At 49.7% G+C, this 288,358-nt stretch overlaps 1 protein-coding gene across 4 annotated transcripts; it reads right to left on the minus strand.

Annotated features, from left to right (window-relative positions):
* Positions 1-8,180: 8,180 nt before the first annotated feature.
* CHD6 (chromodomain helicase DNA binding protein 6) lies at positions 8,181-191,070 on the minus strand. 4 transcript variants are annotated; one of them, XM_077831680.1, is made up of 38 exons: positions 191,006-191,070; positions 130,971-131,026; positions 107,771-108,252; positions 95,058-95,205; positions 93,813-93,962; positions 91,255-91,320; positions 90,243-90,301; positions 89,495-89,612; positions 86,728-86,814; positions 85,905-86,039; positions 85,149-85,270; positions 81,909-82,152; positions 79,218-79,394; positions 77,151-77,294; positions 74,652-74,907; positions 74,048-74,258; positions 69,798-69,993; positions 68,936-69,100; positions 67,030-67,209; positions 65,012-65,122; positions 53,604-53,806; positions 52,922-53,121; positions 50,228-50,387; positions 48,256-48,345; positions 46,664-46,767; positions 45,626-45,755; positions 44,769-44,829; positions 41,637-41,691; positions 40,253-40,472; positions 38,283-38,491; positions 32,868-34,406; positions 32,027-32,175; positions 31,267-31,473; positions 29,841-30,287; positions 27,394-27,585; positions 23,672-23,791; positions 13,814-13,918; positions 8,181-11,684 (listed from the first exon to the last, which is right to left on the minus strand). In XM_077831680.1, exons 2-38 carry the CDS (start codon positions 131,001-131,003, stop codon positions 10,791-10,793), a joined length of 8,169 nt encoding a protein of 2,722 aa, XP_077687806.1. In that variant the 5' UTR covers positions 131,004-131,026; positions 191,006-191,070; the 3' UTR covers positions 8,181-10,790. The 4 variants fall into 4 exon arrangements, with proteins under 4 accessions (XP_077687806.1, XP_077687807.1, XP_077687809.1 ...); XM_077831682.1 differs by having other exon boundaries at positions 11,641-11,684; positions 13,814-14,483; XM_077831681.1 differs by lacking the exon at positions 13,814-13,918.
* Positions 191,071-288,358: the final 97,288 nt, after the last annotated feature.

The raw sequence follows: 288,358 nt of genomic DNA on the forward strand, positions 1-288,358 counted from the left end.
TCCGACTTAATTTGTCCCCCCCCCCCGTGCAGGGCTAGCCATTTGTAACCGGTAGCGGTGAATAAGAAGTAAGGTTTCAGGGTAGCAGCCGTCTTAGTCTGTATTCGCAAAAAGAAGAGGAGGACTTGTGGCACCTGAGAGACTCACACACTTATTTGAGCATAAGCTTTCGTGAGCTAGAGCTCGCTTCATCGGCTTATGCTCAATTAAATACGTGTGTGAGTCTCTCAGGTGCCACAAGTCCTCCTCTTCTTTTTGAGAGGTAAGAGTGTTCTTAGGGGCTGCCTTGTCCTAATTTGCTAAAACTTGAGAGTGGTGTGGGATGGAAACAAAGTCTTCAGCCTCCAAAGGCCCCTGCCTGGTGTGTACGGATGCCTCACTTACCTCTTCGTGGAGTGAGGTCATTTAAACATTTATTTCGCAGCTTCATTTATGTGCTAACAGCGTAGTATCCTGACATTGATACTTCTGCCCAAGTGATCAGTTCCTCTTCAGGATAAGTCCATTAGCCATAATCAGGGCTGTATCCCCAGGTTCTTGGTGTCCCTAGTCTCTGACTGCCAGGTGCTGGGAGTGGACCATGGGATGGTTCACTCGGTGATTGCCTGTTCAGTTCATTGCCTCTGAAGCACCTGGTACTGGCCTAGGGTGACCAGACAGCAAGTATGAAAAATCAGGATGAGGGGGGGTTAATAGGAGCCTATATAAAGAAAAAGACCCAAAAATCTGGACTGTCCCTATAAAAAAAAGGAGGGGGGGGGCAATCTAGTCACCCTACACTGGCCGCTGGCAGAAGATGGGATACTGGGCTAAAGGAACTATTGGTCTGACCCATTCTGGCAGTTCTTATGTTCAAGAAGAAATTACAATAGGTTTTACTGAATATTTGAGAATGGCTTGCACAAAAACACTATGGGCTGGATTGAGAGGCAAAACAGTTGCAAAAGGCAATCACCATTGGTGGATTGAATGAAAACAAAGTTTTAAGACGGCTAAAAAAAAAGAAAAAATCAGACTGGAAGTCGAATGATACAACAATAAACTTGTGCTCTAAAAATAAGAAGTTAGAATTAAAAATTCTAAATTAGAAGTCACAATACTAGAAACAGGTTTCAGAGTAACAGCCGTGTTAGTCTGTATTCGCAAAAAGAAAAGGAGTACTTGTGGCACCTTAGAGACTAACCAATTTAAAAACAGAGATGCCTTTGCCAAAATGGCTAGCAAGTACTGCGCTGCTTGGGCTTTGCCGGCCAGGTAGGGAGCCAGTTGCAGGGCCCAGGTTGTCTTCTCTCATCCTGTTCCCATGGCTACCTGCTCAAAAGTGCCTAGGAAGGCATCGGGATCATCTGCAGGGCCCATTTTACAGAGTCCCAATCCTGGTGCCCAATTGCCATCCCCCACCATGGGACTCACCATCTTCTGGAGGAGCTGCTGCTGGCCTGCTCTCATATGAAGTCCTGCAAACTCTTCTGCTGCTCTGCTTGCCAGTTAAGCAAGACCTGCCTCTCCAGCTGGTGGGACTTCTGAAAGGTTTGCATTGCTTGTTGCACCTCTTCCTGCTGCTTTACCAGCCACTGCAAGGTCTCCTCCATCTCTGGGCTGCCAAAGTCTTCCTCTGGCACAAAATCATAGAGAAGCCCCCACGTGTAGCAGTTTACAGCAGGTCCTCTTCACTCCTGGCCCTGCTGTGCTGACAGTCACTTGGAGATCCTGGGTTTAGTAACCACTAGTGCTTTTTATTTACAGGTTGTGCTCCCACCACCTTTTCACCATACACAGCTTGCTTCTAGTGTCTGCTCCCAAGAGGGAAGAGCTATCACTCTGCTTCCTCTCCTCCCTCTAGCTTCCTTCCCTGCAGCCTTTTTATAGCCCCAAGCTAATTGGGCAGGCAGCTGTCTCCCATTCACCCATTAGGCACAGGTTTTCTCTAGCCAGCTCCAATTTGCTTTCCATAATGGGGACTGGCTTGACAGAAGGCCAAGTCAGCAGTTCTTGCCCAGCAACCTGTCACACATATATAAATAAAATGGGTTCAGATATGAAAGACCCAAGTTCAAGTCCCTGTTCTAAATCAGTTAGAGAAGGATTTGAAAACAGGTCTCCTACATCCTACACAAGCTCCTGAACTGCTGGGCTATTGGCTACAATAAGATGGGGGGCAGGGAGGGGGTGTGTGTGTGTGCGCGTGCCTAATTCCAGGACAGGATCCATGACTGTGAATCCCAATCATAGATTCTAAGGCCAAAAAGGATTGCTCCAAACTTCCACACCAGAATTCCTAGAGCAGATATTTCAGAAAACAATCACATCTTAATTTAAAAAATTGTCAGTGATGGTGAATCTACCACGACCCTTGGTAAATTGTTCAAATGGTTAATTACTCTCAACTTTTGAAAAGTTATGCCTTTTTTCCAGTCTGAATTTGACTAGCTTCAGCTTCTAGCCATTGGATTGTATTAGACCTTTCTCTGCTAGATTGAAGAGCCTGTTGTTAATAGTTGAGGTTGGTCCTGCTTTGAGCAGGGGGTTGGAGTAGATGACCTCCTGAAGTCTTTTCCAACCCTAATCTTCTATGATTCGTTCCCCATGTAGGTACTTCTACACTGTAATCGAGTGACACCCCCCCAACCGTCTCCTCTTTATTAAGATAAATAGACTTAACTCCTTGAGTCACATTCTGGGGTGCAATACAGACCAGTGAGAGGTTGTGTCGTCTCATCACCTGCCCTGTAACCCTGGGTGCCTTACAATGCTCTGCTGCTGTAGCTCCCTTGCCTGGACACTCCCAGCCAGCATACAAACATACACTGAGTGTCTGTATGATATTCAGCCATGGACCAGCAGCTCTGCTTGTTACACCACAGCCACACTCTGCCTCCACCAGCCATGGTTACACCAGCCAAAATGACTTTAATACCACTCAGGCCTGAATCTTCTCAAAACCAGATGCTCTGAAATGTCCAGATCTTTTCTGGACCCTTCAGAGGAATAAGGTTTGTTTGCTCCTCTAAAGAGACAACCTGCACAGTTTATCACCATAAATGGCATTAGCTATCACTTCAATTCAAGCACAGCACTGGGTTGTTTTAGATTAAAAGTAAAACAAGATTAATAAAAGGAGATAGGATTTTAAGTTTCAGAGTAACAGCCGTGTTAGTCTGTATTCGCAAAAAGAAAAGGAGTCCTTGTGGCACCTTAGAGACTAACCAATTTATTTGAGCATGAGCTTTCGTGAGCTACAGCTCACTTCATCAGATGCATACCGTGGAAACTGCAGCAGACTTTATATATACACAGAGAATATGAAACAATACCTCCTCCCACCCCACTGTCCTGCTGGTAATAGCTTATCTAAAGTGAGCAACAGGTTAGGCCATTTCCAGCACAAATCCAGGTTTTCTCACCCTCCGCCCCCCCACACAAATTCACTCTCCTGCTGGTGATAGCCCATCCAAAGTGACAACTCTTTACACAATGTGCATGATAATGAAGTTAGGCCATTTCCTGCACAAATCCAGGTTCTCTCACTCCCTCACCCCCCTCCAAGAAGAAGAAGGAGGAGGGGGGTGAGGGAGTGAGAGAACCTGGATTTGTGCAGGAAATGGCCTAACTTCATTATCATGCACATTGTGTAAAGAGTTGTCACTTTGGATGGGCTATCACCAGCAGGAGAGTGAATTTGTGTGGGGGGGCGGAGGGTGAGAAAACCTGGATTTGTGCTGGAAATGGCCTAACCTGATGCTCACTTTAGATAAGCTATTACCAGCAGGACAGTGGGGTGGGAGGAGGTATTGTTTCATATTCTCTGTGTATATATAAAGTCTGCTGCAGTTTCCACGGTATGCATCTGATGAAGTGAGCTGTAGCTCACGAAAGCTCATGCTCAAATAAATTGGTTAGTCTCTAAGGTGCCACAAGGACTCCTTTTCTTTTTGAGGATTTTAAGTGAGTTCAGGTACAGAGGGTAGAGTTAGAAATGGTTCCAAGAAAATAAAAGTGAAAAATGCTTTCTAGAGTCTCAGACTTTAACAAAACTCAGTCTTGGTTCAAGGTAAAATTCTTATCACACTACCTTCCAGCAAGATGGCTTACCACCCCTCTTCTCAGGATCTCCCACAAAGTCTAAAGTGCTCTGTTCCTTTGTCTTCATAGGTGAAAGATAACTTTGGATTCTTTGCCTCTCTCTTTTATAGCCCTTTGAAAAGGATTCTTCTGAAGGTCACCCCCAAAATAAAGTTCATTCATGCTGTGAGCAAGGAGACATGGCATTTCTTGGTGAAGGCAATTCCAAGCTGGTTTCTTCCACTGCTAAAATACTATGGCCACGTGATGGGATTGCTACTCAACTGTGATGACACTTGTCTGGAGGTGTCAGCCTGTCCCTTTTCTGCGGGAAATCTGTTTACCCATGCCCCAAACTTGTCTGGTAAGCACATTTTAGTTCCACATTTCCTTCATACCTGCATGATCCCTTGGATGTTTACCCTACATACATACCGCAAGAATATTAATGATCAGTGTGTTATTAGTTTTACAATGATACTTTACATGATACATCAGATACAGTTTATGACATTAATGAATTGGAGCACAGTGAACTGATTACACCAGCTGAAACTCATTACCAGATACCATTGAGCCCCTTGCCCTCTGGCACTGGGATGCTGTTAGGGTCAAACACTCTAAGGCGTGTTTTCTAATCCTTTAGTCATTCTCGTGGCACTTCTCTGAACTGTCTCCAATTTATCAACATCCTTCTTGAATTGTAGGCACCAGAACTGGACACAATATTCAGGCAGCAGTCGCACCAGTGCCAAATACAGAGGTAAAATAACCTCTCTGCTCCTACTTGTGATTCCCGTTTATGGATCCCAGGATCCTTTTGGCCGTAGCATCATGCCAGCTCAGATTCAGCTGATTATTCACCATGCCTCCCTCCCCAATTTTTTTTGCAGAGAGAGTTGCCGCTCTCAATCCTGGAGTTAATAACTTAAGCTTTGAGGGGCAGGGCTTAAGACCAACTCCTCTCCTCAGCATTTCCTACTGGCTAGCTTAGGCAACTCAGCAGACTGGTGCCTGTGGACCCCATTCTTAGGCACCTAACTCTCCCCATGTCTTGTATAGGTAACTGGGTACCTAACTCAGGGCTTGGAGGATTCCACTGGGCAGCAGGGCACATAAAAGATGTTGTGCTGCCTACATCCCTTTGTGGAGCTTGCCCCAAGACAATTTTTGTAAGTTGCACTTGGCATTTTGAAAAATGTACACTGCCTAGAGACAGCTCTAGGTGGCTAACATTAGGCCTCTATATTTAACATTTTGGGGCTTTTTCCTTTTCTGTATTTTGGTTTTCCCACCCGCAAATTGTAACTAGCACCTCCTTGCTAGGGTAAAGTGATTTGAGCTTGTCTAGAGAAGGGAAAAGTGGAGGTGGGGGGAAATGAAGCCCAGGGAGGAGTAAGAAATGTGTTTACTGGTTCATAAATAGGCCACACTCAGTCAAGTAAAAACAAAAATCTCACAAAGGGTTTTAGTTATTCCTTGAGTTCCAAAGATTTGTGCTTTGTAACCTTTTGCTTTTCTCACAGTGGGAGTTTTTTCAGTCATACCATCCTGCACTGTGACCCCAATAGATCAAGCTAAGTAGGTAAGGCTGAGTCAGTATTTGGGTGCAAGATGCCTAGAAAATACCTAGTTTGCTGCAGGAAGTGGGGGTGGTATTTTGTAACTAGTGCTCTTCTCTCTGACTTGATATAGATCCAATGCCCCATGATAATATTGGGGAACGAGGAGGTGACTTCTTTCAGATGAGACGTAACACACATATGAAGATCTCACAGAACTTTTGTCAGTGAGGGTGTTAGCCCAGATGACCTGATCAGATTTCATTTCAGGAAATTACACTCTGCCCCCTGCAGTTTGAACTGGTGTGATGGGGTGCAACTCACCAGTGCAGTGCCTCCTGCTGGCTGTCCCAGGGATTAGCTCTACTAGCCAGTGCGCCCTCTTCTAATAGTGTCTTGCTGCTGTCACTTCTGCTCCAGGACCCCATCACTCCCAGGACCATGGCATCCTCCCCATAACAGGGCCCTCTGGCTGTGCCATACTCTGTTCTCCCGCATTTCTGGGGGAACTACAGTCCACTGTCCAGCCACTTCCTTCAGTGGCAACTGCAGCCAATTGTATAGCCACTTCCTTAGTGGCCAAGGGGGGAAGGGGGAGAGAGAGGGAGGGGAACTGCCCACTATTCCAGTCCCAGCCCAGGGACCCTGTAGATGGCCACCACTTGCTTCATCCCCTCCAACTCCTCAGTTGATTTCCCTAGGCCACTTCCCCTTGGCCCCCAGCACCTTCTTTGCCCTTACCACAGGGCTTCAGCCTGCCAGTCTTAGTAGCTAAACAGGAGCTCTCTCTAGCTTCTCCTATCTCTGCTGGCAGTACTGTTCTGTTCAGGGTGCTAGTACTTCCTCCTCCAGCTAGGAGCCTGATGTTACCTCCTCAAGCTCCAGGTAGCTACTGAAGCACCTCTGCCCTGCAGCCCTTCTTATATAGGCCTGCCCAGCCCTCATTGGCTGCTCCTCACAGCCCCTCTCCTATTGGCTGCTTTCTGTGCCACCTCCCTAGGGCTCCATTAACCCCTTACAGGCTAGTGTGGGGTGGATGCCCCATCCCAGCTGGACACAAATCTTATTCACTGCTTTTCCTACTTGTGTGCTGCTGTTATTCAGCTGTCATGTCCTTCTTCAATGCAATGGGGGAATTTATATGTATAAATCCTGTTAGCATCTGTGAGAGTCATTTGTGTAAATTTCCAGCTGCTGTGAGGAGAGAATTCACTCTTTACACACTGTAAAATAAAATTTTAAAAAGCAACACTAATGCCAATGCCCAAACTTTGTTCAATAGCTGTATGCGTTAGCTCAGGCAAACCTGGGTGTTAGCTTACTCCTAATCTGCATAAAACAGGGCAGATTGCACCTGTCCTCAGCTTTTATATGAAGGTTCAGCCCATGGTGAGTATAGGTTCCAGCACACAGAGCTTCATCTTATGTCTAGTAAGAGTCTGGCATTAGATTCCTGTAGCTGCTGTGGTAAAAATTCTTTATGAAAGATTAATACTGCTGCAGGCTGTACTGTTGAATTCCATTTGCTGTATTTAGCCACTCCAAACGTAAAGGGACTCTCAAGAACAGATGTAAAATGTGATGTACCTTGATTTTTTTCTTAAGGCCACGTTCAAACTTCATACCATTCTTTGGAGGTAGGCTCTTTTTCATCTTCCACTTTGATACTTTTTGGCCCTGTGCTTCCCAAAATAAACCTACCTCAAAACAATGGCTGCAACTGAGTCCTGAAGAGCAGCTCTTTTACACCACCCCAAAGTATGTTCATATTCCAGGGAACCATGATCAGAAAATAGCTTTAAAATTTCAAGATTCCAAAGAATGGAGTGTGTCCAATGGTTAGGGCAGGGCCTGGGAACTAGGACTCCTCTACTTGTTGCCAATACTGTTGCTGGACTTGTTTGTGACTGTTGATAAATCACCATAGTTTTTCGGTGCATCTATTTACCTAGCTGCAAAATGGAAATTCCACTATCTTTCTAAAGCATAATGAGATCCTTCGATTCATTATTACAAGCATTTATTTGGCACCTACTAACATGGTACAAAGTTTAAATGGAGACACTTAAGAGCTCAATAGGAGAAACTAAACACTCGGCTCCTCTTCTGCAGAAAGGTGGTGTAGTGCAAGTGCAAAGGATTTATTACTGGCTCTTTGGATTTTATGAACAGTTCTCTTGGCTCCCACTGATTATCTTCATGTAAAGTAGAGACTCTGTGTATCACCAACTGCCTGTCTGTCATTCAGTTGGGTGCATTTAAGCCTGCTATGTAACTTGGGCTGCTCCATTGCACTAGTTGTTCAAGCAGCATGGCAGGTGAATGTGTGCAAAATTGAAGGGCAGGCAGCAAACACTCACTGACACAGCTGAGGACGTAGTTGGTAAACTAGCTCATTTTCTTGAAAAGTCTGTGAATCAACAGCAATTAGTCATCCCCCCCACAGTAAGCTCCTCAGTTCACATGAGGGACCATCTGACAAAGAGAATGTGCTGTATGTAACAGCCGTGGATATTGTTCATGCTGAGAAAAAAGCAAGTAACGTTTAGCACTGAGTCAAGTGAATCAAACATTCACATATATTTGCTGAAAAAATTATATACATCTGTGGCAAGGCTCTGCCAAGTTTGAAAGATAAGCATCATCTAGTCACTAAATTAAAAAAATAAAAATTTGACTTTTAAATCTTTTTCTTTTTATCCATGTTCAAGAGCACAGACAGTTTATTTTGTTAGCACATTTGGTGGAAAATGTATATTTGTGTGAGGATCCATGAAAGTGGTGAAAACTGGGTATTTGTTCTAGGATATGATGATGGAAAGTAATAAGAAGCCGCTTATGCCTTACAATGTAAATAATCCACAGAGTTTCTCTATCGGATTTCAAAAAGGGTCACACAATAGCAGCCAAAGAGAAGCCTAAACACCCAGAAACTTAACATACATGTTTGATAAGTAAGAACATGCTGGCTAGTTAAATACATTTCACTTTGAACCCTGTTCCTTATGAGTGCAACCCTAGAAAAACAACCATCCCATATAAGAAATGGACTCTGCAGAGATTTCTGTACCCATTCACAGTAAGGCTTTGAAGATAATATGAAGTTTTATAGCATTTGTATTTTAAGGATTTAGGGCAAGTACATGTTCTACTGAGTAAAAAGAAAGTTAGTACTTAAAAGGTTCAAAAATATATCAATCAAGTAATTTTTTTACATAAATAAATTATATTGATTTTGGATTTAACAGCTGAAAAAACCCTTTCTGCTTCCACTGGAGGCAAAACTGAACAAACTGTTAGTTAAATAGAGATAGCAGCATTTCTAAGAAATCTGTCGATAATGATACAGTATCTATGCTACAAGGGTGTTATTAAATAGAACACATTTAATGATCTGATTTTTTTGCATTATGATCAGTTACATAATTTTCTTTAAAAAATCACATCCAATTCAATAAAGTGGGAATAAATTCCTTGAAAATATAAATTTGTAGGTCATGGGTAACAGACTTCTTTGAGATGCTAATTGTAACATGTACATAATTTATAATCCCAAATGTATAAAAGACAATGACAAAAAGCATCATAAATAAATAATGCAAACTGAAATAGTTATGTCAAAACATTTGGACCATCTGATAAATTAGGAAAACTGTAACAGAAAATAAGTAAAAAATACAGTAAATGGTGACAATCAAATGCAAAACTGATTACTAGCACACTTCAGCTCCCTCAAACAGTCTGTCATTTCACTGCTGCACCACTAAGTGTTTATTTCAAGTCTCAAACCATGAGCTGCAAATTAGAACAAGCCCAAGTGAAAGAAAAACTAAACAGGAGCAGTGAGGAGCGAGGACTACACGGAGTTTACCTGTGGAGGTGTCTCAAGACACAGAGTTTGGGGGACTGATCACATTAAAAACTTGTGAATTTAAAATGCATACTGTAGAATAATTTGCCAATGGGACTGCTGGGAACACTGTTCAACAGCAAATAGAACAAAGAGGAATGGAAAGAAGAAGCAAAAATAATCTCTTCACAGTCTAACCCTAGAAAAGGAAGATAAACACAAGCTTTGAAAACCTCAACAGTCCTTCTCAAAGGACTCACAATTGTAAAGCCAGCCCAACAGCTTTCTGTTTATTTTGTTTTTGTTTTCAGAAAAGATGTCATTTATGGGGCGGGGTGGAGAACTGTAAAAAAAATTTAAAACTCAAAAGCCTCAGTATTCATATAAGAGCATTATATGAGTGGCCTGTTCATTGTTGGAAAAACAACTCTTTACAGAACTTCTGATGCCATAGATGAGAACTGAATACTACCAGACCGGTGAAGTAACTGGTAGCTTTAGGTACAAGAAACTCAATGAAATACATGCAGGATGTGCAAAACCTTTTCAGCACAAGCTGGAAAAGTTCTTGTAACTAACAAGGAAAGGGCAACTGAAAGTCCACTAAATGTAAAAAACTTTGGTTTTAAAAAAATATAAAATAAAGTCTACATAATCTTTTCACTTACTGCAGTTTGTCTCCAAAACTCCAAGGAGTGAAAGGGGAGGAAATTATATCACTACCAGTTATGCTTTTTTTAAAAGAAATGAATATATGCATTTTCAATCATTAGTTATATACTTCTGTCTATACTACTATTCTAGTAACCATGATAAAATAGGGAAATACTTTAAATCAAAAATACACATTAGCACTTACTATAGCTGTGCTTTTTACCCCAAAATACAGTTTTATTCATTCAGTGTCACTGTAAAAAGAAATACCCTTGTCTGCATTGAGATCAAGAGATGAAAGTACTTTCTTTTGCTCCGGTTTTGCTTTTTAATTTTTCCCCAGATAAATGAGCAATTTTGGGGGTGACCAAGTGCTGGATTTACTATTGTTGGTTGGGATGAACAACTGGATAACAGAAGAAGAATTCTGTGCCTCCCATACTAACTAGACAACACTGTTTATCTAATAAAGTGGCAAGACCCTGCAACTATTAACATATAATATGTCACCATAGTTTTCTTACAGGGAATTAGGTAGATAATATTACTCATGGAAACACAGGTTTTATGAAGGTGAAGAGGGGGCAGGAGGGTAAGTAACAAATATTTATGGGATAAGAAACTTACAAGCCACAATCTTTTTTCTTAATGAAACAAAAATTCTAATTGGTATTGTTAATTTCTTTTAACTCCTTCTCTTCTGCTTGTATGTCATGTTCTTTCTCTGATGACAGAGATTGGGTTTGCTCTGTACAGTTTTGACTGTTTGCAGCTTCTTTTTCAGACAGCGAGACAGTTTCTGGTTCTGGATTTGTTGGTTCCCCTTTAGCTTTCTTTCTCTTCCGCTTCTGGCTTTCTAGATTTGTTGCCTCAGAGTGTCTGGTTTGTTGTATGCCTGGCAATGTCATGCCAATACCAGGGGAAAGAAACATAGATGGATAGAGCAGTCCAGGGGACATTCCTGGGATAAGAAATGGATTAAAAGCAACAGGACTACTGGTAGTTATTGCAGATTCTGTCTGATCAGAAAATGAACTAGGACCAGGTTTGTCTTCAGACAGAGGTTCATTTTTCACATCCTGGCTACTTTGTTTGTCCTCAGTAGCTTTTTCCGTATTTGATGTACCACTTTTAGTTGTGCTTGTTAATGAAGCTGGAGCAGTTGAAGTACAAGTAGTTGTCATTGGTGGGTTTAGAAGTCCTCCTACACCAAACATCTGTGGTACAGTAGCCATGCCTGGCAGCATCATAGGCAACATACTTAGGGTGCTTTTGACATCCTCACCAGCAGGCACTGCTGCAAATCCAGCAGGAAACCCAACCAGCCCAGTTAAAGGGATGCCTTGCATGTTTCTCATGTTCTGAAGTCCCACTAGATCCATTCCAGCAATAAGTCCATTCATGAATAACGGTCCCATTCCAGAAGAAGAATCCGATACGACGCCAGGGGCTTTAATAAGTTCACTTCTTGGCCTCCTCCCTCTTCGACGGGGCCCAGTGTCCCGGAGCACAGGCTCAGTTAGGATACGATTGAACTTGCTTTCTGGGAGGAATCCCTGAAAGTGACAAATGAAACAGAAAAAGCCCAAAGGTTATTGTAGCCCCAAAGAAAACTCAGCTTGTCATGTGCTTACACCTGGGTTCCCAAAGTTAGTAACACACAATCCCCTGTTGGTATGGTTCTGAAGATGGGATTTGAGAGGGATACAGAACTTTCACCAAAGGGATGCTGTCAGTGCAAAACACCTCCCACCCTGCCCCTGGCATGATGCTGCAGAGAAGTCCAAAAGCTCACGGGGAGGAGAGGAGAAAGCACTTTTTGCTCTGTGTAGACAGTACAATTTCTGCTTTTCCTGAGCTTCCTGCGTGGGTGAGGTCTGTTGTTGAGAACTGACATCTTTGATGACATCAAAAGCACAGGGGCAGCCCAGTGTCAGTGACGCTAAATCAGTTCCCATCCCAGCTTGAATTCTGGCTGTATCACCAGGTAAAAAACATTACTTTTTAGACTTTAAGGGCCAAATTTTCAAAGCCCCGCACAACAGCAAAGCTGCAAAAAATGCACATTATTTTCTGGAGCTCACCCATTACTTAGAGCTTTAATGTATGGCTCAAACCGTTTTGTATAGATATGAAACAATAAGGGTCTTCTGGATCCCCAGACATAGGGCTAACCTACACACACAACCTGGTGTGACTGTGTCTGTTTAAATTACAAAATAACCTAGGAGCATCTACAGAATAGCATTAAAACCTGTTATCCAACATTCTTAGCACAAACATTTTAATATCTTTCCTCTTATGCCTAATTCTTGGGGTTTCAGGATAGCAGATAGGTTGCAAATGATGCATATTTAAATGGAAACATTTTGCATTTAGACTTGAAAAGGGTAGGAGCTCCATGCACTGCATGTGTCCTGCAGGCTGGATCAAAATATACTGGAGGTTCACATGGCACAACTACTGCACATAAAAGGGTAAATTTTCTACTCAGCCTCCACCTGTGCTTGTGGCAAACTGTGTGTGCACACGTGTGTGCCTGGACTTGGGAGGTGCAAACATCGCCCCATACTAACGCTTGCTTGTGGGAGTGCAGATGTAACAGACATGCAAGTGTTAATCTAATAGAAAGGATGCACCCAACAGTTAGCAGGCATGAAGGCCTTTGCATCAGCAAAGTGAGGGCACAAGTGGAGGTTGCTTCTTGAAAATGTACACAATAAATGCCAAACCCAGCCCCTGAAGGAAGCCTAATGACTCAGTGTGATATAGAAGTTGCACTGGAGGCTTGCTCTCTGGGCGCCATCCTGGCCTGGCAGCTCTTTGTTTCTTGAGGGAATGGGTCAGTCTGTCACACTCTAGTGCCAGTTGTAGAGCAGCATAAACCTTCAAACTGCCCATGCTTTCCTCCCACCTCCCAACCCAGCATGAGTGCCACACACAACTCCACAACCAAGAAAAAGGGGGGGGAGGGGGAGAGAACAGGGCCACATGAAAATGGAGTAACCCCACCCAAACACCAGCTGAATCTCCTTGCAATCCCCGTCCAAGGGAACTAAGAGCTCCCACCCATGGCAGCTTGTTGCTCATTGGGGCAGTGATTCAGATTAGGAACAGAAAAAATAGTGGGGCAAATTTTGAAAAGTGCCTCCCTGCACATAAGGCATATTAGGCCTGTTAGAACATTTGCATGTTTCTTAGCAAATGTGGGATTTGCAGGAGTTGATATAGAAGCTGAGCTGAGGCCCCCTTGAAATTCTGACCTATATGGTCACATTTTGTCTGTTTCCTGTCCCAGTCCGGCCCCATGCACGAGTGTTCCCTCTACAACATTTCTAGTGCCTTGTCTAGTCATTTCTAAACATCCCAAGTCTTAAATCTCTCTGTCCAGTAGATTTTCTTGATATTTAGCCTAAACTTGCCTCCTCCCTTTCCCATCACTGCAAAATATTTCCTCTTCCACTTTTCCTAGCCACCTGCCACCAATCTGCAGGGTGCTCAGCTCCCCCCTGAGTTGTCACTTGGCCACACCAGGCAGAGTTGCTCCTGTAGATATTCCCTCCCATGTGTATAACTGAGGCCCTGCATTCCAATTCAGGGACCCTCCTTGGAAAAAAGGGGGTGGGGATGGGGAGGAGAAAGAAAAGATGACATGATACAGATTTCTCCAAAAGCTCTAACTTACTGAAAGCTTAACAATGTCAGCCCAGTCTGCTGCAACAGCATACTCCAAGTTTGCATCAAGCCACCTTGGCAATTCCTTCAATGCTGGTGCCATGGCTCCCCCTAACTATAAAACACAGTAAAAGGATGACCTCTGTTCCAGAAAGAGTTATGCAAAGTTACATAAGAAATATGATTAACCTTCTAGGTGTACACATAGGTGAGGTGCAGCTGGCCTCCCTGTTCGGGGGCATTACCGCTGCTCCCCAACACTCGGCAGCTATGTTCATTTCTTAAAACCAAACAGCCTGGAGTTTTGATTCCTTATGTGGCATCAGCAACCCAAGTTTCACCCGCAGACAGTGCGTGGTGTCCAGTGAGGTGCACAGCCTGGGCCTACTCCCGTCTACGTCACAGAATTTTGTCACTGGGAGGAAGGATCTCGTGCCGAAGGCTCTGTACTAGCACTCGGCCAGTGCTCCTCTGCCAGCAACTCGCTGAGACCTGGCACAAGTCACTTTTTCTCTGTGTCTTTGTCCCCCATCTGGCAAACAGGAATAAGAGCATTTGCTTCTTCTATTTATTTGGACTGTCTGACTCTGTGTTTGCAGTGCCCAGTGCAGTGAATGTCTGTATTGGTGCTGACTGCAAGCTTCCTCTGTGCTGCTTCCAGACACTGGCTCAGCCCTGACCTGTGGAGAGAGGGAAGTTCAGTCTCGAGGGTCTGTTCTCTGGCCTCCTTGCTAAGCCTGCCAATGAGGGGATCAAGCTGTGGTGATGGTGGCTTTTGTAAGGGGGATGCTCAGAAGCCGGCCTGAAACTCACCAGCTCTGTCCGATGGTGGTCTCACTGTTGCAGCACAGGGAAGCACAAGGGGAGCCAATGTCTTTCTAACTCACCAGTTTGTTTGATTTTTAATTAAATGATTATTTTTAAAGTCACCTGCCACTATCACATGGGTTTGTTTTAAATGGAATTTTGTGGGCAAGTTAAGGTCCTTCATCACTGTAAGGAGAAGATACAAGAACTCAGCTGCCTGAGACTCGCCTTCTCCTGTCACACCGGGGTTTGCACTGCAGAGACAAAACCATGATCTTGACTCAGACTTTGTGCTACTTTCTCAACATTTTTGAAACAAGTGAGAGAATGTGCTTGAGAACCTGCCCACTACCTGCACACAGCATGGCTCTGCCCAGGACTTGGAAGAGGATTTACATGCTGTTCCTGCACTTCTCAATCAGGGACAAAACAAAGACATTTGCACCACATAAAAAAAATAGTTTGTGAAATAACCCCAGGAAATTGACAGGTAAGGATCAAATTAGCCCCTGCAGCCAACAGCAGGCATTACTTTGATCCTTTAAGCTGAATTGCTTTCCTGTTGTGGGACCCATGTGCCTTGGTGAGTGTGTGTATCTAGAAAAGACGGTTACTAACCTTTCTGTAACCATTGTTCTTCAAGAGGTGTTGCTCATGTCCATTCCAATATAGACTTTTTTTCCCCTAGTGGTATCTGTCAGGTCAACTCTGGTGCCCCCTGGAGTGGCGCCTTCATGGCATGGTATATAGCCATCTACCAACCTGCCTCCTCCTCAGTTCCTTCTTGCCAGTAACTGAGAGAAGGGCAGGAGGGTGGGCTGTGGAATAGACATGAGCAACACATCTCGAAGAACAGTTATGGAAAGGTTAGTAACTGTCTTTTCTTCGAGTGCTTGCTCATGTCCGTTACAATATAAGTAATTCCCAAGCAATCAGTCAGGTGGTGGGATTGGAGTTTCTGCAAGACATGGACTGGAGGACTGCTGTACTGAAGGCTGCATCACCTCTTGCCTATTGAGTAATGGTGTAGTGGATGGAAGACCAGGTTGCCACCTTGTAGATATCTACCACTGGGACATGAGCCAAGAATGCTGCTGATGAGGCCTGCGATCTCATACAGTGCACTAAGTGTGGGGGAGTGTGACAGAGTGCTAGGTATCAAAGCCTGAGTCAGCACTCTGTTCACAGCAGCTCCTATCAGGCAAAGCAGATTGGAGCTGACTAAGCAGAGCTCTGCCTAATTTGTGGGCAGGGTGGGGCAGGGCAGAAAAGCTAATTAAGCCATTAGCCAGAGCCCACAAATAGGCACAGGAAGGAAGTAAAAAGGTGGGAAGCAGGCAGTAAAAGGGATAGAGAGATTGCTCTCCCCTGCTTGTTAAAGGCGCTATGTATGTTGTGATGGTGGTGGACCTCCTTTATAAATAAACTGCACAAGGTGTCGGACCAGCACGAGGGTCTCTGCATAGTTTGTCGACCAAGACAGAAACAGGACCAAGGAGGCTGTGTTACATGTGGGGCCTTGTCTGGGATCTGAGCCAGCGCAAGGATTTGGTGGCCCGCACAATGGAGGAGACCCTGCAATGGCTAGTAAAACTACAAGAGGAGATGTAGAAGACCCTACAAGGTTTTCAACAATCCCATCACATGGAGAGACAGGCTTTGCTTGCCTGTCAGGCAGAGCAGCAGAAAAGCCTGCAGGACTTCATAAGGGAACAAGCCAGTGTCCAGCAGCAGCTCCTACAGAAGGTGGTAATTTCCCTGATGGGAGATGGTGCCCAAACACAGAACCTTGAACTATGTAAAATGGGCCCTGCATTCCTGGACACTTTTGAGAGGGTAGCTATCGGTGCAGGTTGGGCTAGAGCAACTTGGGCCATGCAGTTCACCCCTTATCTGTTGGGAGAAGCCCAAGCGGCCTATATGGTGGAGTGAGGAGCAGGCCAAAAAATATGAGACGGTGAGGGCAGCCATCCTGGATTGGGAAGGGATGTCAACTGGGAAGTACTGCCAAAAGTTCAGATCCGCAAGGTTAACAGGAGGTTTATGGTCCCTAGCATTTGCCCAAAGGTTGATGGACTGGGCCACCCGCTGATTGAGACCAGATACCCAAATGGCGGTGGAAATAATGGAAGCTCTGGTATTAGAACAGTTCCTTCAGGGCCTCCCCGAGAACATACGAGTGTGGGTCAGGTGACATCCACTGAGCACAGTGGATGCTGCTGAGAAACTGACAGAGGAGTATGCAGAGGCAGACTTTCCCAGGAAAGATGGGCAACCATATAAGGATCCAGAGCTGGGGAGGAAGACCAGAGAACCCACAGCAGGAAGGGGCATGGACAGGAAGAACCCGAAGAGTTCCAGCTGGGACTCGACCCATTATTCGCAATGTGGACTATCTGGACAGATGAAAGGGGACTGCCTGTACATGGATTTTGCCAACTTTTGTGGCTGGGCCAGGGCAGGAGGGAAGAAAAAAGGGCAAAAAACTGTTCACCATTTCTGTGATGGTGGGGAGGAAACTCCAGAAGGGCCTTGTGGATACGGCCTCAGCTTCCTTTCTTGTCCAGAGGGAGTTGGTGAATTCTCACTGGATAATTCCAGGAGCAACTATGGACACATAGTGTGTCCATGGGGATAAGAGGAATTGCCCCATAGCCCAGGTGCCCCTGGAGGTCCGGGGAAGATTTTGGTGGAAACAAGTTGGGGTAATGGAGGGGCTGCCTTATCCGGTTGTCTTGAGCACGGATTAGAGTCCATTCCCCATTGGGAAGCGAGGTGGTGGGAGGAATTCCACATAAGGAAAAGGAGAACTGGGAGGAGAGAAAGGAGGAACCCTCAGAAAGAAGCAGGAGACACCCCTAGACAACAAAGCCTGAATCAGGAGACAAGAGATGTCCCCAGGGAAGTAAGGAAGGAGGTATGGAGGGACAGACAGCCCAAACTCCTCCGTAGAGGTCAGGGGGCCAGTGGAGCTCCCTGCGATACAACCCCCAGGAGAAGAAACCCTGGCACAGTTTGGAGACTTGAGGGAACATGGTGCCCTGGGTGATCCAGGGGATGAGGGGAGTAACCTCTATCCCCTGCCAAATTCAAAGAGAGAGAATGAGAGGAGTAACCCCCCAGGATAGCCCTAGTGTGAAGACAAATGGGCTGCTACAGAGCTATGGGGGGTATTCACCCCCCACATGGTGAGAGGTCTGTGGGTGGGGGATGAACAAATCCCACAAGGGAAACCCATATGATTGCCCTGGAGATAGAGAGGGTGGCCCCTCTGTAAGGGAGGCAGAGCACAGGGAAAGAAGAACCTTGCGGTTATATAAGGGGGGGGAAGGTGTGACAGAGTGCTAGGTATGAAAGCCTGAGTCAGCACTCTGTTCACAGCAGCTCTAATTAGGCATAGCAGATTGGAGCTGACTAAACAGAGCAGTGCCTAATTTGTGGGTGGGGCAGGGCAGAAAGGCTAATTAAGCCATTAGCCAGAGCCCACAAATAGGCACAGGAAGGAAGTAAAAAGGGGCGGGGGAAGCAGGCAGTAAGAGGGACAGAGAGAGTACCTCTCTTGCTTGTTAAAGGTACTATGTATGTTGTGAAGGTGGTGAGCCTCCTTTATAAATAAACTGCACAAGGTGTTGGACCAGCACGAGGGTCTCTGCGTAGTTTGTTGACCGAGACAGAAACAGGACCAAGGAGGCTCTGTTACAGGGAGCCACCTTCGCCAGTCATAGCACTTGAGGATGCAGGATGTTATCCAGGAAGGGATTCTCTGCGCCAAGACTGGGTTCCCCTTCATCCTTTCTGCGATAGCAATGAAAAGTTGGGTGTCCTTCCGAAAGGGTTTGATCCTTTCTATGTAAAAATCCGGGGCACGTCTAACATCCAGAGTGCAGCTTCTGCTTCTGTCTCTTTTTATGGGGCTTGGGACAGAAGACTGGGAGAAAGATGTCCTGACTACTGTGGGAATGGGAGATCACCTTTGGAAGGAAGGACGGGTGTGGGCGAAGCCTAACTTTGTCCCTGAAGAAGACAGTGTACGGTGGTTAGGAGGTGAGTGCTCAGATCTCCGAAACCCTCCTGGCTGAGGTGATGGACACCAGGAAGGCAGTCTTCCAGGATAAGTAAATCAAGGGACACGTTGCCAATGGTTCGAACAGGGGCCCTGTCAACTGAGATAGCACCAGGTTGAGATCCCAGGGGACCAGAAGCTGGTGCACCTGCGGATACAGGCGATCTAAACCCTTCAGGAACTGAGCACAAATCGGGTTGGAGAAAACCGATCTGCCATTCACCGATGGGTAGAATGCTGAGATTGCAGCTAAGTGGACTTTTGTGAAAGATACTGCAAGATCTTCCTTCTTCAGGTAAAGCAAGTAATCTAGGATAAAGGGCAGCATTGTATCCAAAGGTGAGACCCCTTTCTGAAGTGACCACAGTGAGAACCTTTTCCACTTTGCTAGGTAGGCCATTCTGGTTGACTGCTTTCTACTACCTAGAAGGATGACTTGTACCGACATCCAGCAGTACTGTTCCATCTCACTCAGCCACAAAGGTTCCAAGCCGTCAGGTGCAGGGACTCTAGATTCGGGTGGAGCATGCAGCTGTGCTCCTGGGAGATCCGATCTGGCCACACTGGAAGGCTGACTGGCATGTTTATTGAGGGGTCCAGCAATGTTGAGAACCAGTGTTGCCGCGGCCATGTCGGCACTATGAGAATCATGTGAGCCTTGTCCTTTCTGACCTTGAGCAGAACTTTGTGGATGAGGGGTGTGGGAGGAGGCCCCATGTCCGAGGCATTTGTGACTAGCTCCACTGAAGGTGTGGGCCTTGTGAAGGGAACGCCGGCACACACTGTGTCTCGCTCCAGCCACTACTGAAGGGCTTTGAGTGTTGCCGGCGGAAGTGAGACCACTCTGTCTAGTGGGTGACAACCTGATATGTACACTGGTACCAGCCACAGTTGGAGAGGGCGCAGTCTGAGATGTGTATGCTGCACAGTGCAAGAGGCCATGTGCCCCAGGAGCTTCCAACAGCTCCTTGCCATGGTGGTGGGGCATGCTTTCAGGCTTGGTATAAGAGCTACGATGGCCCTGAAATGGTTCTCCAGCAGGAAGGCCCTCACCTGATTTGCATCGAGAATTGCTCCTATAAATTCTGTCCTCTGGACGGGCATGAAGTTAGACTTGTGTTCGTTGACCAGGAATCCCAGGTTCCTGAAAGTGAACAGTACGAGGCCCACGTGTTCTTCCACAAGTACCCTGGACTGGCCCCTGACCAGTCAGTCGTCTAGGTATGGGTAGACCTGCACCCCTCGTCTCCCGAGGGAGGTCACCACCACCTCCAGGCATTTTGTAAATATTCTCGGTGTTGCCGACAGGCCAAAAGGCAGCAATGTGAACTGATAGTGGTTCTGATTTACCACAAATCAAAGATATTTTCTGTGGTCTCGGAAGATAGCGATATGAAAGTATGCGTCCCTCAAGTTGAGGGTGGCATACCAGTCCCCTGGATCTAGGGAAGGAATAAACAAGGCCAGAGAGAGCATGCAGAACTTCAGCTTCTTCAAGAACTTGTTGAGATTCCTGAGGTCTAGGACAGGCCTGAGAACTCCGTTGGACTTTGGGATCAGGAAGTAGTGGGAGTAAAACCCCTTGCCTCTTAGCTCCATAGGAACTTCCTCCACTGCCCCCACCCTTAAGAGTGACTGCACATCCTTGGCTAGAAGATTTTCGTGAGAAGGGTCCCTAAAGAGGGACGGGGAGGAGAGGTGGGAAGGAGGGAAAGAAATAAATTGCATGGTATATCCCACTTCTACCGTGCAGAGCACCCATCAGTTGGATGTGATGTTGGCCTGTGCCCAGTAAAAATGGGACAAATGGTCCACGAACATAAGGATAAGATTCAGGTTCTGAACTGGTGCACTGTCCTCGGGTGCACCCTCAAAAGTTTTGTTTATTCCCCAACAGTTGTTTTGCGGGCGCAGATGTCGAGGCTGATGAGGAGTGAAGGGCCTCTCTTTTCCTGAGCTCCTTATTCCTCTTTCACCCAAAGTCTTGCCTCTGCTGGTGATGTGGCAGGTAAAAATGGCCCATGGGCTGAGGCTTACAATGCTTCTGGAATGGGGCTGGAGTGTGGAGGCCCAATGACTTCAGGGTCGCCCTCGAGTCTTTTGGCTATGAAGCTGGGCGTCCATTTGTTCTGAGAAGAGGGAATGTCCCTCAAACGGGAGGTCGTAAGAACATAAAAACAGCCATACTGAGTCAGATCAAAGGTCCATCTAGCCCAGTATCCTGTCTTCCGACAGTGGCCAATGCCAGGTGCCCTAGACAGAATGAACAGAACAGGTAATCACCAAGTGATCCATCCCCTGTTGCTTATTCCCAGCTTCCGTCAAACAGCGGCTAGGGACACCATCCCTACCCTCATACGGTAGGCAAGACGACTGAAGCCAGGAGCTTCACCTCAGCACTACCCCCGTGACCATCGCTCGGGTTGCTGCGTCTGCGGCATCTAGGGATGCCTGGAGGGATGCCTTGGCTATGGCCTTGCCTTCTTCCACCAGGGCCGCAAACTCTGACCTAGAATCCGATGGCAGGAGCTCTTGAAATTTTTGCATGGCTGACCAAGAATTAAAGTCATACTGATTAAATAGGGCCTGGTGATATGCAATCGTTAACTGGAGACCTCCCATGGAGTACACTTTTATCCGTAAGAGGTCCAGTTTCCTGGCCTCTTTTGCTTTGGGCAATAGTCCCTGCTGTGCCTTTCCCTCTCGTTGGCCGCAACAACAACCAGGGAGCCGGGTGAGGAGTGGGTGTGCAAATATTCATAGCCCTTATGGGGGACGAAATACTTCCTCTCCACCCGTTTAGCCATGGGCTGGAGAGAGGCCAGGGTCTGCCACAATGCCCTTATAGGCTGTAGGATGGCTTCCTTCAGGGGCAAGGCTACTCTTGCCAGACCCAAGGGAGTCAGAACGTCTGCCAAGGCCGGGGCTGATTCCGCAATCTCCTCCACTTGGAGGTTGAGGTTCTGAGCCATCCGACGCAGGAGCTCCTGTGGTCTTTGTAGTCATCCTGCATTGGGGCTATGGCCATGTCAGCCACTGCCTTGTCAGGGGAGGATGACAAAGAGGCCTGGACTGCCACCGGGCCTTGTACGTCATCCGGTGCTGATGGGTCCCCCACAGGTGTGATCTGAGAGTCCTGGACTTCTGACCCGGGAATGGAACCCCTTTCCGACAGGGATGGAGGGAGCTCATCTCAGAGGGTGCTGAAAGTGAGTGTCTCCTGTGGGAGCCCTGGAGCATGTGCAGCCAAGGGGTCAACATTGGCCACTGAGGTGGCATCTGCCATTGACCAGGGGCCCATGCTTGAGGAGCAAGGCCTTGGACCATGTCAGCTGGGCATCTATGTTCCGCCCAGAGTCTGCTCCCTCGTCAGATGTACGACTCCTCCTGTGATTCGGAGTCTGAGGACCCGTTCCCTAGGCAAACAGGGCGGTGCCTTGCTCCTTGGCACTGAATAACCGTACCATGATGGAGAGCAGCATCGTGGTAGAGAACAGTGCTGCAACGGAGAGTGGTGCCATGACTTGGAGCGGCACCAAGACTGTGACCAGTGCCTACTCTGTGACTGGTGCCAGGAACAAGACCGGCGTTGGGGCAAGGTGCAGTGTCACTGTGGTGAGCGTGTCTGTGGTGTCGAGTCTCTTGATGGTGAGCGGGACAGAGGGCCTCACCATCACCATCATTGCAGGCTTGCCCAGGACTGGTGCTTGCTCTCTTGGAACTGGGCCTTGCGGTGCCTGCATTGTCCCTTGTGGACCTCAGCTTGGGGGGGATGGTGGTGCTGGGAGAGTTAGAAGGTTCCACACTGCCTCATATGCCTCTGGCATTGATGGTGCTGCCAGGGTCGTCTCCCCTTCTTGGCTAACCCTATGTGAGGAGTCCATTGGTACTGGACTCGATGGGTTCCTCCCCTGGGGCCGGAATCAACAGAGACGGTTGGATTGCAACTGATTGAAAGTGGCCCACCACAGATCTCACTCTAAGGTCTTTCTCACAGCGGAACGCCCCCATTCTGACTTTTCTGTCCTCTTCTTCGGCACTGGTGATGGAGAATAGTGTCACGCTGTTGACCTCTTGGGTGCCAAAGAAGTATGCCAGGAGGAGGTCAGCACCAGGGAGCCTGGTCCATGCTGGGTTTCCCTAATGGATGCCAGTACACTCCTGGTCAAGGAAGTACTTGGTGCCAGGTCAGGCCGCAGCTCTGAAGCGGGTGAAGTGCCCCCTCCATGAGAAGAAATTTCAACTGATTGTTTCTTTTTTGTTCTTGGTTTGAAATTCCTACAAATCTGGCACTTTCCTTGGATGTGACCCTCCCAGGTATTTCAAACAGCTGTCATGGGGGTTACTTATTGGAATGTGTTTGCAGCACGCTCCACACTGTTTGAAGCCCTTGGATGTAGGCATGCCCTGTGGTCTGGGCAGGATAGCCCCGCAGGGTGAATGCTTACAAGTAAACTAACTATTAATTACTTACTATACTTATTCTAACTAACTATTTACACTTATTTACAATTTAGTTAAAGAAAGAAGATCACTATGGGGATCACTTGCTGAGCAAGAGTTAAGAGCATTCCAGCAACCACCATGGACAGAAGGAACTGAGGAAGAGGCAGGTTGGCAGGTGCCTAAATGCCATGCCATGAAGGCACCACTCCAGGGGGCACCAGAGTCGACCTGACAGATATCACTGGAGGGGGGGAGGAAGTCTTCCAGCGACAGCACACGCGATAGACACACACCTATACGGGCATGGACATGAGGAAGCACTCAAAGAACAGTCTATATCTACTCTGCTGAGTCAGTTAATTATTGTCAGTAAGTTGGTATCCCCCAGGCACACTTGTGGCTCTGACAGTGGTATAGATCCATGTGTGTATTACAGACTTGGTCACCATCCTACCTACTTCTCAGGATTTAAAATCCAGGTGGGATAGCTGGGTCTCTGCTAACTATTTCTATGCAGACCAAGGACCAAGCACAACAAATGTGTTTGCTTACCCTCCGTCCTGTACCCTTATGGACCACAGGCACCCGCTCCTCTCCTGTGAGTGAGTTTATGTCCAGTTTGCTGGGGTCCTTGCAGCGCTGCCTCCTCTGCTTGGGCTTGTCTGAAAAACTCTAGAATGCAAATAAGAGAGCATTAATCAGAATGGATGGCTAGAAACTTGGAGGGAGAATGGCCAAGCCAAGCTGATGGTGTGAGGGAGGAGCATCTGTGCAGGCCGCACTGCACAGCTCTGCTTTTTGGATGAGTGCAAACCTATTTTGATGGGTCTCAAGATGCTTTTGCTATGCCTCAGCCTAGACTAACAACTCCATCTCTGGCTGATGTCTCTGCACACCCAGGAGTGCTGCCTGTCACTAAATTCACCGCAGAGAGACTATGCTGGATCTTCTTAAAAAGTCCCAGCCATAATTCGGAAAGGAAGAGCACAGCAGTATGTGCCACAGTGTGTCAGCATCTCACATGCCTGGCCATCTGTCTGTGACCAGCTAGTGTCTCTTGTCTGTCTTATCCTTAGATTGGAAGCTCTTTGGGCCACTGGACCTTCTTTTGGTTCTGCGCTTGCACAGACCTTGTGCAGTGGCGTCCTGGTCCAAAAATTAGGACACCTCGCCACTACGGTAATACAAGTAATTAATAATCATACCTATCCTACCAGACGTACTCCAGATACAAACCCTAACCCTGATCTCCTTCTACTCTCAGACTGCAAGTCTAGGGGAGCAAGTGTGGACCCATGGTTAGTGCATAGGACTGGGAGTCAAGATTCCAGGATTCTAGTCAGACTCTGCCCCGACTTCCTGAGTGACCGTCATGAAGTCCCTTAATTTCTTTGTGCTTCTGTTTCCACATCTAGCAGGTGGATAAGACTTGTAAGTTTTGCAGTTTCCCCATTTCCTGAGTCAGTTTGATTGTGACCAATCTTTTCTTTGCATTATGGCTTTTGGCCTAACGGGGCACCAGTCTGACCCCTAATCATAGAGGCTCAGGGACATTAATACAGGCCTCAGTGTCCATGGACCCTTGTTTATTATCTGCCTATCAGCTGATCCCACCTCAGACACTCAGAGAGGGAAATGCCCTACTTGGTCCCTTTTAGGGAACTCCCCCCCCAGAACCAGGATCGCTCTTCACAGACTAGTTGCCAGCATTGTTTTAAATGTGAGGTGCCATGAGAGGTGCCTCCACGCCTTCCCTTGCAAGTTGATTCCAGAATTTGCTGTCCAGAAGGTTTTCCTGTTATTCAGCCTACATTTTCCTTTGCTTAATTTCATCCCATTCTCTTGCTTGCTGATATTCCAGCTTTACCCGCTGCAAACCCACTGAGCCATGTGAACTCTAGATCACTGCTCTTCAGGAGTGCAACCTGCACAGCTTCAGTAAGCCAGTGCAAATGTATGGAAGGAAGAGGAAAAACATGCAGCTGCCTAAATCAGTCAGAAACCAGGGTTTTTCTGCCAAGAAAAGGCCCTAGGCCCAGTCCTGGCCTTCAGTAAAGCCCAGTCTATACTGTCAAAGGAGCACAAAGCACGTTAAAGCTGTCCTGACCAGACAGATGAGGATTGCCCCCACATGGGGAATCCCACAGAGCCAGTGTTACACCACCGCAGGCACAGGGATGACTGGGATGCACAGTGCTCCAGTAGTACTCACTGGCAGAACAGCCCCTTTGGGTGCAATTTAGAGCTTCTGGCTGCCTCCAAGACAGGACGGGGAGAGTGGCAAGGTAGCAGAAGGCCCCCCACACTCACGTGTGTTGAGTGCCACTGCTTCAGGACTCCTGAGAATCTCGCCTTGTGCATGTCGCTGGTGAGGTTTCTTTGGGCTATAACTAGCTCTGCCCGCAAATTCTGGGCTTCTCAGTTCTAAGCAGCTGGTCACGCTAACGTACCCATTCGCCTCAGGAGCCGCTCACTGCCTGTGCTCTGAGCTCCCAGGGAATCTTTACACACCTCAGACTGCAGTTCCACATGCACAATCCCTCAGCACGTAGACACAGCTTTTTTATAGACATCATCAGTATCTCTCTTGATTCCTTTCCATAATGTTTCATGGTCTGCATTCAGATTAGTGAGCTACTTTATAGGCTAAATGAGCCAAAATATGAAAAAACAGCCTGTTGGAAGAAGAGTTGGGTGTTTATGAACTTCTGGGAACAGGTCTGGCGTGATCTGAACACATGCTCCTCTCCTGTCTGTCCTCCCATAGATCCTGGATAACAAATAGACACACAAGTGGGGATGGGTGATCAGGGGAGCTTTCCTCAGACACTCAGAGCACAAGGGTTTCAAATTTCATCTTCATTTCACTTTGAAAGGCAAGAAATTATGTTCTCTCCCCTCTTGGTTTTTGCTTGTGGTTTTGTGGCTAGCCCAATTCATAGATTCCAAGGCTAGAAGGGACCATCATGATTATCTAGTTTGACCTCCTTAACACAGGCCAGAGACCTGCCAAACAATAATTCCTGGAGCAGATCTGTTAGAAAAGCAGCCCATCTTGATTTAAAAGTTGTCACTGATGGAGAATCCACCACAATCCTTGGCAAATTGTTCTCACTGTTAAAAATTTACACCTTATTTCCAGTCTGAATGTGTCTACCTTCAACTTCCAGCCACTGGCTCATGTTTAGACTTTTCTCTGCTAGACAGAAGAGCCCAATATTAAATATTTGTTCCCATGTAGGTACTTGTAGACTGTGATTAACTCACCCCTTAACCTTCTTTTTGATAAGCTAAATCGATTGAGCTCTTGGAGTCTGTCACTATAAGGCTGTTTTTCTCCTCCTTTAATCATTCTGGTGGCTCTTCTCTGAACCCTCTTCAATTTATCAATATCCTTAAATTGTGGGCACCAGAACTGGACACAGTATTCCAGCAGGGGTCACACCAGTGCCAAATATGAAGGTAAAATAACCTCTTTTCTCGCCATATAATTATCTATATGCTAGTGCAGGGAACGGAGAGAAGCTATCAGAGCTGGACAGCAGGCCTGGCTACTGAACGATGGATAAGGAGCGGATACTGGGACAAGCTTAAGCTGTGCTCAGCCTGGGATCTGAAAGATTAAGCCTGCGGAGGTTTGTGCTGGTCGGGTCCAGGAGCAACTGTGCCTGGTGTTGGTGCTGTCTGCTAATCTAGGCTCTGTTCCCTGGGAAAGTGACACATCCAAACCTTGGGCACTGCAGTGTGACTTGCCCTCATGGGCTGTGTGGCTTGAGACTTGTAAATTCCTCCTACTTCAATGCCCTTGAGGTTCATTAGCAGCTCACAGGGCTGAGTAGGGCCATGCCTGCTGCCTTCTGCTCTGTTACAAAAAGTCTCCTTTGACTCAGCTGTGCTTTGTCATCCAGTGACCCAGGTGAGATATGAGCTGCAGGCACAACTTTGGGGGCACCTAGATTCACAGCTCTGCCCATTCCCCACCCATTTTTTGAGGCACCGACCTAGTCCCGCCACATCACTGGGCAGCAAATCCTCATAGCAGGAGCCAGCAAACAGACAGCAGGTATCAGTGCCATCTGCCAGGAATGTGCAGCTATTCAAATGTCTTTGCCCTCATTGTGTAAAGAAGTGCCTTAGCCCTGCAAAAAAGGAGATACCTGCAGCTCTGGAGACCAGCCCCACCCCTTGCATCTGGATCTAAGGCAGTCAGGAAGGAGGCAGCCATCTAGACCTGACGTACTGAAGCCCGAGACCCCCAAGAGGGTCACTCTTACTGTGCTGAAGCCAGGGACATCGAGTGTGTAGTCCGACTGCTGTCTTAGCCAGTCCAGGAGACTCTTGTTTGGAACAGCCTTCTCTGTCCGGATGCTTGTGGCTGTGACAGTATGCGGAGTTGAGGTAGCGGTGACCAGCCCGTCCGGGCGCGGGCTGCTCTGTGCAGGCTGGGTCTGATCTTCCTGAACATCCTGAAGTGAAGGGAGAAGGGAGAGCCCATGTTGGGAACACCACCATACTGCTAGTTCTCTCACCCCAATGTCACAGAGAGCACCCAGGCAGAACCCGGCCCTGCAGACACCCAGGCAGGGCTTGGCAAGCCGGAGCCCAGGAGTTCCTGGTGTCCTTCATTTGGATCACCAAAAGCCACCAGGAGAAACGTTCAGCCTCACAGGCACCCTGTTTGCACTAGGGGCGAGAGAGCTGGGAGATGTGGGACCAGTCTGTGCTTCTGGACGTCACCTAGAAAATGCCCTAATTGCCACGAGGCACAATGTGCTACCGGATCCTGGTTCTTGGGGAGAGGCCTCACCCCACATTCTCTCTAGGGAGAAGAAGCTCCCACCAGCTGCATCTAGAGAGGGCATGGCACTACCTCAGGCAACAGGCTCTCTGCACCCCTGGTTTGCTGGCGGTACCCAGGCTGTGGGAAATCCACCCTGAGTGGGGTTTGCAGTGCTGCAAATCTCCCACAAACTCTGCTCTGCCAGGTGGCCAGGAGCTGGCTGGCTCCACCCAGAATGGGTGTGATTCATCCCTCACCCAGCCAGCCTCCTCTGGAGTCCCAGAAGAAACCTAAAGCTTCCTTGTTCCAAGAGCCTGTTGCCCTTTCCAGGGCGAATCTCCTGGGGCATGAGGAGGGGGCAGAGCCCTGCCTTTTGCTGGGGTGGGGGAATTCAGCCCAGTACCTTCCCTAGGCTCTCCATCCCTGTGAAGCCCTGTTGTGGTAACCGGGCCTACAAATTTACCCTCATTGGGATTCCAGCTGTGAAGTGAATTAGAGTTCATGGATTGTCACAATAACCTATAATAGCAAATGGTGAGTGGAAAAAAAGAGACAGGCTGACTTAGTCCAACTCAAAGGCCTCCTGATAGATCTCAAGGACTGCGCGAAGATCATGCGGTAAACGAGCGCAGTGTGAGCCTGGAAATCAACGAATCAAAATTGGTGTATTGAAAATTAGGCCTGTTGGTGGACAGAACATCGAGAGAATGGGACCAGGATGGGCTGTTGTGCTCATCGCCCCATTCGGAGGGACTGAGAGACACAAACTGGCTGTGAGGAAGTGAAGGGGAACAATTGCTGACTGAGGTGAACCCTGGCTGACTGACGGTGGCAGGAGCTGGCTACCACAGCACTGAGAGAAGGGGAAGGAAGGTAGTTCACCATCATGGCTGCCACCCCTATCATCTCTTTCTTCACCTGGATCCTGAGAGCTGTCCTGTCCAGACCAGGTCGGTCATCACCACCTCCACTGGCTCCAGCTAAATGCTGAAGATGCCGCCCTTCCCCCCCCGGTCTCCCTCCCATGCCCCCAATATACTCCCCAATATAATATAATATGCAAGGCCCGCAGCAGCCCGATGTGGGTATGAGTTTGCCAGGTCTCAGCCAGCAGCGAGGCTGTAAGGAGGAATTAAGCTGCAGCTGCATTTTCTACCTTTGCTGTTCTTTTCTCTCCCTCTTTTGTCTTGTCTGGTCTCTAGGAAATGGGATTGGACTTTAGCAGCAGCACCGATCACAGCTTCCCCCCATCTCCACTCACTTCTCTTTCTCCCACAGGAGTTCTTAGCATCTTTCATGCCATGTAAGAGACTGCTGAACAAGGGGTTTGTCTTCTAAAGGCTCTCCAGCTCAAGGGAAAGGGAGCTGGTACAGTGAAAGCCTGACATGACATTCTGCATTTCAAATGCTTCAACTGGTTTCCCTTCTTTTCTGTATCTTCACTGGAAGGTTAAAAGGAAATTTAATGGCATGTTTCCCATGGGACTATGCAGGCCGAGGTCTCTGTATACCAAACCCTGAACCTTGTTTACTGCTGTCTCGTCTTGGACAGTGACTGAGTGCACGTTAACACCTTTGATTTTCTGAGCCCCTTCATTCCATCTACATAAATACAGTAGCCCCCACATGGGAGATCAGGTTTTAATGCTTAGCAGTACTCAAGCACTCAGGGATGCGTGCCCTGAACGGGGGCTGCAGGAAGCTCTGCAAGCCCACACCTCCCCCCTCACCAAGAGGAAGGGCCTGCCTCTCTGGGGTTGAGTCTGTTTGTCCTGCTACAGGTTTGCTGTCAATGAGGGGGCAGTTGTCCAGCCCTGCCCTGCCCTGCCCTGTCCTGGGATGGACAGCAGAGCTAAGCAGTTATTGAGTGAACAGCTGGATCCACATGAGCATTCAGGTGCTGAATCCTGCCTGCTTTGGGAGGGGGAATTATTTACCCACCTGCAGCCCGGTTTGAAGGCTCCTCTCCTTCAAGAAGATAAGGTCCATCCCTTCCACATTTTTTCTCCTGCCCCGTCGTCTCCTCATGGCAGCATCATCTCTCCGGAGGCTTCCATTGACAATCTGCCCTGTGACAGGATGGATTAGCCCTGCCTGGAGGATGCCGGACAAGTCCATGCCCAGGGACCCCTGCAGGGAGTGCACTGTCCCTAACTTGGGCAGGTTGCTGTTCAGGGGGAAAGGAGTGGGGTTTCCTGGGGATCCATCAGATGCTCTGGCCAGGTTCCCTGCTGAGTCCCGCCAGCCATTCAGCACTACAGGTGGACGGGAGTGTGATGCAGCTAACTGTTCGAGGCTTCTAGGTTTGGCGTCTCTCTCCAGCTCAAACTCATAGGGCTGCCTGTGCTTTCGTTCATCCTTCGTAAAGGCAGGAGCCAGGAAGCTTTCCTGTGTGCAGCAAAGCCAGAGAAATGGTCACAGCTATGGCCGACATCGCACAGGCCTTACAACACTCAGAAGCACTTTTTAAATCCAGCGCTCACTAGAATCATAGAATTATAGAGTGAGAAGGGACCGCAAGGGCTAAAACACTGGGAAGAGAGAGGTTTCATGGGGCTAGGAGCTGAGGGAGGGGAGTGTATGGAGACAGGTGGCTATCAAGACTGGATAGAGCTCCTCAATCTCTGCTGGAGCCCTCTATGACCCTTTACCCCCGGCCCAGAAGATAGTCACCACTTCCTTGCTAAAGGGATGGATGGAGTGGGACTTCCTGCAGAGCCCCATACTGCAGCAGGTGTGCTGCAGCTCAGTGAGCTGTAGGAGGGGCTCCTGCCAGCAGCTGTTGGCCTCAGAACCAGAGCCCAGCCGCCTCTCACTCAGCAGGACAGTGCATAAGTAGGGTCTCTGTGCTGGGAAGACAGAGCACTCTACTCAGAGTGCCGGCCCCAGGGCAGTGCCTCTGTTACACCCCTGCTGGGGTGTAGGCAGAGCACCGTGTTCTCGGCTAAGCTGAGTGCGGGAGGAGGGATTTTGAAGCACCTCTCCCTCCAAAGGAAGGTGAGCAGAGCCGCCCACAGAAATGCATCGAGTTGTTTCGCTGGGACCTCCAGCTGCTGTTCTCATAATGTCAGTAAATAAAGGGGCACCCCTGGGATGAGATTATACATGTTGCCCCAGGGGTTGCTGTGACTCGTCACCCCACAGTGACCTAACTATCCGCCCGCCTGGTACCTGGGTGAATGCCAGGTGTGGGGGGGGAAGGGTCTCCAAGCTGCCCCTGGGACTATACAATACACTGCAAATTGCAGAACAATGAGAGCTAGAGGAGGGCAAGCTGCGGAGTTCCCCAGGCTGGGAAGCCCTGAACACCAGGGAGGTGGAATTCCTAAGGGGTAGGTGGTCTGGCCACGTGCCCTGACACCCTCACCTTTTGTACTTGTGCAACTAACACTCCGTTGTTGAAGCTGGGGTCCGGGGCTTCTGGCTCGGCAAAGCTGTTCCTAGTGCCTGCGTTGCTGGCTAACCCTGATGTGGGCATCAGGGTTTGTGTTTCAAACTGCTGGCTAGAAGAGGGCCACTTGCCCTTTAAGATGGCGTGACAGATATTATCTATGCGGTTAATGATCACTCGGTCCTGCAAGCAGAAGCAGACAGCTCAGTAGCATGGCAAACCCAAGGCCATGGCATGCAAAGGGCAATGTGGACGGACAGGCCCTTGAGCCCCGAGGGAAATGCAGAGAGCCTGTGGGAGTGAATATGGAACCCCCTCTCTTTTCACAAATGTTGCAGGGACCAATGCTTTCTGAAGATTTCTAAAGGCCCCGGATACACATGTGAACTTGTGTCTGGGTGCACACCCATGCACATGTGTGCCATGGGACACTGAGTATGGAATGGGAAATTCAGCCCAGGCAGAGGGCCTGCGCTAAGTCTGTGCTTCACTTCCATCCCACTGGGCCCCTTGCTCGGCCTCCCTGTGGTACCCCCAAATCCTGCTTGCAGCAGTGGGATTTCTGTGCATTCAGTCCCTTGCCTACTCACTAACATGGACCAGGGCCATAGAGGTGGGTGGCTGGGTTTTTGCCCAGGAATAAGCCTAGTGAAGGGTGGCAAGGCAGAGAAGCTGGGCCGGGGTGGCCCCAATTTATGAATGATTCAGACAGGTGCAGAACTGATTCTGAAGCCACCTTAGGCCACTCTGAGAAGGAGTAGAGCGTCTTCTCCTGCAGCAGCTGGGCAATGGTGGGTGCACGGGAATCCTGCAGCTCGTCCATCTCTCCAGCCTGGGCACAGGGAGAGCTCTTGCTCTCCTCTTCCAAATACTTCTCTGGACAATCTAGGCAAAGTGACAAACAGAAGGTGCCATCTTAACCCTGGAGCCCCCCACTGCGTGGTTGGTGCCGTCAGCACCCCACTCACCAGCCATCATTTGGGACTATTTTTCTTTTCAAAAAGTGAACCCGTTGACTGTGAGTGGGCTGAGCGGCTGGTCAGCAGTGGCTGGGGGAGCCCTGGCCCCGGGAGTTCTGTTACTGACCTCAAAGGAGCAGGGCTTGGCCCAAAGCCACTGAACAATGAACCAGCTGAAGGCCAAGGCCAGCCATGTTGGCAGGAACGGACACAGCCCTGCCCAGTCTGAGCCACCCAGTCCTAAGTGGGCAGTGCGAGCCCCCCTTGCACAGGGCAGTGCCAAGTCCTGGGAAGGGGCAGGGAGGGCAGAGTGAGCCCCCCATCACAGGGCAGTGCCCAGTGCTAGCAGGAGCAGAGAGGGCAGGATGAGCCCTCTTGTCATGGGGGCAGTAAGGGCGCAGAATGACATACAAACACACACACACCGAAGGCCTCCTGGAAGCCCAAGTGCAGTCTGTGTTTGCTCCTCTTACCCTAGTGAGAATATTATTTCTCAGAAAGCCACATGCCCCCAACCACAAGGCAGGTGCAGCTGCCACTTGATGCTGCAGGCTGGCACACACACAGACTTGCTGCCCAGGGTGCATGGGCATGCCTGCCAGCCAGATAGTGCCGTACCTCGGCTCTGGCCAGTGCCCTCTTTCTCTTCCTCATCTTTGTTCTCACATTCATCGTCTTCCTGCTTTGGCTTGTGCTCTTCCAGGTGCCAGGCCGTGCTGCTCCCCATCTGAGCAGCAGAGCCAGCTTCCCAGTGCTCCCCTCCCATGCTGACGGACCCAGCCTTTGGGAGCTCCGGCTGAGCAGCTGCAGCTGGGCTAGGTGCTGGGGGGAGGCTGTTCGGCCAGTCTGGCAAATGCTCTGCAGCGCTCTTGTGGTTGGCCTCCCCATCCCCTGCCCCGCTGTTACACTGCAATGCCACCTGTCCTGAAAGCTCTGCCTCACCATTCAGTCCTGGGCAAGTGTTCTTGGGAGCAGGAAGGCTGGAACCAGATTCCTCCCCCGCTAGTGTGTTAGCTTTGGGGTTCCCTTCAGTCCTGGCCTCTGGGGTGCCCCTCAATCCTTCTACAGCATCTGCTGCCATCTCAGAATTCTCCTCCTCCTCCTCCTCGCTGTGGCTCTGACTTGGCACCGATTTATCCTCCAAGCCTTTCTTGTGTAACAGGCCCATGAACCTCTGCTCCGGTGGGATCTTTATCTCCAAGTTATGGAGACTGGGCCCATATAGGCCTAGGCTGATCACCCCCTCCGTACTGGCGAGCACAGGTGACCCAGGCCCTGGACTGGCCCGCTGCAAAGCATCACTGATCTCGGTGGAGACACTCCTGGAGGGCTGGCTGGCTGGGGCTGAGGGCCAAGGCTCCCCACCTTCATTGGGACTATCCATTTGGTCACAGCCCATCTGCAAGCTCTCCAGGAAGGAGGTCTCTCTGATGGCCTCAGCCTCACAGCTGGAAGGGTCCTCATCCCCATCTAGTTTGCCCTCAGCAAATTTGGCAGCACTGTTGCTGACATGTGTGCAGCTGGGGCTGTCATGGGCGAGAGAGCTGTGCTCACTGGGGCACGCCTTCTCCTCATACATCATGCACATCAGAGAGTCCGGCAAGGAGCTCTCATCACAGTTCATGGAAATGATGTCCCGCACTGTCGACAGGAACGTGTCGCAGCTCATGTCCTGGGGGCTGCCCTCCGCTCGGGAGAGCGCATCCTCCAGGTTTTCGAGCTTGATCTGGCTCTCAGCTTCGTTCTCCAGGGACTCACAGGTCCTTTCCATCTGGCAGTATGAAGGGGAGCCGTAGAGTTTGGAGTTCATCTGATGGAGGCAGCACAGGTTCTCTGGGCCTTGGGCACCTGCTCTTTTGTGCTGAGCATAGTTTCTATATGCGTCCAAAAATGACAGCTCAGGATCGTTCATGATGTAGTAGTCAGTGCGGTTCAATCCATGCTTGGCTGTTCCAAGCAGCAGGTCCCGGTCATGCTTGCCACACTCCCACCAGACAGGAAGGTACAGGCTGGGCCTGCACAGCGTGAGCCGCTCATGGAGCTGCGGGTACTTGAGCACTTGCTCCCGGACCTTCCTTAGAAGTTCAATCCGGTACAGCGTTCTTGCAGCACGCTCCTCTGTGATTGGCTCAACGTAGATGCTGGGATCAGGTGGACCTGCAGCGGGAAGAAAGAGGCAGAGACCTCATTAGACAGAGCATAGAAGGATATACAGACAAACCTTGCTACTATGCTGTACACTGGGGGTTACCATTTGGCTGAGGTTCACAGGTGTGAGAAGAACTGTCAGGGGTGACAGCAACAGCAGCTTTGGAAATTTATCACCGCCATCTAGTGGTTACCAGTCAGTGTGATCTCTGCTGCAAATTGCACCATGGAGAAGCAGCAAGTTAGGGATTGGTGGGGCTGTTTGTCTAGTTTGTGTCTCCATAGTTCAAGAGTCATTTGGAGAGGAGCAGGGGATAGCATAAAGTTCCTGATTTGTGGGTATTGACCCTGGAATCACATGTAACTAAACTGGCCAGGGTTTGGTTTCTAAATTTCCTCTCTAACCAGCCAGAATGAAGAAGAATTTCTCACCTTCATCAACTGCTCCAAGGGTAGCAATTCACCTGCGGATATTTCAGAGCCCTCCCATCAACTCTGGGTGGGGGAGGGATAGCTCAGTGGTTTGAGCATTGGCCTGCTAAACCCAGGTTGTGAGTTCAATCCTTGAGGGGGCCATTTAGGGATCTGGGACAAAAACAGAGGATTGGTCCTGCTTTGAGCAGGGGGTTGGACTAGATGACCTCCTGAGGTCCCTTCCAACCCTGATATTCTATGATTCTATGAAAAAAGAAAAGGAGGACTTGTGGCACCTTAGAGACTAACAAATTTATCTGAGGAAGGGGGGGGGGGGGGAGGAGGGGAATAAACATGGGGAAATAGTTTTACTTTGTGTAATGACCCATCCACTGCCAGTCTTTATTCAAGCCTAAATTAATTATATCCAGTTTGCAAATTAATTCCAACTCAGCAGTCTCTCCTTGGAGTCTGTTTTTGAAGTTTTTTTGTTGAAGAATTGCCACTTTTAGGTCTGTAATGGAGTGACCAAAGAGATTGAAGTGTTCTCCGACTGGTTTTTGAATGTTATAATTCTTGACGTCTGATTTGTGTCCATTGATTTTTTTACGTAGAGACTGTCCAGTTTGGCCAATGTACATGGGAGAGGGGCATTGCTGGCACATGATGGCATATATCACATTGGTAAATGCGCAGGTGAACGAGCCCCTGATAGTGTGGCTGATGTGATTAGGCCCTATGGTGGTGTCCCCTGAATAGATATGTGGACACAGTTGGCAACGGGCTTTGTTGCAAGGATAGGTTCCTGGGTTAGTGGTTCTGTTGTGGGTTGCTAGTGAGTATTTGCTTCAGGTTGGGGGGCTGTCTGTAAGCAAGGACTGGCCTGTCTCCCAAGATCTGTGAGAGTGATCTGTCCTTGCTTACAGACAGCCCCCCAACCTGAAGCAAATACTCACCAGCAACTGCACACCACACAACAGAACCACTAACCCAGGAACCTATCCTTGCAACAAAGCCCGTTGTCAACTGTGCCCACATATCTATTCGGGGACACCATCATAGGGCCTAATCACATCAGCCACACTATCAGAGGCTCGTTCACCTGCACATCTACCAATGTGATATATGCCATCATGTGCCAGCAATGCCCCTCTGCCATGTACATTGGCCAAACTTGACAGTCTCTACGTAAAAAAATCAATGGACACAAATCAGATGTCAAGAATTATAACATTCAAAAACCAGTCGGAGAACGCTTCAATCTCTTTGGTCACTCGATTACAGACCTAAAAGTGGCAATTCTTCAACAAAAAAACTTCAAAAACAGACTCCAAGGAGAGACTGCTGAATTGGAATTAATTTGCAAAGTGGATACAATTAATTTAGGCTTGAATAAAGACTGGCACTGGATGGGTCATTACACAAAATAAAACTACTTCTGCATGTTGATCAGGACTCTGCACTTGTCTTTGTTGAACCTCATCAGATTTCTTTTGGCCCAATCCTCCAATTTGTCTAGGTCCCTCTGTATCCTATCCCTACCCTCCAGCATATCTACCAGTCCTCCCAGTTTAGTGTCATCTGCAAACTTGCTGAGGGTGCAGTCCACGCCATCCTCCAAATCATTAATGAAGATATTGAACAAAACCGGCCCCTGGACCGACCCTTGGGGCACTCTGCTTGATACCAGCTGCCAACTAGACATGGAGTCATTGATCACTACCTGTTGAGCCCGACGATCTAGCCGTTCCTTCTGAACAGGGATCCCACCACGCACAGAATCACAGAAATGTAGGACTGGAAGGACCTCAAGAATCCAGTCCCTTACCATCACCTACAGGGGTTTGTCTAGCCTGTTCTTAAAAACCTCCAGTGACAGAGATTCCACAACCTCCCTGGGCAATTTGTTCCAGTGCTTAACTACCCTGACAGTTAGGAAGTTTTTCTAACCTAAATCTCCCTTGCTGAAATTTAAGCCCACTGCCTCTTGTCCTGTCCTCAGTGGATAAGGAGAACAATTTATCACCCTCCTCTTTATAATAACCTTTTACATACTTGGAGACTGTTCTCATCTCCCCACTCAGTCTTCTCTTCTCCAGACAAAACAAACCCAACTTTTTCAATCTTTCCTCAGAGGTCATGTTTTCTAGACCTTTAATCATTTTTGTTGCTCTTCTCTGGACCTTCTCCAATTTGTCCACATCTTTCCCAAAGTGTGGTGCCCAGAACTGGATTCAGCCCTGGTCTACACTGGGGGCGGGGGACCGATCTAAGTTACGCAACTTCAGCTACATGAATAACATAGCTGAAGTCGACGTACTTAGACCTACTCACCGTGGTGTCTTCACCGCGGTAAGTCGACTGCTGCCGCTCCCCCGTCGACTCTGCCTGTGCCTCTCGCGGCGCTGGAGTACAGGAGTTGACGGGAGAGCGCTTGGGGGTCGATTTATCATGTCTAGACTAGACGTGATAAATCGATCCCCGCTGGATCAGGAAGTGAAGACATACCCTCAGTGCTCTAGGTGAGGCCTTACCAGCATGGAGTAGAGAGGAAGAATTACTTCTTGTGTCTTGCTTACAACACTCCTGCTGACACATCAGTTTACACAGGGCATTTCCTGAGGATCAATGACTGCGAGGAATTGTGCTGGAGGTGGGCACTCCAGGAACTGCTCGGGGATGAGACTGCTGCTGCTATTCTTGAAAGCAAATCATTATATGTTCAATAATCCCCTGTGGGTGGTTTTTCTATCTCTGATTTTTCAGTGCCATGTGGTGGGTAGTCTGGCAACACAGGGAACATCCAGAGGGCTGATGCCGTGTGTGTTAGCTGGCCACGTCCTCCCTAAGCCTGCTGTAGACTTCCAGGATGGCTCATCCTGTGATAACTCATCCCTAACAGGAAATCCTGCAGTGACTGAGATATGGCAGTGCTCTGGATTTCACTTGGCCTGTATCAGCACGAGTGACAGGAAGGGAAGGTGGGCTACACAGCTACACTATGAGCAGGGCAGGGTACCTGTATCAGACAATGGGCATGTTCAGTTTTGAGGACATCTGCTTGGAGCTGTTTGATTCCCTCCACTGTTGCTGGAGGTTCCCATCTCAGGTCAGGACTCATTTTATCCTTACTTCTTTTTCCGGAGTGTCCAGGGAGGGCTGGCGAAATGCCAGGGACATGGTGGCCATGGTGAGGTAAGCACTGTGCAAGCTCCGTCCAGGCTATCAAGAAGGGAAGGTCTCCAGCCGGAGCCTATGGCACTGGAAAGAGCCTCCTGCTTGATCAGGTGTGAAGGGTCACGTAACAGGCAGCCAATCAGCAAAGAGATGGGCAGGTCACTAGAATTCCAGTCGCCCCCACTTTCCTTTCTCCCTGACAAGGTGCAAGCTCCAGCCCTTCCCAGGGCATTCCTGGTCCAAGAGGGCCTCCCCACTACTGCCCCACATGCTGGCAGCGTCCTCTCTACTCACCGTCCTCTTTCCAGAGGGGGAGACGGCAGACATTCCTGCACATGGCCACAAAGCTGTAGAAGTATTTCTCCAGGCTCTCGTCTGTCTTCTTCTCCAAGCGGGAAATGGCTCGGAACTGGGTCCAGTCAAAGGCCTTCTTCTCCTGGTCATAGATGACCCCGAAGGAGGAGACAGTGCGGTAGAAATCTGCCTGCTCCCTTCTCGTCCATCTGCAGGGCAGGGAGAAACACGCACTTTCATGAGAAACATTTCTTTATAGTCTTGTGCTTTCCCACTGTGTCTGGTGCCAGTGAGAGGCACTAGCTGGAGAGCCCTGGGGAACAGAGTGCTCTCCCACCCCCAAGAACAGGCTCCACACACACTTCCTTACAATGGCCTCAGGGACTTCCTCGGAGCCAGCCAGTTGTTGCCCCCTTGGCTCAAACATGAATAAGGGGCCCACTTGGAACCATTGTGGCAATAGCGGCTTTTGTGCTGTGTACACTTGGCCAACAGGAACTGGATTGACTCAGGCTGCAGCACCACCAGAGGTAGTGGCTTAGTCTGGGACATGCTCACCCCAGTGATGTAGAGCAGCCAGCCCCAGTCCCGGACAGCCATACAGTCTGTAGTTGTCAGGTATAGACAGCTGTATGAAGAGTTCAGTAGAGCTCTCCTGATCTGCAAAGCTTTCCAAAGAACTTTCCAATCAGCAACTTCTTAGACATACTGTACAACTGGGTATCAGGCTGTAGCACCTGCAGGTGCAGAGCTCTTCTCCTGACTCATCCTTGGAGCTAGACCAAGTGGGTCTTATTAAACTCCACTTAGGCTCAGTCTCCCTGGCAGGAGATACAGAAGGAAGGGTAGAAGGCCCTGCAGGGAGAAATCCTGATCAGCCTGTCCACAAAGAAGTCTCAAGGATGGGCACATGTTTGCAAGGGCAGCACTGCCTTGCTGAGAATGACAGCAGCCCTCTGTCAGATGAAGGGCTGGAGTTTGGGTGAGTGCTATCCCGCTGCACTCCAGCCCCGTTCAAGGGTTTGCAATTTCACCCCAGGTTTCTGTCTGAGCAGCACGAGAGCAAAGGCATTTGATTGGGGCATTTAATTTTACTGCATGATGGTTTGTCACTGTGCCCCAGTCTCTGCTTTCCTGTCATAGGGGAACAAGAGGCTTGCCTGATGAAATTAAACAACAGCATACTTAGAGCCAGTGCAAGGAAATGCTCCTCTACCCAGTGACCCTGTGCCTCCTGCTGTGCCAGCCAGTGCCACAGAGAGCAGACAATGTGGCTGGATTTCAAAAGCAGTGGGTAACTTCTGGGCATTGGGCACACTAGGAACACAGGCTCAGGCTGTGAGGATGATAATCCAACCTTATGCTTCTGGGTCCAGGTGGAGGGGCAGGAAGGATCCCCAGCCCCTCCTCACACATGGCATGGCCCAAGATGGGACTACAGTGTGTCCTGGCAGCACAGGGCAGTAGCCCCTGTAGGAGGCAGGAAGCCAGACTAGATGGCCCAGTCTGGCACAGCAGTGTGACTCAGGCCACCAGAAATCCCCCTCATTCCTCCTTTCAAACAGCTGTTAGCTGGAACAGCTCCTGAAGGAGGCTGAGTCTTGGTCCAGCCTACATGGAATGAGATCCAGTCTTGGCCCATGCTGGTGCCTGCCTGGGGGTCTGGGACCTGCCCTGCAGGTGTTACCCCAGGCACTTGATTTCCGGGTGGGAGAGTGCAGGCATTTTCCGCCACGGGGACCTGCTTGGCGGGTGTTACTCCAGGCACCGGATTCCTGGTTGTGGGGAGTGCAGGCACTTTCTGGCCACAGGGGCAGTGCGTGTGCCTGAGAGAAGATGTTGAGCCAGCTTGTCTCGGCCGCCTTGGAAGACAGAGGCTGTTCTTGGGGGTTTCACTGGGTAAACGCAGGGGCCAGTGACTCCCAGAAAGGTCCTGCTCAGCTGCTCTGTTGGCCAGTCCTTTCTGTTACCTTTTCTGCATTTCCTTGTTCACCGGGTCCAACTCAGCAGCTCTCCTGAACATCTCCTCTTGCAGCCAGTAGCCATGGTTACTGGGCACAAGCATCTCGGCTCGGGGGGGCAGCTCCTTGCGGTTGCAACGCTGGTAAACGGTGACGAGCCGCCGCAGTCTGGCTGTGAGGGCGGACGAGACAGGCCAGCAGGATCTTTCTGAGTCGGAGCCATCCTGGGCTTCAAACATCAGCAAGGACATTAATATTTAACACACACAGCCAGAGGCAGGTGGGGGGGGAATCCTCATTAAACAGCTCCCTACCCCTCACACAGAGGGGCCAGAGGATCAGGGCCAGGCCACTGCTGCCTCCATTCCCCAGGGCAGCAGGAGAGGGCGCCAGGGGCTGGCTGGATGACCATCCATGAGCCCTTCCTTCTGGACCCCTGCATCACAGCTCAGCTTGGCTTGTGCTCCTTTCAGACTGAGCCTAGTTTTGGGGAAAGGGGTTGGAACAAGAGACAGCTCCACGTCACCCTGGAGCGTGCCCAGCTCTCATGCGAGAGGGCGGCGTGGCTAATGGCTCATATGGCCCGTCTCTATTCTGCAAGGGGGCTGCTTGCACTGGCTGCAGGACCCGTCCACCAGGTATTTGACTGAGCCCCACCTTACTCATTTCACACAGGCCATTGAACAGCTGGGCCCCATTCCTGCCTTGCAGGCACTGCCAGGCTGGGTTTGACTGGTCCCGGAGGGGAAAGGCTCCATCTCCCAGCACTGTGACCCCCAGTGTCTGCTGGCTGCCTCTCCCAGGCGGCGAGTACCTGTGCCATGCACATATCTGCCTCAGATCAGCTATGCCTGAGCTGAGCTATGGGGCAGCCCCTTGGGCACAACAGGAGGTTTGCATTTGGGGGAAGGGACAAGGGGCACATTTTGGTCTCAATTTTGGTCAGATTTTACTGGGATCAGACTCTTTTCATATGGGAGCTAATTCCAGTTTGAGTCCAGGCAGCATGGTTGGGTGGGTGATCTGGAAATGGGAGACAAGATGCTCATGCTCCAGTTTCCGCTCCCCCACTGTGGGCCCTGCTTGCTGCCTTCTATAACAGGGGACAATTCCTTTCCTGGGGCTGGGTTTGATCAGTGCTTCCAGAAGGCACAGCTCAACTGCCCACTGTTGTTACCCAGGGCTCCACAGCTGTCCCCTGCGCCCCAGAGAGGGACCTGCCAGCTGTTTAAGAACACGCTGTCACTGTTGGACAGTTTCACGTTAGCACACAGATGCCTTGCATAGCGCTGCCTTCTGTTACTGCAGCGCCTAGCAACCTCAGCTATGGGCAAGGCCCCCCGCACGAGGTGCCACACACATAGAGCAAGCCATCCAGAAGGCACAGCCTCACCTGCCACATTGTCATCCTGCTTCTCAGCAGCTTCTCCACACAAATTCCCAGATTCCTGCAGAAAAAGTAAGACTCAGGCCATCAAAATCCACCCTGAGAGGAGAGCATTTGCCCACCTGGCCGGTCAGGAGCAGGTGTCGAAAAGATCTAAGCAGCCACACACGCCCATCTGCTTCCAATGCCTGCATCCCACCTGCTGGCCGATCTCTGAGTGCGGTGGGCCTGGCACTGTCCGTGCTCATCTCCCACCTATCTCTCAGCACGGGCAGTGTCTCACTGGCTGCAGGGTTTGCAGGCAGCCCCTGTCAAGCAATGGGAGCTCCTCACCCTCTGACTGGAGGGAGCCGCTCTCACGTCACAGCCCAGACGCTCCCCCATGCTGGCCCCAGCCTGGGAGGGCCACACAAACATTAACGCTCTTGTGTCGCTCTGGGGCATTACAGAGGACTCACTGGTTGGGGAGAATCACTGACCCCGCAACATGTGCTCTGCCCTAGGTGGAGAGCAGCCCAGAAGAGTGCAGAGCTCAGCTGTTGCTGAAGGGCCCAGTGCTCCCAGGGAGCCACTGGAAAGAGAAGGTGTGGCCCTAGCCCCTGCCAGCACAGAGAGGGCAGAGCCAGGCCCAGGACACTCTGCTGGGCCTGCACCTTGCTCTGGGGCCCAGCAACCCTGCACTAAGGTGGGGGACAGCCCACAGAACTCTTGGCACCTACGAAGGGTCTGACAGGATCACATGTCCCTACAGGCCTGGGAAGAGTCATAGAGCCAGGGTGACTTAGGTGCTGTCTCAGAGCCCTCTGGAAGAAGGCAGATCCTGCAGATGGATGGATTCATGGTGCAGGGAAGGTGGTTTGGGACTCGCTGGGGTGGAGGCAGGAGTAGGGAAAACAAGCCAGAAGGGACACTAGCCCATGGCTGAGCTCTCCTGGAGGCAGCAGAGGAGGAAGCAATAGTGGGACAGCGAGGCGTGTTATCCAGGGTTGTCTGGCCAGGTCCTGACCAGCAGGATGGCTCAAACTCTGTCACACTGACTGTCTGCAGGCTACCCCTGCTGGAGCTGCACCCGCCCTAGCCAGGCAAGGGCCTTCTAGAGAAAGAGCAAGCACCACCCCACGGGCAAGGGGAGAGCCATCTCTAGGGGCCCTGGTAATCCCACGCTCCATTCTGGGCACCTCAACGCCAGGGCAACAGGTGCAAACTGGGGGCTCAGATGTGAGCAATGAACATGCTCAGAGCCTGCAAGGGCTGTTTCCTGGAGAGACGGACGGCTCACTCCTGCCTGGCTCAGTGATGCTGAAGGCAACAGCAGTGGGCCACAGATGGGAGTGGTGCAGCCCAAGTGGTACAAGGGGGTAGCTCGGAAGCGTAGAGGAGGTCTCAGGGAAAGCTGGCTGGGTGTAAGTTGTACCAGGCAGGGGGATTATCAACCAGGGTAGGGGGCAGTGACATCGCTTGGGCCTTCTATGACCAGCCTGCACGGGACAGGGAAAAGGGGCTGTGGGAAGGGTCCTATGCGGGAATTCTGGACAATCCCACTAGGCATGCGTCCCATTTCCCAGGGAGTTGGGGCGCAGGCGGTGGAGTTACCTGGAGAAAGGCAGACCCAGGAGCATGGATCTAAAGCTACAGAGGGAGAGCACAGCACGGCTAATGCAGATAGTGGGGAGAGTGGAGGGCTGCTGCCCCAGGTCCTTTTAAGAGGAAGCGTCTCAACGTGCCATAAGCCGCAGCCTCTGTGGAGCCAAGTCAAACAAGTGGCGTGTGCATTGCTGCTGCATCTGCTGGGCTTCAGAAGCCGCCTGTTCTCCCTGCGCAGCTCAGCCTGCTGCCCCGGGAAGGCGCCTGGACAGAGAACTTGTCAGTTCCCCGCAGGCACAGAGGCTGCTGGAAAGGGAGTGAAGCAGATGCCTTTCCTCAGCCCCCCCAGGCTCTCAGATGAGAAGCAGCTGCTGCTCAGGGCTGAGTGATTTGCAGGGGCAGCACATGGCAGGGGTGGGGCTCTGCTGGGGCCCTTCCCTCTGCCAGCCTAAGGATGGTGAGTGGGGATCCCAGCTGTCGGGATCAGCAGCTGAGCAGAGGGTTTGTGCTGCCCTCCCCGTCAGGATGAATCCAGACAGCGCAGGGTGGGGCTAATGGTGCTGGCCCCTCTTCACTGCTGGCTGGGCCTGGCCCCATCACTGCACTCTCTATCCTGCAGCTCCAGACTTGCTCCTTCTAAATCCTTCCCTGCTGAGCCCTGCCTCATCTCCCACTCTGCACCCTCCCCTCAGTGCCTCTGCTATCCCTCCCTGGATGCTAGGTGGGGGGCAGGGCTGCCTTGGGCTGGGGGAACTGGACTGCCCTGGGCCAGGATAGGCACCAGGTGGGGGTCAGGGGACTGAGCTAGATGCTGGGCTGGGGTTCCTTAGGCCACAGGGCCGGGCAGCCCTGAGCTGGGCTAGACGACAGGCTGGGGGAGGAAGGCTGGGCTGGGGGGGGTTAGGCTGCCCTGGGCTGAACTAGGTGCCAGCCTGAGGAAAGGGGGCGTGGGCAGGCTGCCCTGGCACCCAGCATGTTGGCCCTCCTGGAGGTACTGCAGGCTGAGAGTGGTGGAGGAGGTGCCCAACCACTCTGAGATCCTACTGATCATCAGGCTCCTGCTTGGGGCTGGTCCTAGCCCAGCCCCACGGAAAGAGCCAGTCCTGGCATTTATGGTAACAGTCCTCAGCCAAACAGGGCAGGGCTCTGCTTGGCGGCGAGATGGTGAGATCTCTGCTGACTGGCCAGCCTGGGCACATCCAGGAATCAGCTGACTAGAGACCAATACCAAAGCTCCTGCGGGGGACGGGGGGATATGACTTTGGAAGGATAGTGACCATCCCATGCAGCAATGTCACCCACTCACACTCTCCATCCCAGCAGCCATGTGCTCCTGGGAGCAGTCACAGACAGCCTGGGCATGAGGCACCCTCCTGACAGCTGTCCCTACTGAGCCCGACTAACAGCAAACTGGCTCAGTCAGGGAAAAAGGAGGGGTCTAGCCCACTGTTCTTTCCCTAGCCATGGCAGAACACCAAGTGTCTCCTGAGCCAGCAGGGGGCAGGCCTGGCTGGGGCTGGGGAGCTGTTTCCGGCTGTGGGGAGCCCCACTCACCTCCTGCTGTGGCAGCCCCTCGATTCTGTCTCCACTGTTCTCTTCTTTCTCAACGTTTCCTCTAGACAAAACAACCCGACAGAGCATTAGCCCTGGCAGCTCCGCTTCGCCTTTGCCCACCCCAGCAATGTCCCAGTGCCTGCAGGGTGACAGCCGGCTCCCGCACTTTCACACTGCCTGGGCACCCTTGCTGGCTGCCCATTCATCATATGCCCAAGCCTGGACCTGCTCCCTGATCTCCGCCTGCAGGAGGTAACTCACATTCAGGACATTCTCAACCTTTATGTTTGCAAAGCTGGCAAAGAACCCAGTACCAGTCCCGGCTCCAGGTCAGCTCTGGGATTCTCTGGTGACACACACCGCCCCTCACCCACCTGCTGCAGCACGCCAGCCAGCCAGCCCTTCTTTCCCCATTTCCTGCCATCGGGGGCTGTGAACTCTCTGATCAGCCCCTCACCCCCCAGCCAATGAGCTGCTCCCCAAAGCACAGCACAGCTTCTAAGGGGTTTGCATGTGTCAGTGCCCCTGGCTGGGTGGAGAACCTGCGCCTAGGTGAGCGTGAGTGGCACATGCACCTCCCTGGCCCATTGAGGGAATTAACCCAGGGGAGCAGTTCCCACAACCCTGGCACCCCGCCTGCCCTCTCCCACTATCATACACAGTCATGCCCAGCAGACACTGGCATTCCCGTCGCCCTGGGTCACAGGCACCCTGCTGGGCTGCCAGCTTACCCTCCTCCTCTCCGCTCTCACTCTGTTCTGATGCCCACCCCCACAGAACAGCATGACGCTTGTCCTGCTTCTTCTGCCCCCAGGAGCCAGCCAGAGCCCTCCCTCCCTCCTCCTGCCCCCGCCCACCTTTCTGCAGCATCCTGTGCCCCATCACTGACGCCCTGCTCCGCAGACAGCAGCTTCTCGTCTGGCATGCCCACCTTCTCCAGGAAGCATAGTGCCGGGTCTGCTCGCATGGCGTTGTACCTCTCATAACCTGGCAACACCACAGCTGACATTAAACGGGATAATGTCCTAGCCAGGGGCCAGGCCACCTGTGACTGGCTTTGGCTAAACTCTGGCTGTGCCAGTGGGGCCTGCCTGAGTGCGCCTGACTCCAGAGTGAGGACCTTGCCATCTGGCCCACAGATAACCTGGTCCCTCAATAGCAAGTTTCACCCAAAGCATCCAAAGCCTTTCACAAATGGCTGCTGATTAATCCACAGCCTTTCTGTGTGGGAGACAGAGACACAGGAGTCAACCTGTCCGCCCCAGAGATGTAGCCACTTCTGGGATGGAACGCAGCACCAGGGTAACAGTTTAGGGCAGACAGTGCAGACTCCTGTCTCCAATAGAAATTGCAAGAGGATTTTCAAGAGGCAGAATGTATTGAGCGGAGATAGAATTTGGCCAGGAATGTGGACGCTCCCCCTCAGTCCCTGAGTCAGGCGCTTGGTTTGATGTGGCCAAGCTCTGCAGCATCCCAGCGTCTGCTAGCCCCATGCTGCCCACTGCGTCAGGGCCAACACAGGTGTTGGAGTATCTCCACTGAGTGACATGGGGCAAGGCCCAACTCCCCGCAACTTGGGAGAGCTGATGGAGCTACAGCCCCAGGTGCTTTGGCTCAGCCTGGTCCCCAGGTAAGCTGGCCTGGAGGGGATGTGCAGGACACGAGCACTCAGCACTGCCAGGTCATGGCAGCAAAAACAAGCGGCTTCTTGGGGCTCCTCGCTGGAGCACCCAGGATGCGGTGGGTCCCCGGGTGCGACATTCCACTACCTCCACCCTGGGGAGGGAACATCGGCATGGTGCTCTGAACTCAGCAGCCACTCCTGGCTCCTGGCTCAGGCAGTGGGAGTACCCCAGCAAACCGGGGCAGGGCTCAGCACTTGACAGGGACAATACCGTGTTTGAAAACTCCAATAAGCAGCGATTTATCAGCCTCTGCATTCCACCAGTCCACTGGGATCTCCACATAGTCGATATCCGGCAACAGCACGTCCAGCTCCCTGAGAGGGACAGGCCATGAATGCACCCTGCTCTGGACTCCCCAAGAACTCCCGCTTCTACAGACAGCTGAGTGGGCTCAGGGGTCCCATGATGCTGGGGCAACTAGGGACAGGCCTTCTGCCTTAATAGCGCTCTGATGATTGCCTCTCCAGAAACACTGGGGTCAGGTCCTGCATTCCGGTGTGTGCGAGCTCCCCGAATGCCAAGAGGACCAGCCATGGTAACAATCGAGCCTGGTACTAGGCTAGCTGAGTCCTGCTGTCAGCCTCCCCTGCACACACCAGTGTCACCTCCTGTGAGATAGGGATGATGGCCAGGCCTGACCTCCACCCATCCTACTCAGCCTGGCTGGCCCATGAGCTCCCGGGACTCACTAGAGTGGCGTTTGCCTTAAGGCTGGGGAAAGTTTTCATTAAAAGCTACCAGCCACCAACAGAGCAAGAGCAAGGCAAAACAGCTATCTGCTGGAGTGCACCGAGCCTTCAGAGAGGCAGGCAGCACCCTCCCTGGCTTCCCTTCAGTGAGCTGCTGGGACACAGACTGACTGCATTTGTGCTGGGCACAGGAGCACCCTGGGAAAGCAGCAGCCTCTGCTGAGACAGGAAAGCGGAGGCTTTCAATAAAGGATCAGGCTCAGTGAGCTCAGCAAACCTTGCTCTCCTCTACCTTCGGCAACAGGCTCCCTCTGCCACTGCTCGTTATGAGACACCAGGGCAATTACCAGGCTTTGCCCAACCCAGCATCCCTTTGGGGACTTCAGGAGACAGAGGGCTGCAGCCATTTCAGTCCCCCATGCTCCCTGCAGAGCAGAGGGAGGGAATGCAGGTCCCAGCAGGCAATGCTCCACTCCGGTCTGAGCCACCTGGCTTGGATGTCAAGGCTAGGTCAGGACTGACTAGGGGCTACAGCTTCATATTAGAGGTGAATTTGTTGGGCTGCACTGTAGGGAATCCTGATTCCCAGCATGCTGGGGCTGGCTGGGGAGTGCATGAGTGTAGGGGGACGGGGGGGGAAGTCTGCATGTGCCTCAGCATGCACACCCATGTGTACGTGTGTATGCATGTAGCTCAGCGTGATTCCCAGGGGTACTATTTCACAGGAGCAGTGGTCCTGTCCCCTGGCCAAAGGAGCCCGCTGTCCCTGCTCAGCTCTGCTGCAGAGGGAGCTCTCTAAGCAACAGGAGAAAAAACTCTGCCCGTGTCTGCCTTCTGCTGGGGCCAGCCTCTAGGGCCCAATCCTGCAGTCTCTACTCAGGCAGAGCTTCCACCAACGGCAACAGGAGTTTTGCCTGAGTGAGAACGGCAGGATTTGGCTTCAGATACTGTGAGGTGACTGACCCCTCTCATGCTGGCACGAAGCTCCCCCATGCCAGCCCAGAGTAGGCAGGGGGCTCCCCATGCAGCAGGGGCGCTGCAGCCAAAGATATCGGTCGCTATACCTCCACAGCTGGGCATGCAAAGTGATCCGGGCTGCTGGGAGCATCATACCTGGCCGGGGTCCCTTCGAAGGCTTTGTCAGCCACCTCTCCCAGCACTTCAGCTTTCAGGTAGTAGAGCATTCGCACCCGCAGCAGCACCCTGCCAAGGGAAAGCGGCAGGTCAATACAGACCGAGCATGGGGCTGGGATCCAGCATGGCACAGCCCCTACGCACAGCGACACAGCGTTTATGGGCCAGCTGGTCTGTAAGGCAGCATGGGGCAATGGGGGATCGCTGCCCAGGCCTGCAGTCCGTGCGGTTATACACGAGGACGAAATGGTGGGAAGCCACTCCCCTTCTCATGACACCACCACCCAAGGCTGAGCGCAGGCATGGCAGCAGCTTCGCCCGTCCTTAGCTGCCCCTCGCACTGTGACACGGCAGGACACCTAGCCACTGGGGCTCAAGAGGGGAGGCCTGAAGCAGCTGGAACGTGGAGACTAGAGGGCAGGCCCCCTCCACAGGGGAAAAAGGTTCAGGCTGGCAGTGAACAGGCTCCTTAATCAGCTCAGTGGGCTGTGGGCCTGATCCCCACCACCTGGGCCTCAGAGATCTCACCTCACTAACCCTGTAATCAAGCAGGCTTAAAACACTCATGAAGGAGCTCACCAGGAGAGGGGAGGTGCCAGGCTGAGAGCTCACTAGGAGAGGGAAGGTGCCAGGCTGGGTACCCGCCTCCCCAGCAATGGCAGCAACACACCTCACTCCTAACCCAGTGAGGGAGGGGGCTGCGCTACTTACAGTGCTCATGGCTAGGAGAGCTCTTGCTGGGAGCTGGGATGCAGCATCCTCTGAGTGGGTGAGGAAACAGCTCTGGGTTACTGATTTGTTAAAATAATGTCTCTCTGTTCTCCTGTGCAAAGAGCTGTACCTGCTGGGCCGCACTCTCCAGGACCCAAGAGCTGCCCACCACCCTACAGGGCCCCAAGAGCCGTCTCCCTCCAGGCTCTGCCCCCCCACTCCCCAGGTCCCAAGACCCGTCCCCCTCCAGGCTCCACACCCTGGATCCCAAGGGCTGTCCCCTTCCAGGCTCCGCCCCTCAGGTCCCAAGAGCCATCCCCCTCCAGACTCCGCCCCTCTGGTCCCAAGAGCCATCCCACTACAGGCTCTGCACTCCTGGGTCCCAAGAATCGTCCCCCTCCAGGGTCCAACCCCCGGCCCCCAAGAGCCGGCCCCCTGCAGGCTCCACCTCCCCGGCCCCCAAGAGCCATCCTCCTCCAGGCTTCACACCTCTGGGTCCCAAGAGCTGTCCCCCTCCAGGCTCTGCCCCCTCCCCCCATGTCCCAAGAGCCAACCCCCGCCGCAGGGTCTGACCCCTGGGTCCCAAGAGCCGTCCCCCTCCAGGCTTTGCCCCCTGGGTCCCAAGAGCTGTCCCCCTCCAGGCTCTGCCCCCTGGGTTCCAAGAGCCGGACCCCTGCAGGCTGTGCTCCTGGATCCCAAGAGCCTGTCCCGCTCCATTCTCTGCCCCCAGGTCCCAACATCCGTCCCCCTCCAGGCTCTGCCCCCCGGGTGCCAAGAGCCATCCGCCTCCGGCTACCACTAATGCACAAGTCGGCATTTTGATGCTGGTGCTACAACGGTGTGCTCAGGTATCTGACCAGCCCTGCTTCCCAAGCCCCTGACCGAAGACAGCTGTGACAATAAGGAAGCTTCCTGAATGCCAGCTGAGTTGCGGGCAAGTGCGCTGCACCTAGTGGCAGGGAGATGAGAACTCCGTAGAGCTGCAGCTGCTGGCATGTAAACAGCACTTTACAGCATGGCAAAAACTACCCAAGGTCTGACGAGCCAGTGGGCACCGACCCAACGTCCCCACTGGCCTCTCCATACTGACTGCCCGGGTGAGTCCTTCCTCTTCAGACTCTGTGCTGCAGCCCACTGGCACGATGCCAGCTGGGGGCACGTGGCCTCGCTCTGGGCCCAGGGCGGGACACACAGCATGGCATGTGCGCTGCAGTTCCCCGGGGCAGGGGCTCACACTCACTTGTTGCAGTGCTGTTTCAGGTGCTTCTTGTAGCTGTCATCATGCAGGACTATATCGGGGTTGCAGCTGGCCAGCCAGTCCGCGTTCTTTATCTCAGGCAGCAGCATCTGGTTCTTCGTCTTCTTCCCCTTCCTGCCCCTGGGCACTGGGGCCGACAGCCCTGCAACAGTGAGGAGGGAGCGCATGAGCGGCCCTGCTGCAGGCCACACACCACCCTGACAGGCACCTGAGAAATGCTCTGGATCAGACAGGACATAGACACTGGCTGGCAGGAGCAGTGCAGCTGGAAGGACTGAAAGCCAGCTCTTGTAATGCTCTTAAACCCTCACACTACAGCTCAGGTGGGAGTTGGAGAGCCAGAGAAAAGGTAGGCAGGGTCTCCAGCATACCCAGTGTGTCTGTCCCGGCACAATCCCATAGCTGAGCCATGCGTACATGGTGCCCTAGTTAGACCAGGTCAGGCCATGCCACATCCACACCTTCCCAGCAGTCTAAACGCATGGGGCAGTTCTGAGCGCAGGAGGTGGCTTGGCAGAATAGGCTACTGGATGCCGCTGCTGGCAACCCTGCCCACAGAACTGAAGCAAGCTGGCCCAGGCTCTCGGCAGCCTGAATGTCAACATCGTCAGATACAGGTCTGTGTAAAGAGGCCAGGTCTGTGTGCTGGGACAGGGAGCAGGTGCTCCAACACCTGCACTCTGCCTGACACAACCCACCTCCCCACTGCACACCAGCAGGCCTAGACCAGCCACAGCTCTCCTTGATACACCCTGGCCCACACCCTCAGCAGTGCCATTGCACATCCACATCTCCCCGCACTATGCGCACAGCCAATGCTCAGCGCTTCCCTCACACACAAAGCGGACCCTGCTCAGACTCTACACTCAGCTCCACTGTAGCCCCACCAAAGCTACTCCAGCCTTTTCCTGACAGAGGTGAGAGCAGAACCCAGCACAGACATCAGGGCCAGACACCCCTCATGAGATGGCATCCAAGCAGACCTGTACCCACGGCACCTGCCAGTCAGAGTCCTCGCCTCTTCTATACAGCAGGGCCAGCCTTATGCCACAAAGGCGGGGTGGAGTCGTCCTTGGAGCCTATTGCCTGCGTTGGTTCCCTGGCCACGTTTCCCTGTGTTTTTATTCCAACCAGTTCTTGCAGTTTCACTTCTCGCATGAATCCCTCTAACCCTGGACAGGCCCAACTCACACACTCTTCCTCTCAGGACAGGACCAGCTCCCCTTCAGCAGCTCTCCAGACCTTTCCCTGCCGTGGCTACCATTGCACAGGGTCAGAGCATGGCTTGTGCACAGCTGGGCTAGAATTCAGTCCTGTACTGCCCGTCGCACGCCCAGACTCATGGAAGCAGAGGCCTCCCCAGGACCTGACTGAGAGGTTCTGAGGCTTCCCCTTGTAAGGGATCCAACTGGGTTACATTCAGTGCTACAGTGCAGTGCAGTGTTCATGACCCTCAATGGACCATGCCGCTTGCTCGTTGCATTACTGAAATGTGTTCCCATATGTGCCACCCTATCAGTTTTACTATTGCTCTACTGCATGCTAATACACCGGGTTACGCCCAGCGACCAGGTGTGTGCCAGGATTCCTTTGGTCTAACCAGCACATGCCTGATTCCCCAGCACCAGACCATCCTGCTGAGATGGCTCAAGTGCTGGACAAAATGACGATATTAACTCAGAACAGTAGGCGATGGCGTCATTCATGCTTAGGGAGAGATGCGATGGCCATGAACGTAACCCAACAGCACCAGGCACGGGGGGATTTCTGACCGGACCTGGGACTTCAAATCCACCACAGAACCTGGCTGCTTTCTCCTGTACCGCATGGGAGAGCCTCGCGCTTTACACTGCTAACAGTCACTTCACAAACAGCCTCTGGCGTGCCCTGTGGAGCGGAAATGGGAGCAGCTGCCTTAGCTTTCAGCATGGCTCACCCGTGACAAACTACTGAAAGGCAGCGCTGGGAGCCAGCCGGAAAGGGCTGCCAAACTTAAAGAACATTGTGCCATGGATTGGGGCACCCACACAGTGCCCAGCCAAGGGGCTGCACTGGCTACTTGCCAGGCGCCAGGCCTCATTTGGATTAGATCTCAGTACCCCAGCTGAGGATTCCCCCTGCCCTTTGTGAAGCACTGGGGGATCTACAGACGAGCAGCGTCCCACAGGGGATGGCTACTATAGAATGGAGTGGAGTCATCTTTGACATAGTGTGGCTGCCTGCAGAGACCACAGGTCCAAGCATGCAGCCAGCACTGGCCACTCCTCCACAGTTCTGAGAATAAAGGCCACTATGGGCTGCACTCTGCAGGGGACATTTGCCCCCCATCCCTGATGGTCCAAGCCTGGTCTCTGGTCTAAGTAACAATCTAGACCTCAAGAACAGGCAGCTCAGGTTGGCCTGGTGCCCTAGCTCTCCAGCCCAAGGTTCCCACTCAGCTGGGCCAGGGCTGGCCATTTCCTGTATCAGAGAGCCCCTCTGTCCTTGCCTCCATGGGTCTGGACGCAAGTCAGCCCTGTGACCCCTGGCCCCCACACAGTGCTTCCTTGTTGCCCAGCTCTGGCTGTTTGTGTGGCTTCTGGGATCCGCTCTAGTTTAACTCTCTAGTCCTGGGCACTGAAAGCTGGGCATACTGGCAGCTGGCAGCGAAACAATAACTGGCAGGAGAGAGAGTACCTGAGTGATTTTGCAGGGCCTGGTTCTGGCCGTCCTTCGTCGGAGTGATCAGATCCCATATAAAACTCTTAATCTTCTCATCTCCCTTGTAGTGTTTGACGCAATAGACCAGGAGGGCCCGGCAAATCATCTCCATGTCCTTCTCGTTCAGGTGCCACTTGAACCGTCCGTGGGTCAGGATATCCTTCCAGCGCCCCCAGCTGGAGGAGCAGAAACACACACCATAAACACTGCAAGTGACTGCACTTCTCTAGTGCCCTCCAGTGGGGAGCTCACAACGCTGCATGGGGCACTAATGGACAAAGCCTGGCCAGACCCCGGAGAAGCAGGGAAGTAGGGAAACTGAGGCACAGAAAGGGTGCGGGATTCATCCAGCATCACACGCTGGGTCAGTGGCAGAGTCAGGAAAAGAACCCAGGAGTCCTGACTCCCAGCCCATGCTCTAGCCACAAACCACACTTCCTCCCATAGATGTGGGGATTGCGCACAGCACCCAGCAGGCCCCCCCCGGCGGGGCAATAGCTCTGCAGCTCCCTGCCAAGTTTATGCCCCTCTGTGCGGCAGCCTGAGACAGGGACAGACAGACAATAGCACACACGTGACACCAAGCCACCCGAGAGCCACAGCTGCGCGGGGGGCCAGCCCAGCCTCACGCGGTGGGCAGAGCCCAGATGAGACCCACCCGAATATGAGCAAGTTCTTCTCCACGCGGAAGCACTCAGCCCGCAGGTAGCGCCGCGTCTTCTCATTGAGGCGCCGTGAGCGCGTGGGCCGCTCGTCGGAGTCACTGTCCAGCTCCGAGAACTCCATCAGCTCGTCCTCCTCGAAGGAGTTGTAGTGCTTGGTCTGCTTGCGGACACGGGGCCTGTCGATCACTAAGCTCTCCTGCCGGGGGAGACAGAGAGAGGCTAGCGCGCCCAGGACCACCCGGCCGACCCTTCCCTCTGCACGGTGCCCCCCTTGGCCACTAGCATGAGGTGAGGGGATGCTTCCCTCCTCTGTGCTGCCTTCTGGCCTCAGCAACTCCTAGCACCACCCAGCTCTCTCCAAGCCTAGCATCACACCCAGCATCTGGTGCCAGACCCAGATGGCCCATTCAACGCCCAGCTACTATGGACTGCCACCCACAATTAACTGTGGGTGCAAAAAATGGAGGTTACTTACGGTAAGTGGAGGCTCTTTGAGACTCCACATGTGAATAGGCAAGTACCCCGAGTCCGGAAATTCTTCCAAGCAGTGTCTATTGGCCCACACACGCGCCGTACATCTTCTTGTGCTCCTGACTGAGGGTATAAGAGACAGTGCAGGCTGACGGTGTTCCTCCTCTTATCGCAAATCCAACAGGATCTGAAGCAGAGGGGAGGGAGGGCGGGTAGTGGAATACAGATAGGGACCACACATCTTGAAGAACCTCCAGTTACAGTAAGTAACTTCCATTTCTTCTGAGAGTGCTGGTCCCTGTGTGTATTTTACAGGTGGATGACTGGCATGCAGTGGTCAGACTGCAAGTGGGTGCGAGGAAGCTGGTAGCAAAAATGCTTGCAGCACTGCAGATCTCAGATCTGCATCAGCGGCCGAGGCATGAACTAAAACGTAGTGCATTGTGAACATGTGGACAGAACTCCAGGTGGCCGCTTTGAAATTGTCTTGTAGCGGGACATCATGTAGGGATGCTGTGGAGGTGGCCTGTGCTCTCGTGTTATGACCTGTGACACCCACAGTGGGAGGGATCTTTGCTTCCCGATAGCACTTTAGGATGCATCCTGAAACCCACTTAGAAATCCTCTGGTTTGCCCACGCAATCTGCCTGCAATGGCAATAAAAAGTCTTGGTGATTTCCTAATGGGTTTCGTTCTTTGCAGGTAGAACACCAAGGCACATCAGACACAGAGGCAGCGAAGCCTCTTGTCTTCAGCGGAAGCATGAGGTTTTGGGAAAAGTACAGATAAGCAAATACTTTGGTTGATGTAGAATTCAGAAACAACCGTGGGGAGAAACTTAGGGTGTAGGTGAAGGGAAACCTTTTCTTTGTGAAAAACTGTAATAAGGAGGGTCCGCAATGATGGCTCACAGCTTGCTGACCCTCCCGGCTGAAATGATAGCTACTAAAAATGCCACCTTCCTGGACAGGCAGGCAGGTCACGGAACATGTTGCCATGGGCTCGAAGGGTGAATCTGTGAGTGTCGACAGTCCCACTGTGGTGTGCCCACTGCGTGAATATCTCGCTTAGGACTGAATTGTGCTTCTCCCATGCGTGGTCCATCGAGAAGTGACTGCTCAGTTTGGTGCTGTGGCTACCCGGAAGGTAAGTGGCCTGCATCATGATGTGATTCCAGATGCACCAGTTCCAAAGTTTGATGGCTTCCAGGTTTAACTCCAGCAGGTGACGTCCATGTGCATTCCATCATCTCAGTGATCTGGACTGTTCACAAGTAAGGAGATTGATGCAGTCATTGCAGCCACGAAATTGGGAAAAGCAGTAGGAAAAGATGGTATCTGTCCTGAGTCCCTATATAACCTGAGTTCATTGGCATGGAAATGGATGATTAACTTTTCACCCACATTTTGGAGACCAGTGAAATTCCCCACGTGTAGCAAGAAGCCAAGGTCATTGCACTCCTGAAGTCTGGGAAACCTGTGGATCACCCTTCTAGTTCTAGGCCAGTCTCTCTTGAGCACCATCTACAAGGTGCTGAAGCATATGATTCTGAACCAAATCGGGTCCACGGCGTATAGTACCCTACCCAAGAAGGAAGCTGGTTTTCGACCGCACAGAAGTTGCTGTGACCAGGTCCTGGCTTTCACTACAGACATTAAGGCTGAATTCCGACAAAAACTCACAATTGGTAACGCTTTCACTGATCTGTCAGCAGCACGTGACGTAGTCCAGAAGGATGGTCTGCTACTGAAACTGGCCAAAGTGAACCTGTGTGTAGATTCTCAGCCTACCGAACACCAGGTTTAGTGGCCACAGGATGTTTGTATACCTCAGAGGCAAACCCAGCAAGCTGCACACTTTAAATAATGGGCTACCACAAGGCTCTGTACTTGCTCCGACCCTCTTTTATGCATATGTGAGCAATATACCTGAAATGATAATGCAGAATGTTGAGTATGCTGATGATATGGCACTCACAACTCAGGCTCATAGCTTTAAAGAACTTGAAGTGACCCTTACATCAGACCTTAAGATCACAGAGGAGTACTTCGAAAAGTGGCAGCTGAGACCTAAGATGGGCAAATTGGTAGTCTCTACTTTCCACCTTGACAAGAGAATCGCACAAAACATACTGTTGAGTTTTGTGGTGAAACTGTGCATTAAGACCCAAAGCCAACATATTTTGGCATCATTCTTGACCACACACTGACCTTGCATGACCACCTCAAGAAAGTAACCTCCAAAGCAAAGACTTGCATCAACATTTTTCAAAAGTTATCAGGAACAAGCTGGGGATCAACTGCCACAGTGCTACAAACATCAGCCTTGACCCTGGTGTACTCAGTTGCAGAGTACCGTATGCCGATGAGGACAAAAAGCTGCCATACCCAACTTGTGGACAGGCAGCTGAATTAGACCATGCGATTCATCATGGGAACTTTAAAATCAACACCTTTACTGTAGCTTTCTGTATTAACAAACACCGAATCCCCAGCTATCCTTTGAGATATAGCCACAGCATGAGAACTTAAACACACCAGACTACCCAGAACTTCCCATCTGGCAGGTTATGGATAACATACCCCAACAATGACTGAAACTGTGAAAACCACTTTGGATCACACGTGACCATCTCATGCCTCTGGATCTAGGCAGGGAATGGTGAAGTGTCTGGACCTCATCTACTATTCCAAACAAGCACATTATTACTGACACAACAAGATGCCCTTCCAGTTTTGATCTGCCACAGATACTTTGAACCACACTGAACTGCATCTGAATAAACCACGGAAGATGTGGCTACTTGTTGTACAAGTGGAAAATCAAAGACTCACCTTTGGGTGACTGCAGTGAGAGCATCCAAACCATCAAGCACATCATAACACAGTGCCCCAAATCTGGATTTAAAGGTGAACTGGATGATATCCATGTCACAGAGGAGGCCTTGAAATGGCTTATGGATCTACAACTGCTGCTATAGAATGTTGCTTTGCAGATGCCATACATGCAATAGAGAGACAGAGAGAGCCAGTTTCCAGGCAGAGGGGACAAGACCTCGTTCTGCCCTGTTTGTATCATAGTGGTGATATTGTCTGACATCACCTGTATATGGAAGGAGCGAATTACCTGAAGGAAAGCCTTGCACACAAGATGGACTACCCTTACTTCTCCTACATTTATACGTAGCCTGGCCTCTCGTGGGATCCAGGTTTCCTGAGCAGTGTGGTTATTCAGGTGAACGCCGCACCCCAGGAGGGACGCGTCAATCACAATGGTGGCTTTGCGGGTGGGCAGGTTGAAGGCAACACCCACCATGACCTTTTTCGGGTTCAACCACCAAGCGAGGTGGGCAATAACTCCAGTGGTAATGGTCACCCTCGAGTTGACATGGTCCTTGTTTGGTGGACAGATTGTGTGGATCCAAGCTTGTAGGTATCGCAAGTGAAGCCTGGTGAATAGTGTCATGTAAATGTGTGTGGGCATGTGGCCTAAGAGTGAAAGGCATATGTGCACTGTAGTTCTTGGTTTGCAGGTAATGCATGAAACCAGTTTGCTCATTATGTGAAACCTGTCTGCGGGGAGAAATGTTCTCACTGAAACCGAGTCCAGTGTTGCTCCTATAAAGTTTATAGTCCTTGTGGGCAACAAAACAGACCCTTTTCTATTTTTGCAAACACCTAGGGCTACCAGAAGTTTTATGAGAAACTCTGTTGCCAACCTGACCTCTGCCAGGTGATGATAATAAATTGCATGAGGAGGGGATGGCCTTGGCCTAAAAGGCTATCTCTAGTGTTTCCTTCTGAGGGCTGGAATGTAAATTCCCAGGGAACAGAGTGTCCTTTAATGAATGCAGGGACTTGAGTCCTTTCATAAATGCAATTAGACAAACACCTGTCAGGGATGGTCTACATAATACTTAGTCCTGCCCTAAGTGCAGGGGACTGGATTAGGTGATCTCTCGAGGTCCCTTCCAGTCCTACGATTCTATGATTCATCTGTTCTCTGACTGAAGAGATTTGATTCATCAAACGGGAAGTCCTAGATTGTGTTCTGGACCTCCCCAGGAAACCCTGATGATTGCAGCCAAGAATTCCTCCTCATGACTAAGCCAGAGGCCAGACTTCTGGCAGCTGTATCCACTACATCCACTATGGCCTGGAGAGCTGTTTTTGCCATTAGTTTTCCCCCATTTATGAAGGACTGAAATTGGGCTCTGTCCTCTGTGGGAAGCTTATTTATGAAATTCGCAAGCCTGGAATAGTTATTGAAATCATATTTCACTAACTGAGCTTGGTAGTTAGCAACATGAAATTGCAGGCCTCGGAGGAGAAGACCTTTCTTCCAAGGATGTCCAGTCTCTTAGAGCACTTGTCTGTTGGGGTGGTCCTTTGATAGTGTGACTGAGCTCTTTCTGTAGCTACCTGTACCACCAGTGAGATGGGGGCAAGGTGGGAGAACAAAAATTCAGCTCCCTTAGTGTGAATGAAATATCTCCTCTTAGCTGTCTTCGGAGTAGGGGCACAGGATGCTGGAGTGAGCCATCCACTCTGGCTGGTTCTAGGCTGGCTTCATTAACTAGGAGGGCCATCTTGCTTGGTCCCTGAGGTTGCAAAATATTCAGAAGTTGGTGTTGAGAATCCTGGGCCTCCTCCAGTGGGATCTGGAGGTCGCTGGCAACTCTTTGCAGTAGCTCCTGGTACTGCCCATTGTAATCCAGCAGAGACAGAGAGGAAAAAGTGACCGCTTCGTCCAGCGATGATGAAGAGACACACATCAGAACTGTCAGTACCTGCAGATCTGGGTCAACTTCTTCCTCCTCGTACACTGACAGATCCAGCTGGCAGGCAGGAGAGGAGCAGTACGATTCTTGAGAAGGGCCCAGATGCTTAGAATACGGATCCACGGACCCCAGCAAGGCCAGAAGAAGGGGGTCGATCAGTTGTGGGGGTCCTCAAGAAAATCAGTACCAGAGGTGCCTGGGGAGGTCATACCCTGAAGAGCAGCGAGCGTGACACTTAGACTGTCTGTCAGGGCTCGACTGTCCCCAGGGAGATATTGGAGCAGCTAGGACCTCCAACACACCCAAGTCCAAAAACTGCTCCACTGGTAGTGGCTGGGCCATCGGTACTACTATTCTAGAACTAGAACTACAACTATTAATCTACAACAAACTACGAACAAACTGTAGGGTGAACGCTAGGGAGAGTGGAGAGTAGCAAAGCGAAGCTCCACAGTTCCAACAACTGTCAAGGGCGGTAAGAAGGAACTGAGGGGGCGCTGGGTCGGCTGGGGTATATATCCAGCGCCATGAAGGTGCCACTCCAGGGGGCTCCACAGCCGACTCACTGGGTGTTGCTAGGGTAAAAATTCTCTGACGGCCGTGCACGCAGCGCGCGCACACCTAATTGGAATCGATATGAGCAAGCACTCGAAGAAGAACCACACCTACTATGAACTTTAACTAACTAGCAAGCTAAGAAAAATAGCAATTTACAAATGTCTTTACAGGTGTTACAAGAGCTGCAGGAGGAGAAGACACAGGGTTCCGACTCAGGCCAGGTGACAGTAAGAAGGAACTGGAGACGTGTTATACCCTTAGTTGGGAGCACGAGGAGATCCAGGGAGCAAGCCAATAGGCACTGCTTGGAAGAATTTCCGGTCTCAGGTGCATGGCGTGCACGCGTACCCATGTGTGGAATACACGTCGGGACCCACACTCCATGAAGAATGAGTGTGTGTATGTGTGGCAGGGGTGGGGAATGACAATCATTTGCAAGCACAAAATTGTCCCTGGGATACCACAGGCGAAAATTAGGCCCAACAGCTACAAAACTACCTACACTTGGTAGCGGGCTCCTGCCCCACCAAGCCCAGGCAACACAAATGGTGTGGTAAATGCCGTGCTCCAGGGCAGCATAATTTACTTGTAGAGGGGGTGGAGGGATAGGGCTGTGACAAGAGAATTAGCCTGTCATAAATACAAAGGGAAGGGTAACCACCTTTCTGTAGACAGTGCTATAAAATCCCTCCTGGTCAGAGGTAAAGTCCTGTTACCTGTAAAGGGTTAAGAAGCTCAGGTGACCTGGCTGGCACCTGACTCATAATGACCAATGAGGGGACAAGATACTTTCAAATCTGGAGTTGGGGGGGAAAGGCTTTTGTCTGTCTGTGTGATACCTTTGCCAGGAATAGATCAAGGATGCAAGCCTCTAACTCCTGTAAAGTTAGTAAGTAATCTAGCTAGAACATGCGTTAGGTTTTCTTTGTTTTGCTTGTGAAATTCGCTGTGCTGGAGGGAATGTCTATTCCTGTTTTTGTGTCTTTTTGTAACTTAAGGTTTTGCCTAGAGGGATTCTCTATGTTTTGAATCTGACTGCCTGTAAGATTATCTTCCATTCTGATCTTACAGACTTGTTCTCTTATCTTTTTTTGTTCTTCTAATAAAGTTCTGTTTTTTAAAAATCTGATTGGGTTTTTTGGGTGTTAAAAATCCAAGGCTGGTCTGTGCTCATCTTGTTTATTCTCAAGCCTCCCCAGGAAAGGGGGTGTAAGGGCTTGGGGGGATATTTTGGGGAAATAGGAACTCCAAGTGGTCCTTTCCTTGTTCTTTGTCTAAATCACTTGGTGGTGGCAGCATACTGTTCAAAGACAAGGCGAAGTTTGTGCCTTGGGAAAGTTTTTAACCTAAGCTGGTAAAAATAAGCTTAGGGGGTCTTTCATGCAGGTCCCCACATCTGTACCCTAGAGTTCAGAGTGGGGAAGGAACCCTGACACAGCCGACAGAAGGTGTAGGATACAACAGCACAAAAGCACCCCACACCAACTGGAGTCACACCATACCCGTACTGGTTGCTGGTCCTGTTGAATCCCATCTCTCCAGTAACACAAAGTCAGAGTCAGGCACATAGAGTCTCACGCACACACACACACAAAGTCAGGCACGCAGACACACACAGGCACAGGCATGCAGTCAGGCACACAGAGTCAGACACACAGACACAGTCTCACACAGGCACACACACACAGGCACACACACCTCTCTTCCTGTTAGAACAGTGAAATCTGAGGAGCTGCTGTGAAATGTTGCCCATTAAGCCTCCCCTTTGCTACCATCTAAGCCCATCTGCTGTTGCTGCCCTAGCTGGAATTTCAGAAGCCAGAACCCCTCGGGAGGCACTGAAGCTAGCTGCACAGAGGTTTGCACTTGCCAAAGAAAGCTGGAGGGGAGAGGCCCAGCTGTTTGGCTGAGCATGCAGGCCCAGCAGGACATGCTCTGAGAGCAGGACCAGATTCCATCTGTTCACTCTTTCTTCCAAGCAGGCAAAGCCCTCATTCTTTGTGTTTAATGTTCTCTTCTAGAAACATCTTCTACCATGGACAGTGCAGGCAGGTGCCACAGGGAGCTGGGGCTGGGGCGGCTAGTACTGGCTAGATGTTCCCAAAGGCTATGCTGTGAACCTTCCTGAGGCTCTGCTGCTGGAGAAAAGGCCGACTAGCAAGCGTCTAGAAATATCCTGGCCTCTCAGGGTACTCCAGCTGCCATATTTACCCACTATCACTGCTGGGTAAAGGGCAGTTTACAGGTGTGGGCAGCACGGCAGCAGCCACAGCAGAACCACCTGCAAACACTCAGTTATCCCAGTGAACCACCCAAGCGCAGGACAGCTGAGAGGATTCCCTGGTTGTGCATTTACTGTCTGCATTTCTCTTATCTTGGACAACAGCAACAGGCTGGTCAGTTTCACTTCCCGGTTCCCCTGCACTAGCCCAGTTCTTCCATTCCTTTTCACAAAGCTCTCTCCAGTCGATCGCAATCTCCAGACGCTGAAAGTCCAGTGGTGCAGCAGGGCTGCCACTAAGGCAGGCTCCCTGCCTGCCCCAGCACCACGACGCTCCCGGAAGCGGCCAGCACACCCCCACAGCCCTGGAGGGATGTGGGGGGAAGAGGGGACTCTGCGTGCTGCTCCTGCCTGCAAGCACCATCCCTGCAGCTCCCATTGGCCAGGAACGGGGAACTGCAGCCAATGGGAGCTGCGGGGACAGTGCCTACAGAGAGGGGCAGCGGGCACAGATCCACATGCCACCCCCACCAGGGTTGCACTGGCTCCTTCTGGGAGTGGCGTGGGGCTGAGGCAAGCACCACAACTCCCAGCCCTCTCCCAGAGTCAGCACCTCATACCCCCTCCTGCATCCCACACCCCGAACCCCCTGCCCCAGCCCTGACCCTGCTCCCAGAGCCAGTACCCCATACCCCCTCCTGCCCCCCAAAACTCTGCCCCAGCCCGGAGCCCCCTCCTGCACCCAAACTTTCTCCCAGAGCCTGCACCCGCACCCCCTCCTGCACCCCAACCCTCTGCCCCAGGCTCAGTCCGGAACCCTCTCTCACACTCCGAACCCCTCGGCCCCAGCCCAGAGCCTGCACACCCTCCTGAACCTCAACCCCCTGCCCCAGCCCAGTGAAAGTGACTGGATTTCTGGTTTAAGGCATACACTAAATGATAGAAAAAACCCTGCTGGAGCCAGCTTTCCCACTGCATGGCCTGGGGTTAGCGCCTTATCCGCAGAGGGATCAGGGCCAGGCAGCAGCTTTGGTGACTCCTGGTAAATGCTCAGCCCCACTGGTGGGGCAACGAGAGCCCTGAGTACTAACGAGGTGAGTGAGGCAGAGAGAGCTGCTCCCATGAGAACGCTGGCCAGGTATTGTCTTGTATACAGAGCAGCCTATCCTTGTTATGGCAACCCCCAACCTCTGCCCACCCACTGCTCCCTGCCTGGCCCATGGCCCAGGAATCGGTGAAGGGATGGGGCCATGGCAGAAGCTGGCATGGGAGCTCACAGCAGGTGGGAAGGGCACACCAGTGATGCCACCTGTGTGGGTTGCCCTGTGTTCCAGCACTCAGCAAGGCACTGAGGAGGAGTGAGCACCTCTTAGCACTCTGAGGCTTAAGTGAATAAAACAGCCAGGATCCCTGGTGCAAACCACCTGGCCAGCCCCACTATGACATGGCACCCACCCCTCCTCCCCACAGAACTAGAAGGGCCAAATCCACCTCCAGGGTTGCTGGGTCGAGAAGGGCCTCAGGACAGATGGACAGGGCCCCAGGCTGTGCTAAGACACACGTCTTCCTGAGCGCTGGGAGCTGCAGCCAGCCACCGTCCATCATCCGCATGGAAGCGGAGCCAGGAGAACCCAAGTACTGCACCAAGCGACAAATGCAGCTGGGGACCCATGTGCTCCCTCCAGGGCAAGGCTTTCTTGGATGGGCATGACCATAAGAACTGTCAGACTGGGTCAGACCAAGGGTCCATCAAGCATAGTATCCTGTCTTCCGACAGCGGCCAGTGGCAGACGTTTCAGAGGGAATGAACAGAACAGGGCAATTATCAAGTGATCCATTCCCTGTTGTCCACTCCCAGCTTCTGGCAGGCAGAGGCTTAGGGACACTCAGAGCATGGGGTTGCACCCCTGACCATCTTGGCAAGTAGCCATTGACAGACCTGTCCTCCATGAACTTATCTCATTCTTTTTTGAACTCCGTTATAGTTTTGGCCTTCACAACATCCCCGGCAATGAGTTCCACAAGTTGATGGTGCTCTCTGTGAAGAAGTACTTCCTTATGTTTGTTAAATCTGCTGCCTATTCATTTCATTGGCTGACCCCTACTTCCTGTGTTATGTGAAGGGGTAAATAAAAATTCCTTATTCACTTTCTCCATGCCAGTCACGATTTTATAGACCTCTCTCATAGCCCCCTTTAGTCGTCTCTTTTCCAAGCTGAACAGTCTCAGTCTTTTTAATCTCTCCTCATATGGAAGCCGTTCCAGACCCCAATCATTTCTGTTGTCCTTCTCTGGAACTTTTCCAGCTCCAATATATCTTTTCTGAGATGGGGCCACCAGAACTGCATGCAGTATTCAAGATGTGGGCGTACCACGGATGTATATAGAGGTATTATGATATTTTCTGTCTTAGCTCTCCCTTTCCTAATGGTTCCTAACATTCTGTTAGCTTTTCAGCCTGTGGCTGCACATTGCACGTGACTGACAGGTGTAGGTGTGACTCCGTGGAGATCAGTGCTGTTCACTCAGCCTCAGGCAGGCACTCCAGCACTGAGAGCGTTCGGGTTTGGTCACTCCCGGTTGGGCCCCACACTCACTGCAGCTTCCTGACGTGCGTCACGGCAGACAGCTGTTCTGAGCCAGGCATGGGGCAGGCAGTGCTGAGCACCACACGCATGCACACCCCCAGCCAGATGCCATTGGCCCAATGGGACTATATGCTGAAGGTGGGGAGGGCTGGGGAGCTGGGGCCATCTCCTGAGGCCCCCTTGCAGCTGGGCTGGCTGCCAACCCTCCCACCAAGTGCTACACTGGGAGGTGCTTACAGCTCCCAAATAGCCCCCTCTTCGCAGGGGAAGTGTGAAGTGCCACCAGTGCAGCTCCATGCATCCCCCCTTATCCCCCACGCGCCAGGGGCTGGTCAAAGCAGCCTGCTGGTTCCATTGCTGCCAAATAAACCAGCTGGGACAATGTCTTACACTGGGCTGCTCTTCCCATGTCTTCCCGCAGGAGAGCACAGACACCCCAGCCACTGCTCTCAACACTGTCACACTGCCCAGCCTGAGGGAGCCCAGCTCAGGCCTCCCAGAGCAGCCAGAATTAAGTCACTCACCTCCCAGCAATCCTTCCTTTGGGTGAGCTACTGGACACTTGGGCTCTGCACTTGCACCGAACCCAGCCCTGGGAGCGCAGCACACCTGTCCTGCCTGAGGGGGAGGGCTGCAGCTGGGTTTGTTAGCAATGGAGACGTGTGCATATGCGGCCGCCCAGAGGAGCGTGGAGGAGTGTGCGGCCCCCCAGAGGAGCATGTGTGCATGTGGAGGAGTGCGCACGTCCATGCATGAGCATGGCTGCCCATTTTTAGGCTCTACCTTTTCGTTCTTTGCATCCGTGTCCAGCTCTGCTATCTTAGCCCACTTCTGCCAGAAGTTGGGGTCATCCAAGGAAATGTCAGTTCTGTTCCCTGAAGCGACAAAGCTGGCCTGGGGGTGAAGGAAGAGCCAGTTAACAGTCTGCAATGCATCCTCAGCAACAGCAAGAGTGGTTGTGTGCTCCCACCTGCACCCTGTCTGTACGGAGAAGGGATCACTACCAGCGACCTCTTCATTTGCTAAGGGGGTCCAGGAGCCAGGGTTGTTTCCAGCCCCCTGGAAATTCAGCCCTGGCAACGTATAAGAGGTGGGACAGCCCCACCCTGTCCAGCAGCGCCCAGATTGCCAGCCTTGGGAGCACAATGCAGTACAGCTTTCATGGGCTCCCTCCTCTACAGCAGGCACCTCAGCAGGTGGTTAGAGCTGAGCTCTGATGGCACTGACGTACGGTGCGCTGCACTCCCCCTGGCCAGCAACGGGAGCATACAGCAGAGCCAGCCATTACCCACTGTGCTTCAGGGCCACGCCTCCCCAGAGTCAGGTCCTATGCAGCAGGAGGGAGGAGACAGAATTAGGCCACTGGGGTCCAAGAATGGATATTGAGCTGGTGTCTCTGCTCCATAGGCACAGGGAGGGCAGCACTGCAAGAATAATGGCCCTGCATCTCCAGACTGCTTGCAGCCCCGGCTATCAAGCATGAGTGCACTGCTGTTCTGGCAGCAGGGGTTCCATGGGGTGGACAGATCCACAGACGCTGAGCACATGGCAGCAGGGGTTCCATGGGGCAGACAGACCTATAGACGCTGCGTACATGGCAGCAGGGGTTCCATGGGGTGGGCAGACCCATGGATTCTGCGCACATGGCAGCAGGGGTTCCATCAGGCAGACAGACCCACGGATGCTGCACACATGGCAACAGGGGTTCCATGGGACGCACAGACCCATACGTTTTGTGCACATGGCAGCAGGGATTCCACGGGGTGGGGGCTGGACAGACTTTGGATAAATGTGCTCAGGTCCCCAAGACAAGGCCAACCCTGCAAATTCCCCTGGGATCTGTGAGAGAAGCTTGGCTCTTTCCTTCTCACACTTCCTCCCCACAACAGAGGGCGCAGGCCTGGCTCAGCCCTGAGGGATCCAGTACAATAGATTTAGCCAGGGCAGGAAAGAACACACAGCCGGCCCTGCCACTGGGATGCATCTGTCAATCACTAGAAGGAGCAGACTCCAGCTCCCTCCCTAGGGCCATGGGACCTCCAGTGGTCCCTGTTGAACAGGTTCTGGACCGGGCAAGGTCTCTGTGCAGCCAACCGTATCGCTGGGGCCTTCATGACAGCCCTTTGTGCAGCTGTGGGGCAATGCAGACAATGACGCACATTGTTGAGGAATGCCTGCTGATTATGTTCAGCAGTGGCCTAAAAGAACTGCGTCATGCCACTGAAGATGCCATCGCATGGCTAGATGACTATGCACATGCTAAATAAATAAACTGATGTGCGAGTGAGCAAATCTGCAGAGTACAAGGGATCTCCTCAGAACAGAGCAACATCTCCTGGAGGTTCCTGAGGCGCAGGAAGGATCTCTTCCAGAGCTGAGAACAGAACCCCCATCTCACTCTAACTACTAGAACACTCCCCCGCACAGCATGGATTGTGCGGACACCGTGAGAAATCCAAAAGCCTGGGAAAGGCTCCACAGGAGACATCCATCCTGGGTGAACTAGACAGAAGCCAAGCTGAGCTGCTCACACAGCCACCCCTTGCTGCCAAAGGCTGGCCACGACATTCCCTCCTACACCCGGCGCCCTCCTGTGCCGCCCTGCTTTCTGTACCACCTGGACTCAGCTCCTGACCTCAGCAGGGTGGGACCCAGGCTGCACTGACACACACAGGGATGCTCAGAAAGCAACAGGCCAAGCCAAGACCAGGGAAACGAAGTCTGTGTCCCATCTGCCCAGTGCACCCCACCCTTGCCCTGCCAAAGAAGGCAGGCAGCTCCCCAGGCAGTGCGCACGGCACCTTGGCAAAGGTGGAACCCTTCCCCTCCGACTGGATAGTGATCGTTTGGGTTCTGCGCTGCAGGATCTGATCAATATCTTCCTCGCAGAACTTGGAGCCTTCATCCTCCTCGTCCATTAAAGCCCCGTATGCTCCTTTCCGTAGCAAGTCTTCGACCTCCATCTTTGAGAGCTGCTGCACCTGCAGAAGATACAGGATGTCAGCACTGTGCCAGCCGCCCCAGAGCCGGGGCTAGGCTGGGAGTGCAGGCATGGGGGACGGAGGCTCCCTCCCTGAGCCAGCCCTTGAAGGAAGGGGCATCTAACAGTCCCAGAGCCATGGTATTAACTGGAACTGCAGCGCCCATCCCTGCAGATGGTGCCTATGGAACTGCGAGAGCCTGCAATGACTGTGCTAGACTGCAGCTGAATGCCCCCAGACACAGCCCGCTCCTGACCCAAGAGTGGACAGGGAGGGATCTGGGTGAGATCAAACAAATACACAGAGGGAAAGTGAGGCAAAAGGCTGGGTAAACCACAGCCCCTCTGCCTGGCTGCCCCCTGGAACTCCTGTTAATGCAGCCGCCCTTCTGGGCAGGGGACCTGCCCACACACTCCCAGCAGGGCTCTGCAGCTTCCTCTGGGCTAGGAATGATCCAGTCAAGGTACAAGACTTCACCTTCTCCACACTGGTACCTGGCCCTTCTCCTACCCCCACCCCCAGACACTTCCCTGGGAATCAGGACTGTCACATGGGTGTGACGGGTCTTTAAGCTATTTTGTTTATGATGCCATGGGGCAACTGGCCACCCCTGCTGGTCACAGTGCTAGGAAAGTTCAGAGTCCGAAATGGGAGAGCCCTACAGGCCCCGGCCCCCAAGACCCAGGCCCAGCTCTGATACTGGAAGCTGTTAATGTGCTGAAAGAAAAGGAGTACTTGTGGCACCTTAGAGACTAACGAATTTATTTGAGCATGAGCTTTCGTGAGCTACAGCTCACTTCATCAGATGCATACCGTGGAAACTGCAGCAGACTCTATATATACACAGAGAATATGAAACAATACCTCCTCCCACCCCACTGTCCTGCTGGTAATAGCTTATCTAAAAGCCATTTCCAGCACAAATCCAGGTTTTCTCACCCTCCACCCCCCCACACAAATTCACTCTCCTGCTGGTGATAGCCCATCCAAAGTGACAACTCTTTACACAATGTGCATGATAATGAAGTTAGGCCATTTCCTGCACAAATCCAGGTTCTCTGTGCTTTCACACTTCCTGCTAAGCTGTCATCACCTCGTCTCGCTGGCAGCGCCACCTGGGCACAGCAAGACCACCACGTGCCCTCTGCTCTCTCGCAGGCAGTTCCCATCCATGGTGGTTAGTTTTGATAGCAGGGGACAAGGCACCTTTGGGTACACTCAGCTCCATCAATGTGGGATCTCAGCGCCCCCAAGATCCTGGGGTAGGCTCAAAACTCAGTCCTTAATGGACATTCATCCATCCAGAGCCACAATAAACCTAGTGGGGTGGAAGCCTCTGCTCAGGGCAAGCCAATGGCTAGATGAGCAACTCTAGAGCTGGGATAGCAGGGGGCTGCGGGTCAGGCCTGAGGGGCATTGGCAGCGCTGGGGGCCTGGGCTGGATGCTGCAGGACAGGACTGATGTCCATGGCAGAGGTACCTGAAATCTGTTCTGTCAGGGACATGGATCCTCCTCAGGGTCTGCATGAAGCCTTGGCTCCACACACTCACCCGTGCTGTGCGGGCAAGCGAGTGGGATCTGTCCTGCGCTATGGGCCACAGGCCTACTCCGGAGGCTCAGTCCTGCCCCCCTCTGCGCAGCCAAGGGCACTGGGGGCACGCACAGACAGTCACTCAGGGGAACACTGCAAGGAGCCTTCCCACGGCAGACAGACAGGCAGCCTACCCCGTTGGTGCTGCCCTTGCGGTTGATGTCCTGCAGCACGGCCTTGTCCAGGCCCAGCTTGAGGCTGGCCTTGTCGAACATCTCGCGCTCGTAGGAGTTCCTGGTGATGAGGCGATAGACCTTCACGGCCTTGCTCTGCCCGATCCGGTGGCAGCGCGCCTGTGCCTGGGACAGCAAAGGTCACAGCGTCAAATACAGCATGCGGGCAGCATAGGCACGGCTCTGCCTGCAGCAACCACTACAGGAGCCCTAGGGCACAACGGGCTGAGCCCAGCCCTCACCCCTGCCCGGAGCACAACGGGCAGAGCCCTGCCTCCGCCTCAACAAGGTGTCCTAGCGCTGACCTGAAGGACCCACCCCTAAGGAGCCGCCTTGGCCAGTCAAGGGGCAGTGAGCGCCATGTGGATGTGATGCAGAGGCCTGTTCTGGACTCAGCGCCCCCTGCACCTGAGCTGCCCTCATCTGGGGATTCCATTCACGGCAGTGCAGGCCACGCTGAAGCCAGGAAGCTCTCAGCAACCAACTCCGCATCCCCCCACCCCAGGCCATGCTGGAGCAGACACCCGAGGGGAGGGAAGGTTCTCCCTGCTCCTCACCCCCCAGCACAGCTGCTCCTTACTGTGCGGCACTTCCAGCACCACTCTGCTCTGACTGCCTGGGCTGGCCTTCTTTAACTGGCCCTAGCTGTGGGTGGTATCTTGTCCCATGGTCCCATTGGCTGTCCCCAGCGATGGGCGGGGCCTTGTCCCATGGTTCCAGTGGCTGGCACACAACTCCTCTGCTCTAATCAGCACTATTATTCATGCAAACCCCCCCACCCCTCTCGCCCCACCAACCCCATCACGGCCCTGCTCTGCAATACCTGGAGGTCGTTCTGTGGGTTCCAGTCTGAATCGAAGATGATGCAGGTGTCGGCAGCTGTGAGGTTAATGCCCAGGCCTCCCGCCCTGGTGCACAAGAGGAAGACGAAGCGGTCTGAGTCCGGTTTGCAGAAGCGATCGATGGCAGCCTGGCGCAGGTTCCCGCGCACCCGCCCATCGATGCGCTCATAGGTGTATCTGTTCAGACAGGGAACGGGGGACACGGCCAGGTCACCATACAGCCTGCACCATGCGGAGTAGGGCATCTCATCTCCGCAGACCCAGCTCCTGGAGCTACGGGGTGCCAGCCACCAGACTCAGAGCTGCTCTGGCAGCTCCAGGACACTCATTCCATGCAGGCACAAGGACCCCGGCTCTCCTGCTCCTGGGGCCAAGGGCAGCCAACCCCATGTGGCACAGGGGCCTACGGGCTGTGCAACACCTGAGGGCAGGAAGCGCTGCCATTCTGGAGCAGAGACAGGGCCAGGGGCGGCTCCGTCAGAAACCTGTGTAGGGGCCTGCACTGCTCAGAACTCTATGCCTGCATTCACAGGAGGCCAGCAGGAGCCCACACTGCAACAGAGGGGGCCATGACCTGGCCAGCAGACCCTGTGGCCTTGCCCCTGCCTGACCCTGGGGGCAGCGTTCTGCAGGGTTCCCTCCCACCGAGGCTCCCACACAGGAAGGCAGTGCAGCCTGCACCTGCTAGCTCCGGCCCCAGTACACAGTGGGTGATTGTGGGCTGAGGACACTCTGCTCTGCTGGTCATGATGGAGTGGCCTCCTGATACGCATCCTGTGAGTTAAGCAGCTCGCACAACCTGGGCTCCCTGGGGCCAGCCAGCGCCAGCTGTTGATTCCCCACCAGGAACCAGACTTCTCCTCTCTGTGGCGGCAGGGCCACTGAACAGCATGTTAGCTCAGCACTCGGCCACGAGGCTCCCATGGGCTCTGGGGAAGGAGCGATAGGCACAGGGGAGCCTTAGCCCACAGGGTCCTGTCTTCACCCGGACACTCCCAAGACGGGCCAACAGACAAGCCAGGGTGTGTCCAGGGAACGAAACTCTAAGATCTCTGGAAAAAAGAAAAGGAGTACTTGTGGCACCTTAGAGACTAACCAATTTATTTGAGCATGAGCTTTCGTGAGCTACAGCTCACTTCATCGGATGCATACCGTGGAGACAGAGACAAACACCTACAAGATCTCTGTCAAGCTTTCTTACAACTACAATACCCACCTGCAGAAGTAAAGAAACAGATTGATAGAGCCAGAAGAGTTCCCAGAAGTTACCTACTACAGGACAGGCCTAACAAAGAAAATAACAGAACGCCACTAGCCGTCACCTTCAGCCCCCAACTAAAACCCCTCCAACGCATTATTAAGGATCTACAACCTATCCTGAAGGATGACCCAACACTCTCACAAATCTTGGGAGACAGGCCAGTCCTTGCCTACAGACAGCCCCGCAACCTGAAGCAAATACTCACCAACAACCACATACCACACAACAGAACCACTAACCCAGGAACTTATCCTTGCAACAAAGCCCGTTGCCAATTGTGCCCACATATCTATTCAGGGGACACCATCAAAGGGCCTAATAACATCAGCCACACTATCAGAGGCTCGTTCACCTGCACATCCACCAATGTGATATATGCCATCATGTGCCAGCAATGCCCCTCTGCCATGTACATTGGTCAAACTGGACAGTCTCTACGTAAAAGAATAAATGGACACAAATCAGATGTCAAGAATTATAACATTCATAAACCAGTCAGAGAACACTTCAATCTCTCTGGTCACGCAATCACAGACATGAAGGTCGCTATCTTAAAACAAAAATACTTCAAATCCAGACTCCAGCGAGAAACTGCTGAATTGGAATTCATTTGCAAATTGGATACTATTAATTTAGGCTTAAATAGAGACTGGGAGTGGCTAAGTCGTTATGCAAGGTAGCCTATTTCCTCTTGTTTTTTCCTACCCCCCCCCCCCCCATGTTCTAGTTTAACTTGGATTTAAACTTGGAGAGTGGTCAGTTTGGATGAGCTATTACCAGCAGGAGAGTGAGTTTGTGTGTGTATGGGGGTGGGTTTTTGGAGGGGGGTGAGGGAGTGAGAGAACCTGGATTTGTGCAGGAAATGGCCTAACTTGATTATCATGCACATTGTGTAAAGAGTTGTCACTTTTGATGGGCTATCACCAGCAGGAGAGTGAATTTGTGTGGGGGGGTGGAGGGTGAGAAAACCTGGATTTGTGCTGGAAATGGCCTAACCTGATGATCACTTTAGATAAGCTATTACCAGCAGGACAGTGGGGTGGGAGGAGGTATTGTTTCATATTCTCTGTGTATATATAAAGTCTGCTGCAGTTTCCACGGTATGCATCCGATGAAGTGAGCTGTAGCTCACGAAAGCTCATGCTCAAATAAATTGGTTAGTCTCTAAGGTGCCACAAGTACTCCTTTTCTTTTTGCGAATACAGACTAACACGGCTGTTACTCTAAGATCTCTGGGCGAGCCAGCACTGAGGGGGGCTCTCCGGACAAGATGCTGCACAGTAGGAACAGGCCTCCACACTCACCACTGGGGCAGATGGTAGTGAGGCTCCCTGGGAATATTGGATAGGTGGGGCCAGATCCACTCCCATCCCCACCCCCACTCCCCACACGCTGATGGCACAGAGCCGTGTGACGCTGCCCCAGGAGGCAGACATATTCCCGCAGGGTAAGAATAGAATGAAAGAATCACCCCCTTTGTGGCTATGGTACAGCAGGCACGGGCAGGGTCCTGAGGCTGCTCTGTGCTGGGGGAAGCACACAGGGGTGTGCAGGGGACTTTCTCCACAGCCTGCACTGAACACAGCTTGGCTACCTCCCGGCTTGGGACCATCACTCATTGCAAACTGACCTCAGAGCTCACTGGCAGTGGGCATGACAGAGCATGGCACAGGGTGGGTAAGCCCCGCTGATGTAAGGATCCAGGAACTAGAGCCCAGGTCTGCAGAGCCTGAGATGGCTGACGTTCCCACAGTGCACTGGGAGGCCATGCAGGTCCCCAGCCATGGGGCAGTGTGGGGAGCAGGCGTCGCAGACCAAGAGTGACAGCCCTCTGACTGGCCAAGTGTCCTATTGAACCCTGGAGGGTGCCCCAGGAAGTTGTCTGGGCACTACACGGACTTTGGGCCTGCTGCAACTCCAGAACCTCGTCTCGGCCTCTGACCCTGGCCTGTCTGACCCTGGTTCCTGCCTCCAGCCTGGTACTACCGCTGATCTCTGATCTCCCACCCCGGCCTGACTTTGACCCTGAATCTTGCTAATTGAACCCCGCTCTAGCTCACTGACTGCCATCCCTGATGTGTGGACCCCAGCCCAGCTGTGACCGGTAGCTCCTTACAGTGGACAAGGCAGGGTGTGAGTGGGTGAAGGGTGTGGGCAAGGCAGGTGAGGGTGAGGAGCAGGGCAGAGAGGCTGGATGGGCTGATCCGTGTAAATAACAGAGCAGCATCTAAGCCATTTTCCTGCCACTTCCTCTGGCCACTTCTCATCTCCCAGCCACAGCCCAGTGTGAAAGTAACTGGAGGGAATATGGCCGTGGCAGCTGCGACTGGGGGCTGGAGATGGGCAGAGAGAGGCGCCAGGAGCAAGGGTCTATGCAGCTACCAGGACACCCAGGATCTCCCCAAGAGCACCTGGGAATGGCCCTGACACTCGAGCATCACCCCGATCTACCACCACCCTCCGCAGTCTCCCATGTGGCTCTTGCCTGGCGCTCTCCACCCTAGCCAAGGGGGAGCTGGGCGAGACTGAGTGCTGACTCAGCGGTGCAGGGCACACACCAAAGCCCAGTGACCCCTGCCCTGCACACCTGGCCGGGCTAAGGCCCTGGAGGCTTAGCACAGAGGGGGAGACCCAGCTGGCTGGGCTGCAGCGAGGGGCCAAGGGTCTGGGGTGGGCGAGTAGAGAATGGAGTGAGGAAGAGGAGGCTGCTGAGGACCAAGTGAGCAACGTGTGCTGAAGGAGGAAAGCTGCGGTGAGCTGGCTGCCGCTAGCTGGGCCCCCCCAGGCGGCGGTGCTGCTTCGAGAGCAGGGCGTCGCCACGCTCCCCTGCACTGCACACCAGGGCACAGCCCAAGTTTCTTGCCCAGCCTGTTCTGTGTGGGCAGGGAGGGTCGAGAGGGCATGTGCCCAAGGACTGGAACACACAGCAGGGCGGGAGGATTGGGGAGTGCCAGGCAGCGCTGTACTGACCGCCTCTGGATGAGATAGTCCTCCAGGATGTCCAGGCAGCGCACCATCTGGGAGAAGATCAGCACCTTGTGCCCACCGGCGATCAGCTTGGGGAGCAGCTTGTCAATCAGCACCAGCTTGCCAGCCGCCTGGATCATGGCCTGCAGCTGAAAGTCCAGCGCCTCTGGGCTGTGCGACTTACGGAAATCTTCCAGGATTTTCTCCTCCGCCCCTACAAAGCAGGAGGGGAAATCAGGCCTGGCTAGAGCTGTGGCCCACCTGCGCTGCCCGAGCACAGCCATCCTTGCTGCCTGGGCACAGCTGCCCTAGCCCTGCTCTCCACTGTCACACACCACGGGGTAGCAGGCCCCAGCTGCTGCCAGAGCCAGGCCCGACACCCGAGCCAGGTGGTCTAGGAAGCTGGTAAGTGGCCAGAACTACGGAGAGTAATGACTACACCTCACTCATTGCCCCGGGGTGGGAGCTGCTGAAAAGCACCCGCCTTGGGCGGAGCCCCTCACCACCATCAGGCAGGGCAGCTGCAGCACTGGTGCAGCTCATGGTGCTGAGGAGGTTGGGCATCTTGGCGTGTCCTGCCCCTGGTGCCCCATGCCCTACGGCTCACCGTTGATGAGATAGGGGTGGTTGCAGCACTTGCGCAGCTCCATCATGGTGTTGATGAGGTTGGGCATGTTGTGCTGGTTGGCGCCCTTGGACAGGAAGGAGAAGTTCTTCTCTAGGATGGCCCGGTAGTATTTCTTCTGGATGTTGGTCAGCTCCACCTCGATGATGGTCTCCTGCTTGGGCGCCAGGTTCTTCTCCACATCATCCTTCAGCCGCCGCAGCATCATGGGCTTCAGGATTGACTGTAACTTCTTCACCTGCCCAGGACAAGCGCAGACGCACTGTCCCCCCCGCCGTGTGCATGGCAGGCAGTGAAGACAAGTGCAGAGCCCTCTTGGGGCAGCCACCATGCACGTGAGGTCTCTGTGCTAATCTCCTCCCAGGGACACCAAGGCAAGTCTGTTCTGCTGACACCGAGAGAAGACTTCTCCAGCTGCCAGCCCTGCAAACTGCACTGGGGTCTGAGAGCCGGGCCGGGCTGGGCTGGGCTTGGCTTGGTTACACCCGTGCAGGCCCACTGCTTTCACCCGGGCAGGTGTGTGACTACCTGGCCGTGCACCCAGAGCTCATAAACACTTCTGCCAGTGAGCCTGGCTTCCTCCCCAGAGCACAGCTCATTCCCAGGAGCAGGCAGGCCAGGGAGCAGGGGGTCTGAGAGACGCCTGCTGAGCAGAGGCCCTTGTGAACCCTCACTGCACAGTTCATTGCCTCCCCCTCTGAGCACCCAGTTTATACCCAGCTCCTGCCTAAAGTGAGCCTGCCCCATATGCCCCAGTGCGATTCCTCCCCTTGTGGGCACAAAAAGTGTTGCTGTCACAATGCAGACAGCTGCTCTGAACTGGGCCTGTTGTGAGCAGAAGGGAGGTCCAGGGCTCCAGTCCCACTGGGATGCTGCTTGCTTTATGGCTCCATGAGCCCAAACCCGCTGCACAGTGAGGAGGGGCAGACTCTGCAAGCTCCACCCAGGCTCTCAAACAACAGCAGCAGAGGCCTCCAGATGGACGCAACACCAGGGATTCCGGAGGAGGTGTGCAGAACCAGCTGACTGCGCATGGCAAGAACCTACCCCAAAGGGCACAGCTTTTCCAGAGCAGAGCCACTGACACATGGATTTAACTGCCCCCTTTGCGTCTTTACATTGGGGAATGGAGAGCAGCAGGAAGGACGTGTGCACACAAGGGTGATGTGTACGCATCCAGAGATTGTGCGCTGTATGCGTAGGGTCCGTGCAAGTGAGCATGCAGGGCGTATACTGGATGCAGAGGGATGTGCTGAGCATGCATGGGGTGTGAGAGTGCTGAACATGCAGAGGGGGGTGTGAGTGTGCACAGAGCATATAGGAGATGTGTAGAGAGTACAGGGGAGGTCGGGGGTGCTGTGCGTGCATTAGGGTGCGTGCTGTGCATGTGCATGCAGGGGTCGTGGTGAGCGTGCGGGGGCATGCTATGTGCGAATAGGGACTGTGGGGTACATGTGGGAGACTGGGGGGCTGTGCGTCCAGGGCATGCAGAGCATGCGGGGGGGGTGCTGGGCATATAGGGGGGTACTGGGTGTGCAGGGGCTGAAGATATGCTGGGCATGCAGGGCCAGGGATGGGGGCAGGGGCCTGGGTGTGCAGGGCCTGGAGGGTGCTGGGCGTACGGGCGACTGTAGATCTGCTGGGTGTCTGCGGGGTGGGGGTGCTGGGTGTACAGGGGACTGTAGATCTGCCGCGTGTCTGCGGGGTGGGGGTGCTGGGCGTACAGGGGACTGTAGATCTGCCGCGTGTCTGCGGGGTGGGGGTGCTGGGCGTACAGGGGACTGTAGATCTGCCGCGTGTCTGCGGGGTGGGTGCTGGGCATATGGGGGACTGTAGATATGCTGGACGCGTAGGGGCTGTCAGGGGGCTGGCCAAGCGAGGGCTGTGGTGCATGCGGGGCTGGGGAATGCTGAGCACACAGAGGTTGCGGGGGGCTGAGCACACAGGGGCTGAGCATGCAGAGGCTATGGATGTGCGGGACATGCGAGGAGTGGCAGGGGATGTGCTGGGTATGCGGGTGCCGTGGATGCTGGGTGTGCGGGAGCTGGGGATGCTGGGTGTGTGGGAGCTGGGGGGTGCTGGACGTGGGGGCTGGGGAATGGCGGGGGATGTGCTGGGTACGCAGGTGCCGTGGATGCTGGGTGTACGGGGGCTGGGGATGCTGGGGGTGCTCTCAGGCAGGATCTTCGCTTGCAGCAAGGAGGAGCCCTATTGCCTTCGCTGGGATTAAAGTTAAGCATGTGTTTAACTGTGTTTCTGGATTGGGGCCCAGGTGTGCTGGGCCCCGCCTTCACAGCTGCTGGGCCCCACCCCCACAGCCCTGGGCCCTGCCCCCTGAGCCTCGCTCCCACAGTCCCTAAGCCTCGCCCCGGGGCCCCGCCAGCTCCTAAGCCTCCCTCCCAAGACCCTGCCCCTGCAACTCTGAGCCCAATCCCTGGGCCCTTCCAGCCCCTGAGCCTCACCCCTGGGCCCTGCTGGTACCTGCTCCTCTGTCTTCAGGTCCCCAAACTCCTCCAGGAACGCCGTCTCTGAGGGGAACTGCTGGGGCTCCAGGAAGTTCAGCAGGCTGAAGAGCTCCTCCACTGAGTTCTGCAGGGGTGTCCCAGTCAGCAGCACCTTGTGTTCCTGAGCAGAGCAGGGTCAGGGCTTCAGCGTCAGGGGGCAGAGCTCATGCAGCCAGAGTCAGAGCAACGGGTTCAAAGGGGCTGGCAGGCTCGCCCCAGGGACACTCACTTGCCCTAGCCATGACTTCACTCCTGGGGCAGGAGGCCAGGGCAGCGATGCAGCAGACTGCAAACCCCAAGGGTCTGAAGGGCCACCGCTGGCCCAGGGCACTGGTACCGATCTGCTCCAGGTCAGCAGGCCCCCATGCCATTCCTGGTCAGGACACAATGGCCATGCACTGGAAAGTCTCTGTCCAGCCCTGACAGGTCCCTGTGTCACAGGATCAGCAGGGATGCCAAGGCCAGAGTGGTGCCAGGGCAGGGCTGCGGTAGCTCAGCAGCAGCACCGCGTTGGAAGCTCGCTCTGCCCATGCTCTCTGGGGAGGAGTTCTCCTCAGTGCTGCTGGGCCAGGCCCTGTGCCCCCACAAGAAGGACCATGGTCCAGCAGTGAGATCAGTGGACCGGGAGGCAGAACTCCAGGATTCTATTCCCAGCTCCACTGCTGGCAAGTCTCGGCACTGCTCTGGGCCCGCGTTGCCGCCGGCATAAAAGGGGGCTGACAGTAGCGACCTGCTGGAGGGCCCCATGTCTCTACAGTGGCTGGGTGGGGCAGTCACTGCCTGTACTTGTTCCTGTAACAGGAGGCACTGGCGCAGCAGGGGCCTGGAGCTGAGCGAGCCCAATGGGGCCAGCTCCTCCAGAGGGAAATGGTGCCCTTGACTTTGGGTAGGCAATGGGCAGTCGAGTACACCCAGCTTCAGGAGCCAGCGTGAGCTCAGGGCGAGCTCGTGCCGCTCCCCAGGCGCTGCGTTAAACACTTACATTTATCCCCAGGTCGCTCTGCACGCAGAGAGCAGCTTCAAGAGCTGCCGGCTGAGAGAATGAACGAAAGTCGGGGGTGCTGGGAGACTGCAGCTTTCCAAGGGCATCGTGCAAAGAGCAGAGGGTGAGGAGCCAGTGAGCAGCGTGGGAGCGGGGCCAGTATGAAAAGCAGAGGCTTGCAGTAGCATCCCATTAGCCTTGTACTGCCCACGCCCGCAGGGCTGCTGTGTGGGCAACCCGCCCCCAACATGGGGCACCAGAGAGTCAGACAGGGACCCTTTTATGGCCCAGCACAAGCCCTATGACGAGTGCCATTCTGCAGTGCAGCAGAGCCTGCTAGCCTGAGCACACCAGCATGTTGGTCCCCTCTCCAGGGGCACCATGTTTGCCCAATACACATCCGGCAATAGTCAGCACTGATCTGCTTCTCAGCCTTCACCCCTCTGCGTCATCCCAGCACTGACAGCTTTGTGAGCTCACTGAATACCAAGAAAAGAGCTTGTTTCTAGAGCACCTTTCATCCCAGAGCCCTTTACTTACCATTGCTAATACACAGTCTTTGTGCCACCCATCACTGGAAAGCAGCTGCCTCTAGAGTAGAACGCAGCAGCTGTGCAGAACACAGCACCACTGCAGGACAGATGGGGCAGGGAGTGCTGGAGAACAGCAACTCCCTCTGACAGGGCAGGGGATGTAATTAGCCATGGTGGTCTGGCCAGGAACTGAGGTCAATGTCCCTGCTCTAGTGAACTGGGCCACAAGACTTGTAATGAGCACAAGTGGTCAGAGCCCCTCTGCTAATGCCCTTCTGGCAGCATCTCACGCTGGGTCAGCAGCATCTGACACTGCCCTGGAGGGCCCCAGCCGAGTACCAACCAGGCCCCACAGACTGAACTGGGGAAATCACAGCCCAGGGTTCAAAGGCTGAGGGCATCTTCCCAAGGACAGCCATGCCAGTTGATGGGGAGGGCTCGTTCCCCTTCACAGCCAAGCCCTGGTTGTGCTGGAACAGTACCAAATGTGGCTGAGTCCAGCCCGCTCTGCACTCCCGTGAGTTCTCACCAGAGCCATAAGCTTCAGCCCCTCCAGCAGCTTGCAGTTCCTGTTCTTCAGCCGATGGGCCTCGTCGATGACCACGCAGCGCCACTGTATCTTCTTCAGCTCGGGGCAGTCGGCGAGGATCATCTCGAAGGTGGTGATCACCACATGGAATTTGAAGATCCCTGGAAGAGGGTTACCCTGAGGAGACACAAGCCAGGCAGTGCTTTATTCATGTCAGGCAGCGGGACACCCCAGACAGGCAGGTCAGCTAGCCACAGCTATTGGGCAGCCCAGCCCTGATCTGCGGCAGCTCTTCAGAGAGCCAGGGGCTTCATCAGAGAGGCATTTCGGTGAGTGTGCTACAATGTATCTGTGCAAGGGGAAGGCACTGCCATCCGAGGCCGTGGTGACACCGCAATGGCAGCCATAGGCCTTGCGCAGGGCCAGCAGGGGGACCAGCAACCTGAGGGTCTCCAGCAGCCAGAGGGTGACGCAGATGGAAGTGCTGGCCTCTTGGGAAGATGCCCTTAGGGACACTGGGACAGGGCTGCACAGTGGTCCTGACAGGCCACACCTCAAATGCAGACTCCCGAGCCCATCTCTCCTCACGCAGCAGGCTGGAGTGCACATTCAGCCAGGACTCTCAGGGCCTCTCCCTGCAAGTGCAGGGGGCTCCCAAAGGACCTGTATCCTGCAGACTGGGTTCCTCCTACCCCTCAGACTAGGTGCTCCTGACACTCCGAAACTGCAGGCTAGGTGCCCCCCAGCCCACCACATCCCTCAGGCTGGGGCCCCCCCAGCAAACTGCGTCTCTCAAGCTGGGTGACCCCCAGACTACCACATCCCTCAGGCTGGGTGCGTCTCAGCCCTCTGTGCCTCACAGACTGGGTGCCCCCCTGCTCACCGCGTCCCTCAGGCTGGGTCCCCCCGCGTACCTCAGGTTGGGTGCCCCCCGGTCCACCGCATCCCTCTGGCACCCTGTGCCCCACAGAGATTGGGTGCTCCTGACAATCCACACCCCACAGGCTGGGTACCTCCCCCATCCCTAAGGCTGGGTGTCCCCCAGCTCTCCGTGCCCCACAGAGCAGGTGCCTTCCCAACACACCACATCCCACACACAGGGTGCCCTCTGACCTGCCGCTTTCCAGAATCAGAAAAGCAGGCTCCTGCTATGGAGGAGGAGAGCCCATTCTCAGCAGAGGAAGGGACCCACGGCATTCCCACCCTCCTGCAAGAGCAGTGCATGTCTTGGTTCGCATTGCGCCCCATCACTCGGGTGTTTCAAGAGCACCTTCCCTGCAGTTAGGGCAGCCCCGTGTGCTGGGCACACCCAGGCCAGTCACTTCATGAAAAACTTTCCTCATGATGCAGAGCTAGGCAGGGAGCCAGGCTGCAAGGCTGACCCCAGGGGTATCTGTGACACTACACCCCATATTCATCATGGGGGTATGATTATGACATAATTATGATGCAATTTGTACAAGATGAGTCATGTGATGTGTCTAAGGAAAAGTTAGGATTTGCTGAATATGATTATCTTATTTGTGTGCATACTTCATTTTTGTATCTAAAGTTATGAATATTGACTATATATCTGTATTTCAAATGTAGTTACACCTGAGGGACCTCATTTGTAGGCAAGATGCTTCCAGTCTAGACAGCTGGTTGGAAAGGGCCTATTCAAGATAATGGGCCATCAGGGGAAACAACAGGCCTTAGGAGAAGCTTATTCCTCATCTGGTGAGCCTTCCTGAGAATGCTCCAGACAGCCTGTAAGTAATGGCAGCTATGACTCAGCAAGGGCATGTGACCAGACCACATGACACTGATCTCCATTTTTCCACAAACGGGGCTGAGAACTGAGGTTGGAACAAAGGGTTCCCACCATAAATTAAAGCTATATAAGGTGCGGTGTGACATCACCTAGGGGCCTCACTCCCCACACAAGGACACTCCTGGAAAACCCCAAAGAACAAAGACTGGACTGGGGGAAAGGAAGTGTTGGTCCTAGGCTAAAAGGATTTTTAGCCTGTGTATGGAAACCTGGTGAATTGCTTGTATCATCAGCCAGGGTGAGAGATTGCTATTTCGTATCCAATCTATCTAGTATGTTAGGCTTAGTTTGCGGTTTTGTTTATTTGCTAGGTAATCTGCTTTGATCTGTTTGCTATTATAATCACTTAAAATAGATGGTTTTGTAGTTAATAAACTTGTTTTATGTTTTAATCTAAACCAGTGTGTCTTTGAAGTGTCTGGGGAAAATCTCAGCTTGGTTTAACACAAGTGTATCGTGCATATTCCTCTCCACATTGAGGGAGAGGCGAACTGAATAATAAATTCAATCTGGTTGGGGTTTCGATCAGGGCAGGACAGTACAGCTTTGGGGTCCTAGGCTGGGGAGCTGGAGGTTGGCTGTAGCCTCTCTATTGCTGGTTCATGCAGTGCCTGGTCAGCCTGCATGTAACTGCAGCTGGGTGTGTTGTTGCCTGTGCAAATGCTGGTGGGAGTATAGGTCTGGGAGCAATCTACAGCTTGTCACAGCAGCACAGTGTGAGAGGGAGCCCAGGTTGGTGAGTCAGAGGGCTCAGTGGTACCCCAGTCCCAGGTAGCACCCCAGAGGGAACCCGTCACGGCATCCATCTACAACCCCAGTGGCCAAGCAGGAGAGACCCAAGGGTCACTGGGCCATGGGGAGCTGAGAGTGGCAGGCACCTGCATGTCCCTGTACACCATCTCATACTGCTGGATCATCTGCCTGCTGATTTGGCTGCCATGGTACACAATAGCATTCATCTCCGTCCAGGTGCGGAACTCCCGCTCCCAGTTGGTGATGGTGGAGAGCGGCGCAATGATGAGGAAGGGACCATGAATGTCCATCAGGAAGATCTCAGAAAGGAAGGTGATCGACTGGATCGTCTTCCCCAGGCCCATCTCATCCGCCAGGATGCAATTCTTCCTGCAGATGCAGCACAACACACATGGGGACACATTATGCATGGGGACACATTTAATAGGCAGCAGGTTTAAAACAAACATAAGGAAGTCTTTCTTCACACAAGGCACAGACAACCTATGGAACTCTTTGCCAGAGAATGTTGTGAAGGCCAAAACTATAACAGGGTTCAAAAACAAACTAGATAAATTCACGGAGGATAGGTCCATCAATGGCTATTAGCAGAATGGGCAGGGATGGTGTCCCTAGCCTTTGTTTGCCAGAAGCTGGGAATGGGCAACAGGGGATTGATCACTTGATGATTACCTGTTCTGATCATTCCCTCTGGGGCACCTGGCATCGGCCACTGTCAGAAGACAGGATACTGGGCTAGATGGACCTTTGATCTGACCCAGTATGGCCGTTCTTATGTACACACATGTTGGGGAACCCACAGCACTGACACTGCCTGCCTTGCCACCTTGGGCAGGTCATGCCACCTCTCTGAGTCTGGGAGAACTGCAGACAGAATTGTCTCCCAGGGGGTTTGGAGGGGGAACTTAGGGCCTCTAAAGCACTACGAGATGCTCACATTAAAGGTAGTCCTGGGCCAGCCACCAAAATATCTGCACATTACAGACCCAAGGTCAGTGGGAAAATGCTCACACAACTGCCGTGGGTGCACACACAAATCAGGCTACTGTGCATGCAAAGGCTAACCATCTGCAAGTCCATCTGCTCCAGGTATTTGTGCATGGGTCAGTGCACAGCACTGTGCACATTTCTGTCTCTTAAGGGCATCTGTGTCCCTGCTATTGCCAGGGGCACACCAGCATGGCCAGCACCAACCAACCAACTACCCAAGGGACGCCCAGTGGAGTCCTCATTCTCCTGAGGCCTCACCAGCCCCAGGAACGCACCAGCACCTAGCACACACTTCATGCCATCTGGGAGGAGCCAACTTCATTGGTATTAAACAATCATAAAGGTAAAATTACAAAGAACAAAACTATATTGGTTGCTGCTGACATGCACCCTGACAGCAGGGGGAGTAGTGACCCATCAGACCATGGGAGTGATAAGCCCATTACTCCTGGGGGAATTCTGCACCACTGTGCCCACGCAGAATTTATGTCCCCTGCAGATTTTTTTTTCCTCACAGAAAACAGATTCTGACAGGGAGGCACTGCAATTACACCTTTTGCCCACAAGGGGCTGCTGTGGCACCAGAAAAGAGGGCAGCTGACTCAGGGCCGGAGCAGCCAGCCACCACAGAGAGGGAGCGGGAGGGCTGCCTTCCTCACAGCATCCTGCCCGCGGGGCCAGGTGAGGAGGTATGGGATATGTGGGGGCAGGCAGAGCAGGACACACGAGGCTGCTGGGGGGGTCACACAGACTGGTGTTCAGAAGGGCTAGTGGAGGGCATAAACCGGGGCGGGGCACAGGAGCAAGAGGGGTGATAGCATGGAGACAGGGACTGATGGGAGTGGAGGTGCAGGGACACATGGGGAGGGGGGGAATGCGGGGTGTCATAAATATAAAGGGAAAGGTAAACACCTTTAAATCCTTCCTGGCCAGAGGAAAAACCCTTTCACCTGTAAAGGTTTAAGAAGCTAAGATAACCTCGCTGGCACCTGACCAAAATGACCAATGAGAGACAAGGTACTTTCAAAGCTGGGGGGGGCGGACAAAGGGTTCTCTCTGTCTGTGTGATGCTTTTGCCAGGACCAGAGCAGGAATGCAGGTCAGAACTCCTGTAAAGAGTTAGTAAGCAATCTAGTTAGATATGCGTTAGATTCTGTTTTGTTTAAATGGCTGAGGAAATAAGTTGTGCTGAATAGAATGTATATTCCTGTTTTTGTGTCTTTTTGTAACTTAAGGTTTTGCCTAGTGGGATTCTCTGTGTTTTGAATCTGATTACCCTGTAAGGTATTTACCATCCTGATTTTACAGAAGTTTTTCTTTAATTAAAATTCTCTTTTAAGAACTTGATTGCTTTTTTCATTGTTCTTAAGATCCAAGGGTTTGGGTCTGTGTTCACCTATGCAAATTGGTGAGGATTTTTATCAAGCCTTCCCCAGGAAAGGGGGTGTAGTGCTTGGGGGGGGATATTTTGAGGGGGAGATGTTTCCAAGTGGGCACTTCCCTGTTATTTTTGTTAAACACTTTGGTGGTGGCAGCATAAAGGTTCAAGGACAAAAGGTAAAAGTTTGTACCTTGGGGAAGTTTTAACCTCAGCGGGTAAGAATAAGCTTAGGGGGTCTTTCATGCAGGTTCCCACATCTTTACCTTAGAGTTCAGAGAGGGGAAGGAACCTTGACACGGGGACAGGGACAGGGGTAGCTGAGTGGGGGTGGTGCAGGGATGGATGGGGGGAGGGGCAGATGTCCCTGACTGAACGAGAAAGGCTAAGGGTCAGCCAGGGTCTGCATGGGGGAGGCTCCTTAACAATCTCTTCTCCCCTTCCAAAAAAAACCACTGTTCCATACCCCTCCCACCCACACCCAACATTCCTCCAGGATCACCCCCAGGTGCCTACCCAGCAATTACTTCCCTCTCCCTCAGCTCCTCTGTTATCCCAATTCCCCAAATATTTGCACTGCTTCCGAGGGGTGCGGTAAATATGTTTCTGTATTGTAGTTTAAAGGAATTATTACTCAGAGTTCTGTATTAATATGCCTAGTAAGGAATCTATTTGTCAAAACACATTTCCTGAATTTTTTGTTGCTGTCCATATGGTTACAGACATACCTGCTAATAGGTATTTTGAAATAAATTACCAAAATAATTGAAACTGGCATGATTATATAGTGTTATTTTGACAAATAAAATATGCAGAATTTTAGAACATTGTGCGCAGAATTGCTAATGTTTTGGTGCAGAATTCCCGTAGACATAGCTCATGCATCTGCTTCAGGAAGCACCCTTCCCCTCCAATGGCACAACACTCCCCCTGGCCACTGACATGTGAAACACCAGCAGCGCTCCTTGTGGTGGGGTGTGCTCCGGCCCCTGCTCACCTGTTGTACCAGTTGAAGAGCAGCCAGTTCATCCCCTCCAGCTGGTACTCCCGTAGCTGGTTGCTATTCTTATAGTCCCGTGACTTCTCCAGTTTCTGCCAGAACTCAGAAGCGGGGCGCTCCTAGAAGGGGGAGCAGAGAGCATGACCCAGGGAGAAGAACAGGCTAGTGCTCAGCGAGGTATAGCTGCAGACTAGGGACCAGGGACAATGTTGGGCTCAGGCTGAAAAGGGAAAACTTGGGAAAGAGGTTTCAAAATTATTAGCAAGCATCAGCTGATCAACAGCAAGGCCTCAGCCCCTAGATCCCAGCACCTGATTTTCCCCACCCCAAACGTGGGGGATGCAGGGGGATCTGGGTCTCAGGATCAGAACAGCAGGGGGCTGCAGGTCAGGACTGAGGGGCATTGGCAGCACTGTGGAGGGGTCTCAGGATCAGAACAGCAGGGGGCTGCAGATCAGGACTGAGGGGCATTGGCAGCACTGTGGAGGGGTCTCAGGATCAGAACAGCAAGGGGCTGCAGGTCAGGACTGCGGGGCATCAGCAGTGCTGGGCAGGGGCTCAGGATCAGAACAGCAAGGGGCTGCATGTCAGGACTGCGGGGCATCAGCAGTGCTGGGCGGGGGCTCAGGATCAGAACAGCAGGGGTGGCAGGCCAGGATCCAGGGACATAAGAAGCACTTAACCAGCACTTGTGCTAACAGGCCTCCCTCTCCCCGCGTCACAGAGCGGCCAAGAAGCCGAAGGGTACTTTACCACATGTTTGATCTCTGGTGGGATCTGCAAGGTCTCGAACTCTTTGATTTTTCCAGGGTCAACGTCTTCCTCCAGCTCCCAGGTGCTCTCCTCATACGGCAGCGAGCACCATTTGACCAGGTAGTGGGTCACCTCCTGCAGTGCAAGGAGAGGTGCGTCGGAATCAGGGAGGGGGACATGTTCTGGAAGGTGAGGACCGGGGGCCACGCATTCTCTTGCCCCATGGGGTGTAAGCCTCCAGCATTAGCATGCACACCCATGAGTGCCAGCCCACCTGCCTGCATGTACTGCACACACAAAGACATGCACTCACACACGTGAAGACATGCACATGAGCCTGCCTGCCTGCATGTACACACGTGAAGACATGCACACTCAGGCCATGCAGACCCAGACCTCTGCTCAATCCAAACCTGGCCCAAATATCCCCCTGCATGGGCTAGGCCCTCAGGGTTCAAGGTCTCCTCCCCAGGCCCCAGATGCCAGCCGACAAGGAACACAACACAGCATTCTCTGCAGGCTAGGGATCAAGGATCAGGCAGGGACTCAGTGCCAGCCTCAGGGGATCACCGCATTTCTAGCACCCTGCTCCCAGCACTTCTTCCCTCTGGGTTTGCTGAGTCAGCACTTGGTAATAACTACACTGGAACCAGTGTTCCTGAAACCCACAGCTCCCGGCAGGTCCCATAAACAGGTAAATAAACTTGCCTTCCCAGGGCACTTCCATTGAGCTCCCCCTGGGCACAACCTCTGCCCTCCCCACTGTGCCTTGCTCCCCCCGCGTCCAAATGAAGAGCAGCTGCATGCTAGGGGTGGCACTCACCTCCCCGGTGTCAGAGTCCTTCGTGTGAGCCACCTCCAGGATCCGATCCACCTCCACGTAGTCTGGGTTGAACAAATCCTCGTCAGGCTGGTGCAGCGGGAGGAGAGAGAGCGACACATTCAGTTTGCCTGCTGGGCTGAGCAGACCCGAGGGTGAAAGGGACATGGTCCCAGGGCTCCACAGTGCAGGGAGCACATACCGGAGCTGGCCCCTGCATCTGCCTCCAGGGGGCCACCAGGGAGGTGTCGGGAGAGCAGGCCCCTTGCTGTCCTAGAACACATGAGAATGCTGGCTCTGTGCTGCCGCTGATGGGAAGGAATGTCTGCCTGAGCTCAGCGAGCGAGGAGCTCACACCTAGGGCACAAGCTAGCTCAGAGCCCAGCCCTGTGTGCTCGTGAGTCCAAGGGCTCCCGCCGATGAGCGGCCAGACACAGCCCCAAGCAGGCCTTCACACCCCTCCGTCCTGGCAAACCTCAGCAACCCGGGTCACCTACCAGACACAGCCCCACCTGACTCTCCTCGGCCAGCTCAACACAGCAACAGCCCGGAGCCTGGCACCAAGCTGTAGGGGCCCTCACCTCCCCACAGTCCCACCACTCTCCCTGGCAGGAGCAAGCTGCAGAGGGGTCACTGCCACCCTGGCAGGCTGTGGGGAGGGAGGGGAAGGAGATGGGTTTCCTTGTTGCACAGCTTAGAGGCCAAGTCAGAGCACGACTTGCACCCTGCCCGGGGTTAGGGGCACGATGCTCTCCAGTAGGGACACTGCGTCTGCACACTGGGCAAGGGCTGGGAGTCGGAGCCCCTGAGGGTTTACAGCCACGCTTACAAAGACATTGCCATTTCCTCAACGCTGATTTACACTCGCCAGGACATGGCACAGGAGCCGCCGGCAAATATCTCCGGAGTGAATGTTAGGAAACGGCTGTGAATGTTAGGAAACGGCTTCCAATCTGCTCACAAAGCGGAGGGGGAGGGAGCAGCCCAGCAGGGCCTGGGTGTTTATGGCTCCTTCTCTCCCTGCAACAGCCCTGCCCCAGGAGATCTCGCTCGCCCGCACCATGAGCAGGCACACTGCACAGATGAGTGCGTAATGCCAGAGGGCTCTCCAGGGAGCCACGCTGCCCCCACTCCTGCAGCAGAGATACTTCATGGGCTGCAAGAGGAGTCCAGATGCAGATGCCACCCCATGTTATACATCCCCTGCCCCGATACACACTGCCCTGGCATAATAGTGCCACACACACCCTTCTCACACTGCCCTGATACACGCTGCACTGGCATGATGGTGTCACACGCCCCTGCTCACACTGCCCCACTACATGCTGCCCTGGCACGATGGTGCCACATGTCCCTGCTCACGCTGCCCCAATACATGCACCCTGGCACGATGGTGCAGCATGCCCCTGCTCACGCTGCCCCACTGCCCTGGCACAATGGTGCCACATGCCCCTGCTCACGCTGCCCCACTGCCCTGGCACAATGGTGCCACATGCCCCTGCTCACACTGCCCCACTGCCCTGGCACAATGGTGCCGCATGTCCCTGCTCACACTGCCCCACTGCCCTGGCACGATGGTGCTGCATGCCCCTGCTCACACTGCCCCACTGCCCTGGCACGATGGTGCTGCATGCCCCTGCTCACACTGCCCCACTGCCCTGGCACGATGGTGCCGCATGCCCCTGCTCACACTGCCCCACTGCCCTGGCACGATGGTGCCGCATGCCCCTGCTCACACTGCCCCACTGCCCTGGCACAATGGTGCCGCATGCCCCTGCTCACGCTGCCCCACTGCCCTGGCACAATGGTGCCGCATGCCCCTGCTCACACTGCCCCACTGCCCTGGCACGATGGTGCCACATGCCCCTGCTCACGCTGCCCCACTGCCCTGGCACAATGGTGCCGCATGCCCCTGCTCACGCTGCCCCACTGCCCTGGCACAATGGTGCCGCATGCCCCTGCTCACACTGCCCCACTGCCCTGGCACGATGGTGCCGCATGCCCCTGCTCACACTGCCCCACTGCCCTGGCACGATGGTGCTGCATGCCCCTGCTCACACTGCCCCACTGCCCTGGCACGATGGTGCCGCATGCCCCTGCTCACGCTGCCCCACTGCACACTGCCCTGGCACGATGGCACCATACACCCCCTGATCAAAGTGAACATGACCTGCTAAATTGAGGCACGAGGTGCCCATGCCAGGGACAAGCCACAGGGGGTTGCGTTAGCTCACATGTGGCAATGCTGGCCTGAGCCCTATGTCCTTCCTTAGACAAACGTGGACTGTCAGTGTGATCCCCCAGAGCCACGGTGGGTTGGGGGCAGCAGGGCTGACAGCTTGCAGTCATGTCTGGCACTGTGGGGGGTGTCACTGGCCCCACAGGCACTGCTGAATACCTCTCCCCCCGTCTGCCTGGGCTGCTGTGAGGCTTCTCCTGATCATACACACGTGAGCCAAGGAGCAGAGGCCATCCAGTATCCCCTTCAACCCACTGGCATTGGGCTGGAGCTAGCAGCCAGCCCCAGGACTAGGAGAAAGGCTGCCTGGCTGCCTCCAGCTGGGACGCATCGCTCAGAACAGAGCTGGGGCAGGTCTGGCTGAGCCAGCCGTCAAGCTGAAGCTCCTGCACTGTAACTGGGGACAGCTGGGCAGAGAGCATGGCAGACGGCAGTGCCCAGCCGGGGCTCACGAGCAGCACCCAGCCAGTTCGACTAGCCCAGCTCTCCAGAGAGGAGATAGAAGTGTCAGCCGCCTGGCCATGGCCTCACCTCTGTGAAGATATGCTTCATCTGGGCCTGCTTGTTCCGAAAGCGCTTTATCTTCTGAGAGATCCTGGGGTCTTTCTCCAGCTCTTCTAGCGTTGCCCACTTGCAGTGCAGGTAGGAGCTGCGGAACAACAGGCAGGCAAACATGAAAGCCTGGTGGGTCGCGATCCCACCCCCCTCCCAGCGTGAAGGAGCTCTCAGTGACCCCCCCACTGCACTAAGCCCTTGGTTTGTAACACAAGGCCAGAGGCTGGGGAAACAAATGGCTCCAGTACAGCTGAGACTGAGCTCCATGGCCAAGGATGGCAGCGACTTCCTGTTCCGAACACCCTGCCAGGGGCATGGGCTCAGAAGGAAGGTTCCAAGCACCTAGCCAGAGCTAGCACAGGCTGGGTTTGCATCAAGCTGGCAGCCATCCCAGCAAGGTGGATGCTAGTGCGAGGGGAGCAGCATGGGGCACACACGTGCACACACACCTCCGCACACAGCACTTCCTCAGACACACTCCGCACCCAGCGTACGGCCACACACACCTCTCTGAACATCTGTACACATACCTCTGCACTCAGCGCATGTGCACATCTCGCCACACACCAAGTGCATGCACGCATCTGCACACAGCACGTGCACACACACATCTCTGCGCACACCACGTGCATGCACACGCATATACTTCTCCACACAGCACTTGCATACACACATCTCTGCACACAGCACGTGTGCCAATACGGAACATAAACGTTGCACGTACAAGTTTCTGTACTTGACGTAGAATTCCTCCATCTCATAGGCCAGGCCGCCCGGGTGAACCTGAAACCAAGAGTGAGCGGGTTAGCACCAGCCAGCGCAGGGAAGGGGTGCAGGGCCAGGGACCTCTCCCCTGGTCAGGGCTCCGACTCTGCTCCTCTGGCCTGTGTGTAAACTGGAGGCAGAACTGGAGCACGGGAGACAGCGAAGAGGAGAGCGGAGCAGCATGAGGCTCGGGAAGATGACGAGCGCTGCCCCAGGTCTAACTCGAGGTTTCAGTGGCCCTGGAGGGCCAGGAAGGTAACAGAGAGACAGAACTTCCTCCATGTGCTGCCCCAGAATACACTTCCGCAAAGGGCAGCCACATGCCAACAGCTCACCAGGCCCAGGCTCCCACCCGCGTTGGCTCACTGCCCTACTGACGGGCGACGGCCTTCCCCTGCCCAAGGCCAGGTGGGCACCACGTTAGCCCCACCCACAGGAAGCGCTGGGATCTACCACACCCCAGAAGTGTGGGATCCAGTAGAAGTTGCACACAGCTGGCACTGTGGGGACCCAGTACTTGCCCCTTTGGGATGTGCAGGCTCTGTCAGACCCCTTTTCACGCACCTTGTCCCAACCCCGCAGTCCACCCCGCTGCTCCAGAAAGGGCAGTGTTCCCATCTCTGCCCTTCATGGAGCTGCTCTGTTGTGAGGCTCCTCTGCTGGCCTCACCCAGGCCCAGCAATGGCCACAGTCAGCCAATCAGAGCCCTTCTCTCATCGTGCCCACTGTATCCTGAGAAAACCCAGAGCAGATGCTCATGGGAGGCAGCAGGGGCTGACTCCTGGGGAAGGGGGACTCCCGGTCAGTGGGCTATGCCTCTTCCTTGGGGGTGTCCAACCCCCAACGGTGTGACATCACATTGCCTCAGCCCCCGGCGAGGAGGCCATGGGCAGCCATAGGGCCATGTCAGTATGCCAGAGCTGTGCCCAGGTGTCTCCCATTTTTAGACACAGGAGGGGAGGGACACTCACCTCCTTCTGCACCAGTCTGGAGGCAAGGATCTTCTCAATGATGTTGGCATCATCCTCAGGGGGCTCCTGAGGGCATCGAAGGGAAAGCAGAGTCAATACCTTGGCCTGGTAGTGGGGCACAGCACCCGCAGCCCTGCCACACAGAGCTCACTGGCCGCCCCACTCGCCTTCCGCCCACTGGGCTCACAGCAGTGTGGGAGCCTGGAGCTGGTAAACAATGGGGTGTTCTTCACAGTCCCAGCTCAGAGGGATCAGAGCAGCACCACTCACTGCTCTTCAGACAGGCCAGGAGCAGCTTCAAAGGCCCCTGGATGGCGCTGCAATTTCCAGGGCTGTGTTTGGGGCCAGGAGAGGGGAAGCATCATCCCAGCACCCTGGCTCCTCCTGGTGGCACTCAGCTGAGGCCGCCCAGACCCCACCTGAGCCCCAGCAGTGCCCAATGCCAAGGTGCTATTCCCTCCTAGCCACACACACGTAGGGAATGGCACCAGCAAGCCAGGGGACGGGGAGGTGCTCTGCACTGGGGGCTGGACCGAGCCTCAGGGCCAGCGTCTGCCTGTCGGTGCACCAGCTCCAGCCTCTCCCAGGGGCATGAGGGAGCCAGCAGCGCACAGCACACGCACAATGGGGGGGGGTACCCTGAGGACGACACGTGTCCTCTTCCACCCTGCAATATCACTGGGGCACAGAGTGTCCCAGGGCAGGGCATGACTCCCCCTCTCCACGGGGAGGGGCTTGTGCTCTGCCGCAAAGCTGGAGCAAGTTTAGAAGCAGAGGGGAGGGGGAGGAAATACAAGCCACAGGCTCCTGAGAGCAGGACAGGTGGGGCACCCAACTACATCGGGGTGAGCCCCACATCGGGGAAAGCCCCACACCTCATGGCTGGCTGCATCACTATCTGTGCCACTCACAAAACTCCCCATCTCCATCCCTGGGGGCACCATGCACACTGCACACGAGTGTTGTAAGAGCCTTGTGGGTGGGTTTTGTTCCTAGCCTTGGAAGGGCCAAGGTGCCAGTGGGTTTCTCTAGCCACAGTTGCTATGGTCACCTCTAAAATGCTGGATGTCAGATGGAGGCAACGAATGCAGCCAGCCCCAGAGGCCGCAGCTCGTCGGACTTGCTGGCATAATGCCGCAGGGGAGCAGGAGGCATGGAGCACTTGCACATAGTGACCCACCCAGAATGCAGTTTTCTCTGGGGTGTGCTGGGGTCAGGCCACATTTGCCCTGCCCAGAGGGAAGCAGATGGCAGGTGGGACCAATGGGCCTGCCAAGGACACTTCCCTTTCCCATTTGGATTTCAGCAAAGGATTTGCTGGGGCCTCCCAGGAAATCTCATTTGCAAATCATTTCCATGGGCCAAGCTACGATCACAGGCCTGTGACAGTGGCCAAAGGAGAATCAGCAACAGAGAGAAAGGGCCGAACATCTCCCCTGGGAAGAGCAGCAGGGTCGCGCTGAACAGCTCAGTAAAGGAGATGACTAATATTCACGCGGAAGCTTGGCTGAGAGCTGACTAAGGGGTACACAAAGAGAGGCTGTAATCAATATTGAACAGCTTCGCTAAGGGCTGGAGCAGGGAGCAAGCAGCCAGTGCTTGACACTCAGAGCAGAGACCCGGCCGAGAGAAGTGTCAGAGTCCGCCAGCACAGAGCACTGACACAGGGGGACCTGGAGAGAGTAGAGACATGGGCACCGAGAGAGCGTGTAGACAGGCGCATCCGAAATGCCTCAGGACTCACAGTGAGTGGCCAGCGTGCCAGACACAAGGTGATGAGGCTACAAAGATGGCGAGCACAGCGCTGGGCTGCAGACAGACCCCATACTCTGGAGCAGGGAAGCGACTGCCCCATGCCGCATGGGTGGGCTGTGATCACACCCCCCACACAGGGCACTGCATTGCCAGAGATGCCAAGAAACTGGAAAGGGGTCAAAGATACCAGCAGGCTGGAGACACTAATCTCCACAGCCTCAGTCCTGACAGCTTAGTGTGGTTAGGGGATGCGGAAGGAGGGACATGGCAGCAGCCCACAGACACCCCGAGGGCATTAATGCCAAGGAGGGAGGGGATCACTGAGTGTGGTGTCGGGGTAGAGCTGGGTGGGGCAGGAAGACAGCCTCCCCTGGGAATAGCCTCCCAGAGAAGGGGCAGAGCAGGGCCTGCAGAAACAAGAGGGAGCTCAAGCCCCGGACCATGGGCTGAGAACAGGCCCTCAATGACCTGGCAGGCCGACATGCTGGGGCTCTGGATGGTCCTTCCTATCTCTCAGCGCTAGGAGGTGCTGGGGTTGAACGCTTCACTTTCGGAGAGCCCCCCGCACACTCTGCAAGGAGCCATGCTGAGCTCAGCTGGACAATGCTCTGGGCAGCTCTCACCCATCCTCTTAGGCACATGCACTGCCCCACACAGCTGGCTCCCCCTCAGACCCACACGCTCCTGCTTGCTTTCAGTACACAGCCAACACCACATTCATGCCCCTCCCTCAATACAGCAGAGCCCCAGCCCCTCTCTAAAGGAACGGGTGGCGCAAGACAGGCTAGTGGGCCCTCCCGTACCTCTGCCTGCCATGCCAGCGTGGACGCGGAGAGCGCGGAGGCTCGCCCAGCTCCCAGCACTGCTATCGTCTCGCCATCGTCATCCACCACTTTGAAATCCAGGTCCTCATTGTATTTCCTCCGCTTCACCTGGCGACCCGAGCGGCGCTTCTGTGTGGTAGACAACACAGGCAATCAGAGGGCTGGTGGACAACACCACCTCTTCCTCCCCATGGCCACGGGGACTCACAGGGGACGGAAAGGTGCAGGAGGGGAGACAGCGCAGCCACACCTGGGAGAATCCCATCCCCACCCCGGCCTGTGGGACAACACTGCCCTATACAGCAGACACTGCCAGAGTGCGCAGCTATTCTCACAGCGATTTCCGTCTCCGTCTCTTGGCTCTCACACAGGGCACTACCAGAGATCAGATCCCCCCTCCCCAGGTCAAAACACACAGCTGCTCACACGCTCCCTGAGAACCCCCATCACGGAGCACGGTGTTTGAACCCAGCATTCCAGCCCTGTGGTTCAGGTGCGTCCCTTTCGGGCCCATCCTGGTAGGTGCCCAGGGACTGCAATCCTCGGAAACCATGGGGCATTAAGGGCGCCTGGCACCTCTGAGGATTGGTTTAAGCCACATGCTTTTCTAGCCTGGCTCAGAGGTGGCAAGGGAGCACCGAACAGAGGCCAGGGCTCAGGCTGGGGTGAGCACCGAACACAGGCCAGGGCTGAAGGATGCTGGGGGATGGTGAATCCCCTGCCCAAATCACATGGGCCGTCTCTTAGGGGACCCCAATGGAGAGCTGCGCTACTGCTGGATTGCGGAGGGAGGTTCTCAACATGACGCTCCCACCCCCATGAATGGAGCAGGCTGCCTGTAGCACCGCAGCCCTGCTGCCCAGAGAGCCAGAGACCAGCAGGGCTCCACAGTGTTGCGGGGGTGCTGCCCATGCTGTGCTCAGCACACCCTCCCGCTGGCATGAGGAGCAAGGCACTCCCAGACCCACTGAGCTGGGGAGCAAGGGGTCAGAGGGAAACACAGACAAGTGATGTGCAAGGGCAGCATGCTGACATTAACCCTTACATTACCAGCCGCAAACCTGGCCAAGGTAGCTATCCACTGACCAACTGCTACCTAAGCTCAATGCACAGGCACCCAGATGTACAAAATCAGCTGTAGGAAGTCAGAGCTGTGTTAGATCCCCAGGACGTACAACAGGCTCTAGCCAGCTGAGCCCACTGAAGCCAGCGCCTTGCACATACCTGGCTGTCGGCCGACTCAGCAGACTCCTCAGGGCTCTGCAGAGACGGGCTAAGGAGGCCTTGATCCAATTCCAAACTCTCCACTGGGATCTCGTTTTTCCTTTTCCCTTTCTTCTTCTTCTCCACGGGGGTTGGTCCTTGCTCCTTGCTGCCAGGAGAGACGGACAGTTAATCCCTTCTCCAGAGATGTCAGAGCTCAGCATCCAGGGAGAGGCCAGCAAAACCCTTTGCCTTTTTAGTTCTTTAATCCCACTTTGGGGAGCTTCTGCATCAGGTCACCAGGATGCACAGAGGCCAGTGGGGAGAGCTCCCCTTGGGAGTGAACCCCAGCTGTACGCAAGGCACCTGGCCCCACAGTCACAGCGTTCTGACCATGGGCCTGGCCCCATGGTCACAGCACTGCATGAATCTGGTCAGGATGCCTGGCCCCATGGTCAGAGAGCCACACGGACGTGGCCAGGACACCTGGCTGCACGGTCAGCCCTGTCAGGGAGTGTGGTCTACTGGTCAGAGCAGGTATCTGGGAGTGATAAGAGGAGGTTACCTATCTGTAACTGAAGGCTCTTTGAGATGCATGGAGTACCCCATCTGTATTCCACTGAGGGGTCTGAGCATGCACCCGGAGCTGGAGCTTTTAAAAGTAGTAGTGTCTGTGTCCACACACATGCCCTTGGTTTCGTCCGGGGTGGCCTGACTGTGCCCTCAGCTCCTTCTTCACCACAAATCAATCAGATCTGCGGCAGAGGGGAAGGAGGGCAGGACTGGAATACAGATAGGAACCACACATCTCGAAGAACCACCACTTACAGGTAAGTCACCTCCTCTTCTTCTTTGCATGACAGTCCCTATGGTATTCCACTGAGGGTGATTAACAAGCAGTACCTTAAGAAGGAGGAGGGTGTGAGGATGATGACGATGCAACCAGGGAGAGGAGGATGGCTGCGCCGAAGGAGGCATACGTAGAAGAGTCCTGCACCAAGGTGTAATGGGAAGAGAAGGTATGTACTGAACTCCACGTGGCTGCCCTACAGATGTCCATAAGGGGCACGTCATGAAGCACGGCTGCAGTTGATGCTTGAGCTCACGTGGAATGGGCCCGTATCCCACGCAATGGAGACTGCCCTGATAACTGGTAGCAGAGCATAATGCACCCCGAAACCGACTTAGAGATCCTCTGAGCGGAAATCACTTGTCCCTTAATGCATTAAGTTACAGCAATAAAGAAGCCTAGGGGACTTCCTGAAGGGTTTTGTCCCCTGCAGGTGGAAGGCCAGGGCCCTGGGGATGTCGAGGGAGTGAAGGTGTTGTTCCTCCACTGAAGCGTGAGGCTTTGGAAAGAAGGCAGGTAAGTGCATAGGTTGGTTGATACGGAAACAAGGGACAACCTTAGGCAGGAACTTGGGGTGCACGAGTAGGGAAACCTTGTCTGTGAAAAGTGGTAAAGGGGCAATCAGCCATCATGACCCCCAGTTTGCCCACCTGTCTCGCAGAAGTGATAGCCACTAGGAAGGCAACCTTTATGGAGTGAAGAGAGAAAGCATGAGGCCATAGGTTCAAAGGGTGACTTTGTCAATGTTGTTAGGACAAGGTTGAGGTCCCATTGGGGAGTGATGGACTGAACAGGAGGGTAGGTTCATAGAAGACCTTTCCAAAACCTGGAAGTCAATACATGAGTAAAGACAGCGTGCCCCTCAAACGGAGGGTGGAAGGCACTGATAGTAGCACTTGATGGAGCTGAGAGTGTGGCTGGATGCCTTCAGAGAGAGGAAATAGTCCAGAATAAGAGAGATGTCCACATTTTCAGGGACAAGGCTCCAGCTTTGGGACCAAGAAGTGAAATATTCCACTTGGCCCCACAAGAGCACCTCGAGGACTCCTTCCAGCCGCTCAAGAGAATGCCCTGCACTGCCGACAGGCATTCCCACTTTAATAAAGATGCCCATCCAAAAACCAAGCTCTGGGGTGCCGGATCCATCTGCCCTGTTGCATGACCAGTTCCGGGAGAGATTGTAGTGGGGAGTGCACTGACATGCAGAGAAGCAGGAGAAACCAGAACTGTTAAGGCCAGAAGGGGACAATCAGAATGACTGTCACTCTCTCTCACCTGACCTTGTGCAGGACTCACTGTAGGAGCAGTAGGGGAGGAAAGGCATAACTGAACTGATCAGACCAGCAAAGGACTAGAGCATCGCTCTGGGACAGGACACCAAGACAGCCTCTGGAGCAGTATTAGGTGCACTTGTTGTTGGCCTGGGAGGCGAAGAGGTCCCTGATTGGAGTTCCTCAGCAGCTGAAAATGCTGGTGACTAGTGTTGTGAAGCTTCCATTCATGAACCTTCTGCTGAGAGAGTCCATGATTATGTTTTGAATTCTGGGAAGGTTCACCACGGAGAACAGAATCTTGAGGATGATGCACCAATCCTAAAGGCCTCCGCCCAGAGCACGGGAGACCTCGTGCCCCTTGCTTGTTGATGCAGTAGACAGTGGTATTTTCCAATATGATGAGGACATGACAGGAATGGATGGATGGGAGAAATGCCCAACACGCTCTCCTCACTGCTCTAAGTTCCAGGGTGTTGATGTGCATCCGGGACTCCCAAGCAGTCCAAGTGCCATGAGTCATGCACCTGCCCATGTGGACCCCCCATCCAATGAGCAGGGCATCCATGATAATTGTCATGGAAGAGGAGGGTGGGAGGAACGGTATCCTAGTGCACACCCGAGCAAGATCTGCCCACCACTGGAGTAGGAAGAGGACCTCATGGGGAAAAGTGGAGAGAAGATCCATAGAAAGGTGCTGTGACGAAGTTGGGAATTTTTGTAGTGTTTTCCATGAATAGTGTGCGCGCACCTCAGTTTTCCTGTGTGCTGCTCATTTAACAAGGTGGTGAGAGAGGGCTGTTGGTGCAGAGGACCAGGTGTGACGTCGCCTAGCAGCCGGGACCCCCAGACAACAGCCTGGAGATGGGGTACCCTAACAACTGGTGACCTGGTGACTAAGAGGTCCACCCCAACTTGGCAGTCAGCCGGTTCTGGCCCGTGGGAGGACAAAGGGTTGAGGGGAGAGGACCCCAATGACCTGTTTACCTGGGACGGAAGACAAAGGACAGGGGAGGAGCTGTTGGGGGAGACGACATCAGATAATTGGCTGGATGGAGGGGGCTGCTGGAGTGGAGAAAGGGAGCAGCCAGAGCCCACCTGGATGCAGGAGAGACCTAGATATATGGTGCTGAGGGATGCTAGGCCTGAGGGCCTGAAGAGTTTCCTGTGCTAGGTTCAAATGCTCAATAAACCTTTCTGTTTTACGCTGGCTGAGAGTCACTCCAGCCTAAAGATCAGGGTTTCATTATTCCCTCTGGGAGTGGAGGCCCGGGGGTCCAGAGCGAGGGAACTCCCTGAGGGGACCCCCGGGGAGAGACAGGCGTGCTGAGGGCTCAGAGAGGTGCGGTTCCAGGAGCCAGAGGGGCCTGCAACTTAACCGCTGAGAGAGAGTGGACCCCCGAGAACGGCTGTCACACTGAAGGGGTTCCTCCCAGGGACCATACAGAGCCAAGAGAGAGCACGAGTCCTGTAAGTCCAGGACAGGTGCGTAGGGAAATATACCCTCTGGAGCCATAGGTGTAGGCAGCAAAACCGCAGATGAGCGAATGCAGTCACACAAGTGCAAGCCGACATGTTGCCAAGAAGAGAAAGGCAGGTTCTGGCTGGGATAGATGGACTGGACACCACCCTGAAAATTAGGTCCTGAAGGGTCTGGAACCTGTCCTCCAGCAGGTCTGCATGAGCCGAGATCACGTCGGTACGTGCCCCAATGAACTCTAGCAATTACATGGGGTCCAAAGTTGATTTTTCAATGTTTATGCTCACTCCCAGGGACGAGAGGTGTGTGAGCAACATGGAAATCGAAGCTCAAGCTTCCCTTCTTGATCGTATCGCCAGCAGCCTATCATCTAAATAAGGGAATAGAAGGATCCTTCCACAGCGGAGGTGGGCCGCCACAACTGAGAAAACTTTGTTGAATACATGAGGAGCAGTGTAGAGTCTGAACAGGAGAACCCTGTACTGAAATTGATGATGATCTGCCATGAATCTTAGGAATCGTCTGTGGGAAAGGATGGATGGCCACATGAAAGTAAGAACCATAAACCACATACTTCTTTCTAGGGAAGGAATGATGGCCGCCAGAGTGACCATACAAAACTTTGGTTTTCATACTAAACGGTTGAGATGATATAGGTCTAGGATCGGTCGCCACCCGCCTGTCTTTTTGGGGACTAGGAAATAAGTGGAATAGAACCCTGCCCCCTGATGGGCTGTGGGAAGAGATTCTATCGTGCCCATCTGAAGTAGGAAGTCCACTTCTAGGGTGAGGATACGGTTGTGAGAATGATTCCTGAAGCGCGGGTCGGGGATATGGACGAGGTAGTGTTTGGAACTTAATTGTATAGCCATGTCGAATGACATCCAGGATTCACTTGTCCATTGTTATTGCACTTCAAGCTGGCAAGAAGATAGCGAGGCACCTGCCAAAGCGGGTGGGCCAGGAGCACGGCATGAGGCACAATAGTTCGCGGCTCTCTTAGTGTTCTCAGAAATAGAGCTTCTGAGATGTTTGAGTGTGAGATGCAGGAGGTTGTGATGACAATGAACTGGAAGGATAGGATTGCTGGCTCCTCTGCCGTTTGCGAGAAGGCTCATAGGATCTTTGGAAAAACTGGGGAGCTTTGAACCACTGGGTTGGAGGTGGATGGTAGAATTTGAGCTTGGGCGCCGGTGTGTAGATACCCAGAGACCGGAGGGTTGCTCTAGAGTTCTTGAGGGAGTGAAGAGAGTCATCAGTCTTCTGATCGAAGAGGTGAGACTCATCAAAGGAAGATCTTCTATGGAGGTCTGGATCTCCTTCAGGAAGTTGAAGGAATGTAACCAGGACTCTCTGTGCATGACAATACCCTTGGCCATCGTATGCGAAGAAGTGTCTGCTGCGTCAACCGCGGCCTGCAGCGTTGTCCTCGCCACCAGCTTCCCTTCCTCTAGGAGAGCTTGGAATCGGGCCTGATCCTGCAGGGGCAGTTTATCAGTGAAATCCATACGTTTCCCGCAGGTAAGGAAGTTGTATTTTGCAAACAGAGTCAAGTAGTTCAAAAGGCAAAATTCTAGGTTGATAGAGGAAAAGACCTTGTGGCCCAAAAGGTCCAGGTGCTTCCCCTCCTTATCTGCCGGGATGAAACGCGAGTGCTGTTGGTGAGCCCATTTGGTAGCTGCCTGAATCACAAGAGAGTTCGGTGGAGGATGGGAGAAGCGAAGCTCAGGTCCCCTCAGAGGCACTTAGTACCTCTTCTCCACTCCTGTGAGGGTAGGTGTGCAGGTATCCAGAGTGTGCCAAATAGTCCTAGCTGGTTGAAGGATGATAGCTCGTTGATTGGTAGGGGCACCCTGGCTGGTACTGAGGCATTTAAGATGTTGAGCAGTTTGTGCTGCTTATCTTGCACTTCCTCCAGTGGGATGTTGAGGGCACCAGCCACCCTACAAAGCAGCTCCTGAAATTGTTGCAAGTCATCCAGGGGCGAGGGAGGAGTAGAAGACACTGTGGTATCCAGGGATGTAGAGGGGAACTGCTCCAGATCTAGTGGTACCATCGGAGTTGGACTCAGCGGTGCATTACCTAACGCCGAGTCTGAATGCCTGGTGGATGATGGTCAGAGAGGGGAGAGAGGGGATTCCTCATGGGCGGAGCAGGAAGGTTCCAACAGTGAGTACTGCGGCCACGAGCCGCAGTACGGCCATCCTGGCGTGGATCTGACTGCGAATGTTGAGGAGGGCCCCATAGAGCAGGGTACTAAAGACACCAATGCTGGGTAAATGGCGGATACTACCATGAAGCTGACAGGGCCTTGGAGTACTCACACCGGCGGTACGGGAGGGGATGGCCTTGGTCCCTGAACAAATCTTCCGAATCCAAGAAATCAGAAGCCAGTTCAAATGGTGGTGCCATCAGAACTGAGGAAACTGTAGAAGGCTCTAGGGAGCAGGCGGGAACATGGCCCAAAGAAGGCAAGTCCAACCTGAGAAGTGCACTCTCTGAGGAGGCGACAGCGCCAGAGGGCAAGAAGACCTCTCCTCAGCAAAAGAAACAGCTCATGCGGCTCCAGAGGCTGACCCAAATCTCCCCAGATCAGTGGCATGCACTCTTCAGCTGGAACCAGAGCTGGAGCGGAGGACTGCTATGGATCCAGAGGTTTCCTGGACCTTGGCAGTGCCAATCTGGAAGAAGTATGAGTTTCAGTGGACGGGGCCGACAGATACAACGGTCTGTGCGTCTTCTTATCGTGCTTGTGCGCCTTGGAACGTGCTGCTTCTCTGTGGACAGAACTCATGGACTGGGTAGTGTTCTTCTTGGACATGGAGGAAGACTTACTGCCATGCTTACGTGCAGGCTTCCTTGCCTCATGGGTAGGCCCCAACATGGGTCCATAGCGCTGGTACTGGTGGAACTGGACTGGAGGTCTGTGGTAGGAGACATGCTCTTAGCTTGCTCAGGCCAACGTACACGGACGTTCCATGGCCTGGATCTGACTGCAGCCTCATGGTGACTTCCATGAGGTGCTTCTTGAAGTGAAGAGCCCAGCCTTCCCGCATACATGCAGGGAAGGAGAGACAGATAATGCACCTGGATGCAACTTGTGCCTCCCCCAAGCAATAAGGGCGGCATTGGTACTTGTCACTGACTGAGAATGAGCAATGGCAGGAAGCGCAGATCTTGAACCCTGGTGTCTTCACCATACTCCAGTACCCATGCCTGGGTGCTGGGAAGACTGAGGGGAAAGAGGGGAGAGAACGGGACTACCAGTGAAAACGGCATCCCCAGTCCTTAAAATCCAAAGAACTACCACTGAAACTATAATAATAACAAAACTATTAACTATGTACAAGAATAAGAGTCTTTTTTCTCAGTTTGCAGAAATACGTCACAAGAGAAACAAAGAGGCTTCAACTCCGACCATGTGGTGGTGAGAAGGAACTGAGTGCGCGGTCGGTCTGTCCGGCCCTTTATTGCCTCAGTTGTAACCATGAGGCGAATCAACGGGGTATGCGTGAACCAACAGACACTACTATTAAGAGCGCCAGCTCCAGGCACACGCACAGAACCCTCAGTAGAATACAAGAGGGACTATCACTTTCCCACCTCTGAGATCCACAGGCTGAAGATGCTTCGAAGTACAGTTATTGCAGATCTCAGAGTGCAAAGTGCAAACCTGGCTTCCTGACCCACATGCCCCATGGACTGCTCCTCTGGAAGCTCTATTTGAAACAGTTCAGTCCTCTGCAGAAGAAAATGAACATGAGAAATCTGATCAATTACCTCATGTCTTTCCCCACGTTGGTTCTGATACCCCAGTCTGTCAGCTCTGTGTGGGCAAAGTGGAAGGAGTTGTGAGTCTTCCCTGAGCCAGTAATACTGCTAGCTCGCATTGGGCTGTATGAGACAGAGCCCTCTCGTTTCTAATGGTACCAAACCGAAGTGCTTGGCAAACAGATTGGGGAAAGACGTCTATAATCCTGGTGCCTGCTAAAGAGATGATGATGTAACAAGGCCCTGCAGCCAACTGGCAAGAGGAGACCCCAGGTTTAAGAGGAGAGGACCATCACCTCCTCTCACACCTCCCACCTGGAGAGCTCAAAGCTCCTTTCAGACATTAATGAACTGATCCTCATAAAATGCCTGCTTGATGCCAGGGACACCACTACACTGGGACACTCGCAGCCTGCAGGACAACACTTAGTGCAGTGTTTGCCACATCTTCCCATTCTAAGTGTGGGACCTGCCCGTTTCCTAACAACACACACTGGGGGTAGTATCCCTCGCTCACAGAGGTAAGGAGAGCTGAACTGACTGCCCCGGACTTGCACAGCATGTCAGTGGCAGAGTCAGCAGTAGAATCCACGTTTTGGATTCCCTGTCCCATTCTTTAGCCAAAACATCATCCTTCGCCAGGAAATCACATTACCCTGGGGCAAACGGTGGAATCCTATCTGCAGCCCTGCCACAGTCCCCGTCAGTAACGCACCACTTCAGAGAGGGAGGCAGGCTCGGGGAGCACACAATGGGTGGGGGATGACAGCCTAAAGCCTGGCAGAAGATATTCTCTCTGTTCATCTGCACTCTCTGCAGAACTCTAGCTCCCCCTGGAAGTCACTGTCCAGCTCTCTCTGCAAGAGAGGGATGCACCTGGCACAGCCTCCCCAGCACCCCTGTGCCAGAGCAACATACTGCATCTGAAACAGGCAGCGGGAAGAAGTGCTGCCCCTCATTGTGAACCAGGCCATGAGCAACAAGCAGGAGCAGGGAGCCCTGGGCCACCGCAGCGCCCTCAACGCGGCAGCTGGGAACCGCCGCAGCACTGCTAACGCGGGAGCAGGGAGCCCTAGGCCACCGCAGCGCCCTCAACGCGGCAGCTGGGAACCGCCGCAGCACCGCTAACGCGGGAGCAGGGAGCCCTAGGCCACCGCAGCGCCCTCAACGCGGCAGCTGGGAACCGCCGCAGCACTGCTAACGCGGGAGCAGGGAGCCCTGGGCCACCGCAGCGTCCTCAACGCGGCAGCTGGGAACCGCCGCAGCACCGCTAACGCGGGAGCAGGGAGCCCTGGGCCCCCGCAGCGCCCTCAACGCGGCAGCTGGGAACTGCCGCAGCACCGCTAACGCGGGAGCAGGGAGCCCTGGGCCACCGCAGCGCCCTCAACGCGGCAGCTGGGAACCGCCGCAGCACCGCTAACGCGGGAGCAGGGAGCCCTGTGCCCCCACAGCGCCCTCAACACGGGAGCGGGGAGCCCTGCACTGTTACTAATGCAGGAGCAGGGAGCCCTGAACCACCACAGCAGGCAGTTTGTGGCAGAGCAGGGACTTGAACCCAGGACTCACAGTCCCAGGGCAGTACCCTAACCGCTGGGCCAGCCTCTCCCCACCTCAGCTGTTCAGAGCGTAAGCTCTCTGGAGCAAAGACTCTCTCTACTCAGCCCATAGGGGCCTTGAGCTCACCTGGGGCCACTCAGCAGTACCGGCACACAAACAGCTAAGAGTAACTGACAGGGTAATGACCCGGCGGAGGGAGGCACCAGCTTGTTCAACCCAAGAATGGATCCAATTCAACTTACAACACACACACACACACACACTTTGTACAGTGGGTGAGAGAGACACAGACAGACCAAACTCCCAGGGCAACAGTGTCAAAAGTGGCCACTAACTGTGGGTGCCAAATGGGAGACACTTCAAGGGTTCCCGGACTGGGCTCCCAAAAAGAGAGGTGGAGTTCCTGGTGAGCTGCAAAGCTCCTCTCCTGTCTGCTGGGCAGCTCTCCAGTCTCTTGCTTTCCCCCGACAGCAGGCTCACACACAGGAGTGAGACAGGATGATGGCCCTGTACTCTATGAGAGCTTCACCCCAACCCAAAGTTCAGCAGGACTCAGCCCACCCCCAGCAAATTCAATAGGAAGATACTCAATGGCTACAGCAGAGTTTGATCAAACCTGTCAAGCCTCTGCCCAGCACCAATGGGGCACAAACACTGGCTGCACATGCTTTGCAGGTGAATCGGCCCCATCCGGAGTGAACAAGGCAATGCCACACACTGGTTCCAGGCATGCATCTGGAAAGCATCAGTTCAAAGACCATGTACTTCTCACACAAACATCTTTCCCTCTTACAGATAACAGAATCTCACTATAAGCCAAAAGGTTTTCAGAAGTGAACGCACATCACTGTGCACGCTGCTAGCTGTCGCTGTGTGTAGCTCTCAGCTGGGCCAATGAAACATGAGTCAGATTCCCTTTGGCTATGGCCAATTCCACACAGGTTCTCAAGCACTAGCTCACACCACAATGTTTGCCAGGCTGCAGAGGAAGGGTTGCTGCACACAAGATGTATCCGTTGGATTGTGCCCCCCAGGTTCATGGGTCGGCCAGGGTTTGTAAAAAGTGATTGAGACAAATGTGACATTTAGGCCGTAAGTGGCCTAGCCTCGCACCTGTAATACAATTAAAGCCCTGAAAACGCACGGCCAGTGTAACTGCACAGTGTAAATGCACAGCGTAAATGCACACCCAAGAGACTGACTGGTGTGTCACAATTAACAAATGTTCCATTCATGAACCCATGTGATTAGAAATCATTTACAGGAGACTGTGCCACTATGCTCAGGTCTTTAGAGTGTGCGTGGCAATCTTACCATCTACATCCAGAGACGGCTGCATAGCGCTGCCTGGCCTGACCAGGCCCTCCCTCTCCTAGTAAGGAACCACCTACTCCATCCCAGGCCCAGGTTGGCCCTGCCTTCCCCATGTAGATTATTCATTAGCCAGAGATGTGTGTGTGATGGAGGTGCCACCAGAAATGATCACGACCTGCTCTTCACCCTCCCCAGCAGGGCTGGAAGAAGCTGCCTCTGCAGTGCTGCCAGCCTGGAGAACATGAGCCCCAAACTCAGATCCCCACCCTGCAGGGAGAGGGGCCGGGACAAGCACCAGCAGCAAATAGAATGCAGGAGCTGGTCACGAAAAGCAGCATGGCCTACTGGAGCGTTCATGGTGCTAAGCCTGGGGCCTCAGGCAGCGTAGCGAGGATCTCGCCCACCAGCAGGGTGGGGGCAGATGAGCTGGTCTTCTCCTTGCAGGGCACAAGGAGCAGGTATGGAACCAGCCCGCTGAGAGTGGGAAGGGCCAGGCAGGTGCTGAGGGTAGGGGCCTGTCTCCCTTTGGCCTGGGCCTGGCATGCTAGCTTCCCACCCTGCCCAGCACTGGGACCATGGAGCTGCTGGTTCACTCTGACATAGGAGGGACAAACTCTCACCTCTGTCCAGCCCACCTGTCTGCTACCCCTTTGTCCCACCCCCTCCTCTTACCCTTGTCTGCAGCCCCCACCCCTCACCCATGGCCCCCTGGCCCAGCCAAAACACCGGTGTTAAGCTGCCCTTCGTTCCTGGGTGTTCTGCCCAGGTCACTTCCCACCTTCGAGCCCCTCTCCACTTCCATAGCCAGCTCTGGCCTCTGCCCAGTACCCTTGCCTACATTGCAATGCCATCTCTGTCTGCCCTCCCCCAGCCTTCACTGGCCCTCCCTCCTCCTGCTTTCATCCTCACTGTCCACTCAACTCCTCCTCAAGCCTTGCTTGGCCCTATCCCTGCGCTGCTTGTGCCTCTTGGTTTGTCCAGAGCACCCCTGGCTTGAAGACCCATGCAGCCAGAGCAGCTTTTCCTAGGTGCTAGTGATTTACTGAGCTTGAGGAACAACACACAATGAGGGCAGCGGGCTCTACTGCACAGACCAGGACAGCTGCCAGCTCCCCCATTTCACACAAAGTTGGTGACTCCAGCTCCTGTTGAGTTGCAAACGCAGCCCTCACATAGGCAAAGTTTGGGAGCGCCCAGAGATGTTTGTCTCTTGCCAGCACTGCACTCCCACAGGTACTAACCTTACATCATGGAAATGCACTCAGCACATGGATTATGCATAGCATGCCACAGCACCCAGAAGCCAATCAATAAGTGTGTTTGTTACAGAACCCTCCAAAAACATTTATTTTAGCCAGCTGGACAGATAGTAAATCAAATGCAGCTGTGCATATTACCAGTTAATGGGCTTTCCCCAGGAATGGGAGCTCCTCTACTGGCCCATCACGTCGTTAATTGAAGGGAGGAGAGACAAGCAAAGGCAGCAGTGTTACACTATGCAACACAAGAGAATTCACAGGCCCTCTTAGAGCTACAGCACCTTCAGCTGACTCTTACACTGCAAACAGGGGGAGAGGGGATCATGCTTTCCATTGGGAGCTTAGGGCAACCTACAATTTAGTTCTAGGGAGATGGGATCTAGTGGGTTACAGCAGGGAAGTCAGAGATGGGACTCGTGGGTTCTGCTTCTAACACTCACTCCTTTCTGGGTCAGCGTTCTCGTCGTAAAGCAGGGATAAAACTTACCTTCCTCAATAGGGCTGAAAGGGTTTACAAAGTGCTTTGAGATCCTCGTGTGCTAGGCCTGCCAGAGGAAGAGCCTCACCCTAGTGCTCTTATTAACATCCTCGCTATTCCCACACTCATGCAAAGGGTTCCAGTACTAATCAAACCCCAGAGTCTGGCTGGAGTGCATGTAGTCTGCTTTCCCCATTTACTGACATGCTCTGGGCAGATTTATTCTCCTATACCCACCACTACAACTTCCTTGGAATGGGAACCGCAGAGTCCTTGTCAAACAGACTGGAAGGCCTGTCTCGTGTCCCCACCATTTCAGTAAGTGCCTCATTACAGACCTGCCCCATACCGGAATGACTCCCACCTGATGCCCCTAAGAGGTGACAATACACCCAGCCCAAGGGCCAGGGAGGGGAGGACACAGGATTCTGCACAGCATGGTGCTAACACGGCTGGCGCGTCGTGTTGCCCAACCACTAGATATCACAGTGGTGTACACACACTTTGTACGTCAATCTCAGCAAGAGCCCTGTAGACAGGAGTGCCCAAAGGCTGCTGCCCACACAGCTCACTCCAATATGCTAGTGGCCATCCTGCCTCCAATACAGGGAGCCCTCCAGTCCCACCACACAACGCCCTTCTGGACTAAAGGGAAAGGTGGCCCTGGTCTGTTCCTAGCAGCTACCACTCTGCCCTGGCCTGGTTGCAGTGTGGTCCAGGCAGGACCCCGCAGCACTGCACACACAAGACCCACCTGGCCTTCTTGGGCTTTGCCTTGGGGGCCGGCTCAGTGCTGCTCTTTTTTTCTTTAGGCTCCTTGGGGGCTTTGGCCTCCCGGGGTTTCCTGGGTTTCTTGGCTGCCTCCTTCTGCTTGGGCTCCCTGGGTTTCTTGGGCTCCCTGGGTTTCTTGGGCTCCTTTGGCTCTCTCTTCCTCTTTGGTTTCATCTCTCTCTCCAAAGCTCCTTTCTCCCCCACTTCCAACTCCCCTGGGGCCTTTTTCTTCCGTTTCTTCTTCACCCCGGTGCCCCCACCCCCGCTGTCCTGCATGCCATTCTGGGATGGTGTCCTCTTCTGTACAGCCTCGCCAGGCTCCTCCTCTGGGCACTGGTAGTGACTGGCCAAGTCTGCAATGTTCACGTGGGGACACAGGTCCTCCTGATCGGCGCTGCTGGCGAAGGGGGTCTGAGGCTTGTACTCGCAAGGGAGTGAGGCGCCAGACATCAGGGAATGAGACAGCTGCAAAGAGAGCAGAAAGGAGGAGCGTTAGCAAATGGCCCCTGCAGACATGGCAGGTGGGGGCTGCTGGGGTCCTGCCACTCTACAGACATTATGGATCTTTACAAGTCTAGGGGCAGTGTTATGCACAGGCCAAGATGCTTACAACACAGCCTGACTGTTCTGCCGAGGTTCCCTGGTGCAGCGTCATGCACAAGGACTACACGGTGCCAGACTGTTCCATGAGGACAGCGTTCAGTGCGGTGCATGCTGCTAAGCAGATGGATGCTTGGCATAAAACTATCAATCAACAGTAACAATCACCTCTTGTGCACAGTTTTGCAACAATCCATAGGAGAGCACTGTACAAAGGTGTAAGTCTCACTCCTCCCTTTGACAGAGGGGAAGCTGAGCCCAGCAAGGTCAGGAGCAGAGCTGGGAGCTGAATGCAGGCCTTCTGGGTCCCAATCCAGTGCCCCCTGGGAGCAGAACCCACTTCCTGATGGCGCCGGGGCAGAGAAGGGGAAGTTTGCACCTCCCCTATTCAGGGACTTGTGGAGCCTAGAATCCCTGCCTCAACGGCCTTATAGGACTTTGCAGATTTCGGAGTTGCCCTAGCTACACCTCACCTCCTGCCTGGACTCCACACACCCAGTGCACTCAGACCTGCTGTAGAGGTGAGGTCGAGCTGGCTCCACGGCCAGGCAGGTGTTCCCAAGCCAGGGATGTTCCCTGGATTTAAGCCTGTACTGCAATCTCTTTACAGCTGCCTCGCTGGCCTAGAGGGGGCATAGGAAAACCCCAAATGATTACCCTTGAGGAGTGTGCAGTGTTTTTCATTCAGCATGCAGACAGGAGGCAGCTGCCCAGCCAGATACAGTGCTGGGCAGTGTGATCACAGGGTCACTGGTGCTTCCTTCTAAAGAATCAGACACACCCAGGCCACTCCTGACACCAGGGGCTGTGCAAACTTTAAGCAGTCTGGAATATTCTCTGCTTTGCCCTGCTTCTGGTGTTTGTTTATTTTTGCAATTTCTTCAGCACTGACCACTGAAAGAATTCAATCCCCTTCTCCCACGGCTCCGAGACACAAGCAGCCAGGGTAAAACCAGCCCAACAACCTCCAAAGCTGGCAAAACCGGCCACAATAAGGGGAGCAATAAAGTGACCAGAGAGCTCCGGGGCTAGACTAGGGCACCCTGGTGTAATAGGGTTTACTTTCCCCTGAAGAGAGTACTGTTTGGTAGGACTCTTGCTAGGATTGGGGCTGTGCCGAGCACTCATGGGGGACCCTAAGCTCCATGTGGTGTTTCAAACCAGGACAGGATGTATCATAGGAAATGTTCCTCAGTAAAGCTGCCAGAGATAGACAGTGACCGAGGGACGCTCACAAGCCAGCCAGAAACATGACTCTTTCTTTGCAAATAATGAACAGGGTGAAATTATAATGAGCATGGGGAAAGGGGTGGCCCTGTTTCCTTTTCAGCGTCCCAGTCTCGCGAGCCTGTGAGAAAGCAGGGAGCAGTGTTGCCTTTCGATCTGGATGCTTTCAGCCTGGCCATCCCAGTGTGAAAGGGAATGAAAAGATGAAAAATTTCAGGGCTAACACAGCATGTACAGATCACTGGCTCTCCCTGCACTGCTAGGGACTGGACAGCCCCCACTGCCTGCTGACACTCTCCACAAGAGAGACCAAAGGGGATGGGTGGTGCAAGAAGTAATGAGAAGGAGCATGCTTCCTTTCCTAGACAGATCTCCTGCCCGATCCTGCCACACCTGTGAAGAGGTTGCCTCCTGCAGCCCCTCTCTCACTGGCACATGTCGAGACAGGCAGAGCAAGCACCATGGGAAACTGCAGCTTCCCAGGATCAGAGACTTGGGAGGCCACAGGAATGAATGATCAGCAACTGGGGGAGAGAGGCCACAGGAGACTCCCACCCCTCAGCATCCAGGGACCATGGACTCATTGCTTCTGGGCCCACAGTAAGGGGTGTTGGCCCCAGCTGTGGAGTGAAGTGCTGGCCCAGTGAGTAGCCTGGCTGAGAGCAGGGCTCAGGGGTGGATCTGGAGGCTCACACCACTGCCCTGTAATACCCAGAATAGCCTGCAACATCCAGATACCATGGCTGCTGAACACCCACAGACATATAGGACTTTCCAAGTGCCCAAGCTATGGGAAGGGGAATAAAAGTGATCAATAATCCAAAAAGGTCTGCAGGTGCAGACTGCGCACAAGCTTTCAGTGAGTGCCAACTCTATGGAGGGCTGAAGAGCCTGCATTAGTCCATTATTGAGATAATTCTGAATAAAAAAACCTGAATTCAAATCTATTAATGAATTGGAAATTCTCAGAAACTTCCTTCTGTTCCTAAACCACAGGGCCGTAGTTTGGGGGAGGATACAGTGTATTTTTCATACATACCAAATCAGCAAATCCCAATTTAGCTCTGGAGTAGGGACCAGCCCCTCCATAATCTCTCTCTGAGACCCCTTCTGATGTCAGCACTTGCTGCAGGATCCAGTACCTCAGGACATAGATGATGGGTTACACAGCCTTTCCCCGTATAGCACCAGCTAGAATCTAGCCCTGCTCAGTTGGGACTGAAGAGTTTGGTGGGTCTCAGTTCCAGGTCCCACATTACAGACTCCCCTGCATGCTTGGCACTAACTGGCAGCCCTCTGATGACCCAGGGTTGAGGCAGGCAGAGCGGTGTGTTGGAGAAGTGTGTCCTGCTGCTGCCCTGTAGATAAATAAGGGACCTCCATTCACTCGGGTTCTCAGGCCGATGCCTTCACCAGCACTAAAGCCACATTCCATTTTTTAACCATTGGACTGTATATGCAAATTATTTGCAATATGCAAAATAACTAAATAGCTAAATGAATATTTGGTATTAATGACGCAAAAGTGACTAAGTGCCACTAATTTCCGCTGAAAAAGTGGCAAAGAAGTTGAATCCTTGCTTTAGGGGGAAAACTCAACTCTAGAGCCATGGCCAGCATCTCTGTAATGCCTGCTGCTGAGGTTGGAGTTCAGAGTTTGCCTTGCAGATTCACATTGGGTGAGTAGAAGTGCTCTCCCTGGGAGTGCAGTGTGTCCCTGCCACTGTGCAATGGGATGTCCAGGTGCCAGGGGACACTGGAGACTTTTCCTTTCACTTGGCACTTCCTTGATTTACAAGGGCTGAAGGAAACCTGACCTGCCTGCGAACAAAGCTTTGATTTTAGGAATCATCAAGCGGGTAGAATTCTTTGGAAAATCTATAACCATGGGACAAGCATGTAACTGTTTATGCTCCTATGTACTGAAAGGCTGAGTTCCTATTTGCTCTGGTCCAAGTGCAGGTTGCTCTGGGAATTTCTGATTTCTAATCTGTATTTACACACAAGTAGGGAGTGAAATGTTATCAGAAAGAGGAACGATTCCTAACATGCCTGAAAGACCCTGACAGATGGATTCTCTGTATATCCAGGGATATTCAGGAGTGGCTACAGCATGCTGCTTGTTTTGGCACCCCTGCAATCGCTGCAGCACACCCTGCTGTTCTAGTCCTGGACCTCCACACAGCTGTGCAGCGCACCCAGCGCACAGCGTCACAGACTGTTCCATGGCTACCGTGCTCACCAATGCAGGAGATTTAGGATATGGATGAAGACAAACCAGAATGCAACCAACCAACTAATGTTCACTTATGTCTAGGTTAAACGTAACATACTCAACCAGGGTGCTGCCCCGGTCCTACCCACACTGGCTTCAGCGACAGATCTTACTGCAACTCGGCCTCCACATGAAACCTGGGCACTGCAACCCCAAGTTACTGACCATGGGGAGCTTTATTCACCAAGGGAGAAGAGCAGCTCTGAAGAAGCTGACTCTGACCCCAGCTGCCAGGTACTAAAATCTGCCCCCGCCCCACCTTCCTGAGAACATCTTGGATCTTCCAAGATGCTTGAGTCAGGGATCAACTAGAATGATTTACTGAAGTAGCTACAAAGCCGACGGCCCTCCCAAGAGGCCAAATCTCCCTTCACTTCCTTGCTAAGGAGCAGCTGAGCGCAATTACCAGATGGAAAGCAGAACTCCAGCATCCTATAGCAGCAGAGTAATGGCTTGTCCTTTCCAAATGTATCCCATGGCTTTGGGACTCAGGGCATACCACACACTACTACAGGCTGACATCCCCAGCTGCAGGGATCTCCCTACCCAGGGGGCCTGTAGGCAGCACCTCAGGTGCTGTTCCCATAATCGGACATGCCAGCCCCCTCTCAGTATGTGTGGGAGCGGATGGGACACCACATCAGGACCTGGAGATGGAAGATCAGCACCATCATCCCCCGGCCACCTGGAATGGGTCAGTCTCTCAGCCAACGGGTCAGAGGCTGAGCCATGGTGGGTGTGGAAGATGGTGCTATGTGGAAGATGGTGACTCCTCCCTAAAGGCACCTTTGCTGCTTTTCCCACCACCTCCCCCAATATCTGCCTTAACATGAAGAGATTTTCAACATCTTCATGCACTTCCCCATGGCTCCTTTCATATAAGCAGCACCATACAGCGCTTCTGCGTGGCACCACTCCTCAGATGCTCTGCAAGAGCCACATGCTGGGAAGTCTGTGGCTGAGCAGAACGTGTCTGTCTCTTGGTGGCAGCCTGAGTCCCAACACTGAAAGCCCAAAGCAGATGCTCTCTGATCATAAAATCATCCCCAGACAGAAACCCTGCAGGGCCATGCAGGAATGTGCAACTCCTCCAAGGACAACGCTCCTGCCTTGCCATAGTTATTGCAGTTCTGCACACATCTGGGCATGCTATGGATGTAAGTCAAATTGGTCAGAAGAGGGCACTCAGAGTTGGCTCCTACTTTCACATTTAAATTGGTACTTTCAACAATGGCCACACATTGAACAAGTGGCTCAGTCCCCAGCTCTGTCGCCCCCATGCCTCACAGAATGGTTCAGTGACCGGTGGCTACTGGTCCAAGTACCACAACACAAGCCACTGGGCAGGGCTCTGCTTGTGCTCTGGAGGCCTGTGAATTCCAGAGTGGGGTCCCCACATTGGACGTTAACCAAGCGCAGCCAGTCAGCACATCCGCTGCCCAACAAGGTCCTCCATACACACAGAAGAGTCACATTTCAAGGCCTCACAAAGGATCTATATCATGCAGTTTGCTTTGCGCATTTGCAGAGTCCATGGCGTTCCTTAGATCAGTTTGAAAGGGTGCTTCAGTGACCACTTGCAAACACAAGCCAGCACACACAGCCCCATCACCACGAGGGACCCTACAATAACAGACAAGAGTGCACAGCCCACTGCCCATGAGAGAGCCTACAACAATAAACTAGCACATGCAGCCCAGCGCTCAAGAAGAACCTACAGCAACAAACCAGCCCAGCATCTGCAAGGGACCCTACAATAACAAACCAGAGTGCATAACCCAGTGCCCATGAGAGATCCTACAATAACAAACCTGTGCACATAGCCCAGCACCCACAAGGAACCCTACAATAACAAACCAGGGAGCACAGCCCAGAGCTCATGACAGACAGTACATCAACAAACCAGTGGTGTAAGAAAACTTCAAGAAGCTTCCCAAGGGGTTATAAGAAAGCAAGAGGGGAAAGTAAAGTGCTAGAAAAGCCCCTTCTTTCTCCTCTTAGACCTTCCCCCTGCAGCCAGTGCCCCCGGGAAGTGTCTGAGCAGGCATTACCGGCTGCAGTTCTGAAGGGGAGAGCACATAAAGGTAGGGTCCCTTGCGGGCCATGCTGCTCTGCAGGTTCCTGGTGACACTAAAGGAGGCCATAGTCTGTTTTAGTGCCAGGTGTTTGAGAGCAGCCACCCACCACCCTACACAAACAGACTAACTCAGCCCAGCGTCTCAGTGAGACACTGTCAGGCCAAGCAGCAGGCTGGCAGAATTGGGGGGGGAGCGGGGGCTGTGTAACTGGTGGCTTGCCCCTTAAGGGCAGGAAGCCTGGGGTCAACCAATGCTGGTTACTGAGGAGCACAGCTGAGAGAGATCAGTGGGTCCCCTACAAGGAGCAGCAGGAAGCTACAGAGGAGGAAGCTCGGGGAAGCAAAATGGAGTACAGAGGCTGCTAGGAGTGACTTCATCACAGGAACCTGGGTCTGGAGAGTGAGACTCAGGCAGGGAAGGCCTGGCAGTGACCTGATAAGAGGGGAAATGGATGGACTGGAGTTGACTGTAGTTTGAACATTTGTTAATAAAACTAGACCCCAAGAAGGGGTGGTACTGGACAGAAAGCCTGGGTGTAGAATTTATTTAAGGAGCCCTTTGAAAGGGGAAACTGAGGCAGGCAGCCTGTAAAGCTACCTCAGGCCACAAGGGGTGCCCTATGATATGTGCTTGGGAAAGGGCCCATCCAGCACCAGGCCATTGGATCCCAGTGTCTGACCTTGCAGGTCCCAACTCCATCCAACCCCAACTCAGGCAATGCCTCTTTGCACACCCTAACCCAGCCAGCACATCCCCCAGCCACCCGTAGAGCCCAGTACAGCCTGATGTGGGCCCCAGTAATACCTCATGACCTAGCTCTTCATTGGCTGACGTTCCTGCTTCGCCCTCATACCCTTCGCTCCCCCTCTTCTCCATAAGCCAACATGCTCATGCTCATGTTCCTCCAAGCCCTTGCCCCAGTGCTCCTTCCCTCTGTAGGAAAGGCTGGAGGTTTGCCCCAAATGCCCATGTGTTCATTGTTCCCCCATTGTTAGGCCACTTCTCTTGGTATCAAACAAACCCCTCTTATTAACTCTTTACAGCCAGGGCAGGTATATGTGCTGCTGCCCACCAGTTAAGCTGTCGCACTCAGCTGGGCAGCACTCTCTGAGTAGCACTGGGTAGCTCCTTGTGTGCCCAGGCCTCTCCCTGTGCAGTGCAGCGAGGCTGTCCTCTGACACTGCTCCTACTCCCTGGCCCTAGAAGGTTTGGCTGTGGAGCCATCAGCCATGTACACTGTGCAGCTCTGAGATCTGCTTTACACTTAAAACATGTCACCAGCACACCTGGTGGTGAGGGTTGTAATTCCTTACTGCCACAGCCATACCTGTAACACCCTAGAGCAGATGCACTTATGTTGGCATAAGGCACTTTGGCCATTTCTACACTCCCACTTATGATGGCAAAACGTTTGTTGCTCGGGGACACACACACCCCTGAGTGACATAAGCTTCATCAGCATAAGCGGTAGTGTCCACAGCACTATGTCAGTGGGAAAGCTACCCTCATTGGGGTGGTTTAATTATGTCAACTGGAGAGCTCCCTCCCATCAGCACAGAGCAGCTACATGAGAGATCTTACAGCAGCACAGCTGTAAGCTCGCTAGTGTAGACATGGCCTGAATAGCAGGACAGCTCATGATGCTCCACCAACTGGAATAAGCTGAACCCGTCTAAGCACACTCATCCTAGTATAACTGCATCTACACTAGCAACTGTCACTTTGCTGGCACAGGTAGAACAGCAAAGCCCAGATCCACAAAGGTATTTAGGTGTCTAGCTCCCTTTCATTTCCATGGGAGTTATGCACCAAAACACCTTTGTGAGTGAGCCAAAACTTTGAAGTGCGGACAAGGCCTTTGTTTCCTCTCCATCAGCCCAAGCAGGCACAGAGCTGGGCTGTGACTCGACTAGTCCGAAGCGATGCCCAGGAGGCAGCGGAAGGATCCTGTGCTTACATGGGGAAGAGCTCCTGCCTTACTAGTGATGGACCTGACCCAGCACCTAGCCAAGAGGTTCATAAGGTGAGGCTGTTCCTGGAGCCCCAACTGCTGCTGGGCTTGTAGGTGGGAGCTCTACCAGAAGTGCCTTTTTCCATCTGTGGAAGTGTCAGGGGTCTTTGACTGTGTCTTCAGATCCAGACCTCACCCAGCCAGTCCAGGTCTTGAAACACTGCACAAGTTTGCATGCAGCTGCCTGGCCCTATTAACTGAAGGGAGCACATTACACAAGCTGATCTTTGCAGAGCACTGGCTCTCTAGTCATCTGCAAGAATGTTGCCAGAGAGCCATTTAAATCCCTGGCCCAGCATGAAAAGGCATTAGAGACACCAGTCTAAATCAGCCAATCAGTCCCTTCCTCACTGTGATGGGCTAACTCACACAACTGCTAGTAAAACAGCAGAGACACAAGGTAGGTGAGGTCATATCTTTTATTGGACCAACTTCTTGTGGTGGAAGGTGCAAGCTTTCGAGCTATACAGAGCTCTTCCTCAGATCTGGGGAAGGAAGCAGGGTCTGAGCTAAATGCAAGCTGGGATTAAGCAGAAGAGGTAAATGCATGGGGGGAAGTCCCTTAAAACGAAGCAGGCAATTGGAGGCTAGATTGTTACATACAAAGGGTTTCAAGAGGGCAATTAAGTGTAGCTGACAATGTGAGACGTTACAAATCGTACGAGCCATAAAACCAGTGTTCCTGCTAAACCCTTTGGCTTTTGGTGTCTAGCAGAGTCCGGGAAGCAAAGTGGCCAGCAGGTCAACCCTATACATTATGGATTTAAGCTCCCAGGCACATCTTTTGAAGGTGTTGTGCAGGTTTCCTTTAAGGACACAGACTGAAAGATCAGATATGGAGCGAACGCGCTCTGAGAAAAGTGTTCACTCACAGGAGATACAGTGGTTTTGTCTGATTGTTTTTCTGAGTGAGTTCATTCGAAAGCATTGTGGTTGTCTGGTTTCACACACATATTCGTTATTGGGGCATGTGATGCGCTGAATGAGGCACAACACGTGTTGCAGGGAGTACTGGTTATCGTAATAGAGGAGATATGGCTCCAGGTTTTGCATCTATTGCTATGGTAGGTCTAGTGCTTTGCGTGGGAGGTTAGTTTGAAGGCCAGAAGAGGGGTTTGGGGAAAGATTTCTTTCTGATGTGGCGTTCATCCAATAAGGGTTATTATTATTTGATGATCCCCCATATGGGATCCAGCGCGGGTTGACAGATGATAGCTAGGGGTGTGCAGTCTGTGTGTGTGGGGGTGGGGGGGTGGTGTCTCCTGTATTGAAGCAGGTTCTCCTAGGGTATTTGGGTGGCCCGTTCCATGATATGACGTACTTCTCTGGTGGAATGTCTGTGTTCAGTGAAGGTGATTTTAAGTGTGTTTAGTTGTGTCTCCCTAACTTTCTCACCAGAGAAATTCTGTGGTATTTGAGTGCCTGGCTGTAGATAACTGATTTTTTGGTGTGTATGGGGTGGTTGCTGGATCTGTGGAGGTAGATGTGGTGATCACTGGCTTTCTTGTATATAGCTGTTTGGAGGCTTCTATTGTTGAAGCTAATCCATGTGTTCAGGAAGTTGATACTGGTGTGAGAGTGTTCTAGAGAGTTTGATGGATGGGTGGTGGTTGTTGAAGTTGTGGTGGAAAACTATAAGAGAGTTTAGGTCATCTATCCAGAGGATGGAAATATCAATGTAGCTCAGGTATATCATTGGTTTTGTGGTGCAAAACAGGATCAGACTGAGTTTAGAACATTTACCAGCTGGGTAAATGGCAGGGCCTGACAAGCCAGGATGGGCTTTGTGACAGCACTAGTGCCCACCAGAAGCATCTGCAAGAACATTTCCAGAGAGCTATTTCCAGCCCTGGCCCAGCCACAGGAAAAGGCACGGGAGACCAGGGGCTGGGCTGGCCAGAGACATCACCCCACTGTTCACAGAGGGATGGCCAGGGAGAGCAGCATTCCTCGAGACAGTAACCATGAGAAGCCAGAGAGCTACCTCCCCACTGCTCCAGGACATTCCTGAAGGCCAAATCTTCTGCCTGGATTTGCTCCGATAGAAAAGGCCTTTATGGTGATAAAGAAGCTCCCAGGAACCGGGGCCTTTGTATGCAGAATCACACTAGGTTAGCTAAAAGTCTGATTTCCAACCTACTTATTTCAACCAGTACAAACCTTCATGGAAGCTCTGATTTCCATTCAAAGCAGTCTCCAACAGACCTAAGCTCATTGGAAATTAGCCTGGTTAACCCAGAAACAGAGCGTCCATGGCACCCTCTGTCCTGGTGTAAATGGGTTTAAAAATTACTGAGAATTAATCTGCGATTTAACCACTGTCACTCCACATGCCGACCTCCATGAGCTATAGAGCCCTCCACAGCCGCGCGCAAGCCAGTGGCCACCCTGCAGCACTTCTCCCAGAGCACAGCTTAGATTCATTAGCTGCCATCTCAGCTACAGAGGAAACTCCTGCCTCCCTTCCACAGTAACAATGAAGCGAGTGACCCATGTAATGAGACTGACAGGGAACATCTTGCATAGGCTGGTGTCACATTCCCAGCTTTGCTGGCACAGCTGCTTTGAGCACTTACCACACTGGCAAGGAAACCCAAGCACATGATAGGCTGGAGCCTCCCACCCGTGTCCAAACTCACCAGTTGCATCACCTGCCCTCACAGCAATACCTCCAGGAGAGGATCACCAAGCCAAGGTTTCCCAGCTTACATTGTTCTCTTCACTGTGCTGATGAGAGCTTTAGGAGCCCTAAGCCAGGCAGAAGATTTCAGCTGGAGGGCAGACAGGAACAGAAGAATTATGAGCCCAGTGGGTCCTTCTAGACCATGTCTCTCAGAGCAGTCAATGCCAGCTACTGCAGGAGAAGGTGAAAGATACCTTGTGTGGACAGGTATGGGGAAGCTTCTTCCTAGCATGTGTCCTGAGCAATGGAGTTGGTATCCTGTCTCATTTTATCATCATGGAGGCACCAGTCATGATGTCATGGTTAAGGCTGAGCTAAGTTTTGCAGTTGAACCAGGGCTTCCACCACTTCATTATGCATGAAGAATGTGCATGCCCTCCCAAATTCCAGCACTTACACTTTGGTAAAGAATTCATTCTCTGAGAATTTACGAGTGAATCAGTTGGTTTGTTAGCTCAAATTGATTTGAAAATAGGTCTTTAAGAAATTTAGCCCCTCGTGTCAGCCCTTCTCTACTCCCCTCTCTCAGAATGATCTTAATAATGGAATAATACAGACTCTTCAAACTTTCCACCAAATTAAAACTCACTTAAATCCTGAGCACTGGTTATGTGTGAAGAAATAATTCAGGATTAATGGTCATTTTTGTAATTATTTTTCATAACTGAAAATTCATCCTTTAGTGGAGGCTGGTGCAGAAAATCTTGTCCTGCACGGTAGCACCACCAGGAGAAAAAAGGCATAAAAATAATCTACTATGTCTTTAAAGATCCAATTATTCTAATCTGGGATTACAAACACTCCTAAGGATCAATCGAAGATAACTGCATGGCATCACTAGAGGGCAGAGGTGAGGCTGACTGAGTTGCCCTAACTGTGCATTTCCTTAACCCAGGGGTGGGGAAAACTACTGCCCGGGGGCCGCATCCGGCCCTTCAGACGTTTTAATCCGGCCCTCAAGCTCCTGCTGGGGAGTAGGGTCCAGGGCTTTCCCAGCTCTGGTGCTCCAGCCAGGGAGCGGGGTCAGGCCTGTCCATGTGGCTCCTAGAAGCAGCGGCATGTCCCACCTCCGGCTCCTACACATAGGGACAGCCAGGGAGCTCCGAAAGCTGCCTCCGCCCCAAGCACTTACTCCGCAGCTCCCACAGGCCGGGAACTGCAGCCAATGGGAGCTGCAAGGGCAGCACCTGCAGACGGGGCAGCGTGCAGAGCTGCCTGGCCGCGCCTCCACGTAGGAGCCGGCAGGGGGACATGCCGCTGCTTCTGGGAGCTGCTTAAGGTAAGCACCGCCCGGAGTCCACACCACTGACCCCCTCCCGTGCCCCAACCCCCTGCCCCAGCCCTGATCCCCCTCCCACCCTCCAAACCCCTCAGTCCCAGCCCAGAGCACTCTCCTGCACCCCCAACTCTTCATCCCCAGCCCCACCCAGAGTCCACACACCCTGCCAGAGCCACACCCCAACCTCCTGCCCCAGCCCAGAGCCTCCTCCCAGCACCCTGAACTCCACATTTCTGCCCCCACCCCAGAGCCCACACCCTCAGCAGGAGCCCTCACCCTCCCCTACACCCCAACCCCTAATTTCATGAGTATTCATGGCCCACCATACAATTTCCTTACCCAGATGTGGCCCTCGGGTCAAAAAGTTTGCCCACCCCTGCCTTAACCTAACATGTTTGGATTGCTTTTAAAGTTTAAGCTTGACTCTGAATTTTCTGAGTTTACAACATTTGGTTTTGGATAATTACAAAATCCATGTAACATTTTGACCCTACACTGCCAACATGTGCTTTCAACCTTATCTCCACCTCAATGTAGTTTTGATCTGGGAACACTGATGTAACTGGAGATGTTTCCATTCTCCATACAAATAGTGATTCCTTTTTTGAATCCCCCAGTCTCTCAGCCTCAGGCATCTCTTGTGGCAGTGAGTTCCCTGGATTATGTGGGGGATTTGATTAATAACTTACATTTATTTCACACCTTCATCCCAAAGCATTTCACAAACTATGAAGCGGAGTCAATCACTCAGCACAAAGCTGTGTTATGTAGCAAGGATTGAGGAAGAATCCCAGCTCCAGTGGAGCCCGGGACGGGGAGGGAGGAAGGGGGGGCTTTCCCATTTGTGTGTTCTCTCTGCAATCCCTCTGTATCAGGAAAAGACAATATCCTCAGCCAGAGCTAGACTGTGAAAAGTAAGATCTGCCAGCAACTAGGTGAAAGCCCATCTCCACAGAACTTGATCTCTGGCAAGTGTTCTCAGCCCCAGGGCAGGCCAGCAGGATGAGCTGGATGCAAAGTAGACAGGATGCACAGCTGACAGGAAGCTCCTCATGAACAACACTTACTCGTAGCATTACGAAAGCAGCTCACAGTGATATTCCACTACTCTCTCTTCCCTCAGACAGGACAATCCTTCGAAACAACAGTCCCATCAGATATCATCCAAGCAGCTATCTCAGCCTCCCACATCAGTGACAAAACCAAAGGCTCAGAGTTGGCCCTGGGGGACACCTTATGGAAGCCAATGGGGTTACAGCCAGGATAAATTTGGACCACAGGCCCTAAACACAACAAGCTTAGGACCCCTCATGATGGCAGTGCCCCCCCCCATGCCCATGCTGTGGGCGCCATGGTAAAGCCAATCCTCTGCACAGCAACAGAGGCAGGTGTCAGATGCAGCCAGTAACCAAGCAGACCAAACTAGAGGCTTCATTCTTCCAGAGCTTATAGCCATTTGTGCCTTGGAGGCTGAGACAGTGCAGCTCTCCCATCTCCCTCTAGTGGTCAGATTACATGGAATGGTTTATAAACCTCCTTTTGCTCAGGTGGCAGATACACACGCATTTAGATCCAGACGTCAAGGGTTCAATCCCTGCAGATAACCCAGCCAGCAGAATCACTATTCAGCTCATCTTTAAATTATCCTGGTGCATGGCAGAGTTACACAAGCTGCCACACACCCCTGGACCCGCATGTGCTGCTGTCGGTGCACACCAAAACCATAAACCCTTAAACCACAAAATAATCAGACTCTTCTGGTACCAGCCCAACTCGGGCTGTGACACTCTGGCTTCTCCCTACTCATGGAGTCCCAAGACATGCACCTGTATCACCATACTGAGCCTTGAGCTCCTTCGTTTCACAAGCAATGTGGGGGCCTGCAGCTGAGTGTGCTGGCTTTGCCACGTCTTTTGCTCCTGGCCCAGATTGGGAACTGTGCCAAGTACAGCTGAAGTCACATTGCACATGACATGTTGCGACAATTACTAAATTAGTTTGACAATTTCATATCAGCCCCAGCCCCAGGAACAAGCCCATATTAGTGATGCTGTGTGAGGCCACCTGTCAGCAACAGCTCCTGCAGCATGGCACAGCAAGTCAATGCTGCATTGGCTAAAACACCAAAAGCTGCATTTAAACTCCTACCCCTTTGTAAATACTGTTAAAGCACAAGCCAGCCTCCACTCAGCCCCATGCTCCCAAAAAGAGGGAAGGCCTTGCCTGTATCCTTGATGGCCCAGAGCGCCTGCTTGGCAGCATCACCCTCTGCCATGCCAACATAACAGCCGGGCAGCTGAATAGTGATTGAGAGAAGGTGAAAACCTGCATCAACCCACTGGAGAGCTTGGTGCAGACAGGCTCCAGCCCATGGTCCCAGGTGGCAACAGGCCATTATAACCCACATGCCTCAGAGGCATAGTCTTTATTGCCAGTGGAATAACACAATTTGTGCAAATCACAGCTAGGCAGCACCACAACCTGGCACCCCTAATCACACACAAACTTGGTGCAACTCCAACACTGGCTAACATTTATTTCCGTGATAAAACTTTCAAAGGGAAAACAAAGAGAGTGGGGGAGACTGGGAGGCTAGATGGGTAAGATTAGGACTTGACAGGCAAGAAGACTGGGACGGGGATGAGAAGACCAAGGGAGTCTGGAATTTTGTAGGCAAGGAGAAAGGGATGAGAACTCAGGTGTGTGGAGGAGACAAGACAGGGACAGGGCAGAAAAGTCTGCAATCCCTAGAGAACACTCCCATCCAAAGGCTGGAATGGAACCAAAGACTCTGAAACTCAATATTCCACTGTCAGCAAATGTCTGTGATACCCTCTGGCAAAGTGTGTGTTTTAGCCCCCTCCAGTGCTGGCCCACATAGAGCACAGCAGCCTGCTATTGCTGTCTGTTACTCCCTTAGCTTGAGTGACAGAGATCTGTGTGATGGATCTAAAGGTCCCAACCCTGCTGATGACCCGTGGGGTGCCAATATACCATGGGAGGGAATTTCTGTTTTTCCGTTTGCTTTTTTAAAAACCCAGGAAATTACATATAGAAAACTACATTAAAAGAACATTATTAAGATTGCAAAGTCAATCACACAAATGTCAGGAAATGCCAGTATTAAGGTTGCCTGTGCAACTTTGAATCATAGATTTGAATCATAGAATATCAGGGTTGGAAGGGACCTTAAGAGGTCATCTAGTCCAACCCCCTGCTCAAAGCAGGACCAATCCCCAATTTTTGCCCCAGATCCCTAAATGGCCCCCTCAAGGATTGAACTCACAACCCTGGGTTTAGCAGGCAATGCTCAAACCACTGAGCTTCAGACCCTTTTGTGCATATGTATTGTGATACTGTCTTCCATTACATGATCACATACTATTTTTTTCCACAGTACCCCGATCTCATTCAATGCACAAGATGGACCTTGTCTGGGGATTAATCAGGGCTGGGTAGAGAAGAAGGCTATTATCTGTGGAACCCCTGCCTCAATTGTTGCAGAAGTTAGAAGGTCTGTACGGCATGGGCAGGTGATTGCAGGAAGGGAAAGGATGGTCTCATGGTTAAGAGAGTTAAATGCTGCCCTGGAGAACTGGATTCTATTCCTGCCTCTGCCACAGAGTTCCTGTGGGATGTTAGTCAATTCACTTAACCCCAACTCTATACAGGGGGTCACTAATTGTGTGATTTTCATTTTCTGGGTGCCTGACTTGGAGCTATATGTTCTCATTTGCAGAAGTGCTGAGTAAAGGTAGTCAGAACAGTCATCTCAGTGAAATATGCTATTTGGTCAGAGTTGAATCGTTTGGCAGAGACATATCAGTTTCCAAAAAAATATTAATTGCGAAGACTCCTGGACCTGTGGTGAGGCATGAAAGACAAACTCTATAGTTGGGTGAGGATTGTATTGGTCTGGGATGTGGGAAACCCACATTAAAATCTCAGCTCTGTCTGATTTGGAGTGGCCTGAGATGTCCTACTGCTCTGAATCAGACAGCACAGGGACTTGAACATGGCTTTCCCATGGTCCTGGCAAGCATGAAGACATTTCCTGCAAAAATGTTCAAAAGGTTTTGTTTTCGTTCCACTGAAGAACAAAAACAAATGTTAAAACCTTGAAAGTTCCCATGAAACGTAATTGTCCTCCCAGCAGGTCTAGCACTGAGCACTCACAGCTGCAACAGAAGTCAGTGAGAGCTGTGCTCTGAATGTATAAACTGCTACAGACTGTTACGAAGGCATGTCAAATTAGGCACCCAAAATCAATGGAAACTTTGGACTTAATCTCGCTGTGCCTCAGTTTCCCATCTGTAAAAGAGGGATAATACCTCCAAACCTCACAGGGTCATTCTGAAAAAGGTGCTACAGTGAAGAGTGCCACAAAAAAAGCCCATGTGGAAATACATAATTCTACCTTCAGAGCAAGGTTTGAATAGAGTGCAGTACATGAGGCCTAGGGCTGCCCACTGAAGAATGAGAAGAAAGCAATATATTGAACAGCTGCTCATTCAGTGAGTATTGTCAATCCTGTGCACTGAATGAGGCAGGGTTCCTGTGAAAAAATAGCGCATATGATCATGTAATTACTGACTATTATAATTACAGCTGGCTGAAATGCAGAATTTCCATTTCAGGGGAAATAACATTTCAAAAAAAATTTTGTTCCAAATCACTGTGAAAACAAGTATTTCCAAATTTTCCTGAAAAACAAATTTCCCTCCTCAATCATTTCAAAATGTATTTTTTTGGCATTTTTAAAATTACTATTATCTTTGTATTATTCCATCCCAGGAGCAGTAGATAATATGATGTCATACCATGTCAAGTTGTCACAATGACATCATATTATATGCTATTACTACTGGCATGTCATGGAATAATGTAAAAACAACAGTAATGTAAAACTAAAATACAATATAAAATAAATTTCAAAATGAAAATTTCAGTTTGAAACGACATTTCAAAATTTTTCTAAAACAAAAAAATTCAGCTTAGTTAAAAACAGCATTTGCTGACAGAAACCCATTTTGACAAATGTTTTCTGACCAGCTGTAATCATAACGCATCCATCTCCCAAAGGAGCTCCGTGCTGGAAGGAGTCACACCTGACTAACCGCATCACAGTTCCCTTCCTTCCCCCTTCAGTTACAACTGGACTCTCGTCTTCACTTCCTGTCCCAGGCCCCTGCAGCCTTACATTGCTGAGCCATGTGAAACAAATACCATTCCCACCCAGAGATGGATACACTGCCGTTACCAGAGAGGAGTCCCCTGTATATTCTCTGTCATTGTACAGGTCTCTGAGCTCCTTCACAATATAAGAAGCTATGAAGCAAATTGCTCCAATAGAGTTACACCAGGGATGAAATTGTCTCCTTAGGTTTTAGCTCCAGAAATAAAACTGTCTTTACTAATGTACAAACAGCTACCTCTGAATCCCAGCTTGTCCCACTCCACTCAGCTCCTTGCATTGTGAGGCCTGCAGGTCCCAGCCCCAGCACTGCACCACTGAGACCTGTGCCTCTGGACTCCTTCAGCAGTGAGTGTTCACACAAAGGCTTCTTCCTTAACCTCAGGCTGAGTGCAATACGATACTCAAGGAAGCCCTGTGTTCAGACAGCAGCATGGAAGTAACACCAGAAGGGAATGGCAGATGGAACCTGCTGCCACAAAAATGGACCAGTATATCCTGCAAACTGAGCATGAGGAGATGGATAACTCCAGTGATTGGGAGTCTGGAGACAGGCAGGCACCACCGGTCATTAGCAAAGGGTACCCTGGGGAGCTGAAAAAAGAATGAGATGAGTTCATGGAGGAGAGGTCCATCAATGGCTATTGGCCAAGATGGTCAGGGATGTAACTCCATGCTCTGGGTGTCCCTAGCCTCTGACTGCCAGAAGCTGGGAGTGGACGACGGGGGATGGATCACTCGATGACTGCCTGTTCTGTTCATTCTCTCTGAAGCATCCGGCACTGGCCACTGTTGGAAGACAGGACACTAGGTTAGATGGACCATTAGTCTGACCCAGTATGGCTGTTCTTAGGTTCTTATGAGTGATCCCTAGAGGTTCCAGCCAAGATCAAGGCCTCATCACAGGGAGTCTGGACAAGGCAGCTCTCACAGACAGAAGGGCTTGTCTCACCACACAGGAGCTGCTAGGAGGACAGAACTGTGCATCCTTTACCCAGCTCTACGCACAGGGGAACATGAAGTGCTTATGTCTTTATCACTACAATGTGTTTGGCAGGACAGAGACAGAGGCCTGAAGAGAGCAGTGAGCAAACTGAGGGGAGAAAAGCTGCAGCCCACGTTCTGGGGCAGACCCAGTGCCCTCAAATCTAGAGAATCTGTGAATGGAGACCTCACCCATCTGCCAATGGTATTTCAAAGGTGTCCATCACCTTGGTATCCAGCTAAGCACCACAGATATATGTAGGGCCTCTTTGAATGCAGAGACTCTAGCAATGTTTAGGGGTTACCTATGGTATCATGTGTTAGTTAACAACTCTAACAGGAACAGGCAAGGGATCAAGGCTGGGATGGACCATGAGGCTGAGTTATGGGATTTATTACGATCAGCCAACACTCAGCAGAGGGAAACTTCAACAACAGGGTCTAGCCCATGTCCCTGGGGTCTGCTGCAATGTTCCCTCTAATTTTTTCCATCCACGTGCGGAATAAATTTTGTTATGTGCACCAAGGTATGTGCCTATGTGAGCCACCAGTAGAAACAAAAAACCTAGATATAATATATATTTTTTAAAAGTTATCATAGGAATAATTACTCCAGCCAGGATTGGCTGCTGGGGAAAGCTGTGTGCTGTCTCTTTAAGACACTCACAGAAAGCTCACCCGCTCTGTCCTGAGCCCTGTTGTCTCCCCTCCCCAGCTCTGCAGAGATGGGGTACATGGACAAGGGGAGGGGGAGATAGAGAGAGAGAGACTGTGTGAGCTGGCTGCTGGGGAAATCTCAGAAACAGTGCACTGTCTCTTTAAGAAAGGCACTCAGCCACTCACCATTCAGACAGTCCTCCTGAGCCAGGCTGTCCCCTCTGCCCTGCTCTGCAGAGATGGGGTACAGGGGCCGGGGAATGGGAACATCAGCACCCTCCTCCTTTCCCCTCTCCCGCTCTGCACAGCCAGCAGGAGGGTCCCAGCTCCCAGGAGCAACTGCAGGAGGGAGCAACTTGGGAGGAGTGGGAGGAGGGGCACCTGAACACATGCTGCAGGCTGTGCCTGCTCTCCTAATCAGCTGGGCGGCACTTGAATCTCTCCTGCAAGGCCGCCCAAGTGCGCAGCTTACAGGGAAAACAGATCTATCATAATAACTGGGCCTACAAATTTACCCTGTGAGCTCAACAGTAAAAAATATTGTCATGAATTGTAACAATAATCTGTTATATAAAACTGTTTAAGATGTGAGGCGACAGACAGACTGAATTAATTTAAACAGAAAGGGGCTACTGACACCATTCAAGGACTGCGTTAAGATTATGACTGGTAAACAAGAGTAGCAGAGGACTGAAAATCAATGGACCAAAAATTAGGAAATTACAAAATTTGGAAATTAGGCCTAATTGGTGGGAAAAAATAATGAGAAGATGAATTATTCCACCCATCACCTTTTTGGGGCCCTTAAAAAGAGACTTTTGTGCTCCCTTCCATTGAGCAGGTGCTGACCAGTGACCACCGCTTGCTAAAAATCTCCAAACCTAGGCACATCATGCACATATGCGTAGGCACGTGTGGAATACACATCGGGACCATCACTTGAAGAACGACCCTGAGATACCTGTTGTGTCCCCTTCATGGTTCTCACTGCATAAAGGCATACATCACAGTATCCTTATATCTGCTTGTCCTGGACAAGTTACCCACTGTAGAGAACCCACCAGATCCATCAGATGGCACCACCCAGGGGGCAATACACAGCTTTGGCATCTCCATTTCTGAGACATGGAGTGAAACCCTCAGAGTAAACCAGAAGCTAAGAAACCTCTCCCCTTCCCATCGCTTCTCCTTATGATGGGACAAGTAGTTACTTAGAGCTCTGAAAATTCGGATGCGCTTGAGTGCAGGCTCCTAATATAGGTGACGAGTCTAGTTATTTCCATATCTATATGATAAGAAATTTGCAGGCTCTGTGGAATAACTCAATTTGTTTTATCTCTACAGTTCTCACGTTATTCAATAAGTCAGGGCTTGGCAAAAAGAAAGCCAGCGGTAGAGGGAGCCACTTGATGCCCAAGGGAGAGCAGAGCACAGACTTCCATGTGCCCTTCCCATAAAGAAACTATGAGGAGAGGGAGGGCAAACTAGCTCCTGGAGCCTTAAACCCAGCAAATAAATCTGTTCCCCACCCCCAGAGCACTAACATGCATAAATCAGATTCTAAACCCTCACCCCACCAGGACATGGGCCTCCAGGTTGGGAGCCCCGCAAATCACATGGAAAGGTGACCGATTTCAACGGCTGCTCACAGCAGCTGACAAATCCTCATTTCTCATGCATTAACAGGGAAGGAAGGAGATGCAAACACAATATCAGACCACTTAGTAATATAAATAGTGAGGACAGGTCTGTGTGCAAGGCCTGGCATTCCTAGCCCCAACCACAGCAGGCAAAGGCAGCAAGATGACAAAACCTGACTCCCCAAGGAGAAAAGAATCCTATACCAAGAGATCCAGATGACTGAGAAAGACCTTAGAATGTTACGTCCTGCAGTCAACAACTGATAGTGTTAACAGCACACCAGGCTTTTCAAATGCACTGGCCAGCAAGATAATTTGGGACGGGATTTCCAAACGAAGCAAGCAGTTAGCGAATCCATCTCCAAAGAGAGAGAGCAGCGACATTCTGCCTTGAGCTTCAGCTTTGGCCCCGGACCCCAGCAAGACTACGGCAGCCCTGGTGACCCCATTAAAACAGGGTCCCGACCCAATTTGGGGTCCCAACCCACAGTTTGAGAACAGCTGGACTAGATGATCTGGTGCTCTCTTCTGGCTTCAAACTCTGTGCTACCCAGTGTCACACACACAGGGACATAGCAGGGGCTGCTGACCATACACTACACAGTCCATCCTCATTCTCTTGATTGTTCTTTCCTAGCTAAGGCACAGATGCACTGGGGGGAAAAGAGGTCCTTTCCAACACTAGGGTGTTACACCAGCCTCACCCACAGGAATGGAAGCTGCATGAGATTCATGTCTCTCTGGAGGAAGCCCCACTGGCTCCCCCACTCCCTCTTGCAGCACCAGCTCTGCAACACTTTCGTTTGTCCTGGTCTGCACTACACTTCCCTACCTCACACAGAAGCGAAGTTGCCAGCTGCTCTCCATTCTACCTCCATGCATGTTCGGGAGCAGTGTCTGAAAGCAGGAAAGCAGGTAGGGCACCCTACTGCTGTGATTTTCCAGGACAGACACTAGAAATGTCTCATTTCTCTGGTACAATAGCAGAGAGCCCACTCCAAAGCAGAGAGAGCACAGGTCCAAGAGTGGCAATGGGCAGTTCTCAAATGAGAAGATTCTGAGGCAAGTTGCTGTGGAATTACACCAGGATAAGTAAGGTCAGAACCTGGCCCAATGTCTCTTTGCCTTTGCTCTGGTGGTTCAGGACTCGTCATGACAGGAATCCTATCTGATGCCACTTTCAAGGGAACACCTGCCAGCAATCTGCACGATAACCACAGCTGGGAAAAGGCTGCTAATGAGGAAGAATTTTTACCAGGACTCACTTCCCTTGGTACATATTAAATCTTGCTGGTAGCATGCACTCTGCTGGGAAAGGGCTGAGTGGGCTTTGCTGACTCCATGGGGTGGGTGGTTCACTATCCAAGCCAGATACAGTGCACTCCATTTATAAAAATCATTGATATAAGAATCAACGACATACCATGATCAAAACCACTGGGACAAAATCATTCCTATACTAACTAAAATACTCCACTTGTAAGAATCAAATCATCCAGGATGGATGTGATTCTTACAGAAGGATTGCATGGTACAAGGGGGATGGCAGTGGCTCCCTGGAGAGAGAGAGGATCTAGTGTGTGGGCTGAGCTGTCCTGAGAGAAGAGCATTAGGAGCAGTAAAGCCAGAGGAGGTGGCTTGAACTGAACTTTGTTATTATTCATTTCTTTGTTGATAAGGCCAGACCCCTAAAAGGGGTTAGCTGCTGCCCTGGGGGTTTGCTTCAGAGTAGGCTGAAAGAGGCTCCCACTCCCTTTAAGAGATTTATCCCATTGTTAGATGCTCACTTTAATGGTTTCCCATTAAAAGCAGCATGCACACAAATCCGTGAAGGGCAGACTGGCTTGTTTTATACCCTACAAACACCTTTCACCCTGGAGGCAGAGCCTCCATATATTGAACAGGTTCTGTCCCTTTATCACAGAGCCCAGGGGCAGCTTCTCCCTGTGCAAATAGCAGAGACAATGACCAGCGGCTCATAAATCTCCTCCAGTAGCAGATTTATTTATTCAATTTGTATCGTAGTACCAGATGCAGCATGTCAGAGTCAAGGGTCAGAGGCTTGGTGGGCCAGGATTATTTCTGAACCAGGCAGGGTTCCTGAGCTGGCACTGCAGGCCTCCCCTCCCCCTGCCCCAACCCCTCTCTGCTTCCAGCTTTAGCTGGGATAGTTATTTAGCAGCACTTATTGTAACAACTTGACCATTTTTTCTAAATCACAGTGGTTGTGGAGCCAGACAAGCTGGAATGGTAGAAGCTTCACTATCCAGGCTCACACAAACAATTAAGTGTATCTTGTTTATTAAATGGAAAATAAATCCCACTCTCTGCCCTTGCCCCAAGCAGAGATTTATGTGTCCCAAGCCCCAGTTACATTGCAAAGCACAGTTCTGTGGCCCTGACAAGAGGGGCTGAAAGCTGGAAATGCACGTACACCCCTTGGCCACACAACAAACACAGGCTGTAGGTCAGCTTGCTGCAGCCACCACTCTCACACATGACAAGGCACTGAAGCCTGACAGACTGATTTAGGTGAAGGAGAGGGGATCACAAACCTGCTTTTCTTTCTTCTGTATTTTCATTATCATCAACTTGAGGATGAATGTTACTTCTGCAAAACACAACACAAACACTCATAGTAAAGATCAGTGTAGCATCAGTGCTGGAAGCCTTTCAGCGTAATGCCCCCGACTGACTGCGTGAACCCCAGTGAAACGGGCAGGACAAACATCAGCCGTGCTGGAATATTGTTAGCAGGGATGAGGAACAGTATCTACAGTCTACATCTCCTGATAAACAGGAATCCACCAACTTGTCTCAGACATAATCGTCACAGTTTGACAGACCTTGACAAACACAGAGCTTTAGGCCTTGCCCGCACACACACACATTGTACAGTCAAACCTATTTGAGTTAAATGGTGCAAACAATGCTATGGGTTTAATACTGGTTACAGCATTTCAGTTTGTGCCTGTAAATTTACCGAAGCAAGCTAAGCAGACATGAATGTCCACATACAGACTGGCAACAGTTTAACTAAATCAGCTTAAAATCACACCTCCAGTGAAAGCAGGGCAGTGCTGTGTGTCAAGCAGGCCTTCTGCTCAGATGCTCAAAGCCAGCAGAGAGAAGGCAAGTTAACAGACACCTTCTCAGTTACCATAGAGCTCAGTGCACTACCCACAGCGTGAACCAGAGGCAGGTGTCATCCACACCAACTTCACTGGACAGGAAGAACAATTAAAAACCCTGCCATATGCGAAAAGCAAAAGGGAAAGAATCAGAGAGGGCAAGCACTAGTTATAAACCAAGAAGAAAGCTCTTCCCCCTCTTTGTTTCGATAGCCCTTCATCTCCTTCATTCTGGTGTGTGTGTTTGTAACCACCCTTTGGAAACCTGGGCTTGAAATTGTTTCCTTATTAAACAGTGCTTGCCTGTTCCTCCCCTCATGCGTGCACACGTGTACAAACCACACAATTTTGTCACTGAAGGGCAACCCATCAGCAATGGGCTGCCACGATCATGGGCGCTGGATGTCAGATGCTGAGTTAGGAGAAGTGAAGCATTTATTTTGGAAAAAAATATTCAAACCCCGAACCTTCAGCATTGCAGCACAGACTGTGACCCATGCTAGCTGGTGGCAAGGGAAATCTATTATGCTAGAGGGGGGAATTGTGGGGAGTGAGGCCCAGTCTGATGTGATGACCCCAGAGGAGGGGGATGGGCCACTGGGGCCATTGACAGGTCCAGGGGAGTAAGTCCAGCCCAGGTCTCTTCCACCCTCCTGCTCAGACAGCTCTCAGACATTTCCAGTGATGTGTTTGCTGCTGCTGCTGATGTGGTGGCAGCATGGGGTCAGCCATAGAAGGTTCCTGTGTTCAGTGATTCTGGCGACTCTCCCCAGAAGAACAGCACCACAGAACGGAAACAGCTGTTTGTAACAGTTTACATCTCAGCAAAAGATGAACAGAATTTCATGGGATTTGGGTCTGTTCTACATGGGGAAAATTACCAGCATAATTACTGGTATAATTATATTGCTCTTCTTGTTCTGGAATAAGAGTTTTACCAGCATAACTGGAGTGGTATAATTAATTATACCGGCAAATTTCCCCATGTAGATAAGCCCAAAGAACAGACACTTTTGTGGCCTGAGGTCCTTTCCCCTGCTGAACATCAAATGTCAGCTGTAAACAATAGTGAGACAAACATTTCTCAAAGAAAAGGTTGCAATAATCCTTTAAAATGAAAAATGTTAGACAACCTGAATATAGGGGTTGCTACCAGCTCTCTCCTTTTCTACTCCAGAGCATTTTGGCCTTGCCAGCCCCAAAGCAACCTCCTAACACACCAGTAACACATCTCCCATCCACAAAGCGCCCACAGCTGTGCATAGATGTTTGCACCACACCTTTAAGTGATTGCACTTGCTCTCAGCACCGCTAAACTCCATACCCTCCCCCGTAGTGTAGCACCAGCACAGACGGCAAGCGCTGATGAAGCTGTTACTCCTGCTCCCCCTTCTGTGACAGCTCAGAATGCTGGCTCCATCATCCCACCAGCCACGCCCCTGCCAGGGGCATTCACCCTCAGGAAAAGCCCAGGTAGTCCCTGGTCACCCCTGCATCTGCCTGTCCTTCCTACCCCGACACTCCCACAGCATAGAACGAACATAAACAAACTGACAAAACTTATTAACAGATTGAAACAGATGGAACTTTCTAAAATATTTTTGGTCTCAGAGATTCATCTGCAAAACAAGAGACAAAACTCAAAGACAAGCGGCAGACACATAGATACAAGGACACGTACGGACAGGGCCCTCCCCCATTGGACACATTTTGCTGCCTTGGAAGCCCCACATCCATAAGACTGCAGAAAAGGGATTATTGGCTACAGGCTGCACAAGGTTCCCAAAGCCCCCCACCCCAAAGCAATCAGTTATCTCCCTATTGGGCACTGCCTAGTCAGCCCTGTCCCCATTCCTTGCAGAGATCAATACACCTCCAGGGTCAATGCCTTAGGCGGAGGAGTGGTTGAGGGAACTTGATACTAAGGAGAAGGAAATGGTTCATGCAGCTGCCAATAAGGGGGGAAAAAATCGAAGTCTAGCAGCCTAACAGAAAGCCAATGTTTGTTCCTCCTGCAGCACTGGCCAGCAGTCCCCCTCAGCCTGGCACTTGGCTGCCAGCAGAGTAGGGACTCTCCACCCCAGCATTTGCATTACCAATGCAGGGATGTAGCAAGGCCCCTCCTCTGCTCCTCATGGTGCAGAGCAGATCCACATGGAGAAGGGTCCAGTTCACATGCTGGAACACACCAAAACAGGGGGCAGGTGCAAAAGAGAGAGGGCTCAGAAGCTGTCTCTGAAAGCTCTGAGTGAACAACTGTAACCAATGTAGAGGGCTGGGCAGCAACACTGCTCGACAGTGTCAGCTAGCCAGCTCCAACTCCTCCTCCTGCAACATGCTCCAGGACACGTCCTGGTCCCTCCAGCCTCCTGGATGTGGTGAGGCCAGCACAGTTCCACTTTGCAAGAGGAGGCAGGATTTGTGGAACCCACCGAGCACAGGGTTACAGCCCTATGCACCACAGAGCTCAGCTTAACGGGAGCTCCCTGAAGCCTAGCACACAGGGGAAAAGGCTGGGAAAGAGCAGGACTAGTGGGTGCTATGTGAATCCACCAGCCATTGTCCACGTGTACAATGTCACCACTCCCAGGAGCGGCACCTTCTGAAGAGCCCTTTCTCAGACTCATGTATAGGGCTTGGCACAGGCTTTGGGCAGAGGTGTTTTGCTGCTAGATTCACAGGAGTCACTAAGGGCTACTTCATGGTCTCAGGTTTCTCACCCCAAACTGGTTCTGCGTTCCTCAGCTAAGTACCTGTCCCCGACAAAGCCCCAGGATCAAGATCTTCCCACCTGACAAGCAGTGCAGGCGCAGGCATTACGGACTGGCTAGCACAGAGACAAGCAGCAGCTTAACATGGCACACTACGCTAGGAGCTCTCTGCTGCTACCTGCCCCAGCCATGTGAGATAAGGGGCTCATTATTTCTCATTTCCTGGCATCCTAATGAGAAAAAACAGCTGTGGCAATAGCTCTGCCCTGGGCACAGCTGGTGAAGAGATGGCTTCAGGGCGTCAGTAGGACAGGCCTTAGCTGGTCTATTTTCATACATCTGCCTGTGAGATCTCATTGGGAAATGCCACCTTCCCAATGCGCCCTGCTAGAGCTGGGAATTCAGTCTGCCAGATCCAGTGGGTGAAGCCAGACTCCAGTGCACCACCACTAGCCCAGAATCCTGCCGCGCAGCTAGCAGGGTTAATCTCACCTCAGACCACCACCACTAAGCCAGCCTGGCTTTAGAGAGAGGGAGCAGCCAGGGTAACAGCTCCCCCTCCCTCACAGAGGAGGTGCCATAAAGCCATTTAAGGGAGCGGCAGGGCTTAACTCTCCCTGGGGTGTGGTCGAGAAGGTGGTCTTGGCCCCTATTTTAAGGCCAGTCCTTGTCCCGCCTGGCTCTCTCCTCCTCCCCTTGTATTGGTGTTTCCCACCCCATCTCCATTCCCCAGTCTCTCCCCATCCCCTGGTTATTCTGGCAATCTCCTCATCCCATGTTTTCCTGCTTCCTGCCCCCCAATTCTCAATGGGATGGAGAATGGGGCTCAGCTTTCCAGATATGAAGAGCATCCTAGCACCACAGGTTTCCCCTGCACCCTCTCCCATGTGCAGAGGCCCCTGTGCTTGAGGCTGGGGACACTGAGCAGCCTGAGCCTCTTCTCACCCAGGTGTCTTCTCCCACAGTGGAGAGTGCAGACATGTCCCACATACACTCTGTGGGGAGACAATCCTCCTCCCCCTCCCTCTCTACAAAGGACATGGGAAGCCAATGGGCCCTGCAAGTCATTTCGCTGCTGGCTGCAGGGCACTGGCCTAGTCCAACCCTTACATATTTCGGCATTAACACTAATGCCCCCATGCAGCATGTGGCTGCCAAGCAACTGAACCCTTCCACTAGTCTGAACTTCTATGCATGACTAAGACCTCAGCGTGAACAGGGCTCATGTTCCCTCTCGGAGGCTAAACCATGCTCTGGATGCTCAGGTATTCCCTATTCATACTATTCAAACAGCCCAGGAAAGCGAGCCATTGCTGTGGAGAGCAGCAAGCACAGGGCTCCAGCTGGCAGCATGTACCCCAAACATGAGCCAAACCCTATGCCAGCAGAGCCCACACCTGATCTAGGCATCCTATGCAACATCTGGGGAAGAGGATTTTAACTGCACTTTTGGACAGGAAGCTCACTCACTAACCTGTGCTCCCTGCCTTATAAGCAAGCCTCCCTTCCCCATGAACGTGTGAGTCCCCAGTGGGAGGGATCTTGGGCTGCAAGATGAGCACATCACTGCAGCTGGATGTGTCTGCTAACACAATCAGCAACAAAGCTGACATTCAATTTGTCATCATTATGTTCCAGAGTTAACTGCCATTCGATGAACTGTTTTTTTCAGGCTCCCTGTAGACAGCACTGCACCTGTTCACACTCAGATAAGCTTTTGAAGATTCATGGATTCCAAGGCCAGAAAAGACCACTGTGATCACAGAGTGTGAACTCCCATCTAACACAGGTCAGAGACCTCCTCCAAAATAATTCCTAGATCAGAGCTTTTAGAAGAACATCCCATCTTGAGTGTAGCCTTGTAAGCAGAAGTGCTAGAAATCTGTCTGGGTTCTGGTTTGTTTTTAAGTGAAAACTTTGGTCCATAGCCATGGAGTGCATGGTAGGAAATGCACTGGTGTCAATCCACCCCATGCCACAAAGCAGCACGTAACCAATCACGAGCTCTCCAAGCCATTAGCTCTCACAGTGGACAGTGAAACCCGGAGGCCCAGGGCTGATAGTACTATTCTAGCTATAACACACACTGGATTGAATAGCATCCCCTGGTCTCCTTCCAGCACTGGACGCACAGTGCAGGTGGTGCTGTGTCTTGCTTTGCCCAGGCACCCAGCAGCAACACGGCACCCAGTTTCTTCCAGTCACAGCACAGGAATGACTATTTCCAACACATGGCAGCGTGAGGCCAGGGTACAGTGAGGTGGATGTGGCATGAGTCCCCTCTCATCTTTGGAAAAATGGAGCTTTTCCTAAAGTCAGACATACTCCCCTTCCAGAGTCTGTGTCACTTCACCAATGCTTCTCCTCCTGCAGAGTCCCTCCAAGCCAGGAGGGAGCTCCTGCCCACCCTTATCAGAGGGCTCCACCCTGGGGCCCCACACCATGAAGTGGGCATCCAGTCCTGTCCCACTCCACTTTCCCTAAAGCTAAACCCAGCAGCTTTTCCTTTGGGCTTCTCTCTGTCTGACCCACTTGCCAAACAGCCCCCAACTCCTCAGGGTCCTTGACCCTCCCTTCTTCCATAGCCCCTCTCCAGCTCTTCCATTGACTCTTTGCCTGGAGAAACCCACAGCTCCAGCCTCTTTAGTGGTCTCCAACTTGAACAGCTCTAGTAGCAGCTCCTGCTCCATCCAGGGCACTCTGCTCAGAGGTTTTATCCCCAATTCCATTTCCCAGCGTTACTTGCCAGCACCTAATTCCTAGACTTCCCTCTAGATTACAAGTCCCAGCATGTCTTGCTGCAGGGACAGAGCAGTGCTTGATTGTCAGTCTACCTTAAAGGGCCAGCACATCCACTTGTTACAGTACACAGTATGGAAGCAAATCTGGGTGCTCCTAGACCCAGGGAACTGGAGCCCAAGCTCAAAATCTCACAGCTGATGACTACATTGTGCTGTTAGCACAATGTCTCCCCCATGGGTCACCGCCGGACCCTCAGACAGCTGGGGATGGTGTTTTGGTCTGGGTAGAGTGCAGCAGCTCCAGCAGGAGGCTTGAACTATTTCTTTCCCATCATTAAGTGGGATATAATTACTAGCTCTGCTGCAGCTCTACAACCTGCAGCCCTTCCCATCCACAGTCCCATCAGGCTGTATTGCCCCAGAACTGTACTTTTGGGGTTTGCTCCCCTTCACCTTCCTCTGAAGCTGAAGAATGGTGTTTTCAGCCTTTGTTAAGTTCCCTGCGTCCCTCTGATGGACAAAGAGTTTTTGCCATGGCTGGAATGAGGCTGAAACGAGATGAATGCAGCTGCCAGTTTGACACATTCAGCTAGTAGTGCACTGACTTTATCGCAGCAAGACATCTGTGTGCAGCTGCACCAGCCAATTCCAGCTCTGGGAACAGCATGTGGCATGTGTCTGCATAGAACAGCCTGCAGGGGGAGCAAAAGATGAGATGCTCTCTACAAGATCTCGCACCAGTGGAACGAATTTGAACAGAAGAACAAATGGGACATTGGCAGTCCCCGTGGAGCCTCCCTTCCCTCCCCCATCCCTCATGGTGCAGAACGGAGGAGAAGGCTAGCATCATCTTCCACATTTCATTAGCAGAACTTCTCACTGTCTCACTCCAAAGCAAAGTATGAGAGCCCCCTTGTAAATCTGTAAGGGCTTCAGGAGTACCCCAGCCCTAAGTTTTGACCCAGCTTGACTCCTAGAAGCGAGAACACACAAAGCAGGTTCCTCCAGGAGTTCCGCTGCAGGCTCAGGAGCTTTAAGGGAAGCAGGACTCTGAAGCCATCTGCTTTTTCTAGGCATCTGCTTGCAAGGTGGCACTTCAGCAACGCTCCTTGCAAGTAAACACAGATGCATTGCTACAAGACCCCCAGCTGCCAGGTTAGTCAGGGCTGAGCATATCAGTACCCAGCAATCCAGTGGGCGACTAAGAAACTAGTGGGATAGTCTTTAGGCCTTTTTGGTTTTGGTGCAAGAACTATGCCAGTCTGGGTCATACATGGTTCAACAACCAGTCCAGAGGTCCCACCCATCCTCCGTTAGCCCTCTGTTCAGTCTCTTTTTAACTTCAGTAGCTGCTAGAAGACAAGACAAGGATGTTAAAGGAGAAGGGTTTTTCAGAGTGCTGTGTGCAGCAAGGAGCTAGCAGACAGCAGTGCAGTGACTGTGAAGGCAACCCCTGCAGCATTTACATGCCCTTAAGGCCAGGGACATTATACTGGCATGGCTTTGCTTCACTGCCCTTGTCTCATTGCTCCCCTACCAACTCATCTGGCACCTGTCTCCACTCCGTCACCCACAAGTGCTGGGTGCTGCTGGTGCCAGAGCCTTCATCTCTGCAGGTCTCACCTACTTCATCCAGCTCATTTCAGATCGGAGCTGCAACAACCTCTCTTCCCACTGCTGAAATCCCTCAATGTCCTCTCCTGCTCCACTGTCATTTCCTTACTGCATTCAGATTTCTGCAAAGCATGCTAGGAAGGGAAGGAGTTTGCATGAAAGAACACCACATGATCATCAAGACCCACCAGCACACCCGGAGGGAACAGAAAGAACTTCATCTCCTCTCATCAGCATAAGCAAATCCCCTAACAGCACAGCAGTTCCCCAGTGCTACTGGGCTGGGTCAGCACTAGGTATGAGCCCAAACCTCAGGAGGAGACTTCAGAGTGCTACCTGGTGAGCCACAAGGACACTCGAGGAGGATGGCCCAGTGATGCTGGGAATAGTGGTAATGGACCAAAATCACGATCCTGTGCAGCTAAGGGGAAGTGCTGTGAAGGAATCATTTAGGGAAGCCCCACCTGCAATCGGATTTCAGCAGAAGTGTCACTATAGGGTGTCTCCCGCTCAAACTCATTCAGTTGGAGCAAACTGAACAAACAGGGTAGATCTAAATCTTAAGAACCAAAATATTCACCCAGGTTTCCTGGCCAAATTCCACCAGGACAATTGCAGCCTGTCTCTCTAAGTTGTCTTTGCAGCTGCAACAGGATATGGTATTTTTCTTCACAGCCCATTCAAAGATGCTGGGTGGCACCTCTATGCACTTTTAAACAGCTGCCATGTTCCACCACAGAGGTAGCAGCAGTCTAGCAATGAGTGGAGGGATTGCAGTTTCTGTACAGAGATACCGTATGCCCTTACGGTTTTGCAGTTGTTAAGCATAACTGGTTTTTGCTGTTTTTAACACCATTTTTTTAAATTTACAAAACAATTGCATTGAAGTTTGCTGTACACATAACATATAAGCTCCTTGGGATAAACTATTATGTCTCTAAGAGCAGGTTAGCTAATGCTGTGAGCCCGAAAGAAAATATCTCAGTGTTTGGGGGTAGCAGGGAGAAGAGAAGACAAAAAAGCTCCTCTCCCCCCAGTAAACATTTACCCAAATGGGTACTCAATTCAATTCCAAGGTCTAATCTTTCCTATTTCCCCTTCTCATTCCCACCTCTTCCCCTGACAGTCCTCCTCAGAGCTCACTCAAGATGGAGCAAGCTCAGACATGGTCACCATGCAGGTTCTTGTCCCTTAAATAGTTTTTGTATGAGTGTCACTCCATTCTGTGAGCCAAAGCCATACTCAGATAAGAAATCCTTTTGCAGGGAGAAATATCTCTATAAGAATCAAGAAAATCATCTGGCTGCTCAGCCTTCCACTTGCTGCCAAAACTAATGGAAAGACATGTATGGATTACACACAAATGGCTGGAAATCATTACCCAGTGAGGAGAATACTCTTGCAGCTAATTCCCACATAGATATGGAGAAATGGATGAGGGATTGGCCCATATCCTCCCAACTACACACACTGCATGCACTGTGACGCTTACAAGGTCTAAGAGACTCAGGGCTTGGCTACACTTGCGAGTTACAGCGCAATAAAGGAGCCCCGGGCACACTGGCAAGGCACAGAGCGCTCTGACTTTGCGGCTACAGGGCTGCTGGTACTCCACCTCGGAGAGTGGAATAACGTTTGCTGCGCCCCTCGCTGGAGCACCATGGCGCCAGTGTGAACGAGGTGTTGCTTTACTGCGCTCTGATCAGCCTCCGGAAGCGTCCCATAACCACTTTAAGTCAAGTGGCCACTCTTGTCATTGTTTGGAATTGGCTGTAGGAATGCGGAAATGCCCGTTGAAAGCTCCGATTCTGACAACCGACTGCTTATCTGCTCCGAGACAAAGCAACCATTAGTGTGGAATGCTGGGGGGGGGGGAAACAGGAGGATCTGCTGCTGTCTGAACTTATAAGACAGCACGCTGACATGCTCTCAGCCCCCCAAAAACCCACTCTCTCTCCCCCCACATACACACAACACACTCCCTGTCACACTCCACCCCCGCATTTGAAAAGCATGTTGCAGCCACTTGCATGCTGGGATAGCTGCCCATAATGCACCGCTCCCAATGCCGCTGCAAGTGCCCAAATGTGGCCACACCAGTGCACTTGAAGCTGTCAGTATGGACAGACTGCAGCACTTTCCCTACTGCGCTCTCCGAAGGCTGGTTTAACTCAAAGTGCTCTACATCTGTAAGTGCAGCCATGCCCTCAGAAGCGAAGTATTAGTGCAAATCAATGTGGCTTTACGCCAGGAAGACCAACAACAGAGGTTCTTTTTGCACGGAGGCAGCTAGTGGAAAAAGAAAAATATATTCATATGGTGTTTACTGACCAAGTTCCAAAAAAAGTCATCTAATGGAATGTGAGGGAGAAAACGGTACCAGAACTTGTTCAAGGCATATATGTAGAAGTAACAGTAGTAGTTAGAACTTCTAGTGGTGAAACTGATGAACTATGAATAAAGGTGGGAGTACGTCAGGGATCAGCATTGAGCCCTCTCTTGTTTATCCTCATCTTGGATACCCTCACAAGGAACATACAGAAGGAGGCACCTTTGTACATGTTGTTTGCAAATTATATTCTATTCAGTGAGGAGAAAGATAGTCTAGAAGAGCATCTTGATAAATGGAGAGATGTGCTGGAGAGACATAGGCTCAAAATAAGCCAAGGAAAAAGAGTATATGGTATATAATTTCAACAATGTGAATGCCACCTTTATGTACTCCTGAGGGAATTCTGTGCCAAAAAAATAAAAATTCTGCACACAGTATTTTCAAATTCTGCAAAATTCTGCATTTTATTTGTCAAAATAACACACTATAATCACACCAGTTTCAATTATTTTTGGTCATTTATTTCAAAATACCTGTCAGCAAGTACATCTGTAACAATACAGACAACAAAAAAAGATTCAGGAAATGTTTTTTGACAAATAGATTCCTTACTAGGCATGTTAACACAGAACTCTGAGTAATAATTAATTTAAACTACAATACAGAACCGTGTTTCCCACACCTCTCAGAAGCAGTGCAAAGGCTTGAAAGTCAGGGGTAACGGAGGAGCTGAGGGAGAGGGAAGTAATTGCTGGGAAGGTGCCTGGGTGTCAACTTGGAGGATTGTTGGGAATGGGTGGGGAAAGTATGGAACAGGATTTTTGGGGTTTGGGGAGGGATTGTTAGGGAGCTTCCCCCAGGCAGACGCTGGCTGAGCCCTAGCCTCTCCCAGTAAGGCACATCCGCTCCTATACCCATGTATCCCTCCACCCCCACTCAGACACTCACTCCCCACATCCCCATGTGTCTGTGCGCCCCCACTCAGCTACGCCATCCCTATGTGGCCCTGCACCCCTTCTGGCCCTGCACCTCCTTCCCCCCTGTGGCCCTGTGCCTCCACTCCTATTCAGCACCTGCCCCAGTCTGTCCTCCCCCACTAGCCCTTATGAGCCACTGACTGACCCCCCCAGCAGCCCCACGCTGTCTCCCCATATCCCCTGACCTGGCTCAATAGGTGCTGTGAAGAAGGCAGGCTCTCTCTCTTCCCTAGCTGGCTGGGAGCTGCTGCTCTGTTCTAGCACCATAGAGCTCTCTGGTGAGCAAAATGCAGAACTGCAGCAACTTTCCAGCAGCTTTTTTCTGTGCAAATAATTAAAAATATTCACAGCTCATTAATTATGCACATACACAGTGGTGCAGAATTCCCCCAGGAGTACTTTATAAGACAGGGGACCATATCCTGGAAAGCAGCAACTCTAAAAAGGACTCGGGGGTCAGTGTGGAAGCCAACTGAACATGAACCCCCAGTACGATGCCAGAGTCAAAAGGGATAATATGATCCTTGGCTACATACACAGGAGATTAGGGAGCAGGACCAGAGAGGGAACGTTACCTGTTTACAATATTGGTGAGACCATTATCAGGCTACAGTTCTATCATTTCCTCTGTGGGTGTACGTGCCTACACAGATGCTGAGAATGCATGTGTAGTCTTTACCAAGGGAAAATCGAAGTGCAAAAAGGAGTTCTTGCATTTAGCTCTGAGCACATTGAGTGCTGTGATGCAGGACTAACCCCCACGTTAGTTCTGTCTCCCACACACCAGACCCTCCCCTGGTGGTTGGGAGCTTCCTTACTCCAGCGGAACATGGCTGTAGTTGGAGGCCCTGCTGACAGAAGAAAGGTGAGCGCTCAGGTAGCAAGGACCAGGCCCATGGATGGCTTTGACTAACTGGAGAGAGGCCTTAAGCTGGACTCTTTTTGGGGGGACCCAGTGCACAGCAGAGGACTGAATGATGTACATACAGCCACCTGTGCTCCTAAGTACATGGCCTACTTGTTTTGTACCAGGTGGAGTTTTCTGGGGGCATGGCGCTTCATTCCTACTCAGATATGACATAATTACCAAGATAAAAGTCACCATGAGATAGCAGTGTGGGGATGGGCAGGCATGGGTCTTAGTCCAGCCCCTAGTGGACATGGACTCACACCTTAAGTCATCACCACAGCTGGACTAACTGACATCCTGGCCAGTTGCCTCAGCAGAGTGGCCCAGAAGTGAGTAGAGTCTGAATCTCCCTCTTCTTCCTTGCAGAGCAAAGGAGAGCTGAGACAGGACAGCATCAGAGGGCTAAACAGAGCAACTCAGGGGAAGCCTGCCCTAGAGGTGACCACAATGACAATAAGGCTCTTTCTCTTAACGGTGCTGTAGGGTATTCCTGGCCTCCTGAATAAATCTACAACTAACTGGGCCTCCCCCTCTGATATAATCACCCCCAAACCCCCAGGATTCTGTACTCTGGAGACAGGAGCCTCTCCAGGTGCTTGCTCAGGTAGAGCTGTTGCTACATGATCTTTGCATTAACAGACCATCATGCAGTTTTGGCAGCCCATGTTAAATACCCAGTGGAGAAGGAGAATTACAGTGCTTCCACTTAAGCAGTTTGCTAACCTGATCATTTCAAAACTGTGTAATAATTACACATTATGTCATTAATTACACATGTCAGTGGGCCACACCAGGTTGGAATGATTTAAAATCAAAAGGTATTTAAATCAGAGTTGAAGCATGACTTAGAATCAGCAAGCAGAAACCTTGATTTTAAATGATGTTTACATTTGAGCTTTTTATTTTCTTCAAGAAAGGCTGAATTTCCATTGGTTGGTAACCATTAAAACATGGTAATTTGCAATTAAATATACCATTTGTGCTAAATTTGGTGCTTCTTTGTGCTAACCAGGAGGATACACTAAAGACATACACATTTATTTAACCAAGTATATAGCTTAACTTACATTTATCCAGATTCTTAATTTTTACATTTTTCTATGATGGCAGAAAACGGGGAATGATGCATTTCTTGTTTAACAGATCAATTTTTTACTTGTGATTTGTAACAAGCTTTATTTAAATGGAAATCCAAATTCAGTTAAAAATACACAAAAACAGCATTTTACTTTATTTTTATTAAATAAAACTACCTTAAATGTGCTGGGTGAACAAGAAAAAAGTTTAACAGGTTTTGCATTTAAAACTGATTAAACAACAGTAGTATTATTTGTATTTTGTGAAAGGTTTGTTTCTGGTCACCATGTCCTCGAAGATGTTAGAACTAGTAGATTTCAACTTCTCACACTCAGTTTTTATTGATAGATTAGAAGAGGAAAATAAGCTTTCCTGCTTTTTCAACTAGTTTAATTTATGAACTGGTCATTGAACTTCTGGCATATGGCTTCTGACAGCACCAAACAATGAAAGCAGTTAGGTAAGTGACGCAGCCACTCTATCAAGGCAGCCTCATCCAGAGTGCATTCATTCACCCTCAAGATGATAAAGAGAACAGTCCATAACCAGATGCGGTTTGTTCTTGAGCTCCAGAGGCAGGACGGGGAGTTCAAGAAGCCGCAACAGTAAAGATGTAAGTTAAACCACCTGTGACAACGTATCCTGTTGTAACAAGGAAGGCTTTTTCAGTTCATAGGGTTGTTCCAAGGGGAATGTGAGAGCTCACCCAGAGAGACTAGGGAACACAGGTCTGAGTTGTCTATGTTCCCAGAAATGTGCCATTGATCCAAAAATACAGTCCCATACCACCTCTTGCCACGGTATATTAGAAAGGCCTGATGAACTATCTGAGACACTCAACTATTTCAGAAAAGGGGCATCTTGACTTTAGCTAGCATTTTTTGTGTGGCTTTGAGATGGAACTGTGAAATAAACTTTCTTGATAGCTGGCTGGACACAGTAATGTGGCCAGAACCCAACCTTCATACCTAATCATGAGGGGAGCAATGCCAGCCAAGACCAGTAATTGAACTGAACTAACTGAATAAACTGAAATGAAGAAAATATTCTCTCTGCAGCTGCAAAAGTCTACCACTGTGAAAAGCTTCAAACAACTCTGGTTCCAGATGCTTAGCCAGTGACTTTCATCAGTTCAGGAAGTTGACTTTGTTTAAAACTTGGCAGCAAACATGTACTGCTTAATATTGTTTATTATTTGATATTTTAATAGATAATAAGTTTAGGTCTTAACATGCATTGTCAATTTCAAATTTAATTTTAAATATATTTTTAAAAAAACCAAACAAACATTCAATTTAAATTAAAAAATCTGACCTGGTTATTTTTAAAAAGCACTGGTTTTTATCCACCCTGGGATCCATTCTGTCAATCACTTGATATGTTACAAATACGCCCAGGGGTGGGGGGAGAAGGACCTCTGGAGCATGCAGAGCATATGAACCATCTCCACATCTGCCCTTTGTTCTGAGAGTGTCATGTTTCCTATTACCCCAGGGCCTCAGCCCCATGGGCTGGTACCCTTTTACTAACATAGCATCTCCAGTTGGGGAACATGAATGGTGCACCCTCCTTGAAAGTACCTCCATGCTGGCATGCAACTATATTGAGATCCTCACTTAATTAGCATGGAAATAGCTAGTTAAGTATGTGCAGATTAACCAGACTCTAATCTCAAATGAGACAGCCCAATTTTCTAAATGAGTTTAAGGTTTTCATATGGAGATCAACATGTTCTCACTAGTGCATCATGTAAGTGCACCTGAGTCATCTGAGGCAGTTTTATTACCACTGGCACAAATGAGGAGTTTTATGCTCCATTCTCAAGTCTTTATGTCTTTTTAACCCAATGTAATTTGTGTGTTTCATGCCAGTACTGCCAGCCTGCACAACACTAGTGCCACCCTGTCACCAATGCACAAGGCTGGTGCAGCCTACAGTGAATCCTCCCCTCTTTGGTTTATTATTATTGCCCTGAAAACATGGCACATCCCTGCACCAGGCTAAAGCTCACATTTCCCATCATTTCCACGGAGGCCCTCATGTCAGTATGAATGGAGCTGTACACATGTATGTACATACATGTGAATGCGCACACACAAATTCCATTTAAATCTACTTCTGCACAAAATGTCACCCAAGCTCCCAGAGTGAGTGAACAGGAAACCCAGAGACCACAGCTGCCTTAGGAGATGTCCAAGCTCATTTCTGACATCTCTGCTCTGCTGCTGAGGGATTCCTTTGCCATGTTCCTTTGAAACGTTGCTTACAGGCTACCATCACCTCTAGGAATTTTGTAGAGTTACAAAGAGCTAACATTGAGAAGCTGTATTCAATCAGATTGCCACAATTACGCATGCAAAACACACACGCATACCCCTAACTTGTGCATACAATCACAGATATACCTGGTAAATAACCATTAAGCACAGCCATCTGCACCTGCAACTCCAGAGGTACATGCATACTTCATGTCACCTGTGAATGAGAGAAGTTAAAAGATGGACTGATTTGCACATACAATTTGATGGAGAAAAGGCGGCTAATTTGGGGGGGCAAAAACCGACCTTTTGCAGCAGATACTCAATGGGAGCAGAAACCCTGGGAAAAAGGAATGCAGAAAGTGACTCTGGTAGCAGAAAGAAAAGGAGTACTTGTGGCACCTTAGAGACTAACCAATTTATTTGAGCATGAGCTTTCATGAGCTACAGCTCACTTCATCGGATGCATACCGTGGAAACTGCAGTAGACAATATATACACACAGAGACCATGAAACAATAGGGAGGGTAGAACAAGTCACTAATTCAGAGTGATCTGAACCACTTGGTAAACTGGGCACAAGCAAACAAACAGTGTGTATTTTAATATGATTACATGTAAATGCATACATCTAGGGGCAAAGAACATAGGCAATACTTACATTATGGGGGACACTATCCTGGAAAGCATAGATGGTGAAAAAGATTTGGGAGTCGTGGCAAATAAGCAGTTGAACATGACTTCGCAGTGTGATGCTGTGGCCAAAAGAGCTAAGACGGTCCTGGGATGCATAAACAAGGGAATCTTGAGTAGGAACAGAGAGTTAATTTCACTTCTGTATTTGCCACTGATGCAACTGCTGCTGGAATACTGTGTCCATGGTTCAAGAAGGATGTTGATAAATTGAAAAGGGTTCAGAGAAAAGCCAGGAGAATGACTGAAGGATTATAAAACATGCCTTACAGTGATAGACTCAAAGAGCTCAATCTGCTTAGCTTAAAGAGAAGGTTAAGGGGTGAACGGATCACAGTCTAAAGAATCTACACGAGGAACAAATATTTAACAATGGGTCCTTCAATCTAGCACAGAAAGGTCTAACATGATCCAATGATTGGAAGTTGAAACAAACAATTCAGACTGGAAATAAGACATGATTTTTTAACAGTGAGGGTAATTAACCACTGGGAAAACGTACCAAGAGTCATGATATGATTCTCCATCACCAACAATTTTTAAACAAGATTGGATGTTTTTCTCCAAGATCTGCTCTAGGAATTATTGTGGGAAGTTCCATGGCCTGTGCTATACAGGAGGCCAGAGAAGATGATCAGAGTGGTCCCCACTTCTGACCTTGGAATCTATGAACCTATGCCATTGCAACAGAGAGTCAGCATGTCTGTGGGAGAGAAGAGGTCCTGGCAAGAAGGGCAATGTGCATTTTCAAAACTTTCTATCATGCAGCATAGCAGCCTCCCATTATCCAGCTCCTCGCACACAGTTTGAAAATCTAGCTGGTTTCTCCAAATGAGTAAGGTGCGTACTTGGGTGCCCAATTTTCATGTGCAGCTTCTATAACTGCATGTGCAAATTGCATAATTATGAGCACAAATGGCCTAAGTGTCCATTTGCAAATACAGTTACCTCAACTGCGCATACAATGATGTTGACCACACAAATGAATTGGGCATGTAAATACATATACATTTCTGCATCCCAGACTACTGGAATAGCAGCCCTTTCACACCAAGACAGATCAGTTTCTACAGGAAGCAGAGGCTGGACACTTGTTGAGGTATGTCTACTCTGCAAAATGACCCACAGCAGCAAGTCTCAGAGCTTAGGTCAACAAACTCAGTCTCACAGACCTTGTGCTACAAGGCTCAAAATATCAGCATAGATATTTGGGCTCTGAGACCCACCTCCCTCTCCAAGTTTCAGAGCCTGAACCTCTGCATTGTTGTTCTTAGTCCTGTACCACAAGCCTGAGTGTGATAGTCTGTATCCCTTTGCTCACCTCTTTTACAGAAATATGATAAATTTTGTACAAAGTATGCTGTGAGGTATCATTTAAAAACTCCTAATTTGCTGACTATTGTCCTGGTATGTGTGGCAACACTGCATATAAAGTTATAAAATTCCTCTCGGTGGTATTACTAAAACATCTTCCAAGTCTGGGGAGCAGCCACAAACCAGTTCCCCAGAGGCAGAAAGCTAGCCAATGCATCAGCCAGATGTCAACAAAATCAAATGGATTATCATCGGTTTAAGTGGCCATTCTCTGGCAGGAAAGATGATGTGGCGAAAATCTACATCCTGACAAAGGAACAGCTGGGGGTTCCCATCCACACAGACTTTCGGTCTCTGAGAATCATCTCCACTGAGGTTCAGAAGAGAAAGAACGATAAAAAGTGGATAACAGACACCCCAGATTATTCCTTCCTTTTTCTCTCTACCCATGGCATACACAACCATCTGAAGAACAAAAGAAAGCAACACTGGACTGGGGGAGGGATCCTGCCTGAAATTCAGCCAGCAAGATTGCTGTAACATGGGGTGAGAGACACTTTTGCTTTGAATTCACTTAGCTTAAGTTTGATATTATTTGGGTTTTATTTTTATTTTCTTGTAACCAATTCTGACTTTCATGTCTCATTATGGGTAATCAATTAAAATCTATATTTTTTAGTTAATAAATTTGTTTTGTTGTTTTATCTAAACTAGTGTGTTTGCACTGAAGAGTTTGGGAAACTCAATTTGGGAAAACAGGATTAGTGCAAATCATTTTCTATCAATAAAATGACAGACTTTATACGAGCTTGTATTGTCCAGAAGTAAGCGGGGCAGTACAAGACGTACATTTCTGGGGGAAGTCTGGGACTGGAAATCTTCTGGTGTTGCTCTGCAGTGTAATTCAAGGGTGGCTGGCTACAGCACTCATACACTACAGCTGGGAGTAACTTACCTGCTGGAGGCTTTGTGGGGGCAGACTAGGAGTGGTAAGCTCCCACAGCAAAGCCGTACAAAAGGCACCTCAGGGTGGAAAACTGAGGGGACAGCTGTTCATCAGTCCAAATTGTACCTTGGGTAATGTCACACAGCTGACCTAGGCTCTAAGACTTGCTGTGGCAGGTCTTTTTCTTGCAGTGTAGATGTTCCATGGGAGGCAGCAGTTATTCCTCCCAAGGATTGTGAAAGGGCCGGTTAACACATGCGTCTCACCAAGGAAGGGTGGCATGCTGCAGAAACCTCACAGCACTGGAGATGGATGCAGCTACAGAAGGGTGTGAGGGTCTGCCCTGGGTGCCAAGGGAAAGCCATATGCACCACATTGGATCCCGGCAAGCAGAACTGCCGTGTCATTAACAGCAGCTGTGGGGGCCCACATGGAGCGCTTCACCGCAGCCCACCAGGGTCCTGCTTTTTTTGTCTGTTTATTCTGAGGGCCCCAGGTCTTTCTCCTGCCACCTCTCCCCCCTCCCCCATACACACTTCTCTTCCCCCATCACAGGGTATATGAGGCATGACCTGCCTTGTCCCTGGCAAGGAGTGTTGCTACGGCTTTGGGGCCCAGTATTGGTCCCAGACCAGCCACCATGGGAAGCCATTGCCCTAGGTACTATGCAGTGGCCTTTCAGAAACAAGTGGGGGCACCTCAGCCCAGAAGCCACCACCAGAGCTGGCAATAAACTGTCCCTTTGTCCAGAGCAGAGGCAACTGAATGTGTGGGGCCAGCAAGCCGATCCCCATGCACACCAAGGGCCTGGCTCAGCTCTCCCAGCAGTGTTTCTGTACCTGCCAGAGGCACGGGGCAGAGGACAGGCCTGCCAGCCCAATGCCTTTCACTAGCATTGCATTCACTTAAGGCTAAAATATTCTGACCTCTCATAGGCCAGTGGAATGACTCCAGCCAAAACCAGCCCTATTGCTATTCATCAAGCAAGTCCCCACAAACAAGAAGAGTTTGCTGTGGCATAAGATTAGAGAGGACAAGTACAGCAGCTTGCTTCATGCTCACAGGTGAAGTCTTGATGCTCTCTGTTAGGCAGACTGGGTTCGTCAGCAACACCCCACCTTGCCAGCAGGTGGTGGGAAAGAATGCAGTGGGTTCTGCTGAGTAGTTGGTGCATGCAGCTTGCAAACCAACTGGCTACCAGGGAGGTGCGAGCAGCTCTCCAGGGAGAAAAAGGATCTAGGGTGTGGGCAGACCAGCCCTGAGTGTGGGAGAAGAGCGCAGCAGAACAGCTCAGCTGATATCCTCTTATGGCCAATAAAGCCAGACTCCAGAAAGGAGGTGAGTTTATAACTCGGGACCTACCAAAATTCACGTTCATCTTGGTCAATTTAATGGTCATAAGATTTTTTTAAAATGTAAATTTCATGATTTCAGCTATTTAAATCTGAAATTTCACAATGTTCTAATTGTAGAGGTCCTGACCCAAAAGGAGTTGTGAGGGAGTCACAAGGTTATTGTCGGGGGGTTGCAGTACTGCCACCCTTACTTCTGTGCTGCTGCCTTCAGAGCTAGGCAGCTGGAGAGTGGTGGCTGCTGGCCGGGAGCCCAGCTCTGAAAGCAGAGCTCCTGCCAGCAGCAGCGCAGAAGTAAGGATGGCCTGGTGTGGTATTGCCACCCTCACTTCTGCGCTGCTGCATGCAGAGCTGGTCCCTCAGTCAGCAGCCGCCACTCTCCAGCCGCCCAGCTCTGAAGGCAGCAGCACAGAAGTAAGGGTGGCAGTACCATGCCATCCTTACTTCTGCACTGCCTTTAGAGCTGGGCACCCGGCCAACAACTGTCGTGCTCCAGCCACCCAGCTCTGAAGGCAGCACAGAAGTAAGTGTAGCAACACCATGACTCCCCTAAAATAACCTTGTGACCCCCCTACAACTCCCTTTTGGGTCAGGACCCCCAATTTGAGAAACACTGATCTCCGCAATGAAATCTGTAAAGTATAGGGTAAAAGCACACAAAAGACCATATTTCATGGGGGAAGACCAGATTTCACAGTCTGACACACGTTTTTCATGGCCATGAATTTGTTAGGGCCCTATTTATAACTCTTCCCAGCACGTGGACTCAGCTTTGGACTAGGCTGGAAAAGGCACCTGCTCACAGGTTCTTACAGGAGGGTTACATTATTTTTAAACTGACAAACAGAAAAATTTTTGAAGTGGAGCTGGACTGATTGAGAGCTGCCCAAGAGGGCACAAAGCTGCATGTGGGCTTACAAAATCCTAACAGGATCAAACCATCTCAGAACAACAGAGTTAACACTTAGAAAGGACTTTAAAAACATCTGCAAATGGGAAGTAAGCTGTAAGCCCTTGAAATCTTTATTGAAGTTACACATTGAACTGGGGTTGTCTCCCACAGACATGAGGTACCTCCCCCCTCCCAGACCCTGCTCTCCAGACACAGGGAAGACACCATGACTTGGCCATAGATGAATTAAAGATAAAAAATACTGCCGGAGACATCCATCTGTCACAAAACATGCTATTGTTTTCCCACACCTATGGCTCCATCCTCCCCACCCTTCTCTATGTTGGTGCACAGGCCAGGCCCAACATTCACATTTAAAAATCAAGGTTTTTTCCAGATTTTTTCACTTTAAAAAAAAAACAAACAAACCAGTTTGACACAGTGGCTGAGGACAGGCCCTGGACATGGCTCAAATAACTTTCCAGTGTCAGCCACCCACTGCTCTGCAAAACCAGATGGAATGCTGCACTGAGTTGGATTCCAGAGCTATTTCAGCAGCCTCAGTGCAGCATGGCTTCAGCAGCTATTCAGCATTCCTGGGGTGCCTGGGGTTGGGGTTTAATGAATGCAGGACTGAAGCCAGAGAGAGGGCTGGGTATGAAAATAACATAGTACTATCCTTGCTTCCACCCCTCCCTGAGAAAAACAAGCAAGAATCACAGCCAAGAACTGCACTACGATGAGAAACAGCCTGTGATTCCATGGAATATCAGATGCTCACTTGGTGCCAGCATGGCTGCCTGACAGCAAGCAGTGCAAACTCTGGGGGATGGGCACAGCTGATGGGCACAAATAGGTTCATGCCAGCCAGCCAATAAGGAGCTGCTCTTCCCCAGATCTGGCTGTACAGTGAACAAGCAGAAGGAGAGAGAGAAAAAACAGAACACAGCCAACCTTAGGAGAGAAAACATATAACGACTCATCCACCAAGCCAGGGAAGAGACTTTGGGAAGGCATGATAGAATCAGGAAGCAACCAGCCTTCCAGCACACTAAACACCAGTGCAGGCTAAAGTCTCCCCCACAGAAACTTGTCCATCAACTCCTGGAACGATGTGTGTCCAGATACAAAGACTGGCTTCAGATTGAGCAGTACAAAATAGAGAGTCGCTCACTCCAACTCAAAGTCTCTAGCAAGCTATTACAACCTCAAAAAAGGGACACCAAGCCCTACCTACCTCTTCCTTGCGCCCCGAAGGGCATTATTTTCACCACTTACCAAGCCCTAAGAATCATGCACCCAATGCCAAAGGCAGGATGGGGCAACCCTCACAGCCACTCTGGGCCACTCCTTAACTGCCCAGAAGGCATTGCAATGCTAGGCTTTCACCAAACTAGGGACACTGACTGGCCCCAAACACCCTGGCCTTGCAGCCCTAGAAGCAAGAGGCAATGGCCCCGGCCCTGAATTGAACCCAGCTTTCTTAAGTCCAACCCTTCCCTAGCACAGAGGTTCTCAGACTCCAGTCAAGCCCAGAGTTACATGCTGGGCATCCCAACCTGGAAAGAGACAATGGGGCACTCAGCACCCCAAACATACTTTAGGGTCAGTAGTTCAGCTACAGAAACTGTATACTTCAATGGTACCAATTAATTGTTAATGAAGGTGGGAGCTCTAATTATTTTAAACCAACAGGTCCAAGAACCCAAGCTGAGCTAGTGCACTAGATATGAGACTGGACACTAACTAGGCAGAGGAAGAGGGCTCTTTGGCATCGCTCCCTGATGAGCTCAGGCAAAGAGCAAACAGAGTCACAACAGGGAAAAGGTGCACAGGCCTTGCTACACTCTCACAGTTCCATTCATTCAGTGCAGTTAGCAGCACAGGACAGCAAACCAGAGATTTTAGCCTCACACTTGCCCTTGTAAAGCAATTTTAAAAATAAAGTCTGGTGCCCCCAAATTCACGCTAGGGAAATGCGGATTCTGAACATCTGATACTGCTTTTTCAACAACACAAATGATTCTTCCCGGGCCCTTGCAGGCCAGCTGCACAGTGCAGGGAATGGAATGGGGAATACGGTCTTGCGTAGATGGGGCGGGGGAGAGGACAAGCTGACATTTAAAGTAACTAAAGCTGGTTTAAGACAGCTCTGCCAATTACTCCTGGGGGAATGATGGTTACTCACCTTTGTAACTGTTGTTCTTCGAAATGTGTTGCTCATAGCCAGCACGGATACCGGAATGGATATGATCTGGCCGGTGTTCCAACCCCGCCCCTCACCGCTCACTCTAAAAGGGCCCAGGCCCCAATCCAGGAGATCTGCAGAGCTGCTACTTGGTCTTCAGTACGTACGTTTCTCTCTCACTGTGCCATCGTCCGACAAGCCAGAGACGATACAGCGTTTCGTAGAGCGGTTCTGCAATCCACGGTACTTCACTCCGACCCCACCACCTAGGTAAGTCTTGGGAGTCACCTAATTGGAATCGATATGAGCAAGCACTCGAAGAAAAGACGGTTACTCACCTTTGTAACTGTTGTTCTTTGAGATGCGTTGCTCATATCCATTCCAAACCCTCCCCTCTATTGGAGTAGCTTGCAAGAAGGAAGAGAGGGTCCGAGCGGCAGAGAACGCGGTGTCCAATGAAGCCTGCAAAGTGGTTCGCTTGACCATTTTACCCTCCTCTACCAGAGCCCCAAACTCTTCTCGGGACTCTGGAGGAACCAGTTCCTTGATCTTCATCATGGAGTCCCAAGAGTTAAAATTGTATCGGCTCAGGAGAGCCCGCTGGTTCACAATCCAGAGCTAGAGCCTTCTGAGGAGTAGAGTTTGCGCCCACATAAATCGAGGCGCTTGACCTCTTTCGATTTAGGTGCCGAGGCTTGCTGACCATGATGCTCCTTCTCATTCACTGAGGCCACCACCAGTGAACAGGGCTGTGCGTGAGCATAGAGACAGTCATATCCCTTGGAGGGAGCAAAATACTTCCGTTCCACCCCCTTAGCAGATGGGGGAAATGGAGTCAGGTGTTTGCCAGATTATTCTGGCCATGGTCTGAATGGTCCAGATAAGTGGTAAGGCCACCCTAGAAGGGGCCTCTGCAGACAAAATGTCAACCACAGGATTCTCCACTTCGACCACCTCCTCTGCTTGCAGGTTCATGTTCCGTGCCACCCTGCCAAGAGTTCCTGGTGGGCGCAGAGGTCTATCAGGGGGGAGGAGGAGGAGAAGACCCATTATACCAGTCCCCACCACAGCCTCATCGGGCAAAGATGAGGAGGATACCACAGGAGGAAAGAGGATCATCCGGGGCCTCTTGCTGAGCTGTGCCCCACTGCTTCAGTCCCGCAACCTCAGTGTTCGGGCTGGGAGCTGGAGTTGGAGAAAGAGGAGCTGGCACCTGTAAGGACGACGCCACTGTCTCCTCTGGGAGCAGGACGGCTGGCAGAGCCCTCAGGCACTTGCGGCTCGGACAGGACCAAGCAAGAAGCCCCAGAGGGAGCACCCTGGGCCGGGTGATCCGCCCAGGGTGTCCAAAAGGGCCACTGGGTGGACCCTTGAGAGGGCCCCTGTTCTTGCACCTGCCACTGATCCGCCCCTAAACCCAGGCGGCCATGACCCGAGTGGTGGCAGTCTGAGAATCATGACCCTACCTCAGACCCTGATGAGTAAGAGGAGGAACACGATGACCACGGTGGTGCCGAGTGGATTTGTGCAGGATCACATCAACAAATTATGATGTGATTGGAATAACAGAGAGTTGGTGGGATAACTCACATGACTGGAGTACTGTCATGGATGGATATAAACTGTTCAGGAAGGACAGGCAGGCAGAAAAGGTGGGGGAGTTGCATTGTAAGTAAGAGAGCAGTATGACTGCTCAGAGCTCCGGTATGAAACTGCAGAAAAACCTGAGTGACTCTGGATTAAGTTTAGAAGTGTGAGCAACAAGGGTGGTGTCGTGGTGGGAGTCTGCTATAGACCACCAAACCGGGGGATGAGGTGGACAAGGCTTTCCTCTGGCAACTAACGGAAGTTACTAGATCGCAGGCCCTGGTTCTCATGGGAGACTTCAATCACCCTGATATCTGCTGGGAGAGCAATACAGCGGTGCACAGACAATCCAAGAAGTTTTTGGAAAGTGTAGGGGACAATTTCCTGGTGCAAGTGCTGGAGGAACCAACTAGGGGCAGAGCTCTTCTTGACCTGCTGCTCACAAACCGGGAACAATTTGTAGGGGAAGCACAAATGAATGGGAACCTGGGAGGCAGTGACCATGAGATGGTCGAGTTCAAGATTCTGACACTAGGAAGAAAAGAGAATACGGACCCTGGACTTCAGAAAAGCAGACTTTGACTCCTGCAGGGAACTGATGGGCAGGATCCCCTGGGAGAACAACATGAGGGGGAAAGGAGTCCAGAAGAGCTGGCTGTATTTTAAAGAATCCTTATTGAGGTTACAGGGACAAACAATCCCAATGTATAGAAAGAATAGTAAACATGGCAGGCGACCAGCTTGGCTTACAGTGAAATCCTTGCTGATCTTAAACACAGAAAAGAAGCTTACAAGAAGTGGAAGATTGGACAAATGACCAGGGAAGAGTATAAAAATATTGCTCAGGCATGCAGGAGTGAAATCAGGAAGGCCAAATCACACCTGGAGTTGCAGCTAGCAAGAGATGTTAAGAATAACAAGAAGGGTTTCTTCAGGTATGTTAGCAACGAGAAGAAAGTCAAGGTTAAGTGTGGGCCCCTTACTGAATGAGGGAGGCAACCTAGTGACAGAGGATGTGGGAAAAGCTAATGTATTCAATGCTTTTTTACCTCTGTTTTCACGAACAAGGTCAGCTCCCAGACTACTGCACTGGGCAGCGCAGCATGGGGAGGAGGTGACCAGCCCTCTGTGGAGAAAGAAGTGGTTCGGGACTATTTGGAAAAGCTGGACATGCACAAGCCTGTGGGGCTGGATGCGCTGCATCCGAGAGTGCTAAAGGAGTTGGTGGATGTGATTGCAGAGCCATTGGCCATTATCTTTGAAAACTCATGGCAATTGTGGGAGGTCCTGGACAAGTGGAAAAAGGCTAATGTAGTGCCCATCTTTAAAAAAGGGAAGGAGGAGGATACTGGGAACTACAGGACAGTCAACCTCACCTCAGTCCCTGGAAAAATCATGGAGCAGGTCCTCAAGGAATCAATTCTGAAGCACTTAGAGGAGAGGAAAAAGTGATCAGCAACAGTCATCATGGATTCACCAAGGGCAAGTCATGCCTGACTAATCTAATTGCTTTCTATGACGAGATAACTGGCTCTGTGGATGAGGGGAAAGCAGTGGACGCGTTATTCCTTGACTTTAGCAAAGCTTTTGACACGGTCTCCCACAGTATTCTTGCCAGCAAGTTAAAGTAGTATGGGCTGGATGAATGGACCATAAGGTGGATAGAAAGCTGGCTAGACTGTCGGGCTCAACGGGTAGTGATCAATGGCTCCTTGTCTAGTTGGCAGCCGGTATCAAGTGGAGTTCCCCAAGGGTCGGTCCTGGGGCCAGTTTTGTTCAATATTTTCATTAATGATCTGGAGGATGGCATGGATTGCACCCTCAGCAAGTTTGCAGATGACACTGAACTTGGAGGAGAGGTAGATACGCTGGGGGGTAGGGATAGGATACAGAGGGACCTAGACAAAATAGAGGATTGGGCCAAAAGAAATTTGATGAGGTTCAATAAGGACAAGTGCAGAGTCCTGCACTTTGGATGGAAGAATCCAATGCACTGCTACAGACTAGGGACCGAATGGCTAGGCAGCACTTCTGCAGAAAAGGACCTAGGGGTTAAAGTGGACGAGAAGTTGGATATGAGTCAACAGCATGCCCTTGTTGCCAAGAAGGCCAATGGCATTTTGGGATGTATAAGTAGGGGCATTGCCAGCAGATTGAGGGACGTGATCGTTCCCCTCTATTCGACATTGGTGAGGCCTCATCTGGAGTCTGTGTCCAGTTTTGGGCCCCACACTACAAGAAGGATGTGGAAAAATTGGAAAGAGTCCAGCGGAGGGCAACAAAAATTATTAGGGGACTGGAACACATGACTTATGAGGAGAGACTGAGGGAACTGGGATTGTTTAGTCTGCAGAAGAGAAGAATGAGGGGGATTTGATAGCTGCTTTCAACTACTTGAAAGGGGGTTCCAAAGAGGATGGATCTAAACTATTCTCAGTGGTAGCAGATGACAGAACGAGGAGTAATGGTCTCAAGTTGCAGTGCAGGAGGTTTAAGTTGGATATTAGGAAAAACTTTTTCACTAGGAGGGTGGTGAAGCACTGGAATGCATTACCTTGGGAGTTGGTGGAATCTTCTTCCTTTGAAGTTTTTAAGGTCAGGCTTGACAAAGTCCTAGCTGGGATGATTTAGTTGGGGATTGGTCCTGCTTTGAGCAGGGGGTTGGACTAGATGACCTCCTGAGGTCCCTTCCAACCCTGATATTCTAGGATTCTATGATACTGCAAAGCTAGAGATCGGTGCCGAGATGGAGAAGAATGGTGCCACGACGCTGGGGAGTGGTGTCTGGACCTGGATCGGTGCCGGGACCTGGACCGGAGCCTGGATCTAGACCTGGGTCTCGACAACAATGACTGGCATCGGGAGCGGCGTTGGGACTGGGATCTACTCCTGGATGGCGACCAGAGGACAGAGCAGTGTCAAGACCGGTGCCGGGACTGTGAGTGGCGCCGGAACTGGAAGCGGCAGTGCTGGTGGGTGAATAAGAGTTGGCTTGCCCCTGGATGGTGCCACGCAGACAGGTGGCGGTGCCTTGGTCTGTTGAGGTGATGCCGATACAGTCAAGGCAATCGGATACCTTTGTGGCAGCAAGGGATCTGGTGTAGATGGCAACTGGACCTCAACCATGCTATGAGTCGGGAAGTCCAGTCGCACTGGACTCAACGGCTCTGTCCTCAGTGCCAGAGTCAACGGTGCCAAGGCTGTCACCTGTGTCCCCAAGCACTCTGCTGCGGGACGAGGTTCTGCAGGCGGATCCAGAAAGGGTGGTGCCTGCTGAGGTGGACCAGCCTTTTCCAGCTTCCAGTGCCGCCTCTGACCAGGCGAGTAAGAGCGGTGCCGAACTGAAGATGCTGGTTGCGGTGTTGGGGAACCTCGGTGCCGTGGCTCTCTATCAGAGTCTGACTGCGGTACCATTCCTGTAGCTGAAGCCGGGGTGCTGCATACCGAAGCGATTGGCACTGGGTCTTGCCGCACCGCTGGAGGCTGAGAACTAAGAGCCGCCTCCATAAGGAGCTATCTCAAACGCAAGTCCCACTCCTTCTTAGTCCGGGGACGAAAGCTCTTGCAAATCACTTCTCCGCCTGGTGAGGTTCCCCCAGACACTTCAGGCAAAAGTCGTGGGAGTCGCCCATTGGCATGGGCTTGGAGCAGGATCCGCAGGGCTTAAAGCCCGGAACTTTGGGCATGAGCCCAATCAAGTACAGGGAGGAGGGGAAACCCCCTTTTCCCCAAATAACACAAACTACTATACTATAACTAGAACTACAACTATTAATCTATAACAAATACTATAACAAACTATGAACCAACTGTAGGGTGAATGCTAGGGAGAGTGGAGAGTAGCAAAGCCAAGCTCCACAGTTCCAATGACCGTCACGGGCGGTAAGAAGGAACTGAGGGGGGGCTGAGTTGGCTGGGGGTATATATCCAGTGCCATGAAGGCGCCACTCCAGGGGGCTCCACAGCTGACCCACCAGGTGTTGCTAGGGTAAAAAATCTCCAATGGCCATGCATGCGGCATGCGCACACCTAATTGGAATCAATATGAGCAAGCACTCAAAGAAGAATTAATGTCCCTGCAGATTTTTTTTCACCCCCCCAGATTCTAATGGGGGAAGTGAAGAGAATCTGAAATTACACCTTTTGCTCACCAGGTGGTGACAGAAGAGAGGACAGTGGGCTTATGGGCCAGAGCAGCCAGCCACCACAGAGAAGGAGGGGGGAGAGGCTGCATTCCTCACAGCACCCTGCCTGCAGGGCCAGGTGAGGAAGGATGGGGTATGTGGGAGGACGGACAGAGTGGGTCTCACAGACTGGGGTTCAGAAGGGCTAGGAGGGCACAGACTGGGGCAGGGGCACAGGAGCTAGTGAGGTAACAGCACTGAGCCAGGGGCTGAATGAGAGTGAGGATGCAGGGCCACATGGGAACAGGAGGGAGATGTGGTGCAGGGAAACATGGGGATGCTGGGGAAGCTGGATGGGGGGGCAGGGTCACAAGGGGAAAGAGGCAGCTAGGCCTGGCTGAATGGGAGAGGCTAGGGGTCAGCCACGGTCTGCACGGGGAGGCTCCCCAACTTCCTAACAACCCTCCTCCCCCCCGCAAAAAACCTGTTCCCTACTTCTCCCATCCACACCCAACAACCCCCGAGGTTCACCCCTAGACTCCTTCCCAGCAATTATTTCCCTCCCCTTCAGCTCCTCTATTAGCCCTGACTCCCCGAAGCCTTTGCACTGCTTCTGAGAGGTGCGGAAAATACATTTCTGTATTATAGTTTAAAGGAATTAGTACTCAAAGATCTGTATTAATATATCTAGTAAAGAATCTATTGGTCAAAACACATTTCCTAAATTTTTTTTGTTGTCTGTACCATTACAGACATACTTGCTGACAGGTATTTTGAAAAATATATATCATCAAAATAATTGAAACTGGCATGATTATATTGTGTTATGACAAATAAAATACGCTGAATTTTGCAAAATTTTAAAATATTGTGCACATAATTTTTAAGTACAGAATTCCCCCACGAGTAGCCATTGCTCCTTGTCCTGGGCTTTCCACACAGAATCTTGTGCTTGGCTTATTTTTGATGAAATCTTTGCAGGTCACCTTTAAAACCCTCATGAGAGCTTTAAAACTACTTTACAGGCTGCAAAATTAGTTGTGCCCATAAAGCTGTTGATGTGCTTTATGGCAACATTTAAATGCCAATTCAGAATCTGTACTTCTTCAGTGTCCAACCAGCGACAAGGAGCATCCATTCTCAGACACCACTGAGCACCCTGTCCTTCCCTTAGCTACTCAGGGACACCTGGAGTATTATAGTGCCGATTGGCTCCAATCATTTCCAATGCTACCCCTCACTCCGACTTCACAAGATTTTAGAAGAATGTAAAAGTGGCAAAGTCAAGCATTCAGAAGTCAGGAAAAGTCAGATTTAAGGGTGCCAGTGCACCCTTAACTCTGCCCTCTCTGTGCTTGTGTTTTATGAAACAGTCTTGCCCTCCATAATATTGAAAGCTTGTAGGAATAGAACCTAGCTCTCTTGGGTTTAAGACCAGTGCCTTACACACAAGAACCCCCTTCTTTTCTTGCGATCCTCTGATTTTTTTCACTGTCCATCCTGTGACTAGAATGAGGCAGGGGCGTTTATGTGAGGAAAGACTGTACTGTTCTACACATGCAGAGGAGGGCTGGATTAGGACTGCAAGAACATTTCCTAATCTTTGACTGCGTGACTTTGCAACATTAATATTCCTTTAACATACTATGTTATTTCCTATCTTTTTTAAAAAGCAAACTGGAAAAAAAAAATGTTTGTCCTGTAGAACCATAGTGACCTCATACATGGCTCATTAGCAAGAAAGGAACTAAGGACCTATAGAGTGACAGTACAACCCTCTACTGATCAAGCTAAAAGAATAACCGATAGCAATAGTAGACTGTTTCCCTTTTGAGGGCCAGCTACTAGAGGTGGACACAACATGCCAATTTTAAACAGCAAACTTCTTTAAAAGCTTGATTGAACACATGTGAATGTTGATTTTTAGAGGCTTATAGCGTGGACAAATCTGGATGAATTTTCATCAGGACAGCAAAAGGCACCTCCCTTACCCCAGGACAACACCTCTGCCACATATTGTTTTTTTTCCATAATCTTGGTCTCAGAAATGACAACCATTTCTGTTAAAACTTTACAAAAACCAAAACAAAAACAACAGTCTGAAGAAGAGCAAACATGGACTTTTTCAGTCCAAAACAATTAAAGGTAGGAAAACTTATAATTAGGGCTCTTGATTAATCACAGTTAACTAAAAAAAAAATTAATCACAATAATCACAGTTTTAATCGCACTGTTAAATAATAGAATCCCAAATGAAATTTATTAAATATTTTTGGACTTTTTCTACATTTTCAAATATACTGACTTCAATTACAAAACAGAATAAAAAGTCTACAGTGCTCACTTTATATTATTTTTATTACAAATATTTGCATTGTAAAAAATGAAACAAAAGAAACTGTATTTTTCAATTCACCTCATACAAGTACTGTAGTGCAATCTCTTTACTGTGAAAGTACAACTTACAAATAGATTTTTTTTTTGTTACATAACTGCACTCAAAAAAAAAATGTAAAACTTTAGAGCCTACAAGTCCACTCAGTCCTACTTCTTGTTCAGTCAACCACTAAGACAAACAAGTTTGTCTACATTTGCAGGAGACAATGCTGCCTGCTGCTTGTTTACAGTGTCACCTGGAAGTGAGAACAGGCATTTGCATGGCACTGTCGTAGCCGGCATCTCAAGATATTTACGTGTCAGATGTGCTAAAGATTCATATGCCCCTTCATGCTTCGGCCAACATTCCAGAGGATATGGTTCCACGCTGATGATGCTTGTTCAAAAAAATAATGTGTTAATTAAATTTGTGACTGAACTCCTTGGGGGAAAATTGCATGCCTCCTGCTCTTTTACCTGCATTCTGCCATACATTTCATGTTACAGCAGTCTCAGATGATGACCCAGCACATGTTGTTTGTTTTAAGAACACTTTCACTACAGATTTGACAAAACGCAAAGAAGGTACCAACATGAGATTTCTAAAGATAGATACACCACTCAACCCAAGGTTTAAGAATCTGAAGTGCCTTCCAAAATCTGAGAGGGTCAAGGTGTAGAGCATGCTTTCAGATGTCTTAAAAGAGCAACACTGAGGCAAAAACTACAGAACATGAACCACCAATTAAAAAAAAAAATCAACCTTCTGCTGGTGGCATCTGACTCAGATGATGAAAATGAACATGCATTGGTCTGCACTGTTCTGAATCATTATCGAGCAGAACCTGTCATCAGCATGGACACAGGTCCTCTGGAATGGTGGCTGAAGCATGAAGGGACATATGAATCTTTAGCACATCCGGCACGTAAATATCTTGAGATGCCGGCTATGACAGTGCCATGTGAATGCCTGTTCTCACTTCCAGGTGACACTGTAAACAAGCAACAGGCAGCATTATCTCCTGCAAACGTAAACAAACGTTTCTGTCTGAGCGATTGGCTGAACACGAAGGAGGACTGAGTGGATTTGTAGGTTCTAAATTTTTGCATTGTTTTATTTTTGAATGCAAGTCTTTTTTGTACATAATTCTACATTTATAAGTTCAACTTTCATGATAAAGAGATTGCACTACAGTACTTGTAATGGGGGAATTGTAAAAAAACAAAAGAAATAGTATTTTTCAGTGCATATATTTGTAATCAAAATCTAAAGTGAGCACTGTACATTTTGTATTCTGTGTTGTAATTGAAATCAATATATTTGAAAATGTAGAAAACATCCAAAAATATTTAATAAAATGGTATTCTATTATTGTTTAACAGCGTGATTAATCGCACAATTAATTTTTTTTAATCACTTGGCAGCCCTAGTTATAACAACTGAAAAGAGCGGTTTATAATGGAAAGTGTTGTGCCATGCTGCCAACTCTACTTATAATGAAATTCTTTTAAAAATAGATAGGAAGAGGGACTGCACTTAGACTCTCCCAGTTGCTACAGGTGACCAGCTTGAGCTATATTAGTCATTAAAAAGCAGTGGGAAGTCACCCAGGATTACACGCTCCTGAAGAAGGCTTGACAGCTAAGGAGGTGATGGGACACACCAGCTCCAGACCAGCACAACCCAAGTTATACCCATCTGATGGCTGTCTAGAAGAAATAATCTGGTAGGTTCTCACATTTAATTCCTAGAGGCTATCACAGAAATCTCCATTACAACTTGCAGTCTCAGCAAGATAGACATCACACAGCTAACTCCTACCTCACCTTAGGCCTCTGAATAGCCTGGATAGTTGCCAAAATAAATACCCAGCAGAAGGAACCCTCTGCCAGGTAATGACAGTGGACTGGAAACCAGCACAACACACCTACATATAAGTGACAGCTCTGCTGCTTTACAATCCCTGGGGGATAACAACCTGGGATCTCTCACCCAGTCTCTGCCCTGCATCGGTATTTATACATCAACAAGGTCCTAAAACAAAGGTGACAAAAGTGCAGCTCCTGGGCCCAAAGTCACACAGGGTCCACAGTGCAGCTCTCACCTGGAGACACAGCTAGTCCCAAATTTGACTCTGAGCAACCTCCACTTGGAGCTCTCCATAGTATACATCTCCAAGTTAGTCTTGACTCTGCCCTCAAGACATTTTAGTCTCTGTAGATTGGGCACAGTCCTTGATATTGATAAATTGGAGGGGGTTCAGAGAAGAGCCAAGATAATGATTAAAGGATTAGAAAGCATGTCTTATCACACACTCAAGGAGCTCATTTTACTTAGCTTAACAAAGAGAAGGTTAAGGGGTGATTTGATTACAGCGTACAAATACCCACATGGGAAACAAATGTTTAATAAAGGGATCTTAAATCTAGCAGAGAAAGGTCTAACATGACCCAGTGGCTGGAAGTTAAAGCTAGACAAATTAAAATGCTGGTGGAGATTAGCAGGGCTACAAAAACAGAAAACTCAGCAATAATGGGGTATTTCAATTATCCCCATGTTGACTAGAAACATGTCATGTCAGGATGGGATGCAGACAAAGTTTCTAGACAGCATTAATGACTACCTCTTGATTGAGTGGAGCACAGGTTCTGCTCCAAGAGGGGACTATAGATGAACTGCTTGTTAATAGGAACCATAATGTAGTTAAATTTAACATCCTTGTAAGTGGGCAAATATCAAAGAAGCTCACCATAGTAGCATTTAACTTAAAGGAGAAGCACACAAAAATGAGGGAGCTAGTTAAATGGAAATTAAAAGGAACAGTCACAAGAGTGAAATGCCTGCAAGCTGCATGGAAACTTTTTAAACACACCATAGTAGAGGTTCAGACTAAGAGGACCAAAAGAAAACCACAACCATGGCAGAGAAAGAGAGAAAGAGAAAAGCAGTAGTTAGAGGCAAAAAGGCATCCCTTTAAAAATTGGAAGTCAAATCCTACTGAGAAAAATAGAAAGCAGCATAAATTCTGGCAAGTCAAGTGTAAAAGTATAATGAGGCAAGCCAAAAAAGAAGAGCAGGCTCAGGAAGGGTGTCGGGGTGTGGGAAGAGGTATGGGCTGGAGGTGCGGGTTCCTGGGTAGAGCCAGAAATGAGGGGTTCAGAGTGCGGTAGGGGCCTCCAGAAGGCTGGGACTGAGGGTCTGAGGACTCCGGCTGGGGGTGCGGGCTCTATGGTGGGGCTGGGGATGAGAGCTTTGGGGTGCAGGAGGATGCTCTGGGTTGGGATCAAGGGGTTCAGAGGGTGGGAGGGGGATCAGGCTGAGGGGGCAGGAGTGCAGGCTCTGTGCAGCGCTTACCTCAAGCGGGTCCCAGAAGCAGCTACATGTCCTCCCTCTGACTCCTATGCAGTTCCCGGCCAATGGCAGCTGCGGGGCGGTGCTTGGGACAGGGGCAACATGTGGAGCCCCTGGCTACCCCTCCGCATAGGAGCCGGAAGGGGACATGTCAGCTGCTTCCCGGAAGCCCCGCTGTGTAGCACCGTAAACCAGACAGTCAACGGTGCTTACTGGAGCTGCCAGAATCACTTTTCAACCAGGTGTTCCGGTCCAAAACTGGATACCCTGTCACCCTAGTCCCAGATTGAAGTGTCAGTAGAGGAGGTTTTGGAACAAATTGATAAATTAAACAGTAGTAAGTCACCAGGACCACATGGAATTCATCCAAAAGTTCTGAAGAAACTCAAATATAAAGTTGCAGAACTGTATTATATAAACCTATGGCTAAAATCAGCCCGTGGACCAAATGACTTGAGGATAGCTAATGTGACACCAATTTTTTAAAAAGGCTCCTGAGGCGATTCTGGCAATTAGAGGCTGGTAAACCTAACTTTAGTACCAAGCAAACTGGTTGAAACTATAAGAACAGAACAGAACATGATTTGTTGAGGGAAAAAAGTCAACACAGCTTTTGTAAAGGGAATTCACACCTTACCAATCTATTGGATTTCTTTGAGGGTGTCAACAAGCATGTGGACACAAGTGATCTAGTGGATATAGTGGACGTGGACTTTCAGAAAGCCTTTGACAGAGTCCTTCACCAAAAGCTCTCAGCTAAAGTAAGCAGTCACAGAATGAGAGGAAAAATTCTCTCATAGATCTGTAACCGATTAAAAGGTAAGAAACAAAGAACAGGAATAAATGGTTGGTTTTCACAATGGAAAAGGGTAAATAGCAAGGTCCCCCACAGATCTGTACTGGGATCTGTGCTTGTTCAACATATTCATAAATGATCCAGAAAAGGAGGTGAAGAGTGAGGTGGGAAAATTTGCAGATAATACAAAACAACTGAAGATAAGTAAGTCCAAAGCTGACTACAAAGAGATCTCACAAAACTGGGTGACTGAGCAATAAAATGGCAGATAAAATTCAATGTTGGTAAGTGCCAAGTAATGCACATTGGCAAACATTATTCCAACTATACATACAAAATGATGGAGTCTAGATTAGTTGACCTTGGCAGATAGATAGTTCTCTGAAAACATCTGCTCAATATGCAGCGGCTGTCAAAAAAAAGTGCTAACGGACTGTTAGGAACCATTAGGAAAGGGATAGATAAGAAGAGAGTAAATATAAGGCCATGGTATGCCACACCTTAAATACTGCATGCTGTTTTGGTCACCTCATCTCAAAGATGATATATTAATTAGAACTGCAAAATATACAGAGACTAACAAAGAAAATGATTAGGGATATGGAACAACTTCCACATGAGGAGAGATTAAAAACTGGGTTTTCAACCTTCTTCTTTCTGAGGTCCCCCCCCCCCGGCCCCAATATGCTATAAAAGTTTCACAGCCTACCTGTGCCACAACAACTGTTTTTTTGCACATCCAGTACATTAAAAGCCAGAGCAGCATTAGAGGGTAACAAGCTGGCAATTGCCTGGGGTCCCATGCCACAGCAGCCCCATGAAGGTAAGTTACTTGGGCTTTGGCTTTAGCCCCAAGGAGCAGGGCTCGGGCTTCAGCTTTCTGCAAGTCTAACGCTGACCCTGTTCTCTGGTTTATTTTGGTGGATCCCCTGAAATCTGCTTGCGCCTACAAGGGGACCCTGAGCCCTTGGTGGAGAACTACTGATTAAAAAAGACTAGAACTGCTCAGTTTCGAAGAGAGACAACTAAGGCAGGGTATGATAGAGGTCTATAAAATTAAGAATGGTGTGGAGAAAAAGTGTTATTTACCCCTTCATATAAATATAAGAACCAGAGGTCATCCAATGAAACTAACAAGCAGCACATTTAAAACATAAGGAAGTACTTTGCCACACAACAGAGTCAACCTGTGGACCTCACTGCCATGGGATGTTGTGCAGGCCAGAAGTAAAACTGGGTTAAAAAAAGAATTCGATAAGTTCATCAATGGTTATTAACCAAGATGGTCAGGGACACAACCCTGTGCTCTGGGTGTCCCTAAACCTCTGACTGCCAGAAACTGGGATTGGACAACATGGGACAAATCACTAAATAAATTGCCCTGTTCTGTTCATTCCCTCTGAAGCATCTGGCACTAGCCACTGTCAGAATACAGGATACTGGCTAGATGGACCATTGGTATGACCCAGTATGGCCTCTCTTATGTTCTTCTGGCCTTAGAATCTATGAATCTCACATGCCTGGCAAGTTGCCCCTGACCTACCATCTTCCCACTACAGATTAAAGTGACAACAGTGACAAAGGGTTTCTGACCCAGATACTGTAACCAGGAGCAGGTACACCAGTGGGCTCTACAGTACTGGACGGAGCACAGCATCTAGAGGGAAAGTTTTAGTCTCAGTCTCTGTCCAAACAGCAGGTTTCATTTCCCGAAGGGAAATCACGCAGCATCACCAGAGGAAAGCCAGAGATTTAGAGAAGGCATCTTGCTCTGAATGCAGTCTTGCAGAAATGCAAGCATTTTGTACACACAGCCCCTACATGCTATGTTTGGGTCTGGAAATCAATGTGAGGAGAACCTCACTTGGCACATTCCAAGCAGGGAGCTCAAAACCAAGAGCAGTTCATGCACAATACTGCCCAATCCCATTCCTGCTGCAATAAGTTAGTCTTTTTTGCATTTATTCTTTTTTAGAGGAACCCCATATGGAAAAGCATAAGCACCCCCTGGAATAAAACAATTACATCCTCTTTATTATGCGCTGTATTAAACAGCAACATTGTCAGCCAACTTTTTTTTTTTAAATCTGTAACCTATCATTTCTTGCATTTGTCTCTCTCTTCCATTTCCCTAACTATTGTGCTAAGGGTGTGCATTTTCACTGCTCTACCCCACTCTCAACCTTCTGGCTGCTTTGGAAGTGCTGGAGTCCTGGGCGCCAGGGAACAGCTCCATGGCTTGTCTCAGTCACTGCTTAGAACTTCCTCAAGCAGCAGCAGAGCTAAACAAACCAGGCAGTAAAAACTGACAAGACTCCAATAAGTCTTTACTCTGCATCTGCTTGGCCAAGCTCTGAGCAGCAGCAGCATAGGTACTGGGGTGAGACTCAGGTAGAGCCTGCCTCAGCTACATTCCATTCAGACCTGGAAGGGTTTTATTCACACCATAAGGGCTACAAGCTTTTTAAAAATAGCTTACTGCCTGCTGCAGTTGATAGCATGTGACCAATAAGGAGCGTTCTTCAGCATTGGGGGGGGGGGGGGCCGCAGAGTGGGTTCAAGCCTTAAGCTGAGCACCCTCATTAGTTAATGTAGGATCCCACACTCTTTGGAAGAGACAGCTGGCTTGTTTTTTCAAGGGGAAAAAGAAAAAAACATTTTTGTCTGGCGAAATGAAACTACAGCTAAGAAACCCCATGGGTCAATGCAAGTGACTAAGAAAAATGAAGAGCCCCAACTGTGGCTTTGCAGACATAGCTGAGGGCCCTTTCTAGGCACAAACCAATGCAGGGAATTAGAGCTCATTTTTAAAGGGAATGCTAGCTGGCTGGAGTCTGGCAGGACTCAAAAGAAAAAAGGATTCCAAAGAACATCAGCATACAAGAGCAGTCTTGCACAGCATGAGTGGGAGCCCATACCTACGGGCCCAAAAGTTGAGCACGCAGCCCCCTACTGGTCAGAAGTGTTTGGATTTACAACACTTCTACAGACTGGGCTCATTCCCTTGGTTTTTCAAATGATCTCACAAAAAAGTACTCTCCCGCTCCACACAAGCCCGCCGCAATAGAGAGGGATGGGGATGGGGAGGGTATACAAACTGCATGACACCTTTCCCATGGAAGGGAGGAAGCCAACACAAGGAACTGCATCCCACCCAGACTCAAGTGCTAGTGCCTAAAACAAAGAAATCCAAACCACTGGATTACAGGAGCATTTCAGAGGGTTCCTGGGCTACAAGCAGTGTGTGTCCCCGTGCAGTCATAAGGCAGGCCTTGCATCCTCTTGTCTCAAGACAAGGGTTCCTGACTCTGGCTCCATGAGGACAGCAAGCAGGCTGAATCCAGAACACAACACACTGCTCATGCAGTCATTGTTCAAGTTAAGCAGCCAACCTGTTGGTTGCATCATCCCCACTCCCCCCCAAGCACTGCCACAGCTGACTCAGCTTCAGGGAGGTGTTCAGCGCCCCCACGCTGCAGGGTCTTTCCACCATCAGCTTATCCCACTCAAACCACACCCAGAATCCTCCTTCTGGAATGGGCTCACCCTTACTCTACATGCATTGGCAGCTGGGAGCACATACAGGATAAATGACAAGTTTCAGAGTAGCAGCCGTTAGTCTGTATTCGCAAAAAGAAAAGGAGTACTTGTGGCACCTTAGAGACTAACCAATTTATTTGACCATAAGCTTTCATGAGCTACAGCTCACTTCATCAGATGCAACAGGATAAATGTTAACTTCTCTCCCCCCCCCCCATCTCCAAAGTCCCTCCAGCAGTTTCCATCAGAGAAGTGATTTCGTAAAGGCACAGCAACATAGATGAGCACAGCACTTCAAAGACACTCAGCAGACCCAGTCCAAGCCCCAAAGAGGGGACAGGTTAGACTCCACAGACAAGAGGGGCAGATAAAGAAGGGACAAGGACTGTACAAAAAAAGGTCATGAGGGTACTGATGTTGAAAGAAACAAGCTGTTTCAGAAAGGACTGCAGTTTAAGAGTGGTTTCAGAGTAGCAGCCGTTTCGTCTGTATCCATAAAAAGAAAAGGAGGACCTGTGGCACCTTTGAAACTAACAAATATATTTGAGTATAAGCTTTCGTGAGCTACAGCTCACTTTATCGAACGCAGAGTGAAGTCTCACTTCATACCTGGATAGCTCCAATGTGAAATGAAGAGTTTATTTTGTAGCAACAGACCCTCCACACAACAGAGTACTGTGAGCAGTGTCTATGAGGGAGAGACCCAGCACTGAAACGGCAGAGGGAGCTGCAGGTCAGAACTGAGGTGGGCTGGCAGAGTGGTGTGCTGCAACTAGCCTAAGATGCTTGGGATGCTGAAAGCATCCTGCTCTGCCCGGTGAACAGTCCGTACTTGTATCACTTTTAGCCTCTGGCCTGTTTCTAGATAGCAGGAGCCCAAGGGACTGAGGGGCTGAGTCTGCATCGAGTACCCCGCAGGCTCTGATCAGTCCACACATACACAGCAGGGAGAAATCAACCTCGAATAGGCACCTCTTCAAGCAGCGCATATTCCTCAAGCTACTGCCAGGTTGGCTGCGGCAGGCTCCTTGGGCTGGGGGAGCAGGGAAAGAGTCCTTCCCGCAGAGCTCCAAACCACTCCCTTTCTGTTTAAACATTCACCTTGCTGCTCTTCAGCCTGGTCAGCTCCTGGCCTGGCCCTCCCTGTAGGACATTAACCCCTTCCTTTCTCCCACCCCCCCACCACCCAGTGAGGTATGTGGGTCCCCCACAAGTGAACAGATGTGATTTCTAACCCTGGTAGTCTAAGAGATAGCAGATCTTAAACAAAACCAAATCCCATATAGCTCCTGCCATCCCCACTCTCAGCCCCCACCCCAGGGTCAGTGGGTGCTATCTCCCCCAGTCACAGCAAAGCTCAGTGCCGTGCCCACTGTGAGACAGCACGGGACCTGGGCTGCCAGTGGTGCATAACCAGAACACCAACCCTGAGAGCAAACAAACATGGAGTGCAGGCTGACCTATTCTGTCACCACCTTGGTTGTGGATGGTCACAGGATGAATGTCTCAGGACTTCTACACAAGGGGGATGTTCATATCGGTGTCTTTGCTGGGCCCCTTTCCATCCCAGCAGCACCCCAGAAATTGCCAGAGCTGTTAGCACTAGGCCATGGCAGAGAATCAGCACCTCTTATCTCCACACTGACCAGGAACACAGGACTGGCTCTCTCAGGACTCCCGTTATACGGGCTGGGAAACCTGATCCAACCAGATGCTTCAGTGCCCATTGTATAGCACCCCAAAGCATGCCAGGGCCCTCACCCCAATTGAAAGAGACAACAGGGAATTGGACCCATGCAAAGCAAGTGAATACAGGAGATAAGTGTCATCCGGAAGTGAGGTGAGGGACAAAGCATCTCAGCTGTCTGCTTCAAGGATGGGTACAGGGCAGGAATAGCAGGGGAGTGCAGCTAAGGATCAGTAACATCAGTGGGGCCCAGCTCTGGGACATCAGATGCTACAGGTCAGAGTTTGCGGGGCATCAGCAGAGCTGTGTAGTGGATCCCATGTGACAGGATGGTGTCTGTGTAGGGAAACACAGAGAGATTCCCAGACTGCTAATACCTACCCATCGCGAGGGATGCTTCCATTGCCATTGAGTGCTCCATGCCATGGCAGCTGTTCTGTCAGAGATGTCAGTTAGAAAGGCTAACAGCACCAAAACACAATGGGACTGGGCCCTAGGCACAAATATTACATAGATAATAAAGAATTGCCATCTATACCTCACACACTTGCCTGGCAAGGCTGTCAGCAAGAGCTACTGGCGCAGACCAGGTGTTAGTGGACATGCAGCAGGCCCTGGGTACCTGCCTTGTCAGTCTGCTTGGCTTCTCAAAGACCCTCTTCGATTCACTGAACAACAAAAGGAAAGGCCCACACATCCTCCTGGAGCTGTTTTGTTCCTACTGCCTTATCAGCTCTTGTTCCCAGGCAGGGCTGCTCAGCTGGACACGTCTCAGCCAGCAAAGCCACTGGAGCTTGAAGCCAGGGTACCTCTGGTGCAATTCAGTGGGAGGAACTCAAAAAAACTACATTCCTGTGGTTTGAGTGGTGAGAGGGACTCTGCTAAGGAAGATGCATTGGAGAAGATAGCTCAGTGTCTGCAAATAGCAATGGGGCACAACTAAGATGGATGGCTATTTCCCTCCCTCCCTCACCCCTCCACATCTAACCAATGCAGCACATCAACATGCTACTCCAGGAGGGCAGCAGGGTCCAGCAAAGCCTCTCCTTAAGGGGAAACAATGCCCCCTGCAACCGTTATGCTACTGCAGGGTTTCCTCAAACTTCACTGCACCACAACCCCCCTCTGACAACAAAAGATTACTATATGAACCCAGGAGGGGGGACTGAGCTTGCCCAAGCCCTGCTGCCCAAGTGTGTGTGGGGGGGAGGGGGCGCGTAAAGCCCAAGCCCTGCTGCCCCAAGTGGGCCGGGGGAAGAGAAGGGGCAAAGCCAAAATCCAAGGGCTGAAGCCCCAGGCAGGGGGTCTGTAACCCGAGCCCTGCTGCCCAGGGCTGAAGCCGTTGGGCTTCAACTTTGGCCTTGGGCAGTTGGCTCAGGCTTCAGCTTCAGCCCCGGGCAGCGGGGCTCAGGCTTTGGCCCCAGCAAGTCTAAGCCAGCCCCAGTAACCCCATTAAAACGGGGTTGCAACCCACTTTGGGGTCCCAACCCACAGTTTGAGAATCACTGCGTTACTGCATACTCGCCATTCTACAGGACGCTGTATTATGGGGGCTCCCTCCTCCCAGGAGCCTGGCAGAGGGATCTGTTCACCATTAGGAGTTACTCTGTTTGCAGGCTGTCCATTTATGCATCCCTGGCAGCAGCAGAACCTGCCTCTCCCCACAGTTTCTTTCTGCAGCAGAATTTGTTTATGTATCTGCAGCTGCTCAGTGCATTCACTGTGGGAATCCAAGCTAAAATTCCAGCCTTGTGCAGCAGAGAAGGACCCCACTGCATTCCCATTGCACTGCTTAAGGAATCAAAGGGGGCCCACACCCCCTAGAAATGGTCAATCTGGAGCAAGGACTTGAATTCCCAGCCCAGGGCTCTGCAGTCCCCTCCCCCAAACCCTGTTTCATTCCTAAATTTGGGTGGAGAAGGGGATGGGATTATTTGGTTGCAATTTTTTCAAGTGAAAAATAATCCAGCAGTTCAGTGAAAGGAAGGGGCAGCATTACTAGGCAGCGGGCTGGGAGCCTGTAACCTCGCTACAAGGTCAAGGCAGAAGACTCTCCCTTTCCAGTGAGCAGGATGTGGAGACAGAACCTCTTGGGGCAGACGTCCACACATACACACTCCCAATGCAGCCAGGCTCCCTCCTCATCCCCAATTCCTGGGAGCTGTAAGCATGCACTTTAGCTTCTCAGTGAGCAGAGCGCTCCTCTTTTCATTGCTGGCCTCTTCATCCCAGCAGCTGCTCTAACATTGCATATTCTCTGCTTCCTGGATCAATGCCACTAGCAGAAACCTGGTAGGAATAAGTCCACTGGCCCAGACAATATTATACCAGGGATGGGGGTGGGGAACTGCAGCATGTGTTCTGAGCAACACAATTGACTGTCAAAGGAAGAGTCGGAGTTCAGAAACACAGGGATCCCTTTGCTGGGGAGCAAATACCTCTCGAAGCTCTATGAGCGCTGCCTGGACCGAGCTCCCTCAGAGTGCCTTGCAAGTGCACAGAAATGGGGAAATGACATTTAATGCTTCAGGGTTGTTGTCTCCTAAAATATTCTGATCTTAAATATGGAGATACTTCACAGCACTGCCTGCAGCTGAGCATTCAGACTTCGCATTCTAGGTCGTTTGAGAAAACCGGAATCCTGGCTACACCATACACTGCCCCCTGCTGGCCAATCCACACAGCAACACTGACATCATCCCTGTGGCCCAGCTCTTGACCAGCATCTGCTGGGAAAGGAAGCAGCAGCAGGGCACAATGCAAATGAGAAACAGTACTTGCAATAGATAGGCAAGAAACACCAAAATTGAGAGGGAATGTGTGGTTGACTGCAAATCCTGCAGAACACAGGACATTCGGCAGCTTTAGAAAACACTGCTAAACCATCCTCCAAAAGGGCCTTTCCATCGTAAGAACGATAGTCTCAAGCCCTATGCACTTTCCTACCTCTGAGCCCCTATTGACAAATACCACCTTTGCTCCAAGCAGAGTTATGACCCTGAAAAGGGAAACACACCTGAGACTCCAGGGCATCCACTAGGGACTATGCTATTGATTTTACATGGAAGGTACCCAGATACTATGGTGATGAGCCACAGTAAGAAATTGATAAATTAGGTGTTTCTCATCCCAGCACCACAAGCTGTGTTAACTGATCTACCATTATCTGAGCCTCACAACTCTCCCACCAGATCCATGCAAAAGAAACGTTCACCCTGCTATTTGTGGTGTCTCTGAATACAGTGCCTTAACCAGGTTTCTGCTCTACTGCCTTAATACACCAGTTATTTTAGAACAGGATAATAGCATAAACCTTCCTGAGAACCTTCTTCACCGCACAGTGAACACTGCAATGAGCCAGGAGTCCGAGCAGGACATCTCAGCTCAAGGAAAAGGAAAACCACCAACCAAGGAAGAGGGTTTAGACCTATATCTTCAATGAGTACCAAGCCTAATGGATAACCTGACAGTTGGAGAAGGGACACAGATAGCTACACAGATACCTCACCCTGCGAACGGGTAGGAAAGCTCATCTGTAGGCTTGCTGTAAATTAAGTTCTATTATTTGGTTAAGAAGCTACTCAAATGAAAGCAAACATTGTCCTGCAACAGCCCTGAAAGTCTCCATCCCCCCATTGTTCACTTCTTGTGCCCTGCACTGCTGCATTTCCCAGACTCACTGTACCTCCCAGGGCAGGGATGGACACCAGCACTAGTCACCAGCCTAAGAGGTGGGAATGACAGCAGGGTTTCTGAAACTTACTTGCAGTAACTGTGCTGCACACCCAGCTTTTGGAAGGAATCACTGCTCTTCTCTTGTGTTACAGTGAGCCCTCCGCCATAGTAACGCTGGACCAACCCAAACATTGCCCTCCCCCCCAACACACACGCCACCTGTATACTATCTTTGTGCCAGCTACATTTCTCTCCCCTCGCGCATTCTCAGCATCTCCTACTCAGCTGCCCTTGTGGTGGGGAGCAGCCAAGTATGACAGGTTTCTCCTTCAACCGAACCTAACTCTAGTCTCTCTAAATCAGCTGGCCAAGAATCAGGCTCTAGACAATGGCTTGTGGGTCCCAGGCAGTTTAATCCGGTGTGCATTTTAATCCTCAGCAGCAGCAAGGGAACACTGAAAAAGCAGTTCTATGCAGTCCAGCACCTGTGCCGACAGTAAAAGGGAGCTGGCAGGTGACAGACAGCCAACCACAGCCCCTGTCCTGCAGCTGGGGAACTGCAGCTTTGAGCCACCTATTCCAAGCAGGCCTGGATGGCACAGTGGCAAGAACGCCAACAGGCAGGCTCCAGCAGCAAGTGATGGGAGACATCCCTGAACCTCAGAGGAGGTTTGGCCCCGAGGTCTACAGGCCACCATCTCAGTCATTCCACACGAGAACTGCCTAGCATATGGCAGTTTCTTTGCTTCCCCTCTGACTTCTCACAATCAGCAGCTACAGGATCATGAAATTATGGTTGTTTGAAATCACCATTTGGTGCATGCTCATAAAAATGCCCACCTTCTCCCAATGCAGAGGTACAGTAGATGGGCCTGCACCCACATCTCTCCATGATACCACCAATGAAATGAAGTCCCAGAGGAGCCATCTAGTACCCAAATGTCAGGAGGTGCCACAAATTCAGTTTCTGTTGCAGCATTAGCACAGCCATGTTGCACAGATGTAGCATTTTTTCTGACTGCTCTCCTCCTTAAGTATGAATGCATTCCATTGTGGGAGTTCATCTATGTCACCATGTAGACAGGCTGAGTTAACCCTTCATGTTCTCAGTAACCAAATTCTGATATGCTCCGTTTCTGAACAAAGTTACAATGAATATAGTTCATGAAAAGTTGGCAGCAAACACACAGGGTAGGTGTGCCTCTCCTGCAACACAACAGGCAGGAAAGAGTCTAAGCATGTGCAACTGGTGACCAGGGCGGGGGAAAGTGGCTGTTAAATCTGCTTTCTCCCTCTCTGGGAGCCCACCCAGCCCCCTGCAGCAAGGTGGGAGGAGCCATCAATCCTCCATCTTACTCTCCTTGGGACCCATAGGTTTCCACAGAGCAAGTCCTCTAGGACCAAGGGGATCTCAAACTGGTGGTCATGACCCTCAGGGGGTCTCAAGGTGGTTGTGTGGGGGTCACAAGCTATCAGCCCCACGGAGCTGGAGCCTGGCCATGCATGGGGCTGACAGGCCCAAGTCCCCACTGAATTAAATTAAAAATTAAATTACTCCTCCCTTCATTTTTAATTTTAAGGGGGGGGGGGAGAGAGGGTGTCACACTGAGATAGCTCCTTTCATACAGTAAGTATCAATACAAAAAGTTTGAGAATCACTGAGCTAGATCCAACACTTGGTAGTGCACATGTTGCTCCCAGAGAAAGGGCAGTGCAGAGACAGGCCATCAGGCCATTGAAGGAGATGTCCCGGATCTGCAGGGTTACAGGCTGCTGCCCCCCAGACCATACTGTCTCTAAGTGGGAGGGAAGGCCACAGCAGCACTCAGGATGAACCTTGCAGAGCTTTCCCTGGGGGAGAAGAAGAGAAACGCATGCACCTGCATCCACATTCCTGGATACGGGCTGAATTAGCATCTCATTTCCTACTTTAAAAAAATTTTTTTTTAAATTGCAGCGGACTCTTGCAAGGATAGAAACTTCCTGCATGCAGTGGAAGGGCAGAACATCTTGGGAGTACCCACTTCTGTGACCATGCCATTAACAAATGCCCTGGCACAGCATTTATAGGACCCACACAGGGCCTCCATGAAGGCAGCAGGGCTGTGGAATGTGCTGGGAGATGCTGGAAGTGAAATGGGAGCTCCTCAGATAGGGAGTCAGAGAATGGCCAGCTCACCTGCCAGGGTAAGACAGCTAAAGAGGAGCCTGGACCCTGCTCTCCACCTTCTCCTCATTGTCCTGGGAATCTACACCCCAGTCAGCTGCTTTGAATGCTTTGGGCTTATGTCCCATAGAGCCCAGAGGTCTCCCAATACCAGCAGGGGGGCAGGTGCTGCAGACAGTGAGAAGGAAGAGCCCTCCCAAGCTAAGTTTTCCTGTAAGTTGCATGGCCACAAGGCAGGCAGAGTTGCTATGACTGAAGAGAGGTGCCTCTCACCTGGCAGTGAGCTGCTGTGGTGAGAGGGGGCTATGGGATGGGGGGAAGTCCTCTCCCTACTGCAGCCCTGGAGTAATCTGCACCCCAAACTCCTTAACCCCAGCCAGAGTCCTCATCCTCCCACACCCCAACCCTCTGCCCCTGTTCTGAGCCCCCCTCCCACGCTCCAAACCCCTCGGCCCCACCTCCACCACACATTACCTCCATATTGATGCACATAACAAAATTCATTTCACACATGGATGTAAAATATTAAGAGGGAACACTGCTCACAGACTCAGGGGCTAGGACACTTTGAGCCAGAAGCCAGATTCAGCATGGGCACTAATGCTCTAACAAAGCACAAAGGGTTGGGAGGGGCTAGGTTAGGAAGCAGGCTCAGGGCAAGCTGTGTAGGGTGACAGCATGCTTGCCAGGATACCCATGCGTGCACACACATGCAGTCTCCCACAAAACACGACTTCCCACGTTTGAAGTGCCTTTCCACTCGGAGGGGTCTGTAAAAACAACACTTCCTTACTGCACAGATCTGCTGCCTGGGTACATCGGGGCAGAGCTGCAACACTGGCTACCCAATAAATAATTTAATGCTGCTTTTAACTGCTGTCATCCCTGCAGCATCAACACAGCTCTATAGACTTTCCAGCTCATTCATCGTGGGAAATGTTAAATGAAGTCCAACCTCTGGGCCACCGGCACAACCCCACTGAAGGCAATGGCCTCGCCCAAGTATCACCAACATCATCATTTAGCTCAGAGAACCTTTATTATTGGCAATGGTGCACAAGAAGGACAGTACTCAGCTTGGATCGCAGACCCTCAGTGGAGTTTACAGATCTTGCTGTTAAAACCCCTTTTGTACACCCAGTAAGTTTGACTGGGAGTCATAATGAGTGTGGAGCCCCACAGTGCCATGTTGTCACTTTTCAGACCAGAACCACAAGGTAACAAGAGGTAATGTCTACACTGCAATAGGACCTGTAGCACAGCCATGTCTGGCCATGTCAGCGGACTTGGCCTTGCAGGGCTTAGGCCACAGGACTAAAAATTGCAGTGTAGACATTCAGATTCAGGCTGGAACCCAGGCTCCAGCCAAAGCCAGAACATCTATACTACAAATTTTAGTCCCATAAACCTGAACCCAAGTCATTTGACCCAGGATCTGACACCCGGTGCCACAGGTTTTTTGTTGTAGTGTAGACCTACTCAAGATGGTTTACTAAGCATGTGCAGTATTACTAGTTTCAATTGACCATTACTTCAAATTACTATTACTTAAATCCATTTTCCTCACACTCCGCAAAGGCACCACTCCCTATCGAGGGACAGTTACAGCCACAATTCAAACTTCAAATATCACCTACTCTTGATGCAGCTTTATCAGAAAATAGTGTGACAATAACATTTTGTTGTTGTTTGAAAGGAAAAGGACTGTATTTCTGCTGGCCTGATGCATAGCCCTGAGCCTTAACCTGAGAGCTTGGACAGCAATGCCATACTCCTGCTCTAGCAGCTGAAGCAGAGAACTGACTTCGGTGTCTTGACTTCTATTCCCATCGCCACCCTGAATACAGTGCTGGTCTTATGCAAGTTACTTAGACCAAAGTTTTCCACTTGAGAGACATGCTTTTCAGAGGTGCTGAGCACCTGCAGCTCCCCTGAAGGTTATTAGTCAAGGGCTCAGCACCTCTGAAAAATCAAACATTACATGTCCCAAGTTGGGCACCCACAGACAAACACCCCAAATCACAGGCCACTTTTGAAAATGTTGGCCCTCCCGTCCCAAGTCCTGTCGTCCACTCAGAACAATGGACGTCAAACGCCAGAAAGGAGAGAATTCTCATGTGGCTGCACTCAGCACCCAGTTTCCATAATAAATGACTCAAAGCACAGCAGGGCAGAAGCAGCCTCTGTGCCTCAATTCCCCCATCTGTAAAATGGGGATAACAACACTACCTTACCTCATGGGAGGCTGAGGAATTGAACTAAAGTTTCTAGCATGCATTCAGATTCTTGGCTATAGACATCAGTATCCTGCCTGTCTCTGACACTGCAGCAGAGCGAGCCACAGAAACAGCTATTTCATATTTTACCGCCCAGATTCTTCTCTAGTAAATATTTACCAGGTTGCACAAGCTCATCGTGGCAGACAGCCTTTAAATCAGTCTCAATGTTAAGGCCATTTAGCTGGCTTTTAAGACTGTAAGCTCTGTAGGGCAGAGACCATCTTTTTGTTAGATGTTTACACAGTGCCTAGCATAATAGGAACCCTGCTCTCTGATGTGTCACTGCAATACAGACAGCATAGCAAGGACAAGCCTTGCTCTGCTATTGTGGCGTGCACTGCACGGCAGGGCACTCACTCCAGAGACTTGCACAGTGGAACTGCAGAAGGAATTCTTTCTAAGAGCACTCTCTCCATTCTCCTCCCCTGTACCTTTCTAGGCTCTATGCTGCATGCTCTTGGGATAGGGCAATGTGCTTTGCACACACAGTATGTTGTCTGCAGAATGTGTGCTGTGCATTTTGAATTGTTATTTATAAGCCACGTTAAAGTAGCCTTGAGAAGCGAGGGCACTTTATGCAGGGCTGGGTCAATGCTGCCACTGTAAGATCCTGTTCTCAGGGGCCTGGATTATAGCCTGGACATTACATTTCAGCCCTGATCAGAATTATAGGTCTCAGCTCACATACAGGGATTTGGGGGAGGGGAGGAAGGAAACGTTATGACGATGCCAGGAACACAAGGACACCTGCCATGGCACGCACTAGCCACCCCAAATACGGAGACAGGTGGCAGCAGCACTATGGCCCCACCTCCTCTGCATCCGCCTGCACACCTGGCTCCCAGGACAGGGAGCCCACTTTGTTCCCTCTGAAAGGGAGGAGTCTCCTGCACTCAGGGAGGTGCTTTGTCTGCCTCGAGTAACTTTTCTCCAGGAGCCTGTTCTGGCAGTGCGCTTCATGCTGCCCCCTACAGGGGGTATGGCTCCCAGACACCACACAGCCTGATGACATTCATTACCAGGCATGCTGTCCATGTGACAGCAAAGGGGCAGGCAGCAAAGGGGAAGGCAACTGCTGGAGAGACCCAGGATTTGAAACAGTCAATCTTACACAGACGTACTACAGTCTGTGCCATGTTTGAGGGGCTCCCTGACTCTCCGCAGCTTTTTAGCCTCCCTTGTACTAAGAAAAAAAAAAAACAAAAAAAACAAAAAGCATGAGATGAAGAGAAGCTAGCACGGAAGGATTAATCCAAGATGGCAGCAGCTGCTCCTGCTGCTCTGCACCCAGAGCCTCACGCTGGAGCACTCAGCCTGCCCCTGAGGCTCTCTAGAAACATGGGCAGTTGAGAACATTGAAGCAAAATCTATTGTCCCCTGGGTTTGACAAGTGTCCTTCACAGAGCAATGGTTCCGTCTCCAGCTGCAGCCATTGCAGCCCCTCAGAAGTGATGTTTCCACCCCTCGGGCAATAATGTTCTCCTACCATATAACCTTCAACCCGGTGGGCCTGCTAGGGACACAGCCATCTCGCTGGCAAGGCACTTCCCGGCCAAGCCCACATTTCCAAGGACTCCTAATTGATTTTTGAAGTTACTCTTTGGGAAGACAGTTTTGTCACTGTTCTCATCCCAAAAGCATTGGAACATCCTGGAACCATTGGGAGAGAATCCGTCCAGCCGGTTAGCTATCAGACTATGAGGAAAGGCTCTGTGGCAACTGTCCTCATGCCTTTGTGTCATGTACTCTAACATGTTTTAAGAGCCTCTTGAGCTGGTGTCCCTCACTACCAAACAGAGGGTACTGCTAGCAGGTTGCTGTCTGGAAGGCAGGAATCCTTCATTTTGGAACCTCTCCCCACTCCCGTCATTTTCTCATCCTTCCAAGCACTCTGCAAAGCTTGTTCAGACTATTGAGGAAGGTGTGGGTGGGGGGGCGCACATTCATGGGCAGGCTGTATGTATGTTTAGGTTGTAATTTGTAATGAATGGGCTACATACCAAGAGCTCTGAATACGCACCTAACATAGCACTTCAAACCTTTGAAGAGATAAATGAAATGCTCTGAAGACTGGTTAATGAGAAGCAGCCCCTTCTTACTCTAGACCTGCCCCAATGTGCATCAAAGTCAGATGACTATTAATTAAAGTAAAGTTTTACTGCTTTTAACTCCTGTCAGACCTGCAGAGCCAACAACGCTGCTCCAGGAGAGGCAGCTGGATTCCTTGGCAGTCAATTCTGTTGAAGACGCCTAAGTTCCAATTGGTGAGACCTGTGCAGGGAAGGTTAATGGGAATGCACAGATGTCACAAAGGCAGACTGTAGTACTTTCATTTCTGGAAAAAGAGTGAGCCCAGATGGGGAAGTATGCAGAATGGCGGTTGTGTACATCTTTTCAATCATAAAACTGAGCACATGTGATCTGCAGCTAGTGACGAAGGGATGATAAAAATGGAGCCCCAGAAGGCCATTTTTACAGAATCCCTTTTCCAACAAAACCTAGCCCATTACAAGCCCTGAAATCCTCCAACAGGAAGCATTATGCCCTCACATTCCCCTCTGCTGGAGCATTGCTGTGCCCCTCCTGGCAGCTAAGAGGTGCACAGCACACTGGCTATGCTTTGGATTCATGGGGAACCCCACAACTCACCCCAACACCTCGCCTCCCCAGTCCAAACCATATGTGGCAGAAACACCCACAGGTAATGCCAGTTACCACCTAGAATGCTGATCATTAGAGACACCTGCAGCCAGTCCAGAGGCTCACAGAGGTGAATCATAGAATATCAGGGTTGGAAGGGACCTCAGGAGGTCATCTAGTCCAACCCCCTGCTCAAAGCAGGACCAATCCCCAACTAAATCATCCCAGACAGGGCTTTGTCAAGCCTGACCTTAAAAATATCTAAGGAAGGAGATTCCACCACCTCCCTAGGTAACCCATTCCAGTGTTTCACCACCCTCCTAGTGAAAAAGTTTTCCTAATATGTCAACCACAAGTCCTCAGCACATCCCACTCAGAAATGGGACAGGCTTAGCAGGATCACACCAAGATGGCTTCCACGGTTCCCCTCAGGCCTCACCCAGTCAAGATGGCTACCTGTTGCTCCATTACCCCAGCCCTCATCTCACTGGGATCCATCCTCATCCCCAGTGACTTCAAGTAGATGAGAGCCACGTGGGGGAATCAGGACAACACGGACTATTGGCGGGGCATGTTCAGATGACCACCCCCCTTCATATCAGACACGAGCAGCAGCATTTCCAAGAGCAGTGACTGGATAAAGAGTGGCAGCTGAAGCCAAGAAAATGAAGGAGAGGCTGGTGGGGAGAGTGAAGCACTGAGAAGAGCTTAGCACCTCTCTAACACCACCCTCAGCTCAGCAGGGGAGCTTGCACCCCGGTGTCTGCCTGCATTTCATAAAGCAACTGGACACACAACCACAGAACTCCCTTTCCAGAGATAGCTGCCCAGAGCACTGCACCCTCCCTCCTGTCAGATTTGGGCATAGCACTCAGAGTCTGCAGGCCTCATTACTGTAACCCTTTACACCTGGGTATGAAACCACCATCCTTGAAAAAGCTACATTTAGTTAAACATGCAGCCATCCACACAGTACCACATGCAGCAGAAAACCACTTTATACGCTGGCTTGCTTTGGGATATCAGGGCAAATTCAAGCGCTAGGTCCTCATTTCCCAAACACTCCATGGGACTGTCCCAAGCTACCTCCAAGAGTGACCAAGGCAGCTACATTCCAGTGAAGCGAGGGAACCACTGCCCTCAAGAATTAGGCTTGTATGTGTGTAGGAAATACTTTCTCGGTGACTGGCCCACGAATCTGTAACTGTCTATCGAAAGATCAGGGTGACCACAAACCTCAGTGTCTTCACAGCTAACTGCAAGCGCTGCTCCCGTCAGCCTGCCCACAATAACACCATACCAAGAACAAACAAAGCCAGGCCCGGCTGGCTGGAGCGGGAAGAGTGAAACATTTATTGCTTCATACGTGCATTCTGGGAAGTGCTCAAATACCCCTGTGAAGGGCACCACACAGGAACCAAGACAGATCAATAAGAAATGTAGGTTTTCCAAATCTTTAAAAGAGAAACTAAAAAAAGAGCAGCACACTGTACACACAGATAACATATTGCCTTCCTGGCTTAAGCGAGCACAAAGTATTGGATCCAGACAGTTACCTGAGAATCTCAGAGAGAACTCCATTCTTCTCTCTTCTCAGGTGTTTAACAAATACACACAGTGCACTTAATCACTATTTTATTTTGTAAAAAAAACAAGGGCATTAAATTTAAAACCCATATTAATTCAGGATTACGTTTCAGGTGTTTATATGCACAAAAGCCAGAAAACTCAAGGCTATGGTTTCCATAGGAATAGAAGTGCTAACTACTCATAAGTAGCAAAGCCCTGCTGTTTATTTCTGTAGGAAGGGTTAGCCTTAACAACTTATTATATATGTAAAAAGAGCTAAGAGTTCTCGTAAGAACCATCACTTGGAATTTCCTGACTTCTGGGTAGGTAAAGCTTCACCCAGAACTTAGCACTGGCCTCATTTGGGGATGTAATGCACATTGTGTGGGTCTGTGTGTGCCTAGTGGCTGTACTTAAGAAATTCACTCTGGTTTCAGAGAGACTACTTGTTTGAGCAAAACTGTCAATATGTAATAAGGGGAACACACCTGGAACCAGTCACATTGTTGTGTTGACACCAGAAATAATTTTTAAAGTGAGCTCGTTGTGTATATACACTCACACGAGCACATACAAGTCGAGGAGAGACCACAGACCCGCCTGCATAAATGAGTGAGTGACCAACCCCAATTTTTCAGTTTTCTCCATGGCTTGCGAGGAGAGAGGTTTAATAGACAAGAGGACAATTTGCTCCCTAAATCCTCATGACAAATGTAGGTTTTTAATAAATACACATGGGCCAAACTTCTTGAAAGTAGCCACTGGTTTTGGGTGCCCAACTAGAGACACCTTGAGTCTAAAATTCAAGGAGGTTCCCATCAACTTCAGCTGGAGCTGGGAGCCCTCACCACTTCAGAGTCTGATCCAAGGTGTCTCAAGTTGGGCATCAAAAATAAGGCACCTAAAATTTCCAAGACACCCTCTCAAGTTAGGGTGGTTTTTTCTTTAACATCTCACCACCACCACACACATACCCCCACACCCTCTCCCTGTTTGTGTCACAGTGCTTCCTCCTGAGCTAGAGTGGTGTCCCCTCACAGAATATCCCAGGGCAGCTGCCTCCCACTCACTTATCTATCAGACTGGAAATAAGACATTTTTAACTATGATATACAGGAGGTCAGACCAGATGATCTAATGGTCCATTCCAGACTTAGAATCTACTGTCTCTCTCTACTTTTTTCCCCTCTTTTGCTGGAGGAGTCTAGTACCATCTGGAATAAGCAGGGATGTCTGCATTGTGCTGGCAGTGCTCCCACTGTGGAAGACTCCATTGTATGTCCATTTTGGACACTCAGAACAACTTTCCTTTGGGGTGAAGCTTTCCCAGTCTGGGCTCAGTCCTAGAGTCACTGGCTGGTTGGTTGGTTGTTTTTTAACTTGAGTAAATTGGGCTCCAGAGCTCTCAGGACTTTGGGGGTCTCAGAAATTTGCTATACCCCCACATGTTCTGCACATTCCTCACTTCCATTTGGAAAAAGAAGTTTCCGTGGCAAGGATGGAGCCACACAAAAGTGACTCAAGAAGCTGCTATTCTATAATCCCAAACTTGCTGAGAGCTGCCTCAAGGCAGACATCAGAGAGAGTTCCAGCCTCTGGCCCCAGCCGAGTCCATTCCTCCCAGTGAGCCACTGGCTGGGGAGGGTTACATCTTAACATCACAGAATATAAAAAAAAAAAAAGAGAGAGAAAATTAAAAGCTAAAAACTGTTAATGCAACAATAAGACTGTTCAGTTAAAGCTAGGGAGAAAGGCAGACTGCAGAAATTAGGGATATACTGTAATATACTAAATATCAACAAAAATACATTGAAGTACACAAAGAAGGAGAGAGAAGGATGGCAAATGCAACATGCATGCAGCAGGGACCAGATAACACCACTGTGAGATGCTTAAGGTTGGCATGTCTTGACTTTTATTTACTGTCACGGTCAACCTGAACATTGCACGTACTCACACTAGGAACATAAACTGGGACTAGCGGTCTCTCTGTGCGACTTTTAGAAACAGCACATTGTGATTAAAACATGTGATTCTTCACATGTGTGGAGAAGGCTGCACACCAATGAACTCAGACCCCTCACTAGCCTCCATATTTAAAATGCCTCGGCAGGTTTGTTCCTCCCATTGTTCCTAGTTTCATAGCGGGGTTTACACCCACTGCAATCCAAGTATTCTCTAGAGGCAATAATACAACTCCCCAGGCAGTAGGGAAACAGCTTCTGGCTGAGGCATAAGGACCAACTGCATCACTTCCTCCATGGAAAGGGACCTTACAGTGGTGAAGGGGTAAACATCCCTAGATGCTATTAACTAATAATGTCATTCAAGTGCCTGCCTCTCCCTGAAGATTTTGGGGCCCAATCCCAACAGGCGCAGTACCCTCAATTCTCACTGACTTCCCAGGGAGCTCACAAACCTGCTGGAATAGCCCCAGGGAAACAGTCTCCTAACTGACCACCAAGTGCCTGCCTTGAGCATTAAAACCCAAGAGCAGAGATGAAAGCAGTTCCTCAGGGCACTACCACAACATCAATATTAAATAAATAATAATAGCCGCATACTGTCCGATTACTAGACTGCATGCTAGATAATCCCATATAAGGACAGATTGTGATGGTCGGATGCATTGTCCCATCACATAGGAAAAAAATACTCTACCAGTCTTAAATAATAGGAGAATCTGTTTGGTTTTTTTTTATTTTGGAGTTCTTTTTATATCATAAGCTTCCCCCAACACCCCCCGACACACACACACACACAAGTTTTTTGTATTTCTCTGAAGACTCACTGTTACAAAAGAATGTCAGCAAGGTTGCCCCCAACTCTGTCACTCAATTGGGCATACAGAAATTCCACTACAATCTCTTAAGGGAAGGCATTGTCTATCCCCAGGTGCCTGTAGAGACTTGGCACACTGGGACCCCCATGCTAATCAGGATCTTGAGGCTACCACCAATATACTAACAGACTACAATAATATCTAGTGTATCACTTTGGGGGCAGAGGTAACACTGATTTTCTATTATTTGCCAAGGTGCCTAGAGGAATCTTTTTTGAGGTATCTTAAATTGAAATAGGCCACTATTGCATCCATGTGTGGGGTTGTTACTAAACGCCCACAGCTTACTCCCTTTGTGCAGTTTGCTTTCTGCACTTCACCCAGCTTGGACACTGGGCACTTCCACTTCCTGGCAGCAGCTCTACCTCTGTTCCACGCAGTAGCACAAAGCTGCAGTATGTGCCTTTCAAACATTTCAGTGGAGGGTTACAATCTACCTCCCTGGAAGCAAAAAGAGCTTTCCCTCTTAATTAAAGTAGTAATTAAAAATCTCTTCTACTCATGTAAGGTTCTGTTGACCTCTAGAAAGAATCTAAGTTTAGGGCTCACAGGACTCGGCAGTGTTCCTTTAAGACAACTTCAGAGAAGGTCTTTTAGAAACCTGCCTGGTTCCCCTATACTCAACACACCAAATCCACATTCCTTTATTAATGGATCACCAGGAGCAGGAGCCTGATCAATCCTTCCCTCTCTCCTTTTCAAGAGCAAATCCCCTCCTGTATATCGATGTGCAAGATACTAGCTCTTATCTCCAAGAACTCAGGCCAGAACCCCACAAGTTCATACAAAAGCACAAAGGCCCCTGAGCCAAGTCTCGCTGCTCTGCAAGGCCAAAAGTTTAGCTGCTAGCCTCTTTAGTTTGTCTGTATGAGCAAATGACTTTAGAAATAAGACACACCATTAAATAAAATATTTTGCATCATCTACCTGTAAAACTTTATGTCCCTGGAGAAGTTATTATGGAGAAATTATTAAGAATCCCTCAAGGGATATTAATCTTAAAAATTATGAAACCACAATTCAAGGGAAAGAAATTTAGGCATTTGTTTCTCGTTCAGAGATGCAACAGTGCAACATAAGGAACATCTCCTCCATTTCTGAACACCGTCAATTTACTGAGTCACTAGAAATCAGCGGATCGCAAAAAAGATATGCGTTATTGGATCTAGCAACATTGATGACAAAGGGCCCAGGAAACTACTGAAACCAACTACTAATAAAGACCGATAGCACAGAAAGGGCCTATTTCCTAATTCTGATATATAAGAGAGAATGGAAAGAAGGGTTAATGTAACTAGTTAAATAAGGCACAGTTCTCTCCACCTAGCAAACTGCTATATAACACACTGAAATAGATTGTGACAAAGCTTAATGACACCCTCTAAAAAGGACATACTTTAGTCACACACCACAAAAAAATGGTGCAAAAAAGTTGGCTAATTTCAGAGGGTCAAGCTAGTTAATTGTTAACGTAGGTGAGGTGACCCCTGAAAAGGGACTGCTACTTTCTGAGAAATATCACAATCCATGGCTGTGTTTAGATGCTTTGGATGTTAAGAAAAAAAAAAAAAAAAAGACAGCAACAATTTCCAAGACATTGTCCGTAGATCCCAATGAGTGAAGAACCAGGCTTGCACCGTCAGTCAGTTTAAAATATTACTTTTTATTTCGCAACATTTTAAATACCACTACGTAAGGCAAGGATTGGCAACCTTTGGCACACCAGAGTAATCCACTGGCAGGCGGCAAGACATTTTGTTTACGTTGACCATCCACAGGCACAGCCCCCCGCAGCTCCCATTGGCTGCGGTTTGCCGTTCCCAGCCAATGGGAGTTATGGGGGGGGGAAGAGGGGGAGCATGCCTGCGGCGGTCAACATGAACAAAATGTCTTGTGGCCTGCCAGTGGATTAGTCTGATGGGCTGCGTGCCAAAGGTTGCCAACCCTTGACGTAAGGTGTCCACAGAAGTTTTGCTGGGATGTAATCCTAATAATATTGCATACTACATCATCATACTTTACACCTTCAAAGTGTTATATAGACATCATTCATTAACCTTCAACACATCTCTGCTATGTGCGCGCACATCCCTTATAGAAGGGGAAACTAAGGCACAGATTGTTCAAGTGACACATCCAAGGCCCCAAAGGGAGTTGCTGACCTTTCCTTAGCAGGTGATTTTAAAAGGTTGCTCATTTACTCAAATTTATTTAACCTTTAACATCTCAAAACTAAAGAGAAGAAAGTAATAAGAGTCAGTACTGGAAGAACAATAATTTCTCTACCAAGTCAGTGAGGAGGACACCAGGGGGTGGCAGCTCCAAAAAGAACTAGAGTAGAGGGGGCACCGCCTACAAGTGAACCAGCCAATTTTCTCCAAGAGGGATTTATTTCTTGTGCAAAAAAGAGTAAAGTCTGAAGCATTTATGGTGCTCGGTGGCCCAAAATGAATTTCCTTCTGGAGAAGAACATGACAGAGATGCCACCTGAATGAAGTAAACAAAAGAATAAAAGCCAGCACTGGAGCAGCTGCTTTCTTACCTATCACATGGATATGATTGTGGGAACAATGTTAACATGCTGCAGTGGGCTCACATGAGCACTGCTCAACTTTCCCTCTCATTTCGGCTATATTCTAACCAACCTAACACTGTGACAATTCAGCAATATGAGCAGTGCCACCTGCCAAGCATCTGTAAACCTGTAAATGAAAGGCTTTGAAATGAGAGGCAGTCTGGGAGTACTACTCTAACAATCAGGCCATTCCCAAAGATACCACTTCAATGAGGCCAGCAATTACAGAGAAAGGAATCAGAGCCTTCTATATAGATGCATAGGATAATCTAACCCTTATGGATCACCATTTAATCTGTTCTGCTACTCTACTGACCTAATAATAGGAACCCAACATTCTTTAGCCCCAGAAAGCATCTGCCCTGCTTCCTAAAGAGGGGGTGAGGCGAAGGAGGAGAGACTATGTTTTCACAAGAAGTGTATCAACTCACTCAAAAATAAACCGAGCACTTTCCATACCAAAGTTAGTAAAAGGATCTCCCACATCAAAAGCCAGCAGCTGTCCCAGCAAGACCAGCTCCCTGTGCACCTACAAAGAGTCTGTGTACTCATCCTCCTCAGCTCCTAACTTTACTTGAGTTTAGCACAATAGTCAGGAAAGTAAACTGATAAATAGAGAAAATCTTAGCTGTTAAGTGTGCCACTAGCCAGTAATATCAGCTGATGATTTGTCTTCATCTTTTTATATTGTTTGTCTGTCTCTCTCTGACTTCTCAGAATGTTTACCCTAAGAACCCTACTGATCAACACTAAGAAATCTATTCTGATTATCAGTAAATTCACTGGTAAGGATACAGATAATTCCACAAAGTAATAATCAAAATGATTAGGATTAAAGCTTTGTAACATAACTGCTAGGTAACCTGGAGATGACTGCAGCATGAATGAGATGAGACTCTATTGTGCCAGTGATGCCATTATATTGTGACATGGCTGCAATGTCACAATAGATCTGCGTCTGCTTTGCATACAGCAAAAGAGGCAGAACAGATCAGGCAGTTCTGTAAGAAGAGTTGCTCCTTAATAGCATTAATTTCTATCTCCTAATCAATACAAGGTGGAAGATGACCTTGCTTGCCATAGGTCAGTTGGCAGGAAGCCCTTAAAGATGGTACCCTGGCCTTTGAAGGGGTTTCTCTGCTAGCCTTAAAGTTTTAAGACTTAATTATGGATTTACTTTGCTATAATTCTAACCAAAATAGAGAACAGACACCCAGAAATGCTGCACAGCCGATTCTCTTCTGACACAGCTAATAAACAGCTTTGCAATAGGAGTGTGTGGAATCCATACGTACATTCCAGGCAGCCCTCTTCGCCATCCTACTCGGGCACCATGGTACCCAATATCTGGAAGCATATCTGATTTCTAACTACTCGCTGGCAAACACAGATCCTAAATCCCATCCGTTGCCCTAGACCCCTACATACAGCCACAGCGGATACTTTACATAAGACTGCACTGACTCTGGACTCCACCTGGCTTCACCTCCAACTGTAGCATACTTCCTTTGGGGGTTACTGGCTCACAGTGGCAATGGTTCGCCACCGGCTCAGATTTTCTGTAGGATGCCATCCGGGCCCGCAGTGCCCCGTGTCACTGCAAACAGGCTCGCTCCGGAGGGACTGTCCAGTGCCATGGCATCGGGCTGGCTGCACGTCGCACCACGCCAGCCCCAGAGCCCCCGGGGCAGGGGCACTGGCAGGGGCACACTTCGGCCCCGCACGCTGCCGGAGCATTGCGGCCCCCGCTCCCAAACGGCCAGCGAGGGATGCCCGCACCTGGCGGCCGGCGGGCAGCGCGCAGGTGAGCGCGCGAAGCTCCGCGGCAGGAGGGCGGGCTGCCCCCGCCCCCCAGGCTCGACCCAGCTCAGGCCAGGTACCGTCCCGGACGGCGGGCCGGGGGCAGCGGCGGAAGGGCGGAGCGCTGGCCGCGGGCCACAACTTCTCCGGGGCAGACGGTCCCGCCCCCCTCACAGCGACGCTGCCGGGGGGAGGGGAACAGCCCCTGCCCGCGGGGAGCCCGGCCCCGGGGGTGCCCGCAACCAGCCGGGCCGCGCCGCCCCCACAGGTGTGACCCGCCGGGCCGGGCCGCAGCCCAAGGACGGAGCCCCCCGCCATGGCCGGGCCGGCCCCCCCGCCGGCGGGCCCCGGCCGCCGAGTTCATTCATCGGGCGGCGCCCCGCGCCCGGGCCGGCCCCGCCAACGCCGCGCCGCCGCCGCCGCCGAAGTTGGGCGCAGAACTTACCTAAAATGGCTCCTGCGGCAGCCAAAGCCCAGCCAGCTATTATTTGGTGAAGTTTAGCCAGCCGCCCCGCGCGCGCAGCCTAGCCTGGCCCGGCCCGCCCCCGCGCCGCCGCCACTGGCCCCTGGCCGGCCCGCCCGCCTGCCATTGGCCAGCCGGCCCGTCAGCCACGCGCAGCCCCGCTCAAGCTTGGCTGCAGCGTGCTTATTGCTAGCTCCATTGTGCTCCTATTTGCATTGATGTGATCGCTGCTGGGATTGGCTGGGCCGGGGCCGTGCAGCCCCCCCCCAACCCCCACCCCCAGCCCCTCGAGCCACCCGGCTCTGCAGCCCTTGCCCCGCTGCTTCTCGCCCCTTCTCGCCTTCCAGCTCTGCCGCGCAGGGCAACGGCGGCTGCAAGTTCCCGGGGCTTGGGGCGGGGGGCAACCCCGAATTTCCAGTGCATCCTCCAATCAAGGGGGGTTTTACTTGCTCCAACCAGGAAAAAAAAAAACCTCTCCCCTTTGCATTCCACGTCTTTGCTCGCCTTTCATTTCCCGGATGTGAAATTTCCTGCACAAAAACACAATGTGTAAAGCTGGAATGTGCAGGGCTTTGCAGTGCATCCTTGCTCGCCGCGGGAGAGGAGGAGAAAGCAGGGCACTGGCAGGGATGCCAGTTGCCTGGGGCTGCAGCTCTTGGATGTTAAACTGCTAGGTACCACCTCTAACCCGTGCTGCCTCCCCACAAAATATCTGTTGGCTCGTGGCTGCAATGAGAGTTAATAAAATGTAAACGGAGCCCTTTATTTTCTAATGTATTTATTTACCCCTGGTATTTAATAGGGGGGCAGCTACATATGGGGCAAATGCCTGTAATTAAAACAGCACTTGGGTTCTTTGGAACCTTAATTTATGCCGTAAAAAAGGTAGAAATAAGCATGATATAGAGGGCCAAAGGCTCTCAGAGCCTCCTTCTCTTTCTGCAAACATGCTCCAATTAGGGCACTGCTCTTTGTTAGACTTGTTGCAGGGATGGTCCAAAGTACTCAGCTGCGGAGTGGTGAAATCTTCCCAAGTACCACTCAGAGTGCTGTGAAATCCTGCCTTCCACGAGAGAAGGGACAACAACAAACATAAGGGTTAGGTTCAGCCCTTGACCCCGTACAGTGATCAGATGTACTACAGGGGTCTTTGGAACAGGGTGTGACAGAGTCTCCGATAACCTGGCCCAGCAGAACAGGTTGGAGACAGCAGACGGGTCTTCGGGCCTCCTGTCTTTTCACCTTCTTTTCACCTCCTTGTTCTCATGAGATGCAGCAGTTTTTCACTCAGCCCCCCGGTGATCTTAAATACCACATTAGTTCTTCTGGTGCCCCAGCTCCTGGGAGCCGCTGCGGTTCCTGGTGGCCTCTACAATCTCTGTTCTCCAGCTCACCCCCAACATTGTCCACCTTCTGCTGGTTTCTCTCTCTCTGGGACGTCTTTTCCAAGTGGGATTAATGTCCCCCGGGTGAAGTGCCCAGAACTCATCAATTTCAATCTTTTTTTTCCCCTAGGGAGATACCATCCTGATTTTCACATGCCAGTCAATGAAAGCTCAGCACCACTGAGAGCCAGGCCAATAGACATGTTTAACACCCTGTTCCAGCAACCACTTGCCTTTCCTTTGTGTCAGAGAAGCTCCCATACCATTACATCACAGATGTGACTATCTGTACCTTGTCCAGCGCTGCCACAAGACACTCGTCATACCAGTGTGTCACAACTGGCCCTAATGTCTAAATCTCATTGATTCCCTCTGTGTGCTGCAGAATCTGATATTCTCTCCTTGGTAAATCATACTATACAACTTGGTGCTTCTTTTCAGCATGATTAGACTAGTGTTGTTCCAGTTTCTCTTATCAGCCTTGATTTTCCCCAGCTATTCCCATGCTCTGGGGTTGCCAAACAGTTGGGAATCCAAACAGTAACTTGTTTCACTTATTACTGACATTCATATTAACTGTTTATTTGATCAATAGACATCTTGTAAATATGTATATTTTAAAAAATCTTAACACAGATTATTAAAATAGTGGCTCAGATATTCAAAACGAGGCTGGGAAAGCACCAGAAAATAGAATTTAGGGAATGATCCTGCATTGTCTGGGGGGTAAGCTAGATAACCTTTGAAGAGCTGATCTTTAGAATAGATCAGCTGGCTTTGAGTTACTCTGTCCTTAGAATAGCATAGTGAGAAGTTGTAGGAAATCTGCTGGAGATAATGTGCATGGATAATAGCCACCGTTCTTAATTATATATCTGAGGCACTCTCTTACTTTAGAGCAAGATTCAGATACCCTTGCTCTTGCTGAGTAGCACCTCAATCTTCATAAATTCCCACTGGATCCTTTGATGTGTAAACAGGAATGTCGACTAGATCTAGGGAGGTAGTATTATCTCTGTATATACCATTGATGACACCACTGCTAGATAATTACTGTGTCCAATTCTGGTATCCGCACTTTAGAGAGGATGCTGAAAATTTGAAGATGCTTTAAAGAAGAGTCACAAGAATGACTTAAGATCTGGAAAACCTGCCTTACAACAAACAATGTAAGGAGCTCAATCTCTTCAGTTTATCAAAGAGAAGGATTAGAGGTGACTTGATAATAGTCATTTAGTACCTACAGAAGGAAAAATATTTCTGGAAACAGAGAGCTCGTCAATCTAGCTGACAAAGACGTAAGAAACAGTCGCTGGAAGTGTTAAACCATTGGAACAGATTGCCAAGGGATGTGGTGGAGTCTTTACAGCAAGACTGGATGTCTTTCTAAGAGTTCTGCTCTAGTTCAAACAGAAGTTATAAACTCATGCAGGGATCATTAGGTGTTATTCTCTGGCCTGTGTAATGTAGGACATACTTGATGGTCATAATGGTCCTTGCTGACCTTACAAGTTAGGAATCTATTAAAGTCTTATTAAACATGAGCCTACCCCATAGAAAGCAGGGGCCCTAATCTCCTCTCACAGGATACAAGTAATTCCTTGGGCATCAATAGGAGCTACTTGTAACCAGAGTGAGGGGAATAGGGCCCCAGCATGGGATCACCCCATCCCCTCTCACCTTCCTTGCCCATCTCAAAATCAATTCCTATGTGACCTACTGGTTCTCAAAACCCCCATTGCCAGGCTGCACTCTGCTGGACCTCCTGAGAGCTTTATGTATTCTAGCATCCCGCAACTCTTGGCTATGCACTCCCCCTGCACACTCACTCCACTCTAGGCCTCCTGCTGAATGGTTGGGATCCCCCACCCTTCCTGCAAGCCAGACAGATGCTTTCTCTCTTCAGATATCACTTTGAAAACTTCTGGTGCATTTGAATCTACAAAACAACCCTATAACTTCCCTTGCCTCCTTCCCCCCTCGCTGCCTCCCACTATTCCACTGTACATGGAGTTGATCTGTCTCTATTACATCCACTGGAGTCTTTACCCTATCCCCATTCTGGGCATCACTTTCCCCCCTCTGACTACATCAGATCTGCTAGATCCAATTGTGCAAAGTGCTTCTCCCCAAACTCCTTTCCTTTTTGACTCTATCTTTGCACCCCCTCTCCCTCTCTCTCTCTCTCTCTCTGCCAAGTGTTCCTGACCTCTCTGCATTTCCCTATGTCCTGCCTTCCCTCATCCTTTTCTTTACTCTCTGTCTCAGAATTAACTCCTAATTCTTTGTATGAAGAACGCTCTGAAAAATAACCTGTATTTTTATTATCAAAATACCAACAGCAATTCATGTAAAGACTAATCACTTTTTAGTTCTCTGTGTGAAAAAAAAGCACCTGAAACTGGTTAACAATCTTTGTGTTATAAATCCTGAAAAGATGGCTTTGTAGTGGAAAGTCATCTGCCAGTTCAGTCTTAAGCAGGACTGTGCTACTAAGTTAGACTTCTCACAATAAAAGTGATCATCATGCCCAACACAAAGTAGATTTGGAAAGGCAGGTTTTGTGTGATGATATTTCACTTTGCTACTGATAGCAGAACAGAACAGGGCTAGCACAGTGTGTGTCAAATCTGCAGAAAACACAGAGGATTTCTGCTTGATCACTGCACACAGGCAGCATTGGTGGTCTCTAAGAATCTATAAATTTGGTTTGCCCCAAAGTTCTTACCTACATCTGCTCCCGCTAAAGTCAATATCAAAGACTCTGTTGGCTTCAAATAGGGTCCAAACTGCACTATTCCCACATACTCTGAGATCCAGAAGTGATCTTACCTCAAGACGTGTGGCCCCAGCAGTTAGCCTGTGTGCTCCAGGGCAGATAGTGATAATTTATCAAGCTCTAGGTCCTGCAAGGAGCTGAGAGCCCTCCACCCCATCCCATTGACCTTTGAAAGAACTGAGCACCCAGCACATCCAGAGAGACACTCAGCATTTTTCAGCCCAACGCTAAAGAGAGTTGCTGCATTGCCAAGAGCCAGAAAATGTAGTCATCCAAATGCAACTCACAGTATAACCATCAAAAACTGTCACTGATAGCGATTGTTACTACTGGGGGAATTCTGCACTGAAAAATTAAAAATTCTCTGCAAAAAAATTAAAAATTTTTGCACACAACCTTTTAACATTATGCAGAATTCTGCATATTTTATTTGTCAAAATAACACTATATATATATAACACAAAATAACACCAGTTTTTGTAATTTATTTTCAAAATATCTGTGAGCAACTATTTCTGTAACAATACAGACAACAACAACAAAAACCACAGGAGTAGAGAGTTAAGAAAAACCCCTACAACAACCCAGTTCCTGTTTCTCTGCCCCTCCCACACAGAGCCCAGCTGCAGGCCCAGACACCCACACCACAGGTCCCAGCTGTGGGGCACCCCCCAGCCCAGACATCCACATCCCCTCCCCCCAAAGCCCAGCCATGCCCCCCCAACACTTGCATTCCCTCCCCCCAGAGCCCAGGGATCCAGAGGGAGAAACAGCCTGAAGCTGGGTCCCCAGCTTCTATGGAGTTTCCTGCATGCCGCCTCCTTCCTTCAGGGCATGCCAGGAACTGCAGTTGGCGGAAACCCTCCAGCTCCATCCTCCTCCCCTCCAGCAGTGTCTTCTATTTGTGAGCTGGGGAGCTGGGCTCTGCCAGGTCCAGTGGCCCCTAGTGGCAGCCAGAAGCTCTGCAGCACCAGTTCTGCAGGGGAAAAGGAAATTCTGCACAGAACATTAATTCTGTGCAAATTCTGCATTGCACAGTGTCCCAATCAGGCAACACAGACTCAGTGAGAGGAAAAGTAATGGACCCCAGTGGGTATGCCCCTTCCCTTGATGGTGCCCTTTCTTCCTTTTCTCTCTATCCCTTCATGTCCCCTGCTGGTGGCTGCCCTTCTACGCAATGACTCATTTCTCCCCTTTCCTACTGTCCCATACTGAGCTCTGGGTGCAACATGTAGCCTGCAAAGATCTGGGGAACTTTCTTTACAGAGCAGGATCTCAGATCTGTGGGAGGGAAGAGAGTGCCCCGTGGTTGGGGATGTTTCAAACTAGACTGGACAAAGATCTGGAGAACAGACTGTGGGGAACAATCCTGAACTGGCCCCCGAGGGGGAGGTACTAAGAGGTGGCCTGTGCATGCTGGGAACCAGGCCTCAGGTGATAATGAAGCCTCTGTATAAGAAGAGCTGCTTGAGTCCATTAGGGGATGGAGCTGATAGCAGCACCAGCTAGAGGGAAGATCTGTCTGGAGAGCCAGCTGAGAGAATTAAGAACAGCCAGATGAAAGAACTGCAGGGAACAGAAAGGCTGCTGCAGAAGACCAGGGGTCAGGAGACAGGATCTAGCAGCCTGGGCTGGTTGAAAAGTTTCTGGAAAAAACTGTTTTTTGATGGAGAGTTGGGTTTTGCTTAAAAGAGTGAGAAAGACCCCAAGTGTAATAGAATGCTAAACTGTATTATAATGTTCAACCACTAGGTAACACCATATGTAACATACCTTATATGAACATACAACACCTATCCCTGGCAGGCATTAAAGGATTTGTAGTGAACACATCTGTAGTAACTTCTTCTACAATGGAAGCTGGGTAGCCAGTCCATATCTGGTACAAACTGACCTGCAACCTCCAGTGTACAAGCAGTGTATCACATGGTCTCAGAAGTAAAGGTAGCCTAACGGGTGCCAGAGGAGAGCAGAAGCAGCAAGAGTTGCAAACAGAAGGCACAAAGCAACAAAGGTTGCAGTATCTCATCAACATTCTACCTTCAATGCCTCAGAAAACGTCATCTTTGATAGACCTTCAGAATGAACAGACTGGAAGCTATGTTTTGCATTGCTTACAAAATTCCACCAGGAAACTGGAGATGTTCAGATATCTTCTTTAATTTATGCTATGTGGAAGCAAGCAGAGCATATCTTTAAATCCATTGACTTTACTGAGGACAGTCACAAAGATGACTAGGAAAGGGTTATGGCTATGTTCAATGCATACTTTATACCTCAGACAAATGTGATTTATGAAAGAGAATGTTTTCACCAGGTTTCAGAGTAACAGCCGTGTTAGTCTGTATTCGCAAAAAGAAAAGGAGTACTTGTGGCACCTTAGAGACTAACCAATTTATTTGAGCATGAGCTTTCGTGAGCTACAGCTCACTTGCATCCGATGAAGTGAGCTGTAGCTCACGAAAGCTCATGCTCAAATAAATTGGTTAGTCTCTAAGGTGCTACAAGTACTCCTTTTCTTTTTTTTTGTTTTCACCAGAGAATTCAGGAACCAGGGGGAAATGTTGAATCTTTTCTAAGAGCTTTGCATACATTGACTAAAAGCTGTGATTTTGGAACCGCAAAACATGAAAATATCACAGACAGGCTGGTTATTGGGTCCAGACTGATTATTAAGTTATTGGATAAGAACCTTTCAAAACAGGTATAATTAAAGACAGACTTAAATTTATCCACACCTGTGCAGATAGCAAAACAGTCTGAAATAGTCAAACAGCAAAACAAAAGACAGGAGCAATCTGAAAACCCTGAAACTAGCCTAGAAGCAGTAAAATGACATAACATAAACGTTGAGTCATTACCATAAAAGCCCTGAGGCTATGAGAAAGTCTAACTACTCAGCATTTCAGAGTAAACGCACAAGATGTGGAAAATTTCATAGCTCAAGATGTGTGTCCAGCTAAAGGTGAAATATATAATAAATGCACAAAATATGGACATTTTGCAGCTGTTTGCTGTACCAAAGTAGTCAGGGAGTTGACCAATATTACAGACAATCAAGAGCTATTGTTTCTTGGATCTATCACTTTTGATGATACAGAACCTTCCTGGAGAGTGAAACTGAATATTCATGGAAAGACTACTGACTTTAAAAATAATCTCAAGAGACAATGCTGAACACCTTTATCGGATAGACCTTGAAAGAGACTAGCTGCAGATTTATGCGAATTCAGAAGACATCAGTACCTAGTCGTTGTGGACTATTTTTCCAGGTATATAGAAATAATGTACTTGAAAGATATAACATGTCACAGTGTTATTGAGAAACTGAAGTGCACTTTTTTTCATTTTGGTATTTCTGAACAACCAGTGACAGACAACAGACCACAATTCACTGCAGCAGAATTTAAATAATTCTGAACAAAATATGATTCTGATCATATTACTAGCATATTACTAATGTTATCCACAAGCAAATGGTGAGGCTAGAAAGCTGTGCAAACAGCCAAGAAAATCCTATGGCAGCAAGATCCATTCCTTGGTTTTCTGAGTAAAGATCAACACCAATAGCAGCTCCTGAATATAGTCCTGCGTAAATCTTGATGGGACGATAACTAAGAACTACTGTTCCAATTTTGAAAAATAATCTGTCTCCAAAGTGGCCAGACATGAAGAGAGTAGCCAAATCAGATAAAACATAAAAAAAAAAAAAAAACCATTACAAAACATTGCTACAACAGACATCACTCAGTTACAGAACTGCTGGGTCTAGTTTGTGTGACCACGTTTGTGTCAAACTAGATGGAGAAAAAGGATGGACAACTCCAGTTGTTGTAAAGAAAAATAATTAATTGCCCAAATGATGTGTGGCTAGGGCCGACAGAGGAGAGTTCAATAGAAACCATTTATTTCTCAGAAAGAATGATCAACAGATCAAACTCTACAGATGGTGGATACAAAACTCAAAGATTCCAAACCGACCAGAGCAGTCATTGTAAATAATGGACAGCCAGATGACCAAGTAATTATGAGTATGGGTCATATAATTAGAAAAACAGTACAATTTAGATTTCAGAGTAGCAGCCGTGTTAGTCTGTATCCGCAAAAAGAAAAGGAGAACTTGTGGCACCTTAGAGACTAACAAATTTATTTGAGCATAAGCTTTCATGAGCTACAGCTCACTTCATTGGATGCATGAAATGACCTGTAGCTCACGAAAGCTTATGCTCAAATAAATTTGTTAGTCTGTAAGGTGCCACAAGTCCTCCTTTTCTTAGTACAATTTAGAGACACTTAAAAGACTGATCCATACTGAACTTTAAAGATATCATAAATTTTGTAAATGGTAGGGACGTAAAACTTAAAGGGGGAGATGTAATGGAATACTCAACTGTTTTGCACTATTCAGCCACTAGGTGGTGACATGTGTAACATAACTTATCTGAGCGTACAACAGATATACCTGACAGTGCATTAAAGGATCTTACAGAGAACGCACTGTAGTATCTCTCTCTACAATGGAAGCCCGGTAGCCAGTCCATATCTGGTGCAAGAGTCTGACCTGAAATCTACCAGGTATGAGCAGTGCATGACACAGGGAGGGGTGAAAGAGAGAAGGAAAAGGCCTGAGCAATATAGCTTTGGTGTGGGCTGGAGGCTCAGTGTAAGAGTCAGCTGTTAGAGGCCTCTGGTCAGGGGCTTCTAGTGAAGGAGGAAGTAAGGAGGCCCCCTGTTCCACCTGGTGCCGTCAGGGTAAAAACTGATGAGTCCTATGGAGGGCTAAAGGAGATTGATTATGCCTACAAAAAGAGAGGAATCAGAGAAGCTCAGGAGGGACAAATGTCCCACCAGGGGAAATGGAGGAAGGGATGGGGAAGGCCCTACTTGGGATTGAGCTGGGCTTGCACCAACAGAGCAGCCAAACAACTGCACCCAGGGAAGGCCAGATGGTTGCTTGGCTGCACTGGATTCTCCAGAAGCGATGGACCCATGGGAGCTAGCTACAGGGCTATGACACCTCAGTGATCCATCCGTGCTAGGAGCCAGAGGGCCACAAGGGGGAGACAGTGACTTGAGAGGGGAAACTGAGGCAGATGCGTGACTGGAAGCCATGGAAGGCAAAGCCATCATGTCACAGGGCCCATTTACAATAAATACAGTGGAGTTCTCTGGCCTATTTGGAGTCCTGTCTGCAAACTGCACCTGAGTCTGGAGTTTTTATGGCACTCATCACTACAGTGGGTGAATGCTCCATGAACACTCATGAGTTTATTTTCACAATGCCCCTGTGAGGGGAGGGGGTCTGACCCCATTTTACACATGGGGCACTGAGGCAAACAGGCCCAGATCCACAAAGAGGCTTTGGCATTGTGATGCTCAGCATCACAGTGCCCAGCTTGTAGGCAGCTAGACAATATGTTCTCTGTGTATATAAATCTCCCCACTGTATTTTCCACTGAATGCATCCGATGAAGTGAGCTGTAGCTCATGAAAGCTTATGCTCAAATAAATTGGTTAGTCTCTAAGGTGCCACAAGTCCTGCTTTTCTTTTTAGGAACACACTGCAATCCACAAAGCTGAGTTTGGCACCCCAGGTCCCTGTACAATGAAGCCAGCACGCTAGGCTGGAAGCCATCAAAATTATCCAATCAGAGATGCCAAACAGAGAGGTGTGTGCTAAGCCCTTCCCCTCTCGTGGAGGTAGGTGCCTATCTCTGCTTGTGCTCCACACCCAGGAACCCCTCTCCTGGAGTCAAACAGCTCAGGTGCCAAAGTAGTTCTTTGTGAGAATGAGTTAGGGACCTGCCTCGCTTCGCACAAAATGGCAAGAGGTGGCAGTGCTCACTGTATAACTTCCAATCCAGGGGTTAGTGCACTCACCTGGGATGTGGGTGCCCCAGGTTTGATTCCCCCCTCTGCCTGGTGGGGAAAAGGGGTTTGATTAAGGGTTTCCCATGTTAAAGGTGAATGCTCTAACCACTGAACCATGGTGATGTAGAGCTTGCTCAGTCTCTCCAGCTGAAGCTGTTCTAGGATGTATAAATAATTAAATAGTCACTAGAGCAGGGGGTCTTGATCCTGCATCTCTCCCCTCCCAGGTGGGTCCCCTAACCACTGGGCTAGAGAGACAGTCTCATTCTCTTTGGGCCACCTCCTCCTCTGGCCAGATTTTGAAATGCACCCAATCCAGTAGGCAGCCTCTGAGCATGCCTCTTGACCGGGTCCCACATGTGTGTTAGGCAGACAAATGCCAGTCATTAATGATCTGGATCATGGGATGGATAGCACCCTCAGCAAATTCGTGGATGACACTATGCTGTGGGGAGACGTAGATAAACTGAAGGGTAGGGAGATGATCCGGAGCGACCTAGACAAATTGGAGGATTGGGCCAAAAGAAATCTGATGAGTTTCAACAAGGACAAGTGCGGAGTCCTGCACTTAGGATGGAAGAATCCCATGCACTGCTACAGGCTGGGGACTGACTGGCTAACCGGTAGTTCTGCAGAAAAGGACCTTGGGATTACAGTGGACGAGAAGCTAGTTATGAGTCCACAGAGTGTCCTTGTTGCCAAGAAGGCTTATGACATATTGGGCTGCATTAGTAGGAGCATTGCCAGCAGATCAAGGGAAGTGATTATTCCCCTCTATTCGGCACTTGTGAGGCCACATCTGGAGTTTGTGGACAAATTGGAGAGAGTCCAGCGGAGGGCAACTAAAACAATTAGGGGGCTGGGACACATGACTTATGAGGAGAGGCAGAGGGAACCAGGCTTATTTAATCTGCAGAAGAGAAGAGTGAGGGGGGATTTGATAGCAGCCTTCAACTACCTGAAGTGGGGATTCCGAAAAGGATGGAGCTCGGTGGTGGCAGATGACAGAACAAGGAGCAATGGTCTCAAGTTGCAGTGGGAGAGGTCTAGGTTGGATATTAGGAAAAACTATTTCATTAGGAGGGTGGTGTAGCATTGGAATGGGTTACCTAGGGAGGTGGTGGAATCTCAATCTTTAGAGGTTTTTAAGGCCCAGCTTGACAAAGCCCTTGCTGGGATGATTTAGTTGGGGTTGGTCCTGCTTTGAGCAGGACGTTGGACTAGATGACCTCCTGAGGTCTCTTCCAACCCTAATCTTCTATGTTTTTATGGTTTGTGGATTGCTCTGGGGCTTAGGCAGGAGACAGGTGTTTGGATGCTTGGAGGAAGGTACCGGTGCTCATGCCAGGAGGCAGAAACATGGACACCAAGGGAACTTTTACTCTGAAAACTTAAGCATTGAGTGAGGTTAGGTGCCTACAGAGTTTGGTGGGAGTTCTGTGGATCTCAATGGAGGCTAAAACTAGGACTTAGGTGCCTAAACCCCAGCCTTAGGTTCCTAAGTACTTTTGTGGATCTGGGCCAAAGAGACTAAGCCCAGAGTGTGCTAATTTAGGGTGTCCAACATGAGATGCTTAGGATGTCACTTTTCAGAGTGCTTAGCATTATGTAGTGCTCTATGTGTTCAAAGCACAGCTCCATTACAGTGGACCACCAGACCTTCTGTAGTTAAGGTTTAAACCAGCTTTCTGTTTAAGGCTCAGCTTTTCTATGTTTTCTAAAATTGGCATGTTTCCTCGGATTACCTTGAAATTGACTTCATTTGCAGCTGTGAGTGTTCAGCTCTAGTACAAATCAGGTGGGCACCCAGAAAATAAGAAACAATTAGTGACCACCTGTGAAAGGCTTGATTCAAGTGATTTGCCCAGCATCACACGGGAACTCTGTGGCAGAGGCAGGGATAGAATCCAATTCTTCAGGGTATCATGCAACTGCCCTACCTATGAGACCACCCTTTCTTTTTTGGCACTCCACTGTCTCACTACAAATCTGCCAGTTTCTGCAAACAAATAAGTCTGGGTTCTGAAAACAACAATCTCCTTCCCGACACAACCCTGATTCATCCCCAGAGCAGGTCCTGCCTGTGCACTGAATGAGGCCGGGATGAAAAAATAGTATGTGATCATGTAATTGAAAACTGCAAACACACAAGGGGGCCTAATTAAGGCTGTACAAGCATCCCTAATTCTGGCATTTCCTAGCTTCTGAACTAGGAGCTTGAATTTGTGACCTTAATAATGTGCCTTTAATGTGTTTTGTGTGTGTAATTTTCTCATTTTTTAAACAAAGCAAATTAAAAAATAGAAATTCTTTTATGTGGCATCAGATTGGCACCCGCGTGGGCCATCAGCAGGGCTGGAACCTTTAGCTCCACCACACAGACCTCTGCCACTTGAACTAATGGAAACAATAAGGAGTCCGGTGGCACTTAAAGACTAACAGATTTATTTGAGCATAAACTTTTGAGGGTAAAAACCCCACTTCTTCAGATGCATGGAGTGAAAATTACAGATGCAGACATAAATATACTCACACATGAAAAGAAGGGAGAACCAGTGTTGACAGGGCCAATTCGATCAGGGTGGATGTAGTCCACTCTCAACAATAGATGAGGAGGTGTCAATTCCAGGAGAGGCAAAGCTGCTTCTGTAATGAGCCAGCCACTCCCAGTCCCTATTAAAGCCCAAATTAATGGTGTTAAATTTTGCAAATGAATTTTAGTTCTGCTGTTTCTCTCTGAAGTCTGTTTCTGAAGTTTTTTTTTTCAAGTATAGCTACTTTCAAATCTGTTATAGAATGTCCAGGAAGATTGACGTGTTCTCCCACTAGCTTTTGTATGTTACCATTCCTGATGTCTGATTTGTGTCCACCATCAACCTCAGCCTGGACGAGTCCACACAAGAGATCCATTTCCTGGACACTACAGTGCAAATAAGTGATGGTCACATAAACACCACCCTATACCGGATACCTCCTGACCGCTATACTTACCTACATGCCTCCAGCTTCCATCCAGGACACATCACATGGTCCATTGTCTACAGCCAAGCCCTAAGATACAACCGAATTTGCTCCAATCCCTAAGACAGAGACAAACATCTATAAGATCTTTATCAAGCATTCTTAAAACAACAATACCCACCTGGGGAAGTGAGGAAACAGATTGACAGAGTGAGACGGGTACCCAGAAATCACCTACTACAGGACAGGCCCCACAAGGAAAATAACAGAACATCACTGGCCATCATGTACAGCCCCCAGCTAAAACCTCTCCAGCACATTATCAGTGATCTACAATCTATCCTGGAAAACGATCCCTCACTCTCCCAGACCTTGGGAGACAGGCCAGTCTTCACTTACAGACAGCCCCCCAACCTGAAGCAAATACTCACCAGCAATTACACACCACACCACAGAAACGCTAACTCAGGAACCAATCCCTGTAGCAAACCTTATTGCCTACTCTGTCCCCATATCTACTATAGTGACACCATCAGAAGACCCAACCACATCAGCCACACCATCAGAGGCTCATTCACCTGCACATCTACTAATGTTATATATGCCATCATGTGCCAGCAATGCCCCTCTGCCAAGTACATTGGCCAAACCGGACAGTCCCTACGTAAAAGAATAAATGGACACAAATTGGACATCAGGAATGGTAACATACAAAAGCTAGTTGGAAACACTTCAATCTTCCTGGACATTCTATAACAGATTTGAAAGTAGCTATACTTGAACAAAAAAACTTCAGAAACAGATTTCAAAGAGAAACAGCAGAACTAAAATTCATTTGCAAATTTAATACCATTAACACGAAAGCTTATGCTCAAATAAATCCGTTAGTCTTTAAGGTGCCACTGGACTCCTTGTTGTTTTTATGGATACAGACTAACACGGCTACCCCCTGATACTTGAATTAATGGAGTAACTGACAGCAGTAGTAGGTTGTCATTCTGTATGTGGACGAGCAATAGAAGGGGATGAGACGCTTAGCCAATGGGTTCTATAGATATGTGCTGACAGCAGAGGAATGACAAGACTCAAGAATCTTGGGTTTCATTCCAGGCTGCGGAATTGCCCCCAGGCTTGATCCCTTTTGGCCTGTCCCCACCAGCATGTCTCTGTCCATGTCTTGTCTCCCTCTCACCCTGTCCCATTTTCCTCATCTAGTCACTCCTAATCTCCATCCCTCATGCTTCTCATCCCAGTCCCTTTGCCCAACCAGTCCCAATCCCATCTCCTGCCCCAGCTTCTTGCTCAATCAATCTCTTACCCCTCTGCATCTCAAATCATCTGCTCATGTTCTCCATCCCTGCCAGTGGCTCCCAGTCTCAGTCCCAGAGCTCTTCATCCAATTTCAGTCCTTCCTTGACCGCTGGCTCTTTGTGCCTGTCCTCCTCCCACACCTCTAACTCCTTGCCCTGGTCTCTGTGCTCAGACACTCTCAATTCTCCTCCATGCCCCAGTTTCTCATTATTGCTGTTTCTTATTCTCCCCTCACAATTTCCCAATACCAACTCCTGCTCTCCCATTCCCACACAGCTCCTTGTCTGATCTGAGTCCAGATGTGGAAATTTCCTCCAATATTCTTGAAAAATGTTATTGAATTAAGTTTAAGCACCTTTGGAGTCCATTGTATTAAATGAAAAGTTTATGTACTATTGTAGGCCTGGGTGACAAAAAAGGGCTATAACTGAACAATGGAACAGATGAGAATGTCTTTTCGGACAATGTGTGTGAAGAGGATTTCCTGGGAAATACCTAGGGAGAGATGAATGCAAAATCCTTCCCTGCTCCCCCAGTTATGCTGTCGTTCTGCCCTGAAGAAGAGACCACAGTTTACTGATTACCTGTTCCTGGAATCTGAAGATCAAAGGCCCAGATTGTTTACAGGAAAGACTGACCTATGTATGGGGGACTGGTTCTGAAGTGAAGCTATTATGAACTTGCAACCACAGACAAACGCCTTGGTGTGATTTCAAGGAGCGACTCCTGCTGCAGCCCCTGCTGGAGTTGGGGGTGATCTCTGATCAGCTTCTTATCATGCATGTAGCTTCTTTTATTGTTTTTAAAATGTTTTCTCTGTGATGCTTTCACCTTAAGAACAAATGTGCTTGCTTAGAAAGAGCTGAGTGGTAGCATATATCTTTGACAATCACGCTGTTTATAAGAGTCCTGTGGTACCTTATAGACTAACAGACGTATTGGAGCATAAGCTCCAACAAAGTGGGTATTCACCCACGAAAGCTTATGCTGCAATACGTCTGTTAGTCTATAAGGTGCCACAGGACTCTTTGCTGCTTTTACAGATCCAGACTAACACGGCTACCCCTCTGATACGCTGTTTATAAGCTTCGGAGAGACACCCAAGCACAAACACTGGCCTGTTCAGGCCATCTGACTTGCTGGGAATACCATAGTATAAGCAGGGAACTGTGCAGCCTGGAAAAACCCCAGTCAAGAGTGGGAAAGAGACAGGTTTCCATCCAAGAGAGGTGATAGCTGAAAGCCAGAAGCCTAGAGTGGGTGCCCTCGCTGGATCACAGAGGGGAATAAAGGTGCACCTGCCCTGAGCTGTGATGCCCTTATCCTGGCCCCCCATCTCCATTCCCAGATCTCATTCCCAGATTACCTGCCATCCACCAGCCAACAGTCCCAGTTTCTATCCGTGCACCAGTTCCAGCTTTTGTTTTTCTGCATTGAAGTCAGGCAGCTTCCTTCTCCATACTGCTTTGTCCCAGCAGGGGGAGCATTGAGAGCACTAGAGAGATGGTCTCCTGGCTCTTCAGTGCCCAGCTCCATCCTGGCCTGCAGTATCAATAAGCAGCAATTACAGGGAAAGTCCTTCGTAACCCTGCATCTTTGGGCTGGCGAATCTTCAGATAATGTAGCTGCAAAGTTCTAAGTCTCTACTGAAGCTAAAAGACAGTGTTGGCACAAGAACATATGCGTATAAACTGGCCATGAACAAATTCAGGCTGGAAACTAGAAGAAAGTTTCTAGTCATCGGAGGGGTGAGGTTCTGGAACAGCTTCCCCACAGGAGTTGTGGGGCAAACAACTGAATTAGTTTTAAGAGAGAGCTGGACAAATTTATGAGTGGGATTGTATAACCCCATTGCTTGTGATGGTGGGGGCAGGACTCAGCAGCCTTTGGGTCACTTCCAGTTTATATTTTATATGCCTAAAGCTCATGCTTCAGGGCTTTAGCCAGTTGTCTGCAGGGGTCAGGAAGTGTTTCCCCCTACACACTCCCAACGTATTTGGTTTGTATGTTTTTGTCTCTTTCCTCTGAAGCATCAGAGATGGTCATAGCTGGAGATGGGACTCTGGATGGGGTGCTCCAGGGCTCTGAGTTGGCACTGAGTATTCTTTCTCTCAGGTGCTTGGCTGGCTGCTCACATGTTCAGGATCTAACTGATCCCCGTATGTGGGGGTCAGGAAGGAATTTCTCCCAGGTCAGACTGGCAGTGTTTCACCTTCCTCTGCAGCATGGAGTCCTGGTCACTTGCTAGGATATTCTGCATATCTCTCAGGTAATCTTTTCCCTACCATTGCAGGGGCCTCAGGCCCTGGTGCACCTTGGGTCCTCCTGTTCTCTGCCTGTGGCACATCAGCCTAGCCTCCTGTGGGCTGTGACACTTTGGTCTCATGTAGGTTGTTGGGTTTAGTGTGCAGGTGTTGGTGGCCTGTGCTATACAGGGGGTCAGACTGGTTGACCTGGTGCTCCCTTCTGGCCTAAAATGCTATGACTCTATATGCAAACTCAGATTTTTCAAAGGCTTATAACTTGGCTAAATGTGGGTAAATTTCCATGGGGTTGGCAAGAGCCTACACAGAGGCTCAGCCCCCTGACAAAGTTCAATCCCTGCTCCAAAGCAGGAGGCTTCTCAGAGAAAAGGGTGCTAGAATTTTAACATGGCAAAAAAGACATCTGCTTCCGTTGCCCCTTTTGGTCTGCCTGGTTAGCCGGTACTCGGGGCCTCGGGGGCTGTTTCCGTTAGGAGGAGAAATTGCTGATACGAGCCAGGTGGTTTTTTTGTGCGATCCTGTTTATGTACAAAGTGTATCCACCGAGTCCTGGTTCCCTGAACATTCCCTGGTATATTTCCACAATGGTCTGTAAAGCTCCTTCCCTCTTTGCAACTGGTAAATGGTGAGGGGGCTATTTAATAGGCTGTTCTTTCCCAGTATCAGTGTTGTGCTGGACCAGTGCAGTACAACCTATATCTTTGGTGGATGGAGATCACAATCAGAAATTTGTAGACTGTCCTGCTTGCATTTAAATGTACAGCACTGCGCTGAAACAACTCCAATAGAAACTCTGGGAGTCACCATCACCCCTTTTTCCCTTATACTTTTATTCTTCTGTACCAGCATTTACTAATTCCATGGGTTCACATTTGCAACTGTGGTTCTTTTTTCTTTTAAATTTGCTGATTGTCAGAAATATTCAGCAAACGAACAGCGATCCATTCTTGCTTCAGATCCACCAGAACTTTAGCGGGTAAAATTCCCTCAAGTTTTGTGCCTCAACGCATGTCTTATCCATCTTCCCCTTGCTTGAAACCTACCATAGCAAACCTGTTATTATGGTTTCTAGACAAAAACCACAGGGCTGATCCATATACCTTCACCAAGCTTTTTGCCCCTTCAGCTTGGCACCCCCCCCCCGCTTTCTGAACTGGGAGAGGTGCTTTCACTAGGCACTTTGATGCATAATCCTGGCCAGCCTTAAATGTATAATGATCGTTTTTGTGGCCACTTTTGTCACAGTACCAGCATTTAGCTGAACTGCCTCCCTTAATGACAGGTTTCAGAGTAACAGCCGTGTTAGTCTGTATTCGCAAAAAGAAAAGGAGTACTTGTGGCACCTTAGAGACTAACCAATTTATTTGAGCATAAGCTTTCGTGAGCTACAGCTCACTTCAAGCTTATGCTCAAATAAATTGGTTAGTCTCTAAGGTGCCACAAGTACTCCTTTTCTTTTTGCCTCCTTTAATGTTTGCGTTATTGCCAATTGCCCTTGTTTTACAAACTGAATTTAACAATTTTTCCAATTCTTCAAAAATGTCATGAACCAGCTTAGAAACTCCCTTTTTCTATCACACATCTTAGACATAGAGCTGTGCTTACAGGGTTCAGGGCAATCCACTTCCATCATCTGGTGTGCAGCTACAAGGAAAGATTCAAGCTTTGTGGCAAATTCCACAGTATCTTTGACTGTCCTTGGCCTCCTTTAGCTGATCTTGATTTGCAGATCCCAGTCCCAGCTGAGCATCCATAATTTGGTCCATTGCTAATTTATCCAGGAAATTGTTATGGGTATTTGGATATGCCAGGAATGTAAATCTCCAAGGCCCTCTGCCAGTTCAGGTGGGGTCTCTTTTTCCCCCTTTCCTTAGAGCTCTTATCTATGCCTTGGCAAGCTTAGATTGATGGCTGGCTCTGAATCACATTTCAAGAGCTTGTTACCAAAGCCAGATAGGGATGGTTGGGTGCCTTAACTGTGCATTTCCATACCTGAACATGTTTGTATTTCTATAAAGTTTAACCTTAACTCTGAATCTTATGGGATTGTAATGCTTGTTTCTAGGATAATTACAATATCCTGGTAATGTTTTTTACCCTAATTCACTGATACACACACTCAATATTAACTTCATCTTAACTTAGTTTCAGCCTGGGAATTCCCTTGTTAGTTATTAACATTTTTATCCACAAACAGTAATCCTAAACCCCCAAAGATTGACACCCTGTGATATATCTAAGGATTTGAAGATGTATAGCTTAAAATGTTAAATAATTGTTTATTTTGACTTTTGGGGCCAGATTTGACAGTGCCTTCGGGCTGATTTGTGCCACACTGGAGTAGCACAAAGTGGCTGGAGAACAGTGACCAGTTAAACGGGGCTTACAGCTAATTGAGTAGCTGATTTTTTGGCTCCGTGCTCAGTTCTGAAGGAATCTAAAATAAAGTCAGTATGTGTCAAACTGAAACTTTCTGGAATTTTCACCAAATCAAAAAGTCAGAAGAATTTTGTTTCGTTTGGGGCAGTTTTAAACAAATGCAAAGGAGGTGAAGGGCTGGATTCCCAAAATGGTGGTGGTCCCACTGCCCCCTTCCAGCATTTACCCCAGTGATTAGGGGACTCACCTGGGAGACCCAGGTTTGAATCCCTGCTCTGGAGCAAGCATTTGAGTGTAGCTCTCCTACCTCAGTACCCTAACCACCGGGCTGGCGGGAATTCTACAGTTGGGTCTCTCTCAGTCTGTCCTGTTGAAGCTGTTCCACTTCGTATAAAATACTTGATTAGTCCTTGGGCCAGAAAACAAAGGTGAGAATGACTATTCCCTGGGGTTGGTGTATGCATGGGGCATGTGGTAGGCTGAAGTTCAAGTCTTTGCTCCAAAGCAGGAATTCAAGCTGGGGTCTCCCACTAGCGAGGTAACCACTGGGCTACAGGTTAGAAAGGAGGTGGGGAGCACCTCAGTTTTGTGAATGGCTCCTAAATCCCCTTGTGAGTCTTGCCCCGCAGAATCAAGATGTTTAGTTTGGGGAATGTTCATAATGACATTTCCAAGAATTTCTCTTTTTGATTTTGCCCAAGACAGTTTGCCAAAATCGATGAAACGTTTCAATCGACCCAAACCAGGATTTTTTGACCAAAACAGTTTTGGCTGAAAACTTCTGCCCAGCTCTTGGAGACGAGCAGAAAGCATCCAGAGCATGCACCCTAGTGTCTCTCCTGCTATTGTGCCCAGACCCCAGCCCACCCTCAAATCCCACCTCTCTCCGTTCCCCAGCGCACACACACACCTTTCCCATGTCCTCCCTATCGAATAGATCTAGTGCAATGAGTAGTTTTTGAAAAGAAACATTTAAGAATGTGGGTCATTTTTCATAGCTGAAAGCTTATCCTCTCCCTGAAGGCACCTCCACTATCTTCCTGACTGGATTTAGGAGACTCCCATGGGCACCCTTGTCCCACAGTGCCCTGGATATAGATACTAATATCTTATTAGGCATGCAGTCCATCCCTGGTTCCCAGGCTGGCATTCCCTTGTGGGCTTCTTGGTCCTAGGTAGTGACATTTTCTCTCTCACAACAGTGGGCTGATGGAAGATCCCAGATGGTCCAGCTGGGGGATGTATTGGATGGAATGGTCATCCCCTGCTCTCAGTACTGCGTTCTGCATCCTGATGCACAGAGTGCGTCACTGCCACGGGGAAGCAGTGATTTCTGGGATTCCCTGGGGTACAATGGCAACTAAACATCTTTTCCATCCATCTGCTTCCCTGCACGGGCTAGCTGCCCAACGGCCTTGGTGTCCTCAGCTGAGGCTTTTCTGTCTTGCCGGTCTGCCGTGCTAATGAGCAGCATTCCCTTTACTGAGTGGATTCTGAGAGGTTCTGGTTCAAGGCTCTTCCCCCCGAGCCAGGTCTCATTATAGACTAGGGAATATCCCAAATACTGCCTGATTTCAGCCCCAAAGCCATCCCTCCACAGCCCTGTCATTACTGCATGAAAGCACTGGCTGTGTCTTTCTTCAGAGCTGATCCAGGGCAATTTCTCAGCACTCCAGCCCCAAGACTCTCTAGTAGCTGATCAAGGAAGACACCATTTATCTCCAAGAATCAGTGTTAGCTCCATGCAGTGTGTAAAATGCATGCTGCCCCTGGGGTTTCACACTTTTTGCCTAGCTAGCATGGACAAGCCACAATGAGTCTGTCCTGGTCTGTGAGTGTCTGGGCCGGGCTGTGGATGGCCTGTGTGTACTGGTCAGCTGCTAAGTTTCAGTTGGGAGAAAAGTCATGGGGTTGGGAGCAAGCCAGGTCAGAACACCAGGAAGTCAGGTCCGGCACCAAGGTGCAGGTGCCAGCCAGGTAGCGGAGTTTGGGTCAAGCTGGGTCAGGATTCCAGGAAGTTGTGGTGAGTGCCAGTCTATTAACAGCAATCAAATAGCAAAGTGAAAGATAAACCAGGGTCAGAAGCCAGCATATTAACAGCAATCAAATAGCAAAGTGAAAGATAAACCAGGGTCAGAAGCCAGCATCTAAGTCTGCGGTAAGCAAGGTGTGGAGCAGAGGGAGGTAGGCACTCTGCATTGTTGCTCAGATATTTCCCCAGACTGGTTTCCTGGTTTAAATACTAGCCTCAGCCAATCAGTGGGCTGTGAGGGGCTGCCATTCAGCCCCTGCTGGGCAGTACTTTCTGTTGAGCCTACCTTCAAAGGGTCCTCTAAACTGAGCTTCCAATGGCAATGCAGAAGCGTCAGTAGTTACCTACCCCTATGGTCCTGGGTTCTAGCTCTCCTGGGAAGAGCCCTTTTGAGACTCCCAAGCCTCTCTCTAAAAGGGGATGGACATACTGTTGCCCAGCACACACTCTCCACCAGGCCAAGAGCCTATTCTAAAGCCAGGGTCAGGTATGGATTCTTGTGGTGGAAATAGACCTTTGTCAATGAAAGGCCTATGTTCAAAACATTACATCATCAGAACAACCCTTCACTGGTTGCTCATACCCTGAGGGCACAACACTGTTTCGGAACTATCAGTTGTTGCCTTTTCCAGATTACCTCTTCCAGGGGTTTAGCCCACAGACCTCAAGCTTCTGCTAACTTGCTCTCCAATGGCTGAATGTTTGGGTACATCACATCTCAATTTTTAATTCCCAGGGACAAATTAAAATGGGACTCTTGGAATCTGGGCCCTTCAGCACAGTCCAGTGGGACACAGAACTCCTGGTTCATTGTGCCATTGACTTACAGTGGGACCTGAGGCATGTCACTTCCCTTTTCTGTGTCTCGTTCTCCATTGGTAAAATGGGGCTCAGGAGACTTTGTAAAGCATCTGGAGAACGTTGCACAAAAGGTCAGGAGGACTATGTCAGTACTTCGTCGAGTCCCCCAACCTGCATGGAAAATTGTTGCTGACCTAGTGCTTCTGTAGCACCAAGGCCCTACAGTGAGTGGGGAAAAGAGAAGGAGGAAAGGCCCCCATCAGGCCATGTCATTGTATCCCATGGCTGAATGTCTGCTGGTGGGGAAATATCTGTACTGCCTGGCGCAGAGGGCAAACGCAAGCCACATTTGCATGTATGCCTGGTCCTTTCTACCCTCCATTTCATGGGAGGTGGATCTGGGGCAGTGATTCTGGCTATTCACAACAGGGTCCCCTGTTGGATTGGGGACCCAGGAGCAGCTGTGTTATAGCAGAATGGAGACACAGCAAATGGCTGGGCTGAGAGGGCAGGAAATGGGAGAAGGAGGGTATGACACTGCACCCCATATTCTTCATAGCAATATTATTATGATATGATTATGGCATAATTATGATGCCAAGACGGGGCACGTAAGATGTCATTGTAAAAGTTATGATCTGCTGATTATGATTATCTTATTTGTATTCATGTATCATTTTGGTATCTGAAGTTAGGAATATTGGCTATGTATCTGTATTTCAAATGTAGTCACACCTGTGTGACACCCAGTAGGCAAAATGCTTCCAGTCTAGATAGTCAGCTGTGAAGAGCCTATTCAAGGTAATAGGCCGTTAAGAAAAACAACAGGCCTTAGAAGAAGCTTATCCCCCACCTGGTGAGCCTTCCTGAGAATGCTCCAGACAGCCTGTAAGTAATAAGAAAAGGAGTACTTGTGGCACCTTAGAGACTAACCAATTTATTTGAGAATAAGCTTTCGTGAGCTACAGCTCACTTCATCGGATGCATACTGTGGAAACTGCAGAAGACATTATATACACAGAGACCATGAAACAATACCTCCTCCCACCCCACTCTCCTGCTGGTAATAGCTTATCTAAAATGATCACCCTCCTTACAATGTGTATGATAATCAACCCAACTTGATTATCATACACATTGTAAGGAGAGTGATCACTTTAGATAAGCTATTACCAGCAGGAGAGTGGGGTGGGAGGAGGTATTGTTTCATGGTCTCTGTGTATATAATGTCTTCTGCAGTTTCCACAGTATGCATCCGATGAAGTGAGCTGTAGCTCACGAAAGCCTATGCTCAAATAAATTGGTTAGTCTCTAAGATGCCACAAGTACTCCTTTTTTTTTTGCGAATACAGACTAACACGGCTGTTACTCTGAAACCTGTAAGTAATAGCTGCTATGACTCAGTAAGGTATGTGTAACCCTTCTGCCAGGTGGAGCCAGCAGCAACAAGTGCCAGGCTCAGTGTCTAGGGTTCCTTTTCAACAATACAACACAAAACCAGCTCGAGCCCCCACCCAGTGATCTGAGACAATTACACACCACCCCCTGGGTGCCTCTAAGAGGCAATACTTCCCCTCTCGCACACACAGAATCTGAGTGTGGCAAAAACTTTTAATAAAAGGAGGGAGGTAACTTAGCATTAATTTGGGAAAACACCACAACTAGGGTTCATAAACATAACCATGAGCAAAAGACTCACCCCAAGTAAATTGGGCAGTGTCCTTTTCCCGCAGGTTCTTAAGTCCAGCAACCCAAAAGTCCCTTTAACGTGCCCGTCCCTTCTCTGCACCCCACTCACAGTTGCTGTCCTTGGTCAGTGCAGCCCCAGAGTTCAGAGGTTCATCTGCAAAGTTCACCTCCAACCCCAAGTGGAAGGGGGGTAAGGAGGCATCTTACACACGCCGCTGCTCGGGCACTCGCTCGTCACCCCATGGGCCAATTGCTGCACTTCTCTGCAGGGCTCTGCTCTGGCCTTCTCCACCAGCTCCACAGCTGGCCACTTGCCAAGATGTCTTCAGGGCCCACCACTTAACACAGTCCTCAGTGATTTCAGCTGTTAGTGGGGGAGCCTCACTGCTTGTGCACGCTGGCAGACTCTTGCAATAGAGACACTGTCCCAAAGTAGGTCCAATACCTAGATATCAGTGATTTCAGCTCTGCAGCATGTAACAAGATTCTCAATAAGGTCTTTTATTATATCGTGGAGAGAGAAAGGGTCAAATAGTGTCTAGGACCCTTGAACAGGGCCCACACCCGCAGGTACAATGACCTATCCCCATCCTCTCTCAGCTCACTGGGCTTTGGAACCCATGTCCCCTGCCTAGCGAGTGCCATTCAGTTGTGAGTGAATCCCTCATTGGGGTATGCCAAGGACAGTTCTGCTGCCCTCGGTTCACACAACAAGGATAACGACCCTTTGTTACTCCTGCCCTAACCCTAACCCTAAAGCTATATAAGGCAGGGAGTGATATCATTTGTTGTTCTTCACTTCCCACACAAGAGGAGTCCTGGAAACACATGAGGAACAAAGATTTAACTGTGGGAAGTGCTGGACCCAGGCTAAAGGGATTTCTAGCCCATGTGTGGAAACCTGGGAAACCCAAGCTGCAAAGCAAATGCAGCTTGTGCCTTGAGAATCTGCAAGCCTGCTTGTATCACCAGCCAGGGGTGAGAATTTGCTAATTCATATCCTATCTTTCTATTATTTTAGGTTTAGTTTGCGTTTTTGTTTATTTACTAGGTTATCTGCTTTGATCTGTTGGCTATCACTTATAATCACTTAAAATCTATTTTTTTGTAGTTAATAAACTTATCTTATGTTTTTGCTTTATCTAAACCAGTGAGTTTGAATGAAGTGCTTGGAAATCTTAGCTTAAGGGGCAAAGGCTGTTGCCTTTCCTCTCCACAGTGAGAAAGTGGCGAACTCTATGAGCTTATGCTATACAGTTCCCTGTGCAGCGCAAGACAGTCTAATTTTGGGTTTATACTCCAGAGGGGGAGTGCGTGCCTGGGGAGCTGGGGTTCTTTTGGCTGTAGCCTCTCTATTGTTGGTTCATGCAGTGGCGGGCCAGAGTCTGCATGTAACTGCAGCTGGGTGTGTCCCTGCCTGTGTGGATGCTGGTGACAGTGCAGGACCGAGAGCGGTTCTGCAGTTTGTCACAGTAGCACAGTGTGAGAGGGAACCCAGGCTGGTGAGTCAGAGGGCTCAGTGGTACTCCAGTTCCAGGTGGCACCCCGGGGGGAACCTGTCACAGCGGGATAAGTGTAGGGAGTGCGAGGGGGAGGGCAAAGAGAGTCAAAAGAAGGTGTCTCACAGAGGATGAGAAAGGGGAGGGGGAAAAGAGACAGAGGCAATTAAAGTGTGAGCATGAAGCTACTGCCAGGATGGGGATGGGGAATAAGCTGCTGGGGGAGATTCCTGCTGTTTAAGTGCCTCTTTAGTGTTTTATTGATTGATGCTCAAGGGTGAGTATGAAACATGATCAATGCTGCCCTTCTTCCCCAGAGTCTGGGAGTCTTGGCAGGCCAGATGGCATTAGGGGGCTGTGGGATGCAGCCCTGGAGCCAGCAGTCCTGCCATCATCCAGCAGGGGCCAGCTGCATGGACTAGAGGAAAGGAGACTCTCTGGGCTAGAGAAGGTTTTGGTTTGGTCCAGAACAGAAGGCCAATATGTGCAAACTCGGGTGCTTAAAATTAGGCATGTAAATAAAAGTAGCCAGACTTTCAGACGTGCCAGGCACCCACCCTTCTCCTATCCCCACTGGAAGCTGCAAGGGTGCAGGACATGTGGCTTTCAGCTTAGCACCTTGCTCTGAGTTAGAGACCCAGCTCCAGATACCCAGGGCTGACAGCTTTGATCTCAGTGTCTGAGTATATCTTGCTGCTCAAGGGCAGAATGCCAAGTCAGTTGTGCTGCAGAGCCCCAGAGCCAGCCTGCACTGTGTGCTCATTTCCAACCCAGGCATGCACAGAATGGTCCTGAGTACTCCTGGTTACAGCCTATGCCTAGGGAAAGGCCATCTGCCAAGGCAGTGTCTGGGCACACAATGCAGGGCTCTCTTAATAAAGAAACGCCTTCAGGGCTGCTGCTACTGCCATTTATAACCCTACATAGCTTACATAAACAGTATTCTGTAACAGTGTTATGAAGTGGGGTAGTTAACTCTATCCCCATGCTACGTTTGGGAAAACGGGGAGAACAGTGGACCTGTCCAAGATTGTACAGCAGGTGATGGTGGAGCCAGGACCAGAACCCAGGTCTCTCGACAGTGTGGGCTAGCCACAGGAGATGCTGCTAGTTCCCAGCATGCTACTACCTCCAGATTTGCCTGCTGTTGTTGGTAGTGCAACTGGAAGGTAAGACAAGGGGCACAGGCTGTGCCTGTGCATAATTAAATGCTGAGATTAGGAAAGTTGTTAGCTGTGTTGGTCCCAGGATATTAGCGAGACAAGGTGGGGGAGGTAATATCATTTATTGGACCAACTTCTGTTGGTGAATGGGACAAGCTTTCAAGCCACACAGAGCTCTTCAGGTCCCTGTCTCACTAGGAGAGTGAAGTGACGCTCTCCCCCACTCCAGTAGCATCACACTAGCATGGGGGAGCAGCAGTGAATTCTCCCAGGGATTGGTTGGCCTGGAAGATGAGAAGGAGGGACATTGGGAAACTCAGTTCTTAATGGTGAGGGTGCTTTTATGCAATGGCCTTGAGAAAAAGGGCACTCAAAGGGGTGCCTATTGGAGAGCAAAGAGCAGTTGGTGGCTGATGAGCCAGAGACTTCTGTTCGGATAGAAGAGAAGCTAGTTGGGAGGTGTTTGTCCATGTGGAGATGTGACTGCAATCAGTGGGACTCAGTTCCTCTGGGCTGCACAGGCTGGGAGAGGAACAGGTGGTGAGGAACTAGCTGGTGGGGGCCCATGCTTCCCCTCTTCTTCCACTAAAGGCTAAATTAGGGGAGCCAGGAGTCAGGTTCCTAGGGTCTGTCCCCAGTCACCGGGTGACTGTTTAGCCACATGACTTCTCTGTCCCCTGGCTTACCCCTTTATAAAACAAATATCCTGCAGAAGTCCCTGGGGTGTGGGTGTGCCAGACACTTAGGTCTCTGGACACAGCCTGCGCAAGGTGATAATACAAACAACCCCCCCAGTCAGAGTGGGGAACTCCAGTTCTGGCTCATTTGATCAGCAAGGCACTACTTCCTCCATTGCGATGATATGATGTAAATCCAAGCTTTAGGAAGCCAGGATCTGGTTGATCTGTAAGGATGGAATAGCTTTCCTATTATGAAACGAAGAAATCATTGTGGTTTTAAATCCACAGCGGCCCCTCCTCAGCACAGTCCCTGAACAACACCACGCTGGCAGAAGAGAATGCAAGTGGCTCTGCTTCCCTGCCCATTCTGCATTAGCACATCCGGCATATTTAAACCATGGCACCATTCAAAGTGGCTGAGTCACTTTTCATTAGGGAGAGACAAGTCCTCTCTCGGCAGCACACAGAGAAATCAATAGTGTACAAGAAAATGAGCTCATTAAATAGCCATAAACACAAACCGAAGGCTGGCTTGTATTCCTAGCACTGCTCAGACCCAGCTGGTTGCTTAGAGTCCCTAGGACAGATCAGAATACAGGGCCAGGTAATTGAGACAGGGTGGGCTGCAGCCCAGTGATAGCACCAATGGCCAGACTTGGGTGGGATCAGTTAGGTGGCTCCCTCGTGGCAGCCAGATTTGCTGGAGTGTGTGGGACATTCAGTATGAGCTCCAGTCATCAGTGAGGCTGAAGCGGGATACAAGCAATTCACTGTCTTACAAGGGAGGCCAAGACTGACTCTTATTGGGCCCCGGGCTGCCCCCAGAGCAGAGAGGTTACTCTGCCTCCCCACTCCAGGGAAAAGGAGAGAAAAAAATTAGAGGGGAAAGGCCCCTGTGGTTAGGCAGATTCAGGACAATGACAATAAGTACATAAATTGCAACTACCTGAGGTGGAGGGTCCAAGTCCAATCCAGCCGGGACCCAGGTTCAAGCCCTACCATTTCACCATGCAGACTCAGCCACGCTGGACTCAGACCCTAGGAGTCTGCCAATTGTATCCCACAAGCCCATGGGTCAGTGTTCTTTGTCCACTCTATCCCAGGAGTACCCAATTAACTCCTAGGAAATGTAGGCAATCCCCTTTGTTCAAGTATCCTTCCATCTTATTCTGACCGCTGAGCTGCAAACACAATGAACCGTCCCCTGCATTTGCAATGGCCACCAATCAGAAAAGTCCTTTGTCACACACTCTGCTTCCTGGTTGCAGGAGCACAGCCAGATTAGAGTACAAGGAATGACTATGCCTACCAGCAAATAGCGAAGAAGCTGGCAGCGTTGGAAATTCACTGTACTGGTAAATGGAGCCAGTAGCAGGCACTGGATGAAGCCACTCAAGTGACACTGGTGATGAAACCAGTCCCCAACGAGGCTTTGCTACAGGAGCAGCTGCAGCACATCCTGGGACTGTACTTGGAGGAGCTTTTTGATGGCCCCCCTGAGGAGCAGCCTACCACGGAAGTGTCAGCAGAAATGGAAGAGGCAGAAGTTGCTCCAGAGCCAGGTAAGTTTTCGGCTCCATTTTTGCATTTAATGATGTAGCTATGAGAGGGATTTCCATTTTACGAACCAATGCAAAAGTTATTATGAACCCTGGAGAGCAGCAGTTATCCACTAATGGCAGACTGCATGCCAGCGCCTTGGAGTCCCCCTGCCTCTCCACAACATGGAGTTCCAAATAGAGACAGGGAAGCGCAAACAGTGACACAAGCATCTAAAAGTGAAGTTTTACTAGAAAAATGCAAATTTTTGCTAGGGCATGCTGGTTTGTTAAAAATAAGAACCTTACATTGCCAACCCAATGGTGTAACGAGCTGCTTGCAAACAGTGAATGATGGTGATGGGAAGGTGAAATGTAGTCCATGTACAACCATAGTCCATTTCAGTTCAATGTGGTCCATGGGAGACAAAATCATCTGTCCAAATAGGCCTGGGGTTTGAATGCAGCCCTGAAATATGTCAGGAGGAGGCAGAGGGGTGCCAGTGGAGTTTGGTGTGTTTGCAGGCAGTGATAACAGTCTGTAATGGAAGTTCAATCATAGAATCATAGAATAACAGAGTTGGAAGGGACCTCTGGAGGCCATCTAGTCCACCCCCCTTCCCAGAGGAGGACCAATCCCAACTAAATCATCCCAGCCAGGGCTTTCATAGAATCATAGAATCATAGAATATCAGGGTTGGAAGGGACCCCTGAAGGTCATCTAGTCCAACCCCCTGCTCGAAGCAGGACCAATTCCCAGTTAAATCATCCCAGCCAGGGCTTTGTCAAGCCTGACTTTAAAAACTTCCAAGGAAGGAGATTCCACCACCTCCCTAGGCAGATCTTCTGCATAAATGATCCACCTCCCTAGGCAGATCTTCTGCATAAATGATCCACCTCCCTAGGCAGATCTTCTGCAGATCATTTATGAAGATATTGAACAAAACCGGCCCCAGGACTGACCCCTGGGGCACTCCACTTGACACCGGCTGCCAACTAGACATGGAGCCATTGATCACTACCCGTCAAGCCTGACCTTAAAAACTTCTAAGGAAGGGGATTCCACCACCTCCCTAGGTAACACATTCCAGTGTTTCACCACCCTCCTAGTGAAAAAGTTTTTCCTAATATCCAACCTAAACCTCCCCCACTGCAACTTGAGACCATTACTCCTTGTCCTGTCATCTGCTATCACTGAGAATAGTCTAGATCCATCCTCTTTGGATCCACCTTTCAGGTAGTTAAAAGCAGCTATCAAATCCCCCCTCATACTTCTCTTCCATAGACTAAACAATCCCAGTTCCCTCAGCCTCTCCTCATAACTCATGTGTTCCAGTCCACTAATCATTTTTGTTGCCCTTCGCTGGACTCTCTCCAATTTCTCAACATCCTTCTTGTAGTGTGGAGCCCAAAACTGGACACAGTACTCCAGATGAGGCCTCACCAATGTCGAATAGAGGGGAACGATCACGTCACTCCATCTGCTGGCAATGCCCCTACTTATACATCCCAAAATGCCATTGGCCTGCTTGGCAACAAGGGCACACTGTTGACTCATATCCAGCTTCTCGTCCACTGTCACCCCTAGGTCCTTTTCTGCAGAACTGCTGCCGAGCCATTCGGTCCCTAGTCTGTAGCGGTGCATTGGATTCTTCTGTCCTAAGTGCAGGACTCTGCACTTGTCCTAGTTGAACCTCATCAGATTTCTTTTGGCCCAATCCTCTAATTTGTCTAGGTCCCTCTCTATCCTATCCCTACCCTCCAGCGTATCTACCACTCCTCCCAGTTTAGTGTCATCCACAAACTTGCTGAGGGTGCAATCCACACCATCCTCCAGATCATTAATGAAGATATTGAACAAAACCGGCCCCAGGACCGACCCTTGGGGCACTCTGCTAGATACCGGCTGCCAACTAGACACGGAGCCATTGATCACTACCCGTTGAGCCCGACAATCTAGCCAACTTTCTACCCACCTTGTAGTGCATCCATCCAGCCCATACCTCTTTAACTTGCTGACAAGAATACTGTGGGAGACCCTGTCAAAAGCTTTGCTAAAGTCAAGGAATAACACGTCCACTGCTTTCCCTTCATCCACAAAACCAGTTATCTCATCATAGAAGGCAATTAGATTAGTCAGGCATGACTTGCCCTTGGTGAATCCGTGATGACTGTTCCTGATCACTTTCCTCTCCTCTAAGTGCTTCAGAATTGATTCCTTGAGGACATGCTCCATGATTTTTCTGGGGACTGAGGTGAGGCTGACCGGCTTGTAGTTCCCAGGATCATCCTTCTTCCCTTTTTTAAAGATGGGCACTACATTAGCCTTTTTCCAATCTTCCGGGACTTCCCCCGATCGCCATGAGGTTTCAAAGATAATGGCCAATGGCTCTGCAATCACATCCACCAACTCCTTTAGCACTCTCGGATGCAATGCATCCGGCCCCATGGACTTGTGCACATCCAGTTTTTCTAAATAGTCCTGAACCACTTCTTCCTTCACAGAGGGCTGGTCACCTCCTCCCCATGCTGTGCTGTCCAGTGCAGTAGTTTGGGAGCTGACCTTGTTCGTGAAGACAGAGGCAAAAAAAGCATTGAGTACATTAGCTTTTTCCACATCCTCTGTCACTAGGTTGCCTCCCTCATTTAGTAAGGAGCCCACACTTTCCTTGGCTTTCTTCTTGTTGCCAACATACCTGAAGAAACCCTTCTTGTCACTCTTAACATTCCTCGCTAGCTGCAACTCCAGGTGTGATTTAGCCTTCCTGATTCCATTCCTACGTGCCCGAGCAATATTTATATACTCATCCCTGGTCATTTGTCCAATCTTCCACTTCTTGTAAGCCTCTTTTTTGTGTTTAAGATAAGCAAGGATTTCACTCTTAAGCCAAGCTGGTCATCTGCCATATTTACTATTCTTTCTACACATCGGGATGGTTTGTCCCTGTAACCTCAATAAGGATTCTTTAAAATACAGCCAGCTCTCCTGGACTCCTTTCCCCCTCATGTTATTCTCCCAGGGGATCTTGCCCATCAGTTCCCTGCAAGAGTCAAAGTCTGCTTTTCTGAAGTCCAGGGTCCGTATTCTGCTGCTTTCCTTTCTTCCTTGTGTCAGGATCCTGAACTCGACCATCTCATGGTCACTGCCTCCCAGGTTCCCATCCACTTTTGCTTCCCCTACTAATTCTTCCCGGTTTGTGAGCAGCAGGTCAAGAAGAGCTCCGCCCCTAGTTGGTTCCTCCGGCACTTGCACCAGGAAATTGTCCCCTACACTTCCTGGATTGTCTGTGCACCGCTGTATTGCTCTCCCAGCAGATATCAGGATGTTTGATGTCACCCATGAGAACCAGGGCGTGCGATCTAGTAGCTTCTGCGACTTGCCGGAAGAAAGCCTCGTCCACCTCATCCCCCTGGTCCGGTGGTCTATAGCAGACTCCCACCACGACATCACCCTTGTTGCTCAGGCTTCTAAACTTAATCCAGAGACTCTCAGGTTTTTCTGCAGTTTCATACTTGAGCTCTGAGCAGTCATACTGCTCCCTTACATACAGTGCAACTCCCCCACCTTTTCTGGCCTCCCTGTCCTTCCTAAACAGTTTATACCCGTCCATGACAGTACTCCAGTCATGTGAGTTATCCCACCAAGTCTCTGTTATTCCAATCACATCATAATTCCCTGACTTTGCCAGGACCTCCAGTTCTCCCTGCTTGTTTCCCAGGCTTTGTGCATTTGTGTATAGGCACTTGAGATAACCCGCTGATCACCCCTTGTTCTCAATATGAGGCAGGAGCCCGCCCCCTCACACGTTCCTGCTCGTGCTTTCTCCCGGTATCCCACTTCCCCACTTACCTCAGGGCTTTGGTCTCCTTCCTCCGGTGAACCCTCCTCACTAGGTTAGCCAGCGTGCTCGCAAAGATGCTCTTCCCTCTCTTCGTTAGGTGGAGCCCGTCTCTGCCTAGCACTCCTCCTTCTTGGAACACCATCCCATGGTTGAAGAATCCAAAGCCTTCTCTCCAACACCACCTGCGTAGCCATTCATTGACTTCCACGATTCGACGATCCCTACCCCGGCCTTTTCCTTCCACGGGGAGGATGGACGAGAACACCACTTGCGCCTCATACTCCTTTATCTTCCTTCCCAGAGCCACGTAGTCTGCAGTGATCCGCTCAAGGTCATTCTTGGCAGTATCATTGGTGCCCATGTGGAAAAGCAGGAAGGGGTAGTGGTCCGAGGGCTTGATGAGTCTCGGCAGACTCTCCGTCACATCGCGAATCTTAGCCCCTGGCAAGCAGCAGACTTCTCTGTTTTCCCGGTCAGGGCAGCAGATAGATGACTCAATCCCATGCTTATAACCACAAACTCTTCCCGTAGCAGGAATTCCAGATAGGGAGTCACAGTTCAGGGAAGGGCATATTTTTCAGGGTAGCTGACCAGTCCATTTCACTCATAGATGTGCTGTTCACTCACCATACTTTTGAATACTTTGGTGGCATACCTGGCTGACTTCCTGCCGGCAGCTTGGAATGAAAGCTCTTTGCCATTTGGGAACCACAAGAATGGTTATGTCCTCCAAAATGGGGAATGCCTGAAATGGCAGAGAAGACTTATGTAGAATGCCCTCCCCCAAAACCCAAACTGGTCTGCAATTTTTAGAAAAAAAGCAGTTATGGTTTTTAACTTACTATTCTCTGTGCACATCTTTCACTGCAATTAACCCGGCTGTGTCCAGGGAGCTTCTGTGGTCTGAAGCATCCCTGTAAGGATATACTGTGGTACAGTTTTAGAAAGTAACATTTCATGCCCTGGAAATTCCAATTTCAATCACCTTCTGCAGCTCATCCACAGGTCTATTGACATTTATAGCCTGTTGTATCTCAACAGCTCTCACCACAGGCCAGTAGAAGCCTGAGTCGCTGTACTCTAATGGACCTCCCCAAGAGGAAGCATTTCTCTGAACGTACGGTTGCCATTCTGGACAGGGCCAACAAGAAGGTCTGATACCAAAGAGACAGGGACTTCTGGCAAGCAGAAAGGCAGGATGAGAGGCCAGTGGAAAGGCTGAGGCTGGCTGCACAGCTTGAGGACAGGATTATAGTTTAGGAGCAGGCCCTTGCTCTGCTATTCCTGGAAGAGGAACAGCGGTTAAAAGAAGAAGATAGAGTGCAGCAGACAGAACTGTTTGAGTGGCTGCTTTTGCTAATGGCCGCAAGACTGCAGACTCCTGCTGTGGCCGTCCCACAGCCTGAGTCCCTTCCATGGTACAATGTGCTGCAGACCAGGAACAGTTCAGACAACTCCATGGCTGGGTAGCCCACGCAATCAGTACCTATCACTAAATGTACCCCAGGTAGCTCTCCATGCTGAACCCCTCCCCTGTGGATGCCTCCATCTCCCTGACTTGGCAGTCATGCAGCAAATGTGTTAGGAGGGAAAGGAGAGCAGTGGGCAGAGGACATGCCACAGTAGGGGTTTTCCAGCTTTGGACATTGTTTGACTGTGTTTGCACTTGTTCATGCACTTTGTTCACAGTTTTGTTAAAAGTTTTGGTGTACTGGGGTTTTGGTGGGCTAATGGCAGTTGGCTTGCCTGGCAATGGTTTAATAATGTGTTTTTCTAACAAATGTTCAAAAATAAAGGTTTCTATTTTATTAAGAAATTGCCATCCGTGTGTCACATCATACCAAGGGTATTTCAAATAATAAAGGTAAATGCATGATTATGGGCAACTTGGAAGTTGTATGCAAACACTATTTATTATCTAAGACAGATACCTACATCAATCCATACTGTAAATCCGGTTTCACCCACCTCTCACCCCCATTTCATACATGGTCATGTCATTCATAAGTACAATACATGAAAATCAACCCCCTTCCTCCTTACCTAATGTACTGTAAGCATTGCACAAGCACATCCTTTGACAGGGTAACAAGTCTTGTGGATGTAGGGGAAGCGGTAGATGTGGTATATGTTGACTTTAGTAAGGCTTTTGATATTGTCTCACATGACCTTCTCATAAACAAACTAGAGAAATATAGCTTAGATGGAGCTACTATAAGGTGTGTGCATAACTGGTTGGAAAACCATTCCCAGAGAATAGTTATCAGTGGTTCACAGTCAAGCTGGAAGGGCATATCAAATGGGGTCCCACAGGGATTGCGCTTTCTGTTCAATATCTTCATCAGTGATTTAGATAATGGCATAGAGCAGTAGTTCTCAACCAGGGGTCCAAGGCCCCTGTGGGCTGCGAGTCGGTTTCAGGGGGTCTGCTGAGCAGGGCTGGCATTAGACTCACTGGAGCCCAGGGCAGAAAGTTGAACCCCCGCCATCTGGGGCTGAAGCTGAAGCCTGAACAACTTAGCTCTGTGGGGTCCCCTGTGGGATGAGGTCCTGGGCAATTGCCCTGCTTGCTACCCCCTAATGCTGGCCATGGCTTTTATAAGCAGAAAAACAGTTGTTGTGGCACAGGTTGGCTCTGGAATTTTTATAGCATGTTACGGGGGCCTCAGAAAGAAAAAGAGAGCCCCTGGCACAGAGAGTACGTTTATAAAGTTTGCGGATGATACCAAGGTGGGAGGGGTTGCGAGTGCTTTGGAGGATAGAATTAAAATTCAAAGTGATATGGACAAACTGGAGAAATGGTCTAAAGTGAATAGGATGAAATTCAATAAGGACAAATGCAAAGTACTCCACTTAGGAACAATCAGTTGCACACATACAAAATGGGAAATGACTGTGTAGGAAGGAGTACTGTGGAAAGGGATCTGGGGCTCATAGTGGATCAAAGCTAAATATGAGTCAACAGTGTAACACTGTGACAAAAAAGGCAAACATCATTCTGGGGTGTATTAGCAGGAATCTTATAAGCAACACACAAGAAGTAATTATTCCACTGTATTCTGCACTGATAAACTGGAATATTGTGTCCAGTTTTGGGTGCCACATTTCAGGAAAGATGTAGACAAATTGGAGAAAGTCCAGAGGAGAGCAACAAAAATGACTAAAGGACTAGAAAACATGACCTGTGAGGAAAGACTGAAAAAAATGGGTTTGTTTAGTCTGGAAAAGAGCAGACATAACAGTTTTCAAGTACATAAAAGGTTGTGTTACAAGAAGGAGGGTGAAAAATTGTTCTTGTTAACCTCTAAGGATAGGACAAGATGCAATGGGCTTAAATTGCAGCAATGGAGGTTTAGGTTGGACATTAGGAAAAGCTTCCTGTCAGGGTAGTTAAGCGCTGCAAGAAATTGCTTAAGGGGGTTGTGGAATCTCCATCATTGGAGGTTTTTAAAAACTGGTTAGACAAGCAGCTGTCAGGAACGGTTTAGTTATTAGTTAGTGCTGCCTTGAGTGCAGGGGACTGGACTAGATGACCTATTGAGGTACCTTCCAGTCCTACACTTCAGTGATTCATGAAGGTACTATTCTCCATCTTCCATTGGCCCATGCAAGTCCATGTTGTGGGAGCACAGAGCGCCTCTAATTTATGTTGCCTTGGTGCATCCAGCTCCATCTGTGCTAGCTTCACTTTCTGGTTGAGCACACCAGTTCAGCTGTCTGTCACATCATACGTCCTTTCAGGGGGAAAGGGCTCACCTGTGCCATCACAAAGATTGGGAAGAGCACAGCAAGTCACAATAATGTGGCCAGCACTGATGACACTGGAATCCAAATGGGTCTGTACATAGTGCCAGCGGGACTCCAGTCTGCCAAATGCACATTTAACCTCCATTCTACACCTGCTGAGAGTGTAATTAAACCTTCTTTACCAGGGCATCTGAGATCAGGACATGGCTTCATAAGCAAAGGCAAAAGAGGGTATGCAGGGTCCCCAAGAATAACAGTGGGAACAGTAACTCCATTTATGACAATGTCTTATGTTATGAAGAATGTCCCAGCCTGTCCTTGAATGTAGACTCCTGATAGGTGGGAAATCCTGATATCATGAACTTTTTCAGTGCAGCCCACGTTGATGTCCGTACATTGGCTTTTGTGGTTCCCAAGGGCCTTCAGAACAATGGAGCAGAACCCTTTGCAGCTTATGGACTCATGTTCTCCTTGAGGAGGGCAAACTATGGGCACATGCATTCTATCAGTAGCTCTGGCACAGCTTGGAAACCCCATTCTCTCAAGGCCAGCCATTACTTCAGGAATATCTTTTATGCCCACCACCTGGGGACGGACTGCATGCCTGATTGCCTCAGCAACCTCCAGTACCACTTTAAGCACAGTTGACTTCCTAACCCCAAACTGGTTGGCAAAAGACATGTAGCAGTCTGGTGCAGCCAGCTTCCAGACGGTTATTGCAGTCCACTTCTGGACCAGCAAGGGTGTTCTCATGCATGTGTCATTATGCTGGAGGGTTGAAGGAACCGTCTCATAAAGCTCCAGAAATGTACCTTCCTTCATGCAAAAGTTCTGGACACAATGCTGGTTGTCCCAGGTCCGCTTGTGGCCCTGCTCCAGAAGCACCAGTCTATGTAGGGGGCATTAGCAGCTATACCAAGTATCATGAGAAGCATCAGCCAGTTTAAGGCTGACATGTCCATGTCCTCCTCCTCATCATTAGCTCTGTCAGGTGCCTTCAGTGGGTCAGAAAATGCCTCCAGAATGTCCTCCAGAATCTCATGAAAGCTCTGCCCAGAGTGAAAGTGCAAGTGAGAGAAGTTCTTCAAATGGCGACTGCTGCATGTTGCTGGCCCTGGTTGCTGGGCGTGTTCAGACCAAAAGGACAATTCGACAGGATGCGTTGGCGGGGCACTCAAACACTGTGACATATGGGAGAGGACAGTCAAGTTTTCCCACACTGCATCACCAACAAAGGGCTACAGCGACCAGATTTGGGGAGGGTGCTAGGAAATCTGGGATATGGGTGGTTGGAGTCAGGCCTCTGTACTGTGCTGTGGACACTGGAGCAGTGTGGACATCTGGTGGGGGTTTGGGTTCAAAAATTTTCAACCTAGAGTCTGCAATCAGTGTAGATCCTCAAGCCCTGGGTTCTCAAACCTAGGGTCTGGTGACTCGAGTTCCACTAACTCTGGGCTTAGTAGACATACCCTAGGGTGCCTAAGCCACCTGACTCCAGGAGGCAGGTCCCTGGCTGTGGATCACAAGCAGAGATTGGTGCTTCCCTGCAGCCCGGGCTTAGGTGCCTAACCCTGTGAGAGGGGAGGCCCTGAGGACAATGCCTCTCATGAGGAACTGCCATTGGCAAGTTTAGGCGGCTCCCCACCTAGTAGGCTGGCTTTTGTGGATCCTATTCTAAGGCATCTAACTCTTCCCATTCATAATATAGGGAGCCTGGGCACCTAAGTCTTTGGATCCCATTGTTATTCCAGTGATTTTCCAGGTACCTACAAGTTAGGTACCACGCTGCTGAGGGTTCTAATGGCTAGTCATGTTGTGGATCTGGGTCTATGAGCTTTACTTTCCTTAGCAGGACACCATCAGTTTACCATCTAGCCATCTTAAAAAGAAAATCACCTAAAAGTGGATTCAGGAGCTGCTGCCGAGCTCATGCCAATCTGTGGTCTTACAACCACGTTCCCCTGCTTCAAACAGCCACATGTTCAGAGGCCCTCAGAAATTTGTCCAGCTTGAGACACCTTCTGCTTGATTTTCAGAAGTGCTGAAGATCTCTGCAGAAGCCTCAAACCTAGATTGAGCAACCCTGAATGGCAACACAGGGAAGGGGGCAGATCACACAGGCCAATGGATCCTTGAGCAGGGGGAAGGGAGGAGAAAAGTGGGGAGTTCCAACTGCCCCTCCCCCAATGTGCCCCTCTGCCTTTGCAGCAGCAGCAGGATGCAGCCTTTTCAGCCACTTCCCTAGAGTAAAAATGGAACAGGGAGCTGTTCAAGAGCACAGGCCACTGGCTCCATGAAAGCGGGAGATCACCCTGTAGCTCCCCCACCCCTAGGACATGGACTCAGTGTTGAGGCTGAACCTGACCCTGAAACAGCACAAGGCCTGGGCCTGCCCCAGAAACACCCTGGGGCCCTGCCTCTCTGCGCCAGGCACACCAGGTGTGGAGCAGGCAGGCTCAACCAGGCAGGATGCAAGTGTGGAGGGGCTCAGTGTGGAGGGATCCAGGTGCGGGGTGAGAGGATTCTGTGTGGGATGCAGGCAGCTCAGTGGGTGGGTCTAGGTGTGGGGGGATCTGGATACACAGAGGCTCATTTGTAGGGCGGTTCCAGGTGCAGGGGCAATGGGACTCTGCAGGGGCTTCTAGGTGATGGTGGTAGGGGCTCAGCAGAGGGGTCTGGGTGCTGGGGGAGTAGGGCTTGGTGGGGTGGGGGTCTGGGTGCAGCTAGTTGGGGATCAGTGGCATGGGGGGCTGGAGGTGGGGGCTTAGGCTCATCAGGGTTGGGGTTTGAGTGCAGGGAGTTCAGTGGGGGTTGGTCTGGGTGCAGAGGTGGGAGTCTGGGGGCTGGGTGCAGGGGGGCTCCAGATGCAGGGGTTGAAGTTCAGTGAGGTGGGGTTCGGGTATGGAGGGCTAGGGGGGTTCTGGATGTACCGGGTCTGGCTTGGCAGGGGTGTCTGGGTATGGGTGGTCCACATGCACGGGGGTTGAGTGGATGGGGGAGCAGCTCCCCATACAGTGACCCCTCCCCCACAGCTGAGGAGCGATGGGAGGAGGAAGCAGGGGAAGATGCTGAGCTTCCTGCAGCTGGAGGAGGTTTCTGGGGGTGGGTGGACACTGCCCCAGCCACTCCTTGCAGGGGAAGAGAAAGTCCTGTCCTCTCCTGCCTTCAGCCCAGCCACAACTAGCAGTTGATCCTGGCTCAGAGTAGGAGCCACTGGCTGGGGTGTCCCCAGCCCCACAGTGATTTACCTCCCTGCCAGCTTCTCTGGGTGCCTGAAACAACGTACCTATGCTGCTAGGGAGTGGTGCATGACTGCTCTTGCTGCTTCCATTTGCTTCCCTGTCAGAAAGTCATTTTTCTGAGGGGAAGCAAAGAAATCTGTGGGCGACATGAATTCTGCGCATGTGCAGTGGTGCAGAATTTCCCCCAGGAGTAGGTTATTAGGCCACCAACTGCTGCCAAAAAGGGCAGATGGGCTTCAGGATCAACAGGCAGGGGAATGTCCAGGGAACCCCACATGGTAAAGAGGGTTCAGAAAGCAGTTAACAAACCATCAACTTGTTGGATTGGTCATTAGTGAGTGGGCAGGGGATGGGAGGCGTATGTGCCAGGCACAGGTGTCATCCCAGATCCCACATAGTCACACAGAACCTTTCCAGCCTAGCCCTGGCTCTACCATCACAGCTATTACACACTGATCCAAGGAGGCCTGCTTATCTAGCCTGGTGGGAAGGGGAAGCTTGGTTCAGTGACAGCTCCTGCTGGCAGCACAGGGAAACCAAGGGGTGGTTACAGGGGCAGAGATTTTATAGCCCTTGACTAGAGACTGTTGGCTTGAATGTCACGCACATATCCTCTAATGGCCAATTGCAGCTCAAAAGATTGCCTGACCTGTGGTTGAGTCCTCCAGCAGCTCTGTGGAGGCAATGCCAGGAAGCCAAGCAGAGAGGGAAAGGGACTGAGGAATTCAGGCCCTTCTCTGCTCACAGGGTAACATGGCATGAAGGGAACATTTCTACTAGACATTAGGAAAATGCTCTGCCCAGAAAGGGAGGTGGCTGAAGCCCAATTTCTGTGGCATTTTAGGGTCAGGTTAGCAGATGGGAAGCAGCCTGGAACATGCAGGGGTTCACTGAGTGTCCTCTCTGGCCCTTTGTCTATGGTTCTGTGCGCAATCCCAGCCGAGGTATGCCGGTTCTGCCTACACCTTCCTTACCCGTGCTCTGTGGTGGTGGCGGCTGGCGCCGAGCAAACACTTCAGGGAGATCTGAAGCAATCCCGGCCCAGAGTCTAAGGCAGGCATTCTGGCAACACATTTTCTGGTGGCCTCAGAGTGCGGCCACCAATTCTTTCTGGTGGCCGCACTGACACGCTATCCTAAAATACTTGATTAACGTTAAGAAAACAAATAAATATGCACATACACACGTACACCCATCCACATCATTGCAATTTATGTAGGTTGTTGGTTTTTTTTGCAGACTCAATAATAAAAATATTACTGCAAAAAGTGGTATTTGTATGTTTGTTAATATCCATCACTTTTCACAGGACACTCAGTAGCTATCTGGAAGGCTGTGAAAAGTGATACTTGCATGTCTGTTAATATCACTTTTCTCAGCAAGTCCCAGGAAAAATTAAGCCTTGGATGGGAGTGGGAAGGTGCCGGAGGCGGAGGCAGTGGGGGACATGGGGGGATGGATGTGGGCCAGGGGAGGCAGTGGGGCGCCTGGCGATGGAGAGGGGGGCATGGATGCGGGGCCAAGAGAGAGGAGGGCGGGTGGTGAGCCCCGCAGCTGCACGGCTGGAGCCGAGAGTTGGCAACCGCTGCTGTGCAGCTGGGGGTTAGTGCCCACGTCCAGAGCCCAGAGCTGGGGACAGGAGCTGAACAGCTGGGGAGAGGGTCAGTGCCCACGCCTGGAGCAGGAGCTGCATGGCTGGGGCAGGGAGTTGGAGCCCAGGGCCACTGCCCGCTGCCATGCAGCCAGAGCCCGGAGCTGTGTGCTGGAGCCTGGGGCTTTGTGGCTAGATCCGAGGATCAGTGCCTGCCGCCACTCGGCCAAAGCCAGCACCTGCTGCCACACGCCCAGGGATGGGCGCCCACCCAGGGCCAGGGATCGGTGCCTGCTTCCGCCCACCCGCGGCCAGGGATTGGTGCGCACCTGGGGCCGGGGATCGGCGCTTGCTGCCACGTGCCCGGGGCCAGGGATTGCTGCCTGGGGCCAGCGGCCAGGACTGGGAGTTGGAGCACGCCACTGGGGGTCGGTGCCCAGGGTCAGCAGCTGCCACCAGGGTCGGGGGCCGGTGCTGTGTGGCCCACACCACATGGCCACAGATGGGGATTGGAGCCTGCCACTGCGTGGCCAGGGGTTGGAGCCTGAACTGAAGCCCCATGGCCAAAGGCCAGGGCTGTGTGGCCAGAGTTGGTGGTCAGCGCCCAAAACCAGCAGCCAGAGCCAGGTGTTGGCACCTGAAGCCCCATGGTTGGAGCCCTGGTCCATGCAGCCAAGCTCCCTAAGTCCCGCCGCTGGAGCCTGCCACCCAACCACCCCAGGACTGAAGCCCGAGTCTCATGGCCCCCCCGCATAGAGAACTCTTCGTGCTCCTGCAGTGTTGTGTCCCACCTGTCTCCAGGGGTCATGAAGGGCTGCACATCCAGAAGGAACAGGGAGGCAGGGGGGAGAGCCAACGCTTGGCCTTTCCCACCCCTCCTCCCCCCCGCCACTGCAATCACTGCTCAGGAAGCTGTTGTAGCTGCAGGGAAATCCCCTGGTGGCTGCACGCGGCCAAGGTGGCTGCATCTGAGAAACGTTGGTCTAAGGAGAAACTACAGGCTCATTCAAGATGGAAAGGAGAGGGATTCACAGATCTCACGGAGGAGCTTCCTTCTGTGGTGCTGAACACTGGGCACAGATCATAATGTCCTTGTACAGTTTCCTCTGGTAGCCAAGGAAAGCTAGTCCCTCTGTCCGAGGAACTTACCTTGCCTCCATCACATAGTATCTAAGCCCCTCACACATTTTGTGTATTTTTCCTTGTACACCCAGTTCTATTGCCCCACTGTACAGATGGGGAACTCAGGCACAGAGAAACTAAGATGAGATCCTCACAGAGACTTAGTCGCCTAACTCCCACAGAAATACCTTTGTGCAACTGGGCCTAAGTGACTTGCTCAGGGTCACATAGGGTGTTTATGGCACAGCAAATAAACCCAGGGCTCCTCGAGCCCATGCTCTGACCATTCTTCCTCTCTGACTGTCTGCTGGCCAAGTACAGTCACACGTATGCCAGACATTTCCTGGGCAGCGGCGTGTTAATTCGCCTGCCAAGAAGGGATTTGGTGGGGGAGGAGTTAAAAAATGAAACTCCCCCTTCTTTTTCTCTGTTGATCAGTGTGTCCAGATGTTCCTTTGTTAGAAACAGCCAGGCACCTTTATACTGAGAACTCATTAAGCACTCACTGCTAAAGAAGACAAAACCAAGAGTCACAAGGGTATCAATTAGCACCTGTTCATTGCTGAGCCCATTGCAAGTACAAAGGAAGCAAACAGGCTTGATCACCTTCTACCTGGTCATTGTTCCTGATGGGGAGGGAAAACTTTCTGTGTGAGACAGAAGAATAATTAGGCTTCTGTCCTGCGTGGCTGAGCCCCAGTGGAGGAGAATGCGGTGGCAGGTGCAGTGTGCGCTGTGCCGAGGATCTGGCCCTAAAAGAAGATGGTTTTAGTAAAACAAGGAAGGCGGTAAAGAAAAAGCTTCAGAAGCAACCAAACAGAGACTCCAAACATATATTTTCTGATGAGCCAGAATGTGCGTGTGCATGCGAGAGACCCAGCTGTGCAGGAAGCAGGGAGGAGCTGCATGAAAACAAACTTTCCAGAGAGAAAGTCTCCTTCAGAGCCATGAGCTTCAGGCAAAAGGAGAGGCCAGATGAAAAGGCTGATGGCGCTTAGAGCAAACGGGATGCCTGCTGGCTCCTAACTTTCATTTGGGTTCAGTGGATGTGAGAATTTTACATATCTTGGAGGGTCTGTGACTAAGTTCCCCTACTCCCTCCCTCCCACTCTCACCACACCCCTTACGTTCCCCCATTGCCCCTTCCAAGGCACATGCCACCCAACCTACCACTCCCACTCAGGACCCACCATGGCCATTGCTACCACATGGGTGGTGCAGAACCCCTGTTGCACATATCCTCCTCACAGGTGAAAAAGGATATCCCCTCTGGCTATGGCTCCTACAGCCCACTGTGAACCCCTCAGCTCAGGCAGAGAAGCAATACAATCATGCTCTTGCTGCCATTCAGGGAGTGGTAGCGAGAGCCTTTGGCATCCCAAAGATGTATTGGACATGTCTCCATCCCTCTGGTGGTGCACTACTCTGCTGACTCTTAAAGGAGTATATCTACTGGGAGTGCTACATTTCGCATAATATTGCGCTACAGTCTGGCATTCTTGTTCCTGGGAGGCCACACCCAGAAGAAGCGGGGCAGGAGGAGGAAGAGCAGCAGCAGCAGAATGTGGCTGCCGAGTAGGGGCAACACTGACATCCACAACAGGCATATGCTCAAAGGCCGCTGTCCCTTGTCAAGAGAGAAAAGGAGGATCTGGGAGTGACCCCTGTAAGGGGTTTTCTAGCCCATCAGCTGGTACCTGTAGACTTCCAATGAATCTTAGCAAAAAAGAAAGACAGGCTCCAGAGTGCATGCCAAACCATCCTTTTCTTTCGTGCGCACAAATGTGTATGTGTAGGAGAAACAGAATTAGAAAAGGGGCCTAAAATTCAACAAACCAGGATCGCGACAGCAGACAGAAACATAAATCAGATTGAAAACAATATTAGACGAAAAACACGCTGAGTTAAAAATGCCAAATATTCACATGCTTCAAGTTAAAGAAATAAATGATGGGGCACTTAGAGTTAAAATGCTATAGTTGAGATACTTGGATAAAATGGCATAGACGTTCCGCTCAGAGATTACAAGTTAAAATAAGGGTCAGTTAAAACACTAAAATAAGGCTCAGAGTATTGATTAAATTATGCTTAAAAACGGGGGGGGGGGGGGGGGGGGAAGAGAACAGTGTAAAAATGGTGTGCATGTTAAAAACGTGCTACACAAATATACAGCAGGGTGAGCTACCAAGGTATAGTGCCGTGAGGGCAGTGGCAATCAGTGAAGGAGGTGAGAAAACCAGAAACATCACCACTCAACACCTCCTTCTTCCATGTTTTGTTGGTGGAGTGGCTGGAGAGCCCAAGCCTGGTGGTGGCTGTCTCCATGTGTTCTGAATGCTGCCATGGTCCAGGCCAGCTTGGGAGACATATGGAGACTCGGGGGTCCCACATCTGCCAGGACCATGCCTTCATGTGGAGTTAGTGTTGGAGCAACTGGGATGGTCTCTGTGAGGTGAGAGGGGCCTGGAGGTAAGGAATGGTGGATATGGTCTCCACAGATACAAGGTGGTCCAGTGGGGGTGGAGGATAAAAGTTTCTGGGGGAGGACTGGGGAGAAGGAATAGGCAAATTGATATTTGGGATAGAATGATGTCTTTTGTTGGAGCCAGAGTCATACCCAATGGTTGGAGCAGAGGGTCAAAACCAAAGACAGAGTCAGTACCATGCCAGAGGTTAGAATGTTTGTCACTGGTTTTAGCTTGATTGGGCAGTCTTAGACTCTGTGTGGGGGCAGGGTGGCAGAGTTCTATTTTTTCAAATACATCTTTGTAGTCACTGTATTTGGATGGAAGCTGAGGACTGGAATCTGTGGGCAGCGCTACTGGGCCTGCTACCCCAGTGTGAGACTGTTGAGGACTACTGCATGCTGCCCAATTCCCGGGGTCAAGCAGTGCTATTGGCAGAATTCGGAAGGGAATTCAACTTCCAGGTTGCGTTAGCAGATAAGGGGGTTGTGGAGGGCCAGCCATGAAATACTCAGGTTCAGAGGGAAGTGTGGGGAATGGATGGCACTGAACTGTTGGGTTTCTCAATGTCCCTGGATTGTAACTTCAAGTGGAACAGTTTCTATGGCCACTGGCCCAGATGATAAGAGGGACCCATCAATTTTTTCTACCAGGTCCAGGACAGACATGGGCCGCAAAGGGATCTGCAGTGCCCGGGCAGCTGCTGCATCAAGTAAATTGTCTGCTGCACCCAAGTCAAGGAGGGTCAACTGCATAGGGAGTGGTTGTCATTCACAATTCGGCTGGGACTTGCAGATACAGTGTTGGCTAATGGGTGCCGGAGTGCATCCCTATCAGGACCTCAGCTGGGGTTTCAGGTGGATACTCTGTTAGAATGTTCAGGCCACCCCCTTCATTGAGCCTGGGCTGAATCGTTTCCCAGATTCCTTTGGACCGATTTCCTCATAGGGCAAGTGGAGATTGCATGGCCCAGCTTACCACAGGAGTAGCACAAGTTAAGGTGTTGCCAGCACTCAGGGATGAATTGCCGGCCAGTGAGGTCTACCTGTATTGGCTCAACTGGTTGGGTATAATCTGATTGTGGGAGGCACGGTGGTGATGCCCCTCTTCTTTCTTTTTGTCACTTGCATAGATGGTTGTCAATACAGATGTTGAGCTCTATGAAGGCATCCAGACCTGTTGGGGTCTTGACTTGGGCCAGTTCATCCTTAACCTTGTCCCACAGGCCACCCTGAAACTGATATAACTGGGCTGCCTCATTCCATTCTTTGTCTGATATGGGACAGTGGAAGTGAGCTACCTAGGCAGTGGCTGGAGCTGACCCCTGTTGGAGTTTCTGCAGGGCGGCCTGAGCAGAGCAGGCATGGTTATGGTAATCAAAGATGGTCGATGTTGATCGGTGAAAGGAATCCCAGTTAGAAAAAGTGGACATTTGACATCAACAAGGGAGAGCCCCAGTCCAACTCCTCTCCTGTGAGCAGGCTGACTACCAGGCCTACTTTAGTGTGGTCAGAAACATACACCTGAGGTCAAGTATGAACAAGAGATGGCATTGATTCATGAAACTTTGGAATTTGGAGTAGCTCCCATTGAAAAGCTTGGGCAGAGGGATGGTGGGTTCCTGCTCAGGAGCAGCACAGCTGGGAGAACCCGGAGTGCAGCATTTTCTGCCCAGATTTGTTGAACTTGAGCCCACAATGTCTGATTCTCAGTGGCCAGCTGCACATTCTGCACCTGCAGGGCTCGGTTGTCTGTCTGGAGGAGGGTCACTGGCTCATGTAGTACTGATGCCCTTCCTGGTACAGGGAGCTCTGCTGGGTCTATCCTCAGATGGGCCCACTCGGAAAGGTTAATAGGGTCTGAGCTATCTGCAATGACCAGGGCGTGGCTGGTCAGGCCTAGTGGTCAGAGCAGGGGTCAGGCCAAATGGTCAGAGCAGAGGGTCACAACTAAAGACAGCATCAGGTGCCACGTCAGGGGTCAGAGACATTGTCAGGTACCAAGCTGAAGGTCAGAGACAGAGACAGTATCGGGGTAAGGTGGAGAAGCAGGGCCCTGTAGTAGGGCAGGACAGCAGGAATTGGGAGTAGACAGGGTGTGGGGTGGGAGGCCAAGAGGCAGGAGCAGGAGGGGGAGCAGGAGGGGGAGCAGGAACCAGGGGCAGGCAGGAAGGCAGGGCTCAGGAGTCAGGTAAGCAGGAGGGGTCCAGAGTCACAGCCAGCCAAGAAATCCTCTCAGACATCTTGCTGTTGTTATTTCTTGATTTAAATGGTATTCCTTAGCCAATCAGGGGGCTGGATGTTTCTCCCAATCAGGAACTTTGGGGGCAGGGCCCTCTGTGGACTAATCCTTCCCTAGTTCTTCAGGTGAGCTGCTGGTAGCAGTCAGGGCTTGAGCACTGCTTGGGGACCTGTGGGTGTGGGTTTGAGGCCTGTGATACCTCACAGGAACCTGACAGGATGAGTGGGCACAATGGAGGTGCATGGAGAGATGAGAGGAGTCAGAGGGGAGGACAAATGAGGGAGAGGGGGTAGGACCAGGACCAGGAGGAGGAGAACAGATAGGGCAGCACAGAGAAGGGAGGGGGTATAGGCAGCGCCCAGAGCGGTGATGACAATGGGACAGGCCAGAGCTTAGCAGTGAGTGCTGAGATCCTGCTGATGCGGGTTCCTTCCTGCGGAGACCACATACATCCTGAGCTGAAATGGACATGTAAACCTCACCTTGGAGGTCATTGCTCAGGTTTGCCTTTTGGAGCTGTAGGCCCTCAAGGCTGTTCACCTCGCTACTTCCCCACTCCAGCCTTGTTTCAGTGAATGAGGAGGTGGAAACAGTCTTGTGTTACTGGGGCAGGGCCCCCACCCCAGTAGCCAGAATTGGGAGTGGGTGGCTTTCTGGGCTCAAGTGGAGCCTGGGAGGGACAGTCCTAGAATCTGGTGTTGCTGCGGGAGCTGTCTCCAGGTGGCTCTGCCGGGGATGAACTTCCCAGATCCATGGAGGGCTGCGGACAGAGAGGACAGAGGGAGCTGATCAAAGGCAGTCTCACAAGGGAAAGAGCAGAAGAAGAGGTTGGTGCAAGGGATGACAGATGGTGCCAGTGTTCCAGGGCTGTGAGCAGGATTACTTTGGGTTGTACAGCTAAGGTTCCAAGAGAGGAGGCACAGATGCCAGATGGTGCAGTCAGGGTCCAGGTGAGGAGGTAGAGATGCCAGGTTGTGAAGTTGGGTTCCAGGTGAGGTTGCTGAGGTGCCGGGTCATGCAGAGAGGGTGGAGGTGAGGTCGTGGAGGTTCCAGATGAGGTGGAGAGGCGGTGCGCAGAATGAGGTAGGTGAAATGCTCGGTGGTCTGATTTGGTGCTGCTAGGAGGGACTCACTGTTGTGGGAGGAGGGGGGAATGTCACCTGACAACATGCTGCATGGGAAACAGAAGCCAACAGACTGTGTACATGCTTTCCACCAATGCTAGGGACCTCTACCAGACACATAGATTATAGATTCGAAGGCCAGAAGGGACCATTGTGATCATCTAGTCTGACCTCTTGTGTAACACAGACCAGAGACCTGCCCCACAATAATTCCTAGAGCAGATTTTTTAGCCAATCTTGATTTAGAAATTGTCAGTGACGGAGAATCCATCACAACCCTTGGCAAATTGTTCCAATGATTAATGACTCTCACCTTTAAAAATGTATGCCTTATTTCCAGTCTGAATTTGTCTAGCTTCAGCTTCCAGCCACTGGATCGTGTTATACCTGTGTCTGCTGGATTGAAGAGCCCATTATTAAATATGTGTTCCCCTTGTTGGTACTTACAGATGTCATCAAGTCATGCCTTAACCTTCTCTCTGTTAAACTAAATAGATTGAGCTCTTTGATTCTACAATTATAAGGCATCTTTTCTAATCCTATAATCATTCTGCTGGGTCTTCTCTGAACCCTCTCCAGTTTATCAACATCCTGCTTAAATTGTGGACACCTGAATTGGATGCACCAGTGCCAAATACAGAGGGAAAATTACCTCTCTGTTCCTTCTCAGGATTCCCCTGTTTATGCATCCCAGGATTGCATTAATTCTTTTGACCACAGTGTCACACTGGAAGCTCATGTTCAGCTGATTATCCATCACAACCCCCAGATCTTTTTTCAGTGTCCCTGCTTCTCAGGACAGAGTCCACCGTCATGTAAGAACATTCTTTGTTTCTAGCATTTATCTGTTAAAACACATAGTGTTTTCTTGTACCCAGTTTACCAAGTGATCCAGATCGCTCTGAATCAGTGACCTGCACTCTTCATTATTTACCACTCTCACAATTTTTGTGCCATCTGCAAACTTTATCAATGATCATGTTATGTTTTCTTCCTGATCATTGATCAAAAATGTTAAATCGTATAGGATCAAGAACTGATCTCTGTGGGACCCCACTGGAAATATACCAGTTGGATGATGATTCCCCATTTACAGTTACATTTTGAGAGCTATCAGTTAGCCACTTTCTAATCCATTTAATGAATGCCATGTAAGTTTTATATTGTTTTAGTTTTTTAATCAAAATGTTGTGTATTACCAAGTCAGATGCCTGATAGAACTTTAAGGCTATTGCATCAACACTATTACCTCTATCAACCAAACTTGTAATCTCATAAAACAAGATATCAGGTTAGTTTGACAGGATCTTTTTTCCATAAAGCCATATTGATTTTCATTAATTGAATTACCCTCTTTTGATTCTTTATTAATATAGTCTCCTATCAGCCACTCCATTATCTTCCCCAGGATCAATATCAGACTGACTATAATTACCCATTTATCCTTTATAAAAATTGACTGAACATTAGCTTTCTTTCAGTTTTCTGGAACTTCCTCAGTGCTCCAAGTCATGTTGAAAATCAACAGTACTGATCAAGTGAGCTCCTCAGCCAACTCTTTTAAAACTCTTAGAAGCAAGTTATCTGGACCTACTGATTTAAAAATGTCTGGCTTCAGTAGCTTCTGTTTCACATCCTCCAGAGTTATAAATGGAATGAAAGGAGTGTTATCATCACCATATGATGAGACTATATAACCTGTTTCCCCCCCAAATACAGAACAGAACTATTTATTCAACACTCAGCCTTTTCTGCATTATTATTGAAAATTGTACCACTTCCCTCTAGTAATGGACAAATACCATTGTCAGTATTCTTTTTGTTCCTAATATATTTTTAAAAACTGCTTCTTATTGTCCTTGATTCTGATGGCCAGAGATTTCTCCTTATGTCCCCTTGCTTCCAATATGAATTTTCTATAACTCCCAGCTTCTGATTTATATTAATTACTATCAGCTTCTCCTTCCTTCCATTTGTTATAGATATATTTTATTTTTTATATCTGCCTTCACTTCTTCTCTAAACCAGGTGGGTTTTTTAACCGACACAGCCTATAGTGTGCAGCCTGAAAACTCATGCTGGAGTGACATATGGCAGGCCTGGATTAACCAGTGTTTGCACTTGGTGCACTTGCAACAGGCCCCTGACCACAGGAAAAACAAAAAGCGCTGGTTTGCAGCACCACTCACCCAGATTTGGCTCAGCTGCCCCTCCACCATCACCAGGGCTCTCACTGGCTTATTTTACTCTCGCTGCGACTAAAATGTGTGGGGAGTCTTTTCTTTTTGTGACTTGGCTTAAAGGGGCCGTGACCCCAAATTGCTGTGGAGGCTGATGGTCCAGCTATAGCATACCACAACCCATTCACCCTTGTTCATGTATCATCAAATTGAATACGTAAACCTATCAAATGAGCAGATAGTCCTCTACCTGCAGAGTCCTGAACTATTGCTCCTGCTGCTCCATAATCACACAGTGTACTATGGGTTAGGAGCAGGAGGGTGATTCTTGGTCTTTGTTGGGGTCTGAATTAGTATAACAAGTATGGCAGCTTTGTTCCTAGAAATGCACTTGGAGTCCTATTAGCACTGGCTGAGCTTGCTCAATAATGAGAGAAGCAGTGAGTAAAATGTCTCAATCATTAGCTCTCTAGGCTGAAGCCCTTTTTTGTCGTGTAAAAACTTTAGTTGTGCAAAGTTGGATTTATAATATAAAGGGCTACATCTTCGAAAAAGCACTCAGTGACTTCTCTCAAGTCATCCCTTAACCTTCTCTTTGTTAAGCTAAATAGACTCAGCGAAGTCATCTATCATGATAGGGCAGGTTTTCTAATCCTTTAATCATTCTTGTGGGTCTTCTCTGAATTCTCTCTAATTTAGCAACATCCTTCTTGAATTGTGAGAACCAGAACTGGACACAGAGTCCATTACTGCTTGCACCAGTGCCAAATACTGAGGTAAAATAACCTCTCTGCTCCTACTCAAGAGTCTCTTGTTTGGCCGCAACAGCTCTTTTGGCCGCAGCATCACCTTGGGAGCTCATGTTCATCTGATTATCCACTACAATCCCCAAGGCTTTTTCAGAATCACTGCTTCCCAGGATAGAGCCCCCCATCCTGTAAGTATGGCCGATGTTCTTGGTTCCCAGGTGTATACATTTACCCACCCATATTAAAACGCATATTGTTTGCTTGTGCCCAGTTTACCAGGCAATCCAGATCGTTCTGAATCAGCATTCTTCCAGTTATTGTGAAATCTGCAAACTTTGTCAGTGATGATTTTGTTTTCTTCCAGCTCATTGATAAAAAGGTTAAATAAGCATAGGGCCAAGAACCGATCCTGGTGGGACCCAACTAGAAACACAGCTGTTCAGTGATGATTCCCTGCTTACAATTACATTGAGATCCTATCAGTTAGCCACTTTTTAATCCATTTATTGTGTGCCATGTGTGACAAAGTTCCTGCTCTACCTTGTTGGGTCTTGCGCTTATTGGCAGATTTGCTCGCCTTGGAGCTTCACGGCAGCCCTCAGCTTGGCCATTTTTCTGAATTCACAGTCCAGGTTGACTCCTCCTGTGTCTGACCAGGAGTTGGGAGGATTTGGGGGGGAACCTGGGCCGGCCCTCTACTCTGGGTTCCAGCCCAGGGCCCTGTGGAATGCAGCTGTCTAGAGTGCCTCCTGGAACAGCTCTGTGACAGCTACAACTCCTTGGGCTACTTCCCCATGGCCTCCTCCCAACACCTTCTTTATTCTCACCATAGGACCTTCCTCCTGGTGTCTGATAATGCTTGTACACCTCAGTCCTCCAATAGTACATGTTCTCACTCTCAGCTCCTAGTGCCTCTTGCTCCCAGCTCCTCACACGCACACCACAAACTGAAGTGAGCTCCTTTTTTAAAACCCAGGTGCCCTGATTAGCCTGCCTTAATTGATTCTAGCAGCTTCTGTTACCTAACCCAGGGAAAATGGACCTACTTAGCCTGGGGCTAATATATCTGCCTTCTATTACTCTCCTATAGCCATCTGGTCTGACCCTGTCACACATGTTAAATTATATATTGGTCTAAGGTTTTTTTTTAACCAAAATATTGTGTGGTACCAAGTCAAGTGCCTCACAGAAGGCAAAGAATATTATATCAACATTATTACCTTTATAAACCAAATTTGTAATCTCATCAGAAAAGCTATATATTTTCCATAAACTCATGTTGATTGGCATTAATTAAGTTACCCTTCTTTAGTTCTTTATTAATTGAGTCCTGTATCAGATGCTCAGTCATGTTGCCCAGGATCAATGTTAGGCTGACAGGCCTATAATTACCTGGGTCATGCTGTTTACCCTTTTAAATACTGGCACAACTTTAGCTTTCTTCCAGTCTTCTGGAACTTCCCCAGTGCCCCAAGACTGACTCCGACCAGAGCCCTTGTTGGACTGCAGTGATCTCTGGTACGCTTATTAGCAGTCCTGTAGGCTCTTTTATTGTTTCCCATATTTGGGGTTGGGAAGGAACAGTGCACCCTTAAAATCTCTGGTCAGGTGAGAGTGAGACGCAGGTCTCCGCCCAAGAGAGCTGACGGCTAGGAGCTAGAAGCCTGGAGTGGGTGCCCTTGGGGGACCGTGAGGGGGGATACAGGTGACGTATGTGACTGTGTGTATGTATGTGTGGGGCAATTCTGACTGTGAATTGGCATAAGTGCCAACAGCAGTGAAAGTAAACAGCATAGAAGGGAAAAGCACAAAGAAAAGTCTCAGTCTTTTGGGAAAGGAATAGTGAAAAGAGAGGCAGGAGGAAATGAATTATGAACAGCTAAAGAGAAGTAAGCAAGTTGAGCTATTCAGAAAAAGGCAGCTCAACACTGAGGAGAGGACAAAGGCACAACTAGTTGACCTGCTGTATTCAGACGACCATAGGAATGATGGTCCAGGTTCACAGGAAACCTCCAGCCCGCTGGCAGAGGGCCCAGCAGCTGGGGGAAATCTTGGAGCAAACTCCCTGAAGAGAAGCAGGGAAGAGGCCGATAAAGGCAATATCCATGCTCCATCAAGACCACATGCATCAGTGCAACAGGGATAGGAGACGGGGCTACAGGTAGACCGAGAGAGGATACAGCTGGAGAGGGCACAGACTCTCTGGAAACCCAGCTGCTTGAAGAGTGGGAGTGCCAATACCAGCACAGAAGAGAAGACGGGGGGTGCCAGCATCAGTCTGATGAGAGAGAAAGACAAGGAGTGTGAACACCAGTTTGATACGGAAAGACTGCACCAGCAAAACACCAGTCTGGTAGGTGGAGCCAGGCCCCCTGTACCTGTCCTGATTGTTGAGGAATTATTTCCTCACTTTAGGGAAGGGGATGATATCGAGGTGTTTCTAATGGCTTTTGAAATGGGGTTTGAACAGAACAAAGTGGGGCAGGAAGACATGGTCCAGTGTCTAGCCCCTTTGGGACAAAGGCCTTGGACTTTTTCATCCTTATGGACAGAGAGGACTCTAACGATTATGATCTGTGGAAGCAAGCTTTGTTGCAAAAGTTTAAACTGACCTCAGAAGCGTACAGGGGAAGTTCAGAAGAAAGGGGATGTGAGCTATGCTGAGGTTTCAATTCAAATTAAGGGTTGTATAAGAAAATGGGGAACTGGCTGCGGGGGTTGTCGCAGTCAATGAGGCCTATTAATTAATGAGTATGATACAGTTCTATAAACTCTGCCCCCCCGACCTGAAATTATGGTTAATAGACAAAGATCTTAGTGACATGACTGTAGCTGGTAAAGGGACTGACCAATATACAGATAGGTGGCCCAAGTTTAAGAGTTAAAAATTGAGGGAACATAAGAACGGCCATACTGGGTCAGACCAAAGGTCCATCTAGCCTAGTATCCTGTCTTCTGACAGTGGCCAATGCCAGGTGCCCCAGAGGGAATGAACAGAACAGGTAATCATCAAGTGATCCATCCCCTGTCGCCCATTCCCAGCTTCTGGCAAACAGAGGCTAGGGACACCATCCCTGTCCATCCTGGCCAATAGCCATTGATGGACCTATCCTCCATGAATTTATCTAGTTCTTTTTTTAACCCTGTTATAGTCTTGGCCTTCATAACATCCTCTGGCAAAGAGTTCCACAGGTTGACTTGTGCTTTATGTGAAGAAATACTTCCTTTTGTTTGTTTTAAACCTGCTGCTTATTAATTTCATTTGGTGACCCCTCGTTCTTGTAGTATGAGAAGGAGTAAATAACACTTCCTTATTTACTTTCTCCACACCAGTCATGATTTTATAGACCTCTGTCATATCCCCCCTCCCTTAGTTGTCTCTTTTCCAAGCTGAAAAGTCCCAGTCTTATTAATCTCTCCTCATATGGAAGCTGTTCCATACCCCTAATAATTTTTGTTCCTCTTTTCTGAACATTTTCCAATTCCAATATATCTTATTTGAGATGAGGCAACCACATCTGCACGCAGTATTCAAGATGTGGGCATACCATTTATTTATACAGAGGCAATGTGATATTGTCTGTCTTATTATCTAGCCCTTCCCAACATTCTGTTCGCTTTTGTGACTGCCGCTGCACATGGAGTGGCTGTTTTCAGAGAACTATCCACAGTGATTCCAAGATCTTTTTCTTGAGCGGGAACAGCTAATTTAGATCCCATCATTTTGGATGTATAGTTGGGATTATGTTTTCCAGTGTGCATTGTTTTGCATTTATCAACACCGAATTTCATCTGTCATTTTGTTGCCCAGTCACCCAGTTTTGTGAGATGCCTTTGTAGCTCTTTGCAGTCTGCATTGGACTTAACTATCTTGAGTAGTTTTGTATCGTCTGCACATTTTTCCACCTCACTGTTTATCCCTTTATCCACAGGCAAAGCAGTAGGTTAAAAGTACTGAAGATCTGTTGAACGAAAGGCTCCAGTCTCAGAAGCGTTGACTCAGTATTTCATCATTCTGAGGTGGACACATGGAGTTCTATACTTTTGGCTCCTTAAATCATAGGTGCTGACTCGGTGGATGCTCCGGGGCTGGAGCCCCCACAAAAAATAGGGGTGCTCAGCACCCATCCGTTGATCAACTGTTCGATGGCCCCTGCTAATCAGCTGTTTGGTGGCGGGTGGGATGCAGTGGGGGAGGGGGCAGAGCGGGGACTGGAAGAGATGGAGCGAGGTTGGGGTCTTGGGGGAAGGGGCGAAGTGGGGGCAGGGCCTTGGGGTGGAGCACCCACCCAGAAAAATTAAAGTTGGTGCCTGTGTCTTAAATTATGTCCTTTTAAGTGACACTCAGGTAAAATCTGACTCAAAACTTAGGTTTGGGAAAACTGGCCCTCGCTAAACCTAAGAACAAGAGATGCTTCCATAGTTTTTTAATGCCAGTGAAAATATAGAGTTATTAAACAAATAAATATTCCCCTGCTTTGCTTATAACACTGCAGCTTTGTGTTACTGCAAAAGAACCTAAAAGTGGAACTTACTAGAAAATGCTTAAACAAAGATGTATTTTAATTTTCCAAGGTGAGAGAAAAGCAAAAACTAATCAAATAGTATAAACACTGAAATAGGAGATTCTTCCAGGTTCAATGATGTCAAGTGGAAAATTGTTTAGACCTCATTTTAACTTGTTAAAATCATTCCATTCTGTCCTGGTGAACTCGAAATAGTCTGTGGCCTTTCAAGATAAGGGTTTGGCCAGAGTCCTTGGCCAAAATTCCACGTCCACAGTCACATGCTGTATCCCCACTGTTGTGCAGTGTTCTGTGCCAGCTGACTGCTGCATTTCAGTGGTGGGGGAGTGTCATAAATATAAAGGGAAGGGTAACCACCTTTCTGTATACAGTGCTATAAAATCCCTCCTGGCCAGAGGCAACATCCTGTTACCTGTAAAGGGTTAAGAAGCTCAGCTAACCTGGCTGGCACCTGACCCAAAGGACCAATAAGGAGACAAGATACTTTCAAATCTTGGGTGGGGGGAAGGGTTTTGTTTGTGCTCTTTGATTATGTGGTTGTTCTCTCTTTGGGCTGAGAGAGGCCAGACAGAAATCCATCTTCTCCAACCCATCCTAATCCAAGTCTCCAATATTGCAACCAGTATAGGTAAGCCAGGCAAGGCGGATTAGTTTATCTTTTGTTTTATGTGAATTTTCCCTGTGTTAAGAGGGCGGTTTATTCCTGTTTTTTGTAACTTTAAGGTTTTGCCCAGAGGGGGATCCTCTGTGTTTTGAATCTGATTACCCTGTAAGGTATTTTGCATCCTGATTTTACAGAGGTGATTCTTTTACCTTTTCTTTAATTAAAATTCTTCTTTTAAGAACCTGATTGATTTTTCATTAAGATCCAAGGGTTTGGGTCTGTATTCACCTGTACAAATTCGTGAGGATTATTATCAAGCCTTCCCCAGGAAAGGGGGTGTAGGGCTTGGGGGGATATTTTGGGGGAAGACATCTCCAAATGGTCTCTTTCCCTGTTCTTTGTTTAAAACGCTTGGTGGTGGCAGCGTACGGTTGAAGGCCAAGGCAAAGTTTGTACCTTGGGGAAGTTTTTAACCTAAACTGATAAGAATAAGTTTAGGGGGTCTTTCATGCAGGTTCCCACATCTGTACCCTAGAGTTCAGAGTGGGGAAGGAACCCTGACAGGGGGAGCTATTCCTGGATATGTGGATTGTGAAGCACTCCGCAATTCAGGGTACGCTACCACATTCTCCAAACTAATCACACTTCTGTAGAAATCCAATCTCATATGGAAACTACATGAAGGCTTAGTCCAACAGGCACCTCTCAGTTACATTAATATTCCTTTGGTTTAGGCCAAAAGCAATTCCTTGAGTGCCTGGATATTTGTTCAGGATCTCAATATTATGACAATGACATTCAAAGGGGCTGGGTTCTGATTGCGTCTCCAGCTGGGTTTGTCTAAGCCAGCATAATGGCACTAGGCAGCAGTTGGAGGGTGACAGTAAAACGGCTTGATTTGAGACAGAGAACTTAAAGGTCTGTTCATGAAGCAATGCAGACTCATAGATGGGGATCCCTTTATTTGCATGTAGAAGGAATATTCAGCACTTGGGGCTGAGAGGAGCAGCAAGATTAGTGAACTATATAGCCCCGCCGTCCATATCATAGAGGGAACTAAGAGAACTCTTAAGATTGGAGCTGTGTTGTGCCTGAGTATTAAGAATTGATCTTTTCCTGAGACTCATAGGCTGGAATTATTGGACCATTCCGGGGAATTGCTGACATATCCCAAACCACTAAAAGATTGGGAACAGAGATTCATTGTCAGCTTTTTCAATTGAAGCTTAAGGTTTAGGTCCTGCAATCCTTATGTCCATTTCCTTTTATGAAGGAACCATAGATGTGGTACAGAAGATGCAAGCCAAAAATAAATGGGTAACTGTAGGTTACCTACAATAATATTATCCTGTCACTGGGGACTATTGCCTAACTACATAGCTGGCTGGGAGAAAATGAATGAGCAGAGAGATGACTTCTCCTGCAAAATAACTGGAAAGTCTGACACATTCTGTGTTTGCTCCTCTTCTAGAACAAGGAGAGGTGCCAGGAGAACACATTGTTCTTTCTTTCGGGAGGTAAACTGGAGGGTTGGAGGGAGATTCAGAATAATCAAACCAAATGGTGAGACAAGGTGGGGGAGGTAATATCTGTTACTGGACCAGTTTCTGTTAGTGAGAGAGCTCTTACACAGAGCTCTTCTTCAGGTCTGGGAAACTAACTCAGTGTCACTGCTGTTTACCAGGTATTACAGATTATTTAGCATAAGTAGTTAACACATTTAAACGGACCATTCAAACTGACAGGTTTCAGAGTAGCAGCTGTGTTAGTTGAAATCTGCAAAAAGAAAAGGAGTACTTGTGGCACCTTAGAGACTAACAAATTTATTTGAGCATAAGCTTCCGTGAGCTACAGCTCACTTTAAAGTTATGCCTTTAAGCTCCCATGCTCGTCTTTTGAAAGGGTTGGGCAGGACCAAGAGGTCAGACAGAGTGACCGCTCTGTGAAAAGTGTTCCCCCAAAGGTGACAGGGTGTTTTTGTCTTTAATCCTTACAGTCTTAAAGTCACGCAAGTAGGAAGTCAGTGTCTCCATGGCAGAGAAAGGGCTGTTTGTTCAATCACGTTGGCTATCGTGGTAAAATCCTTGTGGAGACCAGGCCCCAGTGGGTTTTTACCTGACTACAGCTAGTCAAGGTAGACCCCAAGTGGGGGCAGAGGGTTCACCTTAACTAGCTGAACTGAGGTAAAAATTATCTGTGCCTGGTCTCCAAAAGGATTTTATCATAAAATAAAGCAGCTTTTCCTTCAGTGAAGGTGAACCCTAACTAACATAAGACCCTCAGCCATGTGTCGTGTATGCCACCTACCCATGTCAGTTCAGTCATGTGTGGACAGAGGTCATTGTCATCTTACAACACACAGGTTGGTCAGGGAAGCCACAGAGGACATAACATGCTGTCCTGACCCAGGAAGTTCCTTATTCTTGGATGGTGGGGGGAACATTAGAAGGCTTTATGGAGGCTGCAGCATTTAAGGGCAGAAGTGGCCACCTCTCTCCATGGTTCTGTCCCAGGTCCCACTTGGAGAGTGGGACATGCATCTTCCCAGTGGCTTGCATCCATCACCCCCCTGACACTGTCTGCGAGGGTCCTGGGGTGTCGATGGCAAGCTGTAGGGAAGGGCCTGCTCTGCCATAAGTATTGGCTGCCTTTTGGCAGACATGTAGTGCAGGGAGGGGAATCAGAAGTAAACTGAACAAATGCAATGGACTGAGACTTCCATTTTATGGAGGGTTTATTGATGGCGAACAGAAGCAGCAGGCATTCCCAATATGCAGGAATTGCAAATAGCATTTTTAATCCCATAATTCTGGCATATTTTGTGTACTTATAAACACTTCCTTATAACTCCGTGAATGCAGTTTCATAAACAAGTGCTGTTCTAGAACAGTTTGCACAGTTCAAGCAACCACAGATTCCTTCGATGCACTTTGCTAACACACAGTGCACTCAAAGCAGTGGTTAACAGTATAGCTTGTGTATATAGCAATACAGACAAAAATGACTCCAGCAATCTCAGATCTTCTATAATCACAAGCTGAGTTTGAACCTATTACCATTCTCAACCCACAAACTTTCTTAGCAATATTCCAAAGGGCTTCTGAAATCTAGAGGGAAGCTTCATCAAAATCAATTCAATTTCACAAAACATCAGTTTCATTAAAATGGCATTTTCCAAAAGAAAACCACTTTGATGATCATCTTCTGAATAGCTCTCATCTGCAAATACCGGAGCCCTTGTTGGAGTGAGGGTGTGATCCCTGGTGAACTTATTAGCCTGTGTGTAGCTTCTTTATTTGTTTTCAATATTTTCCTCTATAATGCTTTTACCTTGAGATGAATGTGCTTGCTCAGAAGGAACCGTGTGGCAAGTTATAACTGTGGCAACTGTGCTGTTTATAGCCTCTAGAGAAAAAGCAAAGCACAAATGCTGACCTTGTAGGCCATCTGGCTTTTGGGGGAATTCACCGTGTAGGAGGGAACTGTGCAGCCTGGAAAAAACCTGGTCAAGCGTAAGAGATGTGTGTCTCTGCCCAAGATAAGTGATGGTGAAAAAGCTGGGAGACTAGAGTGGGTGCCTTCGCTAGACCACCAGGAGGAAATACGGATGCAGTTACCCTGAGTTGTGACAAGTCCCATGGAAGCTAGTAGGAACACTCCTGGAGGAAACTGAGGCTCAGTGACAGTGGCAGTCTGGCCCTTAGCAATTTTCTGTCTTTCCAATTAGACGCAGTAATTAGAACAATTAATTTCTCTCCTATACGAAAGAAAACTCACCGTACAGTATGAGGACTGAGCCACAGGCTGTTGATTGCAGGCATCGCCAGGAGTAGCTCTAGCATTGTACACAACCAGCTTCTCTCCTTTCCTTTCTCTAATATTTTCCTAAGGAGTTCTTGCCTCTCAATAATATGAGCAGAAACCAGCGTGCTATCTACTGGCAATGTCCAATGTTGCCTTATACTGTATAATAATACGTAGCTCTCCAACTCTGCTGTCCATTCGAGTGTCTCAAATTTCTGCACAGACACCCTGGCAGCGCAATTTACACGAACACCCTCACAAATGAAGATGAATATTAAAGTGGCCACATTCACCTCTTGGAGCAAACAATTTCCTGGAGAGGTTCCCAAGTCTGCCCAAACAAGGACTCTCACTGCATTGGATTATGGGGCTTAGTTTCCAATGTAGCATAAACGGAATTGGAAAGAGGAGCCCTTTCTGAAAATGTCATGTTGTTTTCCAGTTATCCCTGCAACATGACCACAGAGGGAAAAAGCATAGTTTATTAATGAAAGTGGCATGCGCTGAAATAGCCAATATCCATAGTACCAATTCATGCTCAGTTAAAATGGGTGGACCTAGGTCAGATATGCCTGAGTTAAACAACCACCTGCAGACGAAGGAGAAATCCATGGGTGCCCCTGCACAAAGCCCGCCCTCCACACACACACTTGCCCTAGCACTAGGAGTTGTGCAGACAGCACCACTAGCACAAGTAACCTGAGATGTGCAGTGATGTGACTGACGGAGGAACGTGCAATCCCAATACTGGGGGATGGCACAAAGCAGCCAGCTTCCTGGCTAGCATTGCATGCAATTGCCAATAGTCCTTTGGGCATGCCTCCAGCATGATGTAAAGCTCCAACCTTTTCTGATTTCCCCATCCCAGGCAGAGATAAATACACCTTTACACTGTTCTGCGTTCACATGCTATTTATAAAAAACAGTCATTACTTTTGTAGACAAGTTGGTTCACTTTAGGTCCAGCCATTCCAGCATATCGGCCTCCCAGCATAGGCTGTGTGTGTTTGTCCCTTGTACCATACATGGTTTCTGAACAAGATCCACTTTATGTTAAAGATAAAGGCATCTCCTCCCAAATGAACATCCTGGGCAGTTTGTGGGTGTAACACCTTCGTGCACATTGTCCATTCAACAGCAGAGATTAAAGTCACCGGAGCCTGAAACCTTGTTCTTCTTTCCCATCAGACAGAATGCCTGTTGGCAAGGAGCCAGTGCTCTCTGCAGTACATTCACCAGCCTCCCCTGCTATCCCCTGGTCACTTTGCCATCATTTTAGAGGCTGCTTTTTAAAAATAATCATTCGTTTCTTTTCCTGACCCCCACCATCCGCATGTGGGAGAGCTGGTTCTCATCTGGTTAAGTTAAAGCTAGCTGATAACTATGCAGACCACTCCTGTCTGCTTTTCCAGCTCAAGATACCTAATGGGAGCTGAGTTAAGGCATTGCATTTAAACATGGCTCCAGGTAAACTGGTTTCTAACACGGTTTGGCCTGTGGCGGGGGTGAGGCTCTGTTAGGCCCCATGTTTACAATATGTATTTTGGCCTAGGTCCCTGTAGACTGGAGGAATGACTCAGCAGAGGAAATAAAGAGTCAGCAAAATCAAAGCCTCAGGGGTCATATGTGCAATAGGAAAAGTAATTTCACCTAAGCAGGAAAGGAAGTGGAATTCCCTAGCTGGGGCTCAGCCCATTCCTGTGCCCCTGGCCATGCAGCCAGGCCTTGCCAATCAGCCAGTTCACGGGCCTAGGCCTAGCATGCTGGTATGAGGGGGATGGATTAACCCCTGGTTCACTGGTTATGTGTAGATGGGGCCAGAGAGGCAGGGGATCTCTTGTGTCCTTGTCTCTGTAATTGGACTGTGCAGAGTGAGAAGCAGAGGGGTGAAACCATACAGTGTACTTGTACCCACAGCCAGAAACCCCTTTGTTTCCTGCCACTCTGATCCCTGCTGGCCTGGCGTGGAGGGGAGTGAGGTTGTAGTTGAGCCAGCTGTTTTGGGAAGGAGTGGGGCATGGTAAGAAACTGCCCCGCCGTGGCCGGCAGGTGCCTAACACTCAGAACCCTGTCTGCAGCAAAGCATGCTGCATCAATTCTGGGCCTTGGCCACTGCTTTAGCTCACATCCTTTTTGGTGATTCTTTGTAAGTGTTACACAAATAAAATTCTTTTCTGCTTCAAAAAAAAAAAAACAATGCGTTAGCTCACCTGTGTTTGAAGCTGCCCTTTTCTCACCCAGCTTCTCATTCGGCTCTGATGGCATGATGCTAGGCTATGACATCATGTGATGTTGCCTTGGTGATGACCATGTCACTAATTAAGTATTCTGATCTCACTGGCAGCTCAAGGAGGAGAGGGAGAGCATTTGAGGCTTATTAGGAATAGGGGCTTGTGATGGGGTGTCCACCGCACACTTACTCTGAAAGGGTAAATGTCAGCCAAGAAGGGTCAATTAACCAGACAGGCCACAGCTGAGGGCAAACAGGTGGCTTAAGTAATCCCCTGAGTGAAGGAGGGGGCCCAGATGAGGAGGAAAGAGCTGAGTTGGGTTTATAAAGACAGGAAGTTGCTAGTAGAGAGGGGGCTGTAGGGAAGTAGGCTACAGCCCCTCATGGGAAGAAGGATGTGTACCTGAGTGTCTATGCCTGGCTTCAGTTGTGGGACTTCAGGGCTGGGCTTCAACTGTCTGTGCCCTGGCTTCAGCTCTGGTGCTGTGGTCAGGAGGCAAGGAGTGGGGTAAACTTGGGGTGCAAGGCTTCAGAAGGGAACTTGGGGCAATGTGGGAGGCAGTGGGGCCTGAAGGGTGATTGGGAGGCAGTAGAGGCAATGGTTGGGAGGGGAGGTGGTAGCAGGGGCCAGAGGCAATGGGTGGGGGCTCAGGGGATGAGGCAGTAGGAGCCAGATGTACCACAGTATAAGTGTACATTATTTTTGTTATTGAGTCTGCAAAAAATCTCTCTCAATAAATCAATTACCATGACTTAGATGATATATGTGCATATTTATTTGTTTTTCCTAAAGTTAATTAAGTATTTTATGAAAATTTGCCAGACTAGCAAGAGTTGGTGGCTGCACTCAGAGGCCACCAGAAATGTTGAGAACCCCTGGTTTGGAAGCTGGTGAGCTCAGAGATGGAGGAGAGCCTGAAGGTAAGGACAGGGCTCAGGGAAAGGCACTAAGGTCCAGGAGGGAACAGATCTTGGTTACTGACTAGAGGGTCCCTGAGCTGGCACCTGGAGTAGAGGGTGGGCCTGGATTTCCCCTGCCAGCCAGTAGGGAATGACCTGGCCATAGGGCCAAGCCAGGAAGGATGAATGCCCAGAGACTGAGAGGGGAGCAGCAGTAGGGGGGCCCTGGACTTGGAAGAAGTCTCCAGGAGGAGGTGCCCCTAGCAGTGAGTGGACCCTGTGACCAGGCTTAGCAGATCGTGGGTGGCAAGCTGCAAATGCCATAGCAAAGATGGGAGAGTTTCCAATCTAGTCATTCCCTTTTGGTAGCGTGCTGAGAAGTCAGAACTGGCCCTTTTTAGCTGAAAGGTTTCAGTGCTTGCTTGCAGCTCTAAGGGCTGGGGAAGGATATTTGGAAAATTCATGCTACTGGTTTGGGCTTTGGGCTTCTGAGCAGGAATAAAAACACACTTTAAACAAAAATGAAAAAGGCTGTTCCGTTCTGGCTTGCCTACGGGCTCCCCACTAGGCTCAGTGAGTAACAAGATTAATTCTGTCTCTGCCCACCTGTGCAACCCTGCCCCAAAGATGAAAGGCTGGTAGTTACTGATGCCATCCATCCCCTGGGAGACTTCACTCATTCATGTAATTTCAATGATCATCTCTATGCCACTGACTCTCAAATCCACCTCTCCACTCTTCCCCTCTCTTGCATAGCCCAGTTCTGCACCTCTATGTGCCTTTCCACCATTGGGGGGAGGGAACCTTCCCAGCCACTTAAACTTAACAGGCCCAACTAAGAATTGCTGCTCTTCATTGCAGTAATATCTAGTACTTACCACTTAAACACTGGACATGAATATTACTAAGTAACTGAATTACTATTACTTTTCCTTAGTAAGTGAATTACTACCTAATTACTAAGAAATTCACTTACTAAGAGCAATTCTAATCCCATTATTAAATACAAATTACTAACAGTGAAAATTACTCTTTCTAAGAGATTGCAAACAACTGACCCACTTTAGTGATGACACATTTTAGTACAGGTAGTGGATATAATAGATTAGCAAGTAGACACCACACAACAAAGACTAATCCTCAACTGCACCATGCAAGCCAGCCTGTTGTATAGAATGCAGCCTGGTCTTGCCAGCTGAGCTTCTCCCTTAATATCCTGCCTCACTGACCTCCTGTACGCTGACCTACTTCTTCAATCTCATGCCCCGTGGAAGGAAAAGGCCTCGGTAGAGACCGTAGAATCATGTAAGTCAACAAATGGCTACACAGGTGGTGTTGGAGAGAAGGCTTTGGATTCTTTGACCATGGGATAGTGTTCCAAGAAGGAGGAGTGCTAGGCAGAGACGGGCTCCACCTAACGAAGAGAGGGAAGAGCATCTTCGCAAGCAGGCTGGCTAATCTAGTGAGGAGGGCTTTAAAGTAGCTTCACTGGGGGAAGGAGACCAAAGCCCTGAGGTAAAGGGGGACATGGGATACTGGGAGGAAGCACGAGCAGGAGAGCGCAAGAGGAGAGGGCTCCTGCCTCATACTGAGAAAGAGGGACAATCAGTGAGTTATCTCAAGTGTCTATACACAAATGCAAGAAGCCTGGGAAACAAGCGGAGAGAACTGGAAGTTCTGGCACAGTCAAGGAATTATGATGTGATTAGAATAACAGAGACTTGGTGGGATAACTCACATGACTGGAGTACTGTCATGGATGGATATAAACTGTTCAGGAAGGACAGGCAGGCAGAAAAGGTGGGGGAGTTGCACTGTATGTAAGGGAGCAGTATGACTGCTCAGAGCTCTGGTATGAAACTGCAGAAAAACCTGAGTGACTCTGGATTAAGTTTAGAAGTGTGAGCAACAAGAGTGATGTCGTGGTGGGAGTCTGCTATAGACCACCAGACCAGGATGAGGTGGACGAGACTTTCTTCTGGCAACTAACAGAAGTTACTAGATCGCAGTCCCTGGTTCTCATGGGAGACTTCAATCACCCTGATATCTGTGGGAGAGCAATACAGCAGTGCACAGACAATACAGGAAGTTTTAGGAAAGTGTAGGGGACAATTTCCTGGTGCAAGTGCTGGAGGAACCAACTAGGGGCGGAGCTCTTCTTGACCTGCTGCTCACAAACCGGGAAGAATTAGTAGGGGAAGCAAAAGTGGATGGGAACCTGGGAGGCAGTGACCATGAGATGGTCGAGTTCAGGATCCTGACACAAGGAAGAAAGGAGAGCAGCAGAATATGGACCCTGGACTTCAGAAAAGCGGACTTTGACTCCCTCAGGGAACTGATGGGCAGGATCCCCTGGGAGAATAACATGAGGGGGAAAGGAGTCCAGAAGAGCTGGCTGTATTTTAAAGAATCCTTATTGAGGTTACAGGGACAAACAATCCCAATGTATAGAAAGAATAGTAAACATGGCAGGCGACCAGCTTGGCTTACAGTGAAATCCTTGCTGATCTTAAACACAGAAAAGAAGCTTACAAGAAGTGGAAGATTGGACAAATGACCAGGGAAGAGTATAAAAATATTGCTCAGGCATGCAGGAGTGAAATCAGGAAGGCCAAATCACACCTGGAGTTGCAGCTAGCAAGAGATGTTAAGAGTAACAAGAAGGGTTTCTTCAGGTATGTTAGCAACAAGAAGAAAGTCAAGGTTAAGTGTGGGCCCCTTACTGAATGAGGGAGGCAACCTAGTGACAGAGGATGTGGGAAAAGCTAATGTATTCAATGCTTTTTTACCTCTGTTTTCACGAACAAGGTCAGCTCCCAGACTACTGCACTGGGCAGCGCAGCATGGGGAGGAGGTGACCAGCCCTCTGTGGAGAAAGAAGTGGTTCGGGACTATTTGGAAAAGCTGGACATGCACAAGTCTGTGGGGCTGGATGCGCTGCATCCGAGAGTGCTAAAGGAGTTGGCGGATGTGATTGCAGAGCCATTGGCCATTATCTTTGAAAACTCAGGGCTTTCAGGGGAGGTTCCGGATGAGTGGAAAAAGGCTAATGTAGTGTCCATCTTTAAAAAAGGAAAGGAGGAGGATCCGGGGAACTACAGGCCAGTCAGCGTCACCTCACTCCCTGGAAAAATCATGGAGCAGGTCCTCAAGGAATCAATTCTGAAGCACTTAGAGGAGAGGAAAGTGATCAGGAACGGTCAGCATGGATTCACCAAGGGCAAGTCATGCCTGACTAATCTAATTGCCTTCTATGATGAGATAACTGGCTCTGTGGATGAGAGGAAAGCAGTGGACCCATTATTCCTTGACTTTAGCAAAGCTATTGACACGATCTCCCACAGTATTGTTGCCAGCAAGTTAAAGAAGTATGGGCTGGATGCATGGACCATAAGATGGATAGAAAGCTGGCTAGATTGTCGGGCTCAATGGGTAGTGATCAATGGCTCCATGTCTAGTTGGCAGCCGGTATCAAGGGGAGTGCCCCAAGGGTCGGTTCTGGGGCTGGTTTTGTTCAATATCTTCATAAATGATCTGGAGGATGGCATGGATTGCACCCTCAGCAAGTTTGCAGATGACACTAAATGGGGAGGAGAGGTAGATATGCTGTAAGTTAGAGATAAGATACAGAGGGACCTAGACGAATTAGAGGATTGGGCCAAAAGAAATCTGATGAGGTTCAAAAGGACAAGTGCAGAGTCCTGCACTTAGGATGGAAGAATCCCATGCACTGCTACAGACTAGGGACCGAATGGCTAGGCAGCACTTCTGCAGAAAAGGACCTAGGGGTTACAGTGGACGAGAAGCTGGATATGAGTCAACAGCGTGCCCTTGTTGCCAAGAAGGCCAATGGCATTTTGGGATGTATAAGTAGGGGCATTGCCAGCAGATGGAGGGATGTGATCGTTCCCCTCTATTTGACATTGTTGAGGCCTCATCTGGAGTACTGTGTCCAGTTTTGGGCTCCACACTACAAGGAGGATGTGAAAAAATTGGAAAATGTCCAGCGGAGGGCAACAAAAATGATTAGTGGACTGGAACACATGAGTTATGAGGAGAGGCTGAGGGAACTGGGATTGTTTAGTCTGCGGAAGAGAAGAATGAGGGGGGATTTGATAGCTGCTTTCAACCACCTGAAAGGGGGTTCCAAAGAAGTTGGATCTAGACTGTTCTCAGTGGTAGCTGATGACAGAACAAGGAGTAATGGTCTCAAGTTGCAGTGGGGGAGGTTTAGGTTGGATATTAAGAAAAACTTTTTCACTAGGAGGGTGGTGAAGCACTAGAATGCGTTACCTAGGGAGGTGGTGGAATCTCCTTCCTTAGAAGTTTTTAAGGTCAAGCTTGACAAAGCCCTGGCTGGGATGATTTAGTTGGGGATTGGTCCTGCTTTGAGCAGGGGGTTGGACTAGATGACCTCCTGAGGTCCCTTCCAACCCTGATATTCTATGATTCTATGTGAAAGATAATCCCAAATGTTTCTGGACTGTGAAATATTAAATTTAGGCTATTTTATGGCTATTGTATTGTTTATAGCCAATTCCACAGCTGCACAGTGGGTAACTCCCAGGATTCCTCATTCGTTGTGAAATGTCCCTATAAATATTGTTGGAGTCTCAGTCCCAACAGTGTGTCTGTTGGTGAGTTCACATGCTGCTTTTAGCCACAGAAAATATTTATAAATTACACCTGCACTGTGAAATGTTGCACAGGCAACCTTCATTTTGGCATCCCCTGACCTTTTGGAGTGTGTGACTTTGCAACCTTAGTTATGTTCTTTTAACATAAGTTTTTGTGTGAAATTTCCAAGGTTGCGGGGGGGGGGGGGGGGGAGGGATTCTGAAATGCAGAAATTCGATCATGTGGCATTATACTGACACCCATGTGGGTCAGCTACAGCATTGGAACCTTTAGATCTATTGAAAAGACCTCTGCCACTTGAGTTAACTGATAGCAGCCTTAGGTGCCAGCCTCTCTTGGACCAACACTAGAGGGGAATGAGAAACTTGGCCAGTGAGTATGTCAGATATTTGCTGACAGAGGAATGGTGAGACTCAGGAATCTCGGGTTCCAGTCTAGGCTCTGGAGGGAAGTGGATACAGACTCTTGCTTGTTTCTTCCCAAGCTTTTGACCACTTCTTCCCCATTCCCTCCCACATGTCCCAGTCCTGTCTGTTCCCCAGTCCTTGACCCTTACAGCCCTACCAAATTCATGGCCATGGAAAAACGTGTCACAGACCGTGAAATCTGGTCTCCCCCTGTGAAATCTGGTCTCTTGTGTGCTTTTACCCTATACTATACGGATTTCATGGGGGAGACCAGTGTTTCTCAATTTGGGGGTCCTGACCCAAAAGGGAGTTGCAGGGAGGTCACAAGGTTATTTTAAGAGGGTCACGGTATTGCCACCCTTTCTTCTGCACTGCTTTCAGAGCTGGGCAGTCAGAGAGCGGCAGCTGTTGGCCAGGTGCCCAGCTTTGAAGGCAGCGCCCCACCAGCAGCACAGAAGTAAGGGTGGCAGTACCATACCATGCCACCCTTACTTCTGCACAGCGTGCTGCCTTCAGAGCTGGGTCAGGACCCCTACAGTTACAACACTGTGAAAGTTCAGATTTAAATATCTGAAATCATGAAATTTACTATTTTAAAAATCCTATGACTGTGAAATGGACCAAAATGGATTGTGAATTTGGTAGGGCCCTACGTATCCTAGTCCTAGTCTCCTCACTTAACCAGTTTCAGTCTGTGCTCCTCTGGCTCCTCACCCCATTCCCTGTCTCCTTGCCCAGCCCGTCCTACTCTCTCAGTCCAGGCTTGCTGTCCAAGTCCCAGTCTCCCCTCCCACTCCCAATATCTCCTATTCCCTAGACTCAGTCTCCTTGCCCAGCCAGTCTCAGTTCACTCCTCCCAGATCCTCATCCGATCAGTCTCCCACTTCCTGGCTCCTTGTCCCAGTCTCCCTGTTTCCCCTCAATATCTCATCAGATCTCTGTGCTAACTCCCCAGCTAACTGGCTCCCAGTCATCCTCACCAGTCTTCCACCACCCTGACTCCCAGTCCCAATCTCCTTGCCCAGCCAGTCCATCTCCTCTCCCTTATGACTCCCAGCCTTCTTGCTCAGTCCCATTTTCCCCTTTACCGGCTCCAGTCTGTCTCACCAGACTCTTTGTCCTGATCTATACCTTTCCTTCCCCCTTGTCCAGCTTTTGTCCCCTCTGCAATGTAATCAGATGGTTTTGTCCTCCACGCTGCCTGGGTGCCAGCAGGGTGTCACTGAGAGCATAGGAGAGACAGACTCCCTGCTGCCCAGCCCCACATTGGCATGGAGCAGCGGAGAACAGGGGTCTGGAACATGCTCAGTTACTCTGTGGGGATAGTGCGTGCACTGTGTGGTCAGCACTGGGAGCTGTGAAAGACTGGAGCATGCTCAGTGAGGATGGAATTGTTAGAAACTGTAGCTGCTGAAATAGAAGAGAGAGATGCTGAGCATGTGCTAATGGAGATTTTTCAGAGGCTTGTAAATGAGCCAGATTTTGGCAGATTTTCATGGGGATAGCAAAAGGCACATCCCTGACACAGAGCTACCCCCTGACAAATTGCAAGTCCCTGCTCTAAAGAATGGGGGTGCGATAGCTGTTCAAAAAAGGTTGCCAGTATTTTTTAGCATGGGCAAAACAATGAATTTTCTCTAGCCTCATTATTGGAAATGGCTGAACCTTTTTGGCTGGCCTGAAGCACTCACCCAGCATAGAGAATTTCAGCCCAAATGGTTAAAGTTGTTATAAGCATGTGAAAACAGGGTCTTATAATGGTATTGTCAGGCAACCTTAACAGTGACGCTACCAGCCCTGTCTGTATTGAATTGGGTCTAGCTCTTAGAAAAGATAATTGTCTCTTAATAGCTTAGCATTCCCGGAGCAGATATCTGCTCTGGGACCTCCCTATAGATAGGCAAATGCAAGGCCTAAAAATCATGTACCTAATTCAGACTCCTTATAAATAGGTACAGTCCCTTCCTCTTAAACCATGTCAGAACTTGGCCCATTAAGTTAAATGCCACATGATATTTAGGAACATTCTTACTACTTAATATAAAATGCCATGGGACCAGTTCTGCCATACATCTGAGGGTATGTCTACACTGCAGTGTGGGGTATAACTTTTGGCTTGTATAGACATACATGTGCTAGGTTTGATCAAAGTACTGCACTAAAAATAGAATAATAGAATATCAGGGTTGGAACGGATTTCAGGAGGTCATCTAGTACAACCCCCTGCTCAAAGCAAGACCAATCCCCAACTAAATCTTCCCTGCCAGGGCTTTGTCAAGCCTGACCTTAAAAACCTCTAAGGAAGAAGATTCCACCACCTCCCTAGGTAACCCATTCCAGTGTTTCATAGCTGCCCCAGCACAATCCTCTCTGGCCCTCGGGGTAGGTACTCTGCTGGTTAGCCCATGTCCCTGTGGCTAAATTGCTATTTTTAGCACACTACCTTGAGCAGAGCCAACTTCCTGACAGAACAAAACTGAACGCCCTTGCGCTGCCCCGCTCACTCCATCCCTCTGTCGCTCGCTCTCCCACACCCTCCCTCACTCGCTCATTTTCACCGGGCTGGGGAGAGGGTCCCTTTTCGACCGGGTGTTCGGTTGAAAACTGGATACCTGGCAACCCTAAGCTAGCATGAGTTTGTCTACCCGAGCTGTAAATTACACACCCAGCTGCAGCATAGACAGGCCTATGTGAGCACCCCCGACCCTTGGCTGATAGCTTCTGGGAGAAACAACATTATGTCTCTGGAGCCCATTTCTGGGGGTGGGGCATGGGACTGGAACACACTGCCAAGCGTGCCAAGATTCCAGCACCTCCAGGCCCACGGAGGGGGCAGGCTGAGGCAGAATTTCACCTTTGGCCAGTGGTTTGCTCTGGTGGGAAAGCATCAGCCAGAACTCGACCTATGGGGCTAACTTGTGATTTAAAGGATTTGAGAATACGGGAGTACATGATGGGTACTGCTGCTGACAGGTCTGTAAATACACTTGGGCTTTGTGGTACTGTTCTTCACCTTGTTGTTTGAACTCCTGGCTCACTCGCTGGTATTATACAGTGAATTACTCTGAAAGCCATCTTACCAGCGAAGCAAACAAAGTCATTAAAGGCATGTGATTTCTCAGCCACTGTGAAAGGATTTGGCCATTTTGCAAATAGTCTGTAGCACTGTTTAGTCATTAACATCGGGCTCTTGAATTACTTAGGGCTGGTTTTTCTAAGCAACTGGATTATTTAGTAACGTCTTGTGAAATAACATGTGGTTCATGGCCAGCATGTGCCCTTAGGATGCACACAGAGGGGCCCTCTGTTACAGATCCCTGCCCCCGCCCCCAAAACAGGAGTGGTAGACGCCTCCACAGCATCATTTCCCTTGCCCCACTCTTTGTACCCCCTAGTACAGATGGATAAATTGAGGCACAGAGGTTAAGTGACTTGTCCAAGTGTAACACCAAATCACTAGCAAAGCTGGGAACAGAACCCAGGAACCCTACCACCCAACCCTCTACCCTAACCGCTCCACAGCTATCACATGACCAACCCTGAGACATCAGCCTTCACTGAGCAGGAAACACTGGGCTCAATATAATCCCATTGATCTCACCACCTGGTTAAATCTGACTATCTCTGCCTTGACAGAAGAATACAGGCATGGGGCACAGCATCCAGGCTCCAGTCACCACCTGGATTAAAGATGGGTTCTGCTCCCCCTGTGCCAGAGCAGGTGCTCCCAGATGAGCTAGTTAGGAGGGCTGCACCTGGGCTGTAAAGGATCAGAGGGAGTTCTAGAGTGTTCTTTGCAGTGGTCCCTGAAGAAAGGTGGTAGGCCGGTGTAGATGACCCAGCTTAGACAGCACTGCAAAGATGAGGGGCTCTGTCCCATTTAAGGCTGGGTGGAAGATTTGTTTTGTCTTTGTGGTGGGTGGGTTGAGCTTTGCATATAGAGAAACCAGCCCCCAAGTAGAGTTGTGATTGAATGATGGGTAGTGGGGGTTGTTTAAGGAGCCCAGAAGAGAGGAAAATAGGAGCAGGGCAAAGGCCCCCCTGGTCCTGAGTGGCTTGTGTAGTGGCCACTTTGTTACACTGTCCCTGGTGGAAGCCTGAGCTTGTCCAGATAGTGATGTTCCCTGGAGCCAGCAGCAGCGCGCTGCAGAGCGTGAGGGCAGGCACCTGTCAGGAATGTGAGCAGCACATGGTGAGAGCTTTTGGGAGTCCCAGACACAACTACCAGAACTCTATGTGGTGACCGGGGCCAGATGCACCTCTGAACCCTGTGTCCTCTCTGACCAAGGACAACCACGGTGAGTGGGGTATGGTGAGGGAGCAGAGAGGGGCAGAGAAAAAGAACTTTTGGTTGTAGAACTCAAAAACATGAGGCAGAAGGCACCACCTCACGCATTCTGGGGTGGGTATCATAGAACATCAGGGTTGGAAGGGACCTCAGGAGGTCATCTAGTCCAACCACCTGCTCAAAGCAGGACTAATCCCCAATTTTTGCCTCAGATCCCTAAATGGTCCCCTCAAGGATTGAACTCACAACCCTGGGTTTAGCAGGCCAATGCTCAAACCACTGAGCTATCCCTTCCCTCAGTTTTGCTCACAGTTTTACGATTATGAATCCTGCTTGTGGCATTTTCCCTAATTAATGTTGGGTGACTTCCCTCCTCTCATTAAAAATTTATTTTCTGCACTGAGACTCTGTGATTGCAAGTGGGGAAGTATGGCCTCTGAGAGGCGCCCAGGGGTGGTGTGTAATTTTTCCAGGTTACTGGGTGGGGGCTCGAGCCAGTTCTGTGTTGTATTGTTGAAAAGGAACCCCTAGATATTGAACCCAGCCCTGGTTGCTGCTGGCTCCACCTGGGATAAGGGTTACACCAGTAACTGGGGTCATTTTCAACCCTTCCCGGCCAGGCCCTGAGAGCTGCAGATGCCTCACAGGGACCATCTGCAGAGAAAGACTCAAAGACAAGTGTGCAATCAGAGAGGATTGCTCCCCTGGCTCCGCCTGTAGCTGAATTGACAATCTCAGGATACTAAATGCTGATGAAAACTCTGCTGTGATGAAGGAGTCACCTTAGAGTCAGCAGAAGGGGTAGCCTAGCCCAGCCCAGAGTGAAGAGATGGGCAGAGAAACAGATGTACCAAGATGTCAGGATATGTCCTGTCCCTTTAAATATTTGAGCACATTTCTTAGAGCCAAAACCACAACAATTTGGCAAGTGGCAGACAAGAGCAGGGGCCAGATTCTCAGCAGTGTCTGAGCACCTCTCAGAGCAGTATACATGAAGAGCTGCAAAAGTGGTTTTAAGCTACCTCTGAGACTTCTCCTGACCTTGGGGCTGCTCTGTGCCAGGCCAGCCCACAGCGTGAGTTAATACAGCTTGAAGGCTTCCCTAGCTTGTGCCAGCTGCCCACATTCCCAAGGGACTGTTTCAGCAGCTCAGGGTGCAGGAACACCTCATCTGCATTCTCTCTGCTGGCTGCAGGGTGCGAGTGGCGGTGGGGCTATATGGGTGGATCTGCAGCATTTAGGGCTGCTTTGTGTCAGGCCTAACAAAGGGCAGGTGACCCCAGGTCCCAAAGCTTTAGCCTCCGTCTACCTTTGCACTGAAATACACGCAAGACAGCTGTTGTGTGAGCTGACGCAGTTATGGACGCACTCAGCTGCAGGGCTGACTTCCTCCAGGAGAGCGTTGCAGCTGTTCCTGGGCTCTCAGATCCGTGTGCAGTGACTTTAGAATACAGATGAATTGCAAATTAAATCACTTATTAAACTGTGTCTAATATACTGCTGACTTCTAATAAAGTCCACTGACTTTGAGCTAGTTCAGAGAGGAAGGGGAGTTTTTCAAATTAAACTGAAGAAATAAATGGAAAATTCTTAGGTCATAAGCTGTCCTCAGCCCAGGTATGGCCATTTCCCTCCTGCGGGTACTGAACTGGGAGAAGGACTCCTCCCTTAGGCCTTGTATCACACTGGACTGGTGTCCTCCACTGCCTCTTTATTGCCTCCCATCACTTTTCAGACATTCTCCATGGCCCTAGGTCAGAGCTATTTTCCCCATAGCTGAGCTGGTCTGGACATGCTCTGTCTGAAACTCATCTGTGTACGTGTCAAAAGTGAGTAAGTTTTATGAATTTGCTTAGATGCCGGTTAGATTTTAAAGCTGAGACTATCAAATTAGGTTTGCCAATTGGATAAGTGTTATAGTGAATATTAGAATGGACTCTAATAGGACAGGGGTTCTCAACCAGGGGTACGTGTACCTTGGGGTTACGCAAAGGTCTTCCAAAGGGTACATTACCTCATCTAGATATTAGCCTAGTTTTACAACAAGCTACAGAAAAAATAATACCTAAGTCAGTACAAACTAAAATTTCAGACAGACAATAACTTGTTTATACAGCTCCATATACTATACACTGAAATGTAAGTACAATATTTATATTCCAATTGATTTATTTTATAATTATATGGTAAAAATGAGAAAGTCACCAATTTTTCAGTAATTATGTGCTGTGACACTTTTATATTTTTAAGTCTGATTTTGTAAGCAAGTAGTTTCTAATTGAGGTGAAACTTGGGAGTACACAAGACAAATCTGACTTCTGAAAGGGGTGTAGTAGTCTGGAACTGTTCAGAGCCACAGTAATAGGAGAACCCCTTTTTATTGAGTCCAGGGAGTGTTAGCTTACTGGGTTCTTGACAGGTCAGCTTTTAGTTTGACCAGTATTTCTCAAATCAGGACACTTGGGTATTCTTGACCAATCAACAATTTATTAATTCACCCTGAACCACATCAGTATACAACAAAGGTGGCCAAGTTTACTGACTACCTTAGCCACATATGACAATCTTCAGAAGTTCAAGAGCTGGGGCGTGCCTGCTGGATTTCAGGGTGGCGGGGAGGCCATGTGCCACCCGGCACTCTGGGGCTGGGAGGGGCTGGTGGCTGGGAAGGGGGGAATCTGGGCTGTGGGGAGAGGTGAGTCCTCAGGCGGAAGGGGTGGGCCAGGCCAGTGGCTAGCCTCCCTTAGCCGGTGGTTCACTCACCGCCCATGCTGAGAAGCTCTCAGCATTATCTTCAGAATTCAGAAGTTTCATACCTATCTGTATGGCAGACATTTTACTTTGCTGATGGATCATCACCCATTCATTTCAATTTTGGACCAAAACATGGAATTCCATCATTAGCTGCTGCTTGTATGCAATGATGGGCATTGCTGCTTTCAGCTCATTCCTATATTATTTAAATCCACAAAGGAGGACAGCCTGGCAATGCAGATAGGTTGTTGCACCTGCCATGCCCAAGCTTCCATCAACCCAAAGAAAGTTCAGATGAAATATTTTATCTCAATTTGATGGACAGGTCACCCATCACTAGCACAGACATCAACAGAGAAACTACTAAGGATGATGTGCTTTCTCTTGTGAAGGGAACGGCACAACAAGGCACAATGCTGGATCAAAAGAACCCTCCGTTTACACAATTTTGTCATGTCAATGTGAATAATCTCTGAATCATGTTGCAATTTCTGGGGAATGTGAGTGGTCATTCCAAAATCACTTCAGTCTCAGGTTTTGGAAGCTCTTCACAAAGGTTGTTTTGGTATTGTACGGATGAAGGCCACAATCCGCAGTCATATCTGGTGACCAGGGATCAGCAAAGATATTGAGAGGAAGGCAAAGTGCTGTACTATGTGTCAGCAAATTCAGAATGATCCTGGCCCATCTTGTCTATACTTGTGGTTGTGGCCTCAGATTCTTTGGACACATATTCACATGGACTTTGCTGGACTTTTAAAAGGTTGTATGTTTTGGGTCATAGTCAACACTAATTCAAAATGGTCAAAGGTTTTCCGAATTACTTGTACTACAACTATTGAGACCATTGGACACCTTTGTACCTTGTTTAGCCTGTTTGGTTTACCATTACAGTTGCTGAGTGACAATGGACCTCAATTCTGTTCTGAAGAATTTCAGAGGTTCCTAGCTCAGCTCCATACCATCCTGCTTCAAACTGACATGCAGCTCTCTTTGTACAAACACTTAAGCATGACTTAAGAGCTAACAAGTCTATTTGGAGATGTCAGCAGAAATTGGACAATGGCTTGTCTACAGGAACACCACAAATGCTACTATCCAGGAGTCACCTGCAACTCTTTTCTTGAAGCAATCTTTGCAAACCTGTGAGGACCTGCTACATCCTCACACTGCCTCCCATGTAGCCATATCCCAAGCTATGCAAATTGATCAACAACATGAGACTCGTCATCATTCTTTTCAAATAGGAGACTTAGTGTGGACTTGCAGCTCCAGTTGTGTAGTGAAATGAGCACCTGAAGAATTTGTAAAATGCACAGGACCTGTTTTGTTTGTAATAAAACTATCCAATGGCATTTTATAGGAATGACATATGGACTATTTTCAGCCTTGACAGTTACTGGAGTACGGGAACGTTCCAGTAGGGATTTCTGTTCCTCCAACTGAATCTCCTTATGTTACAACTCCTAATTTCGATGACTTGTTGGGAGAAACTTTGGTACCAGATCCAGTTGATTCCTTACCACAACTGTTCCTGTTGTTCAAGACACTGCTACACCACCATCACCATATTATCCCAAGAGAGTGTGAAAACCAGTGGTGTGCCTGAACTTGTAAATTGTTTCGTTAATGAATTGCTATTCCAGGGCAGAATAATCCTTTGCAATTTAAGAGTCTCTGGTAGTTCACCCGCATCTTTTAGTTTGATTGTAGAGTGTTAGCCACGTAAACAATAATGTATATGTATATTAAAAAAGCTTTTAAATTAGGGTGAAGGAATGTGATGCCCTGTCCCTTTAAATGTTTGAGCATCCCCCCACCCAGCCTCTCTTTTGTGTTAGTTTTAGTTTTGCAGTCAGAAAAATAAAGTGAGCACAGCAGACAGCTGGGTGTCCATCAGCTCCCTCTGCATCTATGCCTATCTCCTTCTCCACTGGATCTGAATATAACGTATATACCCTGACTTCAGGGCCCCCTGGAAGGCTCCACCCTCTGATTTCTATTGGACACGTGGCACGTGAGTGCTCAGATTTCAACTCTCTCAGTTTCTCTGCCACTTCCATTGGTATCCAGTAGATGGCAACAAATTTCTTCAATCCTTTTCTTGTCGGAGGCTTTTCATGTTTGATTCATTTCAAGGATTATATTTCAATATTAGCCCATATTACTAATTGGAATTCCCCCTTTTAAGCAATTTCTTTTAATAATCCAAAGATGTACCCTGGTTTTTCCTTCAACATTCCTCCTTCTTTGTGCCATACAGTTCCTATTACTTCTAGAGAGCCACAGTTATTTACAAGGAAAACAAACAAAACTCCTTCTAGTCCTCATTTAACGGATCTGCTGCATACACTCTTCGATTGTTCATGAGCCGTTCATGTTATTTAGTGTTTGCAACAGAACAAGAGACTAGGGTGGCCACTCACACATTGCTGGAGTCTGGTGGGGGTATGCCTCTTCTGCTGGGACCCTGCTCCCACTGGCACGCCCTCAGACCAGAGGTGATGCATTGGGGGGGCATGAGGGGTCATGTGCCCCACACCCCCACCAGATTTCTGCCCGGATTCGTCGGCCCTGCTCAGTCTCATGGTGCAGCTGGGCCTCCTCCCTGTGTGGCAGCTGCCAGAGCCTGATAGCTCTGAACTCCGCCATGTGGGGAGAGGCAGGCCCAACAGCTTGGAGCTGCAGGGAGGAGCTGCTGCTTTCCAGGAAGGGAGACTAAGGGTAGAGGGGGCCTGCCCGGGAGGGGTCTGACTTGAGCTGTTCTGGCGGCAGCTGAACCTTTAAACTGTGCCCCTCTACTCTCAGCAAGTCATCCCTGCCTCAGACTCATGGTGTGTGCAAGCTCATGCTGCACAGAGGGTGCCATTTTTAAGAGCCCCCACCCCCACCATCAGGGCCTTGGATGCACGGTGTGTGCCAGGTCCCACCGCCTCGGGGGGTGACATTTAAAGAGCGCACTGCTTCGCCCCCCCCCCCCCCCCAACGTGACCTTGTGTGCGAGATCGCCAGCGAGAGCGCAGCATCAGGTGCTTCAAAAGGGTGACTTCTGTCCGATCCCCAACAAACCCACATCCCATTTTGTCTGAGAACCAGACTGGGGACAAACCCTACAAAAGCAGGACTGGCCGGTTTAGTACTTCACGAGTGGCCTGCCTACAAGAGACTATTCACAGGGAGAGAGATGTAGCTCTGACTCATATGGCAAACAAATGTGCAGCTTCTCATTTGAGGTGCAAGACATTGATGGGGCAAAGCTGATTATCCATGGTATAATTGATTTACAAAGCAGACAAAATATAGAGTTTATAATTTGGGGTGAAAGTGTGGTTTGCATTTCTTGGGGTAATAGGCAGTTTGCTCTGTTAGTTCTTCAGTCGCCTCGCAAATTATTTCTATTTGCATAATTTGCAGCTCCATCCATCTCTGGATCCACTTAGTGTGCAATAAGAAAAGGACCACTTTTGCATAGGCAAGCAAGGAGTTACCCTGGCCTGGTAACATTTTGGAATTCTTTTTAGCTATGTTCTTTTTATCTATCTGCAAATTATGAGAGATTCTTGCCTAGGTGAGTAACAATTCTCTCCTGTAGCCATTTTAGTTTCCATTCTTGGGGAGGAAACTCACCGCAGACAGCAAGCTTGGAGGAGCGAAACCCTGAGCGCAAAGTTTCCTCTTGGCTTTATTAAGGTTCACTTTATAGCACTTGCCAGTCCTCGCCAAGATCCTGAGGTAGGTTTGCCAAGTCTCCAGGATTGTCTTGGAGTCTCCAGGAATTAAAGATTAATTTTTAATTAAAGATTATGTCATGTGATGAAACCTTCAGATATACCTCCAACCAAAATTGGCAACCCTATTGAGGCCCAAGCTTTATAACTGAATTACTCATCTCCCTTTGGAGTTCTCTGGCTGATGCTGGACTTGCTGATGTTACAAGGTTGGTGGAGACCTTGACTTCTTTTTCTAAAGTCTTTTTGCCTTCCTTTAGTGATGGCACAATCAGGGCTGTAGACAGAATGTCTGGTGCTTTCAGTGCCCCCCTTGGGGTATAAAAGAAAGCTACACAAGCCAAAGCTGGAGCCTTTGGAGCTTGGATGGTAGGTCAGTTAAGGGGAGACCTTTTTCAAAATCTCCTAAAAATGTAGGAGCTCAAGCTATATGCCCTACAACGTGTCTCTGCTCCTTCCCAAATTCACATCTCACTTTCAGGGTGAGACCAGCTTGCTGAAAGCATCTTAGAATGAAGTTGCTCATCATATTCAGTCATGCCTCTTCCATATGCCGTCCCCTCCCACTCCCCCATGCCGGAATGGCAAAGAGCTCCAGGCAGACCTGTTGTCATCTGAGAGATTCTCTCTGGGAAATGTTCTTGTTTTGAAGACCTGCTGAACAGGGGCTCATTAAAACAGCTGCTTTCAAACTTGGCAATTAGAGTTACTGGTGTAGATTTTTAGCAAGGGGGATTTTCCGGAAGCCTGCAGCAATGTAGTGATGAGGCTATTTTGGCCTCTGATAATAGTGCTATTATCTGTCAGTGGCAGGAAGCATGTGTCTCTTTAAATGCATTTTCTTAAGCTGGGTGAGCGCCACACAAATGTGGATTTTGCCTTGGACTTTTGTACTGGAATCATCCCTGCAGGCCAGTCAGTAGGTTCGTCTAGTTTGGAAATAATTCCCATGTCTTGCACTCTCTTCAATCCTCTTTTACCTTTCCCCAGCCAGGGGTTTGTGATGTGTCATGGAGCTGCAGGGGAGATGGGACTCAGAAAGAACTGCTGAGGGCACCAGTCATATCTTGTGCTTCCTGATCAGCTTTCCTAACCCTTGAAAAACTTGTCCCATATTTTTACCATCAGGGGAAGCGAGCTTCACTGCTACAAGTAGACCTGGGTCTTGTCACTCATTGCATTACATATGGAGACGTGGAAGGATTAGATTTCTATCAGTAAATATCAATACTTGTTATTTTCACTGCACACACACAGGAATGAAAACATATTTCTATCAATAGTAACTGAAATTTACAAATAGGCAGCATGAGAAAAATGCTGCTTGAGAAGTTGTTACAGTTTGATTTCAGGTTATTTACTTTGTATGTTTTGACAAGTGATGTTGACAATTTGTGTTTTAATGGTTATTAAGCTTTAACATTTGAATATCATTGCCCACTATTCGTGTCTAACTCCCCCATGATTTTCTGTAACTGTGAAAATTTAAATCAATAAAAATATAAAAGCTAAAAATAGACTGATACAATCTGTTGAAAATATGAAAAAAATAAAAATCAAATTCTTCCAAGCGTGTTCACATGCCATTTCTTTCCCTCCCTCAAGTTTCCTAGACGATAGCCCCAGTAACATTGCTGACCCTGCCCAGAATCTCATCAGCTCATGTGGATCTCTGCCCTGGAACACGGGGATCCTCATTTTGGAATATACAGTTTCCTCCATTTGGATTCATTCTTGTGTCTCCGTGGTTCTGTCTGTTCCACTGAGTGCACCTCCCTGGTAATGTGGTATCATCCGCTAAGATTAGCCACCCCACGTTCTTGGGGGCCTGCCTGCTGTTGCAAAATGTCCTGTTTGTAAAACCTCTCACCTTCTGCCTGTTTTGCTGGACGTTGTTTCTAGCTGAGGCTTAGGGCAAGATCCACAGAAGGGACTTGGACTCGGCTTGTCCATGGCTAAGGTGCCTGCAGCTTAGTGGAATCCATAGCCCTGAGTTAGGGGCACAGGCACCGACTTTCCAAAGTGCCGGGGGGGTGCTCAACCCCGAGCTCTGACCCAGGCCCCGCCCCCACTCCGCCGCCTCCCGGCCCCACTCCATTCCCGCTCCACCTCTTCCCACCCAGTTCTGCCCCCTCTCCCGAGTGCACCGTGTCCTCGCTCCTCACCCCCGGCCTCTGGCATGCTGCAAAACAGCTATTCGCAGTGGGCAGGAGGCGCAGGGAGGGAGGGGAAGGCGCTGATCTGTGGAGCCTGCCGGCAGGCGAGAGGTGCTGGGGGGGTGAGTTGATAGGGAGGCTGCCGGTGGGTGCTCAGCACCCACCAATTTTTTCCCGAGGGTGCTCCAGCACCAGAGCACCCATGGAGTCGGCGCCTATGTGCTCAGGCCCCCTATCCAATGCATGGGGAGAGATAGGTGCCTAAGAATGGGTTTCACAAAATCCAGGAAATGCCACTAGGAAATGCCAAGGAGAAGGGTGTGACTTAAGCCCCACCTTGCTCTTGTTAGTTTTCTCTCTCTCATCCTCTCTGGGTCAGTGGTCTCTGATGTGGTGGCATCTCTGCTTCTAGCACAGAAATCCAGGGGCTGCTTCTTTCACTCTGATGTAAGTTACAACTCTTGCTTTGTGAGACTGGAATCTGGCTGAAGTTGCTTTGATAATTTGGTGCCCCTTCTGCCTATGACTAAATAAATGATCTGGGAAAAGGGGTAAACAGTGAGGTGGCAAAATTTGCAGATGATACAGAATTACTAAAGATAGTTAAGACCCAGGCAGACTGTGAAGAGCTACAAAAGGATCTCTCAAAACTGGGTGACTGGGCAACAAAATGGCAGATGAAATTTAATGTTGATAAATGCAAAGTAATGCACATTGGAAAGCATAATCCCAACTATACATATAAAATGATAGGGTCTAAATTAGCTGTTACTATTCAAAAAAGAGATCTTGAAGTCATTGTGGATAGTTCTCTGAAAACATCCACTCAATGTGCAGTGGCAGTCAAAAAAACGAAAAGAATGCTGGGAATAATTAAGAAAGGGATAGATAATAGGACAGAAAATATCATGTTTGCCTCTATATAAATCCATGGTACGCCCACATCTTGAATACTGTGTGCAGATGTGGTCGCCCCATCTCAAAAAAGATATATTGGAATTGGAAAAGGTTCAGAAAAGGGCAACAAAAATTATTAGGGATATGGAACAGCTTCCGTATGAGGAGAGATTAATAAGACTGGGACTTTTCAGTTTGGAAAAAAGACGGCTAAGGGGAAATATGATTAAGGTCTATAAAATCATGACTGGTGTAGAGAAAGTAGATGAGGAAGTGTTGTTTACTACTTCTCATAACACAAGAACTAGGGGTCACTAAATGAAATCAATAGGCAACAGGTTTAAAACAAATAAAAGGAAGTATTTCTTCACACAATGCTCAGTCAACCTGTGGAACTCCTTGCCAGAGGATGTTGTGAATGCCAAGACCATAATGGGGTTTAAAAAAAGACCTAGATAAATTCATGGAGGATAGGTCCATCAATGGCTATTAGCGAGGATGGGCAGGAATGGTTTCCCTAGCCTCTGTTTGCCAGAAGCTGGGAATGAGTGACAGGGGATGGATCACTTGATGATTTCCTGTTCTGTTCATTCCCTCTGGGGCACCTGGCACTGGCCACTGTCAGAAGACAGGATACTGGGCTAGATGGACCCTTGGTCAGACCCAGTAGGGACGTTCTTATGATTAAGGCTACGATTTAATCATGAGTATTTTTAGTAAAAGTCATGGACAGGTTGGGCAAAAAAACAAAAAATCATGGCCCCATGACCTGTCCATGACTTTTAGTAAAAATACTCATGATTGAGTCTGGGCAGGGGGAAAGCTGGGCGGGGGGGGGGCGCTGCAGGGGAGGAAACCCAGGGGGCCCACTGTTGCTCCAGCCCCTGCCGAAAGGGGAGTCCCAAGGGGCCCGCAGCCAGGAGTGAGGAGATGCATGGTTAGCTGCATTGGTAGCTGTTCGGATGGTCCCTGGGGCCAGCTGCCTGGGGCTGCCAGAACAGTGGCCAGTGCAGCTGGCTGTGAGACCATCCAAGTGGCTGGCTGCAGCGGCTGGTGTGGCTGGCTCCGGGGCCAGCTGCTCGGGCGGCCCTGGGGTCAGCCACGCTGCAGAAGTCATGGAGGTCACAGCAAGTCACGGAATCCGTGACTTCCACGACCTTCATGACAGACACAGAGCCCTACCTGTGACTATCCAGTCCCTTTGTAGCTCTTTTTAAAGGGCCCATATCAGCAAGACTGTCGGAATAAAGGCCTCTGTGTTTTCTCCTTGTTCCTGGCACTTCCTATTAAATTTGGCCCTTTCTCATATATAAAGTCTGTCTATAAACAGGACATCAAATGCCCCTTTCCCGTAGCGCAGCCGTCTTCGCCACACCAGTGAGCTGTAATGCACAGACAGTGCTGCTGGCAGCAATTCCATACGTCGCTTCAGAGATTCCAAGGCTGGAAGGGACAAATGCTCATCTCGTCTGACCTCCTGTGCAACACAGGCCAGAGCCCTGCCTCCCACTAATTCAGGGTGTTTACCGCTATCCTTGTGAATTGGGCCAGAGCTTTCTCTCAGATCTTTGGATCCAATTATCACACAGCTGCCTGAGTTTCTGAAAGCCACCGTCTCTAGCAGAATTCGGGGGATCGCGGATTCCATCGCGGACCGCAACTTCCCTTGAAGCACTAGCAATCTCTGTGCCTTTAATGCTGCTGCCTTGTGTGGAGTTAGGTGTCACACCTGCCTTGTAGCCAGTCATGGGGCTCCGTTTATTTCTCTCTTCGGGTTTCTTTTTCAGCCTTTAGCTTTGACCAGACTCCCCCGCCCTGCAGCTTCCCACAGCCAGGGGTCTCTCTCTCCTCCGGTTGCAGTTTTCTTATCTTCTTTCTTGCTGCACTAGCTCCTCCTCCTGGTGGATGGGTCTGACACTCTGTACCTCAAAGTAGCACCCCGGAACCCCCATATTCAGCACTGTCCTATGATTATGATGTGTTTTGCACAAAGTATGCCTGTGAGGTATCATTTAAGAAGCCTTGATTCGTTGAACATTAATATTCTGTTGGATTGTATGTGCTGTCATTGCATGGGAAGTTATGAATATTGCTATATGTGGTACTGAAATATGTTGTGAAGTTGGGAGATGCCCACAGCTGGCCTTTCAGTAACAACAAAGAAGCAACTATCACTGGCCAGACATGTGCTGATGGCCCATCATAGAAGATTAGGGTTGGAAGAAACTGCAGGAGGTCATCTCGTCCAACCCTCTGCTCAAAGCAGGATCAACCCAAACTAAATCACCCGAGCCAGGGCTTTGTCAACAAGAAGAATCCACTCTCCCGGAGACTCCTCGGAGAGGGCACTTACTTAATGAGGGCTACCTAACCCCCATGTCACAGCAAGGTTCTTTCTAGCAGCTGCAAGAAAGTCTAGAAGAGGGGCAGTGACATCATCCTTTGGCCTCTCTCCTCCCCCATTTCAATGCCTGGAAGATCATTTGGCAGACACAGACTGGAGAGATTGGTCCCAGACTGGGAAGGGAATTCAGTCTGTGTATTGAGAACTGTGAGCTGCCTGTAACAGCTGTTAGGGTGAGAGACTATTTGATTCAAATCTTGCTTAGGGTTTGTCTACACCACACAGCTTTTGGCGACAAGGCTGTGTCAACACAGCCTTGTCGCTAAAAGTCAGCGTGCATAAACGCTCTTTTTCGGTATTCTGTCTGCACTTTTGCTGACAAAATACTTCCAGCCCGCGAGCAGGGTTAACTTTGTCAGGAGGAGAGCACTCCTGCCGACAAATCCACGTTCACACTGCCACTTGCCTTGGAAAAACTTTTGTCTTTCGCAGGGGGGCTTTTTTAAGTACCCATGAAAGACAAAAGTTTTGTCAACTTTGCAGCATAGACAAGCCCTAAGTCTGTTGAAGTTTAGAATAGAGGCCTTGTCTACATTGCAGAGTTTTGTCAGCAAAAGGCATCTTTTGGCAGTGAAAGCGTGGAGGTGTACACACTCCAATGCCACTTTTGGTGACAAAACTCTTCAGTTTTGGCAACAAAATAAAAACACCTTGATGAGAGACATAGGGCTTGTTGAGGTAAAGTTAAAACAACAAAGCTTCAGTGTAGATGCTGTCGTTTGTTATAGCGCCAGAATGGGCCTCCCCCACTATCCCACAATGCCCGCAGTGATTGCTTTGCTCACTGTTTTGATCTTGGCTGTCCTACACCAGAGCATTCTGCTCCCCTCTGGCAGCAAAGAGCAAATCATTAATGTGGAATGCTGCTATCTCTAGGAACACAGAGACAGCCAGGCAGGCAGGGGTGTGTGTGTGTGTGAGACAGACTGCTGTGCTGTGCAAAGTCAGGGAGGGAGGCAGGGGCTGATGTCAGGGTGCCCCCTTCCCCTTTTTCAGGACTGGTTGCTGTCAGTGGCTGTCTGAACTTAAAGAGACAGCAGGCTGACACACTCTCCCCCCCGCCACACACTTCAGTTGAAAAGCAGCTGACAATCTAATAAGATGCCCATGGAAGGATGGGATTGAGAAACCTGTGTCATGTGATGCTGTACCTGCCCCACGAGGCACTGCAAACCCTCCCGAAAGCACCCTGTGGCCAGTTGCACGGTGGGATAGGTACCCACAGTGCACTGCTCTCAGTGTCGATGCAAGAGCTGCTAGTGTGGATGCGCTCTGCCGACACAAGGAACATAGTGTGGACAAGCAACAGCGGTTTAATTAAAACACTTTAATGAAAGTGGCATATTTTTTATTGACAAAACTCTGCAGTGTAGACATGGCCTTAGACTGTGATTCTATTTTTATTTCTTAGGTAACCAATGTTGAGCTCCATGCCTGCTACTTATAATCGCATCAAACCTACCTTTCTGAAATTAGTTAATCAATCTGTTTTATATTTTACCCAAACCTGTGTTTTTGGTTGACGTGCATGTCATAAATATAAAGGGAAGGGTAAACCCCTTTAAAATCCCTCCTGGCCAGAGGAAAAATCCTCTCACCTGTAAAGGATTAAGAAGCTAAAGGTAACTTCGCTGGCACCTGACCAAAATGACCAATGAGGAGACAAGATACTTTCAAAAGCTGGGAGGAGGAAGAAAAACAAAGGGTCTGTGTCTGTCTGTGTGATGCTTTTGCCGGGGACAGAACAGAAATGGAGTCTTAGAACTTAGTAAGTAATCTAGCTAGGTATGTGTTAGATTATGATTTCTTTAAATGGCTGAGAAAATAGCTGTGCTGAATAGAATGAATATTCCTGTCTGTGTGTCTTTTTTGTAACTTAAGGTTTTGCCTAGAGGGATTCTCTATGTTTTGAATCTAATTACCCTGTAAGGTATTCACCATCCCGATTTTACAGAGGTGATTCTTTTTTACTTCTATTAAAAGTCTTCTTGTAAGGGAACTGAATGCTTTTTCATTGTTCTAAGATCCAAGGGTTTGGGTCTGTGGTCACCTATGCAAATTGGTGAGGATTTTTACCAAACCTTCCCCAGGAAGTGGGGTGCAAGGGTTGGGAGGATTTTGGGGGGAAAGACGTTTCCAAACTACGTTTTTTCAGGAACCGAGATAAAGTTTGGTGGTGGCAGTGGAAGTCCAAGGGCAAAGGGTAAAATAGTTTGTACCTTGGGGAAGTTTTAACCTAAGCTGGTAAAAGTAAGCTTAGGAGGTTTTCATGCAGGTCCCCACATCTGTATCCTAGAGTTCAGAGTGGGGAAGGAACCTTGACAGTGCACATCACAGCCTCTCACACCTATCCGGAGGCAGCCGAGTTTCTCTCTTCGATTCCCAGGCAGGTGCTGTTCCCCTGTGCCCTGACTTCAGGGAGCCGGGCATTAAGGCACATCAAAACTAGGAAATTAACAAATAAAATTTACATTTAGTGGCTGCTAAGGTTGCAGCAGGACACACGCCCATCAACCTAAGACCTCCGTGACCTCAGCAGTCAGAGTGCTGCTCTGTCACTATTGTTACACTGGGCAATCACCGCATCATTGAAGCTGTTGGGTGTGATAGCCACCTTCTGTTCCAGATAAGCGAGGGCACCGACTTTTCATTGTGCTGGGAGGTGCTCCACCCCCGGCTCTGCCCCAGGCCACGCTGCCACTCCACCCCTTCCCTCTATGCCACAACCTCCCTGCCTCGCCTCTTCCCAACCCGTTCCGCCCCCTCCCCCGAGCACGCTGCTGCCTTGCTCCTCCCCGCTCCCCACCCAGCCTCCTGCATGCTGTGAAACAGCGGATTGCAGCGGACGGGAGGTGCGGGGAAGGAGGGAGAGGTGCTGAGTGGTGGCTGGCGGGGCCCGCCGGCAGGCAGGAGGTGCTGGGAGTAGGGGGAGGTGCTGATGGGGGGGCTGCTGGTGGGTGCTTAGTACCCACCATTTTTCCCCCATGGGTTCTCCAGCCCCAGAGCACCCACAGAGTTGGTGCCTTTGAACGAGGGAATAAGCAAATGCCCCTTTGTTCAGCAACAGTTGAAATAATGGAACCCACCACATGACGGCTAGATCAGGGCTTCTCAACCTGCGGGTCGGGACCCAACATTGGGTCACCAGAATGTTTCAAAGGGTTGCATGGCAGCTCCTGTGGCTCCTGTCCCAAAGGGCAGGATGGGCTCGCCTCCCTGCTCCAGGCACTGCAACCGTTGGGGTCCCAGCACCATTCACATTTGGTTCAGCTGTCTTGATAACGGGAGCCCGGGTAGCCCAAATTTAAGTGAGTGGCATTGCAACCCCATGAGCCAGGTCACAGCTCCATTCACACAAATTTTGTCCAGTTAGGGGGGCGGGGCTAAATCTGAGAAGCATTGCAACCCCAGAGGTTGCAACACCTGGTACAGAGAGCCAAGCCCAGCCAGCCCCACAGCACTGGAGCTGCAGGTGCCACCACCCTGGGATGAGTGCTGGGCAGGACCCAACCCACCCTGGGGGCAGGATCCACTGAAAACACCCTAGGGCCTCCACCCCAAGATTATTTACTGGGTCGTGACAGGCCATAAATATTTACAGATGGTCCTGAGCCCAAAACGGACTAGACCACATGCAAGCTTGGGCAGTGTCTGGGCCATGTGGTCTTAGGGGTTTCCTGACAGTCTGACAACAAATGCAGGAGTGGGGAATTCATCTGATTGCAGCTGTGTGTGAGAGAGAGAGAGAGAGAGAGAGAAGCAGCAGACACATCACAGAAGCACAAAGAGAAGGCAGCAAGGAAGTATGACAAAGAGAGAACCCTTTGTAGTGTAACCCTCAGAAAAAGTTGAGAGAGCGCTTTTGGGCAGTGTACTGGCTGGAAAGAGGCTTGGAACTGTGAGCAAAGAAACTGACTTCTGCTGTTTGATCCCTACTGTATTCAGGAAACAGGCCTTTGTACATTCTTTGCACATAAACAGGATTGCATCAAATTAATACCGGATGCCATCACCAATTTCCTCCCCTAACAGAAGCAACCCCCAAAACCCCAAGGTTAACCATTCAGGACAAAAGGGCTAGCAACACAATTGCTATAATAGTATATGAAGGTTTTGCTTTATAGTGCAAGTTTGGTGAAGTTGGGATACATATTGCATTTGGGTGAAGGCCTAAGGGAGCACTGGAGTGTACTATCAACAGTGTTACACGCAATATGGAAAGAAATGTGCAAGGCTTTCCCCTTGGCTTCTTATTTCCATGCTTTTAAGGGTTTGGGTGGCTGGACTGTGTCCTGCTGCACCCTTAACTGTCACTAAACATAGATGTTGTTTGCTAATATATGTACAGTGCCATGCACACTTATAGTGATACAGTGACCACCAAAAATAATATCAGGTGCTTTAATACTAATTAAGTAATATATAACAAAGTCTCACCCTGCCAAGGCACTACACAAAGACTTCTGCTGTAATAATCAACATGAATCATTAAATTATAATCAATACAAAAAAAATAAGTGAAATAAGATGGAGATAGAAGGCGAACTGCTGTTCATCACTTCTGTGCCTCATTTTTTAATTAGTTCAAATCTCTTATGTTAGGAGAATGTACAACCCTGTTGCATTTTTCCCATTTATCATCGCAGGCTTAATTTGGATTAACTGTATTTCATCAATCTGAAAATAAAAATCCTGCAGCCCATAAGCAGCGAGGTCCCCAAGGACTTTTACTGCCATGGGAAGAGGCAAACCTTTGTTATGCTAACAAGTATATTGGCTAGTGAAAACAGTACTTAAAATAATCACAATATTTCTTTATTTGCATATAAAGATGACATAATAAAAGATAATTAGCAGCATGTGAAACAGTTCTACTACTCAATATTCTCAGTTTAGATAATTAATTATCTTAGTAAAATGCATCATTATGGCTAATTTTAGAAAATCTAGCAGCTGCAAGGTCATAGTGGGAACCATTTCAATTTGTAATTGGAAGAAACATGAAAGCGAGTCAGATAATCTTTTATTAGATAATAAAAAAATCACAGAGGCACATATATTAAGCACTTTAAGAGGCAGAAAATGCACTGAATCATTTAATAATGTCATCAAATGAGCTTCAATCATGGGCTGTCATGGGAGCTCACTGAGATGGAAGTACTCGCTTCCTTCCCTGTTCCTCTTGCTGGAAAAAAGAAGGGAATTTTTTCCTTGCCATTCTCAGTGATTTTAGACTGGCAAAATGTGTAGGGCTTGTGCTCTTGGCATAGGACTAGGAGCCAGCAACTCCTGCATTCTAATCCTGTCTATGATGCTGACTCCCTCCATGACCTTGGCCGAGATTCCCAGCACTCTGCCTCACTGTCCTCATCTGTAAAATGGAGAAAATACCTGCCAACTTTAGAGCTGTTGGGAGGATTGGACATTAATCTTTGAAAAGTGCTACGTAAAACCGAGTATCTCTCTCTATTTACTTTGCTCACATAGGTAATTTAATCCAGGCAGCCTAGGTTGCGGTACCGACAGTTGAGGTTGCCTGTCACTTCCCATTATAAAGCCTGCTTTAAATTGCTTATAACTTTGCCAGACATAAACCATTCAGGCTGAAAATTTCCTTCCCGGGTGTCTGCCTTAAATACATTTAAAAAATGAGCCTATTGTATTCATGTTTCAGCTAAATTGGTTGAGCCCTTTCAAGGAATGGGGCTAGATAACAGTATGCTGTTTTGCCTTGCCCCAGCCTGCTTTAAAGCAAGGTCTTGAAATCTGACAGGGAGATCGTCCTGGTGTCAGGGATGTGCCTTTTGCTGACCCCATGAAAACACATCCAAAATTGGCGAAGTTATAAGCCTCTGAAAAATCTCAGTTTGTACATGCTCAGTAGAAACTTGTTAGAGTTTGGCAGCAAAATTCTCTGAAGATTCTGTCTCCACTGAGTATGTTCCATTGCCTCAGAGTTCCTAAGTGCTGACCAGATGCACATGTGCCATCCTCACAGCATGACTGAGCTTGCTCTATCCTGAGGCTGCAGTGGCTGTGCACGACTTTCTCTGCAATTGCTCATGCCCCAGTCAGGGGCCACTAACAGCTCCACTTACAAAGAGATATCCTGTTGATGTTGAGCTTAGCTTACACCAGTAACTAAAATGATTGGCATTTACCTTTAGACGTCACCTTTAATGCATCCTGGAGTTACCTTACAGCTGAAATACACTATGCTTTCCATGGTGTCTCACTGGCCACAGACCAACTCACAAGAGGTGGGTCTGATTATAGTCCTGGTGGAAGAATTAGAGGGTTTAGAGCTTGATGTCAGAAGTAAAATGGTACCAACAGGAGGCGGGTGAGTACAATGGTGCTGTCCCCAGTACTTTTTAGATAAGTGTGATCTGAGTGGTGAGAAGGAACTGCGTCCCGACATGCCTGAAGCCTGGAGAACTTTAGATGCCCTGACACCTGGTGGACTTCACAGCCCTGAGTTAGGCACCCAGGATCCCTACATGATGCACGGGGAGAGTTAGACACTTAAGAATGGGATTCTCAGAAGCCAGCACACTGAGTAGGGAACTGCTTATGCACAGAGCATTAGATGCCTAGCTGCAGGGCTGAGGCAGGTGCCTATCCCTGTTTGGGATTCACAGGTGTGAACTCTCTCTTGGAGCTAAGCTCCAAAGCCAGGTCAGCCCTTTTGTTGGGGGTTAAATTGGGAAACCGAGACACAAGTCTGCCCAATTTAGGGTTCATCAATTTTTGCCTTTATTATACCATTTCAGATAGAATTATTGTCACTTATCGTGTGTTTGAATGTACATTTATGCTAGACAATAACAAAACAGAATTGATAGGGGCCCAAGTTAGCACATTCCAGAGTACCAAGAAGTCCTTTCACCTGCCATGATAACCATTGCTTCCCCTGATATCCTGTTTTGGTCCTTCAGTTCCAACCTTCAGTTTCTTGTCTGGTGTTTCTCAGACTTGGGCCTTGTTCACTTCGGTCTTTTATACATGCCCATGCTCCAGATTACTTAACCTTTATCCAATTGGCTCTTAGCATGTCAACCTTTATTTTGTATGTAACTCGTACATTATGTATGCATAAGCTTCATTTATCCAGCTTGTGCATTTTTCATGCTGATTTTGCAGTTTCTGGATCAGGTTGTTCTGTGTCACCTTGTTTCTGGGTCTTCCCAGAAACGGGGGAAAAGGTTATATATCATTACATGACTGTGTACCTCTAATTTACATCTCCCAACACAACACAGTGCTTAGCTTGCCAGCAATAATATCGTTTAAAACAAATTAGCAATTTTATATCAAAGAAGGATTGGCAAAAACACTCCTGCCAGGCATGGCCTTGGCCTAGTTATTACCTTATCTGTACTCATTCACAGACCATAATTATACATCATTAAAATACAGCTATCAAAACTTTCACCCTAACCATTTAGCAATACTTCATTTTTGTATTTCAATGTTATAATTCCATATGTGTGTATTATCCTATTCTGCCCTTTAATCTACCGTGGGGGCGGTGGAGGGCACGGGGAGAGAGTTATGGAAAACACAGTAATTAATGTCAGCATTTCTCATTTTCTTTAAACATGGGTTTTCAGAGACCTTCATTCAAAGTTCAGTTCTGTTTGTGAATCATTACACAAAAACTTCATTAGAAATTTTCCTGTGTTGCATTTTGAGACATGTCTCAGTTTTAGGGACTTGATATGTAGTTTAAAAGACACCCTAACATTTCCCTGCAAAAAATGAAGAGGAGGAGGAGCTACTACAGCTCTTATACCCCCTGGTTAGAACACTCATACAGGATGTGGGAGCTCTGAGTTCAAATCTGCCCTCTGCCTAATTTGAAGCAGCAACTTGAACTCAGGCTTCCACCTCCGTGTTCATAGAATCATAGGACTGGAAGGGACCTCGAGAGGTCATCTAGTCCAGTCCCTAGTTGAAGTTGTTCCACTTTGTTTAACTGAACAGTTAATGGCCAGAGAGTGAGAATGACTTTCTAGTCTAGTGGTTAGGGCTCTCTGCTGGGAGACCCAGCTGACAGTCCATGCGCCAATGAATCATTTAAGTACTTCATACAAAACTGAACAGCTCCAACAGGAGAGTTTGCGAATGGCCCACTGCAGACTCCCCTAGATCCCAGAGGTTAGGGCACTCTCCTGGGATGTGGGAGTCCCTGCTCTGAACTGGACAGAGTGAGGTTTTAAACCTGCGTCTCCCATATCCCAGGAGAGTTAGAGCATTGTGCCTTGGGTACAAGGGCAGAGGCAGCGGCACTAAGTTAGGTGTGGGGTCTGGTCTGGTAGGTGTGCTGTGAGAATGCCTATTGGATCAGGCCCCACAGACGAGACAGAAGGGGCAAAGGTGGTCTAGTTTGTGAATCCTGCTGGGGCATAAATGCCAAGCAGCTCAGCACCATCAAGACTTAGGTGACTTTTCAAATGTCCCCTGGCAGAAATTTAGGGACTTCAGGCACCTATAGGGTTAGGTGGCAGCTGAGCAGGGGTCTGAGGATCTAAATTTTGGACTTAGGTGTCTAAGCAGCAGTTTGATGCTTACATCCCTTTCTGGTTCAAGCCCAAAATGGCTAGACCAAGGGAAAACATCTGACCAACCCCCAGAGACACAACTTCAGTGACCGAGCTTGCCAATAGCTGGGGGTTCCTTAATGGTGCACCAAGTTTGGATGATAAATGCATGATATTTTAATTAAATTTCCTAAATATTCATAGTCACTCGTTTTCATGGCAAACAGCATAATTTCCTTAGTGGCAGCATTGCAGATAAATAGGACATACAATCTTTACATCTTACAGGGAGGTTTTGATGTCTCCAGTGATGATCAATTTAATTTCAGACAAAAAGAAGACTGGAGGAACACAATGAAAGGTGCTTGTACTCAGCACCATCACCACCGGGTCCTAGCAATAGCAGTTCATGTTTAGGGCCACACTACAAGCACAGCAATGAACATTGTGAATCGCATAGATTTTCAGGAAGTGACTTCACTGTTGTCTCCTAGAGCTTGTTGTTTTTTTATTTTTCCACATCCAGGGTGGAAGTATTGGAAAGAGATCCCAGTATTGAGCCAGCCACTTGCACCACATAAAAAGAAACAGTAGCAAAGCTTGGAGACTTTGGATTTGACCAGTTAATATGTGTATTCATGCAGAACCAATATGGTCACACTCAAGGATGGTGACAAAGACCAGGAAATCCCTTGTCAATCATCTGAGATTCACAAGAAATCCAGTTTTATAACTGGTTTGCATTGTTACATACATCTAGCCTCAATCAAGAAGGAGTCCACACCACCATTCGCACACGTCAGGTGGGATAAATGCCATCAATGTGCTCAAGCATGGTTGGACTTCCATGGTGATAATGATACATTACTGAATCATTTCAACAACACCTGTCAAAAGATTTTGATGACTGCCAGTCATACAAGGTTCCACTCTACCTGCTTTAGGCATTTTATAGACAAAAAGCACATAGAGAATGCAAGAAAATGTAGGAGGATAGACAGTCTATCTTTTCCAGCAACAATTCTACACCTTTGCCCAGACCCAGGAAGGCACTTCCATCAAGATCCTGCCTCCCTGTTCACGTACCTTTACCAGTCCTTCCAGGGGCAGTGCAAGAACCCCCACCCTTTGGGAGGCTAGCCCCCGGCCCTGCACCTTCTGCCCAAGGCCCCACCCATACCTCATCCATTCTGCTCCCCTTGCTCACTGGAGCCCCAAGCCCTGCACCATGGCTGGAGGAGCCCCGGCTGAGCCACCCCGAGCACCAGCCAGCCCACTCCAGCCTCCCTGAGTCCCAGCCCACCCACCCTGAGTCCTGGGCCGCTGGCTGGCCCAAGCTAACCTGACCCCCTGGCTGTCAGCTGGCCCGAGCACCTGCCTGTCTGCCCCAGCACCTGCCCACTCTGAGCCTCAGATTGGCCTACCCCAGCCATGCTGGCCAGCCCAAGCACTGGCCAGCCCTCCCCATCTGTCCAGAGTCCTGGTCCTCACAACGTTCCCTCTAATTTTTTTCACCCATGTGTGGAATGAATTTTGTTATGTGCACCAATATGGAGGTGATGTATGCCACATCACCTTCATATTGGTGCACATAACAAAATTCATGTGGTGGGGTGGGAGCATGTGGGAGGGGGCTCAGGAGTGGGGCAGAGGGTTGGGGGTGCAAGCTCTGGGATGGGGCCAGGGATGAGAGATTTGGGGTGCAGGAGGATGCTCCAGAGCTACAGTGAGGAGAGAGGACTCCCCACAGCTCTCTATCCCCACAGCACCACCTGGGCTCGGGGGAAAGGTGCCTCTCCCTGCCATGGCAGCTCCAGGGCTGGGTCTGCAGGATAGGTGCCCTTCCCCCGGAAGGTCCAAGCGTGGTCTGGGTCTGGGCCAGGGAGGGGCATCTCAACGGCGGCTGGGTTCAGGCCTGGCCGGGCTGTGGCTGGATCTGGGTCAGGCCGGACTGCCCTGGCTGCAGCTGGGGTTGGGCCTGGCCAGGCCATCCCAGCTGCAGCTGGGTTTGGGCTGGGGTGGGGGTGCCCTGGCTGTAGGGTGCCCAGACAGCAACTGTGAAAAAATGGGACACGGGGTGGGGGGTGGTAATAGGCATCTATGTAAGAAAAAGTCCCAAAAACGGGACTGTCCCTATAAAAATGGAACATCTGGCCACCCTACCCGGCTGCGGCAGATTTGGGGCCGGGGGAGGGGTGCCCTGGCCGTGGCAGGTCCAGGCCACCCTGACCACTGCAGGTTGGGGGCCGGGCTAGGTTGGGGCTGGGGAAGGGGCACCCCTCCACTGGCTGCGTCAGGTTCCCAGGTGGGTTCCCTGAATGCCTGTGTGGCGCTAAGAAGGCTGCTGTGCAGCCCCGTGACTGTGCGGCTTACAGGGAATTTAGGTCCTGGACCACCCACCCCAGCTGCCCAGAGTCCCGAATCTGGCCTGAGTCTCCCCAAGCCCTGGCCCGCTGGCTGGCCGGAGCATGGCCTTACTGCCCCAGCCAGCCTGAGTGCTGGGCCGCTGGCCAGCTTGCCCACCCTAATCCCTTCCAAGTTTTGGGGGAAGAGGCAGAGAGAGGGTGGGATGCATAAGTGGGGCCCAATGTGAGACTGGTGTGAAAGGGTGAAATTAGAGCTCCTGGATACACCTTAAGGACCTTCCAACATTGATATGAGCTGTGTTTACATTGAAGTCTTTGTAAGGCCAAATTATTGAGGCATGCTTTGGCCCAAGTTAAAAACTTAGTCCACACTTTGTGAAACACTTTAGTGGTTCCAGGGTTTGGTCTATGTGTTGACTTAACACAGCCATTAATGTTCTTCAGAGAGCACTTTGGCATTCAGCCATGAAGGCTGTGAGGGGTTGTACCTCAGTTTCCCTTTTTTGCACAGCACATTAGGTCTGCAATGTCTTTTCTCCTGTGTAGTTTCAAGATTAGATACAGGCATTAACTGTGAAATATCAGTATTACAAGGCCTTTTAACATAAAGTGTGTTCTTATGTATCACTCTTAACATGTTCAAGGGTTTTTCCTAAAGACCATGCACATTGTACATTTTTACAGTTTTTGGTATCAGCAACAAGTTAGTTACGATTACTAGCAATAATATTAATATCAATTCTATCACATTTGTACATTTACAATTATTTTGGTCATGCCAAGCTTTCTGTTTAGATCAATCATTTGTTAGGTTAGCTTCTTCAATGTCCCTTTTGAACCTTTATAACTTTTTCCTGACCTTACGGTTTTCCTTAATATAGGCTTTCAATTCAATCCCTTCCTTGGTGTTTTGGTATTTTAGAGATGAGGGAGGCAAGTTTGTAAGGGCATTTTTCCTTTTAAGAGTTAGCTTGCCTTTCTTTTTTTTCCTTGTCAGCTAGGCATTTGCCTTAAAGGGACACAGCCATTTTCTATCATCATGTCTGAACTACAGTTCTCCTGCTATTCACCTACCAATTTCTGTATCCACAAGGCATCAGATGCACTACAGCTTACTAAGAAATCACATAACAAATGCAAAGTGCCTATGGGTTTATTCATAAGGCTGCTCCGCTGTGTAAAACCAGGAATCCAGCCTCTTTCTTCAACCTGAGACAGAGACTGTTCACTTTCAATATTAGCTAAAGAAGTCTCCTTTAAGCTATTCACACTAAATTTTTCCAAAGCAAAATTCAGTGAATTCATTTTCATTTGAAGACTTTGGCCATTAGGCACCAGCACACTTTCCTTTTCACAGACTTCAAAGACTTCACCAAGAAACTCCTTTCCTTCTGGAATATCATGCACTACAAAAGATTCTTTCTGAGCTTTATTTATGTCCAGAACCAACTTTGGTGTAACAGACAAATCACCAAACTCCTTCTGAGTTTCACTTACATTCAGAATCACCTCTGGCCCATTAGGAGGATTTTCATACAACCCCCTTTCAGGTAAACTGTTAGACTTCATAGTCAAAAGATTAGAAGCATTCTCTTCCTTGTTACAAGTTTCCATACTGTCAGTAGGTATCAGTCAAATTACCTTCATGCTTTCCTTGTGCTCCGGCTGTGCTATCACCCTGATCAGACAAGGTTGTCATATCTTTACCCAGCAACACACTAGCAACAAGCAAAATAGAAGAACCAGAATCACTTGGTCTCTGGGAGCTATTTATGGCATTAACTGGATGCAACCTAGTTGCAATGTCATTACCCCTAGAAGACAAGTTTAGGACCACTTCCTTCCTGGGCTTTAGTTGTATCCAGAATCAACTCTGAGTCAACTGATAAATTTTTAACCATCATAGGCTGACAGGCTTCTTCTGTCTGCTTTACAGTCAGAAGAGATGTTTCAGAGTAACAGCCGTGTTAGTCTGTATTCGCAAAAAGAAAAGGAGTACTTGTGGCACTTTAGAGACTAACCAGTTTATTTGAGCATGAGCTTTGGTTAGTCTCTAAAGTGCCACAAGTACTCCTTTTCTTTTAGTCAGAAGAGAGATGGAGAAACAGTCCCCTTTAACAGACAAACAGGATATCATTTCCCTTGTCCCAGCTTACATGGTTTTCACGGACAATTGCTTGGAAAATGGTACAGCTTCCTTAACAGGCAAGTTGCCACTCCCAACAGATAAACTGCTATTCTCCACATTATACTGAGCTACTTTAAGCAAATCACTTTTACATTGGTTAGGCACACTTTTACAAGCTTTACTAGCCAACAATCCATCACTCATCAAGATTGTACCCCTTTCTTTCTCAGTTAGGATTTTAAGCTGATCACTAACTTTTTAAGGAGAAACATTTTCCTGAGACTTATCTAATGCCAGATTCACTTCA

This window comes from Eretmochelys imbricata, chromosome 13 (genome assembly GCF_965152235.1).
Source record: "Eretmochelys imbricata isolate rEreImb1 chromosome 13, rEreImb1.hap1, whole genome shotgun sequence".
In the NCBI taxonomy this organism is placed as follows: Eukaryota; Metazoa; Chordata; order Testudines; family Cheloniidae; genus Eretmochelys; species Eretmochelys imbricata.

Bases quoted from the DNA above. Each gene is read 5' to 3' on its own strand.
- CHD6 (XM_077831680.1), bottom strand. From the start codon at position 131,003: ATGATAATGAAAATACAGAAGAAAGAAAAGCAG. The intron at 69,101-69,797 runs GTATTGCAGAGC...TTGCTGTCCCAG, and splicing joins ACCCACAGAACGACCTCCAG to GCACAGGCGCGCTGCCACCG. The intron at 41,692-44,768 runs GTGAGTGGGGCT...CTTTTTCTGCAG, and splicing joins AGGGGCTGCCACAGCAGGAG to GAATCTGGGAATTTGTGTGG.